Source organism: Meles meles, chromosome 15 (assembly GCF_922984935.1).
Source record: "Meles meles chromosome 15, mMelMel3.1 paternal haplotype, whole genome shotgun sequence".
Classification (NCBI taxonomy): domain Eukaryota; kingdom Metazoa; phylum Chordata; class Mammalia; order Carnivora; family Mustelidae; genus Meles; species Meles meles.
In genome coordinates this window covers 53161499-53405291 of record NC_060080.1, presented here as the reverse complement: position 1 = coordinate 53405291, position 243793 = coordinate 53161499, and the positions used below count along the sequence as shown (strand labels likewise).

General features: G+C 46.4%; 2 protein-coding genes, 2 long non-coding RNA genes and 1 pseudogene across 5 annotated transcripts in view; 1 reads left to right on the top strand and 4 right to left on the bottom strand.

The window, feature by feature from the left end:
* Window positions 1-631: 631 nt before the first annotated feature.
* On the top strand, window positions 632-1673 carry LOC123925674 (annotated as a pseudogene).
* A 12270-nt stretch (window positions 1674-13943) lies between these two features.
* On the bottom strand, window positions 13944-121089 carry TGFA (transforming growth factor alpha). The gene is made up of 6 exons (XM_045979246.1): window positions 120890-121089; window positions 83495-83548; window positions 33994-34111; window positions 22681-22830; window positions 19934-20043; window positions 13944-17832 (listed from the first exon to the last, which is right to left on the bottom strand). Exons 1-6 carry the CDS (start codon window positions 120927-120929, stop codon window positions 17825-17827), a joined length of 480 nt encoding a protein of 159 aa, XP_045835202.1. The 5' UTR covers window positions 120930-121089; the 3' UTR covers window positions 13944-17824.
* Window positions 121090-147916: 26827 nt separating this feature from the next.
* LOC123925765 lies at window positions 147917-170702 on the bottom strand. The gene is made up of 3 exons (XR_006815074.1): window positions 170631-170702; window positions 156061-156126; window positions 147917-149024 (listed from the first exon to the last, which is right to left on the bottom strand). It is a non-coding gene; the product is annotated as an uncharacterized LOC123925765 (long non-coding RNA).
* Window positions 170703-171311: 609 nt separating this feature from the next.
* Window positions 171312-177079, bottom strand: LOC123925764. The gene is made up of 3 exons (XR_006815073.1): window positions 176654-177079; window positions 171746-171816; window positions 171312-171357 (listed from the first exon to the last, which is right to left on the bottom strand). It is a non-coding gene; the product is annotated as an uncharacterized LOC123925764 (long non-coding RNA).
* Window positions 177080-195125: 18046 nt separating this feature from the next.
* Window positions 195126-243793, bottom strand: part of ADD2 (adducin 2) — a 103494-nt gene continuing 54826 nt past the window's right edge. The window contains exons 2-16 of one of the 2 annotated variants that reach the window (XM_045979234.1): window positions 240816-240933; window positions 234659-234875; window positions 232766-232904; window positions 225879-226030; window positions 225384-225464; window positions 222533-222682; window positions 220972-221115; window positions 218138-218236; window positions 213084-213257; window positions 208298-208555; window positions 207082-207201; window positions 206073-206162; window positions 203975-204122; window positions 202282-202407; window positions 195126-196810 (exon numbers count right to left, since the gene is read on the bottom strand). In XM_045979234.1, coding sequence (XP_045835190.1) covers window positions 196503-196810; window positions 202282-202407; window positions 203975-204122; window positions 206073-206162; window positions 207082-207201; window positions 208298-208555; window positions 213084-213257; window positions 218138-218236; window positions 220972-221115; window positions 222533-222682; window positions 225384-225464; window positions 225879-226030; window positions 232766-232904; window positions 234659-234841 — 2172 coding nt within the window. In that variant the 5' untranslated portion in view covers window positions 234842-234875; window positions 240816-240933 and the 3' untranslated portion in view covers window positions 195126-196502. Of the gene's footprint in view, window positions 196811-202281; window positions 202408-203974; window positions 204123-206072; window positions 206163-207081; window positions 207202-208297; window positions 208556-213083; window positions 213258-218137; window positions 218237-220971; window positions 221116-222532; window positions 222683-225383; window positions 225465-225878; window positions 226031-232765; window positions 232905-234658; window positions 234876-237170; window positions 237210-240815; window positions 240934-243793 lie in introns of those variants that run through there. The other variant, XM_045979235.1, reaches the window with a different exon arrangement.

Below are 243793 nucleotides of genomic sequence, written 5' to 3'. Positions count from 1 at the left end.
TGTTGAGTGAGATTTTGCTTTGTGTGTATGTAGCACGATTCCCAGGGATCAATGAGGGTGAAACCAGCAAAGCAAACACGTGGAATGTAGTCTGTTTGTATTGCTAATAATAATTGATACAATAGCTATTTATTGAGTATTTGCTATACGCTGGTCTTCAGGCTAAGAGCTTTTATGCATTAACTTATACATTTAAGCCTCACAAAACCTTCCTGAGTTAGGTACAATGAATACTCTCTTGAAAAAAAATTGTTCTGGGGTGCCTGGGTGGCACCAGAAGGTTAAGTGTCTGACTCTTGATTTTGGCTCAGGTCATAATCTCAGGGTATGAGATCGAGCCCTGCATCGGGCTCTGTGCTCAGCAGGGAGTCTGCTTCTCTCCTCCTCTCTCTCCCTCTTTCCATCCCTCCCCACGCCCCCCACCATGTTTTCCCTCTTTCTCTCTCTCAAATAGATACATCTTAAAAAATTGTTCTGAGATTTTTAATTAAAAATTTTTAAGTTAAAAAATTTATTATTGAAGTATGTTGTATATGTGCTGCCGAAGCGAGCACTATTATTGAAGTATGTTGACATAAAATGTTAAATTAGTTTCCGGAGCACACACAGTGACTGGAGCATTCTGTGGCTTATGCAATCCTCAGCAAGGTAAGCATAGCTACCACCTGTCTCCTTACGCCATTGTTACAATATTATTAATTATATCCCCTATGCTCTACTTTTCATCTCTGTCACTTACTTATGACTGGAAATTTGTGCAAAAATAGGTGAAGGGGATTAAGAGGTACAAGTTTCCAGTTATAATACCTGCATTGGGTATTAAATCTAATAATGAGGAAACTGAGACCCAGGGAAGCTGAGTAATCTGCCCAAAGTCCAGAGTGGTGGGACCCGGACTTAATCACATGCCTAGTTACCTGACCATGAAAGCATGTTCATAGGAATTAACTGCAAAATAGAGCAAATGTTTAACTTACATTGCTTATATTGCTTTATTTATCACTGTCTTATAATACGTTTTCAGGCTCTAAGCTTAAAGGAGAAAAGGAAGACTTTCCTGAGCAAGACGGGAAACCCAGTACGCTGGCAGATGTGAGGATTTGCAGAAGTCGTCTTTGTGACTCATTCAACATACACAAAAGAACAGCCAACAAATTTTGCGTGTAATTGACTTAAATGGTGCCCCTTTTCTGAGTGCAAAATTTGGAAGACAGCTTGTACTTGGCTGGAAAGTTTGTCCAACTTGTACACAGATAATCAATGACAGTATGGATGTTGATTCTAAGAATAGCAGAGAAGAAAACCTGATTCAGCTGAAAGAAGTGCTAACTAAAGGTTTGTGGTCATTACGATTTTCAAACCCACGAAAGCAAACCGAATTTGCTCCAGAAGCTGGAAAAAGAGAAAAAAAGTAGGCTCACTAAAAAAAGGCAACAACTGGTTCTGACTGGTAAGTGACACCAGAGAAGAGCAAGGCCTGTGATCACCAGGGTCTCCTCATTTTCAGTGGAATGGACTCGGAGACTGCCTCAATGAAGACTATTCAGGATGTTTCTATGGTTGTCCTGCCTGGGCTTCCACCCAAATTGGGTTCTCAGTGCTGCTGAGACCTCAAGCGACCACAGGAGCAAAGTGAAACTGAAGGAGGAGAAATCATCCATAATGTTGGATAATTTCTGGTATCAAATTATGGGATCTTTAAAGATAGCTTCTCTATTTCTTTTTAAAAAGATTTTATTTATTTATTTGAGAGAGAGAGAGAGATAGCAAGGAGAGGGGCAGAGGGAGAGGGAGAAAATTTCATGCAGACTCCCCACTGTTACAAGCCCAATGCTGGGCTCCATCCCACCACCTCAAGATCACGACCTGAGCTGAAACCAAGAGTCCGATGCCCAACCGACAGAGTCACCCAGGTGCCCCCAAAGGTCCCTTCTGTATTTCTAAAACTGTCATCCTAAGGTACATTTTATTTTTATTTTTAATATTTTATTTATTTATTTGACAGAGAGAGACCACAAGTAGACAGAGAGGCAGGCAGAGAGAGAGGGAAGCAGGCTCCCTGCTGAGCAGAGAGCCCGACTCGGGACTCGATCCCAAGACCCCGAGATCATGACCTGAGCCGAAGGCAGCGGTTTAACCCACTGAGCCACCCAGGCACCCCTAAGGTACATTTTAAAGCTGACTGCCGAATAATGAAAATTTGAAAACCATCTCAGCATGCACTCAGTGTGTACTAATGTTGCATTTAAGTGCTTTAAGATTTGCTACTTGATGTAACTTTCAATGGGCTATTATTCAGCAGTCAGGTTTAAGCCTGTCTGTCAATATCAACAAGTAGGTAAAGGCGGTCCTCCGTCCAGCACAGTTCAAGTGTCAGTTACCATGGTATATACTGCGAGTCGCTACCCGAACTACAAACACCCCTGCTAGATGTTGGGTCCACAGATCACTACATAACAGATGTGCTTCGCGATCAGTGACCAATCACGGTACTTCTCTCAAATTCTGCTAATGATTCGTCACCGCACACCCATCACTCAGCTCATTCACAGACCGCAAAGCATGGGTGTGTTGTCTCCGTCTCACGCATGTGACATTCTACAAAAATGGATCCCCCCAAAGAACTGGCCAACAAAGATGAAAGTGTAGAGAAGAAATGAAAAATATTAATACTTGAAATGAGACTTGAACGTAAGTGGAGTTGTAGAAGTAATCAGTGGTGGGAAGGTCGACATTGCTGCTGTTCTAGAGACGAAACATGCCGCTAGAGGAACCTCCTGAAGGCACCCCTAACGTAAATGGGGAAATGGGTGTGATGAAAAGGATGAACATGGCCCAAAGGAAGTGATGGTAAAAAAATTCATGGTAAAGGAAATTGCAGAGTGATTTTACAATATTGAAAGCGCAGCTGATAAAACGGCAGAAGCGGGTACAAACATAAAAAGAGTATGACAATTTGCAGTTGTATAGAAAAGATGCTTACTCAGTGTCATAAAGTAACAGAAAAGGCAAATACTGTTCCAACTACTCTTAATTAGTTGTTTGCAGTGAAATAACACAAATTCTCCATGTTTCTAATGCTTTAAATTAGTGTACTAATGCTTTTTACAATTTTTCATTTTATTTTACATTTATAACCGACAGTAAGAGTTTTTAATATTTTGACAGATTTTAAAGGTCACAGAACAATAATTTTCTCCATCAATTATTACGATTACTTTGAATGACCATTTTTATGGACCGACATTACTGTACAAGGCAAGGACTGTCTGTACCTGGGGACCCTTAATCTTTTTGCGTGTGTTCAAAGCCCACATTTAATGAAATAATGCACTAAAATACCAAACAAAAATAATCCTGAATTTCCATAAAGTTAAAAAAATTTTTACAAGAAAATACACATCTTATTTAAATAGGAACTTTTATTAGAACAAAACTTTTATTATAACTCTCTCTTCTATGCATTCTATTTTATCCTCTGTATGTGTTTCATATTGAGATGCAAGTAATACTGGTTTTGTGTTTGTTCTATACCTGAATAGCCTGTTAATAATAAGCATAAGTATACTAATTGCTTACTGACTTATATGTCCCCATGGGGAATGGGGGGGTCACTTTCTCAGATCAGTCTAAAGCTTTTTACTTGAGTTAGTATGACAGTAGTTTCTCTCCCTCCTTCTTTCTCTCTCTTTAATTATAAAATACAAAAAGAGAATAATATGGTTAAATATTGATGACATTGACAGTGATTTTAGGGAAAATTAATTTTGATAAAACTAAGGGGTTGCGTGTTAAACTATTTTGGTAATAATTGACATATCTAAGTGCTAAAAATCAATATTGTATTTGTTCATTGTGCCTATTTAGGACACCAGACTTTTTTTTTTTTCTTTTTTTTCCCCAATTTTATTTATTTTTTTCAGCATAACAGTATTCATTGTTTTTGCACAATACCCAGTGCTCCATGCAAAACGTGCCCTCCCTATTACCCACCACCTGTTCCCCCAACCTCCCACCCCTGACCCTTCAAAACCCTCAGGTTGTTTTTCAGAGTCCATAGTAGGACACCAGACTTTTTGTGAGCATGCAAAATGTTAACAGAGACAAGTACATCTATTTTAGAGTACTTCATAAGAAAAGCTGAGTTTTGGAAATATTAAAGTTTGGAAATATTTTTTAAAAAGACAGGAAATCCAGAACCAATTAAGAAAAAAGTAGACAAAATAGACTACATATATAACAGTTTTTTAAACATGGCAGAAGACACCATAAATAAATTTAAGACAATAAATATTTTGGGAAAGTATTTGTAACACAAATGACAGAAAAATAGTTAAGATCACACAAAAAAATTGTACAGGTTATAAGGAAAAGAAAAGCCAATTTTTTTTAAAAGATTTTATTTATTTATTAGACAGACAGAGATCACAAGTAGGCAGAGAGGCGGACGGAGAGAGAGGGGGAAGCAGGCTCCCCGCTGAGCAGAGAGCCCGATAAGGGGCTCGATCCCAGGACCCTGAGATCATGACCTGAACTGAAGGCAGACGCTTAACCCACTGAGCCACCCAGGTGCCCCAAGAAAAGCCAATTTAAAATAATTAAAAATTTGAACAATAATTCAGAGGAGAGGAAATCCAAATGACCAATTATCATATGACAAGATGCTCAATCTTATTGTCAGGAAAATGTAAATTAAAACATCACTGATATACTTTTTCATATATCAGACCAGTAAAAGTGCAAAAAGTTTTCATATATGGGGTTGACAAGGATGCAGAAAAGGAACACTCACTGTGAAAGAAGTGTGAATTATTATAATTTATTTGGAAACTGTCCTGGCAATATTTATTAAAATAAATTATACACTATGGTAGACACTGTTAGTTGCCTGCCCAATAGCCACAGCTTTTTTCTTCCTTTCCAATAGAATCATAATTTTGTTAATGGAAGCAAGGTGATAAATTGTAATTGGTTTAAACCATCAGGACAATACTGTTTTTGTTTTTTGGTTTTTTTTCCAGTTACTTAATTTCCCAGTCTAGCGGTAGTCATGTAACCCACTTCTGGTCAAGAAAATGTAAAGGAAAGACTGCTGACAAATCTCTGGGAAGGCTTCTGGTTTGCTTTACTTATATAAAATACAAATGTGAGTGTTGCTACCTTCCCCCTTTATCTTGAATATAAACATGCCTGATGCCTGGAGTTTGGCAGCCATTTTGTAACCACGAGGAAGCAAATGTGAGAACAAAATGCTAAGACGGTTAGGATAGCAGAACAGAGGGGCACCTGGGTTCAGTGGGTTAAGCCTCTGTCTTCAGCTCGGGTCATGATCCTGGGGTCTTGGGATCGAGCCCCTTGTTGGGCTCTCTACTCAGCAGGGAGCCTGCTTCCTCCTCTCTCTCTACCTGCATCTCTGCCTATTTGTGATCTCTCTGTCAAATAAATAAATAAAATCTTTAATAAAAAAAACAGGATAGCAGAACAGAAAAACATACGAGGGCTTGGGTTCTTTAACCAATATGCATTATTACTTGCCTCCAGACGTTTGTTATGTGAGAAAAACAAACCCTTGTTTGTTTAAACCTCTGTTAGTTTCCATTACTGATCACCACATATGTCTATAATTGGACGCATACCTTCCTTTTGACTCAGCCATTTCTGTATGTGACTCCATCCTAGAGAAATGAAAGTACCAGTATGTAGAGATTTATGTATAATTTATGTATAACATTGTTTTTAGAAGCAAAGAACTGAGAACAAATGGAATGTCTATCAGTAGCCAGATGGCTAAATAAAGTGTAGTATGTCCAAATAATAAATTGTTATATAACCATTAGAAAGAATGATTTAAAAGGAAGTCTATTGAACTTGAGGGATGTTCATGATGAATTATTATGTAAAAACAGCAAATTAGATAGTTAATATTTATAGTACAATCATTTGTGGAAAAGATCTCCATATGTGTGTAAGTGTTTGTATATTTCTACACAAGCATAGGAAAAAGGAATTAAAAATGCCTGCAGGAATGAGAGGAGAAACACATTTGAATGAAACAAGCCTGGAAGAAGAAAAGAATCTGTCTTAAATATTTTTTAAAAAGATTTTATTTATTTATTTGTGAGAGAGAGAGGGAGACAGGAGGAGGGAGAGAGCACACATGCCTGTTTCCATGCATATGAGCCGAGCAGGGGGAGGGGCAGAGGGAGAGGGAGAGACAGAGGGAGAGAATCTCAAGCAGATTCTGTTTCAGGCATGAAGACTGACCTGGGCCTGGACCTCAGGACCCTGAGATCATGACCTGAGCAGAAATTCAGAGTTGGTCACCCAACCAACTAAGCCCCCCAGGCGCCCCATTCTGCCTTAAATATCATCAAATTTTATTTTTATTGAACTGAGAAGCATCTAATGCGGCATAAATATATGTGGTCTTGGCAATTATGTTTGTTTTTTTTTTTAAAGATTTTATTTATTTACTTGAGAGAGAGAGATCACAAGTAGACAGAGAGGCAGGCAGAGAGAGAGAGAGGGAAGCAGGCTCGCTGCTGAGCAGAGAGCCCGATGCGGGACTTGATCCCAAGACCCTGAGATCATGACCTGAGTTGAAGGCAGCGGCTTAACCCACTGAGCCACCCAGGCGCCCGGCAATTATGTTTTAAATACAGGACTGAATAGAAGAAAAACATTTTAGACACACAAAACAAATTTTATTATATAATAATTTTTATAAATAGACTATTTTTTTTTACACCTTTTCAAAGTTTTTTTTTTTTTAAATTCCAGTTTGGTTAACATACAGTGTTATATTAATTCCAGGCGTACAATATAGTGATTCAACAATTCCATACATTACTCAGTGCTCATCACATGTACACTCCTTAATCTCCATCATCTATTTCAGCCATCCCCTCACCTCTCCTCTGACAACCATCGGTTTATTCTCTATAGAGTTAAGAGTCTGTAGAGTTTTGGTCTGCCTCTTTTTCTTTACTCATTTGCTTTGTTTCTTAAATTCCACATATAAGTGCAATCATGTGATATTTGTCTTTCTCTGACTGACTTATTTTGCTTAGCCTAATACTCTCTAGCTCCATCCATGTTGTTGCAAATGGCAAGATTTCATGCCTTTTTCATGGCTCATTGTATATGTGGACTGCCTCTTCTTTATCCATTCATCAATCAAGGGACACTTGGGTTGCTTCCATAATTTGGCTACTGTAAATAATGCTGCAGTAAACACAGGAGCACATGTATCTTTTCAAGTTAGCATTTTCGTATTCTTTGGGTAAATACCCAGTAGTAGAATTACTGGATCACGTGGTAGTTCTAGCTTCAAACTTTTTATTTACTTATTTATTTATTTGACAGAGAGAGATCACAAGTAGGCGGAGAGGCAGGAAGAAGAGAGGAGGAAGCAGGCTCCCCGCCGAGGAGAGAGCCCGATGCGGGGCTCCATCCCAGGACCTTAGGATCATGACCTGAGCTGAAGGCAGAAGCTTTAACCCACTGAGCCACCCAGGTGCCCCTAGTTTCAAACTTTTGAGGAACCTCCGTATTGTTTTCCAGAGTGGCTGCACCAGTTTGCATTCCCACCAACAGTGCAGGAGGGTTCCTTTCCCTCCCCATCCTCACCAACGCTGTTGTTTCTTGTATTTTTGATTTTAGCCATTCTGACAGGTGTGCGGTGATATCTCATTGTGATTTGCATTTCCCTGAGGGTGAGTGATGTTGAGTATCTTTCATGTGTCTGTTAGCCATCTGTATGTCTTCTTGGGAGAAATCTCTGTTCTTTTTGTCTTGTGCCCATTTTTAAAATTGGGGTATATGTTTTTTCGGTTTTGAGTTATATGAACTGAATAGAAGAAAATTTTAAAATTATACATTTTTGTTTTCTCATAGTGCCTCACTCCCTTTTTTGTAGAACATGAATTCCAATTTTATTTCCTTCTGTACCAAGAATTCAAAGCTAGGTCTTATTTTCCTTTTAATGATGTGATGGCAGAATTTAGTTTTGAATCTTTTACCTGGTGGTGATACTTAGTTTTCATAATGAAATGTATCTGTTAACAACTGGGATACTTTGAAACAGAGACACAGTGTTCCCACAGTTACAAAAAAAATAATGAGGGCGACTATCACAGAAAGACTTACAGAGCTCTGGCACTCCGATGTCAGAGTGCCAGATCTTAAAACTCCTCATAGCTCTTCATCTACACCATCAGTGTTAATTAAGAAAGACAACTGAGTAATGTCATTCTCACACCTTCCATGATGAGGGCTCATTTGCGGAATTCAGTCTTCACCTCCTCAAATCAGAGTGAACTTCAGATCATTACTTTTATTACTAGAAAACTGATTTTTGCGTAGGCGAATGAGCCAGGTTCTTTCTTTTTTTTTTTTTTTTAAAGATTTTATTTATTTGACAGAGAGAAATCACAAGAGAGGCAGGCAGAGAGAGAGAGAGGGAAGCAGGCTCCCCGCTGAGCAGAGAGCCCGATGCGGGACTCGATCCCAGGACCCTGAGATCATGACCTGAGCCGGAGGCAGCGGCTTAACCCACTGAGCCACCCAGGCGCCCCGAGCCAGGTTATTTCTTATCAGGTAAGTTGCCCAAAGACATTTGAGACAGCGGATGGGCCTTGAGAGAATTATGCTAAGTGAAATAAGTCAGACAGGGAAAGGTAAATATTATACGATTTCTCTTCTACATGAAATCTAAAAAAGCTGAACTCAGAGCAACAGAGAGTGGAGTGGTGGTTGCAAAGAGCTGGCGGTGGCGGAGATGCGGACATATTGGTCAAAAGGTACAAACATCCAGTCATAAGGGGATTAAGTCCTGGAGGTCCGATAGACAACTTGGTGACTCTCACATAGAGTATGAGTAGAATATCATATACTGGAAAGTTACTCATAGATGAGATCGTCAATGTTCTTACTACACACACACACAGAATGGTCATTATGCGAGGGGATGGAGGTATTAACTAACTTCATTGTGGTAATCATTTGCAATAAATACATGTATCAAATTATCACACCATACACCTTAAGCTTACATAATGTTATATGTTAATTACACCCTAATAAAGCTGTGGAAGAAAAAAGAGGAAAACAAAATATTCCTGTCAAATCCCCCGGGGCTGTGACAAAGTTCGCGGTAAACCGCTGGTCAGAGCGTGTAATGCATTTTTGCCAAGAAGCAAAGCTTCGCAGGGTAGAGAGGGAAGCACGAAGGGTCACAAGGACCTTTTGGCCTGTGAGGCGTCTGACTATACCAGTCAACGCCAAGTGCCTTCATTTAATCACCTGGCCCGGCAGGACCCAACGGTCCCATATGACATCGCTCCTGGGCCTCAGGAAGCACACCTCGGTCCATCAATATAGCCTATGATTTTGTTACCCAAAACATTACTGCATTACCTTCCATGTCTCAGACATCAGGCTAAATGCTTGGGTATAAAGACAGAGAGGACAGAAGTTCTTGACCTTGAGAAGCTCACAACCCGGGGCACAGGACAACTAGGGGAGGACTTGTGGACAGAGGTGGCGGTAGGCTATGGGACAGAAGTGCGCATAACGTGAGGGCTCTGTATGGGGCCTCTGGGCAGGCCTCAGAGAGAAAGTGAGGTGGGAGCCTTCTGTACTAGAAGGAACAGAAGCGTGCTCTGACAGAGAAGCAGAAAACAGGCATTTCCAGCAAGGAGAACCGCCGCGCCGGCAGAGAAGCGTGAAAAAGTCTGGCAGAGTCCGAGACAAGCAGGCAGCTTGGAAGGTGAGGCTGTGGACGGATGGTGACCTGCAGATTTTGGTGGGGCCACAGCGTGGTTTAGACATTTGAGCCACATTTAGAAATGGAGATATTTTACGGGGAAAAAAAAAAAAAAGAAAAAAAGAAAACCTGGCCACCGTGCTGGATGTCCAGGAGCTGGAGGGGAGGCGTGGTGCTCCCTTCTACAGAGGTCTGGGCCCTCCGGCTCTTCACAAGGGCCGCCTCTCACCCCAGATTCCCCGACTCTGCCGTTCATGCTGCCACCAAGCAGTCCCAGCATCACTCCTGGAAGCATTTGAAATTCTTGCCTCTGGGTAAGCATTCTTGGAAATTAAAGAGTGAGCAGGGGCAAAGACTGGCAGAGTGTCTGTGGGGAGCCATCATCAGCCCCTGCGCGGAAGGGACGAGGGAAGGTAGTGGTGTAAATGAAGTGTGTGCTCAGGGCCCAGCCCTGGGGGTGTGAATCCTGTGCAGCAAGGAGTGAGTGGGGATGAAACATCTCAGCTCTCCCCTGGGGCCACCCAGTGGCCAGACTGGAAACCATGGGGTGAGAGGGGCCCTGGACGGGCTGTACACAGGGGCAGGGGGTGGACTGTGGATCTGAGAGGGCAAGTCAGCAGCACACCTAGGCATTTACGGATAGAGAGAGCCAGGAAAGGTCCTCTCCTGAGACTCCTTTGGGCTGTGGTCCCTCTTTGGAGCCCCTCCTAAGGATGGCGAAGTCACAGGACTGAACACCAGCAGGTGGGTGGGAAGGGGTTGGGCAGGGCCCGAGGTGGCCCTCCATTACCAGGAAGCCCTGGAAGGCCACAGGATCCACAGCAAGACAAGGGCAGGATGGGGGCTCAAGTCTGGGCTCACAGACACTTCCAGAAGGGGACTAAAGGATGTGGAGCCTTGGAGTGCTTGTAGCCCACAGACCCTTGGACAGGACGCTATGGTTAGAGTGCTGGAGGTGGACTGGACCCCAGAGGTTTTGCTGCACAAGGTCTAGTCCACCAGGGGACCCGCTGTGCACTGGTGGTCACCTGGTCTCTGCTCAATGGTTTTGGTTGTCAGGGAGTCCCTTAGCCTAGAAGGAGGCTCTGGAAAAAAGACCCTCTACTGAGCAGAAATCAACACTTTTGCCTCTGGCTCTGCTCCTTGAGGCCACACTGCCCAACAGTCTAGGTCCAAGGGCAGGTTCCTCACTCCTCTTGGGTCCTTTACCATGTCTAAAGATCGCAAACAGGGAGCACGACCCTCTAATTGGGGCCCCATTTGCCAGTGGGTCTCTGGAAATATTTTTCATGACATGTCCGTCTCCCCATGCCTTCTTCTACCTTGAACTGAAGGACAGCAGAGGATCAGAGAGCAGAGTCCCTTTTGAACTGGACGATATATTAGTGGCATTTAGGATCACACTAGATTTTTGTTTTATTCCAAAAATCGGGCTGAGCAAGTGGGAATCTGTAAACTTCATCTCAACAGCTCCCTCAGCTAGAGAGGCAGGAGTGAGACAGATGGGCACTGGGGGCTCAGGAACACCCCAGGGTCTCACAGCCAGCAAGAAACAGGCCTGCAACCAACCTGGGTCTTCGCTCTCAGGGCCTCCTTCCACCACAGGGGTCTGGGACCCTTGCACTCTGGTTCGCTCTGTTGCAGGGGTTTCCTCTGAGACCAAAGACAGGTGGGAGAGTCATGCCGCTTCCTCTGTTCTGATGGGACAGGGTTTAAATGACGCCGGCTCCTTCCAGCATAGCCCTTAGGGGAGGTCACATTTCCAGATCTGAGGATTCCCTTTCTGGAACATGCAGGGCAGCCCAGCTCCAGGTAGTGGAGCTGTTCCTTTGTCCTGCTCTCAACTCCACTCCCCTGGCCTCCTGGAAGGGGCTCCCCTGCAGGACGGGGACTTGCGCCGGAGGACTCCGTGGCACAAGGCAGCCTGTGGGCCTAACGCACCTGTGCAGCTGCCCCTCAGGGCCGAAAGCTTCCGTTGGAGTAAATGTCCCTGGAGAGAGGCTGCCTTTTCTATTTTTTTTTTTTTTTTTAATTTTTGCTTTTCCCTTCTCTCTCCTGTTTCCCTTCCAGCATAAATATCACCATGCTTTCATTCTCAGTTGCAAAATTTGGTTCCTGAAAAGCCATTGCCCACTTGGGCAAGTGCTAGTCACATGGTACTCCTTACAAGCTCCGGTTCCCATAGGAGTTTTCTCACTTCTCTGCCCTAGATGATCCCGGCTGAAAGGAGGTCCAAGGGGCCATGCTTCCCAGGGGCTCCCACCTTCTGGATATATGGGATACGGAAGCATGCTGGGGGCGGGGGATGGGGGATGCCCCGGGTGGGGACCAGGGCGTAGTGTTTAGAAGGCAGTAGGGATGGGATCAGAATCTCCAGGAGAGATTTTGAACAGATGCCAAGCGCCACCCCGACGATGGATTCTACAGTTTGACTAATCTAGGGTGGGAGACACTGGCTTGGTGGAAAAGGCGTTGCTAGCCCCAGGTTGCGTGTCCACAGACACATCGCTATTTTCGAAGGTGGAAGGTTGGGATGGAAACCTCGGGACCTGCCCAAGTAGCAAGTGCAGAGAGCAAATGTGGAAAAGGGAGTTTTAGAAGACGGAGGAGGGAATGATGGTGCTGGAATTCCGGGGGACTGCTGGGTAAAGAGCTCAGAGTTGGCAGGAGGCAAGGTGAGGTCACACACACCCCCAAAACGGGGAGAGGCAGGAGGCAGGGCAATGCGGGGACCAGGTAGAATTGGGGTGTGAAATTCGGGCCAACAGCATCCAACAAGGCAAGCCCCGTCTGTCCAGATCATGGAATCTAGCTGGCAACCACAAGTTGCCTGGATAAATGATGGGAGATTGGTCTGGCTTGACTCAAAGTTCATCGGCGCTTTTTCCTGGGGAGTGTCCTGCCCGCAACACCCCCGGCACCTGGCTAGATCCAGACACGGCCACCTGATACTGGCTCTGGTAGAGGGGGGCCTGGCAGGAGGGCTTGGAACTCAGGGAGGAGAAGGAGCAGGACAAGAAAAAATCCCACGGGTTAGAAACGAGGCCTGGAGAGGTCCCTGGAGAAGGAATAGGGTCAAGGGGCAGGAGGGAATGGGTACAGGGAGCAGGTCTCTCCCTCCTTCTCCCAAGAGGTGGGTAAAGACTCTGTTGGGGGACAGCTGCCAGGCCAGCACACCTGGGACAAGGAATTGCCTAGGTTTTCATCTTCCTGCAGGTCAGGTAGATGCCAAGCCCTCTGGAGCTTGGACAACAGGTTCTACGGGCTTGCCCTTGCTCTGGAAGCTGATCATCCCTTGGGACCAAGAGCTCATGCTGTCCTGCCACTATTTTGCTCTCTGCTGTATCTGCGTGAGCTCCTCCTAGGTCACAAGCGTGAGGTCCGCACATGGGTTAGAAGGGCAGGGGGGCTTAGCCATGGGGATTCAAGGGCAGCGAGGCTTGTAAGAACTGGGCTGACAGCTGTAGAAAGTTCCCTACAGTGAGAAACTGGGCAGCAGGGAGCGGGGTGAGTGACTGAGGGTGGGGTGGGATGGGGTGGGTGCGGACAGGTCTGTTTTTTCTCTTCCACTAGGCTAAGCAGAGAAATTCCAAATAAATGCAGGCCTTAAGTCATGACTATACGTTCTGATGTCCATTAACTCTGAACACCTAAGGGGCAAACTGCAGTGCTTCACTTCCTCCACGAAGCCTCTATAAAGCTTTTCCTAAAAGCTGCGCCCCCACCCCCACCCCACTAACGTGTCTTTCGCTGAGTCCTAGAGTACAGTGGTTCTCTGACTAGAGCATGTATTGGAAGCACCTAGAAGGTGGAGGGGACGTGGGACAACTCTAGAGTTTAACAGTCTGGGGGAGGGGCCTGAAAATTGGCATTCTTGAGACGGGGCTGCTGGTCTGGGGAGCACACCTGGAGAACCACAGCTATGCACACGCGCTCTCTACCTTATAATTCAGGCTTCCTTTGCGTGTTGTCTGCAACTGGTCCAGAATTAGTTTTTGCATGTTAGTCTCTCAGCCAGATCTCAGTTCCTTCAGGGGCGGGGACTGTGTGTTTTATATTTTCGTCTGCATCATTTAGCATATTGTCAGACACCTAGCAGATGAAAGCCTAATATATTGGGATCTTTGTGGAGGGTTTGGTTTCTTCAAGCAGACAGGGATCAACTCTGGTGAATTTGAGGATTCCCACATTTTGCGAAAGAGCGTCTAATTTTTCCTCATCACTCGCATGCGTGGAGAAAATTCTTAATTTGCTTCTCAGTAACATGTCACTCTCATGAAAGAAAAGCTCCAGTCTTGATTTAGGGGGGGAAAAAAGAGTTCATTCCTTCATCCTTCCAAACAAGGTACGGTACAACTGGACAATAATGCACATGACTGAAAAAAACAGAAACACATTTTATATTGCTCACTACTCTTTAAATAAGTATAATTCCGATATTAAGGAAAAGAACTGCTAATCACATTAACATTACAGAAATCAAAATTAACTTATCACACAAAATAAATTAAAACATTAAATATTAACCTTTTCAGTGCAACATATACAGAAGTCAGAGTAACAAGTTCTAAAAAAAAAAAAAAAGCCTCAGGTTTGTTATCATAAAGATAATAGAAAGTTGAATACTTCAGTAAGTTACTACCCTAGGAAGAGGGGCTGCTTTTTCAGTACTGTGTGTTGTTCACCACTGATCTTCCCAAGAGCCTGGTAAAATCAGCGGCTGGAGAGGACAGGTCTCATGTTCCCATACTGAGAACAAACGTATGGGTTTGTCTTCCTTCTGTGATGTCCCCTTGGGTGCTGGGCTTTTGAATCCTCCCCCTTCCCTGGCTGGGCAGGTTGGGAGAAACCAAAGCCCAGACCCTACAGGGCAGGCAGGGTCTCCTGAGTAGTGCTGGAACCTTGTCGATCCGTTTCTGCCGTTATTGCCCGGAGAAGCGACTCCAGGCACAGTAAGACAACGGGGCCCTGGAAGTTGGGGCTGAAGAGGCGCCTTCTTCTCCACCTGCGGAGCACAGATTCCCAGGAAGCTCTAGAATCACACTTCCTCCTACGTCTCCGACGCATGGGTGGCTGAGGTGTCAATCCCACCTCCTCGCTTCTTAGGAAAATAGACTCTGGGACGCTGTGCCCACCTCCTCTGTGGGAACACAACGGCCAAGCTTGGATCTTGCTTGATTTAAGGTGTGTCGGAACCATCTTCCAGATCAGCGTGGACTGCTGTCTATCTTTCTATCTAGAAGAAACGGTTTCTGGCCGGTATGCATTTCGCATCACAGCCTGCAGAGCAGTGGGAGAATCTAGGCTCCATAAAGTATTTGCAAGCACCCCCCTCTTCTTTTTTTAATGGAGGCTTTTTGCTTCTCCTGAGATGGACACTGGAAGCTGCTTTGCTCCCCGTTCCCAGGCGTGTGGCTGCGGACCAGGAAAGGCCTCAGAAAAGAATCCCTAGTCATATCCTCAGCTTTCTCGAGGCCAAGGAAACACAGGGAACCCATTAAGATGGATCTGAAGATGCATTTTTTAACCTCAAAAGGGGACATTTTTACAGCTAACTCAAATGTACCAATACCACGAAATGGCCCAGGAATCCAATGCTTGCTGGCCATCTGATTTTTAAAGAGAAACCACAAAGAAGCAAGGTTCTCCTCTCCTGGGCATGGACAAAGGTCCATCCAGGCCTGACTTCACACAGCTTCTGTTTCTAGTGCTTTTCAGTCCTGCTGGTTTGCTGAGAACTGCCTCGGGAGCCACGCACAGGGAGGCACACTGCTCGTTCCCTGCACAGTTCGTGGAATGATTGCATAGGCGCGAGGAAAGGGACACTGAGGACCAGAGCATTTCACTGAGGTGAAGTCCCTGCAGGGAACCAAGAAGGCTCTCATCCCTCTCTTCTCACACCTCCGCAAAGGCTCTCAGACTCCTGGAGACCAAACACGGGTCCTGCCATCCCTCCGGGGACGAAAGCCCCGCAAAATATCTCACATGGGTTCCTATTCTCTAAAGGCAATCAGACCTCAAAGAGTCTCTAAAAGACTGAGGAAAGATTGTCCTATAGTCAAAATGTGACCTGAAGTTAAAGATACACTACGCCACTGGTCTCTCTCGCCAGGCTCTCAGAATTTCTGGAGGGTCTGGTGAGAGAAAGGAGTGAAAATTGGGGGGGTCTGCAAACCCGTGTCAGTGGGATGGGTCTCTGAGCAAGATGCTACAAGTGGGCCTCCGTGTGCCTACCCGCGGCTGGAGGACGGGTGGGAGAAAGGAAGCTTAAGCCTGGAAGCTGCGTCAAATGCCTCATTAGCGGGCCAGCAAGCGAGGAGAGCCCGTTTCTGCCCTCACCGCTTCATTCTGTCATCCCATCCGAGTGCCAGAGCTAAGACATGGGTCACATAATGGTCTCAATTGTAACAAATAAATTCATCGAAATGGACAGATTGGGGAAGAAGAATTAGGGAAGGACAAAATAACCTGGTAGAAATTTTAAGTCAACTTGATATATTTTAAAGGTCTCTTTCGTGACGGGTAGGGCCAGACCCACTAATAGGTAGAGATCTTTCATTTTTCAAATATTAGTGAATAGAGTTCCCTTACATAAGGACTTCACGTACTATTTCACTGTTAATTCTGCTTACAGTTTTTAATGAAAATTTCTCGGGATAAGCTCTCTGCTGTTTAGCTGGAGGGAACCAGTGTTTCCCATAGACAAGCCCTGTGGGTCAGAACACACCCAGAGGCCCATGAAAACATTTCTCCTTCTCTAAGGGGAAAGCAAGACCCACCCTGGTAGAGGTGACTTGTTAGAGTTTTTGTTAATAAAACCAGCATCCTGAATGGAAAAGAGAAAAAAAAAAAAAATCATGGGGACATTTCTCCTAATGCTAGAAAATAAATAGGAAGGTTAAATTTCTCCTTTTAAAAATAAATCCACAAATCAACTACACAACAACATGGAAAGTAAATGACCAGCCCCCTTTTTGTGGATGCGGCCCGGAAGACCCGTGGCTCTCCACTTGTGTTCTATTTCTAAACATACGGAGGGAACACTAGGAAGTTAATCCGTCTAATCGTGGAGTTTGGTAGTCCTGTGTTCATCCCGAGGAGAGGCACACACAGGCACTCTCTTCTTCTCTCCCCACAAAGCTACAAATCTTTGCTGCTGGACTGGATAGCTTTTCTACTGGAATGTATCTGGGGGCCTTTCCTTGCTTTGTGTCTTAGATGCAAGACCTGTGAACCCCAGTCTTCGCTCTTATCAGCGACTCCTCCTCTGTTTCCAACTCTGCACCCCCGGGTGGCTCTTCCCAAGCCTCAGCTGTCCCAAAGGGGCCAGACAGTCGTAATCAGTCAGCTAACTTTTCGGCCAGCATTACATACATCATTCGTGTAGAAGTCTGAAGGGTTCTATGGTTTTTACATCGACTTAAGAGATTAAAAGTGAAACCATCATCCATCTCATAAACAAGAAATGATCTCCGAGGCTGCCGACGACTTGGGAAGGTCCTCGGCGTCATGTGTCTGTGGAAGATGTCAGGCTCGGCTGAGGGGCTCGTGGGCAGAGGACATACACGGCTCCTCTCACGTTTGGCATCTTCCCGTAACCAACAGTTACCCCTTTTCCACCTTCTTCTCCAATAAACGGATGAGAAAAAACTCAACGACAGCAATCTCTGGGGTTGGGGAGGATGGGTACTGTTGTGGGGAGATGGGCCCATGGAAAAGAAACACAGCCTGGCCTCGGTGACTGGCAGAAGACGACAACACGTCCCTGGGCTCCGAGGCCGGCAGATGCGCACACCTCAGTGAGGTCAACAGGAAGTCCGCCCCTTTGCAATTCTTTTTTGACCAGTCTTGAAACCGTGACCCACGGATTTCATCTTTAGGTCACACCAAATAACCCCAAGCGGACAGAGTTCTTGACAGAGTTGTGAGGGAAGGCCCACAAAAGACAAAAAGGCTGCGCAGGTGATTGCTGGCAGAGTAGGAGGCCAGCTGGTCCTGAAGAAGTCCTTTCTCCCTCAGGCTGCCACAGTCTATCTGGCCAAACTCCCTCTGGGCTCTTCAGACCACTGGAAGGAAGGAGAAACAAGTTAAGTGCTGCGGGCCAGCCCCCCAGCCGTGCTAGGAAAACAAGCTCGGGACAGAAACTTGGAGATGCATCAGCCAAGGTCACCAGGTTCTCTTGGGCAGGCAGGCCCAAGCCCAGATTTCTCTGGTTCAACCTCAGGGGCAGCAGCTTCTGAAACTGTGCTTCTGGGGCCAAAGGCAAGGCTGACTGAATGTGAAGCGAGTCACGGCAGCAGAGAATGGGGATACAGCGTGCTGTGAGGAGAGTCCGCCCAGCCTGGGGACAGCTCCCCTGGAAGTGGTGTCCTGGTGGGCAGCTCGTGAGCTGGTCCAGGACTCTGGTGGCAGAAGGGCTTCCCCTCAGGCCGTCTAAGATTGGGCCCATTTGTTCCTCAATGGGCGGGGCTCTGAGGCATTCTCTATGGCTCACAGGAGGCAGCTCTAGAGTCCAGCTCAGCCTGGACATCCTCCTGCCCTTTTCCCTCCCGTGGCTCCTCGGGAGCTGGAGAGGTACACGTCATCTCCGGGAGCGGCCTTCAGTCTCAGTGGCCGTCTCTGGAAGGCCAGACCCCTCTGCGGCTCAAAGCTAATGTCCTCCCAAATGTGGGCAGAGAAGGAACATTAATAAGAAACTTTCTTACCTTTTTTTTTTTTTTTTAAGATTTTATTTATTTATTTGACAGAGATCACAAGTAGGCAGAGAGGCAGGCAGAGAGAGAGGGAGGAAGCAGGCTCCCCGCCGAGCAGAGCGCCCGATGCGGAGGTCGATCCCAGGACCCTGAGACCATGACCTGAGCCAAAGGCAGAGGCTTTAACCCACTGAGCCATCCAGGCACCCCAGAAACTTTCTCTACCTTAAACAGCTCTCCTGAAGTGAGCACAAATGGCACAAAATCTACTATAAATTTTCTGAAAAGATTTAAACTGTTTTTCTATTGGTGCCAAACAACAATATAAAAACGTCCTTAGCTCAGTGGATGGTCCTTGGAGGCAGCAGGAGAGAGGGGTGCGGGGGCCTTCAGAGGCCCTGGTTCTCATCCTAGCTCCCCCGTGGAATGATGGTCGGACCCAAGCAGACCTTTGGCAGACTCAGTTTACCCGCACCACTCACAAATCCTCGTCCTCTTAAGGCTGTTAGAAGGATGAATGGATTAGCATCCTCAGAACTGTGGGCCTCTTAGCTGACAAGAACCACTCACACACGATTGCTATGGCTCCTGAAGAACAAATAAAGTGCTCCTGGGCCTTCAGTGCCTTCCAGGGCAGATCGCCAAGAGGTTTAAAGGACATGTCGGTGATCCAGCTTCCCAGCTGCCCTTCTTCCTACTCTCTTCATGCAACCATGAGCTTCTGGAATGGCAGCTGCTGACTAGAGAAGGTCACCCTTGGTATTAGCCTGCGGTCACGGTCTCCTGTCCCACTACTTCCCGAAAAGGAACTTCAGGTTTTTGATGGGCTTGACTGGTTACAAGAGCATTTCAGAAAAACTTGATGTGTGACTCTCTGGGGCTTGTCTGGATAAAGGAGCCATTTGCCTCCATGAGCCCCAAGCTGGTCATGCCCAGGTGAGGACTCCTGAGAAGCAGGTTTGGTCCTGCTTCCAGATGCCCAGGATTCTTCGTGGATGTCAGTGGAAATACTCACGAAGCAATGGTAAGCTTAAAGAGCACAGGAGCCCAGGACCAAACAGTGGTCTGAGAGCTGTGGGCCAAATCCCTCATTTCACTAATGGGAAAGGGAAAGGGACTTGCTCAAGGGAAAGAAAACGAACATCGGTTGTGTCTACAGTTTGTGATACACTCTGCTCGGTCCTTTACATCAGCACTCATCCAATTGGCACAACTTTTAAATAAGAAAACGGAGGCTCAGAGAGGCCAACCAACCACGCAGACCAATGAAGATAAAAGAGCTTCTTTCTGAGTGAAACGTACCTTAGGATAAATTCGACCTGACTTGGGGTGGATAAACATCCTCTTCCTTTTCTCCCTTTTCCTGCATCACCCTCTAAGAACATCTGCCCTGCCCTGGAGAAGGTGGTGGTCTTCTCTCCACCCACTCGTGTCTCCCAAGGGAGAGAGGCCCCTTGTCGTGACAGCCCCTTACCTGTCTCGGAGTGGCAGCAAGCAGTCCTTCCCTTCAGCAGGGCGCTGGGCTTCTCGTGCCGGCAGATGAGAGCCTGGCACCACTCACAGTGTTTTCGGACCTGGCAGCAGCTGCGGACAGAGAACACGGGCTGGGCAGGAGCCTGGCGCAGGCGGGCCCAGCTGGTACAGCGGCCGTGGAAAGAGCCCGCTGGGTAGCTCTGGGCTCTGCAGCAGTCTTCCCACTGGGACCTCCAGAGGGCCAGAAGCACATAGCTAGGGGCTGAGCACCCTGCAGGGTGGTGGCTTTTGGGACAGATGCTGGCTGGCAACAAAGGCACCTGTTGGGCCCTCAAGGACCGGCTCTGCAAGCACACTCTGCTCCTGGCTCGCAGGGCAACGCAGCAGGTGGGGAAGCCCTCAGAAGGGTGGTTAGTGCTGGGACAAGGCAGCCACTGTGGGCTGGCAGGGCTGTGAGGGTGTGTGTGGGCGGGGAAGCATCCCTCAGGTCCTTGCCAGCACCAAATCGAGGAACATGGATGGGCTGAACAGACCCGTGGGAAGAATGACAGAATGAGTCACAAATCGCCAAAGCTTTGAATCTTTCCATGGATTACATTCTCTAACTGTGGCAAACCCAACCGCTTGGTGAACGCGTGTTACCCGGAGCCCTGGAGCCTCAGGGTTCTGAGTGCTCCTGCCCCACTCTGTGCACGGGAATGAACAGAGTGCAGAGTTCGCTTGAAGAGAGAACCAGGGAACCCAAAAGAAGGGCAGAAGAAAGCACCGAGGAAGAAACTGATGATGCAGAGACACTTAGAGCTCTTTTGCGTGGGATATCACGGAGGACTTTGTTTCTCCTCATCCTACACTTGACCTGTGCCTAATCCGTGCATCTTCACTGCGGCTGGGCAGGGTCTCCTCGTGGACACGGGCCCAGAAACAAAAGAGAAAACAAACCTGTTGCTGTGTTGCCCCCTTGGGGCCTGGCAGCATTTCATGATCCCCAGCCCCTCTCTCTTGGCACTATCCTGGGAAGGCCGGCAGGGTCCCCGAATCTTTGGGCAGCAAAGCCAAGAAGGAGCCTGAGACCTTCCTGCCCAACACACTTCTGTCCTGGGTGGCCAGAGCAGTCTGCCTCTGCATGGTGCCCTGCAGAGCTGCAGAGTCCCAGATCTGGAGGGATCTAGAGGACCTGATTCCAGATCCATCCAACACGAGGGATTGTCTTTTGCAGTCGGCTAGCCGTGGGCTTATCCCAGCCACTTCCTAGCAAGGAGCTTTCCAGGGCAGTGAGGCCAAGGCCTCCAAGTCCCTCTGGCACAGGATAAGCTGGTCCCAACCAACTCTCCAACTCAGGAGGGCCCCAGGTGCAGGCACCCAGCGGCTTGGGGTAAGGGCTTAGTGTCTGGCTCAGGGATTCTGGACGGACCTCTAGCAACGGTGGGCTGGGAAAAGACAGAGGGGAGGTGAGACTGGCTGCCTCCCTGGGAATGAGAGAGGCCCTCCAGGCATCAAGATTAGCTTTTAAATCCCTCTAGAGAAGCTCACAGGGGCACCCTGAGGCTCTGGGACCCTCCTGGCCACAGAAATAGAGGACTGTGGACATGAGAGGTGAGCACATACAGCCTGACGACCACGAGAACTGCCCCCGTGCACGGCAGAGCCTGGGCTATGTTCCAGCCCGAACAAGCTGCTCGTCCACCACCTTTTCCAAGACAGGTGGGAGTGGAGCACATGGGGCTAGAAGAGGAAGGAAAGGCCCGCCTGGTTCAACCTCGTCCCTCACCTCTTAATGCTGGCTTGGGCTGGCTCCCGTCAACAGGGTGGGGCTCTATGGGACATTAGTTCCTCGCCAGAGCCTGAGGTGTATATGTTGCCTCAGCAGTGGCAAACCAATAACCAAAGAGGACAGAGACTCCTAATTATTTGTCCAAACTGCGGACAGCCTCAGAGGGCTCCCGTCTGGCCTCCTTCATTAACACACAGCGGCCTCCTCCAGCCCTCGCCAGAATGGCCCATCCTGAGTGAATCTGCACCCAGCTGACTGGGAGCCTTTAGCTCTTCTGGGAATGCCTTACGCATCACCGACTCTGTATACATTCTCCGAGGGCCTGCCCTGTGAATCAGGTCTCTAGACATTTCCAGGGACCACATCTGCCCAGATGCTGTGACTGCAGCACTAGGGAAATCTGTCTGTGGAGGAGTCCAGTCGGGAGACACCGGCAAGCAAATAAGCCCAAGAAAAGGGTCTCCCTTGGGCTAGGGCTCAGGAAGGCTTTCTGGAAGATGCAAGATGAGTTTAGGAAGACGAGAAAGGGCAGAAGAGTGGAGAAGGGGAAGGGCTGCCATCAGCCTGTCCAAAGAGCAACAGAGACCTCCGACATGGCCCTGGGATTTGCAAAGTGCCTTTGGCAGAGAGGAAACACCTCTGCCACTTGCCACAGGAAGCTGGGAGTCACTTCTAGTTCACTCTGGAATGCCCGCATGTCCCCGTCATCACTCTGGAGGCTCCAAACCCAACAGCGGGCAGAGAGCAGATGAACCTTTGCTTCCCCGCTGGCTTCCAACAGCGTACAGACCCCTCACTGGGGACCCTCCCAGGATGGGTGCCCTTGACCGCAGGTGGCCATGACCGAAATTCCTCTCGGCTCTGCTGACACAGTCAGACACCACAGCAATAAACCAAGCCCAGGTGGCCATGTCGTCTGGCCATGGGACTGATGGCTCGGGGAGGAGGCTCGGACTTTAGGGGTGGCAAACACTTACTGTATCAGCACACATGTGATGATGAGGACAGCCAGGGCCACGATGGAGACCACCACCAAGGCGGTGATGGCCTGCTTCTTCTGGCTGGCGGCCACCACGGCCAGGAGGTCGGCGTGCTCACACCGCGCACCCACGTACCCAGAATGGCAGCTGTGGAAGAAAGGAATGTCAGCAAGCTCTTCTGACAGTGCTCTCGCTCCCCCAAACTCCCCCCACCCCAGGGAAGGCTGGGCCAGAGGGGCCCGAAGCTGTAGGGAAAGCCCCAAGGAGCCCATCCAGCCTCTGCAACTCAAGGCCAAGGTGTCCGAAAACTCACTCCCCCTTCCCCGTGTGGGCACTCTTGGTAGGAGGACAAGGGGCCACTAATCAGCTTGCTGTGTGAGGAAGCCCTCACTGTAATGCACTAGGTCAGATGCTGGGGACAAAGAAGGCAGCACATGTGTTTAGGACCCAAGTTCGCTTTGGCAGTTCATAAAACCCAGGTTATTTTTAAACTCAGTGTGTGTATTCAGAATGCGAGGATAAGAGAAAGAAAACACACCAAACCAGACACAGGCTGTGGTCTGCTTTTTGATATCTTCATCAAATTTAATTAGCTCTACGAGCATTTACTGGGGGGAGGGCGCAGCACACAGTGTTCCTCCTGAGGTAGGGGCTGGCGCTGCCTTCTGGTAAATGCAGGACCTGGGAAGCCACCAGTCAGCTTCTCATTTCCAGTGACACTTGGCCTCGTTCCACTGGAGAACGGTAAGGGCACAAAAGAGGTCATGCCCTTGAACGTGCCCTGTGGCCTGTGAAGGTCACTGCCTATACCAAGATGATATTACTGGTATTACTAATATTCAAAATCTCTTTCACTTAACAGCATCTTCCCTCAGAAGGCTGATGCTGCTCACAGCCCCCTTCTCCCCGCACCATCCTGGACCGCCACAAGTGGTTCTTGTAGGATGTTCCCCAGGACTGGTTCCAGCCATAAGGAAGGGATGGTCATTTTCTGATGCAGGCATTCTTCCCCCTCCAAGCATATGAGTTTGCTCAACAGAAGACACTTCGCTTATGCGAAGTCCCACTTCGGTCCCACTGCCCGGATGACTTTGTTATTCTAAAGAAAATGTTTGGTCACCACTGTCTTCTCAGGTGGGGAAGCTTTCTTCCCACAGGGACTTCCCCAAGAGCAGCCTTGCACCAAACATCACGCACTGGATTTAAAGTTCTTGTTTTTCCCTCCAAGACACGGCAATGATTAGATAAACTTTTTTTTTTTTTTTTTTTTAAGGAGTCTACCTTTTGATGAAATAGCCAGTCTGCCACCTTCACATTTAGATTAAAAGGCCTTTGAAGAACAAGGAGAAAGGAAAGGGGATTAAGGGTTCCTGTTGCCTGCTCCTGTGTCAGGGGCATTACATTTGTGGTTGTCCTAAGCCTGTGCTCCTGGGCCGCCAGACCCCAGATGCCAGAGGGATAACTTGTGGCCACGGGATAAACACAGTGTATTTTTCTGGAGCATAGGTTTCACTCAGTGTTAACAAAAATTTAATCATTTTAGGGGCGCCTGGGTGGTTCAGTGGGTTAAAGCCTCTGCCTTCGGCTCAGGTCATGATCCCAGGGTCCTGGGATCGAGCCCCGCATTGGGCTCTCTGCTTCACAGGGAGCCTGCTTTCGCCTCTCTCTCTCTCTACCTGCCTCTCTGCCTACTTGTGACCTCTGTCTGTCAAATAAATAAATAAAAAATCTTTAAAAAAAAAATCTTAAAAAAAAAAACTTAATCATTTTAATGTGAAAGGAATAGGTACAGTATAGTTTAAGATTTAGGACACAGATGAGATGCCACAAAATTACTGCTTAAGGTTTCACCTGGGATTCCAGAGCACACAGGCTTATCTTCAGCACTGCTTAGTGGGAGGCTTTCACTGGGGCTCTTTATCCCATAGCCCGCTTGTTATAATGCTTTACTTAAAGGTATTTTTAAGTTTGAATTCAGACCCTTGCTTTTCTGTTAAGGATTACCGTACATTTGACATAAGTTCTGCCTTTTAATCCTTGCCCAGAAAAATCAAGTCATTGACCTGTGCCGCCCTGCTAGAGAAGAGAGAAATTCACACTCAGGTCGGCTCAGCCCAGAGTCTGGGTTCTTGCATAGCCCAGTGTCCGGGCTGCTTCCTCCCTGGGCAGTGCAGTGAGGTTCTGTGTGCTTGTCTGCGAAAGGTCTAGGCTATAGAAGGGTAAGCCCTCCCATTTCTGAAGCATTCCTACCTTGACCTGCAGGCCCTGGGAGAGGAGGGTTCTAACATCTCCCCAGGCACTTGGTTCTGTGGATCTTATGGACTTAACCCATCAACACTGGGGACTCCAAGAAATTACATTTAAACAAAAGAGTGGCATCCAAGCTCTAATTACAGCACATACCATTTATTGCCAAACTCCTATATGAATTGATCTCTTTTATTCCCAACAATCACAGGCACATGTGAGCTCAGGGTGGCTGTTTACCTTCTTTTTTTTTTTTTTTTTTTTTTTTAAAGATTTTATTTATTTATTTGACGCAGAGAGATCACAAGTAGGCAGAGAGGCAGGCAGAGAGAGAGAGAGGGAAGCAGGCTCGCCGCCGAGCGGAGAGCCCGATGCGGGACTCGATCCCAGGACCCTGAGATCATGACCTGAGCCGAAGGCAGCGGCTTAACCCACTGAGCCACCCAGGCGCCCGGCTGTTTACCTTCTTTACAGACGAGGAAATGGGGGTCTGGGGGCTTCTGGGTTTAAAAACTAACGATCTCAACCAGGAAGGCTACCTTTCTAGGGTAATGCAGATCGGTGTGGAAGACACTCTGGGGTAGTGATTCCATGACAAGCTCACAAACCTCACTGCAAGAAGAAAGACGGATTGCTCACTGCCCCATAAAGAGGTATACTTGCTGTGGTCGTGGCAAGTAGCCACGGTTCCCCCAAACAGTGCCATCTTAACTCAGTAAGAAGGAAAACCCTCTGGGCTGGGTCATCACCTTCTGCTGACTTTCCATATGCCTCCTTCCAGAGGAACATTCCCCGTTTGTGTGCTGGGCACTTTACAACCAGTGTGGCCTCAAAACTGGCAGGGGTCCTAGCCCAGTGGGAAAGTCTTCATGTCAACAGGAATGTCTCTGTCGCCCAGTGTCACAGCTGTAAAAACTCACATCTCAGTCTCCCTGAATTAGGGAGCCCAACGTGCTCATGGACAAAAACTTGCCCGGCGAGGCACACGGATGCTGCCTAACAGACGAGACTCCAGGTCATGGCCTTGGTGAGCACTGAGAATAGTGGATCTTTGCCCCAAGCAGCCCAGCTGCAGCTAGGAGGCAGAATAACCCATGATCCAGATCCTTGGGTCTTACCCAAGATCAAAATCTCTTGGCAAACGGGTGTTTTGAAGAAAAGGCCAAAAGGAATTCTGATGAAGCCAGAATTGAGAGCCACCATGAAGGTTTTCCTAGTGACATCCACTTTGGCTGTCCACTGGAATTTCTTGGGGATCTTGAAAAAATCCTGAGGTCCAGACCACACCCTAGACCAACTATGTTACTATCTCTGGGAGTCAGGCCTGTTATGAGTGTTTCTAAAGCTCCCAGATGATTCCACTGGGCAGCCAAAGTTGAGAGCCACAATTTAGAGTTTTGCGCCTAGGGGTGGAGGGAGGCCCCTTCTCCTCCCCAATCATCTATAACAGTGGGGAGGGTTCCCGGTTGCTTTTTTATAAAGTGGGGAAAAAGAAAAAGTTTGGTGACACAACTTCTCTTGAAACAAACAAACAAAAACTTCCCAAGCTTCTACTGATCGTGGACTTCATTATGCCGATTATATTAGGAACAAGTCACAGAAGGAGGGAAAGAGTCACCTCGCCTGGCTGCAAATGAATCAGGCCTGACTCAGCAGCTGTTCTCTCTTTTACCTCAGCTAGGCCCTGGTTCCCACCTGACTGCATAGTGGAATCGCCTGGGAAGATAAGGAAAATGCCAGGGCCCAGGTCCCAGCCCCAGAGATGCTCACCCAGTTGGTCTGGGCCCCCAGGTGATTCTAATGTGCATCCAGGCCTGAGAACCACTGAGGTCGAACCATGGTTTAAGTGCACAGACTTAAGAACCAACAATTTGAAACCTCCATTCTCCTTCTCCTTCCTTCCCTCCCTCCCTCCGGGCATTTCCTCAGGCCAGTGGCTATAGAATGGTTCCCCTCTTGGAGGGGTGGGGGTGGGGGATGCCACACCCCTGTTTCAGAAAGGAATCTGAACAAAATCCGAGTTGTTTTATCACAAGGGAGAATGGAAAATGGGTTAAGACTGAACATGTTCTTACATTGTTTGACCAACTTCATTTGTCTGCAGTGGGTTTTACCAAACACAAAGGTCCTGGAATGCTGTTTTGTCTTCAGGGTTCTGAAATGAGGCTCTGGAATCCCATTCAGGCCGTTTCTCCCAAATAAGAACCAAAAGAAAGAAGCGTACAAGGAAGAAAGAGCGTAGCACAGAAGGCAAAAGGAGGCCGGCTGAGCGGCCGCACGAGCCGTCATGGCTGGAGATGAAGGCCGTGTGCTCCAGCCAGGTGGATCCCTGAGGCTTTTCCATTTTTGTCACTCAGTCAAGAGTGCTCTGGGGCTTTTCATAGGAGCAAACTGTGGCTGTAGGCCACTCTGAACAGGAAGAATGAAATGACCCACAATGTGCCTTTCTCTCCCCTCTGCCAAGGGCTTGTGGGCCCTCCACTCCCATAGACTTGTTCCGGTTTTCCCCTTAAGTCCCTGTTTCACCTGGTTCACAGGGCCCTTTTCCAATTTTCAAGAAATATGATCATGCATATAGGGCTATGCTCTTAAATGTCCTTTCTTAAAAAACTTCTCTAACTGGAAAAGGAATGTTTCTAAGCAACTTGGAAAGTATATAAATTATAATAAAGCAGAAAGGAAAAAAAAGTGCACACTGTTGCCAACCCTACCTCCCCAAATGGCAAATGGACGTTTCTCTTTAAACTATTTCTATCTAGTTTTTAACATATATATATGTGTGTGTGTGTGTGTGTGTGTGTATACAGAAATTTTTTTTTTTTACAATTTTGCATCAATATTTCATTTCACATCTCCTCCCCATGTTACTATGTCATTAGAAAACTGCCAGGTATGGGGCGCCTGGGTGGCTCAGTCTTTGGCTCAGGTCATGATCTCAGGGTCCTGAGATTGAGCCCCACGTCGGGCTCTCTGCTCGGTGGGTAGCCTGCTTCCTCCTCTCTCTCTGCCTGCCTCTCTGCCTACTTGTGATCTCTGTCTGTTAAATAAATAAATAAAATCTTAAAAAAAAAGATAGTAAAACTTACTTCACAGAGTTGTTATGAGAACTGAGTTAATATCTTGTGAAGTGTCTGACTCAAGTGCTGTGTAAGTGTTAAAAATGTAAATAAAAGGATGGGAGCAGTTTTAAGGCTCTTGAGAGACGTTGTCTTTATAAACAATGATGTATTCTCTGGCAGGCAGCTAGTCCTCTTTTAGCCAAGTCTTTTGGCACAGTTCCCAAGACATGGTCTTCAATATGAGGGCCGAGGACTGAATTGATTAAGGACCCAAAACCATAGTTTTAGAAATATATTTACATGAACCTGTCTTTGCCACGGAGAAATTCCACAGGGCTGTGGTGGGAGTGAGGAAACTGAGTCCAAGGACACCTATACTGGGCTTACCCACTGTTGGCCTCTTAAGAAGTGGATTCACCAAGCCCTATAACCTCTCCACTTCCAGGGCTGGGGAAGAGGGAGCTGGATGGGGTACAGGCTTCCACCCTGCAGCTCTGATCTTGGAGTCTCATGGACAGCCATGGGTTTGGTGGTCTTCCCGACTTCCACTGTTCCTTTTGGCAGGACCTTACAACATCCTCCGGCCATGGCAATGGTCACAGTGTCTGGTAACTGAGCCCTCCTGCTCTGGGGAACTGGGCTTGAATGTTCTCTGCTGCTATCTAATAGAACTGCTACGATGAAGGAAACAGTCTATATCTGCGCTGCCCCATACTGTAGCCACCAGTCACCTGGAGCAGCCGAGTATTTGAACTGTGGCAGGTGAGGCCTGGAAACTAAATTTTAATGAAGCGAATTAATTAAAATAGCCCGGTGTGTCCAGTGGCTCTCATCTTGGACAGCAACAGCTTTGCAAGCTTATGGTCACTGGGTCCTCATAACGATCCTTTGAAATATTAATATCCCCATTTATGGGGCTAAGCCACGTGTATGAGAGACTCAGGTCTGGCCTCCAAATCCATTCACTGCTGTGTTATCTTGCCTGGGGGTAGGACGCTCACTGTCTGCTTCCCGTGTGGGGAGAGAGGGAATGAGGTTATGTACGTACTCCAGACTTATGCATGGAAGAATGTCATAGCTGCTGCTGCTGCTGCTTCTTTTTTTTTTTTTAAAGTAAGCTCTAAGGACACCTGGGTGGCTCAGTTAAGCATCTGCCTTCAGCTCAGGTCATGATCCCAGGGTCCTGGGATCGAGTCCCACACAGGGCTCCCTGCTCAGCGGGAGCCTGCCTCTCCCTCTGCCTGACACTTTCCCTACTTGTGCTTTCTGACAAACAAACAAACAAAATCTTTTATTTTTTTTAAAGATTTTTTTTTCACTTGAGAGAGAGATCACAAGTAGGCAGAGAGGCAGGCAAAGAGAGAGGGGGAAGCAAGCTCCCCGCTGAGCAGGGCCTGATACGGGGCTCGATCCCAGGACCCTGAGGTCATGACTTGGGCTGAAGGCAGAGGCTTAACCCACTGAGCCACTCAGGCACCCCACAAAAAAAATCTTTTAAAAAAATAAAGTGAGGGGTGCCTGGGTGGCTCAGTGGGTTAAGCCTCTGTCTTCGGCTCAGGTCATGATCTAAGGGTCCTGGGATCGAGGCCCGTATCAGGCTCTCTGCTCAGCAGGGAGCCTGCTTCCTCCTCTCTCTCTGCCTCTCTGCCTACTTGTGGTCTGTCAAATAAATAAATAAAATCTTTAAAAAAAAATAAAGTGAGCTCTATGCCCAACGTGGGGTTTGTACTCATGACTCTGAGGTCTAGAGTTACATGTTCTACCAACTGGGTCAGCCTGGCGCCCCAAGGTCATAATTTAACCCCTACACCCCATCATCTGCCAGCTGTTGGGATGACAGAATATGCACAGAAAATGGCTCGAGCCCCAAACTGCTCCCTGTCTTAAGCTCTTGGGGGTACATCCTCAGTCACATTGCGGCCTGCTGGTAAACTGATGACAGTCTCTTCTCTTCAGATGTCTCTGTTCAGATCCCACTAGAATGTACTGTGGCCAGGGCCATGTGAAGTGTTTTCCTTGGCTCAGCAATTTGCTTTCACACTTTGCTTGGGAAAGTCAAGTCAGGGAGTTTAGTCACGGAAGAGCATTTTGGACAGGTGAGAAACTTCAAACTGGTTGCCACTGGCTGGGGACACTGGAACTCTTAAAAAATGTCACCTGGGTGTCTTCCTTCAACTGTTTTCCTTTGAAGGCTTCTGCCGGCAGCCGGCAGCCGACCAATAGCGCGCTGAATCTGCCTCAGGGGAAAATGGCGTGCAAGTCCTAACCTTGCCTTTCTATGGCTTTAATGTCTCTGGAAATCCTTTTCCTATTTGTTTCCTGAGATAGATGGGTGCTAGTGGGGATTTATTAAAGGAAGACATAAAATACCAGCCAGGGTTCAACTGAAACATAAGTGTTTGAGGATTTTGTTCACTACCTTTGGCTACTTCTGACTAGTTATTTATTTTAACTTTTTTTCTCTACCTCATATTTTAGTGTGAGATGTCATTTAGGTTCTCTGGAAACCTAAAGGCTATTGTTCTTATAAAAAACAAAGCTTACATGAAACAGTGTTTTAGAAAGAGCTCCCTCTTTTTAGACTCTCAGTTTGGGTCGCTGTGGGTTTTCTTTATAAGGCAGTGACATATATGGCCTTCCCTCAAGGTATGTTGGTTTTATTGACCAGAATGTGTGTGTCCGCAAACCAAAGCTGGGGCAGTTCATACGAGTGGGAATAGGATGCCCTGCTTTCTCTGCACGGATCACAGTTTCTGGTCTAATGGGGAATTAATTAATTATGCCATTCTTCTAGGTACTGGAATTACAAAAGGTATAAGGCGTGGTCCTGTCCTCACAGAGCTTAAGAGCTCACACGGCAGGAGTGAGCAAGGTGGGTTGGCATGATTGAGGCGAGCGGAAGCAGCAACAGGACAGTCAGGGGCTGACATCTGCTTCGGTGTTGGGGAGCAGTGGGGAGAGGGGGGGAATGAGGACCAGAGAGGGCAAGCCCTGCCTGGGGGATGGTGGGGCTGGCACACCTGTATTCCAGCCAAATGGCACACTTGGGAGTTCAGGCCTGACCTGATGCTACCCTCTGTCTGTTTATTCCATAGGGCTGGACATTCACATAGAGAGTGAAACACGGCTTCTAAAATGCTGGCAACTAATTAAAACTACCAAAGAACAATGCAGATCATCATCCACTGTCACGTAAAACACATCTGTGGGCTGAATACCACCCCCTGGGCTGCCAAGATCCGGTGGAGAAACTGAGATAAAGAGGTGGTAATTGCTTGCATGGCTATGTATCCCCACAAATGGTCAGCTTCTCCAAACCACAAGGATGGCCCAGCTGTTTCTGGGAGATCCCGCACTCAGCCCACGGAAAGGACTTTAAGAGTCTGTGGTGGGGGCAAAGAGCTTGGGAATGACCTCGACGTTTCTCTTTACATGGGGGAAGATGCCAACACCTTTCTTACAAATGAAAGAGCTTAGTGATTTGAGATGTTAAAAAGCAATATTCAACTGAGTAAATTTTAAGATCAAATTGGCTTTATTCAGTGATTTATGAATCAGACTGTATCCCATCTAGTCAGTGGAAAGGAGTTCCAAGGAGCTGTACAAGATGGGAGACTTGTGTAAACAGAAGGGAGCAGAGACAGGGAAAGAGCAGATGACCTCATCTTTCTTCGGGGGACAGAAGGGGTCTATCAATCACTAGAGCTGACCAGGGAAATTCCAGACGGACAGACTAAGCACGTTTCTGGGGCAGGCCGAAACGGCAATTGGGTCAGGTACTACCCAATTTGGTTTGGTGATAAGGGCTTAGCACAAGTGACTCCATTTTGGATCTGTTGTTTCTTTTTTTAACAGAGGTGAACTTTTTAGATCAAGACAGAATGCCCTCTGGGGCAGTAGCTGAGCACACAAGTCTGGGAGTTTGAGTCAATCAGACTGAATCCTAAACTCTGCCATTTACTAGCTCTGGGACTCGGCAAATTGCTTCTGTGAGCCGACTCCGTTTTCTCATTTATACAACAAGAACAAGAATTCCCACTGATGAAGGGAGTTGTGAGGACTCAGAGAGTTACTATATATGGAGAGAGTGCTGGGAGCCAGGCCTGGTACCTAGCTATAGCTTTTATTGAAAGCCTATTATTAATAGCAATATTTATAATGTGAATGCGGGGAGAGACAGTCAGTCATCCTGATTATCCAAATGCAATGGTGTGTAAGTGTGATGGACGATTAGCTCCCTGGGCCGAGAGCGGGGCTTGGGATCCCCAGTGAAGAGAACAAGAAAGCACCAGCACCTCTGCTCCCCATCTCCCCTACCCCTGCCCCAGTGGTTTTCAGAAGGCTTCCGCCTTTACAGGGTAGGGAGGGCTCAAGTTCTACAGACTTGACCCGGGGGCCTCATGCAGTCCTCCTGCAAGGAAGAAGGGAGACAGCCTGCTTTACCAGGTGAGGCTTGTGCCCACGTGGGAAGAGGAAAGCCCTGCCCCCCGCCTTTTCTGCACAGATTCTCCAGAGCCTCAGTAGCTCTCAGGCTAATGCATCTGACACCCTTAGCATCACAGTTAAGCACTCAGCTTCAGGAGCTAGACCGTGGACGTTTGACCACAAGCTCTGCCCTGCGATCTGGGCATGAGCTCTCTGCCTAACTCGTGGGGTTGTGGGGAGGATTACCTGAGTTAGCACACAGATCATGCCTGGGACGGTGTCCAGCGTGAAGCGAACAAAATTCAATAAATGCTGGCTTTTGTTAACATTTTAGTATCACTTACTGGTACTATTAAGTTGGACTGCATGGCATTGGTACCTTTCCACCAGTGGTGACCTAGAGAAATGACGACTTCATATAGATGGGTGGTTTCAGTTGGGGGTGGAGGGTGGATTTTGTTTCTTCTCACCCCCCCAGGGGACGTTTGGTGATCTGGAGACATTCTGATGGTCACCAATGAAAGGTGCTCGTTCTCCTGGCACCTGGTGGGTGGAGGCCAGGGTTGCCGCTAACATCCTCCTGCCCAGCAAAGGACCACCCAGCCCTGAATGTCAATAGCACCAAGGTTGTGTATGGGGCCACTTAAGAGTATTCGATTACGGACAGATTCCTTTTCTTAAAACATCCCTTCCCGAACGAACGTGCCTCTCACTGCCTAGAGAATAAAGGCTCACTTCCAATAAGCTCCGGCCTCCAATTTGTCTCTAATCTTGTCCCCTCCTGCTGTAGACATAACAGGTAGCCCATAATAGCAGGCTCCCCAATGCTCCGGGCCTGGAATAACCTCTCTGTTCTCCCCACTAGGCATACCCTGACATCTGCTCTGGGGAGCTTTCCTCAAGTGCCTTTCTTTCCCAGGCTGGCTGACCATGGCACTCCCCAGTGGCTCTTAGGTAATGTGACTCCTGGGTCCCATTCCTGGAGATGATTCAGTGGGGGTGGGGTGGGGCTCAGCTCTACTTTAAGCAGCAGTCCCAGGAGGCTTGTGCTCGGCCTGGCGTGGAAACCACCTCGCGCTGGCGCACATCTTGATTTCCAAGCTGTTTTTTGCTCCGTTACAGCTTATGTATACTAATTGTTTGCATGCACTTCCAGCTTATTTTACTTGCTGTGCTGTAAAGATGCTGGAGGGCAGAGACCTCTTCTTGGAGACGCTGCCTACTCAGAGGGATCCAACCCAACACCTTGCCCTCTAGGAATTCTAATGAGTGAATTAAACTTGGATCCAGAACTTTACAGACTTTGTAATAACCCAGGAGTGACCTGAGGTACTTGTGAAAAATGCAGACCCCCAGGCTCCATCCCTCAGGGGTTCTGCCTCAGTGGCTTTGGGCTACGGCCCTGGAACCTAGATTTTTCACCAGCTAGGTGTGAAGCAGGTGTCCCTCAGCCTGCTGCTCTGATCCTCCACGTCTAGTTTCCAGGGTCTTCAGGCATGTCTCGTGGAGGTAAATGTTCTTGTTATTGATTGCTGGGGTGCCCCCAGCCCAGAATCTCAGGACACCAGGGAACACTTACACGCATGCTGGCTTGTCTTCCTGCACCAAAAACCTGCAGGTTCCATGGAAGCAGAACTGACTGTGGGAATCTGGGCAGTCATTAAAGTGGGACACCACAGCTGCAGCCACAGGCGGGTCTGCGGGAGAGAGAGAAGACATTTGGCTCAGACCATGGCTTAGCAAGACACATGTGCAGTCCCTCACCAACTGAAGAGCAGGGGTGCCCTCCTGGTTGGGATTTCTGGTCCCTCCCTGCCTGTCGTCCTGAGCACACCCTCACTTTCTCATGGCCATACCAGGACCGCAGACACCTGCATCACGTGCTTCCCAGCAGGGCTATGTTATGTACTTACCTTGGTCAGAAACAAAACCATCTCTCCAAAAGATTCAGCATAATTCAGAGATACTGGGGCGATGTTAGCTACCAGAACATTTAAAGCCTATCCTCCACGCGACCTGATTTTACTTTTGCAAAGTGATAGTGATCATTCTTTTAAGAGAGCCTTCACAAAACTCTGTTTTAAAGCCAAGAAACCAGAAGGTAGTTACAGAGGAGCACTAAATCACCATTAAATCGACGATGAGGAAGAAAGTTAATGACACAGAGAGATGCTCACGATACGTTATTGTCAGTGAAATGGGTACATTTCCCATTTGTTCTGTATTATATAATTCTACTGAAATCAACAAAAATTCAGAAACAAAGAAGTCTGGGAAAGCAATACATAAAAATGGTAGCAAGAGGCTCTCTGGGGCAGGCGATAAGGAGTAATCCCACCATGAAGGAGACTGAAAGCCCAGAAGTCCATGTGGGAGCAGCACACAGTGTGCTGGGAAAGCTGGGAGTGGGCGGGAAGGGCAGCAGGGAAAGAGACGGGTCCTGCTCACAGCCCTGCCTCCCGCCACTCACAAGAGCCTGGGGGTGTCACCAAACCTCTCTGGGTTTTTCTTCCTTGGCGTTCACACAGGAATAAAAACAGCCACCAGGAGCACCCTATGGAACAACACATGAACAGACCCGACCAGGCCACAGGGCATCACTTTGAATTTATTGTAATGGACTCCAACAGCCTTGTTTCATCCAAATAACACTTGAGACCCTGCAGGCAGTTATTTCAAGATGGCCTGACAGATGTAGTTCCCATGCTGTTTCAAAAGGTTCTCTGATGCTTGTGTTTTGGGGAGTGGGTCTTTCCCACTTACTTATTTTTTTGGAAAAAATGTTCTTAGAGCTCTTGCTCTTTGAGAAATCCCTGTCCAGTGGCAGCCTATGGGACATGCGATCCAACAGCCTCAGCCGAGAAAACGGGCCTGCGAGTCCCAGGCCTGGGTGGTTGAGGAATGGGCTTATTCGCTTGCTGACCATGGACACTGGGATGCTGGGGCTGGACAGGTCGGCTGCAGTTCACCTAACTGGCTTCTCTGTGTTCATTACCTTGTTGAGGAACAAATACAGAGAGATGACGGGCTGGGGACTAGTGGCTCTAATTTGATTGAGACCTGAAAAAGGCTTTTGATAAGCTCCACAAAAAGCCACTTAGACGACTTCCTCCAAGTGGCTAGTGAGAGTCCCTGGTCAGGGTTCAGCGTTGGGCTCCTTAAATGTCTGTGGGCCAGCAACTTTACACCCCTGGAGCTCACCAGAAAGCCAAGTTCACAGTCCCTGCCCTTGGACCTACTGAATTAGGATCTTTGGGATGGCGACCAAGAATCTGTGTGATAAGATTTCAAGGTGATTTTTTTTTTTTTTTTAAAAGAAAGAAGTCAGGTTTATTGAGATAGAATTGATGTGGCGTACCTGGGCTGTCCAGGTGATTCTGATGTGCACTGATTGGAGACCCAGGCTTGTATTACACACAAGACCCATTGTTTAGAGACAAAAGACCTCTTAGAAAAGCCAAACAACAGGGGTGTTGAAAGAGACCCTTTTTGGAGCTGGTCCTCTGCCAGCTCTTCAAAAACCCAAGTGACCCCAAGGCCTGCAATCTGCTGACATTCTTTGTGGTCAAGTGTCAGATCACCAGATACACCGTGGAAGAAAACTCGGGATCTGTCCTTTGGGAACACTGGTCTCCAAGATGGATCGGTAAGGCGTAGACTCAATGCCATGTTCTCAGTTAGCCTGTATTTATGGCTATTTTGCCTCATCTCACAAGTGACTCAAAGAATCTTCATAAAAATCGGTCTCATTCAAAGGGGATACAAATGGGAAAGTCAAGTGAGAGAGACAGAGGCAGAGAAGGAGAACGGAGTGGGGAGAGAGGGAGAGAGGGAGAGAGGGAGACAGAGACAGGCAGTGGGAAAGGGAAGGGGAGAGCAGGCAAAGAAGAATAAGGAGGGGAAAAGAGCAAAGAGGTTGGGTGTCTGGCTCATATATGAAGACACACAGGGGACAGCCTATGTGCTGAAGCTGAGTGGCGAATGGAGCCCTACGCCTCCCAGCGCTGCCTACGCAAGCATGCACGCGGCTCGTTAGATGGAAGTGCGCTCGTTCCGCACACGCGGGGCAGTCTCAGCGTGGCCCAGGTCTACGGTCACAGAGCAACTCTTTTTCTGGGACTGCTTGTGAAGAGCACTTCACGTGTTACAGTGGACAATATCCTCCTTGATTTCCTGGTGACGCAGCCGAGACATCCGCCAGTGTAAGCCCTCTGTGTGTCACCCAGCTCGCTAGGAAGCCAGCGAGCCCAGGCAATGAGGAAGGTCCCTGCCACAGTCATGGCGACAGCAGCTCACGCACGTCTGAGACCAGGATGAGCACGGGTACCCGATGTAGAACTCGGGCTCTATAACCCCCACTGCCTGACGCAGCCCGATGCACCAAGGTGCCAAGGGAGCTCGATGCCAGACGACTATCGTAAGCATGAAAATACTGTTGATTTTTAAAACCTTTTTCCTGACCACAAAAGTGATCCTTCGCTGTAGAAACCTTTTGTAAATACCAGTGTAAGATTAAACAAAAGCACCGTACCCCGCAGAGACTTCTCTACACACTGCACGCGTGCGCTCACGTGAGTGTACTACTTCCGCTGTTACTTGCATTCTCCCCCCTTGATATAGTCACAAACATCTTAAAAGCAAGCATTTCGTTTAAGAATCGGTACAGGGTGACACCCTGACCCCTGACCCCGGAAGCTCCAGGTGTGCTGTGTGCAGGTCAGGTCCTGTTTCCAGCGGCACACTTGGCAGCTTTGGGGGACGTGATCTGCCCTTGAGAAGTGGAGGGGAAGGAGGGAACTAGACTGTGGTCTCAGGAGGGAGCCACCCCGTGGCCCTGTGCTCACCCTGTGCCACCTCAGGGCAAGCCGGCCACAGACTGAGGTGAGGCCATGGGCATGCCAGACCCTGGAGCTGCTGTGCTGGCCTCACAGGCTTGGGTGCCCAGAAGCCCCATGCCAAGTGGGAAGTGGGCCACAGGTGTGGGGCAGAGACTGTTCTGGTTCTAGGGCTTTTAAAGATGTGTGCCTCAGACACCCCCAGGATCAGCACAGAAAACTCCAGCGCTTCAGCATGGTCAGCCCAGACAGATAAGAAGTTTCTGCAAGGTTCTGGAAGAAAGGGAGTCTGGGAAAGGTCAGGAGGGGAAGAGGAGGGATTCCCACCTCCTGTATGTCTGCTGTATCCCTGTGCTGTTCGAGTATCATCTCTGATGCAGGCAGGCCAGGCATTCACGCCCCGTGGAGGATTTGCTCAGTAATTTAAATCAAAATGAGCTTTACAAGACAACCCCTGAATTCCCAGCACTGTCCCAGAGTACAAATTTCTCCTTTTCCCTTCCTCCTTATCTCTCTCTTCCTACTCTTTGTCTACCTTCCTCTACTCTCTCGTCCTCTCCCCCTCATAATTTGTCCGTCTTTTCTTGAAAACTCAAGGAAATATCAAGCAGAGGAAGGAAAGGCCTAGCTACTTAAAATGGGAAAAAAACCTCTCATGTAGGAAAAGAAGGCAGTGAAGGTCAACAGGTAACTCCAAGGAGGGCCCCGCAGAGGTCCAGGCAGAGGGGACAGACAGCTGGCTACCCTCCCCAGGGCTCTGGACCCTGAATTTGTCTCCTCCAGGCCCCAACCCAAGTCTGATTAGTCTTCGGGGCTGATTGGAAAACCAAATGCTCCCATTTTCGGAACAGACCTCATACCGAGCCCATCCATAGCTGGAATTTCAAAGCCGCTCAGTTTCTGTTGCTCTGAAATTTACTAGAGGCCTCTCCGACACTGTTAAGCAAACGGACGTCTTGCAGACACCGCGGTCTCCAGGGAAGCTGTGAAAGCTTTGCCCAGAGACCACAGACCCACTAATAGGGCCTGGAGCCCAGCTCCACTTGTGGGAAAAGGGTCTGGGATTGTAATCATGGGACATGAAAACCAGGGATTCAATCACAGGAGGGGTCTCTCCAGCTCAGGAGGGCCAGGGAGGCAGCCATCTGGACAGTTCCCTGAGGAGCAGCATTCACACCACCAAGGGCCATCGCCCCTTTGCAGAGCGGCCCTAATTGGACCTTCTGGGCGGGTCAGGGGAGCGGCTGCAGCAGCGGCCCCTCACTCTCTTCTCCAGATGTCAAAAGTTGCGGACACGTTTGCCCGTTGCAAAACTTACATCATTTACGGCCATTTCGTCACTTCCTCAAATATCATGGCTAGCTTTGTGACAGTTTAATAACGACGCCTGGCTTTTTAGCCGGAACTCTCAGCCAAGGTTTCTGACCTGGGACCAAATAGTTTCTCTTCAGACACTACAATGGCAAAACCAACGAATGCTTCTGGAATGTCTAGGAGAAAAAGCAGTAGATGACTTTAATGAAGACGGGAGCGAGCAAGCGGCCCCTGGTGAAGCCGGGGGAGGGCACGCAGGGAGACCCACACTCTGATGCTCGCTGGGGCCGGGGGCCTCTCTCCCGCTCCCGTGTCAGGCTCAGTTCTGGGATGGAGGCGGCTTGGTGCGGGCCACCCTCAGGCCCATCTGACAGGGTTGGCAGTCCAAGCACACGTGAGGCAATGCGGGAACTGACGGAGTTAGCCTGCTTGGGAAGGAAAGCTGGCTCAAAGGTGGGCACGCAGGGGGCAGAAATGCTAAGCCAGGGCTTCGAGAAGTCAGGGGTGTGGGACACGGGTGCGTGTCCGCCTACAGAGGGGTGAGCAGAGACTCTGGCCCGGCGGGTTTGAGGGTTGAGAGTAATAACTCGTAAAGATTTGTAAGTGATCCTGAGGTCAAAGAGCACTGTCCGTATTGAGGGGGGGCCACACTAGTGACCTCTACCACAGAGAGGAATGGCCCGTGAAGCTAGATTAATGAGCGTGGGCATTTCCTAAGGTTGTGTGAGTGGGCCGAACCGGGGGGTGGGCAACTTTGAAATCAGCAGAGCACGGCAAAGTAAGCCCTGCCACGTTTCCAGGAGGAGGAGAACGCACCTTATTCCCTGGGGCTCCTGACCAGGGAGGGAATCAGTTTTGCTCTTCTGGAGATGGGTATATAGAGATCAGTGTAATCACCCAACTCGTTCACTAGTAAAACCAAGAGCAACAAATACTTGAAAAATAACAAAGCGATTTAGAAAGAGTTTGGCTTCCAAGTACCAATACTTGAGAGAGAAGGGACATTTCTTTTAGTTAGGCAATGAAGGGAAAAAGTCACTTTCACTAGTGCTGGGGTTCCTCCCTCTGCCTGAAAAGGGGGGCGTGGGAGGGGGGAAGGGAAGGCAGGGCCATTTTTGTGACTATCGTCCCACCCCCAAGATTCTCAGCTTCCTGAGAGGAACTCCTGGATGTAAAAGATACATATTTTCCCTATAACACAAGCCCCGAACACAGATTTACTAATTCTTCTGCAAGCTTTTCCAACATTGTCTCGTTTTGACCCCATTGGGCCTCCTTAAACTGGCTTTTAGACCCTACCCACCCCTCCACCTCCACTTAAGGACATAGGTACCGCATCATCTCATTAAATGTCCAGCCACTCTGTGGGGACAGCATTAGTAGTCCCTGTTTAGTTTAGGTAACGCTGCCAATGGATATACAGTTAGCAAGTCTTAGAAAATACTAGAATTATAAATTTTTCTCCCTTCTTTCTGATTTTTTAAAAAGATTTTATTTATTTATTTGACAGACTGAGATCACAAGTAGGCAGAGATGCGGGCAGGGGGCGGGGGGAAGCAGGCTCCCTGCTAGGCAGAGAGCCCAATGCGGGGCTCAATCCCAGGACCCTGGAATCATGATCCGAGCCAAAGTCAGAGGCTTTAACCCACTGAGCCACCCAGGCACCCCCTTCTTTCTGATTTTAATAGAATGCAGAGCTGTAGAAAACGAGGATACTACTTGAGTCCAGGAAGAACGCTGGGAAGGCGCACGATCTAAGTCGACAAATCACGGGCAGCGAGGAAGAATGCTTCACTTGTTAGGCTGCTTCCAGTAATCAGGAAGGGGCGCTTTTAGGAGAAACAAGAGGAAGCACTACTTTATTTCAGGGAGAAGTGGGAAACGCCACATATGGAACTTATTATTTCCACAAGGGAGCAGCGGCTGAGAAGCAGAGATGCATCTCTATACATCTCTATACATCCATGGACAGCACGGACATTTAACTGAGGAGCAGCTGGAAGCAGGCTGGGGGCTGACTCACGGGATGGTACTGAGCCCTTCACAAAATACACTCCCACCACAGCTCCATCCTCTCGGCTGTGTGGTGCCTAGGCCCCCAAAGACCAGGGGCTTCCGGCTCAGAGCCGAGTTAAAAATGGACTCTTGAACTGTTTTTGTAGCTTTAAATGAGAGAGAGAGAGAGAGAGAGAGAGAGAGAGAGTGTGTGTGTCCGTGTGTGCGTGTGTGTGGTGGGCCGAATCCCTAAAGGAACATTTAAGCTAATTCAGTTCCCTCTGATCATGGCTCTCTTCGGGTAAAACCCAAGGGGAGCATCAGATGTGATGGAACTTCTGAATTCACAGAAAGGTGTGAATAAAGAAGCGGGACGACGTATTTTCTACTTTCCCACAAAGATGTTGGGTTTTAAGAACACAACGTGTGTGTGTGTGTGCGGTGGGAAAACAGATACACATTCAGAGTGAAAGTCACGGGTGGTATGTGACCCCAGTGGGGTTTATCCTGTTTGTGCTTATTCCGAAGGCCTCACCTTTTCCTAGTCCAACAGGGAGAAGAGAACAGACAACACGAACACAGAAGTACTTTGCTAGGTTCATATCCTACCTAAAGTACCTGGGCTTAGAGCTTTTAACCCAGTGTGGATTTTCTGAGATTAGACTATGATGATGCTAATGATGGTGATGACTTATTAATACCAGCCACTATTAAGAAATTGTCTACTAACAGCAAGTACTATTGCCCAGCACTGTATCCCAGAGAGTTCCATTTAATCCTCACAAAAATCCTGGGCTGTAAGTCATTACTACCCCAATCTTATCGATGTGGAAAATGAAGCCGAGGGGTTTGAGGCTTGTTCAGTGCTGCTAGATTAGGGAATGGCGGAGGGAATGGCAGAACTCAGGGTTGGCTGTCTCTAAAGTTCTTGCTCTTTCTAACGCACAACACATTGTCACTTCAGAGGGGGTGTGTGTGTGTGTGTGTGTGAGAGAGAGAGAGAGAGAGAGAGAGAGAGAGAGACTATGAGTAAGGTGAGGGTTAAGAAATCCTTAAGGGCACCTTCTGCAGTTAAGACAATTCTTCCATTTGAAGAATAAACAAATCAGGAATTACCATGAAACATGCAATCCTCGGGACCATTTTAGAAGTAAAAGAGCTAAGAGTCCCAAAGCAAAATGGTTTTAATTAGCAAAGAGGCTTCAGGAATCTAAAATACAATCTCAGCGTAGTCATGTGAATTACAGGCTAAAACCAGCGTCTGCATCCTCCTCTAACGATGTCCAGCACACATATTTCAACTTGGCCTCTGACTTGCGTTCAGCTCTGCCAGTAACGCTACCTCCTCCCCCAAAGGGCATGAGGAAGGAAGAGGCATGTGTGAGATGCCCAAGGGGTCCCCACACTGCATTCTAGATCCACTATGGGTTAAAAAAAGATGGGACTAGAAGGGGATACATCGGACGCAGAAGATTCTCTCTCCCACTGAGCTCCTCTTCCGCCTTCCACCTTACGACCCCGTTTCTCCAGCCCCCAGCTTGCTCCTTCTTTCCCTACCTTGGCCTTAGTAATTTTTTAAAAAATATTTTATTTATTTGACAGAGAGAAATCACAACTAGGCAGAGAGGCAGGCAGAGAGAGAGGAGGAAGCAGGCTTCCCGTGGAGCAGAGCGCCCGATGTGGGGCTCGATCCCAGGACCCTGGGATCATGACCTGAGCCGAAGGCAGAGGCTTTAACCCACTGAGCCACCCAGGCGCCCCTTGGCCTTAGTAATTTTAAGCAAAAAACCAATTAAGAAAATTGCAGGTCCTGGTTTTGCTTTGAAGACTAAAAAACCAAACCTCTCCTCTCTCTTATTATTTAATAATTTGATTTCAAAGACACAGATCATTTCTTTTTTTTGTATCTTCAAACCAGAAAGCCCCTTATTCTAATTACATCCACTTGGGTGTCAACCAGCATTTGAAACTTCATTTCAAATTTCCATTTACAAAGTAAACAGGGATATCTATGTTTGGCTCTCATCAGCCGGCTTTGAAACAAAACGTGAACAGCTCTGGTGAGTCCTGCTAGATGGGGAATTCTGTTTTGGCTTTGTTGAAGGAACAGCCCCGTTGGAGCCCAGGGCTACCTGGTTTTACAGTCTGTGTGTGTGTCTCTGTTCTCCTCTTTATTAATATCAAAATTGTTAGGTAAAGTGGTTGGCAAGAAACCCTCAATCCACCCTTAGGAAAAAAACGCTCCCTCTTGTTGAGTCTTTGAACCATAATCCCTTCAAACCTTCCACGCTGAGTACATGTAAGCACTACTGGGATGATTGTTTTTCTAGAACATTCTATTCCCTCAGAACCTTTGATAGATGTCTTTTTCATTTACAGTCTACAGATGTAGTCTGGGTGGATGAAGGACACTCTTCATTTCAAGTGAGGAAATTGAGGCATCCAGAGGGAAAGGCAAAGCTCAATAGCCTTAAAAACACAGAAGTGAATTTGTGGCTGGGAATTTGTTCCATGACAAAAATGTGACTCTTCTTTTTTTTCTCTGGGTATTATAGCAATGACTTGTGATTTCTCTTAGATAAAAGCCCTTCAAGATTATATTTCAGGGGGCGCCTGGGTGGCTCAGTGGATTAAGCCTCTGCCTTCGGCTCAGGTCATGATCCCAGGGTCCTGGGATCGAGCCCCGCATCAGGCTCTCTGCTCCGCAGGGAGCCTGCTTCCTCCTCTCTCCCTGCCTGCCTCTCTGCCTACTTGTGATTTCTCTCTGTCAAATAAATAAAAAAAAAAAAAATAAAAAAAAAAAAAAGATTATATTTCAGGGCAAAGACACCTAGATTTTAAGAGAGGGGTAGGACTTAGGGCAATCATTTTTTCTTTTATAATTTTCCAAATTTAATGAAATAAACAGTTGAGTCTGAAAATAAACATTTAAAATCAAAGCCCTATGGGGCATCTGGGTGGCATAGTCAGTTAAGTGTCTGCCTTCAGCTCAGGTCATGATCCCAGAGTCCTGGAATGGAACCCTGCATTGGGCTCCTTGCTCAGTGGGGAGCCTGCTTCTCTCTCTGCCTGCTGCTCCCCCGGCTTGTGCTCTCTCATTCTCTGTCAAATAAATGAAATCTTAAAAAAAAATGAAAACCCTACCCACAACACTATAAAGGTAATTAAAATATAAACAACTTGTATTTTTTATTGCTTTGTTCTCAGGTTTTTTTTTTTTTTTTAAAGATTTTGTTTATTTGAGAGAGAGTGAGTGAGAGAGAGTGAACACACATGCAGGGGAGGAGTAGTAGGAGGAGGGAGAAGCAGATTCACCACTGAGCAGGGAGTCTGAGGTGGGGCTTGATCCCAGGACTCCAGGATCATGACCTGAGCCAAAGGCAGATGCCCAACCAACTGAGCCCCCCAGATGCCCCCAGGAGTGTTGTTCTATGAGAGACTGGCCTTAAGGAACCTAGATTTGAATCTGCGTAAGATACATCATGTTACTGTCTCATGTTTTATCATTAAAAGCAGATAACGTGGAAGGAGACACAATATGTATTTAGAAAATATGGAGGATACTCAGATGCAGGATGTCTAGTAAAGGTTGAGCTCAGGCTTGGCCTCTAGGCAGAGAAACCTTAAATGCCCCTACCATAAACAACAGATCCTGAAAGAACATGGCCTATGTGATTCCACTCCATTTCCAACCCATACACCTCTATCTTTGTTGTTGTTGTTTTCACTTGAAAGGCCAACAGCAGTGAAACCATTCTATGAAGGAGGCAGGGAATGGAAGAAAGAAAAATATATGGAGCAGAGACTCCCATGAGTTTTCCCAAAACCATGTTCCTTTCCCTGCTGGGCAGAGACTGCATTTCCCAGGCTCTCTTGTAGGCAGGTATGACCCTTGTGACCAGATGGTGGCCAAAGGTTGTGAGCAGAAGTGATGTGTGCTCCTCCCAGGTTTGGTCCATAAAAACCTCTGAGATCTCTCTTTTTCTTTCCCTAGCTGATGGTGAAATGGAGAGAGTTCTTCCTAGGGCATGGAGGAGGTAGGAACCACAAGATGGAAAGAGCCTGGGCCCTTGACTAACCGCATGGAAAGAAGTCTGCAAGGCCAGGAACACCTGCACAGACTTTGACGTAAGAAGGAAAGAAACAGCACTCAGGGCTTATCTGTTATAGCAGGAGCAGTACTCTCATGCCCAGCCTGAAGCTTGCATAGGGTCTGGGGGGTTTCTGATGAGGGAGAAATCCTCTTAATAAATCATATCCTTTCTCCCTTTCTCCCACTGCTCCCTTCTGGGAACCTCACTCAAATATCAACATGTCTTAGACTCAGAATCTGAAGTCAGTCTGGCCCCGCTTGGAAGCTTCCACTTGGCATCGCTTGCTCCTCAGCTGAATGTATGTCCCGTCCATTCTCCAGCCTAGAGGGGTCAGGACGACTCTCGCAAACCTCCGCAGGTGGTAATGGTCTTTTGAGGACTAGGAGTGACCCATTCTGGCTCTGGATGTTTATGAGATCAGCATTTTTAACTGAACAAAGCATGAATGAAGCAAAGGTTGCAGCTTAAGTCAAAGTCTGAGAACCACACAAAATAGAAGGCAGGGATGCCATAGTCAACATCAGGCAGGACCCAGCTGTTTGGACTGAAATGACACAGCTGATGTCAGTTTCCTGGGATATCAATGAAATGATATGAAATGATGAAAATCACCACGGCAGGCTAGCACCGTAAGTACTACAACTTCAGTGTTTGTCAGACAGAAGGCGAATGTCCTACAATTTCTCCAAATTGCCATATCATGCAAAATCTTAAATCAATATAACTGGAAAAAAAATACATGACCACCTGACCCAGAATATCTTGATAAAATCTCATCATCACTGGGGGCTTTTTATCTACCCTTTAGTGTTACTGGTATTGTGTCCTATGTAAAACAACTTAAAAAAATTATTTATTTGTTAGAGAGAGAGAGAGAGAATGCGAGCGAGCACAGGCAGAGTGGTAGAAAGAGGGAGCAGGCTCCCTGTCGAGCAAGGAGCCCAATGTGGGACTCAATCCCAGGATGCTGGGATCATGACCTGAGCCGAAGGCAGCCGCTTAACCAACTGAGCCACCCAGGCGTCCCTGAAACAACTTTTATAACAACCCCGCCAAGAGTTTTTACAGGTTATTTAAAAAGTAATACAAGTTCATTGTAGACATTTTAGAAAACACAAAAATCCTAAGAAAATTACTTGCCGTCTTATCACGGAGGAATAACCACTATTTTTATGTAACATTTTACAAGTTATTATTTCTAGTAATTTTCCTTGTTTTGTCCTTTGCATATGGGACTATGTTTCTTTGACTTCTTTTCTCTTGTAGTGATTTAGAATAGATGTATTATTCTCTTCTCAATCTACTGATGATGGTCTTTACATTTAAAAAAATTTAACTTATTTACTCTAATTATTAATTTAAGGGTGAAATCTGATGTTTCATTAACTAAGACATTCAGTGTACTTATCCTACCTCCTTCCTCTTGTCCCCAGTTACCAATTATTAAACTTGATTTTATATCCCTATATTATTTTTATATGTAACTTCTACTTTAATAGTTAATTTTGCATTTGGTATAACTATCTTGACAAGTTACTTGGATGCACATTATCACTTGTTTTTCTGTCTTCCCATTTTTAAAAAATTTTTAAATTTTTTAATAAACATATAATGTATTTTTATCCCCAGGGGTACAGGTCTATGAATCTCCAGGTTTACAGACTTCACAGCGCTCACCATAGCACATACCCTCCCCAATGTCCATAACCCCACCATTTTGGTTTTTTTTATCTTGATATAGCTGTTTATCTAGCCAGAAAGGATCTTCAAACATTTTTTTTCCAGAAAGGGTGGCCACCGAGGGGTGTGTCCACATAATGAAATACGATGTGTCAAAGAACCTTTTTCTGTGTTCTCATCCAGACTTGCGGCTTTGCAAATGAATGGCAACTTGAGTCACAAACTGCAGACTTCATAAGCTTCCCACCATTTCATTGTTTTAATAATGAAAACTGTTAAATTACATTGAACGTTAATAGTTTTGACATTAAGAACAAGTGTTTTTTGGCTCAAGAAAGTTCTCTTTAATTATTCCTTTGATGATTATGTCAACCCTAGTTTGCTTTCTTTTCTTCTTTTGGAATTGTTATTCTATATTGGATCATCTACTTCTTTTTTAGGATTTTTCACATTATTTTTGTTTTTTGTTCTCCTGAGTTCTGGAAGATATTTACCAGGTCATTTTTTAAAAAATTTCATTGATTTTACTATAATATCCAGCCTATTGCTCATTGGTCCACTGTGAATATTCAAAATCTGTGTCATATTTTTCGCGTCCCTGCAGTTATTCCTTTTTTTATACCTACTTAACTAATAACCTGAATATATTTTAGATTTCTATACCAACCATTCTTAGCTTTTCACACACAGTATAATTTGCCTAAGTAAGGGGAACACTTTTTATTGATGTATAATTGATGCTATATTAGTTTCAGGTGTACAACATAATGATTTGACATGTATATACTGCAAAATGATCACAGTAAGTCTAGATAACATTCGTCATGATAGATATAATTTTTTTTGAGATGAGAACGTCTAAGACTACTCTCTTAGCAACTTTCAAATATGAAATACAGTATTAACTATAGCTGCCATGCTGTGTATTACATCCCTGTGACTTATTTTATAACTGGAAGTTTATACCTTTTGATCCCCTTCATCCATTTTGCAATGACCATGCACAGAGATGTATACAGATGTTTCTTACTTACAGCTCTCTGGTCTGGTTTCAGAGATGCAATGCCAACTTCAGTCTTAGAGACACAAATTAGAGATTACCCGACATCTCCTCCCGTCTGTTAGGAGTACAGAAGTCACTGGAACTCAAGAAGGTTTTTCTCATATAATGTATCTTTCCACGGGGCTGCTAGTTTCTTTTGCTGTCATCTCTACAGACACAAATCTACATGGTTGGGTATGATCAGGAGTTAAAGTTGGTTGCATCAAAGACTACGTAGTCCTGCTCAATGTTTTATGTCCAAATAAAGATGGAAAAGGGGAAGTTGAAATGTATTGGCTTCAAAGTTCTGAGGGGTCTGCTGGGTAGAAGCAGGAGACCGAGCAAGCACAGCAGGGGCTTTCATCTTTGGGCAAGAAGGATTCTTACTGTTTTCTTCCCTTGTTTGCCAGGCATCCAAGCCAGACCAGAAACGAGAGCTAACTGAGTTCATCACAGAGTGTGGCCCTGACTGGTGTCCTTTCTTGAGGCATCAGTAAGATCCAGGCTGACCTCCCCCAACCCCACGGCCACACAGCCTGCCCTTATCCCCAGGCCCTGGCCTTCCAAGGTTGGGCTGTTGTGTGATTTTGCTCATGACAGTCCCCTCACCTCCTGGAAGAGTGGGTGCTGCACTGGGGCAGAACGGGGCCCGTCTGTACATCCGGTGACAGAAGTTCTTCAGAGCTGCTAGTGCTGAGAGTTTCATGTTCCAGTGATCACTCACTTCACTATAACAGTTCCTCGCCACCCTTACCAAAAAAGTTCAAAAGTTTCTTAAAAAGTTTCTCCTGGAGGCTATTTAAAAAATGAGCGCATTGTCCGTTCTCCCTATGGGAATCCCCAGCAAAGTGGCGGCAAGAACTGTCGCATGCTCAAAGAGCAGACTGGTTTCTCCTGTTGGATGCCCGAGCTTTACCGGGCCAGTATCCCTCAGAGCAGCATCCCCATCCTTCTCTTCAAAGTCTGCCAGATTCTCAGTGAGAAAAACTCCGTGCCAATATTCCTGCCCCTTCTATAATCTAAAGTCTTGGCCTCATAAAAAGTTGGGAATTCCTGGTTTAAACCCCACAGGCTAAGTATAAACCAACCATGTTTGCACTTTGTTCTTAAAAGAAGAAATGCTCGATGATTCCAGAAACACCAAGGTCATTTTCTCAATAGTTTCTCCAAGCCATACTGGTTTGGGAACAAAGACCTTATATTTCAACAAAACGTTTCTTTTCCGTCAAAAGTAAAAGAATACGAGTAAGCCCTAAAGATATCTCTGCCTGTTGGTTTGAATTCTGTCCTTGGAAGCTGTACAGAATAAGTCTCCCTCCTCTAAACAACAGGCCTTTAGTCTATCTGCATTCAGCCACCAAATCTGAGTCTTTGTGGTGACTGTGACGGCCAGCCTCCCAGATGGCTGCCGGGATCCCCAACTTGTGATGTCCCCTCCCACACTGTCTCGGGGTGTTTGACTTCAGAGGTTAGGTCACAAAAGGTACTGTAACTTCTTCCTCACACGTGCTCACTCACTCGCCTTCTCTCTCCCAGCTCATTCTGGGGGAAGCTGGTTGCCAGCTCATCAGGGCGCTCAAAGAAGGTCCCTGTGGCAAGAAAATTTTGAGGCCTCCTGCCAAAAGCTACACGGATTAGCTATTATCTGGCTTTCAGTCAAGCTTCCAGATGACAGCGAAGCCCCAGTGTTAGGACAGACCCCAAATCAGAACCTCCAGCTAAGCTGCTTCTGAATTCCTGATTCTCAGAACCTGTGTGTGATAAAGGTTTATCGATACAGGCTGCTAAATTTTGGAGTAATTTGTTATACAGCAATAAATAAACACTCTATGTTTCTACAATTTATCTTTAGGTGAAAATATCTGTAAACACTTTACCTCGGAATGGATTCTGACTTTTAGTATCAATCTTAAAATAGTCCACTACAGAGTAATCATGACAATAATAACATCAATAACAAAAACATTTACCAGATGCTTTAGGGGTTGGCCTCTGTGCTGAGTTTTACATGTACCATTTAGATTCATTCTTAGAAGAACTCTGTGACTTCATAGTCCTATTATTCTACCCATTTTACAGGTGGGGAATACAGGTATAGAGAAGTGTAGGGCCTTGTCCAAAGGCATGGAGCTCCAAGAGGCTGAGAGGAAATCTAAAAACAGGCAGTGCGACCCCAGAGCCCATGCTCTACATCTCTGGGCTATAGGGAACAGAGTACAGTAGGAATACCATCTCCCATGACCTTCTTTCTATTGCTAATATAACTTAATTCTCCATCGATTTTGCCAGCAGCCCTGGAATGCTATCGGGTTATATAAACTGTGGTCAACTAAGGCCTCTAGCTTTTCTCCACACAATCTGCTGTCAAACTTGGCCTCCTATCCCTCCTAATTAAATAACTTTTTTACCACTAATTAAATCATTCTTAACCTAATAGTGTTAAATGTGTCACTGTTCAATTTCACCTGGTTGACTGGCTTTGATCCAACATTCTAGCCAAATACTTTTTCCTCCTTTGTTTTTTATTCTAACATCCGATACACCAGCTAACCTTGTGGGCTACCCGTCATCTCTCAATGTGATAAATTTACCTTACAGGTCTTTTTTTGATTTGTTCTTAAAATTCTCACCAGGAGGGGCACCTGGGTGGCTCAGTGGGTTGAGCCACTGCCTTCAGCTCAGGTCATGATCTCAGGGTCCTGGGATCGAGCCCCACATCGGGCTCTCTCTCAGCAGAGAGCCTGCTTCCTTTCCTCTCTCTCTGTCTGCCTCTCTTGTGATTTCTCTCTGTCAAATAAAAAATTAAATCTTTAAAAAAAAAATTCTCACCAGGAGTGGGAGATGAATCCTGCTGGCTCACCCAAGACAGCCCAGATCATTATGAGTACATCAGGGAACATTTTCTGGGGCTGTTCTGGCTCAAAACTTCTTACTCTTCCTAAAAGCTCCAGAGTGAACCCAGGTATGATATACCGGGGGGTCCACTCATTTAAGGAGGTCCCTGTCATTGTTCTACCTCGCTGACAAGCCACCCTTCTGACTCCCACTTCTCCATTCTGTCCTATTGAATACTTTGATCTTGTCATGTGCCTTGCTGAAATCAGATTCTATTTTCTTGACAGTAGGACCTTGGCAGCAGCATTTCTTTCTTCGGTCCTATGATGCTTGAAAAGAAAGTTGGTTAGGCTGCTCTGCTTTTTGGTGGGTTCATTCAGGAGCCCAAGTATTCATTCTCTGTCTGCTGGAATAATTTGGTCTAGAGTTTTCTTCAGAGAATCATCAAGTTTTATCATCTGTAGTCGAAAGACCATTCAGGTGTTTTCACTTAATGTCAGAAACCTATTTGCCTTTTTCTAAGTTCTCAGAAGTTTTCACAGTTGCTACTGTCTCTTAAAAATCACCAACAGGACTGGTATGATCTTAGCTACAACTTTCCTCAGTATACTGAGATGTAATTCATCTGTACCTTTGAAAATTAATTCATTTATAGCATTAGGTGGTCTTTTACTAAGATCCTTACTCGCTCTTCTTTTTCCTTTTTCCTTTCATCTTCTCTAGTTTAAAGATCCTTCTCCTTGACAGAAAAGATGAAAACAAATTATAGCTAGGAGTAGTCTTTTCCTGGTTTTGCACTAACCTTATGCCACCTGTCCCAAAGAACAGACTTATTTCTCCCTTTTTCACCTGTCAGTTCCCAAACAGAGCTTTAAAATACCCTTATTTGTGTGTGGCCAACAGCCGGGCGTGCAATCCTCAGGTTCTTCTCTCCCTCAGTTCTCCTGACATTCTCATAAACACCTGCCAGCACCCACAGTAACACCTGCCACCCAGGAAGCACCAACATCCTCGTTCACTCAACAAAGTGTCATTCAGTCCCATTCTTTGTCATACCTCTTGGGACATGTCTTTCTTTTGATCTTCTCTGCACAGCCTATTAAGTGGTGCACCAGAGGACTACATCAGAGAACCCCAGATGCACGTGGGTCTTTAAATGTGGACTCCTTGTCTTTCTCGTGCACCCTCTGACTATAAACTTGGAACCATTACAAACCTTCCAAACTCTCCAGGCCATATTCCTTTTTAGAATTCTAAACATGGGATTGCATCTGGCTTTTCTCTGAAGTTTTATAGACTCTGCTATCCTGAAGTTGAACTACGCCCAGGGTTTCCTTCTTTCGTGGTTACAAACTTTAACATGACATGGACATTAACCTGCTATCCTTTCTGGCCAAGACGCATTCAAATTCAAAGAAGCAGGTGTCCCTGTTGTCTTCTCTGTATTTTGAGTAACACCACAACCAACAGGCATGTAAAGAATTTTTCAGGTGTTCGATTTGTGGCACACTGAAATTTCCAAAAATGTACCAATCTGCAATCTGTTGTCAAACCACATTCTCTCCTTATGACTATTTTGGAATCAGCATCCAGCCAGTATTAATGACTTGGATAAATCATCCACAGAATTGATACATGATGATATTACTTTTGATGTTCCCTCCTTTTAATCTTGATGGGTTAATCTTGACTCAAACATACATGTCTCTGTTGAGTGTGTGCCCAACAGTTTGGGGCTACCTGACAAACATTTTCCTACTTCCTAATGGCACAGATTTTCTTTGGGGGAATTATCTCTTCCGTCATGGCTTTACACAGGTTTAAGGCTGCAATCAGATGCCCTACCCTCCCTTATGTGGTCTGTCTCTAGAATTTGAATCTTGAGGAGACAAAGAGATAACGCAAGTGGAGTTTGTGCATGTAGCTGCGGTGTGCTGAGTCCCACCTTTGTTTGGAGACGGGTTCTGTAGTTCCCAGTTCCTGGCCCTCTGGAGCCACCTGGTTTTGTGCATTTCTAATTATGATTCTCCAGCTTTTTTCTGATTTTTGTGGGTTTCCAACAGCCTTCCAACAAGGTTGTTTTTATTCAAGTTAGAACTGATTGCGGCAACCGAAGAATCCCAGTTGGTGTGCTCCAAAACCAGGCACTGGCTTCCAAATGATTGATTCTACTGTTCTTTCCACCAAGTCTCTGACCCACAGGATCTTGGAATCACCTACTCAACTCACTGGAGTCATCCACTAATTTTCATTTTCAAAAAACATTTCCCCAACAAGCCCATGAGACACAGGGGGATTGAAATTTCAAATTTAATCGATCAGCTGCCTCCAAAGTGAGCTTGAAGTCTACAGTTTCCAGAAATCTTAAGTGTTGTTTCGGCAATGCTGTGTTCTACATCATTACTGTTCTTTTTTAACTCAGGCTCTCCCAAAGCTGATAAACATAACTTCATGGCCTCCTTTAATGTCTTGTGAAATTTAAAAGTAGATTCCATATTGTGTCTGAAAATTGACAATCAATTCAAAGGGCTGAGTGTTACTTAGTTTTCAAACTACGCCAGCTACCCCCTCCATAGCATCTGGTTTTACAGTTTTGGGTCTTTCTCCCTCCTCTGATTTTTCTGTTTAGGGACATACAGATCAGATGGGGTGGCTCTTTTGCCCAACATGTATTTTTTCCTGTCTTTACGTGCTATAGTCCATCTCCTGATGGACCCTTTATAGGCTATGGTCATAGTTCTAGACAATGTTTATACAGGCAGCAGGACCACTTTGGTGGCTGTGTTGGCCTTTCCACATCATGTGTCCGATGGTCAAGAAAAACCAGATACCTGCTAATTAGCTGCATCAGGGCCAACACCACACCCTTCAATAGGAAATCACAATTCCCAACCATAATGTCTCCTCATGGAATTGAGGACTCTTTGGATCTTCTACTCTCCCACGTACTGAGGTGATGGTATTTGAAAGGCAGAAGCTCACAGAGCAAGTCTCTTAATGCATGCGTCCTGAATATATTTTTCCTAGCCTGCCAAGTCAGTAAGCCATTGCTTTCTACTGCCCACTGAAGTGGATCTTTTCTGCATGTGCCCACCTGTGAGCTATTTCATCAAAATGGGCAAAATCTATATTTTGCCTCCAGACAACATAGCAAAAATTCCCTCTGTAGACTAGACATAGATGGTAAAACAATGAACATGTACATCTACTCCACACCAATCTTTATGGAAAGGACCCAGGGAACAAGGGCAAGATATGTCCCCTTCTTTGATCTTTGTTTGGGTACCTCCCTCTAGGGTGCATTCCTCCCATATCAGACCCCAATCACAAGCACCTCAGCGGTCTCTCAAAAAATCTGTAAATCCCACCTAGATCCTTTTTTTTTTTTTTAAAGATTTATTTGACAGAGAGACACAGTGAGAGAGGGAACACAAGCAGGGGGAGTGGGAGAGGGAGAAGCAAGTTGCCTGATGTGGGGCTCGATCCCAGGACCCTGGGATCATGACCTGAGCCAAAGGCAGATGCTTCATGACTGAGCCACCCAGGTGCCCCTCACAGCTAGATTCTTACTGCAGCTCCTTTCCTCTCCTTGTTTTAGTACTTTTGAAATTGAAAAAGCCATGTGTGTTCACGGTAGAAAACTCAAGACAGCTGCAAAGCACAAAGAAAGACAAAACCTAAGTCACCCGTAAGCCCATTTCACCTAGATAATCACTCTTAGTACTTTGAAAGATAACCTTTGTCTTTTCTTTATTCTGTGTTCTCACTCTGTCCCTAAGAGGGAATAAAATGCTGCTACCATCAACACTTCCCTAACTCAGGAAAGTATTCTGGTGCCCACCGCCAGGTAACCTTCAACGGCTGAAGTTTTCCACTGATCCATTTTCTTCAGCCACTCTCTTCTCGTTGGACACCGTGATAGCTTCCCAATGTCTCAGTTTTGTAGGTAAGGCAGAACTGAATATCCTTCTACATAGATATTTGTTCATGTACATCTGTGATGGTTTTCTTGGGTACAGAATTGGCGTGACAAAGGAATATTTATTTCTAAGACTTCTCAGAATGTCAAGCTTCATCCCAGGACATTTGTAACAATTTATACTCCCCTTAGGGGGAGACGGATGGTTCTTTGCACCCTTTCCAACACTAGATACTATCTTCCATTTCCCTCTTGACCGAGGTCATGCAGGTAGATGGGAGTCTCATATTGCATTTTCTTGATTACCTATGATGCCTGCTGTTTTTTCATATGATTATTGGCATTTGTATTTCAACTCCAGTTAATTAGTTGTTTATACCTTTTGCTCATTTTCCTACTGATACGTCCTTTCCTGTTTATTTGTAAGAGGTCTTTAAAATAATAAGAACTTGGTGTTCTGTTATAGATACTGCAAATAACTTGTTGTTGTGTCTTCATTTTATTTATGCAGAAGTCACCTTGCATTATGACTAGAGGCTCTCCCTTAAGATTATAGAGATATTTATCTACGCATCTACTATGTTATTGTTTACATTTAATTCTAAACCATCTATAATTTTAGTGTATAGTGTATACTTTATTATTTTCTGAATATCCAACCAATTTTCCCAGTACCACTTATCCAGTTCCTCACTTCCCTACTGATCTGAAATGTTGTCTTCCTCATACACCAAGTACTCCTTTTGTGGTCTATTTGGTTCCAGTGAGATTCTGGCTGTTTCTGCATGGGTATCAAACTGTTTTCTTTATTGTGATGTTGTAACATGGTTGACTAGCTGGCGGTACAAATTTGTCATTCTTCTCTGCCCCCAGCCCTCATTTTTTAAAAACAGATATTCCCGGGTTTACCTTTTTCCTGATGAAATTTGGATCATTTAAAAGTCTCCACTCCCATAGCCAAATCTTCTGGAGACAGACATTTTAAATGGGCTTAGAGATGACTGGTTTATATGAACAGGCAGATTTCTTAATCACAAATGCTAGGCTTGTCCGTTTACCCAAATCTCCTTTGTGCATCCTGCAGGAAGGTTCCATGGAGCTCCAGCACACAACCACCATGGCTGGATTTATTTTTTTCTATGTTATATCCTCAGCTTAGTGCTAACTGTCCCTGAAAGGATCTGCAAAGGCCCCTCAGCCACTCTGCCTGCTGCCTTCGTTGTGTACACTGGCTGCTGCAAGATGGACAATGCAAAACACTCCACATCGGCAGCCTGAGCCCTGGGGGTGGCTAGGACACCCACTCGGAGGGACTTTGGCCCAATCGTTCCCTTCCCTAAGTCTCAGTTTCCTCCTCTGTGAAATGGGTTTCCCTGTATAGGCAAGGTTCCCTTTGTGTTAAAGTTATGATTCTACCAAAAGTGAGACGGTGGATGGGAGAACCTTTGGAAGAGGATGGAGTCTCTTAGAAATTAAAACAGGATGGCTGTTATTAGTGGTATGCTTAGAGGCACACCAAGAATAGAGAGGAATTTGTTTGCAGCTAGTTTAATCTGAGAAAGCTTGCTGGAGGAGGTGAGCTTAGATGGGGGAGCTTGCGAGGCGCAGCAGATACAGGAAGCAGGAAGCCGGAGCCCTGATGCAGAGCGCATGTGCACAGGTCCGGGACGAAGGCGGTAGGAGTTGGGGGGGGGGTGGGTAGGGGGTAGGGTGAGGCAGATTAGATCGAACACACGGGAGAGAGGGATCACGGCAGACTCCTGACCAGAGAGGAGCAATGGAGGGGGACAGAGTTCAAACCAGCGTTCGTCAGTCTGTTTCTCTGAGCTCAGCCTTGGGAGGCAGCTCCACGGTATCTGCCCACTCCCCACAGAAAGGGTCCCGTACAGAAAGTGCAGCCCAGTCCTGCCATTTCCTTGCTCCACAGATGGTCACAGAATCCAGGTACATTAACGTAGGGGTCTTGGCCTTGAATCCGACATTTGCAGGAGTTGAGAGAGCCTGGGGAGACAGAGCAAGATGGGCTTTCCGGCCCAGGAGACAGGACGGGGCATGGAAACCTGTCGTGGAGCGCCTGGACTGGGAGGCTTGGGAAGGAGCAGCCCCTTTATCCCACCCCCAGACCCATGCGTGCAGAGCTGGCCCGGAGTGGCCGGGCTGTCAGCCCTTGGGGCACAGGCGCCACGGTGCTCCGTGCAGCCTGCCTCCCTCGGCAGGTGAGCGCCTTCTCCCACCAGCTGCGGGACAGGTGGGCGTTGGAATGCTGCTCCCAGGCACCCTGGCCTCACTCAACCTGGTGTTTCACACACCCATTCCTTAACCTCATTCTCTGCCATTTCATTCCTCTTCCCACGCAGTGTTTACTAAAATCTCAGCTCCCCACGAGACGAAGCCCAGGACCAGGGCTCCCTGGGCTGCCCGGGGAATGTTCCCACAACTGGGCGAGCCGCCAGAGCAGAGAACATAGGTTGCCAACCTGGAGACTGCAGCACCCGGCCACCCAGTCCAGGGTGAAGGACCCCACTCATCATCTTGAGGGTGGCTGATGTCCTCAAGCAGAAGAAAAGCATCAGGCCATGTCTGAGGAAGAGGGGCTTCTCCTTTGGGATTTGCAAATAACCAAAAAGGGCGGGGTGGGGGGGGAACTTGCAGGAAAACGAAGAGAAAGAACTTGGGTGGCTTTGCTGTTTGTTTACAAAGCAGGAGCCAGCAGTCAAGGGACAAGTGAGAACCCGCGCAGCCTTTTATAATCACTGTGTCTACAATCCGGTGTCTAGATGCAAGTTCTACAGTATAGGACCTTGCTACTCAGTGTGGCCCACGCACCAGCAGCGTTGGCCCTGCCCGAGGAACTTGTTAGAAATGCAGACTCTCAGGCCCCACCCCAGAACTGCTGAATCAGAATCTGCATTTTAACCAGACCGCCCCCCCCTTCTCAATCTTGGCTACACATGGGAGCCACCTTGGAAAAGTACCCATGTTTAGATCCACCCCCAGAGATTACAATTTAATTATTCTGGGGTGCAGCTGAGACAATGGGATTTTTACAAGACTTCCCAGGTGACTCGAATATGCAGCAAAATTTGAGAATCCCGGGTCTAGTACACATATAAACAGATTCAAAGAAAAAAATTAAGAAATTTCTCCTTGGACTATGAGATGGAAATCCACAGAAAGCTTTGCAAACAACTAAGCAAATTCATTGAGAAAAAAACTGAACACATCACCACTGATTTGATGTGTCTCTGCCACATAGCATGGATAAATGATGTCTTAAGAAGAGAAGAAGTAAAACAAGATTGAATCAGACTCCAGTGAAGTTGAAAGATAGCACTTCCTCTCTCTTATCTTCTTCCCATCTTGTGACTAATTAAAAAAAAAAAAAAAACACCAGCAACTCCTCATATGACACATTCAAACCACGGCAAGGGGGGATATTTCTGTGCTTTACTCTTCCTGGAATGATGTGATTTCTGCATTGCATACTTCGGGTCTGATAATGCGCTCTGCTTTAGCGTTACATAAGTACAGTGGAAGTTCTTGTGTTCCTCGCAGAATACAGAGTTTCCTTTTACTCACATACTCCTTTCATGTAGTTGGACATCAATCTTTCTAGCCTAAAAAGGAGGTTTTATTTCACTGCCAGGGAACAGAACTTCCAAAAAACACAAATGTCTTTCAGCATCATGTTGAGTAAATAATCAAGGGGGTATGAATCGTTCTCTCTCTGACTTCCTGCCTTATTTTGCTTTAAACTCATAGGTGAGCTATGAAAAGACATCTGCCCTAACGTTCCAGCCACGAGGCAGGACGTCGGCCCCGAAGCCAAGCGGAGGCTTCCGGGACTCCCTGCATGTCGCACGATGATCTGGTGACGGTGCAAGCCCACGGGGCCACGCGCAGATGCGTCCTCGTACCAGTGAGCGCCTTCCTTTCAATTGAGTTGTTCGTTAAAGTCACTCGAGAAAACATCAAGGGACTCTTGGCTCGGGTCTCCTCAGTCATGTCAGGTTTTACGTGTGACCCGACTATATGCAGTGGGGCCTGGCATCGGAAAAAACCATCAGTATTTAGTACTCCCAGCCCAGGAGCATTGCAGAGCTCATAAGCCCATCCACCCACCCACCCAGCTTTCATTGAACTCCTACAGGAGGCGCTGTTCGCTCCCACGGCCCTGCCACAAACTCAGGAGGTTCTCTGAGAGCAGGGCTGAGGGCCAGGACCTGGGCTGTGGCATGGTGCTTCTCGTGGACTATTGGGCTCCCAGGGGTGTGGTGTCAGGAATGGCGTTGGAATGGAGTCACCCAGGACAGCCCCACGTTGAGGGAGGCCATGGTGAGGTGTCAGGAGGGGGACCAGGCCCAGTGCCTTTCAGTTCCATAGGCTGCAGGGGACAACAATCCTGCAGACTCAAACCAAACCTTCCAGCTTGGCAGGATCCAGAAGTCACACCACCGTGCATGGTCAGAGGAGCGCCGCTCTGCCCCAGGGCCCGCCACCAGAGCCCACCTATGCTCCCATGCATCTCCCTGGATTCTCAACTGGTCTATGTGAACATGTGGCTTTTAAGACATTAGTTCTCTTTATCTCCGTGAAAATTCAGGAGGAACACAAGTGTATGCTGTGAAAAGTCTCCCTGTCACCCTGGGCCAGCCAGGCCTTTCCGGAAATAGCAGCGTAACAGGGTCTTGTGCAAAAACTGCTGGCATCACCTTCCTTCTCGGAAGGGCTCTGCTCTGATGAGTGAATGTCTCTCTCTGCTGTCCTCTGACCCCCTAAGGGAAGTCTCTCATACAGCTTCCCTGCCATGTGGCAAATACCATGACTCTGTTGGGTTTCCACCCTCATCCCTTGGGAACTCCCGGGGCACCAGTCCACATGGCATGGGTTAAGAGCTCGCAAAGCTCAGGAAATGAGTCCCACAAAGGTGCATCTCCAGTGTCTTACAAGTGAGACCTGCCACTCTACACTTTTCTTGTCACTAAATGTTAACTGAGTGAGTTCTATTATCTGTGCAGGAAAACTTACTGTAAAAGAGAAAAACCATGATATCAAGAAGAACAGAGATACGAAGAAGGATTAAAGGAAAGGAGGGAAGACTGTGGATAGAATCTTGGCCTCAACACAGTAAAGGATTGAGAAGGGGAACAAGAGCCATAGAGCATGTCTCATACTGACCGGAGCCTTCCACAGCATACCAAGGCCCTGCTAGGTACTCAGACGTGCCCGTCCTTCTCCACACCTGGCCAAGGTGGGGCCCAGTGGAGAGGATTCTGGAGTAGGAGGTAATGAGTTCTGTCTTTGGTCCTGGTCAGTGGAGCATGGCCCTAGGCATCGCCTCATCTGGCTTGTGCATCCCTTGGGGCCAGGTACAGACAAGATGAGTAGCTGCCGGAGACAGCCATCAACCCCTGTCTCTCACCACCACCGACAAGCAGGGGTCACCTTTCCTGTCTTACAGACGAGGAGACAGCCTCAAGAGGTTAAGCGACTAGCCCAAGGTCACGCTGCTGGTTGGTAACAGAGCCATGGACCCAAGCCTGTCTGGTTAATCAAGTCGGGGGTTCCCACCCCCACTTTTTCACTGTGCTAGGCTGACTTGTTCACCTTGATGTTCCTTGATATCCCTCTTGATTACTGAACTGCATCTGTGTGAAGAAGGGGTTTTCCATATTCCTACGTTTCACTTCAAAACCCCAGTTCCGTTTCACAACCTTGCCACACGTTGGGATAACAAGTTATAACTGCGACCCCCCTCCTGCGTGTTTCTCAATCACCAGCCGTGCTTCAAGTGTGCGCCGCAACACAATGGTGCCTTTCATGTCGTTCCCCCATAGAAACAGCTTTACTTTTGGCGTGAATGCTGAATTCTCCAGTTTGTTCCCAATGGTGATACGATTAATTCATTCTTATTTTTAAACGTAGTCCCGATCCCTTGTCGGCACAAACACCAGTTTGAAAAGTGCATGTAGAGATTTACCTTTCATATATTCCAACTCAAACAGTAATGGGTGCTGATTACGGATCCTGTGCTAATGAGGAAAGAATATATGTAAGAAAACCCCCAAATGCCCACATGCCAAATAATTAAACATACATACACTCTGTGGTATCAAGTGATAATTCTCACTGCTAACGTTTCCAAGTTTTTTCCGGCAGCGCTAACCGGGCGCCTTCCGTGGGCCAGAGGGCAGACCGTGCGTGAGCAGAGAAGACTGAACCAGGCCCACTCCTGCTCCTGGGAGGCTCTTGTGGCTCTGCTGGGCAAGGGATGGACACCTGGCCTGTTCCAATGCGGGGCCCTGCTGTGCCACTATCCCCTCAAACTTCTCATTCTCTGTGTGTAAAACTTTGCAACCATTTGGAGGGGTCTGAGTAGGTGGGATCTTCCAGAAGATCCTTCAGGAGGGTCTCGGATCATCGTGGGAGACCCTGTGAGGCCTGTGTGCTAAATGTCAGGTTCACTTTGCTATCCTTTTGTCGTGGATCTAATGGCTTCTAATCTCTGTGTGTGTCCCCCACGGCGCTCACTGCAATATTGCAGGATTCCTCCACGCAAGAACATGCCACACACCCAGGCGCACACCCCAAAAAGGAAAATGCTAACAACAGTGTAGCCAGCTTCCAAAACAAATAAACTAAAACCTACTCACCAGCCTCAGCCATACTTATCAGTGTCATAACAGCCATGTAGCTAATGGTGGTAAACAAATGCTCACGGAGGAACCGAACTTTGCAGCAAGAAGCCAACCTCTGGGATGAAGAAACCGAGATCAAGAGAGGCTCTGACTCAAATCCAGGTCTTGGAACTTCTCACCAGGGACCAACTGATGTATAACTCTAGCTCAAGTATAAATTTGATCTTTCCATGTTTTCCAAATCTATGAGTTTTCCCTTACTGCCGTAACAAAGTACCACAAATTAAGCAACTTAGAAAGAACACAAACATATCTTTTTACAGTTTTGGAGGGCAGGAGTCTGAATGGGCCAATATCAAGGTGTCATCAAGGGCTGATTCCGTCTACCGATTACTGGGGAGAATGTGTTTCCTTAACTTTTCCTGCTTCTAGGGTGAGCCAGAATTCTTTGACTCCGATTTCTGATTTCCATTTCTGTATCTTTCTTCCCGCTCTGATTCAGACCTTTCTCCTCCTCTCTTTTAAGGGCCCTTTGATTACAATAGATTTACCCGGATAATCTGGGATAATCTCTCCATTTCAAAGTCTTTTACCCTAATCAATCTGCAAAGTACCTTTTGTCACGTCAAGTAAAGTAAAGGTCACAAATTCTGGGGCTCAGGATGTGGACATCTTTGGGGGATCGTTATTCCTTCTACCACACCAAACAAAAAGAATACTTTTGTGTTTGCCCAGTCATCTGCTGTCTGTAGAAGAATATTTGCAAATTTGCCAGCCCTTCTAAAATGTAAAACTGGGTAGAGCAGCAGGAAGAAGAAACTGGTGTCCTGTTTGTACAGGTACATTCAGAGAGTCAACACAAGTTAGAGATTGAGGAAATGACCATGTCTACTAGTACTAGGCAAACCTAAGCAGATGTTCAATAGTAAAACTGTAAATCTGGTCCCGAATTCACAGCAACTTGAAAGATACAAACTTGAAAAACATCCATAAATACGGAAAGAATAAAACTCTCCAAACAATAAGACTATCAAATGCTGCCATTTACTTTACATGTATGCCTCATTTGACCCTCAGCCGGTGACCTGAGGTGTGGTCCAGTAATATGGTCACAGGCCCCGCCCATCCACTTCAAAGCAACTCTAAACCTTCCCCAACTCCTCTTACCATCTCAGTGCTTGGAGTTTTCCCACTTAATATCTTGCTGCAATGAACACCACTGGAGCTAAGACATGACCCAAATCTACCCATGCTCATTTCCTTAGGGTAAATTCTTAGAAGTGGTATTTCTGGGTCAACAGGTAAGCAGGGCATTTTAAAGCTTTATGATGAACACTACCAAATGGCTCTCATACAAGTTGTAACAATTTATACACCCAACAATACAAATCTCCAACCTTATCTACTTTGTTCACCAACACTTATTTTTATCTTCGCTAATTTGATTAATGAAAATGGTATCTCACATTAATTTGCATTTCTTTGATGACTAATTAGGCTAGACATGTTTTTCAATATCTGTTGGTCACATTTGTAACTTAGCTATTCAGATAATTTGCTTGTTCTCCTATTGGTGTGTTAAAAGTTTTGTTATAGATTTGTAAGAGCACTTTCTTATGAAAGAAAGGACACCCCTCTTTAGGATTCAAATACTGGCAAATATTGCCTATGGGTTTTCTCTCTAGTGATTTTTGGGGGGGGTGATTGTAATTTTAAGTACCTATTTTCTTTTATGGTTTCAGTTTTCTTTTATTTTCTTCTTCTTCTTTTTTTTTTAAAGATTTTATTTATTTATTTGTCAGAGCGAGCGAGCACAGGCAGGCAGAGTGGCAGCAGAGACAGAGGGAGAAGTAGGCTCCCTGCCAAGCAAGGAGCCTGATGTGGGACTCGATCCCAGGACACTGGGATCATGACCTGAGCTGAAGGCAGCCGCTTAACCAACTGAGCCACCCAGGTGTCCCTGGTTTCAGTTTTCAATGTTTTGATTAGTTCCCTTTTTAAAGAATAAGTTATATAAATATTTACCTATGTTTTCTTAGAGAAATTTTACACTTCCACTAAAAGATATTTCAATAAACTAGAACCTATTTTAGGATGTCATTAGGGTTCCCTATTTAACATTTCTTTTTCAATGTTTAGCCTCTGACCCCAGAATCATTTGTGAGGTCTTGCCCTCGTTTCCCTAGGGATAGGAAATGCCATTCTGTAGCACATCAAACTGTTTTGTGTAATTGGCTCTCTTCAGGAGCTTTCCATGCCAGCTTGAATCAGTCTATTCTCAAAGTTTTAATCAGAGCAGTCTTATATTATTTCTTAATATTTTTAAAAATATTTTATTTATTTGACAGAGAGAAATCACAACTAGGCAGAGAGGCAGGCAGAGAGAGAGGAGGAAGCAGGCTCCCTGCGGAGCAGAGAGCCTGACGTGGGGCTCGATCCCAGGACCCTGGGATCATGACCCGAGCTGAAGGCAGTGGTTTTAACCCACTGAGCCACCCAGGTGCCCCTATTTCTTAATATTTTATAGTACAAATCCTCCTACCTTTCAAAGCAACAATTTCTTGTGTCTAATTTATTAAAGTAAATTTAGAAACCTTTGTCAAATTCCCTCTTACCTATTCCGAAAGACTAGAACTCACTTAAGTTTCTAAAGTAATAATGGACAAGAACGGACAGTTTGATAATATTACACCTTCCTATCGAGCCACTGATCTTCATTTGGTCAAATTATCAAAAGGGGCAAGTTTTATGCCATTCTTCAAATAGATCCTGACCATCTTTTTAAGTCTATTCCTACACAATCCCGATCTCACAACTACCTTTTCAAAAGATTTATTTATTTTAGACCGAGAGAGTGAGAGCGAGCAGGAACTTGAGTGGGGGAGGGGCAGAGGGAGAGGAAGGGAGAATCTCAAGCAGACTCCTTGCTAGCCTCAGAGCCTGATGATGCTCAATCCCAGAACCCTGAGATCATGACCTGAGCCGAAATCAAGAGTCAGACACTTAACCGACTGAACCACCCCGGCACCCTTGTGTCTCACCACTATTTTGAAGGCGCTCTTCCCCTGTATATTTTTAATTGGTTAATGATAGTTTATAGGAAAACCACTGATTGCTTATTTTCTTATTTGGACCCTACAAATACTCCAAATATTTCTAATAGGCATTCTGGTAGTTTGCGTTTCCCAGGTATGTAATTACATAGTTTGCAAAGGCAGCAATGTATTTCCTTTCCAACCAGGTTGCTGAGCACCCTTTGTCAGTCCTCTAGTCTAAAGTCTAAAAAGTCTGATGGCTGTGCAGATCTTAGCAACACGGCCGAGCTGCCTCCACACCCACGCGTGTAAACCTCCCAAGCTCCTGCCGCTGGGGACGTGTTGCTACCAGGTGTCAACAGTGTAGTCTGGAGCTTGGCCTGGCTCTCCGTTTGCTGCCATAATTATTTTTATTGTTTTCCAACAAATTAGACTTGAAAACATACCATACTTCTAAAACCTCCACGCTCAAGCAGAGGTCTACAACTCTCTCCAAAATATGCTTCCATCGGAATTATTTCCTTGTTACTAGCAAGTTCTCCTGCACAAAATGGTGCATAATGACCCCTTTTCCTAGGTCGTGGATAAGACGTTTTGAGCCATAAGAATAAGCACAAAATACTTCTTACTAAAATCTACCAAGGTTCAGGGGTGCCTGCGTGGCTCAGTGGGTTAAAGCCTCTGCCTTCGGCTCAGATCATGATCCCAAGGTCCTGGGATCGAGTCCCGCATCGGGCTCTCTGCTCAGCAGGGAGCCTGCTTCCTTCTCTCTCTGCCTGCTTCTCTGCCTACTTGTGATCTCTGTCAAATAAGTAAGATCTTTAAAAAAAAAAATCTACTAAGGTCCAAAATAAGGCAAAAATTTACGATTGAACCATAAACTCAGACCCGACTCTGGCACACGCTCTTGTAGGCAGGTAGATGGAGATCAAATCACAGCTCTTCTTACTAATTCTGACCTTGGACAAGCCACCAACACCCTCTGGGCCATAGTTCCCTCATTTGTCAATAGTGAATGTTACAAAAACGTGATGGAAAGCACTGGGCCGTGCTCGGTACTCATTCCCTCACTCATTCAAATATCAAGTGCCTCCTGCGTGCCAAGTACAGTGCTGGGCACTGGGGATACATGAATGAACCAGACAGACAAGGCCATTGCCTTCAAGGAACTTAGGTCTACCGGGGAAGGTAGGCAAAGAGTGAGTAAACAAACAAATGGATTCACGAAATCATGACAGACAGCAGTGAGCCCTATGAAGGACAGGGACAGAGGCGTGGCCGAGAGCTGCTGTGGGAGGTCACCAATCACCAAGAACTCTCTGAGAAGGGGAAGCAGATCTGAGGTCCAGAGGACACAGAGGAGTCTGGTAGAGGGGAAAAGGGGCAAAGAGCATCCAGGCAGAAGGAACTGCAAGTGCTGAGCCTAGAGACAGAGAAGGAGAGAAGGCCGGAGAACTGGAGCAGAGCGAGGGAGAAGGACAGACCTGTGAGCTGCGGCTGGAGAGGGAGGCAGGAGCAGTGTGCGGCAGGGCCTCTCGGGGCAAGATGTGCCTGGGCCTTGTTCTGAAAGCCCATTGATGCTGCTGTTCTTAAAACAGCATTATGGGAGATACTGCATTGGGTCGCCATTTAGACCAGAAACTCAAATACATGTTCACTATCTCATTTGCAAGAAAATATACCACAGAGGCTTCTTTTAAGATGGCTCAGCTTTCTGTTAAATTCAGTGAGTCTCCAATATTGCTTCTAGACCCAATGCCATGCACAAATCAATGAAAAAAAAAACCAAAACAAAACAACCATGAACTGCATTTCCTACATGGGAACTGGACATACAGAAAAGCTGCACTGGGGGGGGGGTCCCTGCCAATGGGGTGCTAAGCTCCTTGGGCAACTTTCCCTTTGGGCCTATTGCATTATGATCCTGCCGACTTCTGATGAAGAGCCCATGGTGAGGAGAAGGCTCAGGCCAGTGGGTAGGTAGGAAGTGAGCTCCAGATTTTGGATAGACTGAGGTGGCGTACAGTGTGTGTTGGACACACAGTCTTCACAGCCAAGGAGCTCAGTGGCATTAGTCATACCATGAACAATCATTTCAAAGGATCTATATCAAAGCTGTGTAGGCCAAGGGGTTCTTTCGATCCCTTTATAAGCCCACAATTCATATCAAATGCACAAATCTGTATTTTTATAAGCACCACTGCATTTATTTCCTGCAAGGAACTTTTGCATTGTTCTGCCTTGAAAACTGTTGGACCTGAGAGGAAAAATAATTAAAAACAGCTTATTTCGGCATTAACTCTTAGCTGTGTCAATGGAAGAGAGCCAATGTGGTAGTTTTATGACTAAAGAAAAGAGACTTCTGTGACAATTTCCAGGTTATGGAGCAGCAGCGTTTCAAGAAGCTGTTTGTAAACCAGTTGGCTGGATCTCAGGATCTAACGTAACACTAAGTATGAAACTATAGGAAACAAGATACCACAAAGAGCAGCTGAGAATGCTAGACCTACTCACAAAAGTGGACTGACTTAACTGAGCGCCGGTCAATCTGCCAGCCCCAGTGAGCCTCCAGGACAATACCCTGGAGACCCAATTCCTGAGGATATGGATTTCCTATGCTGCTGAACGCATCAGAGAGCAGGAAAGGGGCTTCCCCAGGGCCGGGGTGCTCGCTCTCTGTCCTGGCATGGGATTGGGGTGTCAGTGGGGAATGAGCTATAGGAAGAGGTTGGAAAGAGGGCTGTAGCAGATTACAAGTCTCAGATCAAAAAGGAGAGCAAACGGAAGAGGCCTGGGAAAGGCTATGGTGGAACTAAAGCCCTAACCTAAGGGCTAAGGGCTTGTAACAGGCCAGGGAGAGGAAAATAGAGGCAGGGAAGGAATTTTTTTCCTTTACTTTTCTCACTTTTGTCACTAAGATTGGCAGACGGGACCAACTGTTTACTGACTGTAGGAGGAGACAAATGCAGAAGTGTGGAGGATACTTTCCTTCTTCTCCTGGTGTGTGTGTGTGTGTGTATGTGTGCAGTAAATGACATGTGTACAAATCCTCTTTATATAAATGTACACACCCCAGTGTATAATAATATCCAATATTTGTTCAATACTGTAGTTGACAAAGATTTTCACACTTGTTTGATCTTCAGTACTATTAACAGATATGCAAACTGAAGGCTCCCTCCATCAGTAACACAGTCAGGATTCAAAGGTCCTTATTCTTTTTCTTACACCTGTTGCTTTCCACCCTGGACGCATACTAGAATCCCCTAGGAAGACTCAAAAAGTACTGATGCTTGGACACCCCATCCCCAGCACCTGTGAATTAGGATCTCTTGGGAATAGGGCCAGGGCATCAATGTTTTTACAATTCTCCAGGTAATTCCCATGAGCAGTTAAGGTTGAGGACTCCCATCCTTCTCAAAGGTCTTCAAATTATAGCGTGAATAGGGATTACCAAGGGAGTTAAAAAAGTAGATTCCCGGACCTCACCTCTGAGATGCACATTAAACTTTTGCAGCAATATACACATACCTCTACTTCAAGGCACACAGAAGTCTTGGTCTTCCTCACCCCCTGGAAGTTTAGAATGGCCATACAAGTGCTTCAGGCAATGAAATGTGAACACTGAAAAGTGACACATAGCTGGGTAAGAGCATCAGCAATGGGCACTAGACCTTACACCCCCCCTCACTGATACAAAGACCTAATCTGAAACATCAGTCTCCCTGGAGAGTGACCCAGGGCCCACAGTGGACTTTGAATGAGAATTAAACTTTTGCTATTAAGGCAATGACATTTGCCACTGCAGCACAACCTTACATTTCCTGACTGAACGTGTCTGGAGTGAAGTCTAGGGATATTAATTTTCATAAGCACCTAGGTGATTCTCATGTTGGCGGCCCATGGCCTCCACTTCTAGAAGTATGCCCAATGCTGTGTTAACTTTATGTGTTTCATGTCTTTTGTGTGTCTATGTGTTTCATGTCTTTTTTTTTTAATGATTTATTTGAGAGAGAGAAAGGGAGAGAGAAAGAGAGAGAGAGAGTGTGTATGGGGAGGAGCAGAGGAAGAGAGACTCTCGAACAGACTCCCTGCTGAGCATGGAGCCCAACTTGGAGCTCCATCTCATGACCCTGATCATGACCTAAGCTGAAATCAAGAGTCAGATGCTTAACCAACTGAGCCACTCGGGTGCCCTGTGCTGCATGTCTTTATACAGAGATTGGCGAGCTCAGAGAGAGAGGGGATTCATTCATTCGTTCAACTTTTGCTGTGCACCCACCTGTGTTAGGCACCGAGTGTTTACCTTATAAACAGATGAAGAAGACAGAGCTTCACTGTCCTCAAGGAGCTTACCATAAGAGAAGGCAGCAGGGGGAAATACGGAAGATTTTAAAAAACAAAGGGATGGAGACAGAAGAGGAATAAATTAATCCTGCCTACAGATAGGCAGGGCAGCTTTCTGAGAAGGGAGACTGTGGCCTCCTCTTCAAGGACAGGCTGACACTGCCCAGGCTGAGCGTCTTCCCAGGCGCAGCTCACCAGGAAGCAGCAGACAGGGGCTGGGCTGCAGCAAAATACTGGGAGGAGACGGAGGGAGGGCCCAAGGGGCTGGCATTCAGGGAAAGCTCCAGGATGGGGGGAAGTGAAGTGAGAGGGAACCACGGTGCCACACGGCTGTAGAGCTGTGTTGTCCAGCAGAAATAAAACTGAGTCGGATAGGTGATTCTACACTTTTCTGGAAGCCACCTTGGGGGCGCGGGGGAGTGAGACTGATTTGAACATTTAACCCAGTAGGGTCAAGATAGTGTCATTTCAATAAACCACCAATATAAACATTAATAAGAGAGTTCTTAAAAAGAAGAATGACTAGGTGGTCTTCCAAGTCTGGTGTGACACCCCTCAGTTTGGACTAGCTGCATGGCAAGGGCTCCACAGTCGCTCGTGGCGGAAGTACTGAAAGGTGCTGTTCTAGGCAGCTGCCAGAGGCTACAAAAGACCTACTTTTCTGGGGCGCCTGGCTGGCTCAGTCAATGGAGGATGCCACTCTTGGTCTCCGGGCCATGAGTTCAAGCCCCACACTGGCTGTGGAGCTTACTTAAAAAAAAAAAAAAAAGACACTTGTTTCAAGGAGGATACACTGAGCACTGGGCACTCATTCACCTAAAAAGAAAACATGAACTTGGTATGCTCCTTGCGCTAGACTTTTTTTTTTTAACTATATAAGCCTTTGAACACCAACAAAAATACAGTGATAGGGGCGCCTGGGTGGCTCAGTGGGTTAAGCCGCTGCCTCGGCTCAGGTCATGATCTCAGGGTCCTGGGATCGAGTCCCACATCGGGCTCTCTGCTTGGCAGGGAGCCTGCTTCCCTCTCTCTCTCTCTCTGCCTGCCTCTCTGCCTACTTGTGATCTCTCTCTCGCTGTCAAATAAATAAATAAAATCTTTAAAAAAAAATACAGTGATATTTAAAAATATCATCATTGTCCCAGCCCTCTCCCCAAACCACATCCTGGTTCAGGGGATTCTATTTACTCGCAAATTGTACTACTTAAGCTAAGTTCAACAAAGTAAGCCAATGTGCGGTAATAATGCCAAAAAGACACCTCTGAAGACTTTTCACAAGAGGAAGTATTTGGACAGCTCTGTGGTCCCATCACTCTTTACCAAGTTTGATAATTGTAACTAAAGGAGTGACCAGGAAGAAGCAAGACCTGCTCAGAGGAGCTCCCTTCATCAAGCAAAGTGGAAACAGGTTGTAGGGTGCCGCCTCTGCTCTGTCCTAATCACAAGTGCCCTTCGTCCTTTCAGGGAGGCCAACACTGAGGTGTACACGGCTAATAGGAGGTCTAGATGTTTCACCATATTTGCATTTCAGAATCCCTGACCAATATTAAATTTGGAGCGCCTGGGTGCTCAGTCCATTAAACGTCTGCCTTCGGCTCAGGTCATGATCCCAGGGGTCCTGGGCCAAGCCCAGTGTTGGGCTCCCTGCTCGGTGGGGGTTCTGCTTCTCCCTCTCGCTTTGCTCCTCCCCACTGCTTATTCTTTCTCTCTCTCTCGCTCTACTGTTTCTTTCAAAATAAAATCTTTTAAAAAAATATTAGGTCTAACTTGTTGAAAAATGAGTGGTCTGGAGGCCATACTCTTCCATGGTTCACAGACACGAGATCCTGGATTCTGAACCAGGCGGGATCTTCTAAACACACATCCTCAAGCCCCTGTCATTGCTGAAACGGTTCCGGAATGGGAAGACTTTGCAGGCAGTAGAGCTCAGATGAGAGATGGCCTCCAGGGTGCCTTCTTCAGTCCCTTCAGGCAGAGCACAGCCCATCCTTGGCCTTTCCCTACACTGCTCTATTTACATCTCCGGGGGGCAGTAATTTAATTCAAGTAACCCTTTGTAGGTCTACTGCTCACCCCCACACTTAAGGGCCGTGCGGGCTGGGACTGTCCTGTGTCCTGTCCCTGCTGCCCAGCATAGCCCTCTGCAGTCAGTCCTCCAATTCAATCACAAGGATATAAAAATATTCCTAACATAAGAATACTCACAGAAAGATGGACTCAACACAAATTGGGCCAAAGATCCCTTCAGCGTGATATCCCCTTTCTCAAGAGTACCAAAGAACTATTTTTTTCTTTTTTGAAAAGATAACGCTTTTCTTCCATGTTTTCACCTGGATCGTTAATCCTAAGAGCCGCCGAATCCCAACAGCTCCGGCTCTTCAATTAGGAACACTCTCAGACTAACTGTCTAATTATTTTCCTCACTTTATGCATCTCGAACCTGTGCTCCCACTTAAGATTCTTAAATCATTTCGAGTAAAAGGGGAATTAGGAGTGCACTGTTCTCATATAAATCACTATAAATAGTCCCCACATGTGATCATCAGCTTCTCCCTGAACCCTGCCGGTGAAGCAAGAGCAGATGGTTAGTCCTTCAAACAAGACCGTCCAAGGGCTGCCCTGGAGCAAGTGAGATTGTGAATTTCGCAAGCCAGTGACCACACCGTGTTCGCTTCTGGGGTCCTGTGACCTGGGCTGAGCCCTTCACACAGGAAGCCGTCTTGGCTTCTCGACCTTCCTTTTCTGTCCTTGGGTTGCCTTGGCGAGCCTCCAGCCTTTCTGCAGGGTGGCTCTCTCCCATTTCCCCCTGCTCCTCCTCCTCAATCTCCCAGCTCAGAGCAGAACACGCCATCCCACACTCGCCTGTCACCAGAGGTGCAGACTGCTCCCTCTGCACGGAGTGCTGCAGTTCTGAAAGCGAAGCTGCATTTCTGGGCATCTACTGGGGTGGCAGGTTTCATAACACCCCTTCCCGGCGGCAGGGTGGGGCTTCCTGACCCGCTCAGTGTCAAGGGCATGCCCCTGAGCACTGAGTTGGGAGGCTGACCCTGCCGTGGCAGAGGTCCTGTCCCTCAAACTTTAATCACGTCCCTGCCATCAACTGGCTTAGGCCATCTTGGTACTGCAGATACCATTTCTCACATGACTTTACTGCTTTCCCACTCTGTCAGTCTAAACAAAAAGATTTAGGTAACAGAAACTTCCACAGAACGTCCTATGCTCCTAGCACAGTGTCAATGCTTTACACACGTCACCTCCTTGAATCCTCATCACGACCCTATGAGGTCGGCTTGGTGGTTGTCTCCACCTTACAGGTGGAGAAACAGAGGCAAAGAGTGGTTAAGGAAATCGCCCGAGCTCACAGTGGCTAAGGGGCACAGTTCAGGCTTGAATCCTGGCTGTCTGGCTCTAGCCCGTACTGCCACTGGCATGCAATCAGATCCATCTGATCTTCATTTTTAAAGACCGAATTTATTTGAGAGAGAGAGAGAGCACACACAAGAAGGGGGTACAGCAGGCAGAGTGAGAGGGAGAGGGAGAAGCAGACTCCCCGCTGAGCAGGGAGCCTGATGTGGGGCTCAATCCCAAGACCATGACCTGAGCTGAAGGAGACACTTCACCGACTGAGCCACCCAAGTTTCCTCTGACCTTCACTTTAAGGCCCTTTAAGGCCCTTTCTGTCCATTGTTCCATTAATGGACGCTTTGGTTGTTTCCATATCTTGGCTACTGTAACGCTGCAATGAACACAGAGGTGCATCTAGCTTTTCGAATTAGTGTTTCCACTTTCCCTGGGTCAATACGCAGAAGCGGAACCTGCTGGATCACAGGGTAATGCTGTGTTTGATTGTTTGAGGACCCTCCCTACTGTTTTCCACGGTGGCTGCACCAGTCTGCATTCCCACCAGCAGTTTCTTTCCTCCACATCCTCACCAGCACGTCTTATTTCTAGTCTTTTGATGGTAGCCATTCTGTCAGGTGTGATGATAGCTCTCTGTGGTGTATCACAGCCTTTCGATGGTCAAACTGGGTCTCTATTCTGGAAAAGGTTGGGAAGTACTGAGCTGGAGTTAAATCCCTGGGAAATTGTCTGCAGTGACAAATGCAATATGGTTATCATTTGGTTAGATGTGCACCTAGAGCCTTTCTAGAGCCTTTCGCTGTGGCAGGCTGTTTTTCTCTAACAGAAGAGCCTCCCATGGAGTGTTGCGTGATTCACGATTGTTTCCACTTGTCATGCTTCAGAACACCAGCAAGATTTCACAGTCAGATCTAACATCTTCCACTTTCAAGACTCCAAGAATGCCTTCTGAGACCTACGGTGTAAAGTGAGCAGAGATATTCATTGTATTCCAAGCCCGTCAAAGTCGTCAGGATGGAAAAAGTCCCAGAAAAGAAATTCCCAGCCAGGCTGCCAAGTGACAGCTGGGAAGAAAAATGTCCTCCTTCTGAACCCCAAGCTACATGGCACAACCGTGTGAGCAGAACCGGGGACTGTGTTCTGTTTAATCTTACCCGGTTTTCCCCTTGCTTAGCACTAGCGTGCTTTGGTATTTCGGGAACATTTTAATCCATGCAGCCTGGTGGAAAAAAGTATCCAGATGTGAGAAATCACCTCCCACCCCACATTCAGTTAGAGGAGTAGGGTCAAAACTTTCAAGTCAGGAAGCTAAGAAGAGGGATTCAGAGGGACCAGCAAATCAAACGGCTGTGGGGCCTGCTCAGGAGGACGTGTGAGCCGGGCCGGACCGGAAGATCGAGAGGGCCCTCCCACAGAAAATAACCACTCTCCAGGCGGTTTCCAAACTCCGAAGCTGGAGGTTTGGGCTTGGGCCCTCAGTAAGCAAAGCTGACGCCTTACCCCAAGCTGCCATGGTCATAATTTCATGCCAGCAAAGCTAATGAGAACGAGGATCTTTTGAGGTGATGGGCTGAGTTCTGAGGGGTTTTTTGTTGTTGTTCTGTTTCCCAAGCTCTCAGGGAATGATGGGCATGAAGTAGGACATGTGAGTGCCGAGCACTGGGTGTTATATACAACTGATGAATTCTCGAACTCTACATCAAGAACTAATGATGTACTGTATGTTGGCTAACTGAATTTAAATTAAAAAACAAAACAAAACAAAACACCAGGGGCACCTGGGAGGCTCAGTGGGGTTGGGCCTCTGCCTTCGGCTCAGGTTGTGATCTCAGGGTTCTGGGATCGGGCCCTGTGTTGGGCTCTCTGCTCAGTGAGAAGCCTGCTTCCCCTCTCTCTCTGCCTGCCTCTCTGCCTACTTGTGATCTCTGTCTGTCAAATAAATAAATAAAATCTTCAGAAAAAAAAAAAAACATAACACAACACACCAAAAATCCAGAAAGTCAGTTCTGGAACGCGGCCCGGACTCCCAGAACCAGCACTGTCCAGCTGAGGAAGGGCAAGAGTTCCAGGAAAGGGATGCGTCCTTGTCCTCAGGAGAAGGCTTCGTAGCCCACAGGGTCCTGCGCAATCGGCTTCTTCCCCGTGGGCCTTGGCACAGGCGGCCGAGGACTACAAGTGCAGATTTCGGGGCCACACCAGTGCGGGGCCCATGAACCTGAGTCTCTGCAGTCCTCAGGATGGCCCTTCTGCACCCGACATGGCCTCAGGACAGAACGGAGGTGACAAAGCAGCATGAAGACAGAGGTCTTGCTTCGCTCTATGATATCACTGATAACCTAGTAAGCAAGGCAGCAGCATTCGCACTTGGAGCGCCTACTGTATACGCACACAGCTCCAAGTGCTCCGTGCAGAAGATCTTCATCCTCAGAAGAACCCCACGAACAGGTACTACTAGATTCTTGTGTTATAAGTAGGAAAGCTGAGGTACAGAGAGGTTAAGTAGTTTACTTGAGGTCTCACAACTAGTTAAGTGGCAGAGGTGGAATTTGAACTTAGCCTGTCTAGTTCCAAATACTCACATTCTAGAGACCGGCCCCACAGCCCAGAAAGGCCCAGCTTCTCTGTGGAAACCCAGAGGTGTCGGGCACTTTGGGTTTCTGCAAAGTAGATCTAGATCTAGAGACAAAGGGCTATTAGAGTCTGGAGAAGCATCCCCAGAGCTGGGAGGTGAACTGGGGATTGTTGGATCAGGACCCATCTCTCCAGATAGCAAGGTCCCTGGAGGGCCTGCGTGCAGGGGAGCAAGGTGTGGGCTTCAAGCTGCAGGGACCAGGCAGCGCTCAAGCAGGCCGGGAGGGCAGGTCCTGGTGCTCCAGGAACAGCTGCCACCTGAGCCTCGGGGACCACCGTAGTCGCTCGACAAGACAAGAATGACTGTGCCTATGCTCAACCCACGCTGGCCGACGGACCTGCGGGCAGATACCAGCGACTGCCTTTATTTCCTTTGAAAAAGAGAGCCACCACCCCTTTCTTCCTGATTATTAAAATATGCTTATTGCTGATATGGCAGAAACAAAGGAAAGTATGAAGGAAATGAAAATCTCCTATATTCCCATTCTCCAGAGATAATCCCCCTCCCAGCCTGGCCACCACAGCTGGGTAACCAGTTGGCCTAGGAAGACAGACCAATCGGATTCCCTCTGGAGACTCTGAGGGAAGAGGCACAGAGATGGAACGAGTTGGTGCAGAACTGTCTTCGCGGTAGGTACAGGGTACACAAACAGCCGCAGCTGAGACCCCCGCCAGTCCCTCTGGCTCCTGCAACCTCAGGGCCAGCCTGTGCAGCATTTCCAGGGATCCCGTGAGGCCCGATTCCTTAAAAAATCAACCCCCTCTTACCTACGCTGATGTGTAATTGGGTTCTGTTCTTGCAACATGGGGGGCTTGGCAGAATCAGAAGAATGACCAATCGCGTGGAAAACCAGCCCAGCACCATGGGCCAAACGGAGCAAGATGCAAATTTTCCCCCCTCACATCAATATACAGCTTTTACTGCATCTTTGAAATATCCTAAGTCTGAAGAATCATCGGGCATCTTGCTGTTTCTTTTTTTTTTTTTTTTTTTTTTTTAAAGATTTTATTTATTAATTTTGACAGAGAGAGATCACAAGTAGGCAGAGAGGCAGGCAGAGAGAGTGAGAGGGAAGCAGGCTCCCTTCAGTGCAGAGAGCCCGACGCGGGACTCGATCCCAGGACCCTGAGATCATGACCTGAGCTGAAGGCAGCGGCCTAAACCACTGAGCCACCCAGGCGCCCCCACCTTGCTGTTTCTATAGCTGGATAACCGAGATCTTATTCATTGGCCTGCTGAACGGTTCCTTTTTCAGAAACACAGACACCATCCAGAAATTTTCTGCTATCTTTGTTTTTAACAGTTATGGCTTGCTGAATCAAAACAGTGAATGTGATACAAGTTCAATATTGTTTCCTTCAAGAATGAACTCATCTTTCCAGATGTGAGACACTAAACAAGCCTCTCTTGGCCCCGTCTAAACCCTGTGGATGCAGGTTTCACCCAACAGATGCTGGATTTCTACAAGAGAACCGTTCTCCTGAACAATGACACCGGCAGGAAGTCAGCGTACACAGGTCTCATCTTGCAATGGCTGCCCAGTGTAATGCCCTTGATCCTGCTCTGTACATGACTATGGATTGTGTGGACCATGTATTTAATAAATGTGTGTGTTAAATAAATGTCCAAAACTAAAAAGCAGGAAAACAGTAAGGCTTCTAATGGCCTTGACTTGTTAAAAATCCACAAGTTCCATCACTGGCCTTGCTTTGTTCAAAGATGGCACGTGGTCTCTTAACTGGGCTCAACCTAAACCACGCGCCTGATTTGCCCAGTCCCATCCTCTCCTACAAACATCAATACCAGTGCCCTCAGCATGCAAAAAATTAGCTAGTTGGCTAGTCTGGTTTACCAGCCCATTGCTGTTTAGACCAGTTAAGCTGTCTATTTACCAGGAGGACATGTGTGTTTTGTTCCCAAACCTGTTTGTGTTGGTTGTACTCACTTACGTATTTACGTAATGTAATTACATATTACATAAACTAATGAAATATCTGTGCCTAAGTTGTTGTTTCTATTATAAGTTGACTGTTTTGGAAAGACTTGTTAAAGGTCTTGATTAAAGGTCTTGTTAAAGGAATAGATTCAAAGAACTACTTTAAATTAGCGGTGAACAAGACAACTATAAGAAATTAGGTATATGTGGAGGGGGGAGTGTATAGGTCTAGAAAGATTTACGGCACTGTAAGTTCTTACACTGAAGAAATCAGACCTGGAAATTACAGAGGGTGCAATACAGGTACAGATCATACAAGTAAATGATGCAGAATGCCAGTTGGCAGGAGTCCACTGATAACTAAAACAAGAGTATCATGAATCATTCCTTGACCTTCCTTCCTAAAATGTACGCTGAAATTCTCTGTCCTAAGCTATCCAATCTCATTTTTACAAAATGTTGGCTTGGACCCACTAGAGTGATTTTGTGACTCACGGTTTCAAAAGATGCTGCCTAATTCCGCTCCTTAATTTTATTGATGTGGAACTGAGGTTCAGGAGGGTTGAAGAGCTCTAGTAAGGTCAGACAGCTAAGTGAGTCAGAATTATAACCATGGATTCCACAGCCTGTGGCCTGTCTGCTACCCTGAGCAACCTTTCCTCTCATCCAGCGTAGCTTCTTTTGCAAAAAGTAGAAGGTGAAGTGAGGAAGCAGATGAAAAGGGTAAATCCTAGAAAGGAAAGCAAAGAGTCCCTCATTCTCTCCGGAGACCCCACTTTTCTCCAAACATCCTCGGGAACAAGCAAGTCCCGGCACACACAGGTGTGTGCTCTTTCCTCCCGGACCAGGACATTCTCACACCTCCTGCACTACCGACACATATTTGGAACAGTGAACCGTGTACTTGCGTAGAGCACGTGAGCCTTCTAATTTTAGAATGACTTCAGCTCCACGTGGGAAAACTCCAGACAATGGAACGGGGAAGCAGTTTGCAGTTCTGAAAAGCTTTTGTTAGGTGAGATGAGCAATAAACAGATCTCTTGCTTGCTGGCTGACCCACGTTCTACCTGTTTCCCAAACAAGTTACGCCTTCAAAGACTTCTCCCTGGGATCGGATTTCCCTCCCTCTGTGCACCCTCAGCCAGAGCTCACCCTCTCTATATAGTTAAGCCCAATGTCCTCACCCAGATCTGACCACCATCTCCCCAAGCCAGCGAGCGCGGTGACCTTCCTCACGAACACCATCACCACGTAACACTGTCGCCACGTTCTTTCACCACTGCCTCTGCAAAGTCTCCCAGACACTCACAAACACTCCCCGGTTCCGGCAGGGTGGTGGTAGACACGGGCTAGAGGAAGGAGAAGTTCAGGGGTTTCAAGAGACGTGCAGTTGGAGCGAGGCAGATGGCAGGGGGAAGCCCAGAGCCTGCTGCCAGGTGTCTGAGCAAGGGCCTCACCACACCCCTCGGCCATTACAGTGAACCTCATGAAAACATGAGAACCAGATGGGCGGCCTGGGAAATGCACAACATTTCAGAGGGTTAAGCAAGGAGCCACCCAACAACTTAACCGGCTGCGTTCTGTCCCTTTTAAGGGGCATTAAAAGGCGCCTTTTGAAGATAGGTCATAACTCCTTCCTTGGGAGGGTGTGACAGATGTTCTAATCTGTACCTGCTGCCACCCTCCTTCTGCCTCCAGCTAGGTTTCTCTGCATGCTTTACAAACTAACAACCAACCAGATCAAAACTTTCTGTCTTAACCCCAAACCATTGACTTGACTCCTACAGCAATTATTTCCCAAAACGTCCAGCAAGCAGTCGGCTGAGGTGGTCTTAGGTCATCATGAGGCTCATATTATGAGCTCCCGAGCTACCTTTTAATCTGTGTGGTTGGCTTTCTGAGCACCAGGATGGAGAAGGACTGCTTCTTCATACAGTCCTAGCAGCTAGAATTTTTTTTTTTATTGTGTTATGTTAGTCACCGTACAGTACGTCATTAGTTTTTGATGTAGTGTTCCATAGTTCATTGTTTGCGTGTAACACCCAGTGTTCCATGAGATCTGTGCCCTCCTTAATACCCATCACCAGGCTCACCCATACCCCCATGCCCCTCCCCTCTGAAACCCTCAGTTTGTTTCCCAGAGTCCACAGTCTCTCAGGGTTCTTCTCCCACTCCAATTTCTTCCCCTTCATTTTTCCCTTCTCCTAATGTCTTCCATTTTATTCCTTATGTTACACAAATACGTGAAACCATATGATAATTGACTTTCTCTGCTTGACTTATTTCACTTAGCATAATCCCTTCCATTCCCATCCATGTTGATGCAAAAGTCGGCTATTCATCCTTTCTGATGGCTGAGTAATATTCCATTGTGTATATGGACCACATCTTCGTTATCCATTCGTCTATTGAAGGGCACCTCAACTCTTTCCACATTTTGGCTATTGTGGACATTGCTGCTATTATATGGCCCTTCTTTTCCCTACATCTGTGTCTTTGGGGTAAATACCCAGTAGTACAATTGCTGGGTCATAGGGAAGCTCTATTTTTAATTTTTTGAGGAACCTCCACACTGTTTTCCAAAGTGGCTGCACCAACTTGCATTCCCACCAACAGTGTAAGAGTGTTCCCCTTTCTCCACAACTTCTCTAACATTTGTTGTTTCCTGCCTTGTTGATTTTTGCCATTCTACCTGGTATAAGGGGGTATCTCAATGTGGTTTTGATTTGAATTTCCCTGATGGCTAATGATGATGAACACTTTTGCATGTGTCTGTTAGCCATTTGTATGTCTTCTTTGGAGAAGAGCCTGCTCTCATGTCTTCTGCCCATTTTTTGGACTTGATTATCTGTTTTTTTGGGTGTTGAGTTTAAGGAGTTCTTTATAGATCTTGGATGTCAGCCTTTGGGCTACAGTGTCATTTGAAAAGATCTTCTCCTGTTCCATGGGTTGCCTCTTTGTTTTGTTGACTGTTTCCTTTGCTGTGCAGAAGCTTTTGATCTTGATGAAGTCCCAAAAGTTCATTTTTGCTTTTGTTTCCCTTGCCTTTGGAGACGTGTCTTGAAAGAAGTCCAGGAACTAGAATTTTAGAACCGAAGTGTAAAAAAGCATCTGATTCCAAGAGAATGAAATACATGGCCATCAACTTGTGCTTCCCTACCTAGGGTCCATGGCAGGCATCACCCATGGGTCATGGCCATATATCCCAAGAGCCTGCAGGCAGCCTTATAATCCTTCTCAACTAAGCTTACCAAGAAATCTCTATCAATTTATCAGAGTGGTCATGTGAAAAAACCTTATAGGCTTTTCCTGATTCGAGTCCAACAGATGAGGAAACTCAGATCCAAACAGGAGACTGATAGACAACTTTCCCAGGGGCTTGGCAAAAACAGACCAGCTGGGCCCAATCCCCAGATTCCTGACCTCCAGGCTAAGGCATGTATCTCTCCAGTGTCCCACTCAAAGTGGATGTCTGAAAAGCATTTACTGACGACAGTATGCCAGTTTCCTATGCCTCTGGCATAACTTACCCTTCACATGTGGAGCTCTGAGAGAGGGGAAGACTGGAAGAAAACAATGAAACCTCAACAAGAAAGGTCAAAGGCAACTTTCAAGTAAGAAGATCATGGAACTTTTTTTCCAAAAGCACAAGAAAACCACATGGGAGCAGCCCCATATTCCCTCAAGTTCATGTGCTACCCTTGACCGCCATATGGAGTTTACAATTTTCTCTCCATGCTACTCCATCAAAACATTAGAGCTGAATCCAGAGTTTGCCTGTGTTCCAGTATTAGAATTTAAGAATGTATCAAAACCTTCTTATATCCATTACTGTTTCTCATTCCTGTCAACCGTTAGAGTAAAAAGACTTGCATATTCATGTCATGGGTAAAGCCTTGTATAGCTTCTGTCCTACAACTACCCACCTTTTTTTTTTTTTCTTTAAAGATTTTACTTATTTGATAGAAAGAGAGAGGGAGCATGAGAAGGGGAAAAGGCAGAGTGAGAAGCAGGATTTCTGTTGAGCAGGGAGCCCAATGTGGGACTCGATCCCAGGCCCCTGGGATTATGACTTGAGCTGAAGGCAGAGGCTTTAACCAAATGAGCCACCCAGGTGCCCCTATAACAACCCGACTTTACACCTAAATGGACAGTTCTGGGATTTAGTGAGGGAGCCCCCCCACATCCAGAGAATAAGGGGTTAGGAGGGACTCAGATGTACACATCAGTCACCCTATCTACAAAGGAGCACACTTAACAAAAACAGTGTTCACCTAAAAGGAAATGTAAGTGAAAGCAAAAGATGAAAACGCTAAAGGAAACGCAAATTCAGTGAAGCACAACAGAAGACTGAATGGAGCATCATCTACCCTCCAAATTTAAGATCTAACAAGAAAGGATTATTGTTGCTTCTGTTGGGGTGACTATGGTTTTTTTTTTAAAGTCCTTACGTGAGCTGTAAGTAACATTCAAGTGAAATGGACTTTGCTTTAAAATATCCCAGCAAAGGGAGAAACCGAAATGGTTTGAGAATAGAGGAAAGAAGAATGGCAGATGATGCTAACCGCCGCAGCTGGGTGATGGGTATATGGGGATTGATTTCACTATTATTTCTCTTCGGTGTATGAAGATTCCCATTAGTCCACAGTAGCAAATAGTTTCACTGACTGGACTAGGCAGGAGTTCAATACGCAATCTTTGGGGGTCGTGAGTGTGGCTGGTGGGGTGGTCCCCAGTTTGTATTGCACCCACAGCAGGATCTCAGTTATGTCTGGCAGGGACAGAGTGGGGGTGGTCAAGGCCTCTCAAGGCCCAAGGAGTCTTTGAGGAGGAGGAAGGTCACCCTAGAGGAAGAGGAAGTTAGGCAAACAAGCCTGATTCAGGCGCAAAGCCCTAGAGCATGGAGAGGTGGTTCTGACACCGTCATTGCCATGTGGGCCCGCCTCCTCGCCCAGCGCTCTCTGGACTCCTGTCTGGGTCCAATAGGGCAGGGTAGAGAGTACGTAAAAATGGGAAGGATGTTCCATCAACTTCTCTGGAGCCCAAGTCCCATAGCCAAGTGACCTGTCAAACAGAGGCCAGACAGGCAGCCCACTTCCCTTCTCCACAGACCTCCAATCAGCTCTAGGATCTCAAGGCCCCCCGGACGCTAGACGTCATGGCATTGCCCCTGCCCTCACCTGCCCCACTGGGCCACAGAGCAGCCCTCGGCCTGTTACAGGGTAACGAGCAACGCAGGAGGGTGTGACGAGTTTTGGGAGGGTCTATCATACAGAAGAAGAACAAACCTCGGGCACTTGTTGATGTCAGAGACATTCTCGTAGAAGCAAGTCCAGAAAGACGGAACAGAAGCTGGTCACTAGCGCAGCAAGGACAGTCACAGCAGGTCTTCCCATGTTTGCTCAGGAGAGACTGGGAAACCCCAAAGGGCCCTGACAGGAGCCACACCTGAGAAAGACGCCCAGGGAGGTAACCCCCTCAGGCCTCTCCTGTCTGAATGAATGGACGGAGATTGGGAGGAGGCCAGAGTGACCAGAGCACCTGGCTGCATCAGCATCTGGCCTCACTGGACGGCAGTGTCAGCATCTGGCCTCACTGCAACTTACCACCTGCAAGTGACTCAGTAGAGAACCTGGCTCTTCACCTCCAGGGAGGACCGGGAGGGGCTAAGGACGCACCTGGGGGCAAACGCATCCTAGGAAAGGAGACGCGACAATTCTGGGACCAGCGTGGTGGGGTCACGATCCAATGCCCCCACTTCACCCCTAGTATATTCACATCTGAGCCCTTTGTGACGGGGGAGGTAATTAACAAGCGGCAGCTCTGGCAGAGCCCGGACCCCGGCAGCGGCGCTCTGGGACAGGCACACCCTTAAGCAGAGCACAACACGGAGGAAGGGAGTTATTTCCTTCTGTGGCATCATGGGCCACCAGGTGGCTTGGACACCTTAAGGGTCCAACAGCATCAAGGATAACCGCTCCAAGGGGGAGAGTGTGGGACCACAGAAGCGCTAGAGGAGCGGCCGCATCCCCTCCAGTGGGTTTGGAGCGAAAGGTGTGGAAGAGGAGAAGAGCAAAGTACCAGGGACGCTATGTGTTTGGTTAGAGGGTTAGAGAGTTTATGAACCACGTGAGAACCACGTGCCTCCTCACCATACACATCTTCCTGCCTGAAAGAACTAGGGAGATACAGCAGGGGTCCACTGCAGAAACAGATGGGAACACAAGCCCAGAATGACAAGGGAATAGTGAAACCGGCAGACGCATGACCTTCTGGCGTGAGAGTTAGCTCACTGCATTGGAAGAGCTATTTGGCAATTTGTTACAAGAGTCATAAATATATTCATTCATACTTCCAGAGACATACCCTGAGGAGAGAATCCGAAGGAAGGGAAAGCTTCTAGGCACGAAGAGGGAGCATCATAATCTAAACTGGAGGCAACATAAATATCCAGTGGAGAATGCTTAATTGAATTACACATGTCCATTTTAGTGGAACATCATGACCATTTAAAAAAGATTTATTTATTTATTTGAGGCCGCAAGTGTGAGCAAGTGAGCATACCCAAGCCTGGCGAGGGAGGGGGGAAAGGGCAGAGAGAGAGGGGGAGAGAATCTCGAGCAGACTCCCTGTTGAGCGTGGAGCCCGAAGTGGGACTTGATCTCACAACCCTGAGATCCTGACCTGAGCTAAAACCAAGAGTTGGATCCTTGACTGATTGAGTTATCTGGGTGCCCCAGACATGACATTTTAAAAGGATAAATTTCAAGACCTTTCAGCAACATGGAGAAATGTACAACTTGAAAACTTGAGTTTAAAAAGCAAGAATCAACATCGTTTCCTCACGACAACAATGTATAAAAATAGGAGCACACCCGGACAAAGCTAAGAGCAACTCGAAAGTAGATGCTTCCACAGTACTCTGACCAGGAGACGTCTGCCTTCTGCATTTCCCAAACCTCCCAATATGTTGATCTAGGATCTTCCAAATAAGGGAAATATTACTAGAAATGTCAAAAGAGAAGACATAAAATAACAAAAGATCACCAAGCAGAAGCAGACACAGGCTTTAGGAATCTGGGCTTGCCTACAGATGCACGACTAAGTGAGCTTGAAGACTCGGGCTGGTCTGGAGCTCTCCAGCACCCTTGCCCACAAGGACTATCTGAACAGAGCTGGGAGATGGCAAGCCTTAGGGGAGGGGAACAGCCCCCACACACCCTGGCTCCTGCAACGAAGACCCCTGAGGAGCACAACCGGGCCCCTGGCGTGAAGGGCACACGGGGGCAGGGGACAGCCCTGGGAGAGCAGAAAGGGCAGGAGCCCGCAGGAAACTTGGAGGGCAGACTCCAACCAGCAGCCAGGTCTGTTCCCATCCAGCACCCCGCACCATCCCCCACAGAGGGGACGGGACTCACCACTCAGGGCAGACGTGCTGTTCTCCAGGGCCTGGCACACAGCCAACAGGAGACCTGCATGGGGAAAAGAGAGGAAAGGTAAGAGGCTTTCAGGACTTGAGGGCAGACCCCTTGAAAAGAAAAGACCAGGCAGTTCTACGGAGTGGCCAAAAGGCAGGCCCGGCCACATAACTTGGGGGCTCACGCAAAAGGAAAATGTTGGACCCCTATTCAAAAAGCAGCAAAAGGGGCGCCTGGGTGGCTCAGTGGGTTAAAGCCTCTGCCTTCGGCCCAGGTCATGGTCCCAGGGTCCTGGGATCGAGCCCCACATCGGGCTCTCTGCTCAGCAGGGAGCCTGCTTCCCCTCCTCTCTCTGGCTGCCTCTCTGCCTACCTGTGATCTCTGTCTGTCAAATAAATAAATAAAAATCTTTAATAAAAAAAAAAAAAAGCAGCAAAAAAACCCTGTGCCATTAAAGGTACTCAGTATATTATTTTTTTCCTTCCTTCCATGGTCTCTACCTGTTCTGGTGTGTGTCTGTGTGTGTGTGTGTGTTTTTAACACTGTTATTCTTTTTTATTGTAATGAAACACACATAAGATCTATGGTTGTCCACCATTTTCACGTGTACAGTTCAGTAGCATTACGTAATTCAGGCTGCTGTGCGTGTCACGAGGGTGATTTCGCTGTGTCCGTCATCTCTCTCTCTTTGAGGTGTAAGGATCCTGGCAGGCTGAGCCTCGCACCTCACAGGTGCCCAGGGGCCCCAGGGACAAGTGTGTACATGCATAGGTGACCCCCCCCACAGCTGGCTTCCCTTCCCACCAGCGGCTGGATGATGTGCTGTGACCCAGCCGGGGCAGGGCCATCTAGATAGGACTTTCTTCTTCCCAGGGGCTCCAACCAAGGCAGACAGCTGACCCCCAAGGGTATTACAGTGTCTGTGTCTGGACGCATCGGGTACCTAGGTCAGGGCAGGGGACAGCCTTGTCCCTGTCTAGTCACCGACCGAACAGGCTATGGAGTTAAAACCAACTTTTCTTGTGTCTGGGCCCTGCCAGGGGCAGAATGTGGCAGGGGTGAGAACCCACTCAGGGGAGGCAGGGAGGTGGCAGTTAGTAGGATTATGGGAGCTGAGGCTCCAAGTCCCTGGGACACTCTCCACTGTCCCACTGGACTTCACTTATGAAACACAAATTCAAGGGTAAAACTGTTAAGAATTTCAAGACTGCAAGTGCACACCATTAAACCCCAACCTCGGGGCCCCGGTTGCACGCCCAAGAGTTGCACGCCCACGAAGATGCCCCTGCCAGCAGAGTACTTTCTGTGCCCTCCCATTACAGTACTGGAGGTTTCTGGAAACAGCAGCAAAGTTCCAATAAAGAAGGAACCTCTTGGGAGTTACACAATCAGCATGCACTAAATTAAAATGACTTCCTAAAACTGAAATGCAGAAAGATACCCTGGTGGCCGCACACAGGCCGAGCCACCTATAGGTTAGCCTGGAAGACAGCTGAATCAAGTCAGCACAGGAAAGAGGCAGAGGTGGGTGCTGCCACTGCTCCACCCCATGGGACCAGCACCCACTCTTGCATGCAGGTTGTGAGGGCCCCTTTCCCCTTTCCGCTCAGGCGCAGACACAGAAGTTCTTGATTCTCAGGGGAGAAACTTACCGGGCACAGGTAGAACAATCATGCTCAGGACTTTCCTTTTGGCCTTTGAGACAAGAAACATCACAAAACAGCGGCCTGTTTTTCCTGGAGGTCTAGCATGGATTTCCCAAACCCTTACACAGCCCGGGAACCAGATACTGGGGCTAGAGTAGGGGCAAGGGGCGAGGAGAGGAAGCAGGTAAAATCGAATGCCTTTCTCCATGCAATTCCTTCTTGCCGCTCATTTTGGAAGCATGGATCGTGGGGTTCCTCTCGTCATATTTATTTTATTTTTTTAAAGATTTATTTACTTGAGAGAGAGAGAGAGCCTAGAAGGGAGAGGGTCAGAGGGAGAAGCAGACTCCCTGCTGAGTAGGGAGCCCGATGTGGGACTTGATCCTGCAATTCCGGGATCATGACCTGAGGCAAAGGCAGTCCCTTAACCAACTGATCCACCCAGGTGTCCTCTTCTGGCCATATTTAAACAGCCAAGTCTGGAATCCACATATCCAGCGCCCAAGTGAGGCACTCCTGCCAGGGCCAGGTCCACATTGCCCACTGGGGACCGGCCATGACCTGACTTTGCTGCGACTGCCACCAAGCACTCTGGGCCCAAGTCAGCCAGTGACCGGTAGTAACATAAAGAACACGGGGATTCTTTGCATAACTCTGAGGAAGCGCCGCTGGCCTATCACAAACTGTCCCCGAACCAATGACTTATCCTGCCCCCTCCCTCCTGGGCCCCATATCCTGTCAGTCAGCGAAAGCAGAGCCCATACAGTTCCTGGTCACCGTACCAACCGCTGCCTGAGCAAAGCCAGGACAAGAAAGCAAATACCGTCCAACTGCAGCCAGGACAGAGCAGAGACGGACACCCACTCTCTAGTGTCCATGGAAGGGTCACCTCCCCACCCCCACCCCGAGCTGTGGGGCAGGTTACCTCACCTGCTCTCTTCCTCACCCATAAAGCCATCAGCTGCCGAGGTCACAAAGGCATTCTGGGAACTCACTGGAGTTTGCAAAATCACCACGTTCCACAGATGAAAGTCACTGGGTGTTTTGAGCAGTATGGAGAATAGTTCCTTTCTCCACCCGCAAAATCCCACGGTAAACAACCCAGTGCCCTGTAGTCTTGGTTCGAGCACAAATTCTGTCGATGAGAGGAGAGGCCTCTGCTTTCCTGAGGGTCCCAGGTCAAAAGACAGGGGTCAGACCTCTTTCACTGCCCCCCATCCCCACCGTATGGGGGTGCCCCTTACTGGACAGGTACCAGTTCCGAGGCCGGCACTCAGTTTCGTGCGTTCATCAGACTTGATTACCCATGATATGGCAGCTCCTGGTTCCCTGCCTTTAGCTCCAGCTTCTGGAAACACGTGGTTTCATAGGCAAGGAAACAGGAGGCTTCCAGAGGTGAAGAATTTGCCTGAGCTCCTGCAGTCAAGTTCAAGCTCAAGGCTGTGTGAAGTCCATGCCCAGGACAGCGTTTCGTCATCGCACCGCTCACAGTCCTCTAACCACAGTCTGTCACGAAACACTGGCAGGTGTATCTCACCAGCTACAACCTCCAAGTAAGTCTGAACAACAGACAGATTCAGCAGCCTAGCCTTGAGGCCTCATCTCTCTGGTCTGCAGGTGTGCGTTTCTTGTTGGGGCTTTCTTGCTGCCTCCAGATCCCCCCACTAGGAGCCAGGTCTGCTGAGGGGCTAGAGTGTGAGCAATCCAGACCCCCGGCCGCCTCATCTGCGTATAGCTAGGTACTCAGACAGCCAGCCCCATGGCTGTGCTTGGAAAAGCCATATGAGGGCCTTCTAGAAACCTGTGGCCATGGTAGGCTTGGAGGCTCATCCCAAACAGGAAATCCTTCCCTGGGGCACCTGTGCCGTGTGCAGTGGCCCCAGGAAGAGCACACACAGTTCAGATGGGGGCCTGGAGGCTGCAGGCACAGGCTCTCTTCACTGGCCACGACCCCTCCACCCCCACCCCCGTGGCCTCCTTCTGGGGCAGGAATCCTTTCTGTGCTGCTCTTGCCAGGTCATTTCTGCTTAAATAGCTCTAAAGATGGGAATCCCTGGATCATGGACTTCAAAAAGGGAAAAAGGGTTAGTAGTGGGGGGGGGGGGGAAGCTATGAAAGCTGATCCCCCACACAGAGAAGAGTGGAAACCCAGGCCTGCCCTTGGCAGGGGTGGGGGTGGGGCAAGGGTTGTAGTGCTTCTAATTCAGCTGTTTGGAACTTAACGTTTCCAACAGAAAAAACATCAATAAAGAGGCTAACCTATTTATCTGGTGAGTTCACAGACCAAAGCCACCATGAAACCGGTCCACTGGTGAGCAGTCATAACTGCTACTGAGGGGTGTTGGGCCCTTATCTCCCCTGGGCCACAGAGCAGCAACCCCCCCCCGCCGCCCCGGTCCCTCGGTGCAGCTCCTCACTCATGCATGGGACTGGGACACCCTCCATCCTCTCCCACCCGTCAGCCTGGTGACTTCCTCCTCTGTGGACTCTCAGCTCTAGTGCTCAGATCTGGGGGAAGCAAGCTCAGCTCCCTGGGAATCCTGGTGGCGTTAACCTTGCCCTGCTCTGGCATCTATGACGGCTAGTGTTTGCTTCCCGGCTCTGACCCAGTCCACTGTTTAGATCCGCCGGTCCCCCTAGAAATCAAGAGTTTCACATCTCATCCATGTTAAGATCCCATAAGCCAGGCTGCCTGAGTGAAAGAGGGAAGCAGAGGTTGTGGTATCAGGGAGATGAGGAGGGGAGGGCAAGAGGGTGCTGTAGACCCTTCTGGATCAAGGATACCCTGGATTTAAAAGAGGTGCTGAAAAGAGGCCCAAGGATGAAGAAACAATGCCGGCAGGGGTGAGGGGCAGAGAGGGGCAGAAGAGAGTATGGGTGCTGGAAGGAGAGCAGCCAGGATCCCCCCCCCCAACTCCGCCTTTCCTCTCCTGCTGTACTCAGGGCTGGAGGGTCATCAGGGACACAGCCAGGAGCTCAGGAAGTGGTGGGTGGGACGGAGAGAGGGAGAATCCTGCTGTTGGGCCCAAGGTCCACAGGGGACCCACATGGAGCAATTGTGTGGGCACAAAAACACATGTGAGCAGGTCACATAAGACCCAGGGTCTGCTGGTATGACTTCTAAGGCCTCTTCCCTTATGAGCAGCATCCCAATATTTAAGATTTACCTGCAAGCATGGCAGGATTTTTTTTTTAAAGATTTTATTTATTTATTTGACAGGCAGCAATCACAAGTAGGCAGAGAGGCAGGGAGAGAGAGGAAGGGAAGCAGGCTCCCTGCTGAGCAGAGAGCCGGATGCGGGGCCCGATCCCAGGACCCTGGGATAATGACCTGAGCTGAAGGCAGAGGCTTAACCCACTGAGCCACCCAGGCACCCAGCATGGCAGGATTTTAAGTGCATAGCAAAACCTGTAATATTGTAGGGCTTTATCAGTATTTTTAAATGCAAGAGGTTTTGATCCATAGGACAATGCTGGGCGGTTTCAGGGTCAGAACTGGTTAGGAAGAGAGAAGGAGAACACACACACTGCAGGGATGGACAAGGAGGAGGTGTGGTAGGACCAGGAGACGAGCTTGCCCCTGGTGAGCGTACCCATAAATGTTGTGGCTGGAGGCAGCCACATGCAGTCCCCATCACTCCCGTGTAGGGAGGGTGGCCTTCGGAGAGTCAATGGTTTCTCTCCAAGGAAGTGACAATTCACATTGGCCCCTGCTTACAGAGACATCAGGGACACTTGCTTCAGAGGGTGGCAGGCAAAGCCGCAGAGGAATTTGTGGAAGAACTGGCCAGACAGGATTAGGGATACTCTGGGGATAGCAGGGAGAGTTCAGAAATACGTGACACAGGAATGAATCACCCTGGGCAGATGGGCTTATGGGACAGAGGGCTCTTTCTTCCACCAACCCAGTATCTGGAACACCGCTTTTAGAAACACGGGCCGGACCCTGCTACCCAAGGAGAGAGCCTTCCAGAGAGATTATCTGAAAGTGTTAGTGTCATGTGGCAGGTGGGAGGTGACCACGCACAGCGAAGAGACCAGCCGTGCAGGAGAGGGCAGCTTTTAGTTACAAACCCACACAGGCTAAGGTCCTGACCCCTGGCCCCAACAGAGCCGTCACACGGGAAAGTTAAGCAGGAAGACATTTCCACGCCAGTGGCAGGTGGTGGTGGGAAAACCGCTGGAGTCTGGTTGGTCTCGCACGCTCCCCCTCTGTCTGTCTGGATTTCTGTCCCGGGATGACCCCCGCGGCTGACGGTGTTGCTACGAGTCAGAGCTGCAACACTGGCCTGAGCGCTGACGACCCTGCAGTCTCCCTTGAGAGTCACACCAAGTGCTGGGAAGTAGATACAGTGGTGCTCGCATTTTGGAGGTGAGAAAGCAGAGGTGCAGGAGATAAGTAACCTGCCCAAGGTCCCCTAGCTTGTAAGTGACCGATACCGCAAGTTCCTGTCACCAGGTCCAGTTGGCCTCACCTGGCTTCTGCTTCTCCTGTGAGGTACAAAGAACACTGTGCTAGAAAAGTCTGCCTCCTCCTCCTCTCCCCTGTGGAGAAGCCAGGTACGCACTGCGGCATGGGGAACACAGGCTAACAGGGAGCCCAGAGAAGACAGTCCCCTATGAACGGGGTCATCCTTAGCAAAGCACTTCCCCTCTCTCAATCTTAGGTTCTTTAAAGGACAGAGTTGGGCCAGAATGTCTGCCAGTGCACAAATTCCAGGCATCTATGAAGATACTGGACTGTACGTCTTCCTCAACCATCCAGCCAGGGGAGGGGGACACAATGGCTTCATTCCAACAGGACCAGACCAAGTAAAGCCTTTTGTGTGCTTGTCTCAGTGAGCAAGCTTGGTTTATGGCAATTTTGTCCTTCAATTTGCCAGGGCGTTTACGTCATATATCAGAAGATGGGTGAGACCCTATTTCTAATCCTAATCAAGCACTTTCTATCTCTATGTTTTCAACACAATCTTGAAAATACACTCCAAGCTCACAGTCCACGAGAGAATGCGCTTGGGTCAGTGAGCTTGGGACTCTCAGCTGTCCCTCCTGATGACCCTCGGGGTGGCCCTAAGTGGCAAAGTCCAGCTTGATGGGTCTAAGCAACACCTCAGGACTATGACATCATGGAAAATAAGCCAGTGTTGCCTGAATGCTCACGGGTGGTTTCCATATCCATCTCAATATATCTGTGCATGGGAAAAAGCCAGCGTATTCAGGGAGAACCTTCAGGATCAAGGAGCAAAAGATGAGCAGAAGGGTGTCTCAGCTGCAGGGTTGACCGTTCTCTAATTCTGACTCAGGGTCTGTTACGGAAGAGCAGAAGGTAGCCCTGCCCTCAGAACTGGGTTCCAGTCCCAGCTCTGCCATCCTTCCCTGCGAGGCCTTGGGTGTGTTAGCTATCCTTGCTGAGCCTCAGCATCCTCATTCACAAATACGGAGGACGACCCCCCACAGGGCTTCCTCAAGGATTAAATAAAATAAAACGGAGTACACAGAGTCAGAGAAAAATACAGTCTTCCATACTCCAGCAAAGGCAGATGAGGATGGGGTGCCCAAGGCGTCATGTGGATCACAGGTTTCCATACCCTGCTTCCTAAGCCTCTAGCACCCCGACCACTCTCCAGTAGCCTGTACCTCAACCCACATGTTCAAAAATAAATTCGGCTCATCCCTGACCTGTTCCACCTCCTCCTGGCTTCTAGGTGGGGCTGAGGAACCCACAGCCATCGGCTACCCCTTCTTCCCCTTTACCCCATATCCAAGCCCAGGCCTCCTCCACAATCTGCCTCCACATTGTCTATCTCATCCATCCCCGCATCCCTACTGCCAATGCCCCAATTCAGGCCTCATCATCTCTCCTGGGCTATCACAACAGTCGCCTGACGGGTTTACCTGCCAACAGGGTTTTTAACCTTTGCTCCTGCTGCCAGAATGAGTTTCCTGAAACACTTGCTGGACCACAGCACTTCTTTCCTCTAAACTCTCCACAGGCTTCCTGCTCACAGAACCCAGTCTGAAGTCCTGAGAAGAGAAGCCAGGTGCAGAACCTGGTCCCAAACCCCGATTCCTGCCGGACCCACAGATTCCAGCTGCCTGTCATGGTTCCTTTTTCCCTGCGCACAACCTGCCCTCACTTGGCTCAGGGCCGGGGGCTCATGCTACCAGGGTCCAGACTCCAGTCCTTCTGGCTCTGTGATGCTTAACTGCCTGAGCCTTAGGTTTCTTTGCTTTAGAAAGAGCTAAAGATATCTCTTTTCTGCACAGGGTTGTGATGAAGGTTAAATGGGGGGAGGGCACCACGGAAAATGTGGGGTACACACAGTGGCATGTAATAAACACGCAACACATGGAGGTCCCACCTACAGCTGCCGGGAATGTTCTGCTGATCACTCAGGCTGGCACGCCCCTTCCTCTTCCTTGCTGGTGGAGGTCAGATTTGCCTCTCAAAGCCCCACCCAAATGTCAGAAATAATAATTTCTTCTTCAGAGCAGACCTTATCTGATTCTGCCTTGCAGTTTGGAAGTGTTCCCATCTTCTTGCTCTCCCTCTCTGCTGTGGCCAGGAACCACGCACTGCTCATCTCTACCCCTTCACCGGGCACCATGTCTCACACCTAGTTAGGTCTTTGACCCACATATGCTGAATTGAGTTCCTTTAAGAGGTCACCAGCTTGAAAACAGAGTGGAGGGGTGAGTGTTGAGGGTGTGTGGACGGGGAATGGGAAAACCAGCTGCTCCTCAGAATTCCTTCCTCCCTTCTACGGTAGACCCTCCAGAGACACAACCCTAAATCTTGGTTCTCATTCTGGTTTCAGCCAAGATGAACAACTCTTGAAACCTGGCATGCACGCACGCATTCATTCAAGAAGTACTTACTGGGGGCACCTGGGTGGCTCAGGTGTCAAGTGTCTGCCTTTGGCTCAGGTCATGATCCCAGGACACCGGGATCAAGCCCCACATCAGGCTCCCTGCTCAGCAAGAAGCCTGCTTCTCCCTCTCCCTCTTCCCTGGCTTGTGTTCCCTCTCTCGCTGTTTCTCTGTCAAATAAATAAATAAATTCTTTAAAAAAAAAAAAAAAAGAAGTACTTGCTGAGTACCACTACACGGCAGGCACCGTTCCAGGGGCTGCAGACCTAGAAAAGGACTAAAAGTTCCTTGTCTTACAGGGCCTGCAACAGATCCTTCCTGCGAGAAGCAATCCTTCCCATTCTTGGCAACCATTCACACTAAACTCCATGATAAACATCTGAGCCTCCATCATTCTGCTGGGGCGGGGGGTGGGGGGCAGTTAAAATGTGTCTTCTACTTCTTTTTCTTCTTTTCTTAAATCTTATGTATCTATTTGACACACAGAGAGAGCACAATCAGGGGGAGAGGCAGGCAGAGGGAGAAGAAGAAGCAGGCTCCCCACTGAGCAGGGAGCCCGATGTGGGACTCCATCCCAGGACCCTGGGATCATGACCCGAGCCGAAGGCAGAGGCTTAACGACTGAGCCACCCAGGCACCCCTGTGTCTTCTATTTCAATAATGACGTGAACTGGCCTCTGTAGAAGAGAGGAATGGGCAGTGCCATCCTTCTTCGGAGCCTGGAGCGAGTCTCCCGAACCTGCAGGCTGAGATGACCCTGACTTGTCTGGGCACCTGCTGACAGACTCCAGAGAGGGTTATGTTCATACGCTTAACTCATTTTGTTGGCTTTTCCTGAAAACTTTACGAGAAAACAGGAAGACCTGCACCCGGTGACCCCAAGGAGGAAGAGACAGAGTCAAGAGGGGCCCAGAGCGGAGTGAACAGCTTGGAGCAGCAGGAGGGCCAGCCCAAGGGCTGTTTGCTGAGTGCTACAAGCCCAGGGGCTCTTCGGGCCAAGGCAGGACTTGCCGAAGGAGTTTACAGTCTATAGGAGAAGACACAATGGAAGCAAACACACTTACCCACCTTCCGCAAGCATCTCTCGTGATCTCTATTCAAGCCCTTGGTTCCACCCAAATGTGTCTACCTGGTTCAGGTGTCCTAAATTTCCTCATTCTTTCCTGCTGCCCCAGCCCCTTCTACCCAGCTTTCTGGGCCCACTAGACCCTCACATCCTCCACAGCACCCTTCAGACCTTTCCAGCAAGCACGCCTCTCCCTTCGGCCCTGGACAGGGTGGGCCCCATCAGCACCAGGGGGTAGGGGGCTGTGCGGGGCCTACTGCTCTCACGCACATAGGCCAGCCCCCTTGTTCTCCCTCTCTTGGCCAGGACCTCACTTCCCACTGTCTCTGGTTTAGAAGAACGGATGATTTTGGTCTTTCTTCCCCTACCTTCAAGGGCCAAATGAGAATATTTACAAAATGCTTTAAGCTCTTTGCAGTCGAGATCTCTATTAATGCCCAGGACTGAGGCCTCCTGCACAAGCATGAGAGAAGGAATGTGGCGGCAAAGGGTGATGTGTGCTTGGACTTCAGGAAAGGTGTGCCAAAAATATAAAGGACTAAATAAAAAGCCAGAGAGACCCTCTCAGCCGGACGTGGAGGCTGCCCGTTGGAATACCTTCGTTTCTGAGATCTGGTGGGTGATGTCACACCTCACGCTGCCACGCAGACACCTACCTCTTCTAACACCCTCTCCCCCCTCAGAGCCTCTAGAACGACACTGTCACTGATTTGGTGGTTTAGAGGACTCGCTCCGCTGAAGCAAATCACATTCAGGGACAACATATCTTTACCAAAAAATGGGCTAGCCAGGATGCATCAAGCGTCTCCCCTGGGCAGGAATGGCCCTGTGCCCACATCCACCCCCACAGATCGATGCTACGCCCTTTTTTGTGGGGAGGAAGCAGTCATCTCTTGGACAGAGTTTAAGCCTTAGCAAAGGCCTGCGCCAAGGGCTGGGTACTGAGTCAAACTTCCTTTTCCAGCAGGCCCGCTCCCGTGCTGGCTGCCGGAGGGCCCCATGCAGGGACTGCGGGGCAGCAGGGGGAGGATCACGGAGCCCTCAAGCCTGCTGGAGATCCCTGGCTGCTGAATCACCAACAGGCTCGACCAGGGCCGAGCTCTGAGGTGGCAAGCCGCTGTGCCAGGCTGAGGCACCCCAAAACCTGATGCCAGCTGGCTGACACCGATCAGAGGCATCAGAGGTCCGTGGAAAGGGCTACATTGGACATTCTCAGAGTCCCAGAGGAGAGAAAGAATGGGGGAATGGGCTAGAGACCAGGCCAGGACGAAGTGGCAGACGCAGTGGTCCTACCTGCAGGGTTCAGGTCCCTCGGCACCGGGACAGGTGAGCTGAGACCTGGCTGCCAGGAAATTCAGAAATCAAATGCCGGCTCTGGAAGAGCCTCTGGGGACCTTATAATCCCCCCTCCCTGTCCCCTCTCCTGAGGCCCATGGCCACGGCTCAGTTTCTCCTGGCCTTGCGGCCCCACCAGGGCCACCCGCCACGCCCAGGGTCAGCAGTGGCTCAGGCTGGACCTTCGACTGGCAGAGTTAGCCTCTCAGCAGTCCCAACAAAGTCCAGCCAATCCCTCAGCTACGTCACGGCCATCAGTACACACCACTCACAGCAAGTGGCTTGGAAGCAGGCTGGGCGCCGGGAGGAGATAAAAAATACGCAATCCTTGAACTCTGCCCCATTTCCTCCATGCGAATGGCTTGGTGGTGACAGACTCATCCCTTCCTGCTGCTCCACTCGGACACCCGCAGAACCACCCTGCGAAAGGCATTGCAGCACTTGGGCCAAGATAAATACCAGCATGACTTGGAAGAATTTCAGATTGATGCAGCATCAGCCTGGGAAGGGGGTGGTGGACAGAGGGGACAGATAGCCCCGCACCAATGCTAATCACCACTGCCAGGCTTCCATCGTGTGCTGTGTTCTCAAGGCTGGCCACAGAACGCCCCTTAGGAGAACTCACTTGATCAGAGGAGGGCCACTGATCGAGAAGCAGGGGCCAAACAGAGGAAACAGGTTCCTGGAACTACAGAGTTTTAAGAGTTAAGGGGAAAACGCACTGAAGTTCTTATAACCCTACATTTCTCACCCCCCCATCCCACTGCTGACTGGGAAAATGTTAAGTGCTTTTCCCTGGGACCTGGAGGTGAGGGCCAGGAGGAGAAGAAGAGGAGAGAGTGGGTGAGAAAGTTTCTTGGGGACAAGTGCAGGTGCCGGCTGCTGAAAAGGATCCAGAAAAGAGGAGGGCAAGAGGAGGGCAAGAGGCGCTGGACTGCCAGCCTTGCACTGGGAGACCCCTGGGCAGGCCACGCTTACCTCGGGGCTCTCACTGCCGGCAGAGCTCCCTAGGGAGAGTCTGAAAACTGGTGGGGGTGGCTTCTGATGGTCACAACGACTGGGGGGGCACTCCTGGTATTTAGGCAGTAAGAGCAGGGACACTAATTTGCTGTAATGCGTAAGATTTTGTCTTGCGTCAGAAGCTCCTAGTACACCCCGTTGAGAAGTCCTGCACCCGCCAGGACAGACCCTTCAAGCACGGGGCATTTAGCCTCCAACTGTGCAGGTGCAGAAGGACCCCAAACCGGGGGAAATGGAATAAGCTGAAAGTCTCATGAATGGATGGTGGCACTCATTAGAGCCTGTGGTCTTTGGGGGTGGGGGGGCTCCTGCTGATCGCCTGCTTTCCTTTAACTGGGATGCTCCCTTCCCCCTCCGTGGTTCCCTCTATTCCTCTGTTCATCTGTCTGTCTCTATTAACCTGGAGCGCTTGGGTTGCACAATATGAACCCTACCTATAAAGTCATGCGATTGACCAAGCACAGAGCCCACTCCCAGTGTTGTACAGTCATGCGGTTCCAAAGAGGTTCCCAGAAGCCCTAGGGGGAAGAACTGATAGGAGGAAGGATATATTCTTGTCTCTTGGCCCGCTGCCTGATTTTAGGGCCCCTGACATATTTCCCTCTACCAATGTGGATTCTTTTGGCCACAGAGAGCACCGCCGTTCAATGAATGCCCCAAAAGCACTTAGTCGTATGGGCAAAGTCTGCTCTGCTGCCAAGACAAACCGATAAGGAATAGGGTATGCCCGTCCCCACAGTTTTGGGGTGGACAACATCATGTACCTTTCAGTTGTGTCAACTTAATGCAATGTAAAGGAAGACCAAAAATCTGGGAAGACATAGTAGCTCTTCTCTCGGGAAATGGGAATGGGATCTCTCACACCAACCTTCCCCCGACCCTTTCCCTGTTTACTCTTTTGAACTTCTGAAGGGGGAAAAGGGTAGAGAGGAGAAGCAAAAGGAAAGAGGGAACAGGGAAAAGAAGACATTTCCTACTAGGGTGAAGAGTAGCTCGGGCAAGAATAGGAGAACGTCAGAACGACGTGGGGGGCAGCCTGCACATTTCAATCCCAGACAGGAGCGCAGTGAGAAGCGGGTCTTGCTTAATATTCAGCGTATTTCCAAAGCATTGCCCAGAAAAAAAAAAAAATCAGACTTATCTAGATGAAGGTGGCCTAGGAAGCAAAACCAGCTGGTGAGATGGTACAGCTCTCTGGGGGACAGCTCCGTGGTTTGCGGCAAAATAAAACATCGTGTAACCATATGGCCCAGCAGCAGAGCTTCCTGGTGTTTACCCAAGTGACTGAAAACCCAAGTCCACAGAAAAACCTGCGCACACAGGTTTATAGCGGCTTTCCTCAAAAGTGCCCAAACTTTAAAGTCACCAGGAGGTCCTTCTGTAGATGAATGGATAAACTGGGGTATATCCAGACCGGGGAATATTAAATGCATAGTATTAAGTCAAATAAGCCAAGCAAAAGAGGTTTTAAACTGTAGGAGTCCAACTATAGGACATTTTAGAAAAGGTAAAATTATGGCAGCTGCCAGTGGTTTAAGAGGGAGGCAGAGAGAAGTAGGGAAGACAGGGGGCTTCTGATAGTACAACTTATAGTGTGTGTGTTGGGGCGCAGGGACCCAGGTCACTATACGTTTGTCAAAACTCCGAGAATGTACAACACAGGAATCAGCTCTAGTGTGAACTAGGGAGTTTAATTTAAATTTAGTTGAAAAGAGCGTCAACATTGTTTTGGGGAGGAGAATACCACCTTTATTAGCGGTTTGGGGTTTCTCCCTCTGAATATTTTCTTGTAGGCTTAGATCTTGATTCCCCCCCCCCCCCACCGCCCCGCAAGTACTGTCCATACCCTGGAACCCAAGGGTCTGCCCTGCGGTGGTACCATACTTTCTTAAGCATTTTCCCAACTGTTGGCCATCATATTTATGATTTTTAATTAACACTATAGCTGCTATCTTTGAGCTTACAGCTACTTTTTGATGCGATTCCCGTTTATTATTATTAATATTATTTTTGCGTATGGTTGGCACACGACGTTACGTGAGTTTCAGGTGTACAACACAGTGATTCAGCTTCTCTGGAGGCTGTGCTCTGCTTACCACAAGTGCGGATCCCATCGGTCACCACGCAGCGCTATTACAACACCATTGACGGCAATTCCCCTACGCTGTGCCTTCCATCCCGTGACTTAGTCATTCCCTGACTGGAAGCCTGCACCTCCCGCTCCCCTTCACGCACTTTGTCCATCCCCTGCCCCTCCCCTGCCTCCTCCCCTCTGGCAGCCATCGGTGTGTTCTCCGTATTTATAGGTCTGATTCTGCTATTTGCTTGTTCATTTGTTTTGTTTAAAAAAATTAACTTTGGTTAATAATAATGGACTAATATTGGCTCATCAACCGTAGCAAATGTACCACACAGGCAAGACGTTAATAGTAGGGGAAATTATGTGGGGAGGGGTGAGGAAGTATATGGGAATTCTCTGTACTTTACACTCAATTTTTCTATTAAACCTGAAACTACTAAAAAAAAAAAGTCTATTAAAAAAAAACAGCTGTCGACAAGTACAACAGTAGGAAGCTGAATCATTTTACTCTATGTTCCAAACTGTCCCATCACACTGCTTCCCTAAGTTCAAGTCAAATGTCGCCCTAGGAAGGTCATGGCATAAGCAGCTTGAACTGGACTTTGCTGGAAATGTGGAGTAAACGCTACTCAGCCTTCAGTGGAGGCCCCGGATCTGAGCCTCCCTCCCTGTCCGTCAGCTTGGCTGAGTGTGGCTTTGAATTCATCACTATGGGGGCGCCTGGGTGGCTCAGAGGTTTAAGCCTCTGCCTTCGGCTCAGGTCATGATCTCACAGTCCTGGGATCGAGCCCCACGTCGGGCTCTCTGCTCAAGCGGGGAGCCTGTTTCTCCCTCTCTCTCTGCCTATCTCTCTGCCTACTTGTGACCTCTCTCTCTGTCAAATAAATAAAATATTTAAAAAAAAAATGAATTCATCACTATGAATTCCAGCTGGCTGAAAGCTCAGAGGACGAGAAGTACAATTAGCTCTCTTACATCGTGAAGTGTGTTATACGGGTGTGCTCGATAAACCTTTCCTGATAGCGGCTCCCGGGGAGAGGCAATGAGCAGCTCTGGTCACGGACTGGTCTGGGCTGCTGCACACCCTGAGTCTCACTCTCAAACTGAGAGCGTGACGGACGAGAGAAAACAGAGGAGAATTATGTTCCTTGTAGAAACAGGCCAGAGACAGAGGAGGGGCAGGAGGGGGAGGGCTCTCCCAGGGAGAGGCTGGTAGGGACAGTCAGGAATCGGAGGCCTTCGAAATAACCACGGAAATCCAGTATCTTGGTTTCAGGGCAACTGGCCTTGCTTTGGCGATTTTTAGTATAAAATAGATAACACACTGTAGACATGCTATCTCTCAGCTGAGGACAAGTTATGAATACAATTTTCAATCTGTTGTCAACTGGCTGTCAGCTCTGAGACTGAGGGAGCAGAATACAAGTTTCTAGAAGGGTGGTTTGATCCAACCCCATTCCTTGACCCTCTCGCTTCATCTAAGAGTGGGTTCCCAAGTGGGTGTCAAGCACAGCATTCATCATACCAAAACGAAGCTCCAGTTACAGAGAAGCCTTCCATCCCCCTCTTCCTGCCCTTTTTTATGATTCAGGCAGGAAAGGAATGAGAGAGTGCGGGGGCCTTTTAACTGTCCAAAATCATCCTTCTGTGAAGACCTACACACAAGGTGATGAAGCAAGTGGCTTATTCCCCAGCCCCTGCATGGTCATAACCTGACATTTTATTGCATGTTTATTTTCTGTCTCCTTGGGACCACGTGGGGCGGATGGAGTTTTTCAGTTGGCTCTATTCTCAGTGCCGAGAACGGTGCCTAACAGAGATCACTCTCAACAACACTTGTTGAATGAATTTAGTTGCTTTTCAAGCCAAACTTGTCAGACAGTTCCAGAGATGGTTAGGGAGCGTGAATCACAAAAAACAATACTTGAACTCCAATTTGAGCGGGAGCATTTCATAGGACTTTATAAAATCTAGGTCCTTTCATTCTGGTATAAGGCAACACCATTAGAACTGTTCTATGGTGACAGCTCTCCAAAAATTCATTCAGATGCTGGAGCATTTTCTTCATCATGGAGGTGTGTGTGTGCAGATAAATAGAGTTGTCATGGTCTGAACTGGTGAAATCTGACGGGGACTTGAATAAAATGAGGGAACCAGTCCTGCCAATATCTACTGAGGAAAGAGTATCCAGAGCTGAAACAACAGCAAGTGCAAAGGTACTGAGGTAGGAGTCAACGTAGCATGTTCAAGGAAGATCAAGAAGGCTGGAGTAGGACAGTGAAGGGAAACAAGGCTGGGGAAATGCCAGGGCAGATGTCTCTCAAGGGGAGAGCTAGGAGTCTGGATTTCCTTCCAAGCTGGACAGCCACAGGCAGGTTTTGAGCAGAGGAACAATGGCACCTGATGTAGGTGTTATGAGAATCATTGAGGAGACTGAGAAGGGAAGAAGCCTTATGGAGGCAAGACTGGAACCTGGAGGAGCGGGATGAGACCCCCGCAGGAGTCCAGGTAAAAGGTGAGAGAGGTGGCAGGGGAGGCCTCAAGAAGTGGTCAGGTATATGACAGAACAGAAACGAGACTCACTGAACTTGGGAGGTGTGCTTTGGTCTCGTTCCTGCAGGCCCCCCACTCTTCACCCTGTCTCAGCCTCTACTTTCTCTTCACCTTCCTAGGCCATGGTCAACCTTCAAGGCCCAGTTCAAACATCAATGTCTATAAAAACCTTTCCTGCCCACCACAGATGGAGGACCTCATTTCCCTCAAAAAATTAAAAAAAAAAAAAGAAGAAATGAATAAACAAACAAACAAGAACACAGGTTTAGAGAAACCCACTAGCAGGCTCAACACAAGCCAATTTTCTCTTGATCCTGATGTTCTCAGACTTTTCTAAAGAGCTTTCACTGACTGTTCCCTTGCAAAGTCTGCCCAGAATTCCTGAGATTCCCCCAGAATGCTACAAACTGGAATGAAGTTTTCTACCCCTTGGTTATTCCCAGGCAGGTCCCAGGAATCTCTGTCCAAGGTAACCGCAGGCTCACATGTGAGACCCACATCCAACATCCAGGAGAAGCTAGCCTCTGGGTGATGACAGCTGGGCTCAAGGCTTCGCAGAAGCTTGCACAGTATCTGACCCTGCTTACCACGTGTCTCTCCCACTCCTGCCTGCAGGCTGGACTAAAGCATTCCAGGCTTGAGAGAGAAGGGCCCACAAGGAGCAAAACCAGTGAACTCACCTGGGACCAGAGCACACAAGCTACAAATGTACAGACCAAGAGATTATTCTCTGCTCTGGGTTTCTCTGCCTTAAATGTCCTGCTCTGTACAAGCATAGCCTCACTCACTACTGTCCTTCATATCCCCCTACCCCCCAGTGCCTGTAAGAGAGACACAGGGACAGTCAGCCCCACGACGCGGGTGTAATGGTGAGTTGGGTGTGGGGCTGGAGCGCTAGGACAGGCCACATAACCTGGGAAAGCGGTCCTTCCCTCTAAGGAAGGCAGAAGTCAGTGTTCCAACTGCTATGTCAATGCTATTTTGGGAGCAAGGGGTAAGAAGGAAAAGGAAAAGGAGAGAGAAGAAGAGAGAGACTCTGGGAGTAAATTATTCATCATCAATAAAATGTATCTGTCAACTGTTAAATGTCAGGTATCGTGCAAGGCACTGCAGAAATTGAGAATAAGGAAAAGAGGAAAGGGGAAAGAAAAAGGCAAGAAGTAGGAACAGAAATCCTTAGATGAACCCCCCCCCCACACACACACATACACAGGATCACGGTCAACAAAGCAAGAGGTCACCTGGAGACACTCCAATGATAGGACCACAAAATGTAAGTAGATTCTTCTCCCCCAGCATAAGGGAGGCAGTACCTGATAATATCAGTAGCTGTTCATACCAATTTATCTACATCCTAAAATGGAACGTTTTTTTTTAGTTAATTTATTTATTTTTTCAGCGTAACAGTATTCATTGTTTTTGCACAACACCCAGTGCTCCACGCCATACGTGCCCTCCCTATTACCCACCACCTGTTCCCCCAACCTCCCACCCCCGCCCCTTCAAAACCCTCAGGTTGTTTTTCAGAGTCCATAGTCTCTTATGGTTTGCCTCCCCTAAATGGAAGGTTTTGATGTAAACAAAGCCCTAGATTTTCAGAAAGTTTCTGCCCAGGGAGCCTCTGAAAATAGCTCGCCAGGTGACCAACAGCCCAGGTACAAACAACGAAGCCCTTTCTGAAGAGGCTCAAGTGGGGGAAAACCAAGAACGTGCACGGGTAGGTGGTTTAGAACAATCCAGACGTCTTTAATGCTTTCTAATGACCTCATTGGGCACCTAAGCATGCTTTTACACAAAAGTTAATGACTTTATCTTTAAGGCCAAACAGTGAGGCAGTTCGCCCACTTCTCCGCTCACAGCGGAGTCAGATGACATCACGGCCCCCAGAGGGCATCTTGGCGGAGCCAGGGCCAGCCTTGGGGAGGAAGACCACAGGCCCAGGAAGGCCTTACCATTTTGCACCCTGACCCTCTTGCTCATTTGCGAGGGCAGCTGGCACCTGCTCATTTAATGAGGCGTATTCCAGGGAAGACCCTTATCATCCCGTTTTGTGGGATGACCCCGGCCCTGTGGCTCACTTCTCCAGGCTGGGAGCTTGGCTCAGCTGTCCAGCCATGGCTCCCAGACAGAGCGGCTCCGTGCTTGGCCCAGGAACAGTCGCCCCCTGGAGCGGAGCCCTCTCCCCGCTGCCCACAGGGGAAGAGAAAGCAGCCGCACAGGGTTGTTCCCTGATCAGTAAGTGAAGCACACGGACGAATGATTAAGCACGTGAATTTCCTTTTCACTGCTGGACAACAGTGGGTTATTCGGCCACCATCTCGTCCCAGTTATCAGGAGCTCAGCAGCTCCCTGCTCCTGGGGTTCCTTGGGGTATCAGGGTCAAGCTGAAAGGATGAGGGCATCTGAACCCAGAATGGACTGCTCTGCTCCAAAAGGTTAAACCTTTCTTTCTTCTTTTTTTCCTGCTGAATGTCACAATGCAAGAGCATCAGTTGGAGGAAGAAATGCTAGATAGTGGGTCGCTGGAGAGGAGGGGACACAAATGAAGTTGAAGAGAGCCTCCAGGGCAGTGAGGAAAAGGCCAACGGAAAATTCAAGGGGGCCTTCTGCTCGGAGAACAACAGAATTTTTATGAGGAGGTGTTATCTGGGTGTTTGAATCTCAGGCGATAGTTGAATTTCCTGGCTGCCTAAAACATCAGCTTTCCCTCCCCTGACAGGCCAGCAGAATGGGCTTGTACAGAAATAACCAACAGATCAACCCTTTTCTACAGGGGCCAGGGAAGATGCTGCAGAGGAGGCCATCAACTATAAGCCAACTAGAGATGTGAACGCTCTGGAGTTACAAATTAGGGAGAATGTTCTAGAAAAGGATTATCAAGTAAGGTCCTTTAAATAAGACAGGGATTTTGCATGGAGCACTGGGTGTTGTGCAAAAAGAATGAATACTGTTACACTGAAAAAATAAATAAAATGAAAAAAAAAATAAATAAGACAGGGATTTTTAACATAATTTTTTAATTTTTTAAATAAACATATAATGTATTTTTAGCCCCAGGAGTACAGGTCTGTGAATCGCCAGGTTTACACACTTCACAGCACTCACCATAGCACATACCCTCCCCAATGTCCATAACCCAACCACCCTCTCCTGACCCCACTGCCCTCAGCAACCCTCAGTTTGTTTTGTGAGATTAAGAGTCTTATGGTTTGTCTCCCTCCCGATCCCATCTTGTTTCATTTTTTCCTTCCCTACCCCCCAGAACCCCACGTTGCTGCTCAACTTTGATAGGACAGCTCTTGCTAACAGATGCACAGACAGAGATCAAGCACGGATGCTCACAGAAACAGTTCAAACTCATGGTGGCTGGAGGTGCAGATGCTGAGTGAGGTCGGGGGAACGAGCTTGGTGGGGCCACTCTCGCTGCCTTGGGCGCAGGTCGCCTCTATGAAAGCTCGCTGCAAAATGGATGCTGGAAGCTATTTTCACTCCTACGATTTCTCTTTCTAGATTCTTTGGTTAGCAAAAAGAGGCACTGATGTAGGTCTTTTGTAAAATTGAGTGGCCTAACACGAGCTTTCATAAAGGGGAGGGGGGTACTTGAGGACTATGGGACAAAGGGTACGACTCCTTTACCTAATGGAAAAAATCGCCACCTTTAATAAACCTCGGTAAAACGGCCCCACTGCGGCCCCGCTCACACCTGAGGATCCAGGTACTAAACTATCTATTTGGAGGTGCAAAGGCCGTTAAAAAAATGCTGGCATTCTGACTGGTGTGAGGTGATATCTCATTGTGGTTTTGATTTGTATTTCCCTGATGCCGAGTGACATGGAGCACTTTTTCATGTGTCTGTTGGCCATCTGGAACTAGAGGGTGTCATGCTTAGTGAAATAAGTCAATCGGAGAAAGACAACTATCATATGATCTCCCTGATTTGAGGACATGGAGAAGCAACATGGGGGGTTAGGGGGATAGGAGAAGAATAAATGAAACAAGATGGGATTGGGAGGGAGACAAACCATAAATGACTCTTAATCTCACAAAACAAACTGGGGGTTGCTGGGGGGAGGTGGGGTTGGGAGAGGGGGAGGGGGTTATGGACATTGGGGAGGGTATATGCTATCGTGAGTGCTGTGAAGTGTGTAAACCTGGCGATTCACAGACCTGTACCCCTGGGGATAAAAATACATTATATGTTTATAAAAAAAAAAAATTGGAAGGGGAGACGAACCATAAGAGACTATGGACTCTGAAAAACAACCTGAGGGTTTTGAAGGGGCAGGGGTGGGAGGTTGAGGGAACAGGTGGTGGGTAATAGGGAGGGCACGTATTGCATGGAGCACTGGGTGTTGTGCAAAAACAATGAATACTGTTATGCTGAAAAAATAAATTAAAAAAAAATGCTGGCAGCCAAATGAAGGAAGTTCCTACATACAGGTGAAGCAGGAAAGCCTATTTCTGTTCTGATCTGCTGCTCCAGCAAGTCAATGGAAATGCCTGTGTGTTTTGTGGGTCCATGTCATGGCTCAGGTTAAGGACGAAGGGTGTTAAGGAAGCCAGCTACCAGCAAACGTGCTAACGCGGATTCTGTCTTTAGTGGGGCTGTGAAGAACTAAAGGTGTTAGAGCAAAAGTGGTAAAGACTCTGCCAACTTCCGCTCTTATTTGGGGGCGTGTCAACTGGTGGGGCATAGGAGGGAGGTGAGGAGGAGGAGAAGAAGCCAAGAGTTGAGCAGAGGCCTCAGGGGCTAGAGCTCATGTGCATGTGACTTACAGGCATGTCACTCACTGGAGGACAGGCTGCTGCATAAATGGAAGAAATCACCCTTTAAAACAAATACCTTTTAAAACATGTATGGTGGGGGGGAGGGGTAACTGGGTGATGGCATTACGGAAGGCGCCTGACGGAATGAGCACTGGGGGTTATATGCTAGCAATGAATAACTGAATTCTACCCCTGAAACCAATGATACACTCTATGCTAATTGAATTTAAATAAAATACAATTTAAAAAAAGAAAAAAAATGCTTGACATAAATGAATACCAGCCTCCATGAGTGAATTTATTACTAGAGTACCCCGATCACAACGAAATAGGGCAAGTAGCACGCCTCAGGTGATTATCTGTCTCGCAAACAGCTAATTCTCCACCTGAAGGAGAGAAAAAAAAGACCTGGGCCACATTTGTTTCTATTTCCCAGCAGTGGGAAGTGGCAACATTTCTTGTTGGCTAACCTGACAATTATCTGTATGGCAATTACTCTCACTACAGTGAAAAAACTTAAGGGAGTGGCCGTTTGAAAAGTCCAATTACACTTGGCCTACAGTCTGCTACAAAATGGCACTTTCGCACATGAACGAAGCTCGGCACCTCAGCACCCACAGGCTTCCGTGAATGACACGGAGTAGCGGGACGACTAGATCAGCAGGCAAGGCACCTGGGTTCGAATCCTTGCTCTGCTACTTGCTGGCTGTGGGAGCGTGGACAAGTCAACATTTTTGTGCTTCGGTTTCCCCATCTGTAGAATGGGGACAATCACCCTATCTCATATAGCTGCTAGATGGGCTAAAGGGATTTGTATGATACATAAAACTCTTAAAGAAATTACCACCTACCAGGTGCTGTTTTAAGTGATGGCCATCATCTCCTCAGGTCATGCCCTGCCCAAAACCCTGGTCTTAAGTGCAAGGTACCCACCATGTACCTCGTGTTATATTGTAAAAAACAAAACAAAACAAAATAAAAACAGTGTCTGCTTCTGCCAAGAATTCAGAGATTGGGGACAAAAGCTAGGGCATGGCCCTCTTTGCGTTATTATCACCAAACCCAGCAGAAGATCACACACAAGAAGTGTTTGCTGAAATGAACAATCCATGTAGAAAAGAAATCACCTAAAACAAATGAATAAATAAATAGCATCCCTCATTTCAACCTGATAGATCTTCTTTTGGTAATTCATCCCTTTGGCTCTATAGCACAGCCAGTTTGGGTGAATTAAGAACTGGATGTTACACTAGGCTTGATTCACAAAAATCACAACTACTGTTTGATCACTTGGATATATTCTACATGGGATGACAGCTGAGATACTCCAAATGCTTCTGTCATTACTGTTAAATGAAAAATGGCCGGCCTTTTATCTGAAATCCAAAAAATCCAGTTTAGTTGGAAGGACCGTTTTGTTTATTTTTCCCTCTCTTCCGCAGGAGAGGAAAGAGGCACTTCATAAGAAAAGAAGCTCACATTACAAAGTGAGTTGATGCTGTTTTCCTGAGTGTAAATCTCTAACTTTCAAGTGGTTCACTGGGGCATAACTGGTTCATTTGCCAAAAACTTCTACAACCTACAGAGGATTCAAAATTAGAACGTACTTGAAATGATGGTCTCTGTCAAAGAAGATCCCACTATCTTGATCCTAACAGAGCACTAGTCCAGGAACTTGGACTAATGACTTTTATAGATTCTTTACTTACTCTCCATAAGATAAGTTAAAATAGATCAGAGTTCTGCTACCCCAGTCAGGAAGAAAACCCTATTCAGTGAACCCCTCATTCATAGGCAAAATGCGAAGTTTTGCATCAGGTACCCTGCAGGGCTAAAGAATTGACCCTTTGACCCAGCAATGACCTTCTGGCACTGAGAGACCCAGAAATAGCTTCTAAATCACTAAAGAATGGTGAAAGGACTTAACAACGCTAATGAGTATGTGCCTGACAACAGAACATCAGGACAGGATACAAGAAGAAACAGATGAATCCACTATTATAGTCAGAGACTTCAATGCCCTCTATCAGAAATGGACAGATTCACCAGCAGAAAACCAGTAAGCACGTGGTTAAACTCAACAGTACCATCAAGGAATCTGAGGTCATTGATGACTACAGACAGACTACATCCAAAAACAGAATACACTATCTTCTCAAGCTCACATGAAATTCACCAAGATACACCATATTCTGGACCATAAAATACACATTTAAAAGACTAGAAATCATACAGCATCTGCTCTCAGACCAGAATGGAGATAAACTTGAAATCAACTAACAGAAATACAGCTGGAAAATACCCCAAATACTGGATTAAACAATACACTTCCAAAGAACACATGGGTCAAAGAAGAGAACTCAAAGGCAGTTAAAAAACATTCTGAACTAAATAAAAACCGTGATACAACTCATCAATATTTGTGGGATGTGGAAAAGGCAGTGCTTACAGAGAAGCTGACATCGTTGAATAAATAGATTAGAAAAGAAGAAAAAGCTAAATTTTCATCTAATAATCTAAGTTTTCATCTTGGGAAAACATAGAAAAGCAAATTAAACCTAAAACAAGCAGAAGACTAATGAAGGTATTAGTTTTAGTTACTGTTTTTCCTACTTTAAGTATCTGAAAATCAGTCCTCCCCATGAGACAGTGCTCCTCAAACTTTTTCACTAGGACCCCCCCCCCCCCACCACCTAAATGGCAAAGAGAAGGAAACTCATATCTAATCCTCTAGAGTCTGGGGCACACTCTGAAACATTCCAAAGGGAAAAAAAAGAATCACAACTTATCTTTCTATCCTAAAAATTAATTTTGTTATTTCCATCTTGCATTCTATCAACTAGTAGAGCTGAATTTGTTTTAATATATAAAATAATATTATGACTTGCCAGTTAAATTCCTTTTTGATTCTTTAATTATTCCCTATTCCAGGGAGATGTACCCATATACGCCAGGCTCTGAGCTTATCACTGCATACCCCCACAGTACTCCCGTTTGAAAAAGAGACATGCAAATACACAGTTTTGGTTAATTAGAACATCACACGGAGGACTACAGGCCTACCTCATGACCCCCAATTCATGGAAAGCACAAAGTTCCAGAAACTTTAGGAGCACACAGGCAGGTTCGCCATGCCTTTCAGTATATGTGCTGCCGAAGCAAGCACACGCCATGTCTTTCAGGACAGTGAGACCCAATGTCCATCAGTCTTCAGCCAAGCTGAGAAATGAGGTCATCATCCTTTCTCCCCAGGACTCAAACACAGTAAGTATCCTCCCTACCACTACCTAGGTTTCTTCCTCCAATACGCTCTAGGTGGGACAGAAGTAGAAGTCTTGTCATGAAAGGGAGATGTGACTATGAAGGGACATCCACTGTAATCCAATGTCTCCTTTCCCAGTTTCAATGTTTTCTGCATCCACTTCTTGGGGCAATGACGCTTCCCAGCTCAGAAGAATGGTTCACTATAGGATGAGCCTCAAAGGAATGGAGCAGAACAAAACTCCACAGGTAGACTGAAAGACTCCTAAGTTGTATCAAGTGACAAAAGTAGGATTTGCTATCGGTGATTAGAGAATAAACTGTTCAACAAACACGCATGGAACTACTGGACCCATATTTAGCAAAAAGGCAAGTTAGAGTCTTACCTTACATCTTACACCAAAATACATTCCCCAAGAATTGAAATTCAACTTGGAAAAGTAACAACATAAAAGTAGAAAGGGAAGGGTGCCTGGGTGGCTCAGTGGGTTAAGCCTCTGCCTTCGTCTCAGGTCATGACCTCGGGGTCCTGGGATGGAGCCCCACATCGTGCTCTCTGCTCAGCAGGGAGCCTGCTTCCTCCCCTCTCTCTGCCTGCCTCTCTGCCTATTTGTGATCTCTCTCTCTGTCAAATAAATAAATAAAATCCTTTAAAAAAAACAGAAGGGGAAATGAGATTATCAAAGAGACACAGCAAATCCCTTCCTATTCCAAATAGAAATCATAAAGGAAAAATGAACAGATGTTAAGTCCTTGAAAGTTAAAAACAAAATGATACTTCTGTAAACCCAAACACAAGACATCTAAATTTAACCAGCAAAAGGAAGGAAATATTTTCACTATATCTTCATAAAAACCATTTACAAAACTTTAAAAAAAAACCTACCCCAAACATGGTTTAATTCACAAAAAAATAAATTCAAATACTCAAACATGAAAAAGCATTCAATGTGCCAAATTTTGGTTTTAACCAAATACAAATTAAAACAATGAGATACCATTTGGCCAACACAATGTACAGAATCTAAAAGATTATAATACTAATCATAGGCAAGTTTGCCAACAAATAGGGGACAGGATTGTAAATCTGTACAGCTTTTCTGGAGGGCAGATTATCAAAACATATTAAGAGCTGAAAAATGTGGACCCCTTGACTTACTAGCCCATTTCTGAGGATTTGGCCGTAGAAGACAATTAAAAGATATTTGTGATGATTTAGCTGCAAGAATTTTCATTACAGGTTTCAATATTCGAGTTTGGGACAATCTACATCTCTATCCATAAAGGACAGGTATATAAACAATGACAGAGTTGTACGGTGAAATGTGTTATACTTATCAAAAAGAAAAAAAGATAGGTTGATATATTTGTATTTCTGCCACAAAAAGATTTTCCCTATAGACAGTAAGTAAAAAGCAAATTTAAAAATACCAAATGCCTTGGGACGCCTGGGTGGCTCAGTGGGTTAAAGCCTCTGCCTTCGACTCAGGACATGATCCCAGGGTCCTGGGATTGAGCTCCGCGTTAGGCTCTCTGCTCAACAGGGAGCCTGCTTCCCTTCCTCTCTCTGCCTGCCTCTCTGCCTACTTGTAATCTCTGTCTGTCAAATAATAAATAAAATCTTTTAAAAAACCCAAATGCCTTTTTATTTGAAGGGAAAAAGTGGGTATGAGAATATCTATATCCTTTGCAAATGACATATCAGATAAAGGGCTAGTATCCAAAATCTATAAAGAGCTTATCAAACGCAACACCCAAAGAACAAATGATCCAATCAAGAAATGGGCAGAGGACATGAACAGACATTTCTGCAAAGAAGACATCCAGATGGCCAACAGACACATGAAAAAGTGCTCCACATCACTCGGCATCAGGGGAATACAAATCAAAACCACAACCTCACACCAGTCAGAATGGCTACAATTAACAAGTCAGGATATGACAGATGCTGGCGAGGATGCGGAGAAAAGGGAACCCTCCTACACTGTTGGTAGGAATGCAAGCTGGTGCAACCACTCTGGAAAACAGCATGGAGGTTCCTCAAAAAGTTGAAAATAGAGCTACTGTACGACCCAGCAATTGCACTACTGGGTATTTACCCTAAAGATACAAACGTAGTGGTCCTCGTCTAAAGGGCCACGTGCACCCGAATGTTTATAGCAGCAATATCCACAACAGTCAAACTATGGAAAGAACCTAGATGTCCATCAACAGATGAATGGATAAAGAAGATGTGGTGTGTATACACACACACACACACACACACACACACACACACAAATGGAATACTACGCAGCCATCAAAAGAAATGAAATCCTGCCATTTGCGATGACGTGGATGGAACTAGAGGGTATTATGCTTAGCAAAATAAGTCAATCAGAGAAAGACAACTATCATATGATCTCCCTGATATGAGGAAGTGGAGATGCAACGTGGGGGCTTTGGGGGGTAGGAAAAGAATAAATGAAACAAGTTGGGATTGGGAGGGAGACAAACCATAAGAGACTCTTAATCTCACAAAACAAACTGAGGGTTGCCGGGGGGAGGGGTGTAGGGAGAGGGTGGTGGGATTACGGACATTAGGGAGTGTATGTGCTATGGGGAGTGCTGTGAAGTGTGTAAACCTGGCGATTCACAGACCTGTACCCCTGGGGCTCATAATACATTATATATTTATAAAAAATAAAAAAAATTATTAAAAAAAAGAGTATCTATATCCATATAGAAAAAGAAACCTGGTCAGATACTTGCTAGTTAAACTTAAGTAAGGGGAGGTCTCTGGGAGTCAAACTTGGGGGTGCTTTTTTATTCTTCTGTTCATAAATTCTGATTTTGATTTGACTTTGGAAAAGGAGTGAGTGGGATTTAACCAAGGTCTCTGGGAGTCAAACTTGGGGGTGCTTTTTTATTCTTCTGTTCATAAATTCTGATTTTGATTTGACTTTGGAAAAGGAGTGAGTGGGATTTAACCAAGGCTGGCAGAGAAGGCGTGTCTCCAGCATGGCCCACGAGGGGAGGTGGGGACCAGAACGTGCCTGTGTTCTGTGAACCCTAAGTCGTCTGCCCCAGAAGTGTGTTTGTTTTGGGGTTTTCTGTGCGTGGCAGGGGAGTGATTGCTGAGGTTTCGAGGGAGTCCAGATCCAGAAGGATTCCCCATCTGTGGACCTGAGGAGCTCACCTCACCTCCCTAAACAAAGCTTGGGCCCCAATCTTGCTTTCATTCCAGTTCAGGGGCCTATGATTCATCCCCTGAAACACTAATTATAACACCCAAGGTCTGCTATGTGCAAAAAACATCTGTCATTGTTTAAATGTGCTGGCAGGGAGTGTGTACAGCATACAAACCAGCCCGATGGTACGTTCCTCCAATGCAAAAATAATAACCCAGACATTGTTCCAAGGAGAGAGGTGTTCAAGCCCGGAGCTGCCAGCTGAGCTCTGACCTAGAAGGTGAGCAGGTGAGGCCCCTCCACAGCTTAGAGGCCAGTCCCTCCTTGCCCCTGCCACGGTGACAGTGACAGGCCTTACGCTGCTGCTTTCCATCGCGAAAAGTTATCTTCCATTTGCTTTTGCCCTGCTGGGTCCCAAGGCCTGGCAGAGGGAGGGGAAACAGAGTGTGTAATTGCAAACCTCTCATTTATCAGCTTCGGCTGCCTTTGTGTCACCACATGACGTGTACCATTTAGCCAGTTAATCTCCTGCACGTCTTGGAAGTACAGCAATTACCGGGCGAACGCCTCTGACCCGGCGAGGGAGGACGAAAGAGCAGTAAAGGCGCATCTATCCTTTACGTGCCCAGGAGAATTGTTTACTGACCTCATTCAGGCTCAGATCAAAGGCCCTAAAGAACTCAAGCTGAAGATATGGTCTCTTTGTAAGAATCCAATATTTCCACCTCCAAGTTCTGATCTTAAAAACAAAAAAAAAAATCACCCCAAAGCAAATGAGCCAACAACAGCAAAAATCTCCCACAGGAGCACTGGCTGTCTTGCTTTGAACACTCTTGTCACATCTAATGGACCCAATAGTGTATTCGGAGGTTTTTAAACTTTTTAAAGCTTAAGGAACAAAGAGGAAGCTAGTCAGTAGCCTTTGCTAGAAATTACAATGCCGTGCATCACCCAATCAGAAATGGCATTACTGCGGCCGCTTCAGCCCACGCAGTTAAGCAAATAAACGGGTGAAATTTCCCTGGGCTCCTGGGAACACTATTAAAATGAAGCCTTCATTTGAATTTGACTTGAGATTAAAAAGAAGGGTTTGTTGTTGTTGTTTTTTGCCCCCCCAAAGTATTATCAAGAAAAACAAACCTGAAGATTTATTTTGGGGGCCTAGGTGCTTACTCACTTCCCTGTTTGGTAAAGTCACATTAACCGGGACCACAGATGCGTAAAAAACCCAAACCAAAACAAACAAACAAACAAACCCCCCAAAACCAAAAAGCTTTTAAGTAAAAGGAGATAATTTATAAAATCCATGCTAAAAGTTTCAAAATCTGAATTGCATAGATTGTGAGCAAAATAATTAACAAAAAAATGACTCAAGAGGAGAACTTAATTAAACTGACCACTAGCAATTTCTTTCAAGCCTTCACAGAGCCACTTAATTCCATGACATTTCAGCTACTCCAGAGCATGAAACAGATGGAAGCTTCTAAAAGGTATTGTATGAAGGAGACATGATGCTGATATCAAATCCTAAAAAAGAAACCAAGGCCCCAAACACTTCAGAAGGGATCCAATCTAGCAGTGTGCCCAGAGAATAAAACCACAGAGCAATGAGGGGTTCATTCCGGGAATTTAAGGATGGCATTAACATCATCGATTTGATCAAAGTCCTCAAAACATTTGGAAAAAAACAAAACCCACAACTTGTATTATCTCCCCTGTGTTTAAAAAAAAAGCAAAAAAGCCAAATCTTTTAGTAAGTTATGAAGACAAGTACCTTTTATTAACATGATAGTTCATGTGTGTAGATACACATATATACATCTTCGTAGATATGTAGATATGAAGACATTCTCACGTGTATATATGACCAAGTCATCCCCCTGCCTAACTGTTAAATGCTACAAACCCTATCAGTAAGTCAAGAAAAATACAAGGATATCTACCACCTTTTTAAAAGTGTTCCTGAAGTTCTAGTCAGTGGTAAGAAGATGTAATAAAAGATAAAGACACTGAAAGGAAGGAGGCAGAGCTATCATTATTCAAGATTGCATGGTCACGGACCTGTGCACCTAAAAGAATAAACCGAAGGACTGTTAGAATTAACAAAAACTGTTACAAAATAAAGGTATATTTTAAAAAGCTTTAAATGTTAGCAACAACCAGTTAGGATAGAGAGCAGCGGGAAATGTCGAATTCGCTAAAACACAAGCTCTGTGTCTTATTCTTGGCTGATTCCCCAGCATCTAGAAGCAGTCTCTGCACAGAGTAAGTGCTCAATAAATATTTGCAGGATACATGAGTGAACAAATGCACAAAAAGCACAAAAATGCAAAATAATAGAACCAAAATAAAATTCTACAGTCTCAATTACTTATAAGAATTTAGCATGTGATAAAAATGGAATTTCATGCTCCAACAGACAGCACAGTTTATTCTATAAACAGCAATTGAAACTATTAACCACCTTTTTTTTTTTTTTTAATGAAATGTGAGTTGTACCTCGCACCATACACAAGAAAAGTTCTGGGTAGAATAGTTCAACATGATACAGGAGACTTAGGAGAAAAAAAATAAGTATTTGGCCTATCTTAGGCTGGGAAAGTCTTTCTTAACTGCATAAGTGAAGGTAGAAAGCTTATGGGGAAAGATCTATTTTTCTAGTTTCTGCTACATAAAAATAAAAATGTTCAGGATGTCAAACACACCATACACAAACGAGTAAAAGACTTAAAACAAATGGAGGGAAATACTTGCTGAATATTAATATCCTTTCTATATAAAGTGTGATAAAGCTCTAAGAAAAGAATAGTCAGAAAAAAAATTACAAAAGTTAAGATGCAAAGAAGAGGACATGGCCAACAAACAAATCGAATCATATTAACAAATGTTAAATACGAGGATTACGCTGAGGTCTTTTTTTCCCCCAATCAACTTGGCAAAGTCTTAAAACTAACTTCGAGTGTCAGGGAAGAATCAAGAAAATGGCATTCATATACTGCTTGTGGGAGAAAAGGCCAGTTGCTAGGAATTTATCCTAAAGATGTGCCAAACCCTCATGCACAAAAGTGTCTGTTGTACCGTTTATCTTCCTTGACTTTAGGCATTATAAATTTAATACAGGCTTGTTATAAAAAAGTTAACAGATTCGAATCAAGGCACTGTATAATACATATGGTTCTATGCCTTTCTAAATTTAAGAGATCATGAAACCTTTATGCTTTTAAATAGATACATAGTAAACCAATACATTGTTATATATAAATAACTTATTTAAGGAATCTCCTTAAATAATTACAATAGTAGGTACTGGCAACTTGTTACAGTTCCAAACAAAGTCAACAATCACCATCCTTTACATTTTTTCTTTGCGCATTCAGACAAGTATTTAGGTAGGATCTATATCAAAGAGTGGAACTAATGACCCAAGTTATGCCCACATGTAAAACTAATAGCTACTGCCATACTGACGTCCCAAAAAGGTGTATCAACTTACATTCCCAGCAAATGTGTGTGGATTCTTCATAATGATGAAAAATGGGAAAAATTTATATGGCCCAAAGGGTTTCAAAATGGGTTGTAGTAAATACAGTCAAGAGATTACTTGCCAGCCACTAAGAATGATGTAATGACACTAAGAATGAATGTTTAATAACATAAAAATGTTTATTATGAAGGTTGTCAAGTTGCAAAAATGAGCAAGTTAAATGGTGTGAGTCCATCAGAAATCACAGCTGCTTTCAAAGAATATCTACCTATACATTCATCCACAGGGTATGACAAAATGTTAATCATGGCTATAGTTGGGTGGTAGAACTATAGGTCATCGCAACACTCTTTCTCTTATGCTTTCTAGAATTTTCCAAATGGTCTAGAGGAAAAAAAATATATTTTTGCAATCATTAAAAACACTAAATCCTAATCTATTTTAAAAAAACCACAATTCTTCTGAAGACTAGTTCCATCTGTGTTGTTAGAATTTACTGGCAACCCTTGATTATCACAATGAAGATTTTTCCAGTATGAATGTTAACTATGTGGCCAAATGTTTGCCAACTGAGTCTACAGTTGGGAGAATCCAGGACCAGACACCCCAAGGGGGTCATCAAGTGCTTAGTGGTCTCCTCTGAGGCTCTACCTGTTCTCTGAATAGGCCAAGGGCAGAGACGAAGACCTAGGATCTCTGTCTCTAAGGAAACCTCCACCTAGTAGAGAGGACAAGCACCAACCAATATCAATCCAAGGCAGGACTTGGAAGGACCCGAACTCTACTGCTAAGGTTCCCAGCCAGAAAAGCTAACACATTCAAAGATTAAAACCAAAAAAGGCAAGGCATCATACAAGCTTGTTACAAAAAAGTAGTTTATATGTACATCCCTTCTTGAGGAAGTCCTTAACCATCTCTCTACAAATACTTACACTAAGGTGGGGGAAACTGAAAGCTTTTCAAGGTACGGAAAGAGACCCCACCCCCACAACAACAAAAAAATTAAAAACAAAAATGCTGAGCATAGAATTCCCTTGACTGGGGAAAGACTCCATGTGAAACTGTGTTTCCTCTGACTTAAGGGGAAAATACAAAAGGCACTAGTAAAGACATAAAATTCCATTTCAACAAACTTCCATATTCAAGTCATATTCAGTACACCAAATTCATAATGTGTGAAAAGACTACCTAGATATATATATATAGATAGATAGATAGATATATCTTTAAAGATTTATTTATGAGAGAGACTGTGAGCACGTGTGAGTGGGGAGTGGGAAGGGAGGGGCAGAGGGAAAAGATTTAAAGCAGACCCCCCTACTGAGCAAAGAGCCGGATCTTTATGTGGGGCTCGATCCCAGGACCTTGAGCTCATGACCTGAGCCAAAATCAAGAGTCTGTCGCTTAACCAACTGAGCCAATCAGGTGCCCCCAAGACTATCCAGATTTTTAGAGCTCATGTAAAGGGAATGTGCCTTGTACTTGAAGAGCTCCTAAGAGATGGTTCTGGTAGCCTGGATTTTAGGTTTTCCTCATTTTCATGAAAAATTTTTATACTTGACATTTCACAAGGAGAAAAATAAAGCATAACAAAACCAGAAGTTACTGTAAAAGTACTCGAGTTCTCTATCTAGATGCAATCAAAAAATATTTTATTTATTTAGAGAGCAAGAGAGAGTGAGTGAGAAAAGGGGTAGAGGGAGAGGAAGAATCTCAAGCTGGCTCTGCCCTGAGGACAGAGCCCAATGGAGGCTCCATCTCATGACCCCAAGGATCACCACCTGAGCCCACCCAAATGAGGAGTCAGATGCTTAACCGACTGAGCCATCCAGGTGCCCCTAGATGCAATCTTAACCGGGTTAGCCTTTAGCACAGAATTCAATTCATACTTTAGATTGAGGTCATTAAAAATTGTTGAAATGGCAGCAGAACAGCGGTCAATTTTTGGCAACCCCCCAAAAGAAAATGTGACATGCTTAGCGTTGGTCCACTTAAGTCTAATAACAAAGGACCGTCACGTTTTCCAGGGCCAAAGGTCAAGAACACTTAGGACAATTAAGAAATCTCAAGAGTTCTTGCTCTGCTCTGGTCAACAAGACAGGCTGCAGAAGCACCTTTAATAATGGTTCATAAACCCACAGCAGCATTCAGAAATGTCAGGACAGACTAGATAAAATGCAGGTGGCTAAGCCAGAAGCTGCCTGAACATCAACTGGCTGAAGAGCGATGGTCCTCCAAGTGTCCCTCTCTTTCCTCCCCACCAGTGGCATAAGTGACACCTAGACACCTGTCAGACACACAAACCCTCCCACCTCCTGCAGGACGATCTGGTGTACCAAGCTCTCCAGGTGGCCGTGGTTCGAGGGCACTGCTGTGGAAGGTCCTACAGCGGTTTAACACGTGAAACCAAGCACAAGATGCCCAATTTGGCATGTCAGGCTTGTCCTGTCTTGGCTGACCCACGCTCCACTTCCCACTGCCCATCCCTTTCGGTGGGCAGCCCAAAGAGTAGGACTCTGTTCAAACACACTTTCAAAAGGCCCTTAGAGATAGGTCTAATGGAAAAGTCGGCTAGTTTTCCTATGTTACCATAGAAACAGGAAGCATCATTTACTCTTGTAAGAAAGGTCCCCTTTGCAGGGGACATTGAATATTTACAGAAAGATCTCTTTATCCTAGGAAACCAAGTTTTGGAAAAGCAAATATGGGAAACTTAGCCTCTAAGGCTTCCATATACACCTTAAGAGCCTATGTTCTAAGTGAACTTTCCCTAATTATGGCTGCCCAATAAGGAAAACATGTGTCCTGTGCAAACCTACGCAGTCTACTCTGAAAGACATAATTTCCATGTAAGGGAGAAGAGGATTGTCTTAGCTCCTGCCCCCTACTGGTCCCCCGGCCCCAAATCCACAGGGAAAGGGGCTTCATCTCTACCCATCCTTAATGAAACACTTGAGTGTCCTAGGACCATTTTTTTAAGCTACACCCAGTCCTACTTCTGGGAGCTGCCATAAACATAATAATGTTTATTTCTGGATTATAAAATCAATTTCATTTTCTGTGTCATTCTTTACTTGTATAGTTTATAAACAGTTTATATCTCATCTGATTCTCATAACAACCTGTGAGGTAGGTGCAGTTTTGTTATTCTCACCGAGAAAAATGAAACTTAGTGGTGACTTCAATAAACTGACCACTGAACAGTAAGGAGGTAAATGTTTTGCATCAAAAATTTAAATACTCATGACAGCCCCCCCCCCCCCGCAAATTCTAAACTTGCTTGAATTGGTATCTGCCCAATGAGACTCACTAAAATCGTTAAGTAGGTTTCTAGGTTAGGTGGTATTTCCTGGCTTAGGAAGGGTGGAGAGCTGAAAGCTCCCAGCTACAGAATGGATACAAGCTGCTAGGACATCTGGAACTCTATGGGGTTCAAATTTACAACGACAGTGGCGATGGATGATGGCCCTAAGATTTTTCAACTCCTACTACAAGACAGGCACCGTTCTATGTTCATTAAATATATTTAACCACCCTATTCACAGCAATGTTTCACAGATGAGGAAAACAAGGCACAGAAAAGCTAAGTAACTTGCCCAAGAGCACACATCTTGCTCCCTGCTCACAAAGGAGGATGTGGGTGTTGAGGTGCCAAGCCCTTGTGAGGTGTGCCTGGCCAGTGACGGAAGTCCGACATGGAGGGCCACAGGAACCTGGATGACGTTTCCAATGTTGCCTTTTAAGCAACAGTCTCTGCCTGCTCTCTGCCAAAACATCAATCAACGCTCAAGTTCAAGTAATCAGGAGTATCAGCTGAGGCTACAAACAACCCACTCCTTTTCAGACTGTCCCTACGAAAGCTGGGAAGGAGGGGAGAGATCTTGGTTTTCTCAATTTGCTGATTTGCCTAGAACGGCCTTCAACTAATTTAAGAAAAATTAGAGAGGGAAGCAGCACTGGAGGAAATGTGCAAATTAAAGATGCATGTGGCACTGATGAGTGCTGTTTAGTAGTCTAGCAGAAAATGAGGTGGGAGGCGGAAGTTGTAGTCAATGATCAGAACGAACGTTTTTTTTTTTAAGAAATATAAAACAAAAAACGGGTATCATGCCTTTTCCTCTTCTTTTTTTTTTTTTCAACTGCTTCTATTTTGGAATTGTATGAGCAGTTTTACACACTGATCGATCTTTTTAGGTTTATACATCTTTTTCTCAAGGAAGGAAGCAAAGATCAGGTTCAACTCTTGGGCAAAAAGGAAAAATAACATCATGAATGCTTGAAGTCTTCCTGGGCAAGTGCAGTATGGGGGGGGCAGGGCAACTTTCAAAGGTGTTCTCAAATTTGCACACCTTTGTCATTTCCCATCTCTAATTTTCAGCAAATGACCTAAGGCCACCTTGAGATCCTCGGAGTCCACCAGAAAACCCAATTTAACAAGTTCTTGGGTGTTTCATATAATCTGTCCTTCAAGAAAAGTCCCCAAACCAGGAGAGGAGGCTATGGTGATGACAGGTGACATTTCAAACCCTCAATCCTTCCACACTCTAATAATCCTGACCCAACTACTTACTAATGGTGGGCCTGTGTGCTTCCTTTTCCTCCTCTGTAAAGTGAAGATAATACCTTCTTCGTCAGGTTGGTGTTAAAAGTTAATGAAACCATATAAAGCATTTAGAACAGTTCCCGGCATGGAGTAAGTGCTCAGAGAGCATTAACTATTATGACTATTACTGCCAGAATTTGCAAAACACATCGCAGAGGCACCCACAAACGGAAGGCTTCTGATGTATTGGTCACGCTTTGTTGCTTCAAAAAAAAAAAAAAAAATCTAAAATCAGAACCACCATCAATACAAAAAACCTAAAAGGGTTTTTGGGAAAAGGGGGGGAGCCGCCCAGAATCATGCCACCTGTTGGTGAGTTTCAGGTGAGGGAGGGTACAGCCCAGAGTACTGGGTTCCACTACTGCCGCCGCCCCCTCCCCCCCCCCCCGTTTTCCCTTTCTCAGCGTTTCAGGCGCAGGATTACAGGCGGCTCTGCAAGCCCCCTGAAACTGGGTGAGGCTGGGGGGCTGGGCATTAGAGGTGCAGGTGGGATGGGAGGGTTTCACAGCTCTTCTCGGGCTCCAATAAATTCTCCAGGTAGGAGCTACTTGCTTTACAGGGTTAAACTCAGAGGATACCGACTGAGGAATTCATTTCAGGGAGCTGCACCAATAAACCTGGACACCTGGGCTGTTAACCGGCTGTCTCAACACCGCAGAGGCCAGGCGCCGCGAGGGGGCTAGAGCCGGCCGGGCGGCCAGCGCACGGCGCAGCACCCCTCACCACTTACATGCAGACCTGTGAACTTCACCGCGGAAAAACTCCAGGGCTCCACAGACAAGACCCAGGTTTGCCCGGTTAAACTTCCCCTCCCTTCCCCCATCTCTCGTTCCCTTCCAAGAACAAACTCAAAGGAAACTGGCAACGCTCTGTCTAGGGTTTCGCTCCTGCCCTCAGCTGACACTTCAACCACTTTTCCCAGAGAAGTTAATTAAAAGAACAATTAATCCGCACAAAAATCCAAAACATACCCCAAAGCTCGAGAGCTCCTCAAGTTAGAAGACTGAGGGCGCCTCTGCTGATTGTGACCATCTGCCCGTCACTGGGGCTCAGGGCTAGGCAGGGGGTACGACTGGGAAGCGGGCAGGGTCCCGCCGTATGGGCTGAGGCCGGCCGCTCCCATCGCGTCTACGCTCACCGCCGTCCGCGTAGACGGGCTTGGTTGGATACAGCCAGGTATGCAGGTAGGTGTGAGCAAGTGGAAGAACACACAGCCGCGGCGGATTAAAGTTCAAGCCCGTTCACACACCGCTTCCCCTTCCCCGGCAGGCGTTCTCACGCACGGCCCGGGCGGCCACTCCCCGGGGAAAGCCTGGGCGCTCGACGGTCCCCCCCTTCGGAAGGGGCTCCCCAAATCCCTAGGAAGCCTTCGTGACTCCCCTTGCCCCCCAGCCTCCAACCCTTGAAAAGCAGGAGCCTCCTTCGTCTCTCCTAGGCGGGCGCAGAAAACCCCCGGGAGAAGAGCAATGGAGGGGCCAGGGGGAAGCGGGGTGTCGCCGAGGGCAGGTGGCTCGGGGCGCGCAGCAGGCAGCGTACGTACCCAGCGCGAACAAGGCGAGCTGTCCAGCCGAGGGGACCATCTTACGGGCGGCGGGCAGCAGGCGCTCCAGCCTCCTGCCCTACCTGCGGTGCCCGAGTGGCGAAGCGGCGCCGCGCTGCGGGGGAAAAAGGCGCCGGCGAGGCAAGGCCAGCCCCCGGCGCGGGCGGGCGGAGGCAGGACCGAGCGCTCTCTGCCGCGCTCACCCCGCTGAGCGGCCGGCCGGGCGGAAATGGGAAGGCGGTTACCGTCACCTCTCCGCCACTCGGCGACCGGGCCACCGCGGACCACCCTCCCGCCCCGGTGGGGGTGCCCCCCTACGGCCACAGTGGTGGGGGTGTGGGGCTGGGGGCGGGGACGCCGCGCGCACCGTGCAGGGCGCGGGCGGCGGCGGGCGGGGCGGGGCGAGCGGGGGAATCTCGGAGCCCCGCCGCGCGAGCCCGGCGGCCGGGAAGGCAGGAAGCGCCCGACTTCAGCCACCACCCTCAGACTAGCCGCGCCGTGCGGCCGCCGCGCAGCTCGAGAGTGCGGGCGCGGTGGTCTCCTCCATGCTCTGCGCGGGGGAGCGGAGCCGCGCGGGCGTCCGGCACCTGCGCGGACGGCCGCTGCGGGGGGCTCTCCCGGCCGGGGACTGGGGACGCGGCCCGGAACGGGACCGGCGAGCTTCGCCCGCCGCCTGCCAGGACTTGGCCCCAGGAGAAGGCTCTCCAGAATCAAGAGAATTTGTTCAGCTAGGTTTCCTTCCCGCACCCTTATCCCGATAGAGAATTCTCGATCATAGGAATGCCGGCCTCCAGGGCACATTGTTAAGATCCCCGGGCTTTCATATATCCGGCCTGGGATGAATAATGAAGATGGGTCTCTAAGGGTACCTGCTTATCCACCATTAGTACCACCCCAGTCCACCCCACCGCACCCCGCCACAGGCAGCTGGGGCCAAGAACTGGGTAGCGTGCAGCAAGGGGGCCAGAGAGAGGGATGTATGGGCTGGAGCCACCTGGGTGGCTCTTTAAGGATTTGTGGCTTGGAGCTGGCCCCTGGTGCTGGAATTTGGGCAAGTGGAGGGCACGGAGGGAAGATCTTCTGGTTGGAGAATGGAAGATCCATAGGTTTCTTGGGGACCATCCCAAAGTCCCCCGAGGATGGTTCTTAGAGGACAGTATGCCCCCAAGAAGCAGTAACCTATCTTATTTTCCAGATGCCCCAAGCTGAGGGACTAAATCTTTTCTCTTGACCCCTCTGGCCTGGCTGCTTAGGTTAGACCCCCTTTTCTTGGGTGGGTAGCTGGGCAGTCGAGGTGGGGGGAAATCTCTTGCTGTTTTCTTGGTCTAAAACTCAGACTTTCAGGGTTGACTTTTGTTAAGTTTGTTTCATAGGAGCTGAGGGGCCTAGTTTGGAAAAGGAGGCATCAGGCCGTTGGCCTCAGCATTTGGCAGAAAACACCAGTGTAGAAAGGGATTTTGAAAACACCCTAAATTTTCTTTGGGAAACCATTCCTTTCAATACATTTGTCAGAGGATACTTTGCTGTTCTTTCAACCCTTAATCATCTGCAGTGAGGGCTGTGTGGTAAGTTCTGGAGTACATCTTTTCCTGTATACACACCATGCCTGCACACAGTAACCACACACACTCGCTTTGGTAAGTGGACCCTGACTCCCTTCAGTGCCCACCTCCTTCAGGCTGGTATTGACCTGTTCTGGTGGCCCTTTGATCTCCTTCCTAGACTAGCCTGCCTTGGTCACAGTAGGGAAGAAATCAGTTTTCAGTGCCCTTCTCCTGTTTTCTAGGACCCCCAGCTAGGACTGGAAAATGAACCCGTCCTTTTGTTCCCTGCTGGGAGGCACTCATCTAGTTCACAATGGTGGAGAGCTAGCTGCTCAGGCTGGCAAGAGTCAGGTTCAGCAGTCTTCCTTTCTCTGCCTGCTGTGCACACACAGAATCGTGGGTGGGGGGGGAAGTAGCAGCAGAATCAAACCAATGAGCTTGTCCCCTTCAGGACTGTAAAATCTTTTTAATCAAGAGATAATTCGATACCTTGTAAACTAAAGAGTACTCCAATCAAAGTACATCTAATGCTTTGAAATTCTTAATTCTCCGCCAACATGTTCAAGATCCACGTCTACGGTTTTATAAACCTTCCAACTCATTCGTGTCAGAAAAATAATCAGCATTTTCTTACAAAGCATTTAAACATTTTTCTGTAGACTGAATTGAGATCATTTCGCAACATTTATTTATAGAGCTGGGAGGAAACCTAATATCCTAAAATGTGAATATTCTGCCTTGGGCATCTTCCATGTCTCATCCAATCCTCACAACAACTGTATGAGATAGAGTCCATCTTCCCTTTATTTGAAAAGAATCGAGACCTAGAGAATTTAGTAAATACCCAGAGTCACAAAGCTTGCAAGTGGCAGAGCCCAAATCTGAAAGCAAAATGAGCTGGTTCCCAGGCTCATGTGTTGTCTTCTCTGCCAAGCTGCCTCAGTTTCCACATTTTTAATAAGGATAATACCGGGGTGCCTGGGTGGCTCAGTGGGTTAAAGCCTCTGCCTTTCGCTCAGGTCATGATCCCAGGGTCCTGGGATCGAGCCCCGCATCGGGCTCTCTGCTTGGCAGGGAGCCTGCTTCCTCCTCTCTCTCTCTCTGCCTGCCTCTATCCCTACTTGTGATCTCTATCTGTCAAATAAATCTTTAAAAAAATAAGGATAATACCTAACTCATTGGGTTGATGTGAGAACTAGATGCAGGAACCTATCTGCAGGCTTACCACCGTATTTGTTATCAAAGGTTATAGCCATTGTTGAGGGAAATTCTCTCAGTGGACACACCTTGCCCCTCTCCCAATTTCCTAGCATGATCCGTATTTTATCGTTTCCACAGCACTTCTTTTGTTCATGTCTACTGTGCGTGTGTATGTGTGAGCATGCCTTCCTATGGGGATAGCTTCACAGGTTCCTTAGGAGGTCTGAATTTGGTTTCTCAATCTGTGATGTAAGAGCAATGGGGAGGATGGGATTTAAAGTCAAGAAATCATTTTTTCCTAAAAGATGGTGTGATGTTTTTGTATTTTAGCAGATGGAATACGTCGCTTTCTGAGCTGTGTGACGTTCTAGCATTCTTCACCTGTAGGCATGGCAGCTGTCTCGCCAGGTTGCCAAAGATCCTGATTCTGCATCCATGTGCTGCCTGAGAAATATGTGGTCTTCCCACTAGGAATACGCCTGGGCTGCCTTTGCACACACTTGTTTCAGCTGGCCTTGAGCTCAAGGACCGTCCCTTCTGTCCTAAGCCAATGACAGTCTCTCCTCCCTATGCAAGCAAGAGAACTGTGTTGTGCTCTACTCAGTGGCTGGTGAAACACCCCCCCCGCCCCCGTCAGTTTTCCCTTCCCTTTCCTCTACGTACTTATTACAGAGCATATGTTTAAAGAGTCCCCTTCTTCACTGTAATCAGCCTCCCCCTCTTTCCTGATTCATCTGGGAAGAGATTGTGGGCCCACAAGCACCAGAGTCTTCCCTGAATGAGTCAAGCCAGCTGAGCTTACTGTTGAGCTTGGCAATCGCCCACAGTATTAATGAGTAAATGGCCCGGGCATTCTTAGGGAGGGAGTACAGCTCTGGGCCGCAGCACTGACGGGACTGCCGTCCCTGCAGACGAGCAAGGACCAGAGTTGACTTCAGGTGGCTCTGGGACCTTCCTCGGTGGCAGCAGCAGATGGGGTACTCAGAGGGAAACCAGAAAAGGGTGCCTGGCCCGAAAGGATGGCAAAGGTCAGATGTCATGTGTGTGTGTGTGTGTGTGTGTGTGTGTGAGAGAGAGAGAGAGAGAGAGATTTTATAAAGAATTCTGGAGAACTCTTTAGACAGAGTGAGGAGATTTTACTGTGTCAAGGGATTTAGGAACAGAAATCTAATCCAATGTAGGGTATTGTCTGAGTATCAGGCCTGTCTATAACCTCAGCTATTAGTATATTCCTTACCTTTAGTCAAAAGAAAAATAGGAAACCTTGTGCTGAGTCCATTTTGACAGTTTTCATCAACACAACAGGCGGGGTATGAATCTATGAAATGCATTGGCTTTGTTCCTCAGCTATCTGGGTGATTTTCATGGCCAATGTTGTCCAAAGAGTGGTTTGACCTTCTGCTTAATGTTTCCCACCCCCCCTCCCCAGCTCTCTACCTTTGGAATGCACACTGAAGTTGTGTACTAAGTTTGACTCTTTCCTCCCCAAGGAATATCACAGCATGGCTCTAATGCCCACTCGTGAAGTCTGGAGGTTGATGCTTCCATGGCTGGTACACACAGGGCCAAGACATCGAGGCACTGGTCAGTATCAAAGACTGGGAGTTACCAGCTGGCTGTGACTAAAGACATCATTTTCTCATGTAGCCTGTGAACTGCCTAGATGACCAGGAAGCAGTAGAGGTACCCAGAGGATTCAGCTCAGCTGATGTCAAACTATCCCATCAAGCACGCTTGGACGCAGAAGAGCTATGCCTTCAATCTTGCCTTTGCTGCTGTCCCCCCAGCAGCCATACCTTTTGAGAAGATGGTCTCCAGAATTCTTAGGAGTGTGGAGGGCGAAGTCTGAAATCATATGCCTAGAAATCCTTAGGCAAGTAAAACTAACGATGTTGGAGGAAATAGGGTGGAGATGACCCAGAGAGGCAACAGGGAGACAGGGAAAAGAAAACAGAAGGAACTGAGGAAGGAGGAATCCAAGGGAGAGTCATAAAAGGAGACTAAGTGATGTATTTTCCAATGATGGCTCAATCTGCCTGATAAACTCAAGAAATTCCCCGCAAGCTCAGAGGAAAAGGACAGAAGAGATATGAGAGATAAGATTTGAGATTGAGAAAGACAAAGCCAAGATATTAAAAATCTTTTTCATAGGGTGCCCAACAAGGAAGCTTAGAGCTGATAGAGGAGAACCTGTTCTCGAACCCCGGATGGGAGTGGTTAGTGATGATAGGAGGGGCGTATACCTCCCATAGGTCTGTAAGGTGGAGGGGACTTTGTCTAAAGAGCCTACGATAGGTGCAAGGAAAGACTGCCATTCTGTGACATTTAAACCCTCAAATTGAACTTCTCATCCTGCCTTTCTTCCCAACTCCCATTGAAACAGCCAAAGGAAAATAATGATAGGGGAAAATCTGTCATTGTTCAAAACTGAACAAGGAGTACACCCACATACCAGACACTTCAAGGAATTTCTATGAGACTTAATGCAGATGAAACCAGTTTGAGAGAAGGGTTTGACAACCTTCAATTCCTTCACAGATGAGAACTGACTCTCTAGGGAGAGACTCCCACCAGAACCCCGTAATGCTCCCAAAGTTGGCTGTGACAAAGAGTGTGGGCAAAATTAATCCCAGGAAAGTTGGAAGGGGCCATCTCCTTCCTCTTGAAGCATCCAGAAAGGGCCCAGGTATGGGGGTGCACCCAGGGCAGGGGGCCCACTGAGGGGCTACAGATTTGATGCCTGGCACAGACAGAACATTGCCAAGAGAGCAGTGGTGAGGCCAGCCAAAATGGCTCCCAGCTAGCTTGATGTGATTACATGCTGGGGGAAAGAAACTCTTTAATATGACGGCCAAACTGTTCTTTTGAAAGTCTCCAAAGACAACTGGCTCTTAATTGTTTTCTTCCATCCATTTATTCCATGACAAGCCTGTTATGTTCCAGGCACTGAGTTAGGCACTAGGGATTCAACAATGGACAAGTAAGGTGTTCTCTGCTTTGTGAAGCCACTCAGAAGAATTCAGCTTAACTCAGGGAAAAAAAAATCTTTTGTTTGCTATATAAATGCCAAAGACAACAAAGCAATATGCATGGGGTTTGGGGGAAGAAGTGACTGTGACAAAAATGTCTGTTTCTTACCAAGATATCTTAGACAAGCAGCTCTAAAAACATAAACCATTCAGATGCCACCCAACTGAGGGGAAAAAAAAAAAGATTCCACAGAAAGTGTTCCAGCAAAGCAAATAAACTCGATAATGCAAGAGAAATAGTATAAAAGACATGGCAGTGAATGATGAAAGCAGAACTTAATGAACCTAATGCCTGATTTTTAAAAAAGATTTTATTTATTTGTCAGAGAGAGTGAGTACAGGCAGACAGAGTGGCAGGCAGAGGCAGAGGGAGAAGCAGGCTCCCCGCTGAGCAAGGAGCTCGATGTGGGACTCGATTCCAGGATGCTGGGATCATGCATGACCTGAGCCAAAGAAAGCTGCTTAACCAACTGAGCCACCCAGGCATCCCTGCCTGATTTTTTTAATACATTGTGCCACACACTGTTGGAAACCAGGAGGATGCCCATTTTCCTTCCCTTCCTACTAACAGAATCCCAATTTTGTGTAATTGACAACATGCCAAGATGCAGAGGATGAAGCAAGACAATTCGCCATCCACTGTTGATGTCTGGCCTAGGGCTGGGTATGTGATCGAGTTCTGACCAGTGAAATGTCAGAGATGAGGCGCCTGGGTGGCTCAGTCGGGTAAGTGCCTGACTTTTGATTTTGGCTCAGGTCATGATCTCAGTCATGAGATTGAGCCCCACATCAGGCTTGTGGTAGGCATGGAGCCTGCTCAAGATTCTCTCTCCCTCTCGCTCTGGTCCTTTTTTGGGGGGAGAAGAACTCCCCAAAAAAGAAGTGTCAGGGAAAGTCTTCTGTCAGGCTTCTTGGGGGAGAATTGCTTCCTGATAAAGAACGGCAGTGAGGTGGCCTGACCTCTCTTCTTGCCTTGAAGACGGTTGTTTAGAGATGAAGTATCTGGAGTATGACATCCATCTTGTGACCACAAGGAGAAGGCCAAGAGAATCTGAGAGATGCACACACAGCACCTTGACATGTAAGGGCTGCTGGACCAACCTGGACCTGACTCCCACATCCCTCCTTCTTGTGCCATATAATTAAATGCCCTTAATGTCCGAGCCACTGGAATGGAGTCTGATATGTAAAGTTGAAGTTATGGTTGGAAATTTAATAAAACTATTGAAGATAATAATTTTTTTAAAGATTTATTTATTTATTTGGGGGGCATAGAGAGTCTCAAGCAGACTCTGTGCTGAACCAGATGTTCAGGGGCTCGATCTCATGATCCTGAGATCCTGACCTAAGCCAAAATCAAGAGTCGAGGCTCAACAAACTGTACCACCCAGGCATCCCACAAAGATAATTCTTGAAAGAAAACATATATGCATTGGTTAGGAGTTGGGATTAAGTCATAATAATCATCTAAATCTAAAGGCCAGGGGGCACCTGGGTGGCTCAGTGGGTTGAAGCCTCTGCCTTCGACTCAGGTCATGATCCTGGGGTCCTGGGATCGAGCCCCACATCGGGCTCTCTGCTCCGCAGGGAGCCTGCTTCCTCCCCTCTCTCTGCCTGCCTCTCTGCCTAGTGATTTCTCTCTATCAAATAAATAAAATATTAAAAAAAATAAATCTAAAGGCCAGGTTATTATAGAAACTGGGAGGACAGGGTGGTATAGGAGAAGGGGAAATAAAAATGTGCTTATTTTGTCCTTTTTCATTGAAGAGCTACTATAAAATTCTTCTTTGATAGATACATAGATTCATTAACAAATTAAAGGTAACTAGTAATAGAATAAAAATAAAATGTGTAGCATCCAAACTTCTAGAGGAAAAATGGGAGAAGAGGTAGAGAGAGAGAGAAAGATTGAGTTAGCAAGAAATGTGAAAACCAGAAAGCTTATATATGATCAGATGGCAGAAGGAAGCATACATGTGTCTGTGTTCCCCCATTAAACACTAATAGTTTTAACTTACTTTTTTTTTTTAAGATTTTATTTATTTATTTGACAGGCAGAGATCACAAGTAGGCGGAGAGGCAGGCAGAGAGAGGGGGAGAAGCAGGCTCCCTGCTTAGCAGAGAGCCAGATGCGGGGCTCTATCCCAGGCCCCTGGGATCATGACCTGAGCCAAAGGCAGAGGCTTTAACCCATTGAGCCACCCAGGCACCCCAACTCAGCTTTTAAAAGACAAGATCCAGCCACAGGCTTTTAAGAAACCTACTCAATTGTGATGTAAAAAGCAAAAACAATTGCCCTGTAAATGCAAACCAAAAGAAATCCAATGAGGTAATATTATAAGAAAATGAAAATTTGCAGCCAAAACAACAAAAAAAAGGAGTCTCTAAACAGGATTATTTTGATCAAAACTACTAGAAATATAAATATATAAAGACAAATTACAATTCATGTGTGTGGCAGACTGTGATATTAATGGCCCCCACTGAAGCATATTTCCCGTTACTCATGGACTACTTGGGTAGTCCCCTTCCATACCAAACCTGGGTTTGGCCATGTATCTAGCTTGGTTCAGTGGGACTTTAGTAAAGAAGATGGTACAAGCAGAGATTTTAAAACACTGGCGCATTAGGGTTTGCTTTCCTGGAATTGTTCTGCGATCACGGGTAGAAGACAGGCAAGCTAGTCTACTAGAGGATGGGAAAGCACATGGAGGAGAAACAAGCCACCATTCCTTAACCTAACCCCATCTGGTCCACCATTTGAATTCAGCTGTAAGAGGGAAACCAGCCAACTCACAGAATCAGGAGAAATAATAAAATGTCATTATTTTCAACCATAAATGTTGGGGTGGTTTTTTATGCAGCCATAGATAATGGATATGCATTATGAAACATGAACATTTCTTTCTGTCCGTGACCCCTCAAAAGGGTAAAAACGAGGTGAGGTCATGATGAATTTGAATAATTTATCTAAAATTTTAGTTTATCTATTTATTTAAATTTATTTAAAAATTTTAGATAAAATAATTTATCTAAAACTTTAGATAATAATTTATCTAAAATTTGAATAATTTATCTAAAAAATTAATTTACTGTATACAGATCAAGATTTCCCATTCTGCAAATATAAATACATTCCTTTCAACCATTCTTCAAAGATATTTCGGAATTGATTGTATGCTGACCCTCAAATGAAACCTTAATAAATTCTAAGAAGAAAAAACTGTTTAGGCACAATCATTAACTGTAATACAATTAAAGTAGAAGTTAATAACAAAAGGACATTTTACATACAATCACTTGGAAATGAAGTTTTTTCCTAAACTGCTCTTGGATCCAAGAGAAAATTAAAATTATGTTACAAAGTAAGTGATGAAAGAAAATCAAAACATTTGGGATTCAGGCAAAGCTATGCAAAGAAAAATTTATAGTCACAAATTTTCTTTTAATATTAAGAAATAAACTAAATGAAGTAACAATTTAACTAAAATAGAAATTTAAAAAAGAAAAACCTAAGGAAGGCAGGAATACAGGGTCACATTAAGGCACAAATTAATAAATTAGGAAAAACAAAAATCGAAGAATGCAAAAGCATTTTTGAGAAAAAATAGTAAAAGCATGGTAAGACTAGTCATGAAGAGTTGGGAATTAGAAATGGGATATAACATACGCAGAAAAGATTTCTTAGTTGTAAGAATAGAGTATAACTCAATGAATTTGAAAAATCTCATTTAAATGATTCACTTTTCTAGGAAGATATACATGCCAAATTGGCTTAAGAAGAAGTAGAAACTTGAAAAGACTAATAATCAGGGAAGAAAGGGAAAAGTTGTTAAATAATTACTCCATGAATGGTGCCTGTTCCACGTTATAAAGTATATTTCTTTTAGCCCTCAAGGAATTTAATGTCCTTGTTGTTTAAAATGGTCCAGAACATAAAAGAGGATGGAAAGCGTCCCAATTTAGTCTTTATTTCTTTCCTCCTTCCTTCCTCCCTCCCTCCGTTCCTTCTCCTCTCTCCCTCTTTCTTTCAAGATTTTATTTATTTATTTATTTAAGAGGGAGAGAGAAAGAGAGGGAACACAGCAGGGGGAGTGGCAGAGAGGGAGAAGCAGGCTCCTCACTGAGCAGGGAGCCCGATGTGGAACTCAAACCCAGGACCCCGGGATAATGACCTGAGCCAAAGTCAGACACTTAAAGACTAATCCACCCAGGTGCCCTTTCTTTCTTTCCTCCTCCCCTCCAAAATTTATTTGTTTATTTTAGAGAGAAATGGGGACGGGGCCAAGGGAGAGGGAGAGACCGTCTTAACCTGACTCTATGCTGATTGCAGAGCCTGACATCGGACTTGATTTAAAGACCCTGATATCAGGACCTGAACTGAAACCAAGAGTCAGTCACTTAACTGACTGCACGACCCAGGCACCCCCCAGTCAGTCTTCCAAACTAAAGTAACCCTGATATCTCCGACTAACAAAAGTAGTAAAAATAAACAAAAAGGGGGGGGTGTGTGGGGAAACAAACTAAAGACAGATCTGACTTGAGAGCACAGATGAAAAAAGGTAAATAAAATGCAAGCAAGTCAAATCCAAAACATTATTTACAACAATTTGCTATGACCAGAGAGCCTGGGTGGCTCAGTCAGTTAAGCATCTGATTCTTGATCTCAGGGTTGTGAGCTCAAGCCCTGTGTTGGTCTCCAGGTTGGGTTTGGAGCCTACCTAAACACAGAAACAATTTATTATGACCAAGTAGCATTTGTTCTGGTAATTCAGGTAATATTTTATCAATGTAAATAATTACCTTTAAAATTGAGATATAATGGACATATATTAATTTTAGCTATAATACTGCCATATTTGTATACAATCCAAAATGATCACAGTAATTCTAGTTAACGTACATCCCACATACAATTACACATTTTTCACATTTTAAAATTAAAGATAAAATATAATCATAGTTGTGGGAGAAGTTAACTAGAAATAGGCTACTTCATGAGCATAAGGAATACCTGTGCCAAATGGGCACAAATAAAATCCTTCATTTGAAAACTTTAGAAGCATTCCTATTAGCAGGCAGGAAGCAAACAAGGATATTAATTAACAATCTCCATACAGTCTGATTTGGTGGTGAAGAACCTTAAGGTTTTGGGTACTCATTAACTTTCCTCATTCTTTCTGTACTGGTTTGCACTAATTCCTTCACCATTGCACAGAAACGTTTTATTCTTGGTCCCGCCCACCCAAGGCTTTACATTCTGTATTACTAATTTGCCTATCTCTGTCCCCCAATTTACACTGCTTTGTATTATTTTAGGTTCATAATATGCTACGTGTATTTTAAACACACACACACACACACACGAGGGTACCCAAACTGCCCCACAGAAAAGTTTAACACCCTTTGTGTGGTAGGCAGTCTCCTATATTAGGAATTTTCCCCCAAGCCAGGTTAATATAAATCCTTGGTTTTGGGGTCACATAGACGTCAGAGAGTCTGATGGAAACTATGAAGCATCTTCCCCACACTTCCCATACAGCCCCGTCTATAACTATATTCACACCCACGTCTACCTACATTCATATGCCAAACTGTGCATATTATTATATGCATTTACAGACTCTCTGAAGCTTATGCATGGATCCCGGGTTTACAACAGCTGAAATAAATACGCATCTACATTTGTTCCACAACCTTCTACATTTAATTCTTTAATCCAATTGCCATGTTTTGGGGGACTCTTTACAATACATCCCTAACTAACGTCCAGTATGCTCCAAATGCCGCCCCTTCCTATAAGCGTGTTAATACATGTGCATGGAGAAACAGATAGAGGCTCTTGAGACACTACATGCCTAAGCCTTAGGGCTGGTGGTTAAAGGGAGTGATTCTTTGTCTGTTCTTCTCCATACTGATTTAAACATCCCACAATGAACAAACTGATTTCCTTCGGTGAGAAAGGCAGTGAGGGCAGTTTGGTGGGATTCAGGGTGGCGGAGAAAGAGCCACGAGAGGGTTTCTCTTTTCTTGTCACGGTAACGGGATGATCACCAGGTTGGGAGAGAGAAGTCTGAACACCAACTGTTTGCGCTGCTGCACTAGCAGCCGCAGGCATGGGGCCCCATCTCTCCCTCGGGACACAGGCCTCAGTGTGCGCTGGGTCTGTGATGGGCCCGCACTGCGCTTGCTCCCCGAACAAGGGCTCTGTGTCTGCCACCGTCCGACACAAAGGACAGAGGTCCCCTGTTTACTTTGGATTAGAAACGTTCAAGTGAAGGACAGCAAAAACATTTGAGTTTTCCTTCTTTTCAGTTTCTTACAAGAAAACAAATTGTAGTGAATTGGGGATTTTTGGCATCCTCCCTGAATAAAAATCAATCAGACTAGATTGCTGAGGGAGTCTTAAAGAGCTTCCCTTGTTTGTTTGTTTGTTTTAGATTTATGGCTTAAAAACTAAGAAGTAGCAGTGACTGACTAGGCCCCTGAATTGTCCATTCATTTCCCAGGAAATGGGGCATTCCCAGTACCTCGGTTGGCTGGCACAAGTGACCTTTGACCTTTTGCAACAAGCCCATTCTAGGCTGGAAGCACCCACATATTCATGGCCACGCCTTGTCTTCCCTCCCTTCCGCCTAACCTCCCACACGCTGGAACACTCTTTTCCTTTCAGATACTCATTCAAATCCCCGTCTCTTAGAAAATTAGACCTACCAAAGATAGTTTTATCAGGCAAAGGAGTCTTTCAATCATAAAAGCCGAGGTGGTTCTACATCAAAATACTGAGACTATAGGGAATGGGCTCTCGAAGGCCACGGTGACGGAGTCCAAATTTCACGGACGTTCACAGGTTCTAGGTTCAGATCCCAGCTCCGGCACTAATGCGACAACTTTCTGGACTTCTCTACTTGTCAATGTTCTCGCCTGTCAGGTGAGGATAATCCTAACACTCAGCACAGAGAGTCCTCGGAGCCCCAGCAGAGCCCAGCCGAAGGGACAGTGGCGTTCTGCCTGATGCCGGCTTGGTTTTGAGTAACTCCCATCATATCCGTAATAGTCAAGGGGGGTGGATGAGAGCCCAAGCCGAGGGGCTTCTGCACACCCCACGTGTGACCCTGCCCTCAGAGTCCTCTTCCAGAGGCGTGAGATGGAGACGGGCCACCTGCGACGAGAGGTGACCCCACCAGGGGTGTGTGGTGTGCACATGAACAGTACGGGAAGGGGAAAGGTGAGACACTAATGGATATCCATGTGACCCTCCTCTGCCCGGTTACCAGCATCAGAGGCAAATATCTGAAGGGACAGCTGCTTGTCACATTCCAGATCCAGAGACTTCCTCAATCAATCAGCTCTCCTGGGGAAGCTCTTCAGAGATCAGCCCCTGAGGCCCTGACGGGAAGCAAGGGAAGAACTAGCTATCCACTCCTCGTTAGCCACTGAGTTGTAACTGGCCCGCAGCAGGGACACGGAAGAAAGGTAAGCCAACTTTAAGATATAACTAAGATTTGCAAGGTATAACATAAGGGATTTAAGATGTAACTAAGATATAACGGACTTTAAGACATAACTAAGATCACACAAAGAAAACTCCTAATACTTAAGGCCATTCCGTCACACATCACATGCTTTTCAGAGATCCAATAGAAACAAACGTTTCTTCCTAAAACAGGTAGCTGAGCTATTTCTAGAACAGAAGTGACTGCTCTGAGAAATAACCAGAAAGCCAAAGTCAGTAATACGTTATTTGGAGGTCCACCTGGAAAGTGACAAGTACAGTTTCTCTGGCTCCTGCCTAACTCCAGAACTTTCCCTTTCCTCTCCCCTCTGCTCTATTTCAGCTTGCTTTCCTGCTGCCTTGGCCTGCCCCTTACCTGCCCAGCTCTCCACCCTCCTGCTGGCCTCTCCTTTCCCTCCTTCCCCTCACTCCGCCATCCCTCGCCGTCTCCCTCTGTTCACCAGCAACATGAGAAATTAAGCATTCCAATGATGGTTTATTTAATCCTAACAAGTAAGGTTTGAGATTTCGTCCTGAGTTTTAGGACAGTGTGTTAACATTTTACTTACTCATTTTAATCTACATTGAGTTGGCCTTTGTCCAGATGGGATTCACTTCGTTTTTTCCCCCCTTTTAGTGCGTATATCATTCTTCATTAACCACAACGACAACCACCACCCTTGGACCTCAATCCTGGTCTAAAAGATTCTCTAGGCTGTCATTTTATTTCTTACTCTCATATAACTGGACTTTTGGTTTTTGATCTCTTTTTTCTTGGGAGCATTCATATAAACTTGATGGCACATGTTTGCAGATAGAGTAGTAAACAGCTCGGCGGAAGCGGGTGCCTGCCGGTGACCCCACTTTTCTCTGTGTCTTGAAACTGCATCCTGATCTAAGCGAGCATGGCTGCCTACGGTGCTCTTGCCCGATCCTTGACTTAAGTATCACTAAGATCTGGCCTGCTGGCTATCACAGGCTTCCCATGCCAGACAGGGATCTGCCAAGTGACCTGCTTCTCCAGTTGGGTGAGACCTTGGAATTCCCCTGGACGGGACCTCCTAGGAGGGACAGGTTCTAAGATATTGCTGTTGGATCACACCGAGGTAGATAACCAACACTTCTCTCTCATGGCGCTGCTTACAAAGAACTTCTGAATCATTATCTCATTTGATCTTTACCTTAAAATCAAATGGTGAAGCTACTGATATAGCCTTGTGAGACCCAAGGAGACCTGAGTGATTCATCTAGGGTCACACAGCCAGGGAGGGACACGGCAAGCTTCTGAGCTCTGGCCCCTGAACTCCAAGTCCAGGACGTGGCACAGAGTGGGCTCAGGAAACATTTGCCTCCCTGTGACACTTCCCATCAGCTAATCACTGCTTCTCTCTGAGAAGGCCATCTCTCCAGGAGAGGGCATGACCAGCCCCAGGACCCTCGGCAAAGAGGAATTAAAGACAATGTCCTCTTGTGACATCAATTTTTCAGATCTCAGAACTTTCTTGGCCTCTTTGGATTTTCCCTGCCAGTTCAGCTGATGAGACTGCCCTTTTATGTAACACCTGCGTGAAAAAGAAAGGAATTCCCCCATTTTCCACAGATATGACAGTTGGGCATCACTGTCACAAAATAATAGAAATGTTAGCAACCAGATTCACGTGAGGACCATGTGACCCTCACAGATTGTGCTCGATTCTCATAGTTCACTTCATCCACTCCACGGTTTTCTGGGTATCAGAGAAAGCTTTTTCTTTTTAGAAAAGCTTTTTTTTTTTTTTTTTCTTTTTAGATAACAACGGGATTGACAAAACTGGGAAGGAAGAGAAAACTTGGAACCCAGTTAGAGAAGACAGAGTGTAAACTAGAAAAAAGGATAAAAGAAGAAAGAAAATGTGAGACTTGACTGCATTATTTGGGGGGGATCAAACTGGGAAAGGTTAAATGCCACAATTTTCCCATTTGTTTTGCATTTTGATTCTGAAAAAGAAAGCTGGCTTTGCTCATTTTTTATTTTTAAAAACTTGTAAAAAGAAAAAAAGAGAGAGAGAGAGAGAGGAACAATTAAAAAAAAAAAAACACCATAAAACCTTTAAAACATGAGAGCCAAAGAAGCTACTCGAGAAGCAAGTGACTAAGGGCATGAGGAATGAGGAGCATGCCTCCCTCTGGGAGGGGTTCTACCTGCGCGGAGCTTCACACACAGGAATCTTACCACCGAACACGTTCTCACATGTATGGTGGTGGTGAATGATTTGAAAGAAATCGAAGCCAGAACAAAGAAAATTCTGGAATATGTCTAATGATTTACCTCTGTAGAGCATTCTGAACAACGTAAAATCTGGGAGACATCTCTGAATTCCTTGCCTCTTGCACCATTCAGCTGGGAAGTAAGAACCACCACCTGTTTCCTCGGGAATGTCTCCAAAAGTCCCAGGAAGGTAAGAAACACCTAAATATGAGGTTTAGTTGAACTAGCCCTACTCACCAAGCTATGATCACGATCAAAAAGTCATCCTTCAAATTCAATAATAAACTTCTTACCCTTAACTATATTCTCAGAACACACACACACACATACACTCTCTCTCTCTTTCTCACACACACCCACCCACCCACACACACACCCTTCCCAACTACTGAGTCTAAAACTGCACTCCTACTCCCTTTCCTGGCTCAGCCTAAATGCCATTTCCTCCAGGCAATATCCTCTGATTCCTCAGACACAGTCAGGGCCACCCATGAACTCTGATAATACCCTGGAGGCTTCTCAAGGGCACTCTTGACATTTCCTTTGTTGCCATCCCAGGGTGTTTTATCTGACCCCAGAGTACAGAAATGGATGCCCTTCTGTGCTAACCCCTCCCCCACAACTATGTTCTCTTGGGCTTGCAAGTATCCTAGATTGTTAAGTAGAAGCATCTTCAGAAGGATGTGGAGGCCATGGCCATCCTGGATGTGAGTGGGAGCCAAAGTGGGCATTGGAACCACGAGGAATTGGGGCTGGAGGCACTAAGTCTGCCAACACGGGTCCTTCAGTGGGCTTTCATGGTCACGCTTAGGTAGAGTGGAACCTCCAGAAGAATGAGCTGCCACTGCAGGGATACATGAATCAGGATAAGGGGCAGCCAAAGGGGAAGCCATCCAGCCCGAGCAGTGGGGTCCCACCCCGTTTTCCTGGATGGCATCCACTCTAGGGTAGCGGGACTCACCAGAGGGAACTTCATCAACCTGGGCAAGTGGAATCCTAAGCGATATTTCATCTGACTTCGGAAAAGTAAAGGGGTCTTTTATCTAAACTCATAACTATTATACTCATACTACAAGTATAATTGCATAAGGACTTCCCAAACTGTCAGTTTTATGTCTCCCTTCCCCTGATGGAAACTTACATACCTAGCACAGTCTGCAATGTGGTTGACTCTCAACAAATATTCACTCCACGGAAAAATGAATTAATCTTTGAAAAATTCCTTGCTCTTCTGATAATAACAAACACTCTTATCAGAAAGTTCTACCAAGGCAAAATCATAAAGTTCCCACCACCCAACATGTTTTTGAGAAGTCTACATTCAGCCCTGCAAATCTAAAATGACAAATGAAAAAAGAGTTTTTGGTGTTCGGGTTTTTTTTTTTTTAAGGTAAGAAGAATAAAGACAATTTTACTAAGAGTGGGCCTCAGCCCCTTTGCATTCGGTATGTTTATCAAGGGCTCACCTTCTACCTCTGATGGGTCCTGCCAGACCACCCCTTTCTCTGGTGTTCTTCCAGCTTTCCACCACGTGATCAAATGTCTGTAAAAGGACAAACCCAAGAAGGAGACTTGAGAAGCAAGCGGCGGACGGTGGAGTTTTCACTTCGCAGAAAACATACTGCATGGAGGTCTCCATTCTATGAGGTTTCAGCTGATGGGAAAGGCCGTGGTCCAGTGGTTAGAAAAGTATCTCCCGGGGAAGGAGAGTTAGGAAAGGGGGGGTCTCTTCATGCTGTAATTAATGCAGCAACATCTGATGTGTATAGACAAAATCCGGTCCTGTAAAAACAGCTCACGAAATGTGACATGATAACAACATTCTCTGAGGTCTGGACTCTATTTCTTCATGCTATTCATGCCCAACCAAAACCAAACTGTCTTATTTCACAGATTTCTGGCAACTTGCCACTCCCCCTGATGACACACATATAAAAATAGGTAGCCACAAAGAAATGACTTCTAGCTCGAAATGTCATTTAGCTAGCAGTGTATGAGTCTCTCTCAAATTTTTTATTTTTTTAGTGATGTTTATGAAAACAAAGAGGAAGGCAAGAACTCAAAAAAAAAATACTAGAAACTTGGACCCTATCAATGGCTTAACTAGATTGAGGAAGCATTTCTATTAATTATAAAGTGGAAGACATTGGACCAGTATAAACCTATCCAGGTAGAATCTCACGCAATAGAGGTCGATAGGAAACCAACTGCCCTACTTTTTGTTAGGGACGCAGAGATCCAAGGTCTATACCGAGTGGTACATGAGGTGGATACTCACGTGCCATGGAAGGGCGGCTTTCCAAGGATACTGATACCACATCCATTTGGAAGTAGCTCCTCCCAGGAAGTAACTGGTCAGGACGTGTGTGGGGGAGGGGTGGGAGGAAGGAGAACCAGCAATTTTGTATTATATCCTGGGAGGTGCAATATTTACAAGTGAAGCACTACGGGCAGGGGTGGGGACAGGAAGATCACTAATGGCAGTATACACCATCCACGGTGAGTTTGCAGGTGACTCCTTGGGCCAGAGGAGTAGAGAGTTGGGTGGAGGAAGGTGCTTCCTCAGGAGAACGGAACTGTGTTAGCTGCTTGCCTGCCAGAAGCTGAAACTGGGTCTGGACACTGTGCACAGAAGCTTGTACTCCAGGTCTGAAGAGGAGATGCTCATCGCGCAGTGTACTGAGTGTGTGGCCAAGGGCAACATACTTGGGCTCACTGATGACCAACATGAAGTCCGGAAAGCCCATCTTAGTTCAAGATGAGAGAGAGAAAAAAATTCCAACTGTTTATACCTGAAAATGGGGCATACGTAAAGAATCCTACAGATTACGGGAAAGTAGATAGAATTCTGAAGATTCTTGGAAACAATCTCTGGTAGAACCAGAAGAAAATTCCAGGAAGATTACAACTTCAATAAAATCCAAGAAGATGTCATATTTATTTTTTATTTATTTTTTTTAAAGATTTTATTTATTTATTTGACAGCGAGAGAGAGAGATCACACATAGGCAGAGAGGCAGGCAGAGAGAGAGAGGGAAGCAGGCTCCCTGCCGAGCAGAGAGCCCGATGTGGGACTCGATCCCAGGACCCTGAGATCATGACCTGAGCCGAAGGCAGCGGCTTAACCCACTGAGCCACCCAGGCGCCCCAAAGATGTCATATTTATTAGGATGATCATTTTAGTTTGTCCTCTTTAGAGTGGAAGTGGAGGACTGTTCATAATTACATCAGTTACAGGGCAGCAACTCTCATAAAAAGAGATTAAAAACTTCTAAATAAAATTTTAGCATACAGAACCCAGAAAATGCATTTTTAAAAGATGTTACATCATGACAAATTGGGATTTATTCCAGGAATGTAAGTTTGATTTAGCATTGCAAAAAACAATGTAATTACATGAATTACATGTATTAAACGAAAAGAGAAAAAATGATTGTTTTGACAGATGAAGAAAAACAATTTGGTAAAACTGAACATGGATTAACGATAAAATTCTCAGCAAGCTAAGAATAGAAGAGAACGTCTTTAATCTGGTTAAAGTGTATCTCAGAAAACTTAATAGCTTCTTATTATAACTAATGGTGAAATAACAAATGTTTTCCCTGTGAAACTGACAACATGGCAGGGATGTCCACTGTCACCATTTCTATTCAACATAGTCCCTGAAGTCTAGAGGGCAGGGGTGGGGTGTGCAGCTTGGAAAGAAGCAAAATTTATTTGTAGATGGCATGATTGCATATGTATAACATCAATATAATGTACAATTAGAATTATTAAGTGACTTTCAGCAAGAATGCAGAATATAAGATCAATATAAAAATCAGTTAATACAAAAATCAGTTTGTTTCTAGGTACTATAAGATCAATATAAAAATTAGTTAACATAAAAATCAGTTTATTTCTAGGTACTAGCAATACATAATTTAAAATGAATCTTGGAACACTGAAAAAAATGAAGTAAAATTTAAAAAAAATAAAATGAAGTAAAATTGGGTGCCTGGGTGGCTCAGTTGGTTAAGTGTCAGACTCCTGATTTTGGCTCAGGTCATGATCTCATTGTTGTAAGGTCAAGTCCCATGTTGGGCTTCAGCCTAAGTGTGGAGCCTGCTTAAGATTCGCCCTCTCCCTCTCCATCTGCCCTTTCTCACACCATCTCCCACTTGCAAAAGTGAAGTAAAATTAATATGTACAATAGCATAATTATCAAACATTTTGATAGAAATAAGTGTAACAGAAGATGTCCAAGATCTCTCCACTAAAAACTACGAAATACTGAAAAGTAAAAAAATAAAATTAAATTAAAGACCAAAATTAATAGAGAAATATACCACGTTCACAGGTCAAAACACACAATAGTGTTTAGATATCAGTTCTCTCCAAATAGGATTGCAATCCCAAAGCAAATCTTATACAATCTCCTGCAATGTGACTTTGCTACTGCCCCATCAGTACATGGAGTCTAATTTCGGTTTCTTTGACTCTAGATGGGTTTGTAGGCTGCACAACTCTCCAAGCAGACCAGAAGGGGCGATGCAACTTCGACCTGGATTATTGGGATATTTACTCTTTTAGATTTCAGTTGCCATGTAAGCATTCCAGCGGTAAGGAGGTGCCCTGCTGTGAGGCCCAAACTAGCCTATGTCAGGATACCACACAGAGAGACCCTTCGATTAAGTGAAGACGCAGTGACTACCTGCTCAGCTCCTCCGTGGCTCCTGGTCCCCAGTGTCTGAGTTCCAGCCATCATATCCAACTACAACTGCATGGAATCCCAGAAGCATAGAGCTAAGTTCTTCCTGCGTTCCTGGTCCCCAGGAGCAAAAGGAAATAATAAAATAATTGTTTTATGTCCTACATTAAAAAAAAAAAACCACAACATTTTATTGAGGTATGATTGACACGTAATAAGCTGTGCATATTTAAAGTATACAGCTTGAGTTTGGGCATAAGTATACACCATGAGACCATCGTCATCATCAGGGCCACAGACATGTCCACCATCTCCCACGGTTTTCTCCCATGTCCTTTATGGTGATGGTGATGATGATGATGATGATGATGTGTGTGTATGTGGTAAGAACACTTAACAGAAGACCTACTTTCTTAGCAAATTTCAAGTATAAAATATATTATCGTTATCATAGGTACAATGCTGTGTAGTAAATCTCTTACTTATCTTGCATAAGGGAAGCTTTGGGCTCTTGGACTATGACCTCCCCCCAGCCCCTGGAAATCGCCATTCTGCTCCCTGCTTCTACAAGTTTTCCTATTGCCCATGTAAGTGAAGTCATACCGTGATCGTCTTTCTGCGTCCGGCTCATTTCACTCAGTGTCTTCCAGGTCTATCCACGCTGTCATGAAAGGCAGACTTTCCTTCTTTTTATGGCGGAGTAATATTCCACTGCGTGCGTCTTAGTCCACTTAAGCGGGTATAACAAAATAGCAGAGACGGGGAGTTTATAAACGACAGAAATTTATTTTCCACATTGTGGAGGCTGGGAAGTCTGTGATCAAGGTATTGACAGACCCAGTGTCCGGTTAGGATCCATTTCCTGATGCATAGTTGGTCTATTTTCACTGTGTGCTCACATGGCGGAAGGGAAAAGGGAGCTCATGTCCCGCAGGCTGCACGTCCTGATGCCATCATCTTGGGGGTTAGGATTTCAATCTATGAATTTGTGGTGGGCTGGGCACACTCCGTCCACAGCAATATGAATCTCCCACATTTTCTTTCCTATCTATCTATCTGTCACCAGACTTCAGGCTGTTTCCATACCTTAGCAATTCTGAATGCTGCTGCCGGAAACACGGAGGGCAGAGAAGCCCTCAAGGTCGTGATTTCTATTCCTGTGGATAAACACCCAGCAGTGAGATTGCTGCATCATATGGCAGCTCTATTTTTAATTCTTTGAGGGACCTCCAGAACGGCTGTGTACCACTTTGCATTTCCCCACAACCTCACACTTAGCTTTTTTTTTTTTAATTAATAAAAGGCATCCTGGCAGGAGCGAGGTGTTAGGTCATTATGGTTTTGATGTCCATTTCTCTGATGATCGGTGATGCTGAGCCCCTTTTTATGTGCTTATGGACCATTTGTATGTCTTCTTTGGAGAAATGCCCATTCAGACCCATTGCCCATTTTAAAAATCTGATTATTTGTTTTCTTTGTTATCGAGTTGAAGAGTTCATTATGTATTTTGGATATTAACCCCTTATCAGAGATGCAATTGCAAATATTTTCTCCCATTCTTTAGGTTGTCTTTTCATTTTACTGACGATTTTCCTTTCCTTTCTGCAGTGCAGAGTTTTTTTTTTTTTCCATATTGTCCCACTTCTTAATTTTCTTTTGTTGCCTATGATTCTGGTGTCATATCAAAAAATCATTGCTAAGACACATGTCAAGGAGCTTTTTCCTGAAGTTCCAGTCCAAGAGGGCAACCTAGGAGGCTCCTGAACTCACCTCCTTCCGTGGACATGACAAATCTCTAGCGCTCATTGATTTATTCATCAGTGTCGAGTACTTATACACCAGACACTCTTCTGTTGTTCACTACACAGCACCAGAAAAAACCTGCATAAAATTCTGGCCTCGTGTAGCTCATGTTCTCCTGGGCAAATAGATGATAAACTAATAAAATAGAAAATATGCAATGGTGACCAAGTACTATGGAGCTAAAATGAAACAGGGAAGAAGGAGAGAGAACAAGGGTAGGGGGTGAGTAGCCCTTTTAAAAAGTGTAGTCAGGGAAGATTTCACTAAGAGATGAGTTTTGAGCAAAGGTCCGGAGGAGGTGAGGGAGTAAGCTTTGCAGACATTTGGGATAGAGTAGTCCGGGGTAAGGGAAAGTAAGTGCAAAGGCCCTGATGCAAGAGGGTGTTACCCTTTATGGGGAGCAACAGGAAGGCAAAGGGAAGCAGTGGGAGGAGTAGAGATGTAACTGATTGTGGGGCAGCGTGTATAGGTCCCTGTGGGCCAATTTAAGGACTTTGCTCATTTGTTCACGTGAGTTGATGGGAGCCTCTGGGGGTGTTAGGCAGGGGGGTGACATGACCTGATTGATATTTGAAAAGGATCCCTTTATAAATTATTATTATGTTCAGTTAGGCAGCGTATAGTACATCCTAGGTTTTTGTTGTAGCGTTCAACGAATTGTCATTTTCGTGTACACCCAGTGCTCATCCCAACAGGTGTCCTCCTTCATGCCCATCACCTGGTTACTTTGCTGTGAGGTCGAGAACAAGGAGGGTGCAGAAGCACACACAGGAGAATCAGGCAGAAGCCTCTTGCAATAGTGCAGGTGTAAGAAGTTTCCTTGGAACAGGGTGACACCCATCAAATTGGTGAGAAGGGCTTGCATTTTGGAAAAATATTGATGATAAAGAGGAATGACAAGAGTAGCTGAGGAACGTGTGAGAGAAAGAGCTTTTTGGCCTGGGCAACTGGGAGTTTGGAAATGCCATTTGCTGACATGCAGAAGACAATGACAATTATGTACCAGGCGTTGTTCTAGTTGCTCAGGAACTAGAACGTGATTCTTGCGGGGAATGTCAGTTTTGGACAAGCTAAGCTTAAGAGCAGGTATCTAAGATGTTAAGTAAGTAGCTGAATATACCAGTCTGGCCGAAGGCATGAATTTTAAACCTTCATGAAACAAGAGGTCTGCTTATTAGCTGAGATTTTGTCCTACTTATACTGAAAACAAGCAGGAAAAGGCAAATTACCATTTCCGTAATTAAAGCTTTTAGGATTCGGTGGTTTCGTTTCAATCACACAGCTTTAAATAACAGATTGTATCCATCTGGGTCTCCACCCATGCTTCAGACCACAATTGTGTTAACCTCAACATTCACAGGAACTGCTCTACTGCTCTGTAGCACACTGAAATGTGATCTAGAAAAATAACAGTATCCAGTTTTTAACTAATGTGATGTTGGTGAATTAGGTCAGAGCAATAGATCTGAGCTTAAAAAAATATCCTCTAGATCAATGCATTCTGGGAAGTCACCCATAGAGGCTACAGACCCTGTTATAAGACCTGGGCTCATCAAATAAACAAATTGGGAAAAATAGTATTATTAGTCTATTTTAAAACATTTCTTTCCCTTTCTCAGACTTCTTCCCTTTTAAGAAAAAAACATGATGGTCAAGGTCAAGGTCAGAGGACCTCCAGCAGCCTGTGGTGGTCATAATGGGTATGTCTGTGGGTGTTCTCCAGTCTCAGCCTCGCTGTCTCTGGCTTTGGAAGCCTGCTTTGGGGACCAAGGGCAATGGTAGGATTTCCTGAGTATGACTGTGGCTTGTAATTAAGGATGACCCAAATGATGATTTGGCCACCATGGAGGTTGTGTTTCCACCTGAAACATGAATAATCACTTTCCATACTGTCATCAGCACTCCGCAAACAACTTTTTCACTTTTTTTTTTCACCTTTGACAACTCTTAATTTGCATTTCTTCATATATTAGTGAGGTTGATCATTTCTTAATATATTCATTGAGAATTCCTTCTTTTTTGAAAGAGAGAAAGAGAGAGCGAGCACAAGTGGGGCAGAGAGAGAAGGAGAGAATCCCAAGCCAATCCCCTCTGAACGCAGAACCTGATGAACCTGATCTGGGCAGATCTCACAACCCTGAGATTGTGACCCAAGCTGAAATCAAGAGTTGGAGTTTTTGTTTTTGTTTTTGTTTTAAGATTTTAAAAAATTTTTATTTGACACACAGAGATCACAAGTAGGCAGAGAGGCAGTTAGAGAGGAGGAAGCAGGCTCCCGCTGAGCAGAGAGCCCGATGCGGGGCTCCATCCCAGGAACCCAAGATCATGAACTGAGCTGAAGGCAGAGGCTTAACCCACTGAGCCACCCAGGCGCCCCCTCATTGACAGTTCTTATTTTCTCCTTTATATCCCGTCACTTTCAATCACAATTCTTTTTCTTTTCTTTTCTTTTATTAACATATAATGTATTATTTGTTTCAGGGGTACAGGTCTGTGATTCATCAGTCTTACATAATTCACAGGGCTCACCATAGCACACACCCTCCCCAATGTCCATCGCCCAGCCACCCCATCCCTCCCACCCCCTCCCCTCCAGCAACCCTCAGTTTGTTTCCTGAGATTAAGAGACTCATGGTTTGTCTCCCTCTCTGGTCGTCTTTCAACCACAATTCTTGATATGCATAGCCCATTGGTTTTGTTGCTAGTAGACCATGGATGAATTAGTCTACTCTATTAAGAGCTTCAGTGTGTTCTTTCCTGTTATAAATGGTCTCTGAATACACCTTTAGTACTTTCTTTTTAATATTTTATTCATTTATTCATCGATGGGGACCAGGGAATGTCCATCCAGTGAGTCCCGTGATGGGGTCTCTCTCAAGGTCACCCCATTCTCCTGCTTAAAGGGTCTACTTCAACTCCATAAGGTTGATCTTTATCCTCATGTCACACTTGAACACAACTTTTTCACCATCCATCTCTCTATGCCAACAAAAGAAAGTATATGCATAGTATATATATATTTGTAAATATATATATGCTTACTGTATATATGTTTGTGTATATATATATATATTTCCCCTTCTTACCTTCTTAACCAGCCTATAGAATAATATGTTTTCTGCCAAACTTTAGCCAATATTTAAAACCTATGGCATAGTTTTATCTCTAAAATGAAGCCTAGCCATCTGAGGGGAAGACTAAGCCTCACAATGTCCCTTCCTGGGATCAAAGATAATTCAGCAATGCCGGATGCAGAGTTCTTGGTGAAGAGGAGAATCTGAAGCCTCCAAATCAGAAGACAGAGCTGCAGCTTCTTAAAAACTTCCCGAGTTTATGTGCGTCTTTAGATTTGTCTTTGGAAAGCAGAGCCACAAGCCAGGTATTGGAAACCCTGGGAAGTCATAAATAGTTAGATTTAAAAAATATATTTTATTATTTATTTGAGAGAGCACAAATGAGAGGACCCAAGCAGACTCCATGCTGAGCCTGATGTGGGGCTCGATCTCACGATGTTGAGATCAGGACCCTGAGATCACGATCTGAGCAGAAACCAATAGTTGGACGCCCAACGAACTGCAACACCCAGGCTCTTCAGTGGTTTGATTTTCTTAAGGTGGGCTATACTGTCCTGTAGACAATGTGGCAAGACTCTAAATGATAATAAGCAGTTACATGGAGGCACCTAAGGAAAATTTCTGTTTTCATTAAGCAGGGATCCATCCTCCTTCCCTCTAACTCTTCTTTCCCCCTTTCCCTGCTCCTCCCTCTCACTGTTCACATTTTCCAAACCCTGAACTCTGCAACAAACTGCTTTCACACTAGTTGGCTTCTCTTAGAAAGCAGAACCACACTCGATGTATCTTCTGCGAATCAAGGATACCTGACCAACCTACTCATCTTCCTCGAACCCTTATGTTTTATTCTTTTTACCTTCACTTAATTCTTCTTTGAAGCTCTTCCTTTCTTTAGGGAGGTCTGAGTTTCTGATGTATTCTTTTCCTTCTCCCTAAAGAACTTCTTTTAACATTTACTGCAAAGCAAGTCTACTGGCCAAAAATTCCCTCAAGTTTTGTTTGTCTGAGGAAGTCTTTATTTCTCCTTCGTGTCTGAGGGATCATCTCACGTGGTACAGAATTCTGCAACACTTTAAATATTTCACTCCACTTTCTTTTCACTTGCGTGGTTTCTGAAGAGACAAGATGATTTGGTTTTTACCTCTGGCTTCTTCCATGATTTTTTCTTTATCTTCACTTTTTCTGTAATTTGTAAATGATAGGCCCAGGTATAATCTTTTTGGCATTTATTTTACTTGGTGTTCTCCAAGCTTTCTGAATCTGCCATTAATTTGGGGAGAAAATCTGTCATTATTGTTTCAAATATTCCTCTGTTCCTTTCTGTCTTCTCTTTCTGGTCTCATTACATGTATGTTACACCTTCTGTGATAGAGCCATGTTCTTGGGTGTTTTGCTCTGTTTCTTCAGACTTTCTTCCCTTTGCTTCTTAGTTTTGAAGGATTCTATTGAGATAGTCCCCAGCTCCGAGACTCTCTCCTTAGCGGTATCCAGGGCTCACCACTAAGCCCATCAAAGGCAGTCCTCATTTCTATACAGTGTTTTATTTCTAGTTTTCTTTTTGCTTTTTGGTTCTTTTGGAAGATTTCCACCTTCCTGCTTACATTATTCTTAGGTTCTTGAACGCTGTCTACTTTAACCACTAGAGTTCTTAGCATGTTAATCTTATTTGTTTTAAATTGTTGGCCTGGTAATTCCAACATCCCTCCCAGTCCGGTTCTGATGTTTGCTCTGTCACTTCGAATAGTGTTTTTGTGCCTTTGGTTATGCCTTGTAATTTTTTCTTGATAGCAGGACACAATGTACCAGGTAAAAAGACCTGCCTTTGGTAATGTGGTCATGAGGTGCTGGGGGAGGGGAAACGTTCTATAATCCTGGGATTAGGGCCTAGGCTTTTAGTGAGCCTAGGCCTCTAGACTGTGAACTTCACAAACGTTTAAAAATTTTTTTTTCTCTTCTCTTAGGTGGAAGAGGATGGCTAGAGTTGGCCAGAGAGGCTGGTGAAACTTTAGATTCAGGGACATTTAACTCCTTTCCGGGAGTTTATTTCCACTTTTTAGAGGTTTTCCTCACCACTCACCTTCTACATCCCCTGAAATAGTGATTTGAGACTTCAGGGAGTGAAGCATTTTCAGAGAAATAGGTTGAGTGTCGGTAGTTGAGGTGAAGCATTTCTCCAAGCTGGGAGGAAAAGAGATCTTGAACATCTCAGTTTAGTTTAAACATAATGGCTGCAGGTTCCCTTGAAGAACGAGGATTAGGAAACATAACCCAAAACTGTTTGCGGGGGCAGGCCGGAGTGGGGAGCTGATTAAGGGATTAGCTTGATGATATTAACATGAAAGTGGGGGTGGGGGCATGGCAGAATTAATTAGGAACATATGGCCAGAACAGTACGCTGCAGATGTATGTTCACAGTCGAAGACTTCTATTCCTGGTTAGAGTCAACGTGGAAAGAACTCCTCCGGGCCAAGTCATTCCTTCCGCGGCTCCTTGCTTTGCATTACGCACTCAGCAACGGGGCTCGCATCTCCATTGCAGGACCCACATGGACAGTTACATCTTCACAAAAGTCTCCCCGCCTCCACGGTATCCCCAAACACCGAGGATCCGGACGTGGGGAGGCTTTTCTTGGCCTCCAGTTGCTGTATAAAGGGCTTCCGCTTGGGAGGTCCAGCACCCTCCCAGTTCGGTGCCACATAGGACTGACGTCACTCTCCAATCCTCGGTGCTGGCCACTGCACGGTCAGTGTGAAGCAAGGGTTCTGTGAACCATTGTATCTGCACAGTTCGAAGGTGGACCGTGGGTCCTGTCCTCTCCTGGGGGTTGATGACGCGCACTCAGCTGAACTACATCACACCCAGTGCTCAATCAGGAGCGCGCTGGCCATCTTCCTCAAAAGATGCCTGCCAAGCGTGTTGGTGGAGATGGCCTAGCACAGTAGCATCTAGGCATAGCGAGGGCACTTTTATTTTTTAATTTTTTTTAATTTTTTTACCTTAAACCCTCTGCAGTTTCTAAACCTGGGTTAGCTCGCATTCCATAGAATGGGACCTAAAAAAAACAGGGAACACTGTGGTAAATAGTTAAAAAAAAAAAAAAAAAGGTATGGAGGCAAATGCTAGTCTCAAATATAATCAAGAAATGCCCTAGGTGTAAGTCTCTGTATAAATAGAAACCTAGGGGAGAGCACAGGGCAGCGAGCCAAGGGGTATAGGATTTCTTTTTGGGGTGATGGGAATGTTCTAAAATTAGAGTGTGGTCATAGTTGTAAAACTGGGTAAATTTACCCAAAATCACTGAATTGCTCTATTACAGAATGTGAATTTTTAACACAAAAGCTGTTAAATTAAAAAAAAAAAAAAGGCAGAGCATAGAAAACTATTAGAGATACCAAGAGTAATTTCTCCTGCAGGATGAACAATGGCTGAGAAGCCCACCAAAGCCCAAAGCCACATAGAACAACGCGAGATGCGAGAAAACCTGTTTTCTCTGACCAAGACAGTGAGTGCGTGAAAATTCCAGGGATGCAAAAAAAAAAAAAAAAAAAAAAAGAAGAAAGAAAGGAAAGAAAAGAAAATTCCAGGGATGCAGATTTTGCCTTGATATCAGGAAAGGCCTTCTGACTGTTAGCAAGGCCAATAAGAGAAAGAACATTTTTTGTGAGGTGGTGCACTCCGTGGGCCTGGGTTCAGGCACAGCACTTGGCCAAGGAAGGGGACCAGGGACTCTGCAGTGCACTGGGGTGATGGGGGCCTCCTAGGGGAATTTCCAGCTCGGAGGCTCAGGGGTTCCACTGTTGTGATGGGAAAACCCCCTTTCCCCTCCGGGGCTCCATTTGTCTATCTAGAAGCCCATATGGTCTTTGCCACATGTCTCATTCACCCGGAAGGGGATGTTTGTGTACCGCTCTGAGATTTGCTGATGAAAGAGACCAGAAGGGCACAGAGACTCTCTGAAGACTTAGACTCAGGTAATAACAGGAACTTGGCAACCGACAGACTGCAATTGTGCTTCCATAATAATAGTAATTAATGCAAGAATAATATCTCCATTTTTGATTTCCTATTGCCACTTTTGTCCTGGGCAGCTAACAAGCCACATCTGGGGTATGACCTTATAGTCGTTCTTATGTTCTTATGTTTGTTTATTACAGGTTTTATGGTTTTCTTAAAAAATTATGAAAGTGCTATGTTGCCTATTAGAAAAGGCAGAGAGTCACGAAAGTTCATATAAATTAAATGGAATCCCACAAGCCAGTGTTAACCACTACTGATGTGTATCTTATTATATTTTATTTTATAAAAACAAAAATGTGGTACACATGCTTAGTAAACTGATTTCTGATTTAATGACATATTTTAGTCTTTCCAGGTCACTAAGGATGGCTGTAAAACATTATTCCTAATGCTTGCATAGGATTGCATACAACAATATATTAATAAATTTAATCTATTCTGTATTGTTGTAGATTTAGATTGCTTCTATTGCTTTTGCTATTGGCAATGAGATTTTTGAAGTCAAAGCCTATTTTTGAAGTCAAAATGCATATTTTTAATATAAATGCTTTTGAATGGACACCAGATGTTGAATTTCTGGTTCAAAAATACATAAACATTATTTGGAGTTTTGATATCCATTTCCAAATTCTCCTTCAAAGACTTTGTTCCATATTATACTCAAACTAGCAGGAGACTCATTTCCTACATCTTCTGTAATTGTAGTTATTATTTTCATTATTCAATATTTATCAAATTGGTAGGTATACAACAATATATCATTTTTTAAAATTTGAATTTCCTGGCCATTTTAAAAAAGATTTATTTTTTTTGAGAGAGAGAGTGTGTGCACATGCACACAAGCAGGGGTAGGAGCAGGAGAGAGAGAGAATGTCAAGTGGATTGAGCACTGAGTACAGAGCTTACTGCAGGACTTGATCTCATGACCCTGAGATCGTGACCTGAGCCAAAATCAAGACTCAGATGCTTAACCAACCGAGCCACCCAGGCACCCCACACCTCCTGGTCATTATTGTCCCTGACTATTTTTTTCATGTATCATTTTTTGGTCTTTTTTGTGAATTTCATGCTCCTGGTTTTTTTTTTTTTTCATTTTTCTCTCTCACCATTTATCTTTTTTCCTATTAATTTATAAAAGCATTACATATATTCTGGATGTAGAATCTTTGCTTCCTTTACAAATTGCAAATATTTCCCCCCAAATTGTTATTTGCTTGTTAATCTTAAGAATTTTTTGATTTTTTTTATGTTGCCAAAATTTAGTGATGTAGTTCTTTTATAATTTCTGTCTTAGAAAGTACTTCCCAATCCCCAAATCTATACAGCTATTTCTTTATTTTCAGGGTTTTTATAATTTCATTTTTTACATTTACATCTTTAATCTATGGTTGTGATGCTGATCTATTGTGTGAGGTAGGAACTTCTTATTTTTATAAATCGTTAGCCATTTTGCCAATTATTGAAAATTTTATCCTTTAATTGGTTTGAAGGATCACCTTTACCATAGACCAGAGTGTTATGTATATTTTTGTCTGTTTCTGGACTTTTTAATGTTTTCCCTCAATCTTTTTTCTCTCAAGCTTTTGTTGCTCCACGGCTATCTCAATTAATGTTATTTATTGTAATATACTGTTTAGTTGTATATTGTATTGTCTAAGTGTAAATTATTTGCTGCTTATTTCATATGCAATTTATTTTTAGATATTTTATAGTTCCTATAACTTGGTCATTGGGAACTTTTCTTTCCATTGGATATTTTGAGCTAGTCATTACTCATACATAGTAAAACCATTGACTTTTTAATATATGTCTTAAAACATATCTAAGCACTCTCATATCAGTTCAAATATTCTTTCATAGAAAGCAGGGCAAGAATTTATTCCAAAAGATGACAGACAAATCCTGTGGACAGAGTTTGGTACAGTACCATCACATAAGAACACATCTTCCTTCTGAATATATTCTCTTTCTGATTGTTCCCCTGGGCTCTGGAATAAACACTTATCTGGATGCTGTGTGGTACATTTTCAAAAATATACTGTTCAAGAAGATTTGCTAATATTTTATTTAAGAATCTCCCCCCTTGTACTGATAATGGAAATTGGTTTGTAATTTTTATTATCATTTTTGCCTTTCGGCTATGTTAGCTTTATTTTAGAAGTTGAGTTTAGTTTCTATATCAGAAAGCCTTTATAGCTTTGTATTCCTTGGAGCAATTTATTCATTTATTTTTTAAGATTTTACTTATGATTTGAGAGAGAGAGAGAGAGAGAATGAGTGGGGAGAGGGGGGCAGAGGGTGAGGGAGAAGCAGACTCCCCGCTGAGGAGGGAGCCCTAGGGGCTCCATCTCAGGACCCCGGGATTGTGACCTGAGTCAAAGGCAGATGCTTAACCTACTGAGCCACCCAGGCATCCCTCTCTGGAGCAGTTAAAAAAAAAACAAAAACTTTTTCCTTCAATATTTTTTTCTTAAAGGCTTGACATAACTCTACCAGATTGTTTGAGTCTGCCCTTTCGGAATATTATATTCAACTCACTGGTGAATGTCCCTCCTCAATGTATTCTCCCTATGCAGCCTTACATTTTTACATCCCCACATCTCAAATCTTCAAAGCCTACTCCCAGATGTGCTTCCTGGTTCCCGCCAACACCCTATGAGTTAGGTCCTATAATTTCTCCCAGAGCATGAACCATATTTATAACCTCAGGCTGGTCACAGGCAGGTCGTCAGCCTGTGGATGATCAGGAGTGATGAGGGTCGACATTCCAAGGTACCTGCCTCAGCTGCAGTCTTTGCAGAGTCTCCAGGCAAGGGAAAATTACTCTCCTTGATAAGGGGGAGATAGCTATTCTCCTGGTACAGACAATTCAGGGGAATCTGGGGGTTTTAAATCATTAGAGTCATACATCTAAATGTCCTTGTGCCTTGTCTCACAAATTCATTCTTTATTGTATCAGGACCCTGACTCTAACATGTGACACCTATTATGGATATGTATTATTTCCTTTTCTATTCTGATAGCTTTACAATTAGATCCTGGGCCAGGTTTTTGACGTGGTATGTCCCAAAGATGCTGGAATTGGGGGTGGGGAGGGGGTCTCACTAAAGGCATCTATAGAAGCAGTCTGGCTTATCCAGCATGCTTTGTGTGCTGAGAATTGACCCTCCTGATTCTATTATTTTCTTTTTTCAAGACTTTCAAAATCCTTATACTTGCAATTGCCTCCCATAATTCAAGCATTGCCCCTCAAAACCCAACACTTCACTTTTCATCTGTGCCTTATCCAAGTCAACCATAAGTGAGGGACTTAGTAATTTTGATGTCAGTGGGTATTAGGAAATTGTAAACCCTTCCTACAAAGATTGGATACAAGACAAGGATGTCCTGGGGCACCTGGGTGGCTCAGTTGGTTAAGCATCTACCTTTGGCTCAGGCCATTATCTTGGGGTCCTGGGATCGAACCCCACATCAGGCTTCCTGATCAGCAGGAAGCCTGCTTCTCTCTCTCTCTGCCTCCCCCCAGCTTGTGCTCTCTCTCTCTCAAATAAATAAAAATATAAAATTTTTATGTATTAAAAAAAGACAAGGATGTCTCTTCTTACTTTTCTTTTCAACATCATCTGGAAGTCCCTGCTAATGCAACAGTCAAAATAAGATGAAAGGTATACATATTAGGAAGGAAGAAGAAAAATTATCTCTGTTCACAGATAACATGACTCTGTACATAGAAAATCCAAAAAGAATTAATGAAAAAAAACCCTCCTGGAACTAATAAGTGATTATAGCCAGGTTGCAGGATACAAGTATATAAAACACAAACATAATATAATATACAAAAGTCAATTACATTCCTAGATATTAGTAATGAATTGTGGGATGTGAAATTTAAAACACAATGCCATTTACATTGGCGCCCCCCCCCCAAATTAAATGGTTTGGTATAAATCTAACAAAATACATACATGTTCTATATGAGGAAAACTACAAAACTCTGATGAATGAAATCAAAAAATAATTAGATAAATGAAGAGATAGTCCATGTTCATAGGTATGAAGACTCCATATTGTTAAGAGGTTAGTTCTTCCAAAATTCATCTATAAATTCAAGGCAATCCCAATCAAAATCCCAGCAAGTTATTTTGTGGGTTTTGACAAACTGATTCTAAAATTTTTATGGAGAGGTAAAAGACCCAGAATAGCCAATACAATATTGAAGAAGAACAAAGTGGGAGGACTGACACCACCCAATATTCAGCCACATCAATCAAGATAGTGTGGTATTAGCAAAAGAAAAGGCAAATAGAGCAAGAGAACAGAATAGAGAGCCCAGAAATGGATTCCCATAAATAGAGTCAACTGATCTTTGACAAAAAAAGGAAAAGCAATACAATGGAGCAAAGATAGTGTCTTCAACAAATGGTGCTGGAACAACTAAACATCCACATGCAAACCGCACCCCCCGAGACACAGAACTTAGACCCTTCACAAAAATTAACTTAAAATGAATCATAGGCCTACACATAAAATGCAAACTCTAAAACTTTTAGAAGATGATGGAAGAAAACCTGGTTGACCTTGGGTCTGGTGAGGACCTTCTACATATAACACCAAAGGCCTGGTCCCTGAAATAAACAGCTGATGAAAGGGATTTTATTAAAGTAAAAAACTTCTGTGCTGCTAAAGACAATGTCAAGAGAATGAGAAGATAAACCACAGACTTGGAGAAAGTATTTGCAAAAGGTACATCTGATAAGGAAATGTTATCTAAAATATACAAAGAACCCTGAACACTTAAGAATAAGATAACAACCCAATTTTTAAAAATGGGACAAAGACCTTAACAGACACCTCCAAGAACATATACTGATGGCAAGTAAGCATACGGCAAGATGCTCCACATTGCATGTCTTAAGGGAAATGAAAATCAAAACAGCAATGAGATACTAGTACATCTAGTACATCTATTAGAATGACCAATATGAACACAGACCACCCGAAATGCTGACAAGGATGTGGAGCAACAGGAACTCTAAGATATTGCTGGTGAGAATGCAAAGAAGCACAGCAACTGTAGAAGACAGTTTGGCAGTGTCTTATAAAACTAAACATAGTCTTACCATATGATCCAGCAATCAAACTCCTTGGTATTTACCTAGAGGTTCTGAAAACCTATGTCCACACAACAACCTGACACAGACGTTTATAGCAGCTTTATTCATAATTGCCAAAACTTGGAAGCAACCAAGAAGCCCTTCAGCAGGTGAATGAACATCCAGACAATGGAATATTCAGTGATAAAAAAGAATGAGCTACCAAGCCATGAAAAGACATAGAGAAAACTTAAATGCATATTACTAAGTGAAAGAAACCAACTGGAAAAGGCTACATATTTTATGACTCCAACTTTAATTCTGGAGAAGGCAAAACTACGGAGACTGTAAAAAGATAAGAGGTTGTCAGAAGTTGGGGGGGTGGATAAGAGAGGGATGAATAGATGGAGCACAGAACATATTCAGGGTAATAATGATGGGATCACATTATTATATACATTTGTCCAAACCCATAGAATGAACCCCAAGGTGAACAAAGGGCTTTAGGTGATCACAATGTGTCAATATAGGGGTATCAATTGTAATGAATGTACACTTTAGTGAGTGACACAAATAATAGACGAATGCTAGGTATATCTGGGGTTCGGGGTATACAGGGAATCTCTGTGCCTTCCTCTCAATTTTGTTGCAAACCTAGAATTTCTCTAAAAAATATAAAATCTTTAAAAAGAACAAATATGTGCATATTAAGTTGATGTAAATGCAAATGTATTAATAATTACACTAAATGTAAGTGAATTAAATATGCTGTGTAAAAACCAAGATTTTCAAACTGAAAATGAAATCAAAGTGAATTGGAAAAGAAAAAAAAAAGCAGAGCCTGAGACCAAGGCTCATACATGATTGTTCATCTGGGAGTGTAGACCTGGGATTGGGATAGGGGTGAGGGAAGTATAAGGAAATGAATCAGGAAAAGAAGGAGAGTCGGAACAAGGATATGTTATCAAATTGACTTACTGCTCCAGGATGTTCAATCCCAATGGACAGTCTGAACTTTCTGACATGCAGCTCAGTGTCTAGCTCCTAGGAAAAGAAATAGGGAAGCATTTAACCACTTGCTCCCCTCAGCTTTGGTTGAGTGTTGACCCAAAGGACATTAACAACTTCTTTCTCTGGCTCATCAGGCAGGGTCCCAGTGGCATCCTACATTGAGAGAACTAAGGCCTAGAGGATTCCAAGTAATGCCCAAGGGGTGTCCAAGCAATCATCCAAACATGGTGCCTAGAAGTTTCTTCTATGACTTTTAAATTTCCCTAAGGATTAGTAGTGTAATCAGGCTTTCTACCTCCTGTTTAGTCTGTTTTGGTAACTTACACATTCTCCTTTGAAAATCAGCCCATTTCATAAAGATCCTCAATCCAGCTAGCATAGTTTCTCTCTCTCTCTCTTTTTACTAACCTTTTAGGTATTGTCTAATTTGTTTTGTTTTAAAGAAACCAGACTGGATTGAATTATCAATGATACTTTTCTGTTTTTCAATGAATTAATTTATGCTTTCATTATATACTTTTAAATAGCTTTACATTTATTTTATATTAAAAAATACTTTCTTTCTTAGTCTAAAATAGTCAAACACAGAAACAGAGAGTAGAATAGGGGCTGGGAGGAGAGGGAATTGGGGAGGTGAAGTTCAAAGGGTACCAAGTTTCAGTATGCAAGATGAATAAGTTCTGCAGAGCTAATGGAAGGACTGCACTATAGTTAACAATACTGTACCACATGCTTGAAACCTTCTAGGACACTTGAAACACACACACACACACACACACACACACAAAGAATAGAAAAGAACAAATGGTAACTATATGAGGTGATAGATTGATTGTGGTGGTCATTTCACAATAGAAACACAAATCAAAGCATCAAGTTGCATATCTTGAATATATATAATTTTTATTTGTTAATTACACTTCAATAAAGTTGGGAAAAAGGGAATATACAGTGAAGGTTGTTGGATAGAGGCGGGTAAATAAAGAGATGAAACCACCCACTCTAATTACACAGGAAACGAACAACAACAACAGAACTTTCCTTCTTTAGATAAATAGTTAATTCAGTATTTTCATTATTCTTTTTGAAAAATAATAATAGCATTCTAGAATGATTTTTTTTTCAGTATGACTTTGTCGCAAGCCAGAAGTTTTGAAACTTGGTGTTATTATTATGGTTATTTTCAAAACACTATTTAATTACAAGTTTTATTTCCTTTGTGACCCAAGGGTTATTTAGAAGAATATTGCTTAATTTCCTGGTATTTGGATTCTATTATTTACTATTTTTCTTAGTAATTCTTTGTTTTGCTGGATTATGGTCAAAGAGAGTTTACATCAAGGAATTTATTGGAATTTCTTTTATTACCTAACATATTACCTTACTTTATAAATGTCCAATGGCTATTTTATAGGAATATGATTTAGGTTTCCATAGATTATAAATGTTGAAAAGCTTGTTGATTATAATAATTCCTTTACTTGAAGATCCACTTGATTAATCAAAGTGCATAAGAGAAATGATAAATGTTACCATTGGATTATAGTCCTATCGATTTCTTCTTGATTTCTAAGATTTTTATTTTTTAATAGTTACAGGCTATTTTATGCAAAACATAAATATTCATGAGCCTTATATCTTTTTTGTGATTTGCATCGTGTGTTGATATATTCTATATCCTTCTTTGATGTTAATATTCCCATCCTTTAGTTTTTGCTTGGATTTGTTTTGTGTTCATATCTTTGTCATCCTTTTAGAGCACAGTTTTATGGGTCACTTTATCTTAGGCCTACCTTTTGGAAACAATATACATTACTCAGATTTCTGTGGAGGATATAGAAACCATCTCATGTCTTTCGAGTGGAAAGGGAGTTAAGGCAGAAAGCTGGGTGTTATTGCGGCTTTAGGGGAAGCTGGAGGAGTGGAGGTTGGTGGCCTCCACTGGGTTATGGAGTCTGACTATCTACCCAGGAGTCGGGAAGCTGCCGCTGCTGCTACCAGAGCCCCAGGGCACCAGCCTCCATGTCCTGACTTCCTTTCCTCTGGGCTCCTTTCCACTGGTGGGTCTTCCTGTTAGCTGAATGTAGGCCACCCACTGGGGCTCTGGTCACCAGGGGTCTAGGGGGACAATATTTGGCTTTTCTAGCTCAGTTGAGAAAGACTGGCCTCACTTCTCTCTCCCTGATCCTAGGAAGGTGTCAGAGGCATTCTCCACACTGAAGCATCTATTGCTCATGCCCCTCGTGGTGAAAGATGAGAGATTTAGTCCATCTCTCTTTTCTCCTCAGACTTGTCACCAAATATGTACTGACTGCCTTCATGAATCCGAAGTTGTTGCAGGCACAACATACATCACAATACATGGAAATCAAACAGCCAGTTTCTGCCTTCAAGAAATGTATCTTCTGATGTGGAGAGTTAGGTCCTTAGGGGCACTATCTTAATACCATGAGACACGCTAGAAACATGTATGTCCACAGGTGGGATCAGAGCAGTGGGAAGGGATGCTTAATCCACTGTGCATGGGAGAAGACTAAAGACTGACATGATTTCAAGCAGGGAGTATTTTCTGGGGGGTGGGAGGCACAAGAACCCTGAAATGTGGGATCCCACATAAATAGAAGCCCTTTTCTGTAACCATGGCATGAAATGCAAGCTGGAGCCAACACAGCTGAGGCTGGAGAGGTCAACGGAGCCCCTCACACTAAAGAGGGGTGACCCAAGAGAACATGGGATCATCCCTACCTCTACCAACTTGGGGCCTGGTGACTCTCTCTTTCTGGGATCTGTTGAGTCTTTGGTCCCACCGACCTTCTCACTCTGCTGGAGCCTGGAGAAAGGGGTGGTAGAGAGATGGCAGAGCTGGCCTAAGGGTGGCCACAGGACAGTTGCACCCCTGCTGTGCGGCTCAGCAAAAAAGGAGGGTTCCCCACAGTTCAGTAGACACCAGAGGAGGTGGCTAGGCTTGAGCACTCTTTTAGGTGACAAAACCCCAGAGTCATTTTCTGAGGAACACGACCCGAGTCAGGGAAATGCATGGGGAGGTCTTACTGGCCCAAGAGAGGACAGCATTTGGCTATCTGACCCTCAGAGGCCACCAGGGACTTGGCAGGGTTACCTAGAAAAGTAACACCATCCACAGAGTGACCACTAGAGGGATCTCTTCTTTGTCTCCCCTCAGAGCTGATGCATGGGACCCGATGGGAGGCGTCTGAGAGTTGACCCTCCTCCCAGACCCCCAGCTCCAAGCTGCTGGGGCCACAGCTGTAGCCTCGAGTTTTCAGTATTGGAGTAAGACTGTTTCAATAATTAAAAGTGGTATTTAAGGGGCACCTGGGTGACTCAGTGGGTTAAAGCCTCTGCCGTCGGCTCAGGTCATGAACCTGGGTCCTGGGATCGAGCCCCGCATCGGGCTCTCTGCTCCGTGGGGAGCCTGCTTCCTCCTCTCTCTCTGCCTGCCTCTCTGCCTACTTGTGATTTCTCTCTGTCAAATAAATAAAATATTTTTTAAAAAGTGGTAGTTAAAAAAAAGAAAGAAAGAAAGTTCTAGAGTCTTGACGCGCTGTCCATAGGGGAGCTGCTATCCTGTCAAAAAAGGCAATGTGACATAGTTCACAGCTGGAGGCTAACTGAGGACGTGGAGGAGGGAGTTGGTGGCTACACAGCGTGGAACCCTGCGATAATTCCTGAAGTTCTCCTTGGAATCTGTTTCTCCTCTTCCACCACCCAGAAATCTTTATTCCTCTCTGTGTTTTCTCACCTAAAGCAATCTACCACGGCCATCGGTTCCTCCCCACCCACCAAACCTGTCCCGTCAGGGCCTGACCTCAGCAGGCTGAATCATACCTGCCTGGCACCGCCGGGGGCCCAGGCCGGTGTCCCTCTTCCGGCCCCAGCCCACCCGCAGCTCCTCGCCTTCCCCGAGGGGGGCTGCTTTCTCTTCCGCCTCCTGAGCTGGATTCCCCCACAGCAAGAAATCCGGCTTCCTGAGGAAATCTCCCTTCACCCAGGAGCCTGACCATTAATTGTTCCTGTTATCTGAGCCAGCTGGTCCTGCCTTTCCCCAGGGCGCCCAGCTGGGGCCTTGGGTGAACTGTGGCCGCGGAAGGCCCTGGGCCCTGACCACATGCCCCATTCCCGACTTCCTTTCCCCAGGACGCACCGCACCACAAGGAGCTCATCTGAATTCTGGCACATCTCCGCTCTGCCCTAGAGCCTTCTAGGGCTGGCAGGCATTCTGCCACCAAGCTGGTCTCTGTGGCTTTGTGCCCACAGGTAATTATCAGGGCAGGGCTCGCACACCCTCTCAGCCTCCTGTGCGGCCTGCCAGCCTCAGGCCCACCTCCCCTGTGGCGCCGGGAGCCGAGGCTGACCACAGACCAGCCTCGTGTGGTACAGCAGGTGGTTGGCTTGATCCCCGGTCCCTCCGTGACCTTCTGCCCTCCCGAGGCCAGACAGGGGCTCGGAACATGTCCAGTCATGTCTGTCCCTGACCTCCTCATCCATGAGAGATCTCAGGATCTGCAGAAAATGTGTATTTATATACTAATTCCCAGCCTGTGCCTTCTGACAGACCTTCTTCAACCCTCTCAGCCTCGCTTACGTAAAGTCACGCTAAGTGTGGTTCTCCATTTCAGCATTGGGGCCCTAAAAGTTCATGCCTTCCCCCCCAGGGTTCCTATTCTGATTTCAGAATTTCCCTCTTCTTGAAGGACTTTCTGAGGATTGCACAACTCCTGTCGGACCTACCTCCGCTCCCTTGAGCATAGCAACTGGACGGTCATCGTGAAAGCACATTCTGGTCAGAGTTCCAGGGGGATAAAAACCCAGACAAACCACCAACTATGACCTGAACATTCCAGGCTGCCTGGACCATTGCTAGGGTGTCATATGCAAATAAACACAAACCCCATCCAAAAAAAATATTGATAAGTAATGCAGGTATTTACTAAAGTTTTATTCTAGATCTGGAAGACAAGATTACTTAGCATACCATACAAAATACCCCCGAAATCTTTTCTAAAAACTTTTCTACTCCCCAAACTTTTGAGTTCTCCTCAGTTTCTTACGACAAGTGCTCCAGATCTAAATCTCTCTGGTTTTTCCCTCCGTTTCTCCATCCCTTCATCTGTATCTGTCTTTCTGTCTTGCTCTCTGGTTTCCTCTCTCCCTCTGTCCTGTGTTTCATCACATCCACTTCCTTGGCCAACAAGATGAAACCGTCCTCCCTGAGGTGGCAGACCCTAGAGCGATTTTAGCACCACGATATCGTGATGGATACAGACAAGATACATTTCCAACACCGCAAGGATCCTTCCTGTTCACCTTTTAGAGCCCCATCCATTCCCTGCGAGGCCTCTCTTCTGCTGCCAGTCACCACCGATCTGTCCTTTTTTTCTGTGTCATTTCTAGACCGTTAAACAGATGGAATTACACGGTGTGTAATGTTTGGGGACGGGTTTCTTTCATTTAGCCTAATTCTCTAGAGCCTCTTTTAGGAAACCCATCATCCTCCTGATTTGAGGACCCCCCCCCCCCCCACCAAGGCCCCATCTCCTTCGGGAGTTAAGATTTTATGAATCTGGGGGGACACGACCAGAGCATAGTATCCCACAGGAGGGCGTGCTGAGGTTTGTTTACCCATTCAACCCTTGAAACTTGCCTGGGTGGGTTCCAGTTTGGGGCTATTACAAATAAAGCAGCTATAAATATTTGTGTGCCAGTTTCTGTATGAACAGAAGTCATCATTTCTCTGGGATAAATACCCTGGAGGGCAATTGTTGGGTCATAGGGTAGTTGCATGTTTAATTTTTAAAGCAGCTGCCAAACATTTTCCCAGAGTGGCCATATCTTTTTCCATTCCCATCAGCAATGGGTCTAGCTTCTGAGGATCTTCACCAGCATTTGGTGGTGTTACTGGGGTTTTTTTTTTTGGGGGGGGGGGTGTTTGTTTTCTTTTTAATTCCTGCCATTGTGATAGGTATGTAGTGGTATCTCGTTGTGGTTTGAATTTGCATTTCCAGGATGGCTAAGGATACTGAGCATCTTTATGTGTTCTTTTTTTACTTTTTATTTTTTTGAAGATTTTATTTATTTATTTGACAGACAGAGATCACAAGTAGGCAGAGAGGCAGGCAGAGAGAGGAAGGGAAGCAGGCTCCCCGCTGAGCAGAGAGCCTGATGCGGGGCTCGATCCCAGGACACTGGGATCATGACCCGAGCCTAAGGCAGAGGCTTTAACCCACTGAGCCACCCAGGCGCCCCTCTTTATGTGTTCTTATTTACCCTTTGTACATCCTTTTCAATAAAATGTTTCTCCATGTCTTTTTCTAACAGAATTTTTGCTTTTCTTACTGTTGAGTTTTGAGAGTTCTTTATTTTAGATGCTTGTCTTTTGTCAGATATGTGGTTTAAAAATATTTTTTCCCACCCTGTAGCTTGTCTTTTCATCCATTTGACAGGGTCTTTCATAGAGCAAGCATTTTTAATTTTGGTAAAGTCAAATTTATCAACTTTTCCTTTTATGGGTTGTGCTTTCGGGGTCAAATCTAAGAATTTGCCTTGCCCTAGAGCTCAAAGAATTTCTCCTGTTTTTTTTTTTTTTTTTCTCTAAAAGTTTTACAGTTTCAGATTTTAGATTTAAGTTCATGATCCAGTTTTGAGTTAATTTTTTAAAAGATTTTATATATTAATTTATTTGACACAGAGAGAGAGAGATCACAAGTAGGCAGAGAGGCAGGCAGACAGAAATGAGGAAGCAGGCTCCCTGCTGAGCAGAGAGCCCAATGCAGGCCTTGATCCCAGGACCCTGAGACCATGACCTGAGCTGAAGGCAGAGGCTTGACCCACTGAGCCACCCAGGCACTACCAGTTTTGAGTTAATTTTTATGCAAGAGGTGAGAGTTAGATAAAGGTTCTTTTTGTTTTTCTTATTATATCCAATTGTTCCAGCATCATTTGTTAAAAAGCTATTCTTAAATTGCTTTTTTCACTTTGTCAGAAATGGACTGGGCAAATTCATGTGGCTCTATTTCTGTGTTCTCTGTTCTGTTTCATTGATCTGCATGTCTAGCCTTTCATCAGTACCAATACTGTCTCGGTTACTATAACTACAGGAGTCTCAAAATTGGGTAGACTAATTCCTCCCACTTTCTTTTTTTTTTTTCTCCAAAATTGCATGAGCTATTCTAGTCCCTTTGCCTTTCCATACAAATCTTAGCGTAATCTTGTCTGTATTTTTAAAACTCCTGCTGAGATTTTGATAGGAATCCTGTTAAACTCATATATCAACTTGGAAAGAATCAACATCTTTACTATGTTGAGTGTTTTATTCCACAAACACATTATGTCTCTCCTCCTATTTTAGATCTTCTTTGATTTCTTTCATCAGTATGGTGCACTGTTCAGCACAGAAGCCTTGTGCGTGTTTTGCTTGATTTATATCTAAGTATGTCTTTTCTTCTTAGTGATTCTCAATCGTAGTGCATTTTGAATTTCGGTGTCCATGTGTTCGTTGCTGGTATATAGAAATACAATCTTTGTATGTTTATCTTATACCCTATGATCTTGCTGGATTCACTTATTAGTTCTAAGGAGGTTTAACAATTTTTTGTATATTCCTTGGGATTTTCTATATGGACAATCAAGTCACTGCAAACAGGGTCACATTTATTTTCTCTTTTCCAATTTGTATGCTTTTATTTCCTTTTTTAATTCTGTTGCACCAACTAGAACTTTGAGAACATGCTAACCACTAGTGGAACAGAGAGCCCTGCCCTGTTGCCAGTCTTTGCGGGAAAACATTCTGTCTTTAGTTAGCATGTGTCTTGGTCTGGATTTCTTTGGGTTTATCCTGTTTGGAATTCACTTCGTTTCTCAAACCTATGCAGCCAGATTTGGGGACTTTTCAGCCTTTATTTCTTCAACTGGTTTTTCAGTCCTGCCCTCTTCCTTCTCTGCTTCCAAGATTCTAATAATATGAATGATACACGTTTTGTTGTAGTTCCACAACTTCCTGAGATTCTGCTTTTTTTTTTTAAAGATTTTATTTATTTATTTGACAGACAGAGATCACAAGTAGGCAGAGAGGCAGGCAGAGAGAGAGGAAGGGAAGCAGGCTTCCTGCTTTTTTTCTTTTTTCCAGTTCATTTTCTCTCTTTTATTCAGAGTTGGCCAGTGTCTACTCTTGTATGCTTCAGATCACAAATTTTTTTCCTCTGTCCTTCCATTCTGCTATTAGGACGGTCCACTGGGGGTTTTATTTCAGTTATTATATTTTTCAGTTCTACAATTTCCACCTGACTCTATCTTCTCTTTCTTTGCTACGTCTTTTTTTTTTTTTCATTTGCTTGAAGCATATTCATAATTGCTTATTGGGACATTTTTATCGTGGGTGCTTTAAAATCCTTGTTAAACAATCCTACCATCTCTAAAGTCTTGAGGTTGACATAGATTTTTTTTTTTTTTAATCAGTTTGCGATCTTCTTCCTGGTTCTTAAAAAATCAGATGAGCGATTTTCAGTTAAAACCTGGATATTTTTATATTGTGTCTTGGAACTCTGGATCTTTTAAAAAAATTTATTAATTTAATTTAATTTAATATTTTAATTAACATATAATGTATTATTAGCCCCAGGGGTACAGGTCTGTGAATCGCCAGGTTTACACACTTCACAGCACTCACCATAGGGAACTCTGGATCTTATTTAGATCTTCTGTTTTAGCTGATTTTCTCTGACATCGCTGTGGAGGTTCCCTGGGTTCAAAGTCCCCAGCTTGCTTATCTCTCTATACCTTTCAGCATCTTTTTTTACATTGGCTTTCCATATAATATTCAGGGTTTTTAGTTGTACTTAGCAGGAAGAATATGGAAAATGCATCTACTCGCTCTTCCCAGAAGCAGAAGTCAGGCAGGAATTTAAAAACTTTGTTCCTGTCCTACATGGAAGCAAAACAATAAGATGTTTCTTTTATGCAAACTGTTCTGGAGGCTATGTGGCAGAGGAATTTGAATGTGACCCAAATGGAATCTAATAAATTGAAAAGTTATTAAAAAGAGATAGTAGTTGGATGGAGAGAAAGAACAAATTCTAGGAATATTCAGGAGATAACATTAACATAGGTGATTATTGGAAAGTGGGAAATGAAAGAAAGGAAGGAGTCTAGACCATTGGCTGTTGGGTTTAGAGCTTGGGAATGATTTTTTTTTTTTTTTTTTTTGAAAGAGAGAGAGAGAGAGAGCAGGTGCACAAGGTGGGGGAAGGGCAGGGAGAGATGCCAAGAGAGAATCTTAAGCATACCCTATTCCCAGCAGGGAGCCTGAAATGAGGCTGGCTGCAAGACTCCATCTCATGATCCTGAGATCATGACCTGCGCCAAAATCAAGAGTCGGATGCTTAACGGGTTGGGTCACCCAGGCATCCTGACAGCTTGGGATTTTAAAAAGTTAATATGTTATAAGATTGGGAACACAGGAGGAGGAGCAGGTCTGGGAAAGGGGAAATGGAAGTTGGATTTTAGCTGTGTTGGGTTTGAGATGCTCACAGATCCTCCAGGTGGAGACCCCTGTCAAGCAGTTACACCCGCCCATGTGAGGAAGGACAGCCGAGAAGCCAAGGCTCGTGCTATTTGCTTGAGTGGCCTCAGCACAAGATGGTAGTAAAATGATGAGAGGGAGATCACGTGGTGAGAACAGAGAGGGAAGAGCAGCATGCCAAGAAGGGAACCCTGAAGGGGAGCAATTAGAGGCAGGCGGAGAGAGGAGCGTTGTCTTGGAAACAAGAAGAAGGAAACTTCGAAGACAGAAGTGATCAGTGCATCAAATTCTGCAGAAAAGGGCACAATGGGAGAAGGCCAGAGCTTCTTGATTTCATCTTCCAGAAGGCTCGGTCTCCTTTTCCAGAGCAGCTGCAGCAAGAAGCCAAGGCAGGAGCTCGAATACAGAGGATTAAGTGGAGGGAGCAGGGGAGGAGGGACAGCAAGCGCAGACGTGCTTCTGAAAGGGAAGGAGCTAGCTGGTGGGGTCTCCTATGCACTTAAGGTGGGAAAGACTTCCGCATTTGTACAGGATGGAGGGAAAGAGTCAGTAGCGAGGGAATGCCTGAAGATATGGGAAAGGGAAGAGCTGGCTAGGGGACCGAGGTCCCAAAGGCAAGGAGCAAACAACAAATCAGGAACATAGAGGAAAGGCTGGCTTTGGGTCCAAGTCCAGACACCTGGTGCTCTGAGTCTGGAGGAATGGGGGGGGGCCAGTATTTGAATAAGTTTGTAGGTAAGAAAAGATAAAAGGAAATTGTTTACTGGTTCCCCCTCCCCCAATTTTCCTGATAAAGTGGTATCTTCTGCTGGCTAAACAGTTAGGGGGTGGATGGAACCGGGAGCTGAGAGACAGTTCTGAGGACTTGGAAAGAGAAAAGATGTGGACCATGGACACGAGGAAGGGTCAACAGCTAGGTCTGAAGACTCAGCTCAGGTTGGACACATGGAAAAAAAAAAAAAAAGAAACGAATAAGATATTTTAGTGACGGTCTCTCAACGCATGGAAAAAAAATATGAATGTGAAATTTGGTCTGTAGGACATCTATTTGCAAATACCACTGGTGGCAGGCTTGTATGGCCTGTGCTGTGTAATTATTGTAAAAAGAAAGAAAAGAATTCCATGAATTGCATCTATGTTGCTGTTTGGGCACAGAACCAACTGAGGTCAGGTAATAATAAGCAGTCTTGCTACCAGCCTTATTCATCTCAGCATCTCTTCTGCCGCCCAGACAATGCTCCTCTTTATGCCACGTGGAGGCCCGGCGGCTGGGGCTGTAGGAACCCCCGCCAACTCAGCACTTGGCTCGGTGACCCGAGGGTTCTCAGGCCACAGCATCAGGGACAGCTGGTGCCACGGACACATCCGCTGTCTTGCTCCCCACACGATGGCCATTGAAAACGCCAGGATGGGGACGCAATGCTGAACCCCTGTTCAGTCTGTGCGGAGCCCCCAGGAGAACGGGACTGACGTCAGCCTGGGAGGTGAAAGGCCCAGGCCCAGAGAAGGCAGGCTGTGTTCCGGGCCAGGACAGTTTCTATGCAGAGAAGATGTATGGGCCTCTTTCTGAAGCAGCATGGCTGAGGCTGGAGGGGCCATGAAGATAAGCTTTCTGAGGCGGGCATGCATTATTCACGAGGTTGCCAAGAAAGCCTGAGATGGCAGAGGGAGAGGGAGACAAACTGTGCATTTTCAAGCTGGAGGCTCCGCTGGGTGACCGAAGTCTATTTAGATGCACCCGAGACTGGTCATCCGATGAACCCAGGAATGCACGGAGCCCAGGGTGGTCTGCTTTTCCCCAGGCAGGACGCCCAGCCCTCTATTAGTCCTAAATTAGCTTGTCCCGCGGCTTCCTCGCACTAATGAAGGAACAAGAACGGGCACTTATTTAACACCTGCTGTGGTCACATTCTCGAACGGGCCTTCCTTAATCTTCACAACACCTGTGGAGCGGATCCAAGCTTCCTTCCTCCGAGGGGCCAGTGGGGAGACAAGCGGGTTAGAGAGATTACCTATGGCCACACACATCTGAGGGGCGCGGCTGCGATTCGAACACAGGTTTTGTGACGCGGAAGCCTACGAATACGCTTCCCATTACACACAGGAAATCCACAAAGTAATGTGTTCTGGTGTTTCCTTCTGCTCCCAGTGCCTGGTTAGACATCATAAAGATTTGCAGCTCGAGACTGAACGACCTCAGAGAGCAAGCGGGTATTTGCCTGCTGGCCTAGGGGGTGGGAGAGACGTTTTCCACTTTGGCAGGTTTGGGACTGGGCGCAGCTCCTTGTCTTTGAACTTCTGGTGTTCACTGCCTGTAGTGCCCGTTTTTTCGTTTGTCCCTGCCCTGACCCAGGTGGGACCCACCAGGGGGGCCTCAGTCGCTATGTCATATATACAGCTGGGAGGAGCAGAGGGGGGCTTTCCTGAATCAGAAGTAAGCACACGGGGTGCCTGGGTGACTCAGTGGGTTACGCCTCTGCCTTCGGCTCAGGTCGTGATCCCAGGGTCCTGGAATCAAGTCGGCCATCCGGCTCCTTGTTCAGCGGGGAGCCTGTTCTCCCTCTGCCAGCTGTTCCTCTGCCTGTGCTCTCTCACTCTCTGATAAATCAATCAATAAATAAAATCTTAAAAAAAAGTCAGGACACATGGACTGACCAGACCTGTTTCTAACTTGCCTACGTACCAATCAAAGGAGTAAAGACTAAGGACAGTTTGCTCACGTGCACATTTAACCGATGACTTTTTGGAAGGAATCACAGTTCTGGGACGTCTGACCGGATGCAGGCGCTGAAAAATAAGGGTGTCCTCGAGGAATCTGGGCCGAGTGGAAGCGGTTTTCATGACGCCCTGCAGTCCCCCGGCTCGTGAGGAGGCCCCTGACGGCTTTTCAGATGGACTTCCCGCGCCGGCCGCGGTCGGGAGATGGAAGTCTAAAACCGCTTTCTATTAATAACCATGAGTGGGTGGCATGTTGGAAGTTTCTCTTCAGAAATGTGGCTCATTTTCTCAGAGAGTGAGTGTCTATGAAGCTGCTGGACCTCCTTCCCTCAACTCCAGGGCTTGGTGCTCGTCCCTGCGGCACGTGGTCTCCAACAGCCTCTCTGAGCAGCACCATAGTGACGGCGCCCTGCAGCCTGCGTGGGACCCCCCAACCAAGGCTCCAGGTTGCTGACTGCTGCTTGGGACTCCCTGCAACCCGGACGTTCCTCAACCAGCCTCCTTCCCGCCAACGAAAACGTTCACACCTGCACCAGTCAGCAGCTCTCTTATTTCTTCCCTGCTTCTTCCCTCCTTACTTAATGTCCTTCCCAACCCTCTCCATTAATGGGATTAATCCCTTAGCATATTCATGCCTTGTAAGTCGCTGCTCTGTGTGCCCATGTCTTCAGTCTCTGCCCACAGCCTTCTTTCCACTCCTGCCTTGAAGAGCTCACTCTCCGGAAAGCTGGGGTCTGGGCCCCCCGGGGGGTGTAGTCTGGGAGGTTGGAAAACCCATCTCCAACATGACATCTCAGAAGGGCTAGATCCCCGGCTCATGAGGCATCTTGGTGGGTGGACCTGAGAACAGTTTCTCAGGGGTGTGTGCCCCCAGTGTGGCGCAGGGAGGTAGGCAGGAGGGCTGACCCAAATAGGCCCAGGCCTTGGGACAAGGAGGGTAAATGTCATTAGACCCTCACCTCAGTAGCCAGTGCAGCTGGGGAGAAAGAGCATGTCGAGAACTCATGGACAAGGTGCCCCACAGCAGAGCCATGAGGCTGGAGGATGGCCAGGGACCAGTCCCACACCTCCCCTTCAAGGGCACCACCGTGTCATTGGCAAATACAGTCTTACATCCTCCTGTCCAAGCTGGATACATTTTATCGATTTTTTTTTCTCATCTCATTGCCCTTGCTATGTTCTTCCAGAACACTCGTGAATAGAAATGAGGAGAACAAACATCCTTGCCTTCTTCCTGATCTCAGTGGGAAAGCTTTCAGTCCTTCTCCATTAAATACATCGTGAGCTGTGGTATTTTCAAAGATGCTCTTTACTAGCTTGAGGAAGTTCCTGTCTGTTCCTAGACTGTTGAGTATTTTTATCATGGAGAGTGTTGGATTTTGTCAAACGCTTTGTCTGCATCTACTAAGATAATCATGTGAGTTCCCCCTCTTTATTCTACTACTCTGGTGTATCACATTGATTAGTTTTTGCATGTTGAACTTACCTTTCATTCTTGGAATAAGTCCACTTGCTACACTGCTCGCTCTCCGTGCAGGTAAGATCCCTTATCTCAGTTAGGCCATCCTTGCTAAGCATCAGCTGGAGGACAAGGTGCCCATGAACCCTTCCCTAGTTAACTAAAAGGAGAGGATCCTCCTGGGGGAGGAGCCAGGTATGAGTTACATACCGCCGGCCACATTCTGAGTCCATCCTACTCATCTGGTATGAAACTTGTTTGGGGGAATATTCTAGTAACTCAGCAGTGTGGCGTAATTAGCCTGTTCTTAGATGCCTGTCCCAGCTGGACAGGTCAGGCTGACATCCCTTCTGGAAGCCAGGCAGGAAAGCTCAGGCTGTGTTGCAGCTTCCGGGTTTGTAACTCCAGCACGTGCCCAGGGAGACAGAACGGAAGTGCTGAGCCCGATACTCCGCAGGGCTCCCTCCCAACAGCCAATCTGGCCTCTGGGCATGGGACAGGATTCCACCTTCTTCTCTGTGAAACTGGCCCAGCCTGCCTGTGAGCCACTGCCCCCCAGACAGGCAAAGCATAGTTCGTCTTGGGCTCACCAACATGGAATGCGAGGGAGGAGGCCTTCTCCTTGCTTCCCTCCGCACCCCACCCCCCCATGCTACTTGGTCTCAAAGAATAGAAGACCCAGGGAGGGAGCCCCTCCCTCCTCACAGAGCTTAAGCGTTTCCCAGGTTTGAGTCCTCCAAACCCTACGGTCCCAAACCTGGAGGCCACCATGATAAAAAGACAAAACCTCCTTCTTCAGACATTGACTGTGAGGGATGGACTTACAGTGCAGTAGTTGCCGTGAAACGCCCATTTTTTCTGTCCATCCAATGGTGTGAACCACTCTCTTGAGTATCACACTTTCTAGAACAGAAGTTAGGAGACAGGGAGGTGACAGGTTACACTGTATCCATCGGGACAGGTGCACAGGGCAAAAGACAGTACCACCTTGCAATATCCAGCGGATGCTGTAGTTGCTGGCAAAGAAGGGGCCATATCTGCTGAAAGGTGATGAGTTGCCAGAGAGTTCCGCGGAAATGGGTACAGAGAGTCTAGGAACCATTTACAGAATTCTAAATCCAGCCCCAGTGTTGTGCTTGCCTTAAGTAAATCATAGATTGGCTTAGGGCATCTGTTTTTTACATTTTGGAAAAGGGCTTGAAGATACCTACTCCTTGGATGTGCACCGAAGTATTTAATTAATGTTTGCAAATCACTTTGAGATGCAGTTTGTAGGGCCCACAGCCAAAAACAAAGCCCGCTTGTTTAGGTTGGCAGCAAAAAGGTTAAGCACTCTTTACTAATTAACACCCTATTAGTATAACAGCAATATCCATGTAGAGTTACTCGAGATTATGTTTATTTTCATCACTTGGCTTCGTTTGGTTTCCAAACTAAGAAAACTGGAACTTACCTGATGGTGTGAAGTAATGAATTTACTGAAACCTCCCTCAGCCGACCAAGAAATATGCTAAGATGGGTTCATGCCAGGAAATGCCAGTCAATCAGGTGCCTGTTGGGGGAACAGTGATAATCAGAAACCCTGGGCAAACGTTTCCCAAACCAAAGCTCCCTGGGACTGTAGCGTACACTTCCCGGAAAGAGTGCGGGCACAGTGAGAGTGCCCTCTGCTGGCAACAAGGAATATTTCCGGCGATTTGCATGCCAACTTCCAGGAGTCTCACCGAGGAGGAATGGAGAAACTTCGGAAAGTTCAAGGAACGTTATTAGGCCCGCCTCCATTTTTATAATGGCAATGAAGTCCCACATAACCATTTTGAGAAAGTAAAACACACAAATGCAGACCCTGATATAGAGTATACCTGGAAAAGTTTAAAAGGGCTGTGGGGCAGAGGGGAAATTGATGAGAAGGGAGGGAGGGGGCCGTGCAGGGGTGATACCTGCAGCAGATGATGGGACCTGACCCACAGGTGAGGGTGTGGTTCTCTGCTGGCATGGTGAGCCGCTCACCCTGTTAACAGGAGAGAAGGCAGAGTGAAGAGCCTGGTAGGTGAGATGTCACAGTAGGAGTTCGCAGAAGGTTTCTTTTGAATTTACCAGTGAAATGGGAAGCAAATTCATCAGCTGAGAGTGAGTTTTCAGGAGGAAGAGGGAAAAAAGTTTGAAACAGTCTTCTAGAGAAGGACAGAATGATTACATCCGGGGTGGGGAGACCAGAGTAGGACCTGCCCAGCTGCAGTAAAGGAAATGCAGTCATGAATTTCAAGAGCAATCTGTGGAAAAGCCACTTCTGCTTAGGATGCAGGAAGGGGGACAGTTGTCACCCATCCTAACCTATTGCACAATCACTGTTTTTCTAGAAATCATCAGAGAGCTGAGATCACAAGGCAGCAACACTTTTAGCCCTTTTTCCAAGAGGTCAATTTTAGGAAGCCTAGCATTTTCCTTCAGGCCCTAAACTATAGACCTCTTCTCTAAATATACTGAACTTACTTCCAGGGACCAACTAGGACTCCAGGGGGTCCCAGTGCTGGTGAGTAAAGCCCTCCATGAGGGCATCTGGGAACCCCCAGCTTAGGTCTGGTGATCTACATGCTAATCCAAAAGAACAGCACGCTCACAGCTGAGCCCTGCCAACCCTGCCAAGTGTCCAGCCAGCATACCCACTCCTAGCAGAGACCCAGGCAGAAAAACAGCCACACCCCCACGTAAGCAAGGAAGCCCACAGCGCCTCTACAAGAAAAGCAACACTGTTTCCCATTATTAAGGGAGAACTGACAATCACCAGCTAGAAGACAGACACCTGAGTATGGAACAACAAAGATAGCCAAACAAAATCACTCCAGAAGAAACAGGTTAACACAGAGAAGAAAACATAAAAGCAACCCTCTAATTAATGTCCTCAGAGTTTTTGAGATGTTGTGTGGATATGGATAAAAAGAAGAACAGGGTGCTATTAAAAAGAAACTATTAGAAAATTATTTAGAAAAAAGTTAATAGAACAGTTGGAAGGTGAAGTCCAAGCAATTTCCCAGAACATAATGCCAAGAGCCGGAAACCTGAGAGAAAAGATAAAAGGCCTGAAAGCGTCAATCCAGAAGTCAATTACCTGACCCATAGACCTTCCAGGGGAAAAAGAGAGAAAGTGGATCAAAAAAATAATATATTTACTTCCCCAAGGCTCAAAAGAAACATAATTTTCAGATTTTAAAAGTTCAAATAATATTGATTGCCACACACATCTTCAACAAATTTCTACATTCTGAAGAGAGGGTATGTCCTAAAGCCGAGAGAGGGAGTAGGCATTGGGGGTAGGGAGTGGGGAGGGAGAGGGAAGGATGGAGAGAGAGGGGGAGGCAAAGAGACATTCTTTAACAATCAGAAATCAAGGGCTCCTAGGTGTCTCAGTTAGTTGAGCAGCTGACTCGATTTCAGCTCAGGTCATGATCTTGGGGTCCTAAGATCAAGCCCTGTGTGGGGCTCCGTACTTAGCAGGGAATCTGCTTGAGGATTGTCCCTCTGCCCCTCCCCCTGCTCATACTCTTTCTCTCTCAAACAAGTAAGTCTTTAAAAAAAATCAGAAATCAGATTGTCATCAGTCTTCTTATCAACCACTGAATCTTAGAAGACAATGGATCCAATTCCTTCAAAGTTCTAAGGAAAAATTACTTTGAATCTAGAATTCTAATCAAATGTGAAGCTGATGGGCACCTGGATGGCTCAGTCTGTTCAGTGACCAACTCTGGGTTTCCGCTCAGGTCATGATCTCAGGGGCCTGGAAGGGAGGCTCTGGGCTCAGTGTGGAGTCTGCTTCAATTCTCCCTTCCTCTCCCTCCACCTTGTTCGCTCTCTCTCTCTCATAAATAAATAAAATCTTGTAAAAAGCGTGAGGCTGAAATAAACTGTTTTCCGAAATGCAAAGCAAATGAGGTATGGCTTCGGGGAAAAGGCACCCAGCAGGTCTCCAATCATGGGGACTATAACTGAGATGGACCCACTTTTGTGCTTCAAATCTGTAAGACATTTGTCAGCAGCTGACGGACTGTAGCGGAGACACTGAGGCACACCTGCTTCTGGGAGACTGGGGACTCTTCAGTGTCTCTGCCAAACCTTTCCTTTGACTCAATGGCCGTCTAGGACACTTCTATCCCACCTTCTCCTCCTCTCCCCATCACTTAGCATCCCACCTGCGTCATGGTCTGATGGCCTTCCAGACCCTGCCCAGCTCCTTCGCTGTCCCTCACACAAGTACGTTTAATCCCATCTTGGAACCTCCTAACATTTAAAATGTTAACAAGGATTTTAGAGAAAATTGAGATCGGAGATGCAGGCAGAAGAGGTCCAACATGCACGTAATTGAAGAAGAAAACCAAAGTAATGAATCATAAGTATTTTGTTAAATATCCGGATGTGTGGAAAGGGAGTGACGGCATATGCTCAGGTCTCTGGTATTGACAAATACTTTCCAAAATTCTGAGCGTGCCCCAAAGCCCTCTTTGGCTTTGAAGCCGCATGATCTTGAATTTGAATCTTGTCTCTTCCAGTTACCACAAGAGATCTCAGCAGATTGCCTAACATCTCTCTGCCCTGCTGTTCTCATATGGATAGCATGCCCCTAAATACCTACCACATAAGAATGTGGTGGAAATAACACGAGAATGGTCCACAGTGCCTGATACGTAATAGGCAGAATGAACAAAGATATAATTTAACTAGTCAGAGCAGATCCGGCTGTCTTTCGGTAACTAAGTCTTAGAGTAAATATAGTAACATTTTCAAGCAAGACCATGTACAGATTTGGCACCAAATATAGGGGCTTGAATCCCAGCTTCACCACTTACTGACTGGGAGGCCTTACATAACAGCTCGGTGCCTCAGTTTCCCCATTTGATAATGATAGTACTTATCTCTTAGAGCTGGTATGAAAATTCAATGAGTTAGTACATGGGAGTACTTAGATGACTGCCTGCATCACAATAAATCCTAAATGTCAGCTGTCATTGGGTTTGGATAAGTAGCTTTGAGACCCTCTGGGTCCAGGTGCTTGATTGAATAGAATATTCCTCTAACATTTCTCCCCAGTAAAGAAACTTCAAAACAAAATAGAACGTAAACTCATGATGATAGGAAGAACAGGAGACACGCGCTACGAAGTTGTGAAGCTGGAAAGCAGGGGGTGAGCAGGAGGTGAATCAGCAGAGCCCACGAAGCTGAATGTTAAGCTGTCCACGGGGAGCCTGAGCATCACACCTGACTCCTTCACAGAACCTTCAAAGGATGCAGAGATGGGCCACATTGAGCACCTTCAGAACAGGGGGTAAAGGAGGGGCTCAAACAAGAAGCCAGGGGGGCGGGGTAGAGGTGGAGAGCTGTCAAGGAGTCATTAGATTTCTTCCCTACTCCACACTCCCCGTGGCTGCCCTTTCCCCAACCTGGCACCAGACTGAAAGCTCTTCTGCAAAGAGGGAAGCAGAGGCCTGTGTGCTGCCCAGAAAACAGGCTTCTGGGGCGCGGGTAAAGGTTGGACATGTAGGCTCTTCCTGGGGGAATCTGGCCAGTCCGAGAAGAAAGAGACTGAGTTGGAGGGGCCCAGTACACAACCCTTTAGACCAGGACAAGCTCCAGTCTGCCGAGGCCTGCACATGGTCAGGACATTCAGTCGATTTTTTAGAGCCCAATCTTGGTCAAGAGTAGACAGCCAAGGCTTGTCAGACATTGAGAACGTTCTCTGGTGTGGAATAAAGAGACCCGACAAATAAACAATGAGAGCGAATCTAGGGGCGTCTGGGGTGGCTCAGTCCATCTGACTCTTGATTTGGCTCAGGTCATGATCTCAGGGTTGGGAGATTGGGCCCTATGTCGGGCTTTGCGCTGGGTGTGGGGCCTGCTTAAGATTCTCTCTCTCCTCTCCCTCTGCCCCACCCCACCCTCTAGAATCTAGAGGAAGTGGAACAGATGCAAATTAGAAGAAAACTTCTTTTTTAAAGCTATCATTAGTACTCCTGGAGAACAGGGGAGAGGACATTGATGAAGCAAGAATTATGTGTCAAAAACCCCTGAATAATAGCAACCAAAAAAGGCTCTTGAAAATTAAAATGGGATGGCAGAAATAATCTACTCAGTAGAAGAACCAGTAGCTACGTGGGAAGACATTTCCTGGAAAATGGAGCAAAAGGAAGAAAGAAATAGAAATTAAGAGAAGTGACATAAGTAATTAGAGGGTAAGTATGAAAGATCCAAAATCTGACCAAGAGGAATTTCAAAAGAGAACAGAGGAGCTAAGGGGACTAGATCATCAAAAATATTTTAAGAAAATTCCCCAGAACTGAAGAACATGAGTTCTTGTTGGACTAAAAATAATGGATTAAAAATAAATCCATGTGAAGGGGTATCATTGTGAAATTTCAGAACAAAGACAAGATCCTACAAGTTTCCAGACAGAGAAACTAAATCACATATAAAAGAATTCAAATGGTTTTGCACTTCTTAGTAGCAACACTGGCAATGAGAGGCCAGTGGAGAAATGTCCCCCGAATTATGGAAGAAATTCCAAACTGAAACATCATTTCCAACTTAGAATTCTAGAGTCAGTTAACCATCAAGGAAATGTAGGGACAGACATAATGAAGCCATCTTTGCATTCGAAAACTCTACCTCCCGGGCACCCCCCCCCCCCTCAGGAGGCCACTGGAAGTGAAGCAAGAAAGAGAGGAACATGGGATAAAGAGGATTCATTTCAACCCAGAGAAGATATCACTAGAAATATAGTGAAGGGAAATCCCAGAGTGACAGCCATGGACCAGGTGATCGGGCAGGTGTGTTGTCCAGATTGGAGCAGGCTTACTCACAGGGCAGGTGTGATGAGCATGCCCATGCTCTCGACTGCTGGGCCATCTTCTTGACTGGATGAGGCTCCTGGAACATGTAGTCCATTCCAACAAGCTATTAAACTAAAAAGAGAAAGACATGAAGGAAATAGAAAATCCAACCCAAAGAGAAAGGCAAAAATAAATTCAGGGATGACAGCAAAGAGAAGCCAGCCCCAGAAAGGCAGCTGTGCAGCAGTCTAGAGACCAAAGACCAGCCCGGATAGGAGGAAGCAGATCTTCACCAGGGATTGGTTCCAACAGCAAAAGACTAAAAAGAAAGAAAGAAAGAAAGAAAGAAAGAAACAACTAAATTGCCTGATGTTTGCTGGCCTTGTAGAAAAATGTTGAGACTTTTGGAAGTTATAGGGTGAACCGACAGTTAAGCATGAAAAATGCAGTAAATTAAAAAGCAAGGCACTTATTAACTACAGATAAAACAAGAATTAAGAAAGGAAATGCAATCGGAGTGCACTACAGGGCCACCCAGTGAATAATATTTGTCCTAGGCAGACCGTGTAAACAGGGACTATTGATCTGAAAACTGTAATCTACACGGAGAGGAGGAGGGACAGGAAACAGAGCGATGAGGGAGTCAGAGTACTAGATCCTCATCTACTGTGGGAGGAAGTCAGCGGACTGCATCTGCTCTGATCCTGGAAAAGACAACACTGTACACTTGTTTTTTAGAAACATGGGGATGAGTAAAGCTGGGGAAGCAGAAGCTGACCGCAGCGGCCTCCAGGGAGAGGACCGTGTGGCCTGCGGAGAGCTGGAACAGGGAATCATACTTTGTTCTAAATATGTTAGTCCAGGGATGCCTGGGTGGCTCGGGTCATGATCTCAGGGTCCCAGGATCGAGTCCCACATCTGGGCTCCCTGCTTGGTGGGGAGTCTACTTCTCCCTCTGCCTCTGTGCATGCACTTTCTCATTCTTTCAAATAAATAGAATCGTGAAAAATATATATATGTTAGTTCAGTTTGACCTCTGAAACTGTGCGCACTGCTAAAAAATTAGTTTTATAAATGGATTAATTTCTCCGAGTGCCTTTGCTTGCCGGTCTTTTGAGGCCAGGCTCACCTTCCCTTTGAAAGACAAGGGCGCCCCCTCCCTTAGAGCAGTGTCCTGCCACCCCCCACCCCGCCCCCACCTCTGAGCCGGGCAGGGAATCTACTCAGAGACCATCAACCAAATAAACGGACTGCCCTCTTCACCTCAGAACAATCCTTAAAACGCTGTGGGAGCTGAAGGGGTCCTCATGCACCGTGTCCCACCACCTTCTGCTGCCGAATCCGACAGGAGCCAGCCTTCCTCCGGTCACAGGACCACAGGCTGGGTGGAATTAAACAACAGAAACGTATCCTCTCGTGGCTGTGGAGGCTAGAAGTACGACGACATCGAGGTGTAGGCCTGCTCCTTCCAGGTGAAGGCCATGCTCCTTCCAAAGGCTTGAGGGAAGGATCCTTCCTTACCTCCACCTCTCCCCGCGTCTGGTAGCCCCGGGCGCTCCTCGGCTAGTGAAAGCCTGGCTCCCGTCTCTGCCTCTGTCTTCACATGAGGGTCTTCACGTGGCTTTCTCCCCTCATCGCTTCACATCTTTGTTTTATAAAAACACAATTATATTGGATAGAAGGCCCACGCTACTCCAATATGCCTTCATCTGAACAAACCACATCTGTTAACAACCCTATTTCCCAATGAGGACAGACTCCGAGGCAGTTAAAGCTTGAACATACCTTTGGGGAGGGGACGCGTACAACTCATGACAGCATGGAAAACAGAATTTCTACTTTCTAACACACGTTTACCACTAGATCGCCTGGTGGCCCCTCTGCCCAAGCAGGGCGGCCCGGTCCACCAGCTCCCACCCGGGAAAGACAGTTCCTCCAGCTTGCTGAGAGGGAAAACTTGAATATTACTTCAGTGTGAGATCGCATTTTAAAGGAGCCTCTTAAACACCAAAGAGTCCTTTGAGGGCCAAATAAATGGAACCACTCATTCAATGAGACAGATTTTTAAACTTGGTAAAAGGCAGTGGGGGCGATATTTGAGAAAGTGTCTTTTCTGGAAGGCCTCCATTACACTTTGTGAGTTTCTACCCCTGACTCATGAGCTCAGACGTGAAGGCAGGTGTCTGGGGACAGAAAGGCTCACCCTCGTCTGAAAGGGTAGAACTTCCCTTCTGCTTCCCCATACTCTGGGGCTTCAGCAGTGCCTGGGAGGTCAGGGAGCGCAGGTGGCCACGGGATGCTTCCCAGATGCTCACCTTTGTCCTGTCATTTGTGGCCTGTGCCTCTTCTGCCTGCATCCCATGGCCTGCTCCTTTCCAGTCGCCAAATTGACCCAATCAGGCCCATGATGGCACGGAGACAGGAGCCCAGGGTCACAGGTCTCTTTCTTGCCACGAAAGAGCAAGAGTGCCGGGCACACCCTTTTAGGATGACACAATCTTTTAGACTGGAACGTGCTGTCTCTTCTTTTTTAAATTGAGACCACAGGCCTCTGTGGGTAAGGACAGGCTGTCAGGTCATGCTAGCCCCATGGTGTTTATTTTAAAAGCCACAAGAATAAATCTGATTCACGTCTTTAATGATTCAGCCTTCCTCGTAATTGTGAGGGAGGAGACGTTTTTCCTCCACTTCCCTCTCCTCACTCCCCTTCTCCCCTTAGCTGTCCTAAGTCGCACCAGTCCTTCTAAAAACAGAGCCCACACCTGTGTGTGAAGTGGTGTCACCCCAGTCTGCATTATTCAAGAGCAAAGCAAAAGAGGAACGCAGAAGCACCAAGCCTTTTGTACAAAGAAGGTGATTTTGGTGGGGGTGGGAGGGTTTCCCGTTGGCCCGCCCTCATTGCTCAGAACTGATGTGGACGGTGGGCTTTCGTGGCTGGACCCCCATCTGTTAGCTGGAAGCAGGATCCGAAAAGGCGGAAACCCAAGAGCCATGGCGAGCCCACGGACCCGGGGCCACACAGACCAGACGTAGGGAAACCATTATGTTCTTCCACCAAAACAAATTTCAAAGGCAGCGATAAGACAAAAATGCTGCGTAATGACATGCCTGAGCTTTCTTTCATCTAAGCATCTGGAATGTCTTGAAAGCATTAATTACATCTTCCTCCCGTCCATGAGAGGAGGAACCCTGTGGTTGTCACCACGGCAGGGAACATCTCAGCTCACTGGGAAAGCTGAGAGCCCTGGACAGAAGCCTCCAGGAGATGGGGCTCAGCCTTGGCCCTGTCCACATGGGTTTCTCAGGCAAATTCTTTGACTGGAGTCTTGGTTCCGTTATGTGATGAATGGGAGCAATAGTGATAATCACAATAATCATACACCCCTTTGGTGTGAAACACTTTTGTGAAACACGTGCTAATGCCCAGTATTGTGTGAGAGCGGCACCTGCTTATCTCAGGAGGCTGGTACGGCCATGGAGCCCATTTTATGGATGAGAACATCAAGGCCTGGAGAGAAGGACTGGCTTTGGGAGTAAGTAGAGATGTCGGTGTGGGAATGCAGGTCAGTGGACTGCAAAGCCAGGGCTGCTAGGAGGATAAGAAAGTCTAATGAGACAGGATGTGGCAGAGTGTTCAGGCACATTCCCCTCCGCACGGAAGTGAAAGGAGTCTCGGGCCCAGAGTTCCAGGTTGGGCCTGCCATCCCACCTCCGCCCGAGGCCACAGGCTACTGTATCACCGGGTCCTTTCTTGGGGTTGTACTTGTGCAAGTCTCCCTCAGGACTCCAGGGGCTTGATTATGTGGGAGGAACAGCATAGAATGTCCTAGATTAGAATGTTATTTTGTTCCTTTCAAAACCCCCGCGGGGCTTCCGAATCCTTCAGCCCAGAAAAGCCAAACCGTTGTAGCCTTAATTAGTTCTGCAAAGGCAATCGTCAAAGTGAGACGATAATTGAGAAACTGTATTCTGGATGTTGCTTTCTACCCCTTCCCAAAGCTTGAGAAACATTGTTGGACGGAGGAAAAAGATGGGGGTGGGATGTGACGTGTCTCCTCTCCTTTCAGTAATGAAAAGATGGCAGATCTTGTAACGAACGACGGTGCACTCCAAATTAGTGACATCGGATTCAGCAGCGCCAGGGCATGGATTCTCCCCTGAATGTATGCGAATAACCAGCCAGGAGGAAACTGCCACGCCCCCACTCCCAAAGGGCCTGTTCTGGATTGTTCCTCCCCCCACACAGTTTTGCTGGGCACCGTGCTGGGCGCTGCAGTTTCGCTGGGGGTGGGAGGGCAGGATGGGGAGACAAGTGCTTGCAGGGGGCGAGCCCCAGAGTCCATACTTGGCTTCAGTATTGGCAGACGGAAGAGCTGAAGAGTAGGCGAGGCAGGCAGAGGAACACGGGACGACTGGGACACAGGAGGGTGTCCTAAAGGCCAGCAGGCGAGGCTGGCGGCGCGCTTAGGGTCAGATCCAAATAGGTATCCAGCTAAATCGCGTGAGATTAGTGGTGTGGCCCACGGGGACCGGCGGTCCTTGAAGATCCGAAGCCAGGACGTGAACGAGGGATGGATCCGTGTGTGGGGGCGGGCGCCCCCTGGAGGCCGCGAGGCAGCGCTGCGAGCCGGACGCGGGGCCCCTTCCCCCCACCCCCAGGGGGCAGACGGTCCCCAAACTCACTGGAGACGCGACGCCTGTGTTATTTTTAACCTTCGTCCAACTTTCTGCAAAAGAAACTGCTGCCTATTGAATCACGCGTGTCCTGAGTGAGAACTTACGGCCCGAAGCCAGGTTTCCTCAAAAGCAAGCGGTTTCATGACTGCCGTCAGAGTCCCGGCACAAGCCTGAACAGACGGAATCAAACATTCATCAAGGGGTTGTTCAGCCCTCTTAAAAAATATCGCTGCTGCTGCACTTCCCTGAGGGGTTCGCTCGGTGACAGTCGTGTCACCACAGCAGCGAACACGTACGGAACGTTGGCTCCACGGCCCGCTGTGCTCAGGTTTGCAAGGACCCAGCCTCTCCGGGTCACGGGAGGGGACCTCGGTAACCACGCCGCCAGGAGGGGGCGGAGCTGGGCCCTGAACCGCGGCCGCCTGCTCCAGAGCCCTCTGTGGGCCACCGGAGGGCAACCGATCTGTCATCTCATCCCTCCACGTGCCCAACAGAGGCCAGCATTCGGAGGCGCCGCGCACGGAGCCGCAGGGGCTCCTTCGGCTGGGAGATACAGGCAAGGTTTTGTGTTCATGCGTACTTTTCCGGAGAGAGGGTCTTTGCTCTCGGCACTTCCTTGGTCTCAATCACGGAGTAGCCGTGGGGCTTCGGGCCACTCACCTCTATGCCTCCGTTGGCTCACCTGCAGAATGAGGAGAGGGCAGTAAACCGGGGGTCTCCCTGACTTCCTCCAGCTCCGCTATCGGCTGCTCCGAGTTAGTCTGAGAAACATCCGAGCCTCCCCCCACCCCGCCCCAATCCGTGCATGGCACAGCTGCTTTGCAGGGTGGGGGCTACAGGGAAAAGTCAGACCAGCCTGTGCCCCCAAGGAGCTCGTGTTCCCCTACTGGGCAAGCAGCCAGCCGTTGGGTCCAGTCTCCCTCGCTGACAGTTGGGGGCTGGGAGAGGGAAGCCTGAGGGCATAGCACGCTGGTCAAACATAAAGGTAGAGCCCCTCTTGGAACACTGGTGGCTGCTGGAGACCCCTGCCCCAGGCTGCTGTGAGTGGAGTCTGGTGTGAGGCCAGCGGGCTCCTGACTGAGCCCTCAGGACAGAGATCCTGCCATCCCGCGTGACTCCAATGGTGACCTGCCACTGAGCACTGCCTCACTCCCTCCTGTCAGGTTTGTAGTCTTAGTTCTTTCTCCAGAATCCCATTATGGGATCTTCTCATCCATCAGCTGGAGCCATCCACCCCTCAGGGTCACAGCTGGCTCGTCAGGACCCCGGGTCCAGACTCTGCCCTTTGGGGCTCATCCATCAGCCTCCACCCACCCTTCCTCACCCTCGCAGAGGCCCTCTGCTTCCCTCCCCGTCTGGTCCCTCTCCCTTCACCTCTCTGTGCTCTCTTGACAACAAATGAGATGCCTCTGACCCCTGGCCAGGTTAGTTCCCCGCCAGGCCAACCAGCACCGCAGTTCCCCTGCCCATAGGGGTCCCAGCAGCTGCGAGCCAGCAGCAAGGGTGCCCCCCAGGACGGGTCTGCAGGGCGGTCACTCAATGCCCACCAGCCGCCTGCCGGGCAGGGTAGGAGTTTGCCCAGGGAGCACGCTCACCACTTCCCCTCCACGGTCTCTGCTCTCCACACACCCCTAGCCTCCCTTCCGGCTCCCCCTGACTCCCAGCAGACCACCTTGCCTCCTGCTTCAGAGGAACGAGTAACAGTCACCCCAAAGAAGCTCATTTATTTTATGTATCTGTAACTTGATTAAAAAGAAGGCACGTTGTAGGTGTTCTTCTGGGGCTTACTTTTTGCACTTACTGGACGTTGCTAAGACCCATCCCTGTTGTGGCACGTACCTGTAGTTCATTCGTTTTAACTGCTCCAAAATGTTCCATGTGTGAAAATATCACAAAGGCATGAGAAACAGGATTCAGGATGGTGCTCGCTTTCAGCAGGGCAACCCAAGGGCAGGACACGGAAGGAACACATTGTAAGTTATTGTCAATAGGCTAGTTCTTACACTGGGTGATTGTTTCACAACTGTTTCTTATAATATTAATTTTAATAAATAAATATCTCTGACATATATGTACCTAAGAAGAGAATGTGCTATGAAATGAAACACAATTAGTAATATTACGTTATTACTATGACATAATCTTTTATAAGTATATTTAACCATAATCCTCATACATGCTATTATGTATATGCACATATACATAATATGTAGTATATAATACATAATATGAATTGTATGCTATATGCTCATAAATAAAATATGTTTTATATACCATTGTTATGTATTATACAATAAATAACATGCTATGTTATTTTATCTGATACTTAATCTTTAGTGACATAAAAACCATATTATCACATATAATGATAATAAATTAAAATGCCCCTCCCGCCCCCATCACGGCACCCTAGCTGCCACTGTTCTTCCTTCCCTTTTCAGAATCAAAGGTCTTCACGGCGTTGCCACCCTCCCTATCTGCATTTCTCTATCTTGAACCTCCTTCCTCATTCCATCCCATTCTGCCTTCTGACCCATCATCCTTCTGAAGCAGGTCCTGCCAAGGTCACTAGTGGCCTTCATGTCTCTGAACTCAGTGGCACTTGCAGCCCTTCTTTGCCATGGCTTGGGGCTCCTCAGAACCTCGTCTAAAGCTCTTCTCTTACTCTCTCCCTTCATCCACTTCCTTGTCCTCATCTGTCCCCCCAAGCTGGGTCATTGGTCATCGGTGACATCTCCAGCCAAATGTCTCCTTTGAGCTCTGGATTCAAACATCTGGCTGCTCTACTTGAGTATCTGGGCGCTCTGCAACACGGCATGCCAAACGAAGCTCAGGTCCCCCTCCAGCCCCGTCCTTCTCCAGTGCTCCCTGTCTCTGCATGGGCAAACGATGAAGCTGGGCCAGGGATGGCCACCCCAAGCTCTAGAAAGTGGCCCCAGAAAGGGTATGGGGCCTTACCCAGGTCAATCAGAGCCCTTCCCAAGGATTTTTCTGTGTCTCTCGAGGAGCATACTCCCTTGCCTCTTGGATCATGAAACTGATGGGATATGAGATGGAGGATCCTGGCGAAAACCTGTGTGCAGTAGAGATAACGATGAGTCCAGGCAACGTTGAGTCCTGGGGCTTTAAGGGCTGGTTTCAGTCTGCACGCCTCCTGCCTCCATTTCTGTACTACTTCCTTTGGTTTGTTGAGTACCTCTATATCTACCCAGTAAACCAAACTTTTTGTTTATGCTAGTTTCTGTTAAGATGGAGGGGCACGTACAGAATGAAGAGGCCAAGACCTTAAAGTTCTCCCTGCATCTCTATTGTTAGGGTAGACTTACCCTTGTAACCTAGGTCTGTTGGCTGGCAAGAATGAGCAGGATTCTAAGGGAGTGTGGCTGGCATCCCAAGGCCAGCAGCCCTAGGAGCTGGTGGGGGCTGTGGCTGAATGCTCCACTGGACACAGCTTCTCTGGCTTCTGTCCCCTTCTGGGAACAAGTGGCTGCCTCAGGGCTTGATCCCTGTGGGGATTGGGCCAGTGTCGGGGAACTACTCAGCTGTAGACAAGCATCCCTCGGACCATGTGGGGTCCACTTCCACAGCCGTGCAAGCCTCGGTGAGAGTCACAATGGCAGAAGGGGGTTCCTGTGACTCTGTGGTTCTCTTCCCAGTATTCGAATGCCACGCTTCAGACCCAATCCCCAGCCTGGGTGTTAGGACAATTCTAGATGCTGCTGGGGGAGACCTCAAGAGGGGAATGCTGGCCTTTCTGCCAAAATGGTCCCACGTAGACCGAACGATTAATGGGAAGACATTAGGAGACTTGATGACATCCGTGCCTGAGGCTGAGCTGTGGGTCATGGTGATATTTATAGACAATATGGGGCGGCTGCGGAGCTGGTGGCCAGGTCAGCAGATGCTGCTGCGGGTAGTGGCACTAACGAGCATGGCGACGTAGAGGCTGGGATTAGAGGCCTACAGCGCTCTCCCAGAGGGAGCCTGTGTTTGGGAGATGCCTGAAGGATAAGATGAGGGTGGCTCCCTCCATGTCACCGGGAAGTAATCACCCAAAATGCAATCTGTGGAAAATGAGCTATAATCGTGAGCTGGATCACCCCTGGGTGATCTGATAAAGTCAGTCTTCTGGCCCTGCAGAGGGGAGAGGCAGATGGGTAGTGAAGCAACCAACAATCCCGTGCTGTTTCCTGTGTGTTTTTGCCATGTTTCAGCAGCCAAGAGCGAGAGGGGGAGGACGGGAGTGGTTCTAACGCCGTGTGAGGGTCCCTTGTCTCTCTGCATTTGCAGCGTTTAGATCCGGGGAAGGCGAAGGACGGCTTGGTTGGGTGAGAAGTGTTTTGTGTTAACCAGGAAAGACAAAAAACACTTGACAAATCTGGTCTGAGGTGGCTGGTTGATTTACAGGCTAATGAGGCTGGAGGAAACCAAGCTGTCCTTTGCCTTCCTGGTGAGCATTCAGTTCATGGTCAGCGGGAGTCCCGGCATTGTAGTCCTATCCTGGCCCCTCCCTAGGACTCTGGGAAGCAATATTGGCCTTAGATCTGAACGAGAGGGGCCCCGGCCCTGAGGCCTGCTCTACAGAGGGTCCTGCCCTGACACTTTGTCTAGTCGCACCCTCCATCGGCGTGGGGCCTGCAGGGCCAAGGGTACGAGCCCACCTCGTGCTACCCCATGCTCTGACTATCCAGGACCCCAGAATGCCCTGCCCTAGTGGCTGCACAAGTTCTTTACAGAGCTCATACTCCTAAGGGCTCACAGGGGGGCCAGAGGGCAGCTCTTGGCATGGGGTTATGAATCGAGCCTGGATATGAGGTCCAGGTGTCCCCACATGTGCCACAAGGCCATTTGTGGCAAGGAATGGATCCAGCATTTGGAAGAGAAGGGTAACTGGCCTCAGAATAATAGTTAGAGACTGGAGAGTAGTTTTTCCCACACTACTGTTTTCCTCTGCAGAATTCTAACTCTGAGACTTTTAAATTTGAACCTGGTTTTCAACCTCTTTATGAATGTATATTTGTAAAGGTAGGAGAATAGAACATATTAATGTAAAATGTTTGGCTTGGGGCACCTGGGTGGTTCAGTTGTTAAGCTTCTGCCCTTGCTTGTGTTCCCTCTCTCACTGTGTCTCTCTCTGTCAAATAAATAAATAAAATCTTTAAAAAATGATAATAAAATAAAATGTTTAGCTTGATTTAAAACTTTTCAATGTTTATAGTGTTCCAAGTATACTCTGGGCCTGGACTTCCCAAGGCTCAGAGTGGCTGTGTTGGTCAGGGATGACCTTTGTTACATGTTGAGGCACTAGAGGCAAAGATCCACTTCAAGAGAGGAGAGATTCCTCCTGCTTGCCAAGTCAGGATCTTTTGAGCAGATAAAACAATGGAAGCTGAGATAATCAATTTTAAATTTATTTAGAATGAATAAAAGGGTGAGTAAGAAAGGGAGTCTGGGCCTGTGCTTGTGTGTATGTGCATGCATTAATTTTAAGAATAGTTGAAGATGACCTTTAGAATCCCGAAAGACTGAAGATTTTATGGTGTCCTTCACTGTACAATCGAAAATTAAAATAATCTTAAATCACCAAAAATTAGTTCCCCAAATTCTGATTTTCCATACTGATTATTTCCTCATTTTGCAGATGAGGGAACAGTAGATTAGAGCTGTTAAGTGACTTAACAAGGGCACATGATCAGGATTCAGCCCAAGCACTATCATTCATGGCTTCTATCATGTTCATTATCATGCATGGCCTCTTGGCCAGGAGAACAGATCTCAGTGAGCTGGGGCCGGTGAGGCAGGCTCCCCAATAAACCAGCACTCCGGGAACAGGGCAGAGAGCACTGGTTAGTAGGTAAGCATTAAAGCATTAAAGCCTACTCAGAAATCAGGTTCTTAGGTCTTAGATAAATCAGGAGGCTCACTGCTCATCCTTGACGTCTTTGCTGGTGATAGGAAGCCGAGTTTTATGACAGAACGGCTAGGGTCTATCTGCCAGAAAATGCGAGAACTGCTTGGGAGGTTTCTGCAAAGTGGAAGCAGAGAAGGGAAATGTTGCCCCCTTGTGGTCCTCTTTATTAGCGGCAGTAGGAGGCTTAGCAATCAGCTTTGGGGTGGGGTGGTAAGACAAGGAAGCTTTCTTGTGTCCTACTGGATGTAAACGTCATTCTTTCCTGTGTTTTATTCATTTGGGGGGGTTCTGTCGGCAGGGTGACAAATATGGTCTCTATTAGTCCATCTTAGCTGGATTTCTGTTGATTTTTTAATGGTTATTTTTCTGTTCAGTGATTCGAAAGCTATATTTTCTTTTAATGAAAATTTTTTTCTTTTAATGAAATTTCTTTTAATGAAAATTCTTTACATTTTTATAAATCTCTACGTTCCCAACTTTATATGTAAGAGAACCATTATTCCTATAGTAACAATTTTTAAAATGAACTGATTATATCCTTCTCATCAGTAATAAGGACAGCATCATTTACCTCTCTGCTGACCCAAATGTGTGTGTGCGCAGCAGTAACTACTTCTTAAACAATTGCCTTAGGTTCGTTAAACTGATAATGAAAAACTAGACTTAGCTGTAAATTTATGTGCGTCAATTGCTCACTACTATTTTTTAATTCCATGTTTTCTCTATTCTTGAGTTATTTACTTATATTGATTTCCCAATCAACCAGATACATGATAGGCTAATTTCTTTTTCAAGTGGTGGACTTGGGATCCTTCATGTCTAAACATATCTTTATGTTCTCCCCATTCATCAACAATATGGAAACTGCCATTGACTGTTGATGCCTCATTTTAAAATATGGTATTGTTTTTCACCACCAAAAAGTGCTTTTTTGAAGTACTCCCTTTTCATGACTGGCTGGTGTTTTCTGGCAAATGGATAGTAACAGAGATTTTCTTAACCTTCCTGCTGCTTCTTGCAGTAACTCTGCTCCACGGAGCATCAGGTCTTCCAATTTCTCAGACTGGTCTCCTGCTTTTGAACTATTAAATCATTACATTATTTTTCTCCACGCCTACTCTTGACAGCATAAGTTCTCTATTAGATTAAATGTGGTTCCTGTCAGATGTGTGGATCCATGTTCAATGGCCTCAAGGAGGTGAAAAGGAAAGGTTTCTATTTCTTACGGTTACATTTTGTTAGAGGAGAGAATAGTTGTGCAGTAGCAGAGGGATCCACAATAAGGGTGGAAAGTTTCCTTTTACATATTTATTAAGGTGGCCAGCACGGAGCACCCCCTCCCTGCTTCCTCACTGTGACCTTGCAAATGGGGTTCCTCAGTGTGAGCCCAGGCACCTTGCCTCCGCTTGAGGTCGGGCCTGGGGCCCACCTCATTCCCCCAGTGTCCCAGCCCTGCCTCAGCACCATCGGCCAGCTCCGCATAGAAGCTGGCACCCCCGCCCCGGCCTTCCCTCTTCCTGTCCAGGGGGTGCTCCAGCCATGTGCAGGGAATGGCGGGTCGCTGGGCCCTAGGTCTTCTCTCCTGTGAGGCATCCTCTAAAGCGAGCGCTCGGCATTTCTGGAAGGTAGGAGTTCTGCTCCCATGTATGCCTTGGTTCTGCGGTGGACGTTTAGAGGTGTGGAGGAAGAGCTCCCCTTGAGGGCTGCCAACACCGCCTTCAACTGCAGAGAGCTCCGTAGGGTGGTGTCAGCTCGTGGCTGTGCTCCTTGGTCTGAGCAGAGCTCCCAGTTGTGAGATTACAGAGCCGTTGTGTGTGTGTGTGTGTGTGTGTGTGTTGGGGGGAGGGGTGGGCGTGGTGATCTCAGGAGAGGAGACACTGATGGCCTTGGGGCAGGGCTGGCCTAGGGAGCTTCTGGGTACCTGGGTGTAGACGTGGCCCTGTGGACATAGGCCTGCCAGGAAACAGCAGGGCCAGAAGTAATGATGGAGACTGTTTCGGAGGGATCTTCTCAGGACACACTGTTAGTGGGGAAGTTGTGGAAAGGGCAAGTGTTTGCTAACCTGTGGCCCACAAAAACCTTCTCATTTCAGAGCCGGTTTCCTCATCTGTAAAGTGGATAATAACAGGACCTCCCTGTGGGTTTTATGGGGTTCAAATGACGTCTAAGTGTGGGACACAATGCCTGACCTATGTGTGCAGATACTCAACAGCTCCTGAGCTCCTTGTTTGAGGAAAGAGGGGCAGGGATACAGTGGAATGGGCTCTTTCTTAGTCTTTCTCTTCCCTACTACCTCCATTCCCCTTTCATGCTCTGGGGGGACCTCTTCGCTCTCCCCAGCCTACTAATTCAGGCCCGACACCTCTTTCCAATCTGCTTCCCCATGGGGACCATCCATGTTTGTTTTTGCAATCCTCTCCCTTACCGCAAGCCAAATACACTGATTTTCCTCCGAGAGCTATTTGCAAATCCATGTGGCTTTTCTCTTCTTAAGAGGTCTATAGCATTTTGTCACCTCCCTCCCCATCAGAACTCAGTCATCTGCTCAGCTTTCCACATGTGAGGAATGGTTTCAAAGACAAGAGTTTCCTGTGTGGCTGGAGGTTTCCATATAAGGACCCCCCCCCCCCGCCCCCGCTCCCCTGGGAGCAGGGAGAGCTGGATGGCCGACAGAGATGGGTCACACACCGGGAAGCCAAGCACGGTAGATTTACTAGGGTAGTAGGTGAGATAACAGCACATACATACAGAAATCCATGGGCAGAGATACCATCCGGCATCACAAACACCAAAGCAGCAGGGGAGTTGGGGGGGGGCGGTGCTCAGGAAGTGGCTTTGGAAAGTTCTCTTGAAAATCCAAGGGCAGCTTTGGTGCTCAGAGATTCAAACAGAAAACTATACAAAACCAACCCATAAATATATATATAATATATATGTGTGTATATATATATATATATAAAATTGCAAAATAAAGCCCAAGAAACTAATCGTCAATCTGCACATTAGTGGCTCAAAAAGTGTTAGCGTAGAGAAAGGCAAAACCGTTTGTGGGGATGACGCGTGATCCAGGGGGCTGGCATTTCCGTAGCAGAAAGTATTTACATGGAACCCCTATTTGAGACTTCACAATACTAGGAAAAAGCTATACACAGACAATGCATGTACAAGGGAAGACGATTGTCAGACACAGACATTTCACCGAAACCATCCACGGCTTTAGAGTACACGGCACTCTCTAACTAGACCCCTGCATACCCAGCCAGGTGAGCTTGGACCCTCTCCCCAAGCGAGGCTTCCTGGGAGAGGGAGGAACATGGCGCCGGACTCGGCGGCCGAAGCATAGATGGCAGGAGTTTAAGGGTTGACTAGACCACAGAGGTTAAACCGTCACCCACAAGGCAGATCTAATAGGCATGAGGTGGGGTTAAGATGTGGGGATGGGGATCCCCAAAGTATAATCTCATTTTATAAGAGCTTTGATGACTTTAAATTGGCCCCTCTGTCCTTGGTCCAACTCTCATCCTCCTCCTGATTCATTTAGAAAGCGAAGATCTAAAAGTTGGATGAGATGATCTGCTGGAGGGGAGCACGGTGAGGGGGTTTTCTACAGCTCCTCCACCACCCCAAGCCTTCACGGTTTCTCTAAGCTACTTAGAGACGTCCGAGACGGCCTCATCCTGCTCCTTGGGAACAGGGTGGGTGGGAAGAAAGAGGAGGAGCCACCACACCGGGAAAGCTCTTGAGGCTTGGTCTCCGGCCTCGCCTGGATCCCTGTGTCAGTGACTGTGACCATTCCTCCTCCACCTCAGGCCCAGTTTCTCATAGCAATGACCCAACTTTTGGGGTCATCTTGAAGGCAAATGGCACCAAACACCGATTTGGCAAAACCCAAGTACAAACCAAGACAAACCATCATGTTTGTATTTTTAAGAAAACCCTCAACTGGAGATGCTAATTATTCCTAGAAAGAGAAACCTATCTACATAAAATGAGGAAAGAAGATTTCTCCACTAAAGGAGGACACCCCCACCCGAAACGGCCACGTCGCTTCCTGGGTGAGGGTTGCTTCTCGGGCAAGAGGCTGGAGAGGGTTGGATGTGCTCGGGTCACAGGGCTCCCCTGTGCTCTTTTATTTCTGGCAAAAAGTATGCCCCATCCAGGTAGGTGGGCTGGCTAGACCGGGCACTGGGCAATCACACTGCGGCACCAGGGAAACTGCAGCAGATGAATAACCGATGACCGTGTTTCTTCAGAGTCCGTTTAGGACTCTGGCTTTTCATGTTCACTTGTCCCTTTTGGAACAGATGAGGAAGAATGATGGGGTGCCCTGTACTTTCTGTGGGCGTGGAAAGCATGGGTTTACCTCCTCCCTAGTTTCTTCTCAGACCCTCTCAGTGCTATTGTCTTTGAGAGTTTGCTTTGATTCAACTGGTGAGAGAAGACACAAGACCTGTTCCCTCTAAGCTCAGAGTCAACAGCAGCTCTAGCAACCAATTCAGTGGCTTCCGCTGACCTGCGTAAGGAACAGGAGTAAGGACTGCATGCTTTCGCATTTGCTCAAGAGTCAAAAACTGATTACTCCTGGCCTAGAACTGGAACATAGACTATGCACTTGTGCAAAAAAGGGCCTCCGGAGGCTGATGGTGGGCTACGTGTCCATCTACCCTGATGCATACCTCCACTGAAAAATCCAAACTTCTTTTTGATCTTTTCGGCTTTCAGAAGTGAATCATGCTGTTGGGGGAATGGTTCTTTCAAATCCAGGCTAAGCAGAACAGTGGCCTATAAGGACAGCGATAGCCCTGTTATGACGGTGCTGAATGACATCTGAATGACTGCCTTGCCACACTCAGGGCATCAGACCCCGGAGAGGATTCAAGGCTCAGTGTATGTAAATCCACAGGAGGAGAGCAATGCTTCTAGTGGGGTTCTTACAGACTGGGGTCCTCGTCCAAACCCCTGCAAGTCCCTTAAAAAGAACTTCTCTCTCTGCAGACGAAGAGCCCCATTTTCATTAGAAAATGTTGAGGGAGGCTATATTTTTTAAAAGATTTATCTATTTGAGGGGCACCTGGGTGGCTCAGTGGTTAAGCATCTGCATTTGACTCAGGTCGTGGTCCCAGGTTCCTGGGATCGAGCTCCACATCGGGCTCCCTGCTCAGCGGGAAGCCTGCTTCTCCCTCTCTCTCTCCCACTGCTTGTGTTCCCTCTCTTGTTGTGTCTCTCTCTGTCAAATAGATACATAAAATCGTTTTTGTTTTTTTTTTTTTAAAGATTTACTTATTTGAGAGAGAGAGCGAGCAAGCCAGGGAGCAAGGCTGGGTGGGAGGGACAGAGGGAGAGGAAGCGAAAACCTCAAGCAGACTCCACACTGAGCATGGAACCCAGGGCAGGGCTCGATCCCAGGATGCTGAGACCATGACCTGAGCCAAAGCCAAGAGTCAGATGCTTAACCAACTGCACCACCCAGGCGCCCCTTGGGGCAGGTTATTGTTATCTCTGTGTTACCTGGCTGAATTTGGACAGTTACTTGGGTCACTACAGGCCAGGAAGCTCTAATGGAGCACAGATCCGTGCTAGAGGCTTGCCTCTTGGCAAAGCTTTTTGCAAAGTTTGAGAAAGGTCACATGGTGTGGACGGTTCTCTCACATCACTTCTGGGTGCCAGCAACCAGCGCACAGAGAGTCACTGGAGCCAAGGTGTGTCTCTGTAACGTTCTCTCCTGCTGCCTCCCCAAGCCACCCCTGCCTGACTTCCCATGGAAACAGCCTCCAAACCTCCCCACTTTCCAGCTCAGACATCAGTCACACTGCAGACTGGCTCCCGTGTTCTCAGCCCTTGCTGCAGCACAGCAGCTCCTCCTGCCCACCTACTCTGAGCCCCCCACAGAGACATTTTCTCCAGACAGACACTGGTCAAAGTTTTCAGCCAACTTTTTCTAGACCCAAAGAAAATGACCCGTCCTCTCCCTGAAAGCCCACGGTTTTGTTCAGACTGTGTGTCTCCTGCAGCGGCATCCAATGCGTTAACCCCCGACTCGCACGCAAGAGTAAGAAATCGGCAGAGGGCCTCTCGGCTCCCGTGGCAGTTCTGCGGTGGGACGAGACAGACCTGGAAACCGCACCAACTGTTAGCTCTTTGAATGCTTCCCTCTCCTTGTTGAAAATCTTTCCTAAGATGCCTTACTCAGAGAGCTTTGGGGAAGTGAAATTCTGTGCGGGAAGCAAGCTATGCGCTATAAAGGAAAAACGGAGTGTAAGGCAGGCCACCAGGCACGTTTCTGAGGTGATGGGCCTCCACAGGAGGTCTGGGCCTTCACCGCACTCCTCTCCAGCCATTCTCCACCCAGCCACCTAGTGGATTTTTGCAAAAGTCAAGCTTGATCATGACGCCCTGATTGGAAGCCATCAGCAGCTCCAAGCCCCCTTCAGTATAAAATCTAGTTGCGCACTTATGCAGATTTCTCTCCGAGCCAGCCCTGCCCACCTGTGAAACAAAGCCCCCGCCCATTACACCTTATGCTCTGGCATTCCTGCGTGACTCCGTGGGCCTGTCGTGGAGTTCTGTGCTTCCGTGCCTTTGCACACACTCTTCCCTCAGCACGAATATCCCACCAACCCTTTTGTCTTCCTGGAGAATTCCTCCTTGTCGGAAAACCTAACTCAATCATCACATCTTTCAGGAAAGTTTCTCTGGTCCAGAAGACAATAAATCATGACTTCCTTATGTCATCTCTGCCCCCTTGCCTTTTTCGTAACTTGCCTACAAGCCTCCTATACTTAAAAACTTCTGTGGGCAGGGACTACGTTCTGCCTTCTGACTCGACCCATGACCCAAGCTCATGGGATTTTGCTGTTGGTTGTTGTGTTCGAAGGCATGAGGATGAACAAATGCGTAAATAAAAGGTGGACCCATGGCATAAATTCCAAGGACGATCCTCCAGCAAGGCTGTGCCGTTTTCCCCTAAATGAGGCCTCGTTGTGGTAAAGGGAATAAAGAGAATTTGTTGAATAGGAAGAGTCAGTCAACATCATCTCTGAGCTACAACCACTCCAACACAAAAAGCTGCATCAGTGGTGATCCTCTCCATTCTTCCTGTAACACTGTTTGCTGCTGCTGATTCTAGCCACAACGAGGGGTTTCTTTTAATGATGGCATAATGCCTTGGTGCTTCGTGGGTGCTTAATAAATATTGTGAGGGATGAAAGGATGAATGTGAAATCTAGCTTTTCAAAGAAGGCATCAAAGGACTGGCTTTTAAAGGCATTTCCCACAGACTTTTCTGAGACGTCAGATGCCGCTGACCACGGGGTTGCCCATCACAAGGCCCATCAGAAAGTAGAGCAGAGTGGGAGCTGGGATAGCAGTTAGGGATCTGCACTAGAGAGACACAGTTCTGCGTTCTCCTTAGTCATGCTTCCTTTCTTCTCAAGAAATAGCCCCTTGTACTCTGACCCAACCAGAAGACTCCTGCCTCTCCTCCGTCAGAGGTCCGCACTGGCCTCGCCACAGTCCACATTTGTCAGGAGCTCAACGTGCACTGATGAGGGAGAACACAGGTAGTTTCCTGCCTTCGTTTCAAATGCTGACATTACACAGTGGAGAGCAGTCACAGAAATGGGTCCTGGACTAAATTAAACCCCCTGCTTGGGGATTTCAAGTTTTCTAATCATCGTAATTGTGAAGAACAAAGGCTCTGGACTCAGACTGACCCAGGGGTCAAATCCAGGCTCTGGATCTTTCTAGCCAAGTTACCCGGAGCAAGTCAATTGTCCTTTTGGGGGCTCAGTTTTCTTACTGGTAAAATGATGTCTTACCCACATCACAGGACTATCGTGACCGTCCAAGAGTACAACATATGGAAAGCCTGCACGGTGTCTGTATATAGAAAGTAAGTGCTCAAAAGTGAAAAACTATGATTAATAACTTCAAAAGTACTTTCACCATAATCAGAACAAAAAGGAAAAATACTCTTTGAAGACACTGTGCTCTAAAGAGAATGGATTGTCTATTTTTTTAGGAGCCAACAATGCTCATTAATCGGTGTCCCGTGGAAGAGTATGAAAGGATAGTGCTGGCATTAACAGCAGCAGCCGTGGTTCTTGCTAGGCCCTGGGATGGACAGGTAGTGACAGGGCAAGGACACTCAAGCTGATTGTTCTGATAGCTGATCCAAGAGAATTAATTCACAAGGGCTCATCTCATTCTCCTCTGTTGGACCCAGAGTGACTGGCTCAGAACCCAAAGGAGCCAAGGTCAAGGTGCCAAGGGTAAGATGCCAGTTCCAGTCTGTGAGCCAGTGCTTCCAGGTTTGAAGGAAGGTCAGGGGACACCTGACTGCCAGACAGGAGTGAAACAGGTACAGCCACATTGCTCCATGTATCATGCAAAGCTAGAAAGGCATAGCATTTCCTGTGTTGTTTTGATCCTCCTTGTACAACCCAAAGCCAACAGAGGATCTAAATTACCCCAAATTTCTGCCCTGAGCATGAGACAACTTTTCTCTAAGCTAAATTTGGTTTTAGTTTTGAAGCGCCTGAGATGCACGATTCAAATGGGCCAAGTTCCTGGCTTCTTACATTGATTAAACGATTCCCAATCCTGCAGCTGACTTGGCTTGCCCTTACGTCTGCCTGCTCTTACAATTCTTCATCCATCCGTCATTCAGGAGGTTCCATGAAGAAAGCTCAGGGTGAGTGGTTGGGGAAGCACAAGCTAAGCCATCAGCCCTTGGGAACAAAGATTAACTTCTGGTATAGGGGACGGGTCAGTTTGTCTGGTTACTGAGAGCAACAGGGCGGGGACCCTATGGAAAAGAGAGATTTCTAAACTCTGACAACTCCATGAACAGGAGATTGGATTCCTGTGAGGAAGAGGACCTTGCTTAGGGGAAGTCTCGACCTGTCTGGTTTGGTCTGAGACTTGTGAGGCCTTTGCAGCCCACTCTGGCCTTCTGCCCTGGGCTCAGACTGGTGGACCGCATCCTCACAAAGGTAGCCCACAACTAGGCAGTGTTGTGTAGTGGAAAGAGCACTGGACTGGGGGCCAGGAGACCCCAATTCTAGTGGAGGCTCTACCACTAACTAGCTGTGTGACCTTGGGAAAGTCACCTGATTTCTCTGGGGCAAATGGAAAATGAGGGGTTGGTTGGGTAATCTCTAAGTTCCCCCTCAGAGTATGATCCAGGGTCCTATTCTATCCCTCCTTGGCCCTGTGCTTCCAGGGACAGAGATGGGAGAAGGGAAGGGGTGGAGGGAGAGGGTGCGGATGGGAGCCCAAGGGCACTACCGATCAGGACTCCACTTTCTCCTTCTTTTTGCTCTTTTTCAGGAAGGATGGGGTTCGGAATTTCTTCTTCTTTTTGGAGGGAGACTTGGAAGGTGAGCCCTCTGGGGACATGGGGCCGCTGGTGACCGACTCGGTTTTGTCCTTAGAGGTATCAACATCTGTGTCGGCATTGGTGGTCATCTGGCTCAAGCCTTTGCTAAGAATTTCCTCTGCGGTCTGTTCGTCCTCCCTCCCGTTGACCACCACTCCTTCTGGCTGTGTGGTTTCAGGCTCTGTGGCGGCTTTGCTTGTTTCTGTCTTCTTAGCACCTTCTAGGAAAAGATCAAAAGATACGACCCATAAGATTTTGACCAGGTGAGAGTTTCCATGTGTGGCTCACAGAACCATTTCTAGGCAGTTCTGTAAAATAAGTCTAGGGCAAAAGGAGGGACAGGCTGACATTGTAGGGAGAAAGGGTTAGGCAGGGTTCTCACCCAAAACCTGTACCCCCTTTCACGAAACCTGCCTTGGGAACAGGCCCTTGGCCAGTCTTTTATTCTGGGTCCTTGTCTACAAATGTAAACAAGTAATGATGTCCAAATGTGGCAGGGGCCCAGCTACGGCCCAGCTGAGAGCTTCTGTAGGACGAAATGTGGGGACAGACCCAGGTGAGGAGAGAGGCTATAGGAAGGGGGAGACCACTAACACATACAACTCAGTGGAAGAATCTAAGAACTGTTGTAACCGGTTCAGTTTCACCAGTAAAAATATGGAAATTAAAGTTTTTTTTAAGATTTCATTTTATTTATTTGACAGAGAGAGAGAGAGAGAGAGAGAAGAGAGAGACAGAGAGAGAGGGAACACAAGCAGGGGGAGTGGGAGAGGGAGAAGCAGACTTCCCACAGAGCAGGGAGCCTGATGCAGGGCTCGGTCCCAGGACCCTGGGATCATGACCTGAGCCAAAGGCAGATGCTTAATGACTGAGCCATCCAGGCACCCCAAAAATTAAAGTTTTTTTTAAAAGCTTTTGTTTAAATTCGCATGGAATTTAACATGGAAATCGCATGTTTTTAATACCAATCTCATTTCCGATACCAGAGAGGAACTTTTGGAAAAATGGAGAGTATCTTTCCAATAGGCAGAAAGGGGAAGGCAGAGGGAGAATGGAATTCCCTGAGTGATATGGACCCCATATTTCCAAGATAAAAGGATTAAACAAAGCCAAAGTTGCCTGGTTGGCCCACTCTAGCGGTCACCTGGAGGGAACCTTTTGGGTTGCTGCCATGTTCAAAGCCAGAGCTGCTCAGGCCCCAGAAACTGAACCCCACTACTGCCCTTTCTCCCCCTTCCCATTCCCTCCCCCACCTTGCTTCCACTCAAGCTTTGAAATGCCTGGATGGGGAGGGAGAAGGGGGAATTCTAAAACCACAGACTCTGAAAAGTAGAAAGGAATGTAAAGATCATCTAGCTCAGCTCCTCCCATTTTACAGAAATGAAAACTGAGTCGAGTAGTAAAAGCGAGCAGACCTCAATCTCCTGACATTCCGTTTTGTGCTTTTTTCACCATGTGAAACTGAGAGGAGGGTGTGAGTGTATGAGAACGTGTGTGTGCATGTGTTTGTGAGTGTGTGAGGATGTGTGTGCATGTGTGAATTTGTGTGTGAATGTGGAGTGAGCTGTGTGAATAAGTATGGGGGTGTGGTGCGTGAGTGTGTGGGTGAGTGTATGAGTTGTGCTGAGTTTGTGTGTGGGCATGTGAGTTTGTGAATGGGTATGTGGGTGGGGTGTGTGAATGCTGATGTATGTGAGTGAGTTGTATGAGATCTCATACCACAGGAAGGTACTGGGCATGCTCCACTCTCTAGGAATGCGAGGAATGAGGGACATATGACTGGTATGACTTCAGAAAGAAGGGGTGGGAAGGAAGTTTTAGGAAAAAACTAGGGTACTTGATAGGGGCAAAGACCAGAGAAATGTTTGATTACGTGGGACACAGGACAGAGGGGTATAAATCTGGGGACAGAATGGGCTAGTTTGACTATGGACAAATTCTTATTTGTTAGGTCTTTTCTAACTTCTAACTTCTCTAGGCAAGTCAATGTCCTCTTCCAGACGACTCTTGAGGACTGTTTCTCTCTTAGCATCCAATAACGATGCTTGGCCCCGGCTTCCATCCTTCTACTGTCCTGCCCATGTCCTCTCATCATCCAGTTACTACGTTCCCTACTACATCCAGCCTTCACTCCGATGGCCTGCACTCTCTTACCCTCCCACCGTGTGTCCCCATGGTCATCACCTGGCAATAGTCTTGAAATCAATACACTTGTCTAAATTCAACCTTCTGTCCATTCTTCTCCTTTACCTGCTAGCTGGCCTTTTCAACCCTCTGGTCTGGCTCAAGCCTCCCCTGAAATTTGACAATGATCTTGCCTCGAATTCTCTAAATCTATTGCCAATATATCCATTTTATAGTCTCATGTGTCATTTATCTTCTTCTTCTTTTTTTTTAAGAGGACACAGTTAGGTGTGTTTCCCTGCCACAATGCATCTGAGCTGGCCCTGTGGTTCACAGCCACCAACAGAATGCTGAGGAATTACCAATGAGCCAGCCTTAGGCTGAAGACTTAAGAAGGCCTAGAAAGTCCTGCTTTCAGAGTTTGGGGAGCCTTGAGCCACTGTGTAATGAAGCCTGACTGCCTTGATGGAAACACACATGGAGGGGCCCTACAACCAGATGAAGAGAGACAGAGAGACAGAGACCCAGTCATCCCCGGGTCCCAGCTGAGCCCAGCCTTCCAGCTGTCCCTGCCAAGGCGCCTGACGTGAGTACGCCATCTTGGAAGTCCCGGTTCAGTCAGGCTCCCAGATGAATGCAGCCACAGCTCACCTGAATGGAACAGAACCATCCCGCTGAGCCTGGTCAACCCACAGAAAAACGGATTTCCATAAAACCAGCTCTTATTATGCACCGTGATTCAGTAATTATCTATTGCTACATAACAACTTCCACCCCCAAGTTTAGTGGCTTAAAACTGCAAGCCCGTATTCTCTCTCACAATCCCAAGAACACAGTACGTAATGAGAACTGATTGATGGAAGCAAGTTACAAGGCCCTTTTGTATCCATTTGCTCATTTTATCCCAGTAATAATGCTGTGGCTTGGGATAGGGCAAGGATTCGTGTTAGGCAGCCCCCCATTCTGCGGGGCTTTTAAGTGACTTATTTGAGATGGCAAAATCGGTAAGTGACAGTGCTGATCTTCTGACGCTGAATGCAGGGCTCTTTCTGGCAGGCACAGCCAGTGCTCCTGAGAGGTTATCGGGGGATGGAGTCAGCAGGGGCAGGGATCAGGAGCCGGTCAAAGAGAAGGCGATGACAGAGATGATCAGATGTGGAGGAAGAGGGTTTGAAAGAGTCTCCTTCAGGGAGGCTGATGAGGGAAGAGAGAGAGGAGGGGGGACACCGAGGTGACTCAGCACCAGAGCATGGTGGCACGCAGTGAAAAGCCAGCCCTGATTCAACGGGGGAGCTAATGTGAAAGAGCTCACCTTGATGGGAGTGGGAGGCTCAGCCTTGTCAGCCCTGAGGAGCTGGGCAAGCCACCGAGCGGGATGGCCATGGCCCTCTATGCTCCACCCTGGTTACCCAAAGCAGCAACAACTCTGGCCTCATCGTGGGCTCAGTTCTGTCTGTACTATGGGCAGAATCTTCAGGGAAGAAGATCTTGATTTTTCTAACAACTCTACCAGGGTGTACCCCTCCATGAGGGCACAGATTTGCACCAGAGAGGGCAAGAACAGTGCTACCAGTGGGAATAATGTCAGGGGTGGGTAAGCATTTATCCTACACCCCTCCTTCCACTCTCTGTCCCTCTGAACAGCAGAGGTTGCTCCAAGAGCTTCCCAGGAGCTGAAATGCGATTACTACCTTTTGTCCCACTGCTGCCAAGACAGGGTCAGGCCAGGTGCTCTAAGCATCTCTAGAAGGCAGTTGGTTCTCGGGCCACTCAGGCTCTGGGCCACAGCCCTAGAAGAATTTGTGGGCTCCTTGGAGGGCCCATTAGAAAAAGGGATGCTGATGTGCCCATGAGGGCCATAAGGACTCCTCCACAGGGAGGGCCCAGGAGCTGGCCCCCCTGACCTTTCACTGCGCAAGCTTGTTGCCTCTGGGTGGCATGCCCCATGTGAGGATGAGAGTGTGTGTGTGTGTGTGCGCAAGTCCATCCTATGAGTGCATATCCCAGAGGGAAGCCTGCCCATGCAGAGCACATGTGGAGTTGGTCATGAGCTTTATAGCCAGGAAACCTCCCAAAGTCAGGGTTGCCAAAGAAAAAACTGGGGAGAAACACATTTCTTTTGAAAGAGACCTCCCTCCCCCATTGCAAGTGCTGGGGTGAGTTAGTAAATAGCCTCTCTATACTTACTACAGAGACAAGTATTCAGAATCGGAGGAAACTCCTTTGATGAAGGCACAAATGGGAAGAGAAAGGAAGACATTGTGGAGACAGGTTGATAACACCACGATGAGACACAATGAACACAAACAGTTAGGGGACATCCACTTGGAGCTCTGGCCACAAGCAGATGGGTTTCCTCTGGCAACATTGGGACTGCACTCAAGGCAGCAATCTGCCTGTGGAGGGAGCTCAGAGGTTGGGGGTTCTAGCAGCATCCACATGTGTGGTCATTCTCTCCAGAACAGGGAAAATCACAGGGGACCTAGGGAGCAGTGTCCCTGCCCTAGAGGGACTCCAGGAGCTGAATAAAGACAGTTTTATGATCTAGGTGGTATAGATATAATATAATATAATATAATATAATATAATATAATATAATAGTATTATTATCTACCATATGTATATTATTAATCATAATCACAATCAGATCTTGCATTTAAATTTTTTCTTTCTTTTATATTTTTCATTTCATTCTTTATGAATGAAATTTTTCTATTTTTCATTTCATTCTTTATGTATTCATCTACAGCTTTCTTATAGGTATAAGAACCTTAAAAGGGGAAAATACTGGTAGTCCCTTTTCACAGACACGGAAACTGAGGCACAAAGATTATCTGATTTTCTAAGACTAGCAGTAGGGTTGTTATTAGTTAGCAGTTGAGTTGGGTCTAGACCTTAGTTCTGTAAACTCGTATCTAATGAACTGGTTCTCAGCCTGCGCTACACATTAGATGTAGCTGGAGAGATCTTAAAACTCCAGTGTACTCCTCTCTACCCCATCCCTGGACCATTTAACTGCGAACGGCGGGGGATGCTGTGGTGGGACCCCGGCCAGTGTCAGGGTTTTTAAACCTCGCCAGGCAATTCCAGTGTGTTGAGATTCCAAAGGCTGAGAATGACATCACGAGCCTTACCTGGGAGCTTGTTAGAAATACACAGTCTCAGGTTCCACCCCACACCTATTGCATCAGAAACTTCATTTCAACAAGATCCCGGTGATCCCTAAGCACATTAAAGTCTGAGCACTAGGCTGGTGCATCTAGAAAGATCCATCAGCCAACCTAGTCTGAGTGAGAGGTGGGAAGGCTGTGAGTCAATCATTATTGCTTAGACAGGGACTTAACTGTAAGCTGTGTTGTCACAGCCTGTGAATGAAACAAGCCTAAATTTGGAAACCCCTATTTCAAACTCCCTAGAAATGGCAGAACAGAAAGCTTTTTGGGTAGCAGGCAAGACCTGTTGAGAGACAGGGTCCCTGGAGTGAGCATGTCTGCCCTGCCTTCCGTGCAGACCCCTTTCTGAGCCATGGAGATGCCTCCTCCCTTTCAGCTTCTCAGCTCCACTCACCGTCTAAAGACTTGGAGGGAGAGACTGCAGGGCTCTTGGTCTCTGACTTCGCTGGGCTCTGTGCTGGAGAAGCTGGTGCAGACCTTACAGGTGACCCAGGCTCCTCGGCAGTGGTTTCTTTCTCTCCTGAAAATACAGAAAACCACCCAGGATAGGGGTCAAATAGAGGAAAGGAGAATATTTATTTTTAAAAAAAAGAAAAAGCTTTCTTCCAGCTGGCCCCCGTTTCTCCTAACTGAAGTTAGCTGCTTCCCCCAAACTTTTATCTTTTTATTTTTATTTTTAAAAAAGATTTTATTTTTATTTATTTATTTGAGAGAGAGAGAGATCACAAGTAGGCAGAGAAGCAGGCAGAGAGAGAATGGGAAGCAGACTCCCTGCTGAGCAGAGAGCCGATGCGGGGCTCAATCCCAGGACCCTGAGACCATGACCTGAGCCGAAGGCAGAGGCTTAACCCACTGGGCCACTCAGGTGCACCTGCTTCCCCCAAACTTTTAAAAATTGTTGCTACATCGGGGGGGGGGCAGGGAGGCAAAGGGAAGAGTCAGAGTCGTATTCTGTTTCCTCCATCCAAACACATCTGCTAGTGGGATGTCAGCCCCAATGTGGACCCCAAGCCTGCAGGTTTCCCATCTATGATCTGTTTGCATATGGCTTATTTATTATTTATCTAATTTTCATGTTCAGCCCAAATAATCCCTAGGGATAGAAAGCACCACATTTTCTATTTTTTCAATGGTCGCATTAGAACTTCAAGCAAGCTAGCAAGGGTTTTTCTAGGGCCTGCTTGTGCCCAGGAAGATGGCTGACCCTGGGGTGGGGGGTCGTGGAAGAGGGTCCTCCTGAGGGAATGACAGACCAGCCTGGTGGGCAAAACCAGGAGCTGAATTTCTCTGTGTCTCAGACCCCAGGTGCTCTTGAAACAAAGAGAAGGGACAGCTCAAAGGCGGAGGGGCGGGGGGGGGGGGGAGGAGGGTAGAGAGGGATAGAGAGGGCTTTTTAGCTGGAAGAGGGGCTTGAGATGGAAGTTCTGTGGTCAGGATAGCCAAAAAGGGAAACCATGCCCGGAAGGGACAAAGGCGTGAATGAGAGCGTACAAACGATCATGAGTATGCCTAGCTGGCACTCAACACAGAGAGACGGGCTTGACTGGAGATTCTGAAATAAAGAAGGAATAAGGAAAAGACCAGAGGTAGCTGGTGGGAGTTTTCATTGCCAGGCTAAAAGGTTTATACTGGAGCTGATCAATTCATAGTAATTATCACTATTATAATTATCTTATCATAGCTAATGTTTATCTGACCTCAGCCATACTTCCAGGCCCTGTTCTAAGCACTTATGAGGATCACCTCCTTTAAGCCCAGGTAAGAGGGTCAGACAAGGTCATGGCAGCACAATGTCACCATGCAGTGCTGGGCCATGAGAACCATTACGTAAGTCACAGCATCACGCTGGTAAGAATATGACTTGGCTGATGGGGCAGGAAAGGCAAACTGAGAATGTGATGGAGGAGAGGGAGAAGAGAAGACTGAACATGAGAGCAAGGCAAGGCTAGACGGAGCCCCGGGGGCCCTGTCAGGCGGGAGGCATGGGTCCCAGGGTCACTGGTGGGAGCAAACCTTGCTGATTGCTCTGCTGCCCCTCTGGGTGCCCCCAGCTCTCCCTCCACTCCGGGCGAGCCCGGCGTATTTACCATCAAGTTCTAGTTTCTTCCTCTCCACTTCCTTCTTGTATTCCTCCAGCTCCTGGTCAGTGAGTTGGCTGAAGGGGTTGGGCACGGTCTCCTCTGAGTCGTCTTTGGTGTCTGCGTCGCCCTTGGACATCAGCTGGCTCTCTGTAGACTGAAAGTTAACCACAGAGTGTGTGTTGCTCTCTGAATGCTGCAGTCAGGGCCCAGGCCCAAGCGTCCTCTCAGACTCATGTGGCTGCCAGCGGTCCTGCCAGGGGCAGCTTGGCATGCGGCTCCTCGGAAACAGCTCAGGGCCTTGGGGCAGGGCTTGTTCATTCCTTCCCACGGCTACCTCACCCCCAGACCTGGGTTCTTTGCAACTGCCTGGATGAATGCAGGGAGGTCACCCTCTGCCCCAGAAATAAAATCGAAGGATGCTCCCAAGTGGAAGGAAGACACACGTTTATTGCAGTCCCTCCTGCAGATGCTTGCAAGCCATCACTACGCAAATACAGTCAACAGCCCGAAGTTCTTAGCCAAAAGCCAGCAAGCAAAGCGTTGGCTCAAGCCCGCTTCATGCCAGCCATTCCCCGCCGTGCCCTCCTCCCACCCTCCAACAGCAGCACAAGCCACAGCACACAGCAGGAAGTCAAATGCAAAACACACAATGGCTTCAGCGTTCTCAGTCCAAACTGTTAGTCCTGTTTTGCACATAGTCATAAATTATAAGGGGCCAAGGTCCTGAATCTCGGATCTTCAACCTGCCTGGACTGCAGGTCCCTGGGGGACGGGGGGGAAGGAGGGAAGAGGACACTGGCCAAAACCCCTGGGGGACTTTGTGGAGCCGCTGCCTCTGGGAGCTCACAGTGGGGTCTTGTGTGAGCTTCAGGAATCATTTATCCCCTCTAGCCCATGACAGGGTCTAAAATTCAGACCCCAGAGCCCTCTCTCCTAATTTGGCATCCCCAGCTTGGCCTTCGAGAATGCGCTGCTCTGAAGCTGAGGTGCAGCCAATGAGCGTGAAACGCAGGGGAGGCGAGCCCAGAGCAGCGGGCCCACGCTGCGCACTCTAGGTGGCCTTCCCTGGCCTGCCAGCTCCTCTGAGGGCAGCCCACGGTCATCTTCAGAAGCAGAAGCAGCACGGGCCTATCTTAAGGAATCACAGAGTTCAAAAGAGAATCCAAGACCAGGGTCCCAAGAAGAGGGACTCCAAGGAGAACACTTGGCACAAACTGCAGAGTTCTTATCAATTGTGCTCACTGTATTGAGCTCCCACCCCAGTACCATGGGGTTTCTCTATCTGTGGCCCCACGGCACTTTTGGCATTCCTCATCCTGGCTCGTGGCAGTGGGTGACAGTGGTTCAATGACATGACCTTCACACTTCCCTACCTGGGCACCCACCTTGTGGGCTGCAGCCTGCCCCCAACGGTCTCACTTTACTCTCCAGAGAGGAGCAGTTCCTGTATCTCTCCCCTTCCTACCACTAAGGAAAATGCTATCCACATTGCTACCTTGCCATAAGCAGCAGTGGTTTTCAACACAAGGCAGAATTCTGATCTTTATCCTTTTTGCTAAGCACTAGACAAACACTGTCCTATCTCAGGCATGGAAACAACTTTATACTTTCTAACTCTATGTGGGTTTGTGTGGGCAACTAACCGTCCTGAATGGAGCACCAGTCCTTATGTACATGGCTCCTCTCTGAGAGCCCGTGACCATCTTCCCAGAGCTATGGCCTCATGATGCCATATCCACGCACAGAGGCCAGAAACGCCCAGGGCAGACAGGCCTAGAGCAGCCGGGAGCTGCTGGCTACATTCCTGTGATACCCACTTTGCAGGATACCAACAAAAGTCAGAGTGGAGTTCCATGGGTAAAGCATGGAAGTCAGCATCACTCTGGGGGCAGGCTGGGCTGCTGCCCCCCTGCCTGGTACCCACAGGGGACAATTACACACTGTCCCTGGTCCTCACAGCATCTGTCCTGTAGCAAGAGCACCAGTGCCCAAGATCAGGGGAGGGTGGCATGAGGCCTCAGGAGTCCTGCTCCCCAGCCCCAGGCACTGAAGACCCAGAAGGCAAACACGTTTCCCCTCCAGACAGGGGCAGCTTCTGCTGTACCGGGCTTCGACTCTTCTCAGCGATGACACTCGCCAGGAGCTGCGACTGAGGCCCTGCCGACTTCACGTCTTGTCGGTTTTGTTCTCGAATCTGTGAGGCAAGGGAAGGGGAGAGTGAACTAGCTATTGAGCATCAGCGTGTGGAGTTTGGGAGGGGGCATTCGGAGGGCATCCTAGTGTCTCGTGTGCCCTGTGACTAGGGTCTACAAAGGTCCTCCAGTGGGGGTGAGGAGCCTCTCTCCCCTATTTCTAACACAGTGTGTCCTCTAAGAGACAGTCTTCACGTCTGTTTCAGAGTGAATGACCAGTTTATGTAAAATAATGGATTCTCATGAACTCTGAGGAGGTAACTGTAAGAGGTGAAGAGTGAGACGAGGCACAGGAGATCCTTGACGGGGATCCTCACGCTTCACTGAAGCCCCTGAGAAATTTCTTGACTATCACAAACTCCTGGCGCCACCCTACAACTACTGAATTGGAGTCCCTCCTTGGGGAGGAACAAGAGGACTGACCCGGGCACGTGCATTTTAAACCAACCTTGCAGAGGGTCCTTGAACCATACAGTAAATCACTGCTCTGGGAGTGCACCCGACCTTTTGGACGGGGTCTACTACAACCTAAGTTTTTAAAGTAACAGGAGAAACGTGAGTGAGTGGACTGTAAAGCAAAGGTTGAGAGATAAATATAAAGGATTTTGAAATTTTGAAAATGAGCTGAAAGGAGAATAGCATAAAATTCACAAAAACTCAATTTGTGGGCCGGTGTTTTAGACGTATCTAATGTCTCACACAAGCCCTCTTTATGCATGAGGGTTATTTAGGACCACGTTAAGTATAGAATTAACACAGTGCTAGAGTTGGGCCCATAAATGGGCGTTTCTTTCCCCTAAGAGGAATCTGGGGTTTCGATAAGAAAGGTATGTCCCAGAGAGTCAGCTCATATTTGTGGGACCTGAGATGGCTCCCCGCTGGAGGGAGAAGAGATGGCAAGAGAAGCAGCTCCTGTCTTACCTTGTTCCGCATGTCCAGCACTTCTTGGGGGTCAGTATAGAGAGGCACAAATTGGTTTGGGTTTTCGATCCGTATTGGCATGCCACTGCTGGATTTCTCCACCTCATCAGCCTTCATCCACTGAACACACACAAGGCCAGGGTAAGGCAAAAGAATCAATCATCATGTCCTCCCCTATGGCTTACCCCTGAGATCTGGGCCAACTGGCCCCCCATGGAAGTCAGCAAGCCTATGCAAAGATGTTCTCTCTTCTTGGGCCTTCTTCGGGTCTCTCTGTCTCCCAAAACTGAGATGGGGAACAAATGACCTGGTTGCCAAAGAAAGCCCCCAGATCAACAGTCAGCCATCAAGAGCGCTGGAGAGTGGGGCTCAGAGCCTTGACAACCAATGTGACAAACAGGCAGCCACTTGAACTTTAGTATCATATGACTTACTGATTTTCAATTTTATTTACTTATCTAGAGGGAGAGGGAGAGAGAGAGAGAGAGACCAGGGGGACAGGGAGAGAGAGACTCTCAAACAGACTCCACACGGAGCACGTAAAGCTTGATCTCACAACCCTGACTGAGATCATGACTCGAGCTGAAGAGGCCAGTGCCAACTGAGTCACCCAGGTGCCCGGACTTACTGATTTTAATTTGTGGGGCTTCATTTTTTTTTTTTCTAATGAAGAGCTATTCTACTTGGCTTCCGGCTACTTTACTGTTAATGAAATATCAAATTAGAGTTGACGTGTGTGTGTACTCGTATGTGTGTGAGGGAGACAGAGAGAGAGAAAGAGACAGAGAGAGAAGGTGGGGGAGGGAGGAGACAACTTAATAGAAATTACTATCCCACCCACCTTCTGGGTTTGCACCAGATGGACAGTCCAAATGTTGGATGCCCATGAACTTCCCAGAAGGACCCTGTGAAAGGGGGAGCAAGAAGCAAAAGCCAATTGCTCCTGGGTTTTGTGCTGTTGGGAGTGAGGTCCAGCCCCCTGGAGAAATTTCAACCCCTGGAGAAATTTGCTCCTCGGCCCCAAAACGCAGTGCAGAGTTGCAAGAAACTGGTGATCAGAGGCTCTATGGGCATGAGCAGCTGCTCCTAGATGCCCAAGGGGAAGCCCTAAAGGGAATAACCCAGCCCAAGGGATATTTGTTCTGTTCTCCTTTTAAAGCTGCTTGACCCACAGATGGAGCCACATGCCCTCCCTCCACCCTGATCTCCCCCTTACTGTGGTCTTGGGCCGGGGGGTGCCCATGCTCCTCTGGACCTCATCGGCCACATTGACCCGCAGGTAGGTGTTGGGCGTGTTGAGCCAACGGGTCTTCTCCTTCTGCTGCTTCTGGGCATGCTGCAGCAGGGCGGGCACCGGGGCGCCGTCCTCCTCAAACACGAAGGCTGTGACAGTGGCTGGGATCTCCACATCACTTTTGTGTTTGGTTTTCTCTTGAACAATGGGGTATCGGTACGGGTAGCCTGTTCTGTAACCCTAAAAAGGACAGAAACAGAACCACTTACTGTGGGGAACACGGCCCCTAGGCACATATCGCACACACACTTCGCCCCCCTTCTTTCTGAAGGACTCGGTTTAACCCCAAAACTCCATAACACAATATCGGCCTTGCTGCTCCTTTGATGTTCAGAATTGTTCCCTTCTTCTGGTCTCCCAACCTCTTCCTTCACCCCAACAAGCCCTCTGATCAGAGCTGAGAAAATCCCTAGAACCTTGCAGACCAGACAGACAAGGCTCCTTACCCTAACAGTGCTCCAATTTTCCATCTACTCCAGGGGTCCCTGGCCTTGGCTACACACTGGGATCCTGGGCCCACCTCAGAGTGGCTGACTTCCGGTGGAGAGGGGTGCGATCCGGGCTGCAGGATTTTTAAAAGCCTTCCAGCTCTTTTTAACAGTCAACCCTCATTTTCTTGACTCCAAGGCTTCTAAACCATCTCCTGCTTGGAACCCTGAAACCTGACTCAGGAACATCCCTGTCTCCTAAGCAAGACCATGTCCCACAGAGATAGAAATGACTCCGGCTCGGTGAGAACATTCAGCCATCTTGACACCTCCTCATATGATTCTTTCTTGGCTTTGCCTATCTTCTTCTTCTTCTTTTTTTTAATATTAAAGAGATATTAAAATATTTTTCCAATTATAAATACAGACCTATCTAGAAAAATCAGGCAATATGGAAAAACATAAGAAAAAAGTGGGTTCTATTAAAATAGAAATCTCATCCCCAGAGATAACCACTAAAAATCTTTCTGGTCATCTCTGTAAGCATATATATATATCTATATATATCTATATATATATATACATACATACATACATACATACATGTGTGTTAGCATATATATAATATATAACTACAGAATATATATAACTGTATAAAAATGGGACCATACTGCATAAGCAACTTTACAAGCTGCTTTTCTAGTTTATTGATATGATTGAGATTTTTTCCACATTATTGAACCTATAATACATAGAACCCTTTATTTTTTAATGATTTAGTAAAAAGTAATTGATAGCACTGACACTTTGTCATTTTTAAAATATCATAAACTACTGTGAAATAATATCTTTATACATTTTTCTTTAGACAAATGTATTTTATTTCATCCTTTAAATTATTCTCTTCTTGAATTCCTAGAATAAAAATTACCGGGCCAAAGGATATACATTAAAAGTTTTAATGTATTTACCATCTTCCCAAAATGTTGAGCCAATTTATACTTCTACAGTTGGGCTGGAGTTCCCAGCTCTCATCTCCCTCCCATCTGCTGAATATTGCTGAGGTTTAAAAAAAAAATCTTTGGGGGCGCCTGGGTGGTTCAGTGGGTTAAGGCCTCTGCCTTCGGCTCGGATCGTGGTCCTAGGGTCCTGGGATCGAGCCCCGAGTTGGGCTCTCTGCTCAGCAGGGAGTCTGCTTCCCTCTCTCTCTCTCTGCCTACCTCGCTCCCTACTTGTGATCTCTGTCAAATAAATAAATATAAAAAAAAATTTTTTTTAAATCTTTGGTAATCAGAGGGGTTAAAAGTAAAATCCTCCAATTTTTTAAATTCCTTTTTGATTAATAGTAAAACCAGACATTTTTAATGGCCACTTGAATGTCTTCCTTTGTAAATTGCTTGTGTTCTTGGTTCGTGTTTCTGTTGAGATATTTATTGTTTTCACACTGATTCATAATACCTCCTTCTACATTAAGGATATTAATTTTTTGACTATCACAGATGTTGCAGTATTTTCCTCCATAGTTTGTCTTTTAGTTTTGTTTATGATGGCAGGGATAGTTTATAAAAATATACATTTTCCATTTAAATATAATCATATCTGTTAATATTTGCCATCATGATTTCACACTTTCCCACCATATCTGACAAGTTCTTTCCCAACACAAGAGCATCAAAAATATAAATCTTCTTTTTAATATCTATATGAATTTACTTTTTATGTTCAAATTTTTGATAAATCAGGAATTCATCTTGTTGAAAGGAATGATCCACCTTATTTATTTCCCAAAGGGCCAGCAATCTTTCTCCCACTGCTTTATAAGATGACTTCTTGCCCTGTGTTAAATTCTCATCCGTTTAGGATCTATTTCTGGATTCTCTAAGCTGTCCCCACTGATTCCCCTGTTCATTCTGCCCTGGTGCCCCTCTGCTCTTCTGTTTAGGTGCTGAAGTTTTTCATGATTTACCATGTGATGGGACAAGTATCCCTAATTACTTTTCTTTCTATATGATTTCCTATCCATTCTGAAGTTCACTTGGAAAAACATTTTTGATAAATTCTCTGTGCTCCCCTCTCACTGAAGGAATTACATGGAGTTTATTAATTTGGAAAAGCAACCTCTTAACTCTATGGAATTTTCTAACCAACAGGAAATTGTGGTTCTTTATTAAATTCAGGTTTTCTCTTGATGCCCATTGGTAAAGAATTATGGTTTTCTTTAAATCAGTTCTGCTTCATGTTTTATGTTCTTTCTGCATTTGCAAACGGGCTATTTTCTCCCATTAATATATTTTCAAATATATTATAGGTTGAGATGCAAAAAAAAGCTACTAATTTCTAAATACATTTTCATAACTGACTACTTTAAAAGGTACTCATTATTTCTAATATTTTTTCTCCATTGACTCTTTGGCATTTTATAGACATGTAACCATACTATCTATACTGAATAGTAATTTTGTTTCCTTTTCAATATTTGTTTTATTTTTACACCTCACCACTTTAGATTGAGTTCCAGTGTTATTTCAGAACAGTAATAAAAGTTTGGACAGCAAGAATCACTTGTTTTGTTTCAAAATTTAATGGAAATTCTTCCAGTGTTTTACCAGGATATTGACTCTTGTTTTGAGAAAAATATCATTTTAATCATGTCAAATAAGTCTTCTCCTGTCTTAACAGCTATTATTTGTATAAAGTGATACTACCTTTTTATCAAATAATTTTTGATATTTATTTGATGCACTAATATCATGAAATATATTTATAAGATTTATAATATTAAGCCATCCTTGAATACTAAGAATGAGTCTTCACTTGGTTTTTATGTATTATTATTATTATTCTAATGTTATGCAGGATACTACCTGCTAGGTTTCATGCAGCACTTTTTATCGACTCAAAGCAAGATTGGTCTGAATGTGTTATAATTATTATGGTTTCATGTCCCACTTTCACTCTCTGAAACAATTTAAATGGCATAAGAAATGTCTGTATCTTGGGTGCCTGGGTGCCTCAGTTGGTTAAATACCTGCCTTTGGCTCAGGTCACGATCCTGGAGTCCTGGGATCAAGCCGCATGTCAGGCTCCTATTCAGTAGGGAGCCTGATTCTCCTTCTTCCTCTGCCTGCTGCTCCCTCTGCTTGTGCACTCTCTCTCTCTCAAATAAATAAATACAATCTTTAAAAAAAGGGTTTTTTTTGTTTGTTTGTTTGTCTGTCTTCTTAAAAGATTTGAAAGAATTCCCATATGAAACTGTCTGGCTCTGGTGCTTTATTTAGGCTGGGTTACTTGGCACATGAATGTTAATGGGAACTGTATCTTCAAGGTGGGTTGTGTTTTTCATTATTATAAACTGACCCTCACAGTCAGCCTGGTAATAAGATAGGGATGGTTTGGAGGGACTGGAGGCAAGGAGAAAAAGATTAACTATTGCAATGACCTGGACACAATAAAGAAGGTCCAAGGTAGTAGCAGTGAGGAAGGGAAAATGAATCAGATATAGAAATGGTCCAAGGATATGTTTCATCTTCACTTCTCTGAGCAATCAAAGAAGTTATGGTCTCTTCCTGCAACTAGCTTCTTATCATGCATGCTTTCTTCTTGTTCTCCAACTGTCTCCTATTTATATGTCATATTATCAACTAAATTGTTAGATTTTGTATCCTTTATTTTTTTTAAGATTTTATTTATTTATTTGACAGACAGAGATCACAAGTAGGCAGAGAGAGAGAGAGGAGGAAGCAGGCTCCTGGCTGAGCAGAGAGCCCGATGTGGGGCTCGATCCCAGGACCCTGGAACCATGACCCGAGCTGAAGGCAAAGGCTTTAACCCACTGAGCCACCCAGGCGCCCCAAGATTTTGTATCCTTTAAAGCCCACCTAGACACATACCAGTTAACTCCTTACATGATTGATTCATTCAGTCATTACGACAGGTGTTGTTCGAATGCTGCTCATCAGAATAAGGAAAGTAGAGTATTATGTGGTTTCTACATTAAAGTCACGAGGTAACAAAGGCAGAACTAACTATAAAAGAGTGAACTGAGCCACAATACAAGATGGCATCGACAGCCTTAGAACGGGGGCGGTAAAGGCCATTATTTAAGAAAACTCAACTACTATTAGAATGACCACAAATTCCGAGACAGTTGCCAATCAATGAGGCTTTAACAACTTCACCCTGATGCTGTTCTCATGCCCACATACTGCGTTCCCCCTGACTGGTTCCAGGGCACTGAGTCTCAACCAGCTGGCTGGGAAGGGTAATGGCAGGAGACCCACCAGGTTGTCCAGCATCCTCATGAGGGCCTCAAACTCGTGCTCCCCCAACCGGTTCTTCTGCATGGGCCCAAAGGTGCTCCCTGCCCACTGTACGGAGCCCACTTGGTGGGGTCGGTGCTTCTCCTCCAGGAGGATGAGGTTGTCCACTCCTCCAGCACCGGACAGGGCAGAGACCTGCAATGAAGAGCAGAAGGACCTCAGTATGCGTGTGCGTGGACACATGTCCAGAAATGTGAGCTGTATTTGGCTTTTTCCCGCCCAGAGGAAAAGCTGCTCCAAAGTTACTGGACATGGACCCACTTTCAGGGAAAGAGGTCGTAGCCGTTTTTCCTCATGTTAGTTCTTAGAAACTACAGAAGAGGAGGAAGAGCAAGTGTCAGACCTTAGGAATAAAGCAATACAGAGGGCTGAAAAGTTACCTGGGATACTGACCAACCTCAGTTTGTGATTAGTTCTGGGGAGGGTGGGGAATATGGTCAGAAAGGGCTGCAAAGGGGACTTCATTCTTGTCGGTAATAAATAAAAAGGCTTTTACTTTTTGAATCTGAGTGGTGGGTAGTGGGTGTACATTATTCTTCTGCATCTTTCTGTGTGTTTGAAATATCTCCCCTTGCCTTTTTTTTTTTTTTTTAAAGCAAAAAGTCACTTGAAAGAAATAGTCTGGCTCCTTGGCCAATAAAACAGGAGAGTAGCCTGATGGCCCGAATGAGCTGGCCTAAAGGCAGAGCTCATCTTCCACAGCGGTAGTGGTCAGTCGAGGAAACCCAGACGAAGGAGACACCTGAAAGGCTGGGAATACACAGCCGAGCCCTGTGGAGGGTCAAGAAGCTTCGCCGGTGCTCTTGGAGCCTTCGCCCCACTGTCTGGGCTCCACAGCAAGGGGACAGAACAAGTGGCTGCCGGCGATGAGCTGAGTATTAGGACAAGAGATGTGTGTATACAGCAGATGATTTTAGAATGATTCTAGAAAACATTTATTAACCTAATTAATCTTCTTATTTTCTAATTCCATACCCATCTAATGGTACCTTCTGTCTACTCAGATATAATTGGTTATGATTTGGCATCCAGGGCGAGACCAGCAAGAGGGAGAGAGCGTGTTTTCCGAGTCTTCTCGGCAGGGAGCCAGGTGTTCTGTGCTGCAATCAGATTAATATTTGATATCTCCTGTAAGCCTACTTATTACAGGAGAAGGATTTGATTATATAAACTTCCAGTGTTCCTGTTTTTACTGAAAAGGAAAGGATGCAATTGAGCTTGCTGGCCAACATGCATCTATGAGCCCGTGAGGACCAGTCACACACCCCCAGAGTGTGTTAGATCCACCAGTGTAACAAACGGCTCCTATGAGACTTCCTGGAGGTCAGCCAAGCCACCTTTGCAAGGTGACCCCTGTCACCCTGTGAAGAGGTGGAAGCAAGAACACTCATCTGGGCTGCATTTTTATCTGGCAAAGGTGGAGACTTGAATAGTCATTGATGCCATCCTCCCACCAAAGCTAAGGGTCCTTGTTCAGTATCCCTGGAAGATAGCCAGCTGCACGCTTAGTGAGGCAGCCTACTACACTGCTGTCCAAACGTTAGAAGGGTTACGGTGACCTGATACAGATTACAGAGTGCAAATCCACCTTTTTCCTATGTTCATTCACTAGTTCCAGTTTAGGCCTCTGTCGCCATGTTTTCTCATGCCAAAGTCCCGCATACTCCAGAGGCTGAGTGCGAGGGAATGCACTCTCAGTGGCAGCAAATCCCAGCTGGCAGATCAATAACCTGGTTCATCCCAGACCCTCATCTGGCCAAGGCGGGGCTTGGGACCCTGGAATCCTGACTTGGAGTGCTGACTGTCAGCCAGTCTTTCCCACAGACCCTCATCTCCGCCACCCCCCTCCGCCAGGCAGTGCAGTGTAGTGTTTAAGAACATGGACTTGGACACGGGCTGCCTGGGTTTGAATCCTGGCACTGACACTTACTTGCTGTGTGACCTGAGGCAGCTATTTACCCTATCTGTGCCTGTTTTCTCATCTGTAAAATGAAAAAAATAGTAATATCTACCTTATGAGCATTATGGAGGGTGATAATTGTAAAGCACCTAAAAAGAGCACCTGGTGAAGACAGTACCACGTCATGTTTACGATCAATACATGCCGAGGCTTTACTATGAAGGAAACGATGTGCCCAGGGGACTAGTCATTTACGGAGGAGAGAACTGCCCACATCCTTACAAGAGCTGGGCCTCCTCCCACCTCCCTCTTCCCCCATCAGTTTCCATGGCGATGGGGAGCAGATGGAGAAGAATTGACTGAGCAAGTCTGCTCTGTAAGCAGAGCAGGGAGCTGCCTCTCTCAGCTGGGGTGACCCAGTTTCCTAGAACCCCAGACCGATGGAGAGCAATGAGAACACTGTCCCCAGGAGAACGGACTAGGCTCTTAGCCTTGAAGCACTAAAATGACCACAGCCATGTTTGCTTGTTGGCCAAGGTCACTGAGGGAGAAAAGGAGGCCCACGACGGAAACAGAATGTCAGTCGGGGCTGTTCAAGCAGAAATGAGCTGGCCAGGGGCTGCCATCCCATCAGCATCTGCAGACTGCTAGCCCCTGGGGTCGCCCTAAACCACCCACGCCTCTGGTCTAAACTGACCTGTTCTGCTTCCACACCCTCCACCTTTCTCTCTCTAGAAGCCTCCCTGAAGCTGAAAAGAGCCACGGGAGCTTTTCTGGGGATTATTTGCTTCCTTCACCTGATGCACTTTAACAAGGTCCCATGGAATGAGTCCTGACTGAAAACAAAGTGACAGCAGGCAGGGCCAAGAGAAGCCGCTGGGGCTGTCGGGGCTGGTGCCTGGCAGCTCTGTGCTTTCATCTCCCCAGCTGCTAGACGGCCATCCTGCCTTTGGTTAAATAGTAAAAGGCCATATCTCAGTGTGGAGCCCCCCCTACATGGCGGGGGAGGCAGGGGCATCTCTCGCCATTCATTTTCAGGCCATGCTGTCTTTGCAAAGCTGTAAGAACTATTTTCTCGTGGAAACCTCTTCTTTAGAAGGAAGATGGGGGACTCATTAGAGCGCAGATATGGGGAAAAGAAAGTCTGCCAGGTTCTAACATCAGTCAGGGGTAAGAGCTCAGGGCCTGCCTTTGGTTGGGGCAGGGAGGCCGCTGCATCAGAAAGGAACTGCTTTGATCCTGGTTTTCCCTTCTCCACCTTCTGTTCTGACCACTGCTGCCTGGGGGGATGGAGCAGTCTCATCCCACTTCTAACACCTCTTCATCATTGTCTTAACAACTGTCCTCTCAACATACTCAATTAAAAACTATTGAGAAACTGCCTTCAGCTCAGGTCATGATCTTGGGGTCCTGGGATCAAACCCCACATCTCTGCTCAGCAGGGAGCCTGCTTCCCTTCCTCTCTCTCTGCCTGCCTCTCTGCCTACTTGTGATCTCTGTCAAATAAATAAATAACTAAATAAATAAACTATTGAGAAAGGTGTCACTTGCAGAATTCTCATTCCATGGGAATTGCAGAACCTCTACTAGCACTGCCTCTGGGATTATCCCATTCTTTCCCCTGTCCTACAACTGCTAAAACAAAGGCAGGCCTTCCGCCTGGGGCGCTGCTCTGCCCAGACCAGCCAGGGGAGGGCAGACAGGACACCCAAGGACCTTGCAAAGGACTGACTCATCCTGGAGCGCTTAGCTTTCCCTTCTGTCAACTGGGTCCTAAAAATACCATCAGCAACACCTCTCCTTATTTGAAAGGCCCCAACCTCACAAGGACCCCATAGACCCCCGATGTCCAGATGAGGAAACACAGACTATGTAAAGCAATTCCCTGACCCAAAGACATATATCCCAGAGCTGGGAAGGATGGAGAGTCCCTTCAGCTGGCAAGACCCCCTTACTCACCCCTGCCAGCTTGCCACACTGAAGGGGGCATGTGTGTTTGGCTTATGTAACACCCCCTTGTCATCTGGCAAAACTATAGGATTTGTGTTTTCCTATTGCTTTTCCACCCATTTCTTTAGGGGTCCCATGGCTGCTGACAATCCCCACCCACCCTCCACCCCAATCCCGACTAGTTAGGAGAGCCTCCTGATGGGCTCCCTGGATGTTATGCTGGGGGTTCCCTGGTGTTCAGGGTTGCCATGTGTAACTTCACCCCTTTCTGGGCCAGACCATGTTCATGGTCTTTGCAAACTACACCCTCCAGACGAATAGAGAAAAGACCAACCTATGACGTGGTGTCTATTTGGCATAGCTAGATATAATGGTTATACCTAATATACTTATACATACTATAATTGGTATATATATACCAATTATAGTATATATATATATATATAGTATACTAATATACTAATATACTATAGTATACTATAGTATACTATACTATATACTATATACTATACTATAGTATACTATAGTATATTATATATATATACTATATATACATATAGTATATATAGTATACTAATATACTATATATATATAGTATATATATACCAATTATAGTATATATATATAGTATACTAATATACTATAGTATATTAGTATAGTATACTAATATACTAATATACTATAAAGTATACCTAATACTTTATAGTATTATTATATATACTATATATATATAATACTATATATATTAATATACTATAAAGTATATACTTTATACTATAATATACTATATACTATATATAGTATATAATATACTATATATAGTATATAATATACTATAAAGTATAGCTAATATACTATAAAGTATACCTAAAGTATACCTAAGGTAATACTTAATGGTAAGAACTGTTATATCCCCTATTATGATTTCTCCTACGCTCCGACTGATGGACCTGGGGAGCTCCCTGTCCCAGGCACTGCCCCCCAAGAGGGGGGTACTGGTTGTTAGGCAACAGTGATGAATATCTTAAAGTTACAAAACTGATCATAAGTGTGAGAAATAGGGCAGGGCTCTTAGATGGCTGGCTCCCAGGACTCCTTAAATCACGGCCGGTGGGGCCTCAGCCAGAGCCACGCCAGGGCCCGCTCCCCAGGGGAGCTTGCTCACCTGTATCTCACACGCAGCCTGCAGGTGGAAGATCTTATAAAACGCCTCCTCCACGGTGTCACCTAGAGCAACCACTCCATGGTTTCTTAGCACCAGGATCTGCAGAGGAGCAAATGGCCAATTAAAAGTTCAAGCCATTTAAACTTTAGTGAAGGAGAGATCTTTCATTTACTCCAGATCAGTTTCCATATCCACTCCCAAAGCATGCCCTCAACTCCTTGTTCATTCTTCCCATACAAACACCCCAGTGCTACCCCACATGTGATGCTAACACTAGGCAACCTCCCTAACAAATCAAAGATGCTTTTTATTAATTTTTTTAAAAAGATTTTATTTATTTATTTGACAGAGAGGGACACAGTGAGAGAGGGAACACAAGCAAGGGGAGTGGGAGATGGAGAAGCAGGTTTTCCACAGAGCAGGGAGCCCAATGTGGGGCTCCACCCCAGGATCAGTTCAGGATCATGAATTGAGCAGAAGGCAGCCGCTTAATGACTGGGCCTCCCAGGCGCCCCTAGAAGATGCTTTTTAAGACAGAGACTAGAGAGCTTGGTGGATTTCTTTGGGCTATACCTGAATTTTTAGGCCTTGAGAACTTCGAAGTCTGAAAAACTGGTGTCTGTGTTAAAGTGAATGAAATTACTTCATGTCCAATAGGAGGGTCTAACCTCAAAAGCAAGCTCTTGCTCCTGTGACTTAGTTGGCTTGGAAATCAAAACCCAAGAGGGTGGCTCTCTGCGGAGTGGCCCTGCAGAGACAGGTGAGTCATGTCAGCTCTCTGGACCTCAAGTCTCCTCTCCATGAGCTCAGTGAGGCCCCAGTAGCTCTAAACTCCTACACCTCTGTGAAGGAGGTAATAGTGACCTTCTACTCTAACTCCCTGGTTTTTCAGAAGAGGAAACAGAAGCCTAAAGAAATCAAAAGGCTCCCAGCTAATCAGGGGCAGAATCGGAACTAGAACCCAGGTGTTCTCACTTTTGGTGAAATATTTGTGACTCTGCCAGGGACGGGCAGACAAAAGGGGGCAAGGGAAAGAAGCAGAAATGAATTTATACCAAAAGCCTGACCCCCCAAAATTCAGATCAGAAACCGTTTTCTTGATTGATTTTATCCTCATGAACTCCCTGAAACCAGATGATGCCTGTCCAGCAGCAGGGACACAGATTTGCGTGCGGGAGGCATCCTTGCAGACCTGGGCTGAGGCCTGCTGGCCTAATCATCTCATCATCTCATGCTGAAACAGCTAGAGGTTTTCCCTCTCAAGTGCCAGAGAAATGGAAAGAGATGAGGACTCTAGCCTAAAAAGATTTTGCAGATAACAAATGCCCCATCTCTGAAATTCTTGTAGCATTTCGCAGATGTGAACATCTCCTCCCTCTCCTGGCACTACTGAGGCTTTAGGGAATGTGGGAGAGAGTGGAGGGGTTTCTCCTCTGTGTCAGAGATGGGAAGGTGGAGGCTCTTGGACTGGAAATGACTCAGGCAGTGAATGCCTTTCGAGGACAGAGTCAAGTGTCCATCAACCTAAGCTCAGCTCCAGAATTTCCCATACTAAGGGGCCTACCCCTAATGATGTGCTGTGAAGAAATAAGTGTTTAGATTTAAGCCAAACAATACAAGATTCTGTTTTTTTCTATCAAGTTAGCAAAAGAAAAAAAAGTGGTGGGGTGTCTGGGTGGCTCAGTGGGTTAAGCCTCTGCCTTCAACTCAGGTCATGATCTCAGGGTCCTGGGATCGACGCCCGAAATGGGCTCTCTACTCAGCAGGGAGTCTGCTTCCCTCTCTCTCTGCTTGCCTCTCTGTCTGCCTATGATCTCTGTCTGTCAAATAAATAAATAAAATCTTTTTAAAAAAGTGGTAACACTCAAGTTTGGGGACACTGCAAGGAAGCAGCATTCTCATAACTAGACTCTAGACTCTGGGGGAGGAGAGGGCAATGTGCCTGTAGGAAGTAAGAATTCTAAAATGTGTATCCCTAGGAATGTATCCTAAGGAAATGATCTCAAGCACTTACAGATATTCAGCTAAGTTGATTTTCATCCTGTGTTGTTTATATCAAGGAACCTTCCAGTGTCCAATCACAGAGGACTGTTAAGGTAAATGGTGACACAGCCATTTATATGATGAGGTATAATCTAATGATTTAAAATAGTGATTTAGGGGCACCTGGTTGGCTCAGTGGGTTAAGCCTCTGCCTTCGGCTCAGGTCATGATCTCAGGGTCCTGGGATCGAGTCCCACATCGGGCTCTCTGCTCAGCAGGGAGCCTGCTTTCTTCTCTCTCTCTCTGCCTGCCTCTCTGCCTACTTGTAATTTCTCTCTGTCAAATAAACAAATAAAATCTTTAAAAATAAAATAAAATAAAATAGTGATTTAGGGGCACCTGGGTGGCTCAGTGGGTTAAAGTCTCTGCCTTTAGCTCAGGTCATGATCCCGGGTGCTGGGATTGAGCCCTGCATTGGGCTCTCTGCTCAGCGGCGAGCCTGCTTCCTCCTCTCTCTCTGCCTACCTCTCTGCCTGCTTGTGATCTCTGTCTGTCAAATAAATAAATAAAATCTTAAAATAGTGATTTAGAAAATATTTAGTAATATGCAAAGGTGTTTACTGGATATTACTAAGGGAAAAAAGGAAAATAATTTTATGTTCTTAGTTTGCTAAAGATATGTGAATGCTTGTGGAATGCGCGCCAAAATCTCGGGATAATGGGATAAAGAACTTCATTTCACTTTTTTGTCTACGTGCAACTTCTACACATTGTCCGCTGAACAGATGTCACTCCTGATGTAGGCTTTGGGCAGTCCCACCCGAGTGTCTTCCCGCAACAGCTGAACAAACCTTGCAGGTGGGTCCAAGGCACTTCTGCAGGCTGATTCGATCCGCTTCCTGCTCCATCCCACCATTGAAGTCATAATAGGCCATGTCCCCCACTAGCAGGGCGTTGTGGGAGACAGGCAGGAGGCCACACTTCATAGCCGACACCTTTAGTGAGACAATGGAAGTGTCAGCACCCGCAGCTCCCCCATCCCGTCTCTGCCCTTTCCTCTGAGGGGCACAGCCAGGCTCTCCTCTGGGGACCAGTGGGCTTGGGCGCAAGCCCTCAAGAAAGGCACTGCCCTTTGACTCTGCTGCACCTGGCTGGGCTCTGGCTTTCTGTCTGCTTCCTCTGATGTCTTTCCATCACCATTTTGACAGCAGCTACATCAATATACCTCTCTCTAAATTTGCTACAAAGAATGCCTTTGAGAAAGCTAGTGCTGCTGTGCCGCCCCCCCCCCCCCCGCTTTTCTCTTGCCCTAGGACTCTGGGAAGAGGTTGGGGGTAGTGGGGCTACCTAGCACCAGCTGGAGTGAAGCAGGGTCCAGGGGCCTCTGGGGTGAGCTGGTGGAAATCCTCAGCCTTGAGGTCAGTGTGGAAAGAGGGAGGCCCATTGAGAGGCCCCCTTTGACTAGTGACAGGGCAACAAGATGCCAGGGAACAAGGTTAAAATCCATGCTCCATACCCTGCCTTTTATTAAAAGCAAGGAGCATGGAGAGGTTTAGGAGAGCCTCTTGCTTTTGTTCCCTCATTCTGCCCCCATGAGAAAGCCAGGGCTCTGCAGAAATGGATACTCAGCACAAACAGATCATTCAGTCTTGGCCCAAATTCTGGAAAATGTGAGTGCTCATAACTGGTGTGCTTCGCAGAAAAACCCTGGGCCAATGAGGAGTCCTCTCTGCTCGTGCAGGGGTAAGGCCTAGAAGTCAGTAAGATGGGTTGAAGGTTGAGAAGACACCCAGACCTGCTTGGTTGTTGCCTTTTCAAGTGACATTATAGGGCTTTAGGTACACATGGAGAAATTACCAGAGCTTCTGAGGGGACAACCTGATCCTTGAAGGTATTCCTTCTACTCTCTGAGTTTTCCTTGATCCTGTTCTCAGCTCGCTGCCTACCCTGGACTATGAAAAGTGGACAAGTCCAGGTTCGCACCACCTTATGTTTTATCAAGCTCTCTCCTCACCAGAGCCTGGGCAGGCACCAGCCCTCAGTCCAGTAAGACTGGACTGAGTGGAAACATAAGAGGTGCTGTCACTCGGGTAAGTGGGACTTGTGAGTGTGTGTAGTGGGGGGAGGGGGACACAGCAGAGCAAACACTGCATATCTTTGCCTCATGTCCCCAGATGAAGACTTCTGTGCTTAGAAAAATGGAGAGGATTAGGGTGACCACACTGGATGTTTCCCCTCCTCACCTTGTCCTGAGTTCCAGGAAAACGTTCCAGAACTGTTTTAAATAAGGAGATTGACACTAGCTTGGAGGAGGCTTAAGTCTTTCGTCAGGGAGCCCCTCAGAGAAGCGGGCAGCATGGGCCTGCTGCCAGCCTTGGGGACAGAAATGCTGGCCTGGGAGTGGACACTCACGGCGGCAGTGGCTGGTGTGTGCAGATGGATGACACAGCGCACGTCAGGTCTGGCTGCGTAGATCGCCGAGTGCAGACAGAAGCCCGTGGTATCCACGGGGAAGCAGCTGCTGCCCTTCTCTACCACCTCTCCCAGGATATTCACCTTGATCTGGACGGGGAAGAGAAACTCAGAAGCACAGGGCGGAGACAGGGGCAGGGGGCGGGCATAGGGGGCACTCAGGACTCTCCCAGGAGGTGGGCCATACCCACTGCCTCCAGGATTGCGGAGCAGGCTAACAGGAGAGTTGGCTGAGTATAATTCAGCAGGGAAAACGCTGAGCGGAGTTTCTCAAACTTGACTGGGTGTAAGAATCACCTGAAGATCCAGTCAAAATGCAGATTGTCTGCAAACTGGGGTGGCCATCCTGGAGAACAGTATGGAGGTTCCTCAGAAAGTTAAAACTAGAACTAACCTACGATCTAGCAATTGCACTACTAGACATTTACCCAAAGGATACAAAAATACAGATTTGAAGGGGCACAATAGCCAAACTATGGGAGAGCGCAAATGTCCATCGACTGATGAATAGATAAAGATGTGAAGTGTGTGTGTGTGTGTGTGTGTGTGTGTGTGTGTGTGTGAACACCAGTGCCTTACTATGTCGAGGGCCAGCCAGAACCACCAGCAGATGTGTACACACACACACACACACACACACAGTGGAATATCTCTCAGCCATCAAAAAGAATGAAATCTTGCCAGTTGCAATGACATGGATAGAATTAGAGTGTATTATGCTAAATGAAACAAGTCAGTCAGAGAAAGACAAATACCATATGATCTCACTCACATGTGGAATTTAAGAAAGAAAACAGATGAAATATGGGAAGGGGAAAAAAGGAGTGAGGGATTCTTAACAATGGAGTATAAACTGCAGGTTGATGGAAGGATGTGGGTGTGGGAAGGGCTAGATGGGTGATGGGAATGAGAAAGGCACTTGTTGTGATGAGCACTGGATGTTGTATGTAAGTGATGGATCACTGAATTCTCCTCCTGAAACCAATATTGCACTGTATGTTAACTAACTAAAATTTAAATTAAAAAAAAAAAAGGAGATTCGGATTCAACAGGCCGAGAATGTGACCCAGCAGTCTGCATTTCTGACAAGTTCCCAAGTGATCGCCATGCTGCTGGTCCACAGAACACACTTTGGGTAGAGATGCTAGAAAAGAATGAATCACAGAATTCTCTAGGAGCAGAAGGGAGGAGTCTTTGATCCCAGTAAAAGAGGGGGATCCGAGAAACATTCCCAGAGAGTAACACCTAAGCTGAAACTTTTTGTTTCTTTTTTGTTCTTTATTTTGAATATTTAAGCATCATACACAAAAGAAAAGATAATAGTATGATAAACACCCATTTACCAATCACCCAAAAGCTAGATCTTAAAGGACAGCTAGAAACTAGTCACTGGTCTTATAACCTGCTTTTGAAGCCAAGGAGTTAGTAGGGGTCATGGCTAGCAGTCACACATAGTGTGTGTGTGTGTGTGTGTGTGTGTGTGTGTGTGTGTGTGTGTGTATGTGTGTGTGTGTGTGTGTGTCTCACCTGCTTACAGTGCTTCAGCAGCTCTGCATGTCCAGCAGAGCAAAGCCAAAGCACCGTAACAATGCTCTTGGGGCCATGTATCATGGTCCCCATGCCCCTCTCAGCCTCACTTCCAGACTCTGAATACGTGAGCCAGACGCAGCCCCTCATGGTCCTCCCAAGTGCACCAGGATGTGGCATGTGCCTGGCTTTGTGCCAACCGTCCTCCTCCTGCTGAGGACACGGTTCTCTCTGCCCAGTCTCTCCCTACAGCCCTGGTCTAAATCTGCTTCTCCTGTGGGCTCCTGGGGACTTAGCTCCTTCACCATCAGGTCAACCCAATGTACCTCCCTTGGCCCTTGCACCTTTTCTGGGCTCTCCATCATTCCTGCTGTATGGGAGCCTTCTTCACTGAGTTTAATCATTGTCTTGTCTGCCTCCCCAACTAGTCACAAATGCCTTTAAGGCAGAACCTGTGCTTCCTTGTGTCTTTGACCCTAATGTGGCTTGGCCATGACCTCCCTAGGTGGCCCTGTGCAAGTCAGTTACCTTCCTGGGCACCAGCGTCCTCTCCTGCCTATAAAGGGGCTTTGGAAGCCCTCAAGGTCCTACCCTGCCTAGATATTCTGTCACTTTGTCAGCTGACTCTTTTAATTGCATACCTGGACTTCACTGTCTCAAGGCCAACAGAGGCCCTGAGGTGGCACCCTCTGCCCTCAGGCGAACAGCAGGGTAGCTGCAGCCCACACATCTAAGACCCCCTGGGCCTCTTCTGCTTGTAAGACAGTCCTTTCTACTGTTTTCCTCTTCCCACCCAGGAAATCTTTCCTGATTAAGACCAACTTCTGGAAGTTTCTTCCTACTATACCTAAAAGGAGCAAGAGAACCAAAAGGGGTCCTAGAAGCTATTCCTAATGGTACAGCACTAAGCCAGTCTTGCACTGCTTTGAGACAAAGTGGTGACTCTTGTTTTAATATATTCCCCAAACTAGGAAGGCCTCCCCATTCCCAGGCTTTGGGGACCAATTGCAGGCACAGAGGACCCCAGGACCATCTCCTCCCCCTCCTCCCTCCTATTGCACTGGCTGCCTGCGCTCATATCTGGTCTCATGGTTGGGTTGTGCTCTGGGCATCCTGCTTTGGGGCCGTGTGTCTTCTCTACCCCCACCAGACCGCAAGCTCCATGAGGGACAGGACAGCAGTGACTAGTCTGGAGACAACCTGTCACTGTAAGTTGCTGTCATTTCAAGAAGCAATGGGCAGCGAGAGGCTAGACTATACTTACCAGGCTGGATGCGGTGACTTCACTGCAAGAAACTCCCTTGGGGCTAATCAGGAAGTGATCCTGTTCCTTGTTGACTCTCAGCTGAAGGGAAGACACATGTTCTCAGTGGCAAGGAGACAGCGGGGTCATTTCCAAGGACCCTCTGCATGAATCCCTTCTTCCCCTGAAACCACTGCACCTAAAACTCCCAAGAACCCTTATCTCACCCCAGCACCTGAGAGATGAAAAGGACCTGGCCTTTATTTAGAACTGGAGCAATGGACCTATAAGAGGACTCTCCCAATGATCAAGGGTAGCCCTGGAAATAGGATCCAGGAGTTCCTAGCTCCTGCTCCAGGGGCGTGGCCATGGGAAGCTTGTCTATTTCAGGTGACCATAGTGGTTAGAAACGTTGGAAGGGCTCAGTGCATGCCATGCCTACAGGCAGGAGCTCTCCCTTGGGATTTTGTCAGGGCCACATACAGCACCCACCCCATCCCAAGACACTCTGCTCACCGTGACGTAGGTGTCGCTCAGCTGGGCCCAGCCGTAGAGGTCTAGGAGACGATAAACGCTGCTGATCTTGCACCGCATGCTCCGCTCGCGCTTGGCCAGGTTCAAGTAGTCAGCTGTGTGGAGGTCATTGATGGGCGTCATCATGGAGAAGTCTGCAGAGAAACAGGGTGGGGACAGGGCAGCTCTCAGGGCCAGGGCTGCTGTCTGCCCCCCTTCCTTCTTCGCCCTAGTCCCCTCTACATTCTCACTGGTGCTACAACTGCACAAGAGACTTCCATTGGCAGGGAATTAAATACTCTTTGACTCTCATCCAGGGGGAGAAAATCCATAGAATGGATAGTTGTGCCCAAGGAAGACTTCTGCTTATTCATGGCATTGCTTTTGGTCAAAAATCATGGCAAGATTCAAACCACAGAATGAAGGTTTCTCGGGATGCCAAGCTCACAATAAATCCTAAAGATGGACATTGAACAAAAGCAAGAATAAGTTTCTGAGTGGAAATAGAGGTATATTTCATCACTAGTTTTGATGAAGGGGATGCTAATCATCAGACGTGCTATTGTTTGTTTTGAACTATACCATGTAATATAACTTTTCTTCTGCTTTGGAAACAGGGCAAATCAGAAAGCCGACTCAGCCAGGAAGTAAATTCGTCAACTTCTTCTGACAAGTCATAAACTTCCAGAAGTCACCATGGCTAGCTGAAGGGTTTCAGGCTTCAGGGGGGCCATATCTGCTCCCCTCTGGATGTGCAGTCCCTTGGTTATTTATGGTTCTTTTTGGGAATGGGAGATATGGAAGGGATTTGGAAATGGGCCTCGAGGGCTTGATGGTCTTATCTTCAGGGCCTGTAAGGAGTCTAGGATGTGGTGTCCAGTCTGTCCCATTAAAAATGATGACCACTCCCTGCGTGCCTCTGGAAGGCATAAGAGGGCATCTGACTGAGCCCCAAGACTTCCAATTAGTCGGTATCTAGAAATCAATAAAAGAATCAATAGGAGAGGGTTTTGGCTTAAAATGATGTCTACCTGGGAGCCTCCTTACTCTGCCTCTCCCAGCATCCCACTAAAAACTTTAATGGATTAAAAGCCCTTTAGAAGCTTCCGTCATCTCAATAAACTCGTTACTACACACTGTGATCTCTGTCCTGCATCAGGTTTGCCATTAGTTGAAATGATGAGATCGTCTGCAAAGGTGAAGGGTGACCAGGTACTGTTGGGGCTACATAAGGCAAGCAGAGCCAACCTCGAAACACCCACATCAGGAATATGCACCCAAAAGCCTGTGCCCACCAGAGGAGGGATACCTCCAGGGCATGTGTCCAGGAACCAAAGCTGACAGAGATAGAAGTGGTCCAAAGGCTCAGCTGAACTGGCAAAAAGAACCACGAAATTCCAAATTCAACAATTTCTCATTGGATTTGACCAGTCTAGGATCCCTTCCTGTGCTCTGCACATTCCTCAGACGAGCAATTACTTCCTTACCTCATCTCTAACAGCAAGAAGGAAGGCATGTCCAAAGTATAAGCCCCTCAGACAAAGCCAGGCAGAGGGAGCTATTGTTGGCAGGTCTTCAGACCCAGACATCTGTAAGTCCTTCTCTTACAAATTAACTATGGAATCCCAGAGATGGCCAGGAGGCCAGACTAGGTCTAAAAACAGCCATCCCATCCTTGGTGTCCTGTATCAGTGTCCCCCTCCCCCACTCTGTGGAGCTTTGCTGTAAGGATTACCCCACCCACAGACCCAGAGCAGAAGACACCAGAAGGCTCCACAAGTGTCCCAGAGCCTCTGCTCTCAGGGTTTCAAGAAAAAGAATGCTTATTCTGACCAGCCTCACAAAAGTTAAGATGACTGAACGCCAGGTTTATGACTCAGATCTAACCATGTCAATTTACTCAGGGGACCTAAGGAAACATAGAAAAAGATGAAAAGTCCCTAACCAACCCCAGGGAAGCTAAGACTGAAGGATACGTGACTGCAAAAAAGAAACCAAAATAAAAGCACAAAACAACCACAAAATTCTAAGGCAAATGGAGCTGGACAAAGAACAGCCTATCTGCGCTTGAACTCATGACTCTTGGAACTTCCCCTCTCCACATTCCCTGACTCAGATACCCTGGACATGCCCTAATCAGATTTCTAGGTATCCAGCTTTCTTCCTGATGGGTGCTGTCGGTGAGGCAGACGGAATGCAAGTCAGCTCTATTTCTCTTTCAACAGAAAAAGTATAAAGACAGAGACAGGAAAACGATGAGAAAGAATAGGATACCTCTGGGAGACCAAGACCAGAGAGCCAGCATACAAATAATCAGCACTCACATAATAGAAAAAAATTTCTGTGCTCAAAAACAGACCAGTGTAAATAAATTATAAGGATTTACTACATTCCACAGGGGAAAGTCTATAAAGAGAAAAAGCCTACAGTTATATGCTTCCTGACACTTTTCTGAAATACAAGGATAAGGGAGGAAAATACACAAACATCTACCAAAAAAAAAAAAAAAAAATGCTGGTTGCCTACAAAGGAACAAAAAACCCCTGCTGTTTCAGATTTCTCTGTTGTAGCAGAGAAAAAAGAAGAAAATAAACAGAGGTTGCATATAAATAAAGAAAAAATAAACAAGAGGTCATAATATCATCAAAGTAGAAATGAGGGAAAGCCATATTCCTTTGGAATATTCATCCTTGGCAGCAAGAAAGGGGGCAGAGCAAAAGCACATGCTCCCTTGACAAAGCCAGGCAGCAGGGGCCATGATTGGGAGGGCCACCGTGGAGGTCATTTTACATGAATTAAACATATAATCCATCATGAAGCTATAGCTATAAAGAACATTTACATTTTGAATAACATTTCATCAAGATATAAAGCAAAAGCTAACAGTAATATGAAGAGGAAAGAGCATTAATTAAATACACTGTGAAAGACAACATGACACTCTTTTTTCACAAAAAAAAAAAAAAAAAAGAAGATACAGATAAAATACTATGCCTTGGAGATAGAGTCTATCCCTCATATCATTAAAAAATGATATCATTAGGCCACAGAGAAAATCTCAGTAAATCTCCAACATAGACATAGGCCACATTTTCTAAACACAATGCAATCAAACTACACATTATCAACAAACCCTTAAAACAATGCAAATTCAACCACTTGGAAATGAGAAAACACACTTTCAGATAAAAATAGAATAAAAATAAAATCTTAGAATCTTGAGATTAAAAATAAAATCAAAACAGCAACTGCAAATTAGAAAATAACAATAAAGGAAATATTATATCAAAATGCATGGGACAAGATGAACCTTAAACTCAGAGGAAAATAATTCATAGCCTAAAATGTCTTTGTTATTGAATTAAATATGAAAAGAAAGCACCCATTTTATTATGCTTTGGGAAACATAAAAATAACAAAATAAACCAAAGAAAAGTTATGGAAAAGAATTCATGAATAGAAAAACAAGATCAATGAATTAGGAAACTAGAAAACTAGTAGAGCTATTACAGAAATCCAAGAGTTGGCTTATGTGAGAAGATCTATGAATAAACCAACATCTGGATTAGCCATAAAGGAAAGTGGGAATACACAACATCAGGAATGAGAATGGGATGTCATCTCATTCACAGCAGAAAGTTCAAATGATAGAAATAATATTGTAAGTCACTTTAATAATTTTGAAAATCTCCATGAAATGGATTTTTTATTTAAAACGTATGATCAAAATTTACTCAAGATAGAGCAAAATAAATTTTTTAAAAACCTGATGAAACTGTGAAAAATAATGTTATAAAAAATTTTCTAGATATGGATGGTTTTATAAGTGAGTAATAAACATCCAAGGAAGAGAAACTTCCTATCTTATTTAAATTCCATCAGAACAAAGAGAAGGATGAGGATCACTTTGATTTATCTTATGAAATTTTAGCCTTAAAACCAATACTAAATGAAATGTGCCCAAAAAGTAAATTTCTGACCAATCTCATGTATGAATATGCAAATCCTGAATAAAAGTCTAGCAAATCAAATCTAGAAGCGTATTTTTAAAAGAATGTATCAAGAGCAAGAATAACTGATTTCAGGAAAGAAAAAAGAGTTCAATGTTCAGAAATCTATTAACATAATTCATCACATCAATAGTTCAAAGAAAGAGAAATCAATAAATGCCCAAATGCATTTTATAAAAATTCAACATCCATTTCTGAGAACCCATATTGAACTAGAATAAAAAGATACTTCCTTCACACAATAATGAACTCAAACTCTTGTGATAAGATTTCTGTTAAAGTCAGAAGCAAGACAAGGATGATTACTCTCTAATCTATTACTAAGCATTGTTCTGAGGGTTCTAATGGATGCTAGTGAGAAAACTGGAAAAAGAAACCAAAGGGTAAAGGTTGGAATGAAGAATTCAAAATGATCACTATTTGCAGGTTATGTGATTTTTTTCTATATACAAAACCCAAGAGAATTAACTGAGAAGTTATTAGAATTTAAGAGTTCCATGAGAAGTTACTTTCCCTGGATGACAGCTATAACCAGAAAGAAAATTGGAGAAAAAAATCATTTAAAATAACAAAGTTACATAAAATTTCCAGAACAAACTTCACAAGAAATTAGTAGGGACTATAAGAAAAGAACTATTAACCTTCTTTAATAGATGTTTAAAAAAAGCAAATAAAGAGAAGACATACATCATTTCTGAACAGACTTAAAATTCATTTGTGCAAATGTTTTAAAAATACCTACTCTGTACCAGCTACTTTTCTAAGTCCAAGACACTATTCTAGGATACAGCAGTGAACAAAACATACAAATATCTTTTTCCCTATGAAGCTTATATTCAAATATATGAAATTGTTAATTTATAAATTCTCCACCAAATTAATCTATTTATTTAATATAATCCCAATAGGGAATTTTTGAGTATGGAGTGGGGGCAGGGGAGACTTGACAGAATAATTCTTCAGTTATTTTTAAAAATAATTAAGGGTATTTGTCCCATGGGATGATAAAACATGGGGAAGGTGTTTCTGAGTGTGCTATCAAAATAAGATCACACAAAGGAAAGTAACAATGGATTCGGCTGCATGGAAATTAAAGAGTTCTATAAGACAAAAAAATGAACAAAACAGGCAAAGGAGAAACTGGGAGAAAACTGAAATATATCTGACAGATAATAGGGAAATAGCCCCAATTTATAAAGATTTGAAAATCCGTAAGAAAAGAATACACGGGTAGGAAAATTGGCAAGGATGGGTTGTGACAGGCAATTTACTACAAAAAGAAAATCATCCTGGCATGTATATGAAAATATATCTAAAGTCACTAGTGATCAAATAAGTGCACATTAAAACACAGATAAAGGACTATTTATCACCTATCAAATCAGGAGGATGAAACAGATGGTATAAAACATACTACAGATCAAGGGGGAGGGAAAGGGTGCTACACTGCATTGCTGGTGGGAATGTAAACTGGTTCCATCTTTCTCCAGGGTAATGTGGCATTATGCATTAACGTCTTTTAAACTTTAGTACAGCCATTCTACTTCCAGTCATTTGTCTTTAGAAAATGGTCATAGAATAAATGAAAGGATTTATGGCACTGTTGTTCATAAGAGCAAAAAGTTGTAAACAACTTAAAAGTCTAAAAATGGGAAACAGTGTAAAAATAATCTATGGCATATTCAGTCATACCACAGAATAGCATACTCTCACCATACTCTCATTTACAGAATCATGTTTTATTACATGAAAAATTAGTCAAGATATGTTAAAGCTATCAAACTTGCATGTATAATACGATTCCATTTTTGTTTTCCTAATCTATATATGTTAAGAGAGAAAGGCTGGAAGGATATACACCAAAATACTGAAAATAGTTTGTAGTTGTAAGAACACAAGACATTGATTTTAATTTCCCCTTCTTGATTATTTTCTGAATTTTTCATCATAATCCTGTATTTATGTTGTTGAGGGAAAGTGTTTTTTTTTTTTAAGATTTTATTTATTTATTTGACACAGAGAGAGATCACAAGTAGGCAGAGAGGCAGGGAGAGAGAAAGGGGGAAGCAGGCTCCCTGCTGAGCAGAAAGCCGGACACAGGGCTTGATCCCAGGACCCTGAGATCATGACCTGACTGGAAGGCAGAGGCTTAACCCACTGAGCCACCCAGGTGCCCTGGGAAAGTGTTTTTTGATGTTTGTTTCCTCATGGTTGTGGGCAGAACTTGAGAACCCAGGAAGAGGGTTTCATGTCCAGCCCTGGCTGCTTGCATCCCTGTCTATGGAGTCAGGTTGGCTTGTCCTGTGGGCACCAAGATACACAGCCTCCTCCCATTCCTACCACTCCATCTGCAAGGGAGTGGCTCCAGGAGGTTGAGGAAAGAGCAGCCTGAGTCAGGGGCTGCTGCTAGCACACGAGATTTTCCTTCAGTTTTGTATCCACAGCTAGAATAACAGGGAGCAGAATTTGTACTCTCCACTCCTGAGTCCTCAAGCAGAGGCCATGTGAGAGACTTGGAGTTACAAAGTTCCTCCACTTCTTTTTAACCCACTTGTGAAGGGGGGAGGAAGAGTCACATAGAGGCTGCCCTGCCTCTCAGAATGGTGACGCCATGTCATCCTGTCCCCTCCCCCAACAGAACCAGAAAGAGGTTTTCCCGTAAGATGCCATCCCCCTTCTACTTCTGGGCACCAGGAATAATTCCCCTGTGGGTCTTTAAAGCTAGCAGCCTCAGAAGCAGAGCCAGGTACCTCTTTGGCTGCTCCCCCAGGTCGGCTAACTCAGCTGTACCACTCACTCTGTAGCCTGGCAACCAACCCTCTCTTCCCCACCTCACTTCCTCCACCTCTGCTCCTGGCAGCTCCCCAGCTCCCCACATACTCATGGAAGATGTTGGGAAGACTGCGTGGGAGGTGCTGGCCATGAAGTCCGCGATCTGCCGCAGGGCCCAGATGTTGGAGGAGTTGTTCCCCTTCTTCATCTGTTCCTGGATCAGGCCTTCCAGCTCCTCCCTGAAAGACTGAAGCAGGCCCCACGGTGCTGGTCCCCCCAGTGGCTCTCATGGGGGACACTGAGAACCCCTCTTGCAGGAGCCCACCCCATCCCCTGAGTCAGCGAGTCTAGGGCCACACATGGGATCCCTAGGCCTCAGAGGATATTGGGAATTCCACTGGGACTTCAGGAGTCTCCCCAAACTGCTGTTTGGGAAGCAAAAAATTGTCCCGTGGGCAGTAATACAGATTCCAGGTCCTTCCTGGGTCTAAGTGATACTCAAGAAGTCCCTCCTACTTCCAACCCCCCAACCCCGGCCATCAGACATGGCAGGGCTTCACTTTAGTAATTAAGAGACACTTTAAAAAGCAGAACTGGATGAAAAAGTGTGCCATCTTCCCTGCCCATCAGCCATGCCTATGGTCCTTCTGGACCTCAGTTTCCTCAGATACTGAAGGATGTGCTGTCCTCCCTGTCACTTCCACTTCTAGGTCCTACTACTCTAAGCCTGGCTTTTCAGACCGTAAATAAGGCATGCCTGTCCACCAGGTGGCAGCAGGGAACACTAAGAAGGAAAGGGTGGGGGGGGGTGGTTCAGGTGTTGGTCAATCTATAAAAGGACAGAAGAAACATGAACTCCTTTTGTCCCATTTCTTACCTGAGAATAGAGTCCTACCCATTCAGGCCCGAAACTTGGGTTGGTACTCACTCTGCCACTTCCATCACACCTGTCATCTCTCCTACTCCCACCCTGGAGTTTTTCCATCATCCCAAAGCTTTTAGCACCTGCCATATTCCTCCAGGCTCCTCACACGGCGTCACCTGTCACGGAGATCTCAGGCCTATTACCTCAGTGGTCCTCTGTGAAGCCTGAGCATTCACTGTGTGCTCTCAAACAGGGTCACACTTGGCCCATCTCCACATCCTGTCTCTCCAGAGCCCAGTGGGGACCGAGGCCGAGCCCATCTTGGCAGGCACCTGGAGATGCCAGCTCCATCCCGAGCTTCCCAGCCCCTAGTATCATCACTGTTTCCTGAGGGCTCCCCCAGCTCTACTGGCCTCACACTCCCATTGCCTCCTTTCACACTGCTCTTCCTCTCCTCGCCCAGGACCTACATCACCCTCCCACTCCAGCGGTCCACTGGGTCCATGCTTTGTTCTTCTCAAAGCACCACTAGCCTCAAGGATGAGCTCTGTCTCCATGCCATGCAGATACCAACTGACCTCAAGTCTGGGGCCACGGCAGGGTGCTCATGCCTTGCCCTCCCTTCCCTGGCCCATAGCACCCTGAATCCTTCACTCTCATCATCTCCTGGGGCTTCCAGACCCTCCTCACCTCTGTCCCATGCGTGTCAACACTACTGCCCCAACAGTGAGTTCTTTGTAGTGTTCAAAAACAGGGGCCCCAAGCCTTCCACGTGGCACTCCCTGCTGGCCTCCGGTTTACAGGAATCTCCCTGTTAGTTCATTGTTACAAATTCGGGGAAGCCTGGAAACTGAGGCAGGACTCCTGTCTCTCGGACCCACCCCCTCCCAGTACCAAGCCAAACCGCCTGCACAGAAACCAGGTTTTTGCCATCTACAAGTGCACAAGGAGAGAAGGAAACCCCCACAACGCAGGGCCGGTCTTGCTCAGCCGGCTTAAAATTGCGGCAACACTGAGCGGATGGAAGAGGGGTTGTTTATCTTTCAGGTTCAGCCAGACGAACGGGCGGCGCCGCCTGCTCCCCTCCCTCCCTCCTCCTCCTCCTCCCCCGCCCGCCTGGGGCGGACCCCACTCACCGGGCTCTCCAGGATCATGGTGACGCGCTTCTTCTGCTCCATCAGGTTGAAGTCCTGCCGCAGGTCCGCAGCGCGGCTGCGAAGGCGCAGGTACTCAGGGTCGTCCTCAGAAAAGCGGTCCAGATACTGCTGCCCCTGCGGCGGCGGCGGGGAGGCAGCCTCGGGGACAGTCTCTTCACTCATTGTCCTGGTGGGCTTGCAATCCGCTCCTGGAAGCCTACGGAGAAGGCAAGAGGGAACGCGGGTCCCAGTACAGTTTCCTCCAGCGGAGGGGCTGGATTCGTGGGATTCGCGCCGCCCGCGGCTTCCCAGGAGGGTGTGAGCCGAGCGGCGGTGTGGAGGGCAGGGCGCCGGCGGCTGCCCGTCGATAGGGGGCGCCAACACACCATCCGACCCAGTGAAAATGGGGCACACGCCCGCCGGCCCACTACCCTTCCCCGGCCACCCCACCGCACTGACACTGCCACCCCACAAGCAGGACCTGCATACCTTTTGGATCATTTCTGTGCTGCATACCTACGTAGTGTGAAGCTAAGTATTGGGCATCAGTCCTTACTAATATACTAGATCTAGACCTGATCCCTGGAATGAGGAGGAGGGGAGGCTTTGGAGAGTTGGGCTGGGTCCCCTATTTTTTCTACTCAAGCATGCTTTTTCCCCCAAGGCCTGATGTGGATGAAGGAATGTCTTCTCTTACTACAGAGCCCTCCTGAAGAAGCAGGCTGCAGCTCCAGCCTCTACCTCTCAGCTGTGGGGCTTTGGCCACACCAGTCTCCCTTTGTGTGTCTGCACCACTAGGCCCTCCAATCTGGGTTATGAGCCTTCGACACCCAGGGCAGCCTAACAAAGCCCTAGCCTTTTCCCTGCTGTGTGATCCCCTTCTCAGCAAAGAAAGGCAAGTGCCTTGACTGAACAAGAATTAGCTTTTGAATACAAGTAGAGAGATGCCAATAAAAGAGCATTACAGGGGTTCGGGACACATGGCTTTCATCTTTAACCTGCCCTCCCTCACTTTACCTCTGTGAGCTCACATTTGCATTCCACGTGGATGTGGAATGCTCTCTTGTTCTCTTAGAGCACTCCTGCCTCCTTGTCCTCATCTGTTCTTCCCCCTTGGCCCATTTGGTTAGTCCAAACCATAGTTCATTATGCAAGAGGCCTTGCTGGCAGCCAGTAAAGCATAGTCTTGCTGTCGGTGAGCTGTGACCTCCTCCTTCCATGGAGGGATTCTACCCTCCAACTTACACTGTCTCTGAGTGAGGGAGGTGGGTGAACCACTAGGTTGTGGTAGAAGTGGGAATCATCAGCCCAGAACACTTAGGTGATCTTTCTTCCTTTCCCTCTTCTTTCATTTTTCCTCCCTCCCTCCATATCTTCCTCCTTCCCTTCCTTTCCCTTCCCTTGCCTTCCTCTCTTTCTCTCTCCCCCTCCTCTCCCTTTTCTTCCCTCCTTTCTTCTTTCTTTCTTTCCTTCCTTCCTTCCTTATTTTTCCCCTTTTGGAGAACAACAAATAGCACATTCAAGGAAGGGCACATGTACTGAGTCCCTCAGCTAATAGCCTGAACCCTTGGCCTAGAGTAGTGGTTCTTAAACTTGGGGACATGTTGCAATCCACTGGGAACTTTAAAAAATACTGATACCAGGGAGTTTAATGTTATTAGTCTGGCGTGTGACCTAGACATCATGATTTTTAAAAGCTCCCTGGGTGATTCCAACAGGCAGCCAGAGTTGAAATACCACTAGTTAGATGTTAATAGTTGTACCGTGTGTTGGATGGTATCCATTCCAGATGTTGGCCATTTAGCAAGCCAGCCAAAGATGGCACAAACCTCATCTTCTAACACTATTGCTACTTCCCATGGCTGTCCAGGCCCCATCCTCCAATGCCAGTCACCACCTGCCACCATACACTTGACCTGAGACAGCAGGAGTGCTCCAAATGCCACCACAACCTGCTTTGGCAAGCCTGCCAAACTGTGACATCTCATCTTAATTCTTTCACAAATTAATCATTTCCTTATGAATGCCCTCACCAATGTCTCCCAACCAGCACCATGCCTACCGGTCCTGCAGATGAAATATTTGCCTGTGAGTGATAGAGTATGGAGGAGGCATCTTCTGGAAGTGACAGCTAAAAAAAAAAAAAACCCAAAAGAAAAAAAAATCTCTAAAGAAAGATTTGAAACAGATTTGGAGGTTGTTAGAATGGTGGAAGTTGTACCTAGCAACACTCAAGCCAGATTCTTCATCTAAGCGGAGAAAGAGTGATTGAGTCCTTCGGGGATATTTCCAGTGGAATTAGCTCTGGGCTAGAGTCAGAGTCTACAGTATCACCCTCACTCTGTCATTCTCTAGCTTCATGGGCTTCGGCAGGGAGTAATTTTCCTCTTTTGGTCTCCTTTTGTCCATCTCTAAATGAGGGAGCGAACAGAATAGACTCTGGAGCCCCTTCCAGCTCTACACTGTATGGAAAGAGACAGATTCGTGTAGAAAATGCAGAAGGATGGAAGACCTGGATTTCCTGAAGCAAGAGGCCTTCCTCCGACATCCTTGTCTCCTCACCCCTCAAGCCAAATGCCAAAATGGGCGGCTGTGAAGAACACACACGACCTACTGACATTTGCCTTGTAGGTTCAAGTCAAGCCCCTGTGCATGGAGCGAGTTCAGAATATTTCGCCTCCACCAAGCTCTCGGCCAGCCTCATCCCTGCAATAATAAGCAGCGGTAAGGGACAGCAAGGACAAAGACAATGGGAGTGCATCAGAGCTAGACAGACATGCAGTCACCAGCCAGACTCTCCTGGGCAGACAGCGCTGCAGACATTTTTCCAGAGGCACTGCCCCTCCTGTTTTAATTCTCTTTGGCACTTTTGTAGTCCCACTCTTTGATGTTATTTTAAAAACAAAACAAGCAACCTCCCAATGGGTACCATGGATATGCACATGGGGATGAATGCCCTGTGTTCTCATGGCTCCAGGTCCCGCCAGCTCCAGAGCCCCCTGAACCCTCAGCTTCTCTGGGATTTGGATCATTTTGGCCAGCACAGCCCAGTACTGAACGTTTCTAGCCTAAATCTTTTCTATTTCTAGCCTAAGTCTTCTTTCCTTCCTCTGGGAATGGCTGCATTCCCAGGAATGGGTCTGGGAAGGTCTGAAGTAGCACTTCCCTCCCTAAAACATGAGGAACAAAGAAGCTCAGGTCCTGCTGGGCAGGGAGCCCACACCACCGTGTCCCCTAGGCCTGCCTGCCCTTCTCAGAGCCCATCCCCAGACAGTTACTCCAGATGCTCCAGTGGGAATGGGGTAGAAAATGGAAGCCCTGACTCCCTCACCATGACAATGGGGCCCAGAGAAAACCACCCTTTGACTCTATGAACCAGGGGCATCCTTTAGTGCTCCTTCCTTCCCTTCCAAAGTGTTGCAGAGGTGACCAACGTTATGTGCAGTGTGGTTTAGTGGTTAAAAGCATGGACTCTGGAAAAAGAAGATGGTGAGTTCCAATCTTAACTATGCCACTGTGTGGTTTTGTTGGGCGAGTTACTAACCTCTTGTGCCTCAGTTTCCCTGTGTACAAAATGGGATTGAACTATTTAGCTACCTCTTTAGGCTGTTGTGAGGATATAGATGAGTTAATGTATGTGAAGTACTTAAAACAGTGCCTGGTGTGTATCAAGTGCTATTAAGCATTTGCTCTTATTATGTGTCATTTAGGGGCTAGAAATTATCATAGCATTAGGAACTCGAGTAATGAGAGGCTCATGATTCAACTGTAAACAGGTACATACTCAATGACTGTAATTACATGTTGTGGTCCAAAGAACTAATTCAATCTTGAGCTATATTAACAAAAAGAACATCCAGAAAGAGACTGATGAGAATGACTAGTTCTCTGACCAAATACTGGGAACATGTCAAGTTGGAGATCACAACAAAGAGGATAAGCAGAGTGGTGAGCGTCAGAGGCCACTGCTTGACGGGCCAGGTCTGATATCGTAAAGAATGTATCGGGCTGTTCTCCCCAGTTCCTGGCACAAAACTTCAAAAAACCTTGGGATTTCTTAGGTATCCAAAAAATATTAGGAAGGTCTTTTGTTATTCATGATGAGCTCATTTCATGGAACCTGAATCCATGCTAACAAGTTGACTTATGGTGGGCCCTTCGATGTTTCAAGGGAGGGACTGGCCACCAAGAAAGACCAAGAACATGGTTACAGGGTTGGAACTTCAGCACCCTGTCCCCACAAACCATGGAGGACAGATGGGGGAGGGGCTGGAGATTGAGTTCAAACAAGTGGCAGTTGCTTTAAACCATTATGCCTAATAGTAATAAAGTCCACCATTAAAAATATCAAGGCTTGATGGAACTAGAGGGTATCATGCTTAGTGAAATAAGTCAATCGGAGAAAGACAACTATCATATGATCTCCCTGATATGAGGACGTGGAGATGCAACATGGGGGATTAGGTGGATAGGAGAAGAATAAATGAAACAAGATGGGATTGGGAGGGAGACAAACCATAAATGAATCTTAATCTCACAAAACAAACTGGGGGTTGTTGGGGGGAGGTGGGGTTGGGAGAGGGGAAGGGGGTTATGGACATTGGGGAGGGTATGTGCTATCGTGAGTGCTGTGAAGTGCGTAAACCTGGCGATTCACAGACCTGTACCCCTGGGGATAAAAATACATTATATGTTTATTAAAAAAAAAAAAAGAAAGGATGAATACCCAACTTTTGTAGCAACATGGACGGGACTGGAAGTGATTATGCTGAGTGAAAGAAGTCAAGCAGAAAGAGTCAAGTATCATATGGTCTCACTTATTTGTGGAGCATAACAAATAACATGGAGGACATGGGGAGTTGGAGAGAAGGGAGTTGAGGGAAATTGGAAGGGGAGATGAACCATGAGAAACTATGGACTCTGAAAAACCACCTGAGGGTTTTGAAGGGGCGGAGGGGGGATGTTGGGGGAACCAGGTGGTGGGTATTAGGGAGGGCACGTATTGCATGGAGCACTGGGTGTTGTGCAAAAACAATGAATACTGTTACGCTGAAAAAATAAATTAATTAATTAAAAAATATATCAAGGCTTGGAGGAGCTTCCTGATTGGTATGCTGGGGTGGTGATGCACCCAGATTCTACAAAGAGGGGGCACAGAAGCTCTGCTCTAATCCCCCACCCTCCCCACGCCCTGCCCTGTGCATTGCTTCCGTTTGGCTGTTTCTGAGTTGAATCCTTTCTACTAAAACTGTAATCACAACTCCAGTGCCTTCAGTGAGTTCTGTGAGTTGTTATACGGAGTGAGCGACTAAAGGGCAGCATGGGAACCCTCAAATTTATAGCCTAGTGAGTCATGAGTGCAGTGGCCTGAGCACCCTACTTGTGGCTTCTGAAGTGGGGACAGTTTGATTGGTGACCTTGCCCTTTAACTTGTGGTAGTAACCTGTGTGCCCTCTAACTCGGCAGTGTCAGAATTGAGCTGAACTGTAGGACACACATTTGCATCAGAGAATTGGTGGTGGAACGGTACTAGGCAACTTCTATTCATGATTTATTTTCATTCCCAGGACTACTTCGTAGGGCAGATGTCACTGTTGCTGTTTTACAGATAAACTGCACTGCAGAGAGGTTAGCTAACTTGCCCAAGATCACACAGATAATGATGGAGTCAGGGTCTCAACCAGGACTGTCTCTGGCTCCAGACCCTCCTGCACTCCTCCACTCCACTTGTCCCCAAATGTCTGCTGGGCTGCCATGTGGAAGAGGAACTGAGCTGATTCCATAGAGCCTCCAGGGCCCACAAGAGATAGAAAGGATTCAGTGGAGGGTGCAATGGACAGCTTTGCACCAGAAGGAGCTGCTCAGGAACGGGAAGGTGGGCCAGGCGGCCAAAGCAGGCGGTGCACTCTCTCCTCAGAGTCAGGTGACTCCAGGATGCTGTAGAAGGGCTTCTGCCCCCGCAGGGGGTTGCCCTACCACCTTCTAAAGTCCTTCAGATCCCATGGTAGCTCCACAAGTCAGCAGGATTGGGGGAACCCATGGCAGTGACTCCCCTAATCCTGCTGGTGACTGGAAGCTCATCCTTGTGAGAGGGACCCAAACAACAAGTGTGCCTCACCCCCCCCCCCACCATCACCAAAAACGGCCGACAAATTACCGGGAGGCTGGACCAGCCTTGTCCCAGGCTGCTGCTTCTCAGTGCTCGGCCCGTGCACCCTGCTTCGTTCTCAGGGACGCCGACCGCATCTACTGGATTTCAAACATCTGGATGGAAGCTGAGAGACACAAACAACAAACGTTAGGGTCTTTGTGTGCACCACCAGGGCTCCTCACCCTGGTTTTGCAGTACCATTACGTGCTGATTTATTTTCAGGACTGCTGAGAAATTCTAAAAAATAAACTAGAAATGAAATTGTATTTTAAAAACAAATTATGTCTATGAAAGGTGCAGAAATCTTCGTTATCTTTATGAGTAGGACCAAAATTCTTTTCAAAGAGAGGAATTGGAAAATCTCTTCAGAGTCCTGGCTTCGAGGACCTGAGGAGAGAAGCTGCTCTCCACAGTGGAGCAAGCAGGATGTGGAACTCCTGCGTGAGCCCACAGGGGTTCCACCTGCCAGGCTGGAAGGCATTATGACCCCTTCCTGATACCACCCCCCAGTATTTCACTAGTTGCTACTCAACTCACAGACACCAGTATGAGAGAGTTTCGGAGAGCTGAAGAAGCAGAAGCAGAAGCTGCCTGAAGGATATCACACCCCAGGACAGTGGGAGGGTTTTAGAGGTACACAGGCCATCAGTTGGATTCAAGACAATTTCACCAAGCATTCGTACCTTACAAACAGGGTTGAGTTACTACTCTAAAAATCCTGGGGCTCAAGGTCTTCAAAGGGTTAATTGTTAAAATATTTAAACAAACAAAAACCACAAGAGTTGGTTTTCCATTTGGGGAACTCTGTTGCTCAGAGTAAGGAGGCCTGCCTCCCCCAGGGCCAGCAGCATCCTGGACACCAACTCCTATTGCCACGTGGCTCTGGGGCCAGTCCCCGCCCATCCTTCCACACTGGCCAGTTCAGCTCCATCCCTGATCCAGTGCTACCCACAGCGGAGCATCTGGAAAGACTGGACTTCCCACGGAGGGGCAGAGAGAACCCATCATGGTCGGTATGGTGTGGCTGAGCAAGGCCAGGATACTGCATGCCCACTGAGGCACAGCTTCTTTCTCAGCCCAGCCAGGATAGCCTGAGCCCAGTCCTGATGCTCATCTCTAGTCAGGGACCTGGCAGCTGCTTCCATAACCTCTTCTCTATGCTCTGCACATCCAGCTGTCAGCTGGGGTCCTCCTCCCATTAGTCTTATTTTTAGCTAGAACAGGGTCACAGGCACAACCTCATGCTGTTTCTGTCCAATGCCCACCAACAGGAAATGGAGTCCTCCTTCCCAGGGCTGGCTAGCTCTATGCAGGGTTTACTGACATACCCGTGGGTGCTGTTCTTCTAAGGGGTGACCACTGCTGTCCCCTAAGGACTAATCCTGCAGCCTCGTAAGTTGTCTTACCTGAAGCACCAGCTTCTTCCCCTTCCCCAGCAGCCTGTGCCACAGAAATATGAGGTTGTCTCATGGCCATAGCTTGCTAAGATTTGGATTTTCAGAGTCTGAGCTATTTCTTGTGTCTAGGGAAAGAGCTAATATTTTGCCCCCAGAAGTGTCCTGTGCCATTTTGTAAGAAGACAAGCTTCTGTTCCCCAGTATACAGTATAAGTATACAGTGAACACAATAATTTCCATCCCAGTCTCTACTGGTGTTGAAATTCCACTATTAGAGTTTCATTCCTTGGGTTACAGTATTATCCCCTGATTAAAATGAAAACATGTCTAAGAGGTGTCATAGGCAAATGTTGTAAAGCATTCCCCTGTGGTACCAAAACTATCAGATCTCTGATTGTACAATCAGGCTAAGCAGGGCCAGGACAGGCACCAATTCTTAATGAGAAAGAGGCATGATGCCAGGGCCACTCCAAAGGGTCTAGCAACTGGAGTTGAGCTGTCATCCTGGGTGGACCTCAGGGGCCCCCGGTGTGAGGCTGTACCTGCTGCAGTGTCGAGGCTGGCATCACCATCCATTCAGCCTTTGGTTTCCCCAGCATGTGTTTCAAGAACCTACCTTCCAACCATTCACACCCCTGGGGCAGAGCTAAGAAGCAAGGGCTACTTGATATCATGAGAAGAGCAGCACCCACCCCCAGGGTGCTTGACACCTCCTGGGAGGCCTAACATCTCCGGGCCACCTGTTCCTTATCTCCATGTTCAGTCAAGCTGGGCTGCAAGGTGGGAAGGGTTGGACATAGGATCCCAGCCCTAGATGGTCGCCCACTAGAGTGTGAAGATGGACAAGTCACAGATGCTCAAGGACCTTTGCTCAGTCAGATGTTCCACAGCCACTTAAAACTGACTTCTCAGTTCCCCTAGCTAGTCCCCACTCCCTGACACTACCCAGCAAGGGTTGGTGGGACACGTCCCACCAAGGGTTGTAGAATGCAGCCTGACTCCTCCCTTTCTTGCACATTCTCTGTCACCAAGTTCTCTGGTTTTCTGCCCACTAAATATCTCCCTACCCAGAACACAAGGCCCTGAATCATGCCTGCCATCTCTCCATCCCTTTCATGGTCTGTGCACAGTCTTTCCTCTCTCATATCCACCATCCATTCAGTGGCCAGAGTTATTGTTCTAGAAGTGCCCATGCCTGTCACCACCCTGCTAAAATCCCACCTGAGGCTCCCATCACCTGGAGAGTATTCCTTCACTTTCTTTCTCCCAATTCCTGCTCCTCTAGCCAAAACTCAGTCAAATTTAGATCGTGACAGCTATCCTTTTTACATTTATCAAATATAAAGTTTTAATTCTCAATTTGCTTTTTCAAACCAAACACATGCTACATGCTGGAAATTCAAACCCATCCATCCCCAATCAGAGAATGGGGGACAGGGAGGGGTCCCTCCCTTTTCTCTTTGCCCACCTCCTTCCTCTTGAGGATTGCCACCCTGTAGAATGCTATCCTGACTCTTACCTGGCACACAAAGCCCCATGAGTATCTCAGTGCCCGCCCCCACCCTGGCACACAAAGCCCCATGAGTA

What these genes read in the sequence shown, in the direction of transcription:
- TGFA (XM_045979246.1), bottom strand. Translation starts at nt 120,929, where the DNA reads ATGGTCCCCTCGGCTGGACAGCTCGCCTTGTTCGCGCTGG. An exon ending in GCTCGCCTTGTTCGCGCTGG is followed by an intron (nt 83,549 to 120,889) that starts GTACGTACGCTG and finishes TTCCCCATGCAG; the next exon opens with GTCTCCTGTTGGCTGTGTGC. An exon ending in CAGCACGTCTGCCCTGAGTG is followed by an intron (nt 34,112 to 83,494) that starts GTGAGTCCCGTC and finishes TCTCTCCCGCAG; the next exon opens with ACCCGCCTGTGGCTGCAGCT.